General features: G+C 39.7%; 7 protein-coding genes across 19 annotated transcripts; 5 read left to right on the top strand and 2 right to left on the bottom strand.

The window, feature by feature from the left end:
* Positions 1–53,362: 53,362 nt before the first annotated feature.
* On the bottom strand, positions 53,363–89,000 carry TMTC3 (transmembrane O-mannosyltransferase targeting cadherins 3). Of its 3 annotated transcripts, none has more exons than XM_075708524.1 (16): positions 88,963–89,000; positions 81,381–81,482; positions 80,458–80,572; positions 79,653–79,869; positions 77,820–78,038; positions 73,599–73,698; positions 72,774–72,889; positions 70,891–71,063; positions 69,779–70,031; positions 63,532–63,680; positions 61,041–61,161; positions 60,317–60,428; positions 59,506–59,609; positions 58,129–58,298; positions 57,094–57,320; positions 53,363–55,552 (listed from the first exon to the last, which is right to left on the bottom strand). In XM_075708524.1, exons 4-16 carry the CDS (start codon positions 79,839–79,841, stop codon positions 54,738–54,740), a joined length of 2,748 nt encoding a protein of 915 aa, XP_075564639.1. In that variant the 5' UTR covers positions 79,842–79,869; positions 80,458–80,572; positions 81,381–81,482; positions 88,963–89,000; the 3' UTR covers positions 53,363–54,737. The 3 variants fall into 3 exon arrangements, with proteins under 3 accessions (XP_075564639.1, XP_075564650.1, XP_075564660.1); XM_075708535.1 differs by having other exon boundaries at positions 80,458–80,568; XM_075708545.1 differs by lacking the exon at positions 77,820–78,038.
* Positions 89,001–89,391: 391 nt separating this feature from the next.
* Positions 89,392–145,694, top strand: CEP290 (centrosomal protein 290). 11 transcript variants are annotated; one of them, XM_075708443.1, is made up of 55 exons: positions 89,392–89,458; positions 91,597–91,649; positions 92,276–92,396; positions 92,537–92,614; positions 93,396–93,465; positions 93,677–93,723; positions 94,094–94,237; positions 94,450–94,503; positions 95,462–95,614; positions 95,976–96,158; positions 96,521–96,610; positions 96,685–96,807; positions 98,659–98,782; positions 99,321–99,493; positions 100,064–100,226; positions 100,882–100,982; positions 101,075–101,162; positions 101,642–101,754; positions 104,850–104,934; positions 106,307–106,449; positions 107,039–107,203; positions 108,179–108,328; positions 109,317–109,432; positions 111,637–111,739; positions 113,743–113,973; positions 114,533–114,706; positions 116,268–116,379; positions 117,212–117,417; positions 119,501–119,652; positions 120,626–120,737; positions 121,504–121,959; positions 123,024–123,188; positions 123,432–123,539; positions 123,627–123,761; positions 124,430–124,696; positions 125,824–125,931; positions 126,500–126,699; positions 127,374–127,587; positions 127,790–127,927; positions 128,026–128,247; positions 128,823–128,933; positions 130,347–130,492; positions 131,651–131,806; positions 132,410–132,533; positions 133,096–133,743; positions 134,798–134,932; positions 135,204–135,290; positions 137,450–137,614; positions 137,956–138,078; positions 138,393–138,553; positions 141,591–141,732; positions 143,877–143,950; positions 144,109–144,212; positions 145,073–145,179; positions 145,474–145,694. In XM_075708443.1, the coding sequence occupies exons 3-55, from the start codon at positions 92,295–92,297 to the stop codon at positions 145,660–145,662; spliced, it is 8,040 nt and encodes a 2,679-aa protein (XP_075564558.1). In that variant the 5' UTR covers positions 89,392–89,458; positions 91,597–91,649; positions 92,276–92,294; the 3' UTR covers positions 145,663–145,694. The 11 variants fall into 11 exon arrangements, with proteins under 11 accessions (XP_075564558.1, XP_075564550.1, XP_075564583.1 ...); XM_075708435.1 differs by having other exon boundaries at positions 106,289–106,449; positions 128,808–128,933; XM_075708468.1 differs by lacking the exon at positions 94,094–94,237 and having other exon boundaries at positions 106,289–106,449; positions 128,808–128,933.
* A 1,354-nt stretch (positions 145,695–147,048) lies between these two features.
* RLIG1 (RNA 5'-phosphate and 3'-OH ligase 1) lies at positions 147,049–155,754 on the bottom strand. The gene is made up of 7 exons (XM_075708553.1): positions 155,665–155,754; positions 153,745–153,862; positions 153,194–153,289; positions 149,710–149,826; positions 149,128–149,322; positions 147,811–147,980; positions 147,049–147,246 (listed from the first exon to the last, which is right to left on the bottom strand). The coding sequence occupies exons 1-7, from the start codon at positions 155,752–155,754 to the stop codon at positions 147,058–147,060; spliced, it is 975 nt and encodes a 324-aa protein (XP_075564668.1). The 3' UTR covers positions 147,049–147,057.
* A 3,875-nt stretch (positions 155,755–159,629) lies between these two features.
* On the top strand, positions 159,630–167,159 carry LOC142592863 (uncharacterized protein C12orf50 homolog). The gene is made up of 9 exons (XM_075704869.1): positions 159,630–159,634; positions 160,011–160,156; positions 161,025–161,183; positions 162,262–162,339; positions 162,430–162,543; positions 164,220–164,339; positions 164,535–164,738; positions 166,331–166,422; positions 167,055–167,159. The coding sequence occupies exons 1-9, from the start codon at positions 159,630–159,632 to the stop codon at positions 167,157–167,159; spliced, it is 1,023 nt and encodes a 340-aa protein (XP_075560984.1).
* A 6,990-nt stretch (positions 167,160–174,149) lies between these two features.
* LOC142592859 (uncharacterized protein C12orf50 homolog) lies at positions 174,150–183,729 on the top strand. The gene is made up of 10 exons (XM_075704748.1): positions 174,150–174,154; positions 174,531–174,679; positions 175,548–175,706; positions 176,916–176,993; positions 177,084–177,197; positions 178,874–178,993; positions 179,189–179,392; positions 180,976–181,067; positions 182,077–182,370; positions 183,625–183,729. Exons 1-10 carry the CDS (start codon positions 174,150–174,152, stop codon positions 183,727–183,729), a joined length of 1,320 nt encoding a protein of 439 aa, XP_075560863.1.
* A 5,837-nt stretch (positions 183,730–189,566) lies between these two features.
* LOC142597285 (uncharacterized protein C12orf50 homolog) lies at positions 189,567–197,090 on the top strand. Its single transcript, XM_075704492.1, has 9 exons — positions 189,567–189,571; positions 189,948–190,096; positions 190,965–191,123; positions 192,202–192,279; positions 192,370–192,483; positions 194,160–194,279; positions 194,475–194,678; positions 196,262–196,353; positions 196,986–197,090. The coding sequence occupies exons 1-9, from the start codon at positions 189,567–189,569 to the stop codon at positions 197,088–197,090; spliced, it is 1,026 nt and encodes a 341-aa protein (XP_075560607.1).
* Positions 197,091–204,076: 6,986 nt separating this feature from the next.
* LOC142597271 (uncharacterized protein C12orf50 homolog) lies at positions 204,077–287,850 on the top strand. Its single transcript, XM_075728239.1, has 9 exons — positions 204,077–204,081; positions 204,894–205,039; positions 206,729–206,896; positions 208,153–208,230; positions 208,321–208,434; positions 212,776–212,895; positions 213,091–213,294; positions 214,834–214,925; positions 287,650–287,850. The coding sequence occupies exons 1-9, from the start codon at positions 204,077–204,079 to the stop codon at positions 287,848–287,850; spliced, it is 1,128 nt and encodes a 375-aa protein (XP_075584354.1).
* The last annotated feature ends 508 nt before the right edge of the window (positions 287,851–288,358 follow it).

Genomic DNA, 288,358 nt, shown 5'->3' with positions numbered 1-288,358 from the left:
AATAAGGCAGTGATCATTACCTTTGGCTAGCTTGAGGCAAATTGTCTTTGTAATCCTAAAACTGGATAACTTCTGAGCACTTCATGTAGAACTAAAATTGTTCTGCTGAGTTAAAAAATGATACTTTTAACACCAGTGGTAATTTAGAATCTATTTTATGGACGTATTGTCATGTGGCCAATGCAGATAACTATCCAGTAGATTTTATAGGAGTCCTTGGGCACCTAATGCTCATTGCAAACTCCATCTGTGGATATCTGTTTGTTGTACTTAGCTGCCAGCAGATGCATCTAACATTAGCATCTAACAGTAACTTTCAGAAGTACCTCCACACACACACACACACACACAAAAAAAAAAAAAAGAAGAAGAAAATGTCCAGTTTATATCAAATTAATCCCATTATTCTGAGTTTGGCAAATGTAATAATTTTTCTGGGCAGTGCCCACAGGTAGGCTACACCCAGGTACACTAAGCTCCAAGGTTTAAGTATAACACAACTAAATAAACTACTAATTCTTCTCCTGAAAGGCAGTTAGCTGAGATGGAGCTGGGAACAAGGGCTAAAACTTTCAACAGCCAAAGTCCCTACAAACTGCTTCATGCAACAGATGTATTCTAAAAGTGTAGGTGTGAAAAGTGTATTTCTGGTATCCTTTAAAAGAAAGCAGACAGCTTAGCACAAACACCCCATATAGGAATGATTCAAATCAGAAGTCTTGCTTCTCTTAAAGTTGATATTGATCTTTGCAGGGCAACAGCCGGTAAGGTAATGGACGCTATGAACATAATTGCCTACAATCACTCTGAGAGAAATTATAAGATGGGGCAAAGACACTGACTACAGTGTCCGGGTGAACTGATCCATTTGCACTTGATCACCCCAACTGTGCATTCATGAAGGATAGGTGATATTTTAAACTATTCTGTGGTGTTAGGGAGTGCTATACACCAACAAGGCAATGCTTGTTCTATGGAAGTAGGTTATTTCCAGAGAGTACAAAGGGTGTTCTTAGTCTGTGGGTTTATGAAGACTGCCTGCACTGTGGGCTGCTGTGCCTTATGCTGCACCCTCAGTTCTGATGCAAGGGGATCCTCCTGGAGTACACTGTGACTCTTGCCCTGCCAGATGCAGGGGAACTAGGACTACCAGGTACACCCCCACCTGTATGTCTTTACAGACATGCCATGAGTTCAGCTGGTACCAAGGCAGAAGGAAACATGTCAGTCTGCAGCAAGAATGACAGAATAAAACATCCTGTGAGGGCATAGCTGGTTAGAAAACAAACTAGCTTCTCAGTAGGGTGGGCCTGAATTTATGAGGTTTTAGGGAAAGTGATCCTTGTCCCCTGGTTCTTCCCCTCTCTTTCCCCAGCAAGCTGACTTTCTCTTTCTGGTGCAGACTGGCCTCCGTTCTGCTCAGACAAGCCAGAATGCTGAGGCTGCCCTAAAAACATTCCTGATGCCAGTACTCCAAAAGAAAGCCATGAGTGGACCCCTTTCCCTAAGTCATTGGATGAGTTGTACATGAACTGGGCTAGACTGTGCTTCCCTACTGCTGCCTTTGGAGCTACTGTTCCCCCACTGGGAAAGGTCATGTGGAGTAAAAGCTTCAGTGCAGAACCTAGACCACAGGCATCACTGTATCCTCCGGATCCAGGGATCATACCTGACACTCTCATTTGCTGGAGGTAGATGCACGGGGTAAGATTCTGTGTAGAGGTTAAGATATCTACATTTATGTGTATATGTACATGACTGTTAGGATTCTACTGATCTGAGCTCTTCTTGCCAGTGGAGAGCTACTCAGCCCAAAGGGGACACAAAGCAACTATCAGCTGTTTCACTGTATAAACGTCACTGACTGTCTGCCAAGATCTCCAGTCACTCTAATGGGAATTCAGAAGAATAGTGCACATCTGGATGTGTAAATGTAGGTGTCTTAAATTTGGAAGGAATCCCACCCTCAGTTCTTCCAGATGAGCTTTTTCTTCCAAAGCTGTGAGAGGTATAAAGGACATTTGCTAAAGAAATCACACAAGCCCAACAAACTATTTAACTATAGAATCATAGAATCATAGAATCGTATAGGTTGGAAAAGACCTTTAAGATCATCCAGTCCAACCATTAACCTACACTACCAAGCCCACACTAAACCAAGCAAGGGTAGACTAGACTAAACCATGTCCCCAAGTGCCACATCTACCCGGTTTTTGAACACTGCCAGGGATGGGGACTCCACCACCTCTCTGGGCAGATGGTTCCAATGCTTGACTACTCTTTCAGTAAAGAAATTTTTCCTAATATCCAATCTAAACCTCCCCTGGTGCAGCTTGAGCCCATTTCCTCTCGTCCTACTGCTAGCTACTTGGGAGAAGAGACCAACACCCACCTCACTACAACCTCCTTTCAGGTAGTTGTAGAGAGCAATAAGGTCTCCCCTCAGCCTCTTCTTCTCCACACTAAACAACCCCAGTTCCCTCAGCCACTCCTCATAAGACCTGTGCTCCAGACCCTTCACCAGCTTCGTTGCCCTTCTCTGGACATGCTCCAGCACCTCAATGTCTTTCTTGTATTGAGGGGCCCAAAACTGGACACAGTATTCCAGGTGCAGCCTCACCAGCGCCGAGTACAGGGGGACAATCACCTCCCTGCTCCTGCTGGCCACACTATTCCTGATACAAGCCAGGATGCTGTTGGCCCTCTTGGCCACCTGGGCACACTGCTGGCTCATGTTCAGAGCAACCTATAAGATGGCTTGGTAAGTTTCTGTGTTCAGTAGATGGCAATGATAAAATAGATTAATCTAGTATGAAAATTTATACACTGAACAGAAATCAGAAGTGCTGCACTTCTGCTGCTATTTTTAACTACATACTTTCTGCACAGAAAAGTTGCTGTTACAGTCCACCCCTCTTGAAGTTGCTGTTGCTCTGAATGGACCAGAGCTCCACGTTTTTTCATGTGAGGTAGGTGAGAATGTCTCTAAGGGAAAAGGAGAAAAAAATTGGTGGAATGGTGGCCAACAAGTCTATGACACGTAGGTAAACAATAAGTCATTTCCTATTCACTGTGTCTATTATTTTTAAACTATGTTTGGGGTTTTTTTTATAGTAAAGGTCAGAGAACTATAGTCAGGTTCAATACATACGGGCTTTCATAACTTTCCTCCAGGCAGAGAGAAAGAAATCCTCTTTTAGACAGAAAAAGAGATCTCTCAATTTCACAATTACTTGAAAGTTGCGAGACCTCTGTATCATTGTTGGAGATGATCCCACTATGAAAATAACTACACCAATGTAGAAATCTTCCTTGAGGAAGATCATAATGGGGTTATCTACATTCTCTGGCACTCCATATGTCAGCATCACCCATGATGCTATCAGAAGTAGCAGGTTTGAGACTATGCTTATCAGGACAAACAATCTAGTATGCTTATAGTTAAAAGAGCTGTCATCAGGGGAGAAAAACTTGAGACTAACTTGCTGTTATTACTCCAAGATGATTCAGTTCAAAGTTGCTGTCAGTGAGCCAAGAATCTGTATGTCAGCTCTAACAGAGTCATCAACTCCTGGCTCCCAGCAGAGGTTCTTAGGCTACATCTCTACCGCAACATTAAACAGCACCAAGACATGGGCTCTAGCCTAGGTGGAAATCATCCATGCAGCACAACTCCTGGCATACTTTTCCCATTGCTAACTAACAGTCCATGGTTCAGGTACTGTTTTCAGTTGGCAGCACGGATGAGGGCAAACTATTTTGCAGGAGAAGATGGATATGAACCCTTTCATGATACTTGTTCTCCAGGAAAAAGAAAAAACCCTGTCAAGGCCCTGAAGGCACTAATGGCCGTGACCAACCTCACCTGGGGCCTCCACCCACAGTCATGGGCCCAGAAGTTCTATTTAAGCTCAGACCTGGCCTGAGTTAGAGGAATGCTGGTCTTTAGTTCAGCCACAGTTATGGCTGGTGGTGGACCTTGTTGATCCAGACACCAACCTGCAGGCTGACTTCCTGGTTTTACGTCGGCCCTGCCTCATCACCATGGGTCTACCAAGCGATTGCTAGACCTGATCCTGACCTGCAGGTTGGCTTCCAGGCTTGACTTTGGAACTACCTCATCACTGTGTTATAGATCTGGACTGATGGTTGGACCTGGCTGCCCCACAGCAACCCCTACTGCTCCCAGCCTTCATCTCAGAGGAAGAAGCTGGTCTGTGCTGCTCCCTGACAGCCCAGGCATATTTTATTTACTGGTGTGAGTTTAGGTCTGCAGTGCCTGTACTGCCAGGGTGTCAGATGCCCAGCTCCAATGCTAGAGTTCAGAATGGTTCCTCAGGGGAATGTCCCTGAGGAGGGATCCTTGGGCAGTTCCTCTGCTGTGCTGTTAAACCAGATGGGGACATCAGCGGTTCCAGATTCTCAGCCAGCAATGATTTGGGAAAACTCTTTTCAAAAATACTCTCACAGATTATTTTTTTTTTAAACTGAGAATTTTTAAGAACTTTTGTCAATCTCTATTGGATCAAAACTAAGTTTAAAAAAAATAGCTCATGACATTTCTGACAGATCTGGCCAATGTCAAGGCTGGGTACGCAGTCTTCCCTTGAGCAGACTGGTTTTGACTCTCAGTGCTACAAGGGTTTAGTACACCTGCTAGTTAGTATTCCTTTAGTCACATCTAAGAAAATACTTCTGTGGCATAAGTGAGAATGTGGGGGGAAAAAGATAACTATAGTACAAAGGCACCAGCTGGAGCTTGCAGTGCATATGAACATATTTTCTCAGCCACTACCATTATGTTTGACCAAAACTTTAACAGGTGATTTTCTACTACATTTCTGTAAGACACTGCAAGTTTGTTTGCCTGACATTTGTGTTAAAAAATAAGCTTACAAATGCAAGTGTTGGCATGAATATGCAGTGCTAATTTATCTGTATTATGTAACTCTACCATATATGACTTGCAGATCTGCCCAGACAAAACTTTTCTTTGTATAATAGGAATCTGCTTCAAGAATGGTCCATGACAAGCCCTCTGGGATTACTTGGTAATTACACTAAAGGTTTCAGCATTAACCACATCCTAAAGTACCAAGCAAGATTTTGTATAATTTAAGGTATTCATTTCTAGTAACTACTTTTGCAATTCATAAGTAAATAACTTCTTTGATAATTCATCTATAAGCTTTTAGTGTAACTGTCTATTTGCAAAATGATGGATTTTACTGAAGTCTGTAATTTGTGGATTTAAGCAGCCTGACTTTGTGTGGGGAATTATGAAATTGTGAACTTAGTGTCTGGTGCCTGTAAGATGAAGAGGAACTGTCTCTCCAGGAAACTGGAGGACTCCAAATCATCATTCTGTGTGGAAGCCAGTATGGCTTAATCTATTTATGTTCTGTTGTCCTTTTCCCCTTAAACAAAGTGCTGTCTTTTAAGCCAATTCACGCTCCTGAGCAGGACATGTTAATTCAATGGGTGTTAGGCCACCTCTTTTCTTTTTCCCTGATGACTAGATAGGACTTGAGGTTGTTTATTAGTGACCCTAAAATCTGAACCCAGCCCTTGTTCCTATGAAACAAAGCCTAGCAGCAGGTCTTCCATGATCAAATTAAAGTCAAAGAAGTATTAATATGACTAGGAAGCCCTTTACTAACTTCAAAACAGTTGCACATTAAAAAAAAATAAAAAAGGTTGTCTTTTGTCACCAAGGGCTTTTATTTGGTAGGCCTGTACACCCCTGCCCTTTGGGTACTTAATTATCTTCATGTAACTCTCTTGATTAAGAATGCAGAAAGAGGGTGACATTCCTTATTAGACTTGCTCCCTAGTGTGAAAATGGATTTTTTTTTCCATAATGCTCATGCTTCTGAGGTCAAGGAGTGAGTTTAAATTTTTTTAAAGATATTTACAAATTAAATCACAGTTGTGATGGTATTGTCTTAACAGCAGTGATTTTAGAGAAATATCTTCTAAATTATTAGATTTAATTCCCAGTTTGAGACTGTTAATGAAACCAGCTGTAAATATGCATAATATAAGTGGTTTAGGGATATTTTAGGAGGTCATCTGTGTACTGGGAAAGGAAGAGGTTAAACCAAATTAATAAGGTTCAAGTAGTAAGCCTCAGTCTCTCACTGCAGATGGTAGATGTTATCACCTGGAGCTTTGTGTCCTTTTTTTTACCTCTCCTTAATATAATACTGTTTATTACAACATAAATACTAGTTACTGCATATGAGCATGCAATCTCTTCTTCATTTTGATCCCATTAGTCCAAGGGTATTTAGCCACTACTGTATTTGGGGTCATAAAATACTGTTGCAAAACTCTGTTAGAATGTGTTAATGAAACATACACACTAAGTGCTGGGTCCAGGTCTGGGTTCCTCAGTACAAGAAAGATATGAACTTACTGGAGTGAGCTGAATGTAGGGCCATGAAGATGACTAAGGGATTGGAGCATCTGACATATGAGGAGAGGGTGAGATTGCTGGGAGTGGTCAGCCTGGAGAAGAGGAGGCTCAGGGGGATCTTATCCATGTGTGCAAACGTTAGGAGGGAATAAAGAGGCAGTCACTGACTTCTCTCAGTGATGCTCACTGACAGGCAAGAGGCAACAGGCACAGATTAAAATACATGAAATTCCATCTGAACCCAGGAAAGCACTTCTTTACTGTACAGGTGTTCAATTGTTGGACCAGGTGTCCCAGAGAGGTTATGGAGTCTCCATCCTTGGAGATACTCAAAACTGGATTGGCCATGGTCCTGGGCAACCTGCTGTAGCTGACCTTGCTTGAGCCAGGGGGGTTAGACTTGATGATCTCCAGAGGTCCTTTCCAACCTCAGCCATTCTGTGATTTCCAAAGCTAAATGATGTATGAGGATCAGCAAAGGGGAGTACCTAGTAATGTCCTACCGATGTTTTGTAGGACCAGTTCCCACCACGGCCTGCTTTTAGCCACCAAAGTCCTCACCAAACTCTAGCAGAATTCTGTAACTGCAGTACAGTGTTTTAATGCATAACTATACTTGCACTGAAAGTTCAGTTTCTGGTTTCATAAAAATAAGACTGAAGAAAATTTAAATTTAAGTGTCATCCTTGGGCCTTTTCCTCATCTTTGTACCTCTCCCTTAAATTCACACATACACATGTATGTCTTTGTGTCCTGTTTCCTCCGCATTCCAGCTGCCCAGGTCATTATTCCCACATGCAGCACATTGAGGAAGGTGGTAGCAGCCACTTCTCCTCTAGTGAGTCAGCAGGAGACAGCTGCCAGCTCCCCGGAGAGCTCCAGTGCCTGAGAACAAGAGACCACAATTTTTGTTACCGTGGTATGCTATGTGTTACATAAGTCAGTTGCTGAAGCCGAAGAAATTAAACAACATGGCAGTCGCCTGAACAGAATATTGGTTTTGGGAAATTACAGCTCAAGTACAGTGGAAAGTCTGATACTCTCCTATGGCAAATACTCTTGAAAAATTGAGAGAGTGAAAACAGTCCTTGAAAGCATTTAACAGCTGCAGACAGGCTCAGAGCGTAATAGCCCTTTGATCTTGTGTATGACGGGAAGAGCACCACTGGGAGCTTAATGCCATCATTTTATGCAAATGTCACGGAAGGAGACTCCACATAGTTAAATTGTTCCATCTCAAATACAACATTTATGAAAGCCATCACTTCTTCATTATCATTCAGGTGGATACCATAGATCACTATATAATAGAAATTAAATCTAAATGTTATCTTTGAGTTTGGAGAACTAGAAGATGCTTTGATGAGAGAGAACTGCCTGCGATATTTATAAGCCTGTTTGCAAAAAGCTACAGTTGAGGAACACTGACTGTAACTCATAATGCAAACCCTACCATATCATAAGCAAAACCCCATATAAACTGGCAACTGAAAATGTACAAAGATAAAAACTAGTCATTTTAAGAAAAAGGAAAATCTGGGATACAAATTCTGCTTTCTTTGTGCGATCCTATTGTAACTGAAACCAGCAGAGATTTTTTCAAAATGGGCTCTGCAAATGACAGATCTTTGAAAACATTGTTAGCAATGTTTTCAGACAATGCCTTTAAATTGAAGAATAGGATTTCTCCTACCTTATCCTGAAAAAAAAAATTGAAGTACCAACTTCCAACCCTACTGTAAATTCATTCTTTTATGAAGGGGCTTCAAGGATGTTTTTGTCTTATTTATCTAAAAAGGTATTTGTTTGATTTTAACTTTCTGGTGTTTCATGGAGTGAGTTGATTTTAAAACCCCATGAAAACATACACGATCATCTGAGAAAACTCTGCATCTTTAACTTATAGCAAATGTTTCTAAAGTATGGCTGAATGTTTTTTACTGCACAAGAAAAAAGTATAGGAACAATATGCAGAACCTTGAATAAAAAGAATGCATAAAAAAATCACAGAACTAAGTGATAGATCTCTGTATTAACTATTTACTCAAAAGAATTCCAGTCAGAAGGAAAAAGGGAAGTTAACTAAAGAGAAAGACAGATACTCTATGAAATGCATAATGAGAAATTCTAGGAGAAAAAGTTTAGAGGAAATTTACTCTAAACTTTTTGCTAGTAAAAATAAAGTAAATCAGCTTCTGCATAAGACCCCTTGGTTAAAAACAACTGAGATCATAACATCTTTGTTTCAGTGCTATGCAGTCAAAACCCAAAGACAATTAAAATATAAAAGTTAAGGGTCAATCTTTATCCTGGACTCAAGAAGGTTACTAGATTTTTTTTTTCTCTTACTCTCATTGTTAACAAGTTACTGTCTTTGACATAAATTTAACAAGTAAAGTCGATATCACTGAAATGTAAGATTTCCTCTTTAAACATAAGGATTTGACAGTTATAAACAGTAACTAACAGTTACTTCCAATATGGATTGATCCTGCAGGTTTTTTGCAGGCAGACAGCACAGTGAATACAGGCAATTCAAAGAGTAGGATTCACTTGTTACAGTAATAGCAGAGCTTTAGATCATATTGCAGTTAACCAGTATTACCACTTCAGAAATAAAGTAAAATTCTCCCTTTTGCAGTTATCTTACATTAACTAATATAGAAATGAGGAACTGAAGTAGGAAACAAGAATTTGTAAACTGAACTCTGCTCCAGTGGGTCTGTTAGTGACCTACAAAGCCTTATTGCTATATGATTTGTGATGTATAAGTCAGTACACCACAAGAAGTAACCAGCTCTGCACACGAGCCATTCTGCAGGACACCCAGCTTCTTTGCTCTCTTTCTCTCTCATACTTTGTATTACTGCACGTTATCACTGGTGATGCTGACATCCAGTTAGGCTAGCTGCTGTATGAACGCTGGTGTGCTCCAGCGATCTCTTTTGTCTTTGTGCCAGAGCACATCAGAGCACAGTAAAACCCTTCCTTGGCTCTCCTTCAGAAACCTTTCATAAAAGGAAAGAAAAATAAATCTCTCATGTACCCAGCTTTAAATTTTTACAAAGCTTATAGGAACCTGGTGTAATTTTGATACTCTGCCTCTTTGATAAATTTGGTTGCAATTAGACAGCAAGTTCAAGAACTACTGAGAAAAAACTAAAGAGATAAACATGCCACCTCTATCATTTTTAGCCCAATGTTCTGAGGGCTTTGGGGGGCTTTTATAAAAATTACTTTGATTTCATGAATATTAACTGAAGTTATATCTGCCAAATTGAATATATGGGGAAAAAATATGTTTTACTGGGGAAAAAAATCATTGAATTATTTTTCAGTTTTTAAAAATTTGTACTAGGAAATGTAATTGATTACTCAATAATAGCAAGATTAAAAAAGAGAGATGAAAGACCAAGTAGGCTTCTCACAGAATAAGTAACAGGCAGCACACTTTTTTACCATTTACTACCTACTATTAGAAATGTTTGTAAAAAGCATATGATGGTTTTTGCAAGGATATTCACTTAGGAGAATGGGTTTTTCAATTTTTTCCCAATATAAAAAATTTATCTATTACAGAAAGACCTGATACGATTCCCTTTTTACATAATGCTGACAAGCTCAGTATGTTTGCTAAGGTAGTGCCTAATAAAAATTCAGTTTGAGAGCCAATCCCTGGCAATGCTGGCACACTGCTACAGCAGATTTTTTTTTTACTTTAAGATAGCTGAAATGGCTCTTAACTATATCCTAGAACTGAAGAACACAAAGGGCAGAACTTGGCAAGAACAAGGTATTGTGATTCAGAAAAAAATGGGCTTCATAGAAAGACTCCTGAGAAAATGGAATTCTCTCCTTAGCTCAGGGAAGTCTATTGTCATGGACTGACTTTGTTCTCTTGCTCTCATATGAAAAACCATTTTAGTGGGATTTATAGTAGTTTTTCCTCCATCTTCTTTTAAATATTTAATCTTAATGTTATTTCATAAACCAAGAATCTCTACTTCGTGTTCTGCTGTCAAAACCATATGACCAGCTGGGTTAGCTCAGTTAGTTAGAACATGGTGCTAATAACACCAAGTTCACAGGTTCAATCCCTGCTTACTGCAGGGGGGTTGGGCTCGATGATCTCTCAAGGTCCCTTCCAACCCAAAGCATTCTATGACTTGTTATCATTTTTGACCCTAAACCCTGCTCTAACAAGGGGTTGAAACATTTACTGAGCCATAGATCAAGATTCAGATTTTTCCCGTAGGTAATCCTTTTGGGGCTTGAGCTAGTTGTTCTGCATAGCGCCTCCCTTTATCAGGAGGACATACGCTACAGCTTTGAGCAACTCTAAGGTCTGATCTGGTGCTCTACTGAGTCCCGTACACTTTTAGCTATCCCCTCTGAATTCCCATCTTTGAGGTATTCCTGGCATCCCTGTGAGGGCATATGATGTCAATTACTCCATTTCTATACTGCTTAGCACAATGGAGCTCTGTTCTTGGATGTTCCCAGGATGCCACCCTAATACAAACAAGAGTATCCTTTTCTGCTCTCTGACTGTCTGAATTTCTCTTAGAAATCCAGCAGAGCTGGATACTGGTGGCATTACAGACAGAAAAGTCAAAACTTTCTTTGAATCTTACTTCTTGACATCCTTCTCAAAGTTAAATTACTACCTTAAATGGCATGGGCCATGTACAAGTCATGTGTCATACAGATTTTCACAGGGCTTTTTTGCAGATCCACCAGGAATTAAAGTATAGAGAAGATTCATTATAGCTTGCACTTTGTTTCTCTTTCAGTAAAGAGAGGAGCAGTCATATGATTAACTGCTGGCAAATATTAGCTTGCCTTTCTCACATTAAAATACCTTTCACCTACAACCTGAACAAGGTATGTCAAATTACTGCATAGTAAATAGTCACTTTCCACTCATCACTCAGAGTGATACTTCATCTGTTAGTCATTTATTTTCCTCATACAATGAATAATTGACTGCCCAAGATGAAATACAGAGGCTCTTGCAAGTTCTGAGCTGTTGCAAGTTCTGAGCCTTATGTGAACTTAGTGTGTCCTCAAAAGTCAGTGGGATTTCCTCTGTTTTTCTTCTTAATTTTCCTAAACTGAAATGCAAACAGTTATAAGATTGAATAGTCAATGGAAACAGGCTTACTTTTTGATCTGCAGAAGCCATATGTCAATCCCTTGAAATCACTAGATTTTTATATGGGTTACTGTTCCTAACAGAGATGACTACAGATGTGGGCCCAAAACATAATTTTAAAACACATTTTAAAAGATAATTCTTTCTATGTTGGGTAAATACCACAGGAAAAACAGAAGTGTCCAAATTTTGCTGTGTTTTATAAGTACACTGTAGATTATTATTCCTAGCTTGAGCAGAAGTCCCATGTTCTTTCCAAAAAAAGGAACCATAGAATCAAAGGAAGGTGACGGCTGTAGACATAAGGTATGGTTGGATGTGACGGTGCCAATACGCTGTATCTACAAAGAAAGTGGAAAGAAGCAAGGAACTGCCACTGGGCCAAGAGGCCCAAGAAGCTTAACCTTTTATTAAAAAAGTAGCTTGGGAAAGAAAAAGCATGAATTAGAAAATAATTCTTGTTTTCTATATCCATAGCAGAATTCATAGCTCTATTTATCCCTATGAACCAAAAATTTTATACAGTGTTCCAGCATCTGCTTAACAGGATTGGTAACACCTGCTGCTGTGGGAGGACACGGCCATCTCTAATTGCAAAAGCACCTGACAGTAAAATTGCACTGGCAGAGATAAAGCTCAGGAGGTTTCAGGCAGAAAGTAAATTGTAGACATGACACTTGCTCCTGGTCTCTTCAGCCCCGCCATACTCATCAGAATCCTGACATGGCTTCTGTCGGTGCTCTCTGAGCACTGGGACAAACAAGTGCTATAGGTGCTTCAGGAGATAAGTCCTGGGTGGTAGCCAATCTTCCAGTCCCTATGAGGTCATGAACAACGTTTTCTGAGGGATGAGGATCTGAAGACATGCTCCACGTGCTATGCGGAGCCCAGAATGGTCAGGAGCTTCCTGAGCTGGACAGACCTGGGGGGAGAAGCTGTGAGCAAGGTAGAGATGTTTTAGCCCAGTAAGCATGGTATTTTACCATTACAACGAAAAGTCCACAGGCTTGGCATTAAGCTGGCAGTGTAAGAGCTCCAGACTTGCCTGGCCTAGCCTGTGGTCTAATCTGATTTTAGCTTGTTTTAGCTACAATAGCTATTACCTAACAGTCAGGTTTGGCTTAAGTTAACTTTAGTTTATAGTGTGAAAAAGTAATTATTATTTGTAGATTGAACTGTCTATGATCATAAAATAAAGTATGGCTTGCAAGAGTGTAAACACAGAGCGGTACCAGAGATCCTGAACTAAACAAAAATTACAATGGTCAGTCAGCCATCACTACAGGAATACAATCTTGTTAAACCGGTTTAGATGTACAAAGAGAACAGAAAACTAAGAAACTGAAATCAAATGAAAATAACTGAGAACAAATTAAGAGAATGCTCACGTACACATTAAGAAAATGGATAAACATAAATACAAGTGAACCCCAAGACAAGGAGGAAGGAATCCCTTCCTTTTTCCCCAGAAGCATCAAATTCCTGCTGGTATAGAAGTGGGGACACAGACAATTCACTGGCATCCTTTCCTGTCTCCTCTGCCTGAGAAAGACCAGCCAACAACCTTAAGAACCTGGAGGGACACCAGAAAGTAAGCATAACACCAGCGAAAATAAGGAGACACTAAGAATATTTTTCTGTGTAATTAACTGTATTACAGAGACTTTCCCATATTAATTTGGACTATGAATGATAGTACTATTATTAAATGGTCATATGTTAAACACTTTGCTTTATTTTAATTAGACCTACAAAAAAATCATAGCTCCACATAGATAGAATGAGTTTCCTTCTGGCAATAATAAGATTTGGAGTGTCACACTGCGCATGCAGTTTCCAAGTTCATACTTTAATAATAGCTATCTCCTTTCTATTCACTCAGAATTTAGAAAACCTCCACACCAGCAGAGCCCCACCACCAATCACCAGGAAAAGAGAACAACACGTCTGCATAGTGGCTTGAGCAGACACAAGAGGGGAAGAGGGAGCATGCAGCCAAGGGCAGAGAGAGGGAAACCGTTGTTATTTTCCAGTGCTTTATCATATTATACCCTCACTGAACTTTTGCTTTCCTAAAGTATTGTAAAAGTACATACATTTGAGTCATTGTCTGCAATTCTGAACAATACATCTGCCATACACAAATTTTTAGTTCCTTAAAAAATATTTTAGGCCTATGTTTATTATATCTAAAATTCATATCTCCTCTCAGGTTACCTGATTCATGAGATAGACAATCCAGAAAAACATAAAATTCAGTAGAATAAAGCTTGACTTCACCTAAAATCAAACAGATCAGAAAACAAAGATTAATTACCATATGTAGTGCTGGAATGCGACCTTTTTATGCCCACTTGAATTATGGTAGCTTGATGTGTCCAAGTCTTGAATGTGAATACAATGTGTCTCATAATCAGAGAGTTTCCTAAATAACAAAAAAAAATCATATTTACTGAAAAAAGATGCACTCTCAGTTCCTCTTCCCTAAAATCTATTAGTGGTTCCAAAGCCACTAATGCTTATCTTCAAACCCACCTCTCCACGACCCTAAAAAAAGAAAACCCCTCTAGCACACCAGCCTTTCCACTTTGCATGCTGTACCTTATCTCTCTTCCTTAGTGATCAAACTGCCAGCCCAGCATTGATGGCATTTGGTGGGATCACAGATATTGTACCTGTCTCATAAGAATTCTGGATTTAGGTTCTTTCTACATCTGCCGTGCTGGCACACTTCAGGGCTTTGATGAAGCAAAATAATTAATATCTATAACCACCGATTACATACACACCTGAAAAGAAATAGTCTTTTGAAGCAGCTCCTCACCTTCATTTATTGTTTTGGAATCTCCAAGGGGTCTGACTTCTTCCTTTCAGGCTCTATCACCAGTTCACATACCTAAAACACTATTTAGAGCTTAAATTAGGCTTGTTAAGGTTAGGACAAACTCTAGAGTATCTCAGTACTTTTGCTGAGCTTGAGGCATGCTCTCTCCTAACAACAAGACAGTTTTCTTAGTTATTTATCCCTTGACACTAGAATGTAACTTTGGGATTTCTGTTTGTTTGTTTGTTTTGTAAAAGACAAAATAAAGATGGCAGTTATAGATGTTTATAGAAGACCCATGTGAATATAAAAAGTAATGTCATATTCAACCTGCTGTCATAAAAATAACTGTTCATTGTTTCCTTCCCTCCGTTTAAACACAGCTGGCTCTGCACATGCATTTAACTGATGCACCTCTCAGATACTATCCAGCAAAAAGTTTTTCTTTAGTAAACCATGGTAGCTTTCTAGGAATAATCTCATTTCCCTCTAGTGATCCCAGTCACATTCAATTCTTTCTCCCCAAAGCTTATTACCTTTAACTTTTCCTGGAGGAGATTCTGTCAATATCTCTCTGCTAAACAAGGGACAGTGTCACCTGTATGAAGATTCCGGTGTCTTTGCACTTGACTCACCTACTAACGATTCCTTGAGTTAGGAGCAAAACTTTGCCGTCTAGTCTGTAGCCATCTACAATTCAGTATAAAATGCCTCCATCCATTGAAACTTATTATTTATTTCAACATCTAATATGAATAATACCGTTCACACAAATGTGTGATTAGTGTTAAGCCATGTAGCTCTTCACTGGCTCTTGGTGAAGAACGTTTGTGATGGTGTCCTGGTTTCAGCTGGTATAGAGTTAATTTTCTTCCTAACAGTTGGCATAGTGCTGTGTTTTAGATTTAGTGTAAGAATAATGCTGATAACACACTGATGTTTTAGTTGTTGCTAAGTACTGCTTATGCTAGTCAAGGACTTTTTCAGCTTCCCATGCTCTGCCAGGCGCACAAGAAGCTGGGAGGGGGCACAGCCAAGACAGCTGACCCAAACTGCCCAAAGGGCTATTCCATACCATATGACGTCATGCTCAGTATATAAACTGGGGGGAGTTGGCCGGGGGGAGCTATCACTGCTCGGGAACTGGCTGGGCATCGTTTGGCAGATGTTGAGCAATTGCATTGTGCATCACTTATTTCGTATATTATTATTATTATTATTCCCCATCTTTTTCTGTCCTATTAAACTGTCTTTATCTCAACCGACAAATTTTACTTTTTTTGTTTTCAGATTCTCTCCCCCTTCCCACTGGGAGGGGGAGAGTGAACGAATGACTGTGTGGTGTTTAGCTGCCTACTGGGTTAAACCACAACAGATGGCAATCACCTACTTTGTGTCAGACTCAAATGGCCTGGACCTCGTGAACTACTGTCGAGAAACACTGTAACTTTAAAAAAAAAAAAAATCTAGAAAACATAATAATCAGGGAGGTAAAGTAGTAAGAAAAATAGATCAGAGAAGACAGATACACATTGAAGGAAAACAGATTTTGTTCTTGGTGCCAGTTTATCTCGTCCTAATGGAGATAGATCAGACAAGAAATGTTTGCTTCCCTCCACTGGCTATAAGATGGGACTGGGATAATTAGCACAGATACAGAAGTCTACAATGTAGGAGTCAAACATGAAATGAGATTAATTGACCCTGGATATTTCACAAAAGGCTTGTTATTTAAGCATTTGCATTTAAAACAGCACTGATTTTTCCCTTTTTTACACCATTGATAAAGGTTTAGAGAAGAGTAAATAACATAAATGTTAAAGCAAATAAGACCTTTATTTTCTTTTTAGAAAAACTGATTTTAAGATCAAATCAGAAAGATACGCGTAAGTGCAGGTCTCTTATCAAACCTTTGATCACCTGATCAATATGTAAATAGAAAAAACTACATCAGAATGAAACAAAAAGTTTGTTCAGTCTTTTTCTTCTATACTGAGTGTAACCTTTGCCATCTGTCCTTTATGCTTTGTAAATTTAACTGGTGAAATAATATCTTTTAAAAATAGAATATGAAATCAAGTTTTTTCCTCTTCAGTATAAAAGGTGTTTTAGGAAAAACAAAAAGAAAGCTTCCATAAGTATCCTTTTACAAAGCATTCTCTCTGTGACACCATCTTTATAGACATGCAGAAAATTATGCTACTCTCAGGAAAGCAGAAAAATTAAAAGCAACTTTGAAAAATTTAGAAGTTGTCAATAGTGAAGACATTTTAATATAGAGGGAAAAATGGAATTTGCAATGTTGTGCAGTCCAAATGTTGAACCAACACAAGAAGAGGCTCTACTTCTTAATTAGAATCTCATTCACAACAGAAAAAACATATTCAGGAATATTATTACTTGAAGAAATGTGCCGAAGACAGGAAGGAAATATTGGTTGGCAAAGCGTGCCTTGATATTCAGTGAAGATGAATTAACATCTTATTTAGCACTGACTTGTTTTCCTGCCAGAAATAAATGGTTATAACTTTCAGATTTATTAGTTTAATTCAAAAAAAAAAAAAACAAAAACCAAATGTCAGGGAGGGATGGGGGGCAGTGAACTCCTTTCATAAGCTAGAATTAGTATGGAAAAGCTCATTACTGTTAGTGTTTTCTAAACCTCACACTATTAAAGTCTTTTGAAACCACTGTGAGATGTCAAGTTTGATGAGAAGTTGCCTATATACATCTAGACAATCTAGATTGACTGAAAACTGTGTTGTATATAAAACATTTACACTTGCATCCCCTGTCAAACGAGTGTTTATTCAAAAAAAATTTACAAATATTTCAAAGAAACACAAACAAATTCAAAGTGAATACCAAATATATAAATTTAAGACAGAACCAATGAAATAATATTCCACTATCAGAACTAATATATCCTCTATCTTTGGAATAGTTTTTTATTTACTGCTTAAAAATGTTTTTCACAAGTTTTGCTAACTAAATTTTAGCATCCATTATTTCAAAGTAGCTACTCAGTCATTCTGACTTTTCAGATTCCCAGTCTACAATTTATCCACATGATCTCTAACACAGCAGGAGAAGAGCTCATGTGGACAGAAAACACTATTATGGGAAATGAAAATATTTAGTTCTGCCTAAAAAGTAAGCCAGAGTAAGTAGTCACTCTGATAGATGATCTCTGAGGGCATACAAAGAAATAAAAATATTATGTAGTTAGAAATACTGTCTGGAGTGTCATATACATGAATATCTTACTGTTATGGCTGACTTTTCTGACCTAAAATAAACCTGTTAATGAACACTTCCTTTATCCATTGTTTCCTGATGTGAATGCACAGGAATTCTTTTTCTGCCTCTGCGTAAGTGAAGAGATAAAAGAAGCAGCATCATACGAAAACCAGTTTGCAATGAATGTTTATAAAAACATTCCTCTTTGCTGTCCTTTGCAAAATTATGTAATTACAGTCTTTTTCCTATAATGTTTTTTTCTACAAATTAATGAGAGACAAATTCAGGTGACTGTGTAAGCAGTTTTAGGGTGGGGAGAAGGACATGATACTTCTAATGTGTAAGCCTTAGTGATGTGCCTGAGATGTCCAAGGAGTTTAAATGTTTCTGGTTTCTGCATGATGTACATACATAATTTAAGTCAACAGAGAAAAGAATATCATATAAAGATATAACAGTATAAAAGTTGGCCTCTTCTCTCCCAGTAACCCTGTAAAATACAGCTTATTTGAATTTTGCAAGTAATAGGCAATATATGACCAAAAAGCAACATATGACCAAGAGAGCAAACAATGTATGCTCAGATTGTGCAGTCACTATATTCTTATGACATTTTCTTTACATTATGGATCACCTACTTAAAAAGAAACAATTGTCAGGGAAATTTTTTTCCTAATGAATAATACACCATACACCATTAATTTTTCATAGCAGGGATTCAGGTTTAACACAGACAATATGGAAGTGCATGTTTATCCACAAAAACACATTGCTGAGATGGTCTCACAGTGCTTCTGCGAGCAAGTGTTTGAATGGCAGGGCTGGCCCACTGTAAAACACCTGCAACCAAGCCCAAAGTTCTATCATATGGGAAGAAGGAGCTGTCTGGCTTAGTTAAATTTGACAAAAGTTCTGCTTCATTTACTCTCTGACAATTGCAACTTTTTAACAAAACACCAATGTCTACAACCATGTCCCATACCACCTGACTCCAAAGCTAAGCTGCCTTAAAGATAGATTCCAACAGTATATCTTTGCTTGCCAGCCTAGCATAACACCAACAACAGTGAGCACTTATGTAATACAGAGCTTTAAATATTTCTAAAATTGTTCAGTTAGCCTCTGAGATGCCTTATTCTGCCATTTGGACTCGAAAAACTCTTTTGGTTATGAGTATTGCCGAGAGATGGCAAGGTCATTTTTTCTAACAGCACCATGTCCTGGGGCTTACATGCCTTAAATTGATGTTTATTCCCAGGAAAAAGTGCAGAATAAATGTTCTTTATCCTCACCAGTTGAACATATAAAACATGTCAATGACTCCTTTCCATTATGTGTCCAACTAGGGTGGATGTCTAACAACTCCCTTAATGTTTCACGGTGTCTGGCAATCACTGACGCCTACCATATGTATCACCTGCACCATTCTTCTGAAATACAATATTTATATAGGTTTTTCTGGAGTTTTATCTGTCCATTTCTATTTTTTCAAATTCCCAGTTCTTCTTGAATAACATGTCAGCCGTTGATAGCATGTTAATCTGTGTTATTCCATAGCAACCATGCTAAATATGGATCAGTGTCTGACTGCATTCTTTTTCAGTACGCATCTTATTAGGCTGATTATTTTTTTCCCACCAGCGTATGTCACTGGGTTATAAGGACTAACAGTTACATATCTAAATCCATATTTCACTGTAAACTGCCTAAATCATGTGGACATCTCTTGACAAATAGACCCCTGTGAATATACCTTGGCTGAAAAAACCCAGAACTGATAAACATTATCTCCTGTTTATCCAATAGAAGGAAAATAATCTAATGTAAATGAATTATGTGTCTGGTGAACACAAACTTGTTTATACATATTTGCTTTATTTACTCGCAGTTTGATGTATACATAAAGCACAAAGTTTCCTCAACATGGGTGTTTTTAGGGATGAATATTATACTCGGGGGGGTGGGGGGTGGGATGTGGGACAGAAATAGGAACATGGCATGCAGAGAGACTGTGCAAGCCTGCAACCTCTCTCCACCACTAAGAAAGAATGCTTAGTGCTCTATGGTATTAACGGGGGTGCAGGGAAGGCCAGTTTTTCTCAAATAACTTAGGGATTGCTATCTGGAGGCTGTCAAGCGAACTGCTCCAGAGAACTTTTGCAATCTTCTGGTCTGCACAGGGATCTGCTTGGAAGACTCCTATGGGATATAGTCTTGCAAAGAACAGGGTTCCAGAAGAGCTAGGTGATTTTCAAGGATCACCTCCTACAAGCTCAAGAATGGTCCATCTCAATGAGTAAGAAATCAAGCAAGGGTGACAGGAGGCCTTCATAGACAAGCAAGGAGCTCCTGAAAAAATCCAAACTTAAAAAGGAAACATTCAAGGAGTGGAAGCAAGGTCAGATCACATATATGGAGTATAAAGACACTGTCCAATGGTGCGTGGCTGGTGTCAGGAAATGCCCACCAGGAGTTGAACCTGATAAGGAACCAGAAGGACAATATGAAGGGCTTCTACAGGTAGATAAGCAGCAAAAGTAAGGGTAAACACAAGGCCACTGCTGAAAGGGGCAGGAGACCCACTGACAAAGGACATAGAAAAGGCTAAGGTATGCAAAGTCTTCTTTGGCTTGGTCTTTACTGCTTAGACCAGCCTTCAATAATCCCAGCTCCCTGAGACAAGTGAGAAAATCGGGAGTAAAGACAACTTACCCTTGGTGGAGGAGCAACAGTTTAGGGAGCACTTAAACAAACTGCACATACTTAAGTCAATAGGCCTGATGGGATGCACCCATGACTCCTGTGGGAGCAGGCAGATGTCACTCTTGATTATCCTTGAAAAGTCATGGCAACTAGTTCTTGAAGACTAGAAGAAAGCAGGTATTACTTCAGAAAGGGCAAGAAGGGAGACTTAGGGAACTGTAGGCTGGTTAGCCTCACCTCAATACCTGCCTAGGAGCACGATGGAGGTAAATTGTCCTGGAAACCATTTCCAGACACATGAAGGACAAGAGGATAGGGAGTATTCAGTACAGATCTATGAAGCAGAAATCATGCCTTACCTGCCTGGTAGCCTTCTACAATGAGATGACTGGTTTGGTAGGCATGGCGAGAGCAGTGGATGTTGTTTATCATGATTTCAGTAAGGCTTTCGACACTCTCCTGTAGTATCATTAATGACAAACTGGTGAAGTATGTGCTAGGCAAATGTACAGTGAGGTGGACTGAAAACTAGCTGAACTGCTGGGCTCAAGGCTTTGGGATCAGCAGCATGAAGTACAGTTGGAGGCAAGTTGCTAGTGGTTCACACCAGGGGCCAATACTGGGACAAATTCTGTTTAATATCTTCATTAATGACCTGGACAACAGGGCAGAGTGTATCCTCAGCAAACTTGCTGATGATACACATCTGAGAGCAGTGGCTGGTACACCAGGATGTTGTGCTGCCATCCAGAGGGACCTGGACAGGCTGGAGAAATGGGCCAACAGGAACGTCCTGAAATTCAACAAAAGCAAATGCCAAATCCTGGACCTGGGGAGGAATAATCCCAGACACCAGTACAGGCTGTGGGCCAACTAGCTAGAAAGTAGCTTTGCAGAGAAGGCTGGGGGCATCCTGATGGACAAGAAATTGAACATGACCCAGCAATGCACCCTTGCAGGAAAAGATGCCTAAAGCCTCCTGGGCTGCATTAAGCTAAGTATTGCCAGCAGGTTGAGGGAGGTGATCCTTCCCCTCTGCTCAGCTCTGGTGAGGCCATATATGGAGTGTTTTGTCCAGTTCTGGGTTCCCCAGTGCAAGAGACGTGGACTTGCTGGAGTGAGTGCTGTGCAGGGCCATGAAGGTAATTGAGGGATTGGAGCATCTGACATACGAAAGGAGTCTGAGAGAGCTGCAACTGTTCAGCCTGGGGAAGAGAAGGCTCAGGTGGATCTTACCAACGTGTACAAATATCTGATTGTAGGGAGGGGACAATGATGTCATACTTTTAGCCATGGTGATCAGTTAAAGGGCACAAAGTGACATACTAGAATTTCCACTTCAACAGAAGGAGAATTTTTTCCACTGTGAAGGTGGTCAAACACTGGACCAGGTTACCCACACAGGTTGTGGAGTCCATCCTTGGAGATGTTCAAAACCCAACTGGACAGAGCCCTGAGAAACCTGCTTTAGCTGACCTTTCTTTGAACCAGTGCGGGTGTACTAGATGATCTCAAGAGGTCCTTTCCAACATCAATCAATCTGTTCTTCTGTGATTATTTGGTGTTAGGGGCTGGAGGCATGCCATCTTATTCAAATGGTTCTGGTAGTTTCAGTCATTCTTCAGAGTATCTTAAATTGAGCAATAGATTGGGCAGTTAATGTCCTATTTCATCTGATAGCGGACAAAAAAAAAGCAACACTCATCAAGTAAATGGAGAGGTTTCTAGGCCATTTTAAACAACAGCAGCAAGCGGTTTATAACCAGTTTCATCCAGTCTTAGTTAAAGACATGAAGCTTTCTTATATGCATCAATTTACCTGTTCAAACTGATTATATACATCTTGATTTAAACTAAAGAAGAATAGATTTAGACTAGACATTAGAAAGAAATTGTTTACAATGAGGGTGGTGAAGCACTGGAACAGGTTGCCCAGAGAGGTGGCAGAGGCCCAGTCCCTGGCAACATTCAAGGTGAGGTTGGACGGGGCTCTGAGCAACCTGATGGAGTTAAAGCTGTCCCTGCTCACTGCAGGGGGTTGGGCTAGATGACCTGTAAAGGTCCCTTCCAACCCAAAGCATTCTATGATTCCATGATTCTATGATGTATTTGGAGGTACTGAAACAGTATAGGAGTAATATGACCAAATCAAATAGATATATCCTAACAAGCAAAAAGTAAAGCAGATGAATCAGGCCTGTTCTTCTCCATTTTCTCAGGAGGCCAGGTTGTCCAACATAGACACAGCCATTTTCAGTGCAAGTGTCAAAGGACAATAATAAATATCTTGGGATAAATTATACTTTCAATTTTCATCAGTGCTAGAAATACCTAAATCTCTAAATTTGATCTTACTTCTTTAGAGCAGAACTGTATCCCACCCTGGAAGTGCCTGTGGAGAATTAAATTATGTACTTTGATCTCACTGAGAATTTGAACTTTTGTAAGTTTTCATTTTCTCAGTATCTTTATCTGTATTGCACGTCCATAGGGAAACACTGCTCAACAGCATTCACAAAATGCTGGGTTAAGCAACAAAACTGAATAAAAATTTCCAAGTATAATCCTTCATTCCCATGGACACTCTCCTCGCCAGCTAGGGCAGACACCTCGGTGGTGATCTCAGCTGTGCTGTGATCTATGTATACACATCCTGTGTTAATTTCTTCCAGCTCCCTTTTGTTCTCTAGTAAGGGTTTCTCTGTTCTCTGGGAGACATTTTTAAACAGCTTAATTGTTCTGGACCTCTGAACCCTCAATGAGGATATCCTCCTGACAATAGCACAAACCTTGGTGCATGGCCAGTCCAGTAACAGCAGCTCTTTTCCTCTGCATTACAAAGTACAACTTTAAATTTGTTATTCACCAATGTACATACTTCACGTGCTCCTTTAGGAGGAATGTGCATCCTCCAGCTTCTTTTGTTTTAATTTTTGAATATATCAATATATCAAGCTGCTGTCTCTCCTGTATTCATTCACTCATTATGCTTTCCATGGTTTGAAAACTTATAATTTTTTTTTTTATTTTAGGGATTACTTCCAAATCTTCCAGTAATCCACCCCTCTCTAAATTTGTCTACAGTGCCAGGTGTCAAGAATAACAAAACCAGGAGAAAGGAAGCCTCTTTGAGAGAGACTGTGTATATAAAGGTGTGGTGGGTTGATATCTGCTCCACCGTGGACCTCCATGGCCTGCGGGGCACAGCCTGCCTCGCCATGGGCTTCACCACGGGCTGCAGGGGAATCTCTGCTCCGGTGCCTGGAGCACCTCCTCCCCCTCCTTATTCACTGACCTTGGTGTCTGCAGAGTCGTTCCTCTCACATATTCTCACTCCTCTCTCACAGCTTCTGTTGTGCAGCGTTTTTTACCCTTTCTTAAATATGTTATCACAGAGGCGTTACCACCATCACTGATTGTCTTAGCCTTGGTCAGCGGCGGGTCTGTCTTGGAACCAGCTGGCATTGGCTCCGTCCGATGTGGGGGCAGCTCCTGGTGTCTTCTCACAGAAGCCACACTTGCAGTCCCCCCAGCTACCAAAACCTTGCCATGGAAACCCAATAGATTTGGGCACAATCCAGCACCTCTATGTCTAGACTGTCACTTCAGACTTCAGCTAGTGCATGCCCTGTTAATTCACAAATAGAGGGTTCTACTTTGAAAATGTCTCTACTTGGTCAGATCCAAGTCATAATTTTTTCTTCTTTAAGCCTTGGTCATTACTCCTTGTGTTTGCCAAAGCTATCATTGAAACACATCAGTCTCTTCTTCCTGAGTTAACTGAAACTTTGTGAACTCGGTAAGTGTTTCAAGATATATGACAGTCAAAAATACAGCTGCCTTCTTCCTTTCAATTGGGCAGCCATGATATGTTGGCCTTCTCTTACAACTACCAAGAAAACCAGTGCCAATGTTTAAGTTAGGTCTTAGTGTGCCATGATTCATATAACCTACCCCCCTCTTTGTTCTTAAAAAAGTTTCTGTATCTATTTTTGCAGTTCACAAACACACACACACACACACACACATAAATATGCACACATATGTATTTATATATAACTGGATTTGCTTCACTAGGAGAAAAGCTTTTACTCATGGGAATGATATAGGTTTTCTTTCTTGAATTAGTTGTTGTTTAGCCTCAAGGTCTTTAGAAATGGAATAATGTTCTAGAGGAATAGTTAAAGTATATGGTTAAAGTATGAAATATGTGTGTGAGTTAAGTTGAACATCCCAGACAAATTCTAACTCACTCAATTACACCTTCTATTACACCTTCTGTTTAACATCCATCTTTTTATGCCTGACTGAATGATTATGGAAAGTGTAAAGAAATATTTGTAAAGTTAATTGTAAGCACATCTTTGGATTAAAGGTTAAAAATACAACTAAAAACTGAAAAGTACACAAGTGGGCTGGCATAATACTACAGAGGCAAGTTTATTTCTGCTATTTCCTAAATTTTAAGAGCATTCCCTTGCAACCTAATAATGATAAAAGAACAGAGGTGCATACAGGTGGATAAAATATAAGGTAAAGATGATAGCCTTTGATGGAGTCAGACATGAAAGTCCTACTTGTCTTAGAATTCAAAATGTTTTAATTCTCAGACCAGCTAAAATTGAAATTGGAAGTGACAATAGGGACATGCTTTGTGTTTGAACAACAAAGGCAATGTTAACTTTCAGAACAGAGAACAAGGTACCGATTAAACTAACTGCGTCTTTAAAGATGCCAGACACAATTCTAGGAAGTTTATCAAAAGTATCCATTTTTGAAAACAATTAGGTATAGAACATCAAAAAAAAAAAAAATCTTGCCAAGATTTTAATTAACTTCTGCAACTAATGAAACCTGTATTGTATTTAGGCATTTTTAATTTGCTTGTTGCCATGTTATTACACCTAACAAATGCATTCACATAGATACACTTGTTTATGCTTTGTGCATAAGCAATGTAGCTGTGGCACGTTTGTATGTATTTTCAAAATATAAGTCATACCCTCTAAATTATTTGGATTAATTTCCACATGAAAGCTATACTTTCATTTCAGTTCTCCATGTACTCCTACTTCGTCCTGCATGTTGGCCCCTATGAAGAAATTTGTTCTTTAAAGGGGAAATCATTAGACATTCTTCAATTTCTGCAATCACTCTATTCCCCATTCTTTAAAAATATCTGTCCTCTCACATTGACAGTAATGGGACCATGCTAACACAGCTTCTAGACAACTTTCTGAGAGAAAATTACTGTTATATTTGAAATAACAGCACTACTGCTTACTACTACATTATACAAAAAAATGGCTGGGCTGTTATTTACTTTTTCTGAGTGAAACAGAACCTGAGTTGCATTTACAGCCAGACCCAATAATCAAATTATAAAGCAGTATAACAACTAACTACATGTTAATAAAACATATTTAATTGTTCAGTACTTAATTAAATATTAATTCGATTTAAATAAGATTTTGTAAGAAGAGGCTCAAATTGTAATGTTTAGGTAACGGTCATTAAAAAATTAGATATTTTTGAAGGAGAAAAGATAAAGCACTCATTAGCATAGAAACAGGGCTTTGTAACCTACCTTTGACTCAGTATTGGCTAGGTGACTTCATCCATCTATTCTTCTGTATAATCTCTCACAGTAACATCTAAATGAAAAAACAAAGAAGAATCTTTCAGCTTAAAAATTCTCTGTTTCCTATAATCATATTGCCTTTGGCCTTCAACAATCCTTAAGCACTTTTTTTTTTTTAAATCTTAATCAAATTTTCTTCTCCTGGAAAACAAACCAACAAAAAAAAAAAAAAAAAGAACTGTAATGTTTCTTCATTCTGAAATATTTATTATTATAAAGGAAATCTCATGTTTTGCCACAAAGCTTAGTAAGGACCAGCGAGTGCGAGAGATAAGAATTCAAGAATAATAATTAATGCCCTTCCTTACAAAATGAACAAATAAAGTGGGTTTGGGCTTTTTTAATGATTTTTAAATTATTTGGGTTTGATAATAATTAGTCAAAACCCTGAAAAAAAATTTCCATATATCTCTTCCTTCATATTTCCATCCCACCTTCTTTTATTCTGTTCTCATAATATTCAGTAAGCCAGCATTTGAATGTGAAAAGATGATTTAAAGTCTTTCTCTTCCCCTCATCTGCACTGCTATCTATGATTCCTTTTGTGTCATTTTGCTAACTAAAAATGATTAGCTCTCCTTGTGTAGAGTGTAGCTCTCCTTGTAAACTTCATATATCTTTTATATGTCCAAAGAATGGAGTCCATGCAATACACACTTCTAACATTTTAAATTAGATTAAAATACTCTTCAGAAAAACATATGTGCTCAGCTTTTAAAAAGTATTATTAATTTACAGCATAGGATTTTTTTAACAAGATCTTCAGATACAATTCTTGTGAAATCCTTCCTATTTCATGTGAATACATCTTTTCCCAACACATCCAGTCATCAACATGTACAAGCTGGAGCACCAGGTAAGAAGAAGGTGAAATACATAGAAAACAGAAGGAAAAACAACATCCCAGCACCCCAAAATAAGAATTTTTGTAGATGTATTTAGTAAAGTACAATTTTTAAGACCAGAAATTTGAAACCCATTTTTATTTCAAAACTTGGAAAAGCAAAATTTATCTTCCATTCACTAAAACAAACAAACAAACAAACAAAAGAACCCAAACAAACCACCAGCATAATTAAAACCACCAGCATAATTAAAACCACCAGCATAATTAAAGTGTCAGCTCTGCTGTTAATCTGCTCGTCTCTGGAAGGTCATTATATGCAAGCACAATACAGTGTCCTGTAAGAATTTAGAGACTCAACATACTGGAAGTACTGAAGTCTCCACATTTTCTTAGTAAAGGATATTATTAACCTGAAGCATCATTACGCAGGCGCAGTGCCAGCCATTGGCCTAGGTGACTTGCGCACGAGTTGTGGCTATATCCCCAGAGGAGCTGAGACCCACCTGCACGAACAACGCTGGCTGCCATCTCAAACCACTCCGGGCTCAGCGCTTGGCCGTCTGGCAGAGCCGGGGAGCCCGCGGCTCAGCTCCTCACCTCCAGCCTCCCACAGGTGCGCCCGTAACAGCCATCTGCTTCCCATCTGGAGGCACCTTCCTTCTTTCCTTCAGAGATGAAGGAAGTGGAGGAGACAACTCCTCTCTATGCCCACTCCAAACTACCCGGAAGTGGAGCAATAAACTAAACCACCGCAAGAGCGACAGGCAGCTTTCCTTGTGATTGACCTGTCTGCAAAGGCAATTAAGCACCACAATGGATAACCGAGGGAAGCTGTATAACCCAGCTACTGTGCATTTTTAAGCATGGGTTGAAAAAAACTGCTGTCAACAGTTTAGATATTATTGGTTCTGCCTTCAGAAAAAAGACTACGCTAGTTACCGTCTCAGAAGCCTTATATTTTCTATAACTCTATGTAATCCACATATCCTTAATGACTGCAGATTATGTTTGCAGAGTACTAGCCATTATTTTGAGATAGTCGAAAAGCTTTTGACAAAGAAAACAAAATTAATTGAATTCCAGTTATCATTCTGAAGTGAATGTCATCTGAAACTTCCTTCTACAGTTCCAGCAAATGTTTTGGAATTTCTGATTTTCACTTTAAAATGTCAATAAAAACATAGAAAACAAATTGGAATCTTAGAAACAAGAACTTGAAATTATAGCTTTCATCCTGTCTGCAATTTTGTATCTTATTTCTTGGAAGTCCCAAGCTCAGTATGTTCCCTGTATTGAGTGTATTTGTAAACTTCCTGATGTTAATATAAATGCTAACATGCTTAGTTGATGAGGGTTCTTACACACATTCTTAAATCGTAGCCTACAAGGAGTAGCTCTCGTTAGAACTGTTTGCAGACTCCCATTTTTGTGTTTATTGCAGGCCTAATTCATTATTCACTAAAATACACACTCCCCAATGACCCTTCTAAGAATCAGATAAAGTCCTGAAGCCCTTGGAGTATCAAGTTCAGAGAAATCAGGTAGTATTTGTAAGTTCCCTTGAAAGTTCTTAGAAACTAATTTATCCTATCAGTGTTAACACAATTTGGTATTAATGCACTGCATTAATGGATTCCTCATTGAGAGGTATGAGTCAAATGTGATTTCTAATCCCTGTTCCAATGATTGTTTAATATGAAATGCTGACACATTCCTTGGAAGCAAACATTGGTCTACTTTGTGGTAAGCAAATGTACTAACCAACAAACTCACCATGAGTCAACTAATACTTTCTCACAGGACAAATAGAACAATGCTGGCAAGAAAGGTAGACTTTTTTTCCTAGCCCTTCCGTTCCCTCTGTTTGCAGGTCCTAATGTTTTAAATCCTGCAGGGCTGAAATTTAAGTTTGTTGGTGAAAGGAGAAAAGGCCATGACAGGTTAGAGAATAGCTTGAATGAGGATGTCCACGCTGGCCATGTCACTAGAGCAGAGCAAGTCATCAAAAGAGCCTGGCTCTGTACCCAGCTGAGATTGGGGGAAATTAGAGATTTGCTCCTCTTTATACCTCATAGACAGACACAATTCTTGGAACATGACCTCAAAGTTAGTGTCTCAAACTAGTAACTGAGCAATACTTAACATCATTTGGTACTTGACTGAGGATTTGTGTTTGCATGCTTCACACCAGGTGAATGTGGAACACTGAATCCATCAATCCATTTCAACTTCTTTGTTTTGAACATTATCTTCTGATATCAGAAAATTATGCTTTCTGGCCTCTCTTCATTAATTAAGGTTTTTCCAAAGAATGCATTTCATTTCCCTAAGAAAAATAATTACCTTGTATAGAATACTTGTCGTGATTAAAAGCATGACAGAACAATGCCAGGAAAAATCAGGCAAATTAGTTTTCTAGCAAGACTAGGTATACAGTGGCTGGCATTGAGAAAGTTGCCTAAACTCCGTCTACACTTTGAAGATCAGTAAGGCAGGCTTGACATATGTACATTCCACAAAAACTAAGCAGATGAAATGCATAGTTACTGCTACCCATATTAATTTCAGGGTTGCTTTTCAGTTAAATCTTCTGATCAATATTTCAGCCAGAGCACAGATTCTATTAGCAGAACATTAGGAAATGCTTTATAGTAAATGTAAATACTATGTTCTGTTTCCATTTAACATCAATATCCAGTACTATGTTTGATTTAATGGTCTGTGCAGGAAGCTCACCTTATGTCAAAAGCCTACCAAATTCACTAAGTGGAAATTATTAGCTTGAGTCAACAATAATCAATAGGCTTTAGACCTGATGCAAAAGTTTATAAACTGTACAGAATACAGACAACAGAGTAGAAATCCAGGTGGATGACTTTTGGTGTTTGATATACTTAATTTCTTCAGCGCCCAAAAACCAAATATATATTATTGTCCTGGTTTTGGCTGGGATAGAGTTAATTTTCTTCCTAGCAGCAGGCATAGTGCTGTGTTTTGGATTTAGTAGGAGAAGAATGCTGATAACACACCGATGTTTTAGTTGTTGCTAAGTACTGCTTATGCTAGTCAAGGACTTTTCAGCTTCCCATGCTCTGCCAGGCGCACAAGAAACTGGGAGGGGGCACAGCCAGGATAGTTGATCCAAACTGACCAAAGGGCTATTCCATACCATATGACGTCATGCTCAGTATACAGACTGGGGGCGGGGTGGCCGTGGAGCAGCGATCGCTGCTCGGGAACTGTCTGGGTATCGTTGGGCGGGTGGTGAGCAATTGCATTGTGCATCACTTGCTTTGTATATTATTATTATTATTATTATTATTATTATTATTATTATTATTATTATTATATTGTTATTATTATCATTACTATTTTACTTTATTTCAATTATTAAACTGTTCTTATCTCAACCCAGGAGTGTTTCTCACTCTTACTCCTCCGATTCTCTCCCCCATCCCATCGGGGTAGGGGGAGTGAGCGAGCGGCTGCGTGGTGCTTAGTTGCTGGCTGGGGCTAAACCACAACAATTATAATAAATAAGAGTTCAAAAATTTTGAAAAGTACCCCTGGAAGAAAAATCAGACCAGAACATTTAAGACAGAGGCAGAACTAAATGAAGGATACCACATGCAGAATCTGTAGAAAAGCAACATCTGAAAACAAAGAGGTGTATTTGCTCAAGTAAGATTTGGATCCACTTACAAAAAATGTAATGAAATTATAGTTAGTTAAAAGAAAAGTTGCTCTATACAAAAGTTGAAATAGGAAGAAAACAGCCAAAGAAATGGATATTTTTCAAAATTCATATAGCAAAACCTTTTGAAGAATGAAACTAATGTTCTATCATTTCTGAATTTCTATTCAGATGGTAGATATACTTGGTCCATAGTGACTCAGAAGATAAATATTTATCAAAAGAGAAAAGAGCCTCAGCTGCAAAACTTGGAATTTCACATCCGTTGGGAACTGAATCAAAACAAATCCTGTCATGCAATGACTGTTTCCTGTAAAAGTGTAGTATGAGCCAGGTTCTCTCTTACAAATGTCACCTATATGCACTACTTATGGCTACAACCTGCTCTCAGGGTCTGTTATCAGTTATCAGACAGTGGCATAGAAAGAGGCATTTTGATGGTAAGCACCAGGTAATTCTGTCCCACAAAATAGTACAAACGTATAGCCTAAAGAAAAAAAGAGAAAAAAAAAGGCAGGCCATGCCAAAAAAAAGCAGTGCCAGCTGGCCTGCTAAAAATAATTCTGGAAAACATTTTGGGAGTTGGGACTACTGGGAGCAGGGCAGGGAGTATTCACTCCTTACCTACACAGCTTTAAGGGATGCGACACAAAGACAAGTAAGCTACACACACCTCTTAGAAATAGCTACTTTACTATTAAGAAAAGGAATAAGTTTTAAAAAACCCAAATAAATTTGAACACACACAAAAAACCCTCAAAGTCTTAGTTATTATTTCTATGACATTTTATGAATGTCCAATTCGTAGAGATCTTCCAACAGAGATTACTGTTTCAGGATGTCAGAACAAGAATTAATCCAATCTCCTGCAAACAAGAGAAGACCAAAGTTTATTTCTCCATAACCTAAAGCAGGTCTTGTGTAAGTGTAGCAACTTAAAAGCTTGTAGCATTAAAAGGTAATTTCAGTCTCATTTAAAAATTGATAGAACAATTAAAGTTATACACCCTCAACAGCAATTAGTTGAACTCCTTATCACTAATAAGTAAGATTCAGTAAAGTTAGTATGTTCCAGATACTCCGTTAAACTAAAGGTTGATTTTTGGTACTGTGTCATGGCTTCTTTCTTCCTTTCAGTTGTTTTGCTACTGCTTATAGCTTGCTAATGGAAACTGATCTCAGTGCTGAAAGTGCTTCAGCTAACATTGTGCAGTAGAGTAAATTAGAAATCAGAAAACAAAATCAGACATTCATTATTCTTCTTTTTCTATGGTCTCATCAAAGATGGAAGTTCTTTCTGGGATTTAGTTATACAGAGATAATACCCTCCAATATTTTTCATTTTTTAAGACTGTAATGGGAATTAGCTTTACTGTAATCTTGACTTCATTTTTTTAAATACAAAATTCTCTACTGCAGAAAATACTGGTTTGCTTTTTTGCAGTGGGAATTAATAAATCATCCATAATGTTAATGTTTTAGCTATTTTTTTGTCTCATTCAGCCATTTTTCTGGGGTATTCTTTTAATTCCAATAGACTGTAATAGTAATTAAAACTTTGTTTGGACCAAATAATAAATATATTTTTTAACATAAAAAATTAGAAAGTCTTTCAGTCTTTCTTTGATTTTTTTTTTTTTTTTTAGTGGTAATCAATTGTACCTTAGAACCTTGCTATATTTGCACATAAAACACTATTTTTGACATAAAAGAGGTCTCAGGCTTGTATTATACAAAGGCTTACATTAGAAACTTGTAAATACACATAATAAAAGCATTGATTTTCATAGAAGGAAGAAAGGGATAATTAAACACTGATAAATGCCACTGTCTTTCTCTCTGACTCACTGCTTTGAAAGTATTGCAGGATATCATGGGTTTACCTCAGAAGAAACTGAGCTGTGATTTCCTGTGACTGCTAAAATCAAAACAGCTTAAGCACAGAATGGAACAAAAAGAGAAGTGATGCATCAGTCTGTTACCTATATTCACAGCTAGGAACTTGTTTATCCATTTAACTCTAGCTGCTGAAATGGAAATTTTTCCCAAATATTTCTTAACTCTTACCAGTTACACAATTGACTCTTTTTTTTTTTTTTTCAGATTTGCATGATGATGCAGCACTGTATTTTAATGCGTATATATTTTCATAGCATACTTACAATTGAGTAAGTAAATCTTGCCAACGGCCCAAATCAGTGTAACTTCGAGACTCCAACTTTCCACTTTTGGGTTTCTTCAGGACTAGTAGGCTTTAGAAGAAGAATGTAACCCAGACTACTGAACCTATTACAAAGACAACAACTATTTTCATCTGCAAGCAGAAGACGGGCTTGACATTACCAAGATATGTGAAATACTGCCATCGTGTTTTACTGAATTGCACTGAGAACCTAGCATGTGTGCCTTTAAGCTATGCTTCAATTAAAACACCTCTAGAATTTGGATTTATGACTAAATGCTATCTTTCAGTGAAAATAACAGATATTTGCACATGGTATTTCTCATAAAGATATAAAAACCCATCTGACTGAAAATCAGGATTCTGCTTTGACAGAATTTGTTTACTTTTTGAGAGAACTTTCCAGTAAATTGGAAGATTTTGACCCCAACTCTCCTCATTGTATGTTCTTGGCTACTTCACTGCTAAGAGAATTAGCAAATCTCCTAAGAAGATCACGTTTACAAGGTCATGATTTACAAGGTTATTCACAAGGTCAATTACCAGGTCATTACAAGATTGGCAGCCACACTGCTTCCAGCAATGCAGCTTTTCTGAGCCTGCTGCACATCCACCAAAAATCCTGGCAGATTTTCCCTATCCCAGTGAGACTCCTGTGTTGACATCCCAAAAAATGAATTAAATCATCAAAAGTTCATTTGAACAAAACACAGTAAAGCTCTATAAATTGGCTTTTTCAACAATGCTTTACTTAAGAATATTTATTACTACTGTCAAATCATTCTAAATGGGACTCTGAGGAATATCATAAATCATTTTCCTATGTCCCTTGATATAATTAGCTCTTCTTTTAAACATAAATTTTCTGAAACAGGAGAGTAATTTTTAAACAACCTGTATACAATTTTGTCTTGTACAAGGGGAATATTTATTACAGTTAAGATGACTTATTTTTGTTCATTGATTTCCCTAAGTGTATCATCTACCACTTGTATGACAGCAGTTGTCCAGTAAGAACATCAGTGCCTTGGGTTCCAAACAGAATATTTTGCAATCTGCCTTTAGAGGACATGCATAGCTCCTGTTCTCTGTGATACACACCTACATCACTACCAGGAAGAAGGAAAATCTGCTGACCTGATAAGGTCAGTGAAGAAATGAAAAACATTGGTCCAAAGCTTCACCAACTTGCAGTAAAGAAGCAACATACTTAGCAAAGGAAATAATTCTGAAAGGTTCCCATTGCCATTTTAATACATTTTGGTTAATAGTGCAGTCCCATTCTCACAAATCAAACAGGTCCATAAAGACAGCAAAATGCACATGCAGGCTCAGACTTGAGCATGCCCTTGGATGCATGATGTGCCTGAACGTGTCCAGCCGTTCAATACCTGATGGCATGACTGGACAGGTTACAAGCATGGCAGCTGCATGTGTTGTGTGTACGTCCTTTCTTTCTACAGAAGGCTGAGGAAAAAGACCTTTCTTAAAGAGAAGTTTAGACAACTGTTGGCACTAAGTCTCAGAGTTACTGGCAATAAGGTTTAGCCACCTAATTTATCCTCATTCAGGCGGACTACAGGCTTTGATCACTTCTCAAATGACACCTGTCTGATACAGTTAGACTAGCAAGTTTTGTTGCGTAGACACATCTCACCAGCACATTGCTTCACAGGTTCAACACAGATCAGATCTACCACCTACCTCCCATGCCAGCTTCCTGTTAAGAAAAAACAAAACAAAACAAAACAAAACAAAACTTCAGCAACATTCAGGGGTTCTTTTTCTATAGTCTATAAGGGCAGAACACCTAACACCACCTACCATCCAGGACAAGTAACTCTGCTCCTGTGGCACAAGAGAATTTTCATAGGGCAAGATAGGCTCTCAGTCTACTGAAATAAGGGAATATACTCGTCAGCTGCCTGAAATCCTGGGGTAAATTCCTCTAGGAGGTAGGAGCTGATCTGAAGATGAGACTCACTTATACAAACACAATTCTTTTTCTTTCTTGGTTTTTTTTTTTTTTTTAAGTACCATGTTGTTTGACATTAAAAATGAAGAGCAGTACTTCCATAGCAAGCTTCTTGACTGTGTTGCTTGTCCTGAAAAGGAAAGGATAAATGACATAACTATTTGTCAGTTTGTTTAAAGCAATATTAGCAAGCAGTAAGATACTATATCAGAGCTCTTATCTGTAAGTAGACAAGAATGCATAGCCTTTTCTTAACTTAACATAAAAGAATTACGGAATATGGGGAAATTAAAGAAAAAAATAAAACACTAATGTAGCCAAAATATTTGAAGGCTTAGAAGAGTGACAGGCTAACCTTTGACCCATGGTTACTGACACCAATAGAGAGAAAGCAGAGATTTCTAAGTCCACTATGACTAGAAAAATTCTATCTCCTAAAATTCAGTGAAGACAAAAGTTATAACAGCGTCATTTTTTGTATAAGTATTAAAGTCTTCAATGCAAGTTACATACACAATACGTACATGGAATTCAGTTTTGCTCAGTATAAAAGGATAATTTGGGCTTCATTTAGTTCACTAGCCAGCATATCAAGGATAAGTCTACTGGAAAAGATTCCACCAAAAATTTTAATGGAGTGCAGTCTTTCATACTAAATCTTTAACGTATTTGAGCTTAAAAGGTAAGAATTTTTATTTTGGTCATGTAAAAGTGCAATAAGGAAGAAAACCAAAGGCCCCATCTTCAGTGTTTTCTTCTGATCATCCAAAACAAGTCTAGTGGTTATTCTAACAACCTGAGATCTTACAAACCTACTGGTCTGGTATACAATCAGAAGTGCTGACCTCTACAAATGCAGAATAAAAGTTGAATCTCCAGTAAGGTCAAATAAACATAGGGATTATAAAGATACTCTGAAGAGTTTAACTTTTTGCATACAGGTCTGAAATAGGTAGTATTAGCAGCATTAATTATTAACAAGTTAACTGTAACAAATTATGAATCAACATAATTTCAGGAGTTATCTTTCAGGTGTCTTTGGAAAGTATTCCTCAGATTCTCAGTCTATTAGAAGGATTCATTTCTGAGATGTACCTCTACATACACAGAAAACTGTATGTAATAGTATTAACGGTTTTACAAGTATTCTCCTTTTTGCATATTGCTGTCATCAAAGATCCCAACCTGCTGAAGCTTAGGTCTACAGAATTTGTGATTAGGCTGTCAAAATTATATTCCCTTCATCACCTTATCTTCCACATATATTAAAAATACAAATATTTTTAAAATCTCATGCCAAATTTAATCTTCGAGCAGGATTTTATTTCAAAGTTAAATTAATTCATTGCTCACTCTAAATTATAAGTATTTGCATAGTCAGATTGTTATAAACCCACATAAGCTTCTCTGGGAATAATGTGTTTTCATGTGTATAACATGTTAGAGATTAAAAAAAATCAAACAAACACTGTGACTTAACAGCAGAACAGTTTACATGCATATGAGAGTTATGAAAGAGGAGATTTAACGCCAGAACCTCCTTTCTTTTCAAGTCTTCTTGCTCCAGATCCCACCTCATCTGATTTCACTTATCTTTCTGTGTGATATGATTACACAAGATACCTGAAAATAGATGTGAAAATTCCTATCATTAAAGCAGTGCTTCTATCTGGATAGTACTATTTCCAACTGTAATTACTCAAGAGGAAGAAAAGAGCAACCAAAGTGTAAGTAGAAACACAATTTCCATTTCAAATGTTTTCAGTTTGTTTACATAGTAAAAAATGAGGTATCTGTGAGAATAGCTGTGATTACGGCTAAGAAATCTCTTTTGGAAATGCTATCTGAATAGGCAATACAGTGAAAAGTCTACATTAGCTGTACAAAAATTCACTTAAAGTCACCATTAACCCTACTCAAATATTACAATTATATACTAATTAGAGTAACATGGCAGGTTGAGAAATACTGTAACAAAACTTAGGACAGGTCACATGGCTCTCATTCTCTCATTGTGAGAAAAAGGCAGGTTATGAATCTGCAATGCATTATTCGATTGAAAACTACCACCTCCAGCACAGTGTTGGATTCCTTTCATTTACTGTGGAATGAAAACATGGGCACAAGCAGTTACTGGGGTGCAGCTAGTACATTGCAAAAAAAATCCATAACTTCCCTCACACATAATTTCCTTCCTTAGTCATACACTAGCTTATCCATGTGACCACTAGAAATCTTTCTGAAAATTTCAAAAACCTCCTCCTACAGGATCTGGTCCCATGTGCTTTTTGGCTCAAAAGAGAAGAAAACAGAAAAGGTAGAAAAAGGTAATTTAACAGTGCTATGAAAAAAATTACACACAGAGGCACAGACTCTCCTAAGAAACTCATTAAAATGTACTAATAACAATGTAGTAAAACAGCCAGAAAACTTTTATATACATATACATTCCGTAACATATATATAATATCTACTAGACCATATTATATATTATATATTAATATATAATAATATATGTGTGTCCATATGAATATTGCATATATGTGTATAATACACGTGTATATATGTATAATTTCCCCTCCTCCTTACCCCCACCCCCCCGTGTTTTTTCATCATGTTAATTTTGAATTTCATTCCAATGATATTTTGGGAGCAAAAATGACTCAACAGATTTATGAGAGTTGTTTTTGCCTATTACTTATTTGCCCGATCATGGTCATTGTACATTGTATTACCTTTAAGTTACATTGCTGTTAAGATCTTAATAAAACATTTTCCATAACTATGGCTGCCTGTATCCGATCTATTTCATACATTTTTCCTATAATTATAGAAGAACGTAAGATCTTTTTCATAAATCTGATAAATCTTTTCCTGGATTAGTTGTTTGAGTGTGTGCATCTTCTACTTTAAGAGATAGCTTATAAGCATTTATTTGAACAGACATTTTTCCCTAAAAGAAAATTAAAACAAAACAGCTTTCTTCACCAGATTCATATTACAGAACAAAGAAACAAAAAAACCTACTCTGGAATACTAGTGACAAGAGAAGGAATGAAACATTTTTTCCATATCCAGCCTCATCTATCCCACACTTGGGATAAATCTAATCAAGGTCCTTTCCTTGTATGAGACGTATCTGGGGTCTGAGTTCAAAATGGAATAATTAAGCACTTAGCTGTTGTAGGTCAGAGGTCTGTGATTTTTGAAAAGCAAAATCCTTATAGTGATCTGTTAGATTGTTTAATTTTTTTTTTCTTTATAAAATAAATCGGTTCAGCCAGAAAAAAACGAAAGTTCTATACAAACAAGCTCTTCTCTGTGAATACAGGAGAGAATTAAATAAAAACAAAACTGTCATTTTAAATAAAGGTAAGACAAAGCAGCATGAAAGGTGATGCAAGTTCTCAGATGTAATGTGAATGGGCCCAGTGTCAGGGGAATTCCCCTGACTCCTAACAGCTTGGGTCCTAATGAAGACCTAAACTAAATCCCTGTAGCTCTCAACAGAATATTCTCAAGAGGCGAGTATGAGAAGCACGCCTTAAAATGTAGCTCCTGTGCAGTCTGAGGGCGGTATCAAACCAAGCAGCTAGCTTTAGACCCAAAAGTTCTGCATACAGAGCAAATCTGTAATAACAGATTGCTAGACAAAGAAAACAAAACAAAACAACAAAAAAACCCACCCACCACCAAAAAAAGATAAAATCTCTTTTTTCTTGATCTATGTTTTGTGCAAGGCTGGATCCTCCCAATGCATTTTAAGAATGAGAAAGGGAATAAGCCTCCATAGGAACACAAGCTCAAGTGTGCCCATCTCCTGAAGGCTGAGAACTGAGAACTCCGGTGCCCGAATGGCTTGGGACGGCACGTATGTAGTGACAGAAGCTTAAGCCCCATGAGATCTCGACAAGCAGAAGCTTAGGCTGCTGTGGAAGTGAGTCCTGCATACGTGAGGAAAGCCTCAGCATGAGAGGACAGCTGAGCAGGCTTACTGAGGACCTGCATTTCAGCCTTGCATCCCTCGCACGGCGGCCAGATGTTTAAAAACCTCACAGGTCTAGCACATACGGTTCAGAAATAGGTGAAACCATGCATCTTCTAGGAAGCAAAAGTTTTGAAGGCTGTCAAGTCTTCCTGGAAAGACTGCAGGTGAGTGAACACATCTCATGCTTTTTCAGTGGGGAGGGGCAGGAAAAAAGTGGGAAAAGCTATAATATCGTAGAAAACAGTAAAAGCTTTTGTTCTGCTTTGATTTTTAAATTAACCATCTAGTAAACTGGCTTTGTTTAAGGTAAATCCAAGATAGAGCTGTATCTACTTTTAACAGTTGCTTGAATAGAGATGGATTTCAAACTGCCTGTACCCTTTCTTTTGAAAACAGAAGGCGAGGGTTGGGCTACCAGCACAGGGAGTAGAGGCAGAGGGTGTCTACCTGTGGCCAGTGGGAAATAAGCTCTGGAAAAAAAAAAAAAAAAAAAGCTCTGAAAAAGAGGTGTTTCAACACTGGGAAAGCACTGAGGGAGGAGGATTAGGACACTCTCCAAGGTTTTGGATTAAACCTCTGCTGCCTAGAAAGAATCATGTCTTAAATTGGGCACAACCCTGCAGTGATTTATCCTGTTTCAGGATCATGGTTATCGTATTCAGCCACCTCAGAGCGGTGGTAGAAGCAGTCAGGGCTGCCTGCACCTATCTTCTTGTATATGTTCTAAGGCAAGCAAAGTCTATATGTTTGCAAGCAAAGTCTTTAGTATTGCAGTGTCAAACCTTTACTGCAATACAAACAGGAAACCCTTCAAAATACAAATTGTTACCACCAAAATTTTAATAACGGTGATATAATACTGATTCAGTATAAATATAAAAATTAGTTTATGCCTATCAGGTGTTGAAAATTTCAAGATAGACCCTCACCTGGCATTTCAAATGTATGACTTCTGCTGGAAGAGCCTGTTAACTGATGGGAAATAAAATGATAAATTATTATAATTAGGTTTACATTTGGATCTCTTCTGAATTACACAATTATTATTCATTTCAACATAGTGCAAGTACATTCCTTAGATCCTCATGCTCTCAGAAACAAAAATGAGGCACACAAAAAGTTTGGATGAGGATCAGACCACGTTTTCCAAAAATGTGTTCAATAACTTTAAAAAAGAAAACCTGGAAACTCCAGGACTTCATTTTATTTTTAAGCATAAATTCTCTATGTTCTTTGGTATTGTCATTGTTTCATTGTGATCTTAGAATTGCTTTCACTCCTCTTTTTTTTTTTTTAACATGTAAAAGATGAATATGAAATAATTTTCCTTTTGCTTTAAATTTAACAAATTATTTCAGCAATCTATTTTTCCATATTTCCTGAATAACAGAATAAAATCGGTTCTACTTTTGTTCTGTATTTCTTTACTACCTTAAGTGGTTAAAATATTTCTAGGAGACAATCCTGTGCCTACAATTTACTTTTCACATGCATATAAAGTCAGAACTATAAATCATATTAAAAAACAAGAATATAATCCAGTACAAAATAATGCAGTTTCCATTTCTTTTTGATTTATAATCAGTTTTCATTTTGACTGTTATTATAATGTATAATAAATACATTTTATTACACATATGGTTGTAGCAAACTGTGTCGTCTTGGCCTACAAGCTAGAGGGCACAGAAACAAGAAAACAAAGGGAGAGATCTGCATATTCTTCTCTAACTTCATATTACCCACAATACCGATTCACGCCAATGTTTTGTAAGGCTTTCACTACCATCTTCAATAGATATAAAGAGGCAATATTTGCATCTTCATAAAAATTGAATCCTACTGCAAACTTTCTGTTGCTTCATGTACTCCCCCATGAACTGCACCAGTAACTCAGCACATGCGACTATGTGTTATGTGGTACATCAAGGGATTTGTCTTAATATCGAGTTGGCTCTTTAAAAAAGTTTCACTGTTCCTTCATTTAACCTATAGTGGGAGTTGCTTCATTCAACCTATAGTGGCAGTTCCTTCATTCAAAGGAGTAAGATGTCAAAATAATTCAGGAAGAAAATAAACGTGCAAGTCTAGACAACTTACTTTCAATGTTGCATTAAGATTTCAGTAAGATTATAACCACTGAAAACAGGCAATTTTAATATGATCTAATTCTGCCTTGTTGTATGCAGAAAGATTTCATATGCAAAATACATCAGTTTGCAACAGGCATTGTTACTTTCACAAGACTACCTCCAATTTAAACATACACTGTAAAATAAACAGAAGATGCGGTGGAAATTCCTATCATTTCTTAGCTCAGAGTGCTTTAAGGAAGCACAAAATTAGAATGAACCTCCTGGGTCACAAAGTTTAGTTCTTTATTATTGCAGGTAGCATTTAATGCATTCACTTTCAAAAATGTTCATGGCCTTAGCTTAAAATAACTTCCCCCTTCCTCCCCCCAACAGTTCTCCTTGAAAGATAGTCCCAAAATATATTGTTCCAGTAGTCTGGGCCTTTTGCCTCATTTCCAGCCCAAGCTTATTTATAATTGTTTTCTCCCGTTTTGTTCTTGTACAAACATTGGCTTTTAGCCTAAATGGTAATTTTTCTTTCAGTTTTCATCCACCTACTGAGTATCTTGATAACCACATGCTCTTTTGACTTGTTCAGCCTCAGATAACAAGCTCTAGCTCTTTGCAGGAGGTAAGTCCCCTGCTTTCCTTATTCACCAAGCAGAGATTTTGTGTGTTTATTTTAGTTTGAATTTATTGATCTTGAACATAGGTAATCAAAACTGAGTATTTCTGACTAGCATCGCCAGTGTCTTGTAGTAGAAACATCTTTATTTCTTCTGGAGTTATCTTTTCAACAGTCACCTCATTTTCTGAGTAAACTACTTCAGTAATTTATAATCCTGCCATTATGTAGGACAGCCAAGTGCATTTCCACCTTAGTTCTTTGCAAACTCCTAGCTTTCAATGGAAGTTTGATACCAGCACCAGTGCGCATCACCTTATATTATCTATTATTGAATTTAATCTCATTTCTACTAATCCAGTCTTAGCAAGCGATTTTTATACAGTATCCTACCCTGTATTGACAATGCTTACAGATTTATATTGTCAACAGATACAATCCACATTTTTACTGTATTTCTACCAGGACCATTAATGACAATATTAAAGAAGTTCAGTGCCAAGTTCTTTTAGGGACATCACTAGTACCTACTGTGCTACTGGATATTGCAGGGCTGCCTACTGCTCCTTCCCTTTTGGATAGCTTTTATCCCCCCAATAACTCCATTAATTCCTGTCACCTGTAGTTTAACTATTAGTTTCTCCAGAGCTGAGTTCCAGAAAGATGGTATCAAGTGTTTTCTTCATCTGTTAAACCAACTATAAAACAGCATCCCAATCTACACAGAGAAGATCATGGTATTTTATTTCCACCTTTCTCTATATTTAATTTATCCTTTTATTTGTCTTAGTACATCTGTGCATAAAAATCTGCCCTTTGAAAAACCAGACTTGAATAACAGACCTACTTATTTTTTCCATTTAATTTCAGATAAATCAGTTTTTACCTTTTTTTCCACAAAGCTGTTTTCTTATAGCCAGATCCTCTCACATACCCCACTACTTACCAAAACTAATTTTAATTAATGTCACCTCTCGCAGGTTCACAGCCTATCTAACTAACAATTTGCTGGCCAGTATGCACACAATATCCAGGCCTTACCATATTCTTAGCATTTGTTCTCTAGTCTGTATCTGCAAAGCTGAAGATCCCATAACATTTATCTGACATTACAGGCAAGATCTTCATCTGTATTTATATATCCAAAACTGGGGTTACAATATATAATTGTTTATTCTATGTTACTTCAATCAAAAATTTTGTACTTTTTTCTCTAATGATTTTGAAGTTGAGAATAATAGACCAAAAGTCTATTTAGCTTGCTACAGAGTCCCTGCCTATGTCTACTGCCAAATGCCTGGAGAAGAGTTTAGGAACAAGTTTAGGAATAGGGCAAGTACAAGGTAGGTTTTTTTCCTTGGTATATCCTACCAGGTTTAGCGATTTTGCAGACAAGGATCTTTCTAAGCCAGAAGTTGCATCTATTTCTTTGTGTCTAATGGTATTTCATAGATCTTCACTTTTATCAATGTAGCTGTTTTGTTCTTGGGATCTTTTATACCTCAGCAACAACAACATCTTGCGATGAACTATAAAATTTAATTAGGTATTCTGTGAAGACATTCTGTTTACAAACAAAGTCTTCATTCATTTACGTCCCACAGCCTGGTAATAAGAGAAACAAAGAAAAGGCATTTCCTGGTAACCTTTACTGTAAATTGTCTAATTCTTCCCTGGATCTCTTCTACCGTGGAAAACTCTTGCATAAGTAATGCATGACCTCTGTGATGCCTTTGCATCAATCTAGTTGCTGTTATCCTTCTCTGTACCTTTTTGAATTCTACTGTGTATGCCTAGAGTTAGCCCAGGTGGTATCTGGCATGGCAAAATGACTTGCTCCAGCTCTGCTGAAGTCCTGTTCTCACAGGGACATGACTGCTGAAGAGCCTGAAGCAGGCAATATGCCAAAGGGGTGACATGCCTCTGAATAGCGTGATCATCTACAAAGGGGAATGCATTTCATTAGAATTTCTCCTGCTGCAACTTGTGTCTGTTAACTTTTGCTGAGCATCACCAAGGAGAATCTGGCTTCAGCTTCTGTGCAAATACCTACAGAGAGTTGAAGACTGCAGTAAGAAGTCCCTATAGTCTTGTTCTCTTTAGGCAAAACAAAATCAGCTCCTTCAGCCTCTCTTCACACATCATATGCTACAACCCCCGATCACCTTGAGTACAGAGCAGAATTCCTTCTAAGAACAACCACACCAAATTAGACCATAGTCTATGTAACCTACTTTCAGTCTCAAGTAATCAGTAGAATAAACACATCTTGACACACTGGTTGTATCTTTGTGTTCAAAAATCTTGGATGATTAGGGGTTTTTTTCCTCTTAACCCTTTCCAGTCATGTTGTACCTGCAATATTTTAAATGTGGCCTTCACAGTACTTTCACTGTTTAGTGCAATTCTAGATACAGGCTCTTCAGGTTGTATGCATAATCACCCTGAATTAAAATTAAAAATTTGTGAGCATGGGATTTGACAGTAACATGTAAAAGCAAATTACTACTTTAATTATGCAGTTGCAAAAAAAAGCAATAAATTCTTAAGAAGAAATCTACAGGCCTGGAGGGATGTTAACAAACAATATCATGAAGATCATCATATTTCAGTAGAATTAAGAAGCTTAGTAAGATCCTAGATGCTTTATTGCTAGTCTCCAATATGTAATGGAAATGCCATTTTTATTTATTTCCTGGTTTAGATCATTACATACTCCCATGATGATAAGCTTCTCAGGTCAGAGGCCACATCTTCCAGTGGTGTTATTCAGAGCATTGCAATTTATCCTGTCACATGGACAACACGGGTTGGATTGCTGCTTAAGATTTATATTGTTGGCCTAAACTGTACCAAAGTTGCTACCAGGACTACAAGGAAGACTATATGCAAATAACTAAATGAAGCACAGAACTATAGAACAATGCTAGCTAATTTCATCCTTATCTGTAGATCAGCTGGTTTTGATATGATCATGATCTGCTTGAAATCTTGTTCTAGTTTAGCTTGTTGACTCTAGCCCTCTGCTCCTCCTTTTAACAAGAGGTCAAGTACAAAGATAACAGCCTTCACCTTTGAAGTGGTAATGGACAGCAGATGAACACTGAACAGCTGCTGCCCCTGGCAGCAGAAACTCCTACCTTCTCAAAAACCCTGCCAGATCCCAAGCAGTAAATAAACCAAATCACAAGATATAACAGCAAAATTCAGCTATCTGATGTTATGGTCTACATATTATACAACTCTATACATTTATTTATGTAAGTCTCTGCACTTAGCTGATCATTTGTGTGATTTATGCAACTGTTCCAAACTAGATAACAACCTGAAGCAGTAACTTGGACATCACTGCCTGTAGGTATTTTTCTGCATTGCTGTTCCAAATAGCAATAATAATAGTTGTCAATAATAAAGTGAAATGAGCACTCTTTGTAGCAAATGTTGAAATAATTGTGTTCCAGCTCTGAGTGCCAGCAAAGACTTACATATGCAATTTATATACATATATATCTTATAAATATATATTTAAATCAGAAGCAGGGGAGTTGGACTAGATGGCCTTTAAAGGTCCTTTCCAACCCAAACTATTCTATGATTCTAAAAAGCAGAACACTGAAGACGCTTATTAGTACAGAGACAAAAGACTTAAAAACCTCCAGTTAGCTCCTCTGCTTTTTCTCTTCCCTCTTTACAGCCTTCTGTCCTGGAACTTGAGCAGTGTGACAAAGCATCACTGCCAGAGAAACAAAAGAACACAAGAGAACAAAGGAAAGAGAACCCAAAAGTATTGCAGAACTACAGAAACTGTGCTACTGAAATTCAATCTCACCTTCAATCCCTTTATACCGTTTCATCTAGAGCTGAAGAAGGAACAGTATACTACTAAAAACAACCATATGAAATGGTTTCTAAACTCAGAAGTTGGCATGGTCAGTAATTTATGAGTTAAAGTTTGCTGTATTTCCTCAGAAGACTCTTGCAACACCCAGAGGCTAGACAGACTAAGATAACAGTGTTATTTTGTTATTAATTTTTAAAACAAAAAACCCTAGATGTCATCTTGCATTTCAGTTGCTTCCTGTTTTATGTTTTTTTTCTTTTTCTACAGTCACAATATGTTTTGTGCTTGTAAGCTGAAGGATCATCTGCCAATTTTGTACCCATAATCAAAAAAAAAAAAAGCTGTTCTTTTGGGGAAAAGGTCTTACAGACAGTAGATAACCAAAAGGTAAAGGAAGTCAGTGGAAAGAGGGTTCCTTTTGTTGTTTTTATCACAAAATAAACCAGTGCAATTGGAAAATCCTCAGAAAATCCTTATACATCATTTAAATTTCTTAATCTTTGTAATTTCAGTGTTCCTTTTATCCTTGTGCAATGCATATATTTTTATTCATACTTGTTCATGTATATTGATCAGAAGGAAACTACTCCCAAAACCTAATTATGCTTCTTATTTTTGCTTTTCATGAATATTCTAGCAAATCAGTTCTTTTGCAATATCTGTAAAAACAGCTGAAGGAATATCCCTGGAAAGGTAAATTTAAACCTAAATAGAATCATAGAATCATCACAGAATCATAGAATGCTTTGGGTTGGAAGGGACCTTTAGAGGCCATCCAGCCCAGCCCCCTGCAGTGAGCAGGGACAGCTTTAACTCCATCAGGTTGCTCAGAGCCCCGTCCAACCTCACCTTGAATGTTGCCAGGGATGGGGCCTCCACCGCCTCTCTGGGCAACCTGTTCCAGTGCTTCACCACCCTCATTGTACAAAATTTCTTCCTTATGTCCAGTCTAAATCTATCCTCCTTTAGTTTAAAACCATTACTCCTGGTCCTGTCACAACAGGCCTTGCTAAAAAGATTCTCCCCAACTTTCCTGTAGGCCCCCTTTAAGTACTGGAAGGCCACAATAAGGTCTCCTCGCAGCCTCCTCTTCTCCAGGCTGAACAACCCCAACTCTCTCAGCCTGTCCTCACAGGAGAGGTGCTCCAGCCCTCGGATCATTTTGGTGGCCCTCCTCTGGACCCGCTCCAGCAGCTCCATGTCCTTCTTGTGCTGAGGGCCCCAGAGCTGGACGCAGCGCTCCAGGTGAGGTCTCACCAGAGCAGAGCAGAGGGGCAGAATCCCCTCCCTCGACCTGCTGGCCACGCTGCTTTTGATGCAGCCCAGGATTCGGTTGGCTTTCTGGGCTGCAAGCGCACATTGCCGGCTCATGTCCAGCTTTTCACCCACCAGTACCCCCAAGTCCTTCTGCGCAGGGCTGCTCTCAATCTCTTCATCCCCCAACCTGTATGGATATTGGGGGTTGCCCCGTCCCAGGTGCAGGACCTTGCACTTGGCCTTGTTGGACCTCATGAGGTTCCCACAGGCCCACCTCTCCAGCTTGTCCAGCTCCCTCTGGATGACATCTCATCCTCCTGGTGTGTCAACTGCACCACTCAGCTTGGTGTCATCTGCAAACTTGCTGAGGGTGCACTCGATCCCACTGGCTGTGTGTCATCGATGAAGATGTTAAACAGTACTGGCCCCAATACGGACCCCTGCGGGACTCCACTTGTCACTGGTCTCCATTTGGACATCAAGCCATTGACCACGACTCTCTGGATGCCATCTGGATGACCTACCGTCCAAGCAATTCTTTATCCACCGAACAGTCCACCCATCAAATCCATATCTCCCCAATTTAGAGAGAAGGATGTTGTGGGGAACTGTGTCGAAGGCTTTACAGAAGTCAAAATAGATGACATCCATTGCTCTTCCCTTGTCCACTGATGCAGTCACTCCTTCACAGAAAGCCACTAAGTTGGTCAGGCAGGACTTGCCCTTGGTGAAGCCGTGCTGGCTGTCTCGAATCACCTCCCTGTCCTCCATGTGCTTGAGCATAGCTTCTAGGAGGATCTGCTCCATGATCTTCCCAGGCACAGAGGTGAGGCTGACAGATGGGTAGTTCCCAGGGTTTATTTGCACTAAAACCTTGACTATATTCATCCAAGTAAGGAGCAGAAATATAGTATGACATCCAAATAATACTCATCAATACAGCTCATACTTGACTTCGTGCAAACCCAGTCATATAGATACATCTAAAGAAATACTCTTCATTCTGCTTCTTTTATGTTTCTGAACAGTGTTTGAATTTCATGAGTTTTAAGCTCTCACATACCTTTCATTGTCTCTATTTATTTGTTTGTAGCTATTTATACGGGAAAAGTGATAAATGTTTATGTATAGAGCTGAAGAAAACGCAGCATTCCAGACCTGTTTAAAACTTGTTCAAGAGGGTTAGAAAGGGTGTTCAGAAGCTCCTTTTAAACTTCTTTTATCAATCGTTGTCCTTGGTTTTTTTAACCAAATAAGACTTATATTTTTGCATAACTTCAGAGCACAGCAGTTACAATATACCTTTTATCTTACTGGATTTCAATAACACTTATCTTTTCTTATGATTTGGCTTCCCTCACTTGTACCCTCTACAGCTTTCAGGTGTGCCCAATATCATCATGCTACCTTTGTTTTCTAATGAAAAGGCACACATTTACAGAGAACTTACTATATCTTGCGAACTGAGATAGTCATTTATAATCTCTGATATTCCTGTAGATGAAATGAGCAGTGTACCCAAACAAGCAAGCCTCAATTATTCAGCTTAAGGCTGAGGAGAGATAACAACTAATCCCCCATCCTGTAAGCACCAGTTGTCACAATCTCATTTGAGCTCTCAGTCCTGGGGAGTTAGCACTACAGCATCACGCTCTAATAACAATCACGTACAACAACAGCATAGGACTGGGTTAACAACTGCAAATGAAATAAAGGTGAGAGCATATTCAAGATGGTATTTTAAAAATCAAGATTTATGACTTCTACTTTTGGTAAGACATCCTGTAATTGTTGTATTTTCCTCTCCCGCCTACTCTCATTGTGCATGGATGAATACACATATAATTAAAAACGTCTTGCTACGCGTATTTAAAAAGACAATACCCCAATAACTACATGTAAGGAACAAACATATATGCTGAATAGGTATAGGAAATCTGAACAACTTGCTTTATTTTAATGCTCACTTCTATTCTACCTGGAATCTTTCAGGCTTCACATTCATAACTGTTGCAGTGTACACACAGAGAATTCATAACCTCGTATGAAGCTTGTAAGTCATATCACCCCCCAAACTTTATCAAATACACTAACTTGTCTGCTACGTTGACCTACCAGTCAAATTTTGGCAAGTACGTACACATTTTTCCACAATGCCAAGGTGTAGTCTGGCATGCAAAGCCCCACAAACCCAAGCATTTAATTTCTTTCTCTGTTTCTGTCCACATCTAAAAAAGGCTGAGTTCACCCAAACAAGCATGTAACCTCTAAACTCACTGTAAAGAATGTTAGTGCCTCTGTAGGAGCATTTAACAAAAGATATTTACAGTTCTGTAAGCACAGGTGAGGACACCAGCTGAACAGGGACTTTTTACCCACTTTTTTTTATAGTATATTTCTTATACTGGTAAAGATGTAGCAGCTAACAGTTGTTTGTGTTATGCCGGAATCTATTAACATTATATTAATAATTTGTTTTAAACAGAATTCCTTAGTTCAGAGCATATGGTATCTATAAAGTCCAATTCTTCTTCTAGCAATCTTTGAAAGTATGACACTGTGCCAGGGAAGGTTAAACGTGTTTTTCTGGAACCGTTTCCTAGCCCAAGAAAATTATACATCTTATTATGTTGTTCCCATCCCAGGATAATTATGCAGAATGTTCTGTGGTGGTTTGGTTTTGGGGTGTTTTGTTTTGGGTTTGATTTTTTCTTTCGCTTTATTGCTTTTTGTTTGGGAGAGACTAATGTGTGGATACAAAATTTCTTCTGGCTGTTTGCAAGAGAGACTTATATCCTGTGTGCAGGACCACTGGTTTGTAGACAGGCACTAAATATTAAGACTGCAGAAAGCAGTTTTTAAGCTTTCAAATAATATTAGCTTCACTACCACTCACTGAATGCTATGAAAATAATGTGATATCTCTCTAGGATTATTTAAAAAAAAAAAAATATAGCATAGTAATGTATGTAACATAGCAAGCTATGTTATTTTAATCCCAGGCAGAAATGTCTTACCTTTTTGTAAGCTATGTTAGAGGTTTGGGGGACAGATTCTTCTTGATTGGTTGAAACACTATATGAAGAGCGTTACGGTTTCGTATGGAAAGGAAGTGAGGTGAAGGATGGGTGGAAGGAGAGGTGTCTTCCAACTTTCCGTTCTCAAGCTCTCTGTCTAAGCAAAGCAGGATGCCTAGGCTAAAAGTCAGAGATGCATAGTGTCGTGGTTTAGCCCCAGCCAGCAACTAAGCACCACGCAGCTGCTCGCTCACTCCCCCTACCCCGATGGGACGGGGGAGAGAATCGGAGGAGTAAGAGTGAGAAACACTCCTGGGTTGAGATAAGAACAGTTTAATAATTGAAATAAAGTAAAATAGTAATGCTAATAGTAACAGTATAATAATGATAATAATAATAATGATACACGAAGCAAGTGATGCACAATGCAATTGCTCACCACCCGCCGACCGATACCCAGACAGTTCCCCAGCAGCGATCGCTGCTCCCTGGCCACCCCCCGCCCCAGTTTATATACTGAGCATGACGTCACATGGTATGGAATAGCCCTTTGGTCAGTTTGGATCAACTCTTCTGTCTGTGCCCCCTCCCAGTTTCTTGTGCGCCTGGCAGAGCATGGGAAGCTGAAAAAGTCCTTGACTAGCATAAGCAGTACTCAGCAACAACTAAAACATCGGTGTGTTATCAACATTCTTCTCCTACTAAATCCAAAACACAGCACTATGCCTGCTGCTAGGAAGAAAATTAACTCTATCCCAGCCGAAACCAGGACACATAGTTTTGGTTACACGGCACTGGCTGAAGCAGGGCTTTAGAGGAGTAGCAGCTTCTGCTGCAATTCCAGCCATTTTGCCAGGCAGAGGTGGATTGCAGAGCTTCAGCAAGGAAAAACCCAGCCACATACATTCACCCAAACTGGGACTCTTTCTGGTGCTTTTGTGGGATACAAAATTTCCAAAGCCTGGGGTGGGCTGCTAACTTCCCAGAGTTGTTCTGATCTTCATCGAGTCTTTCCAAAGGAAACTTCAGGAAGGAACAAATGTCTGCACGTTCGACCCAAAGCTCCGTACCCTGGAAGCAGGTACATAAGCAGCTTTGCTGCTACAATGCACAGCCTGATCTTGCAGTAAACTCATCTGACAGCCAAGTGGCAGATGGCTGAACTACTGCACCTGAAGAGCTGCACTCATTGCCCCTTTAGCATCAGAATGCCTGACAGCTGCGAGGAAGGGAAAGCTGCCGAGATGTTGTGCTGGACAACCTACATGCACAGTGCCAAAATGTTTCAGCAGCTTTTGCTTTGGGCAAAAGGAGAGTGCTTACTCCTCTATCAGAAAATCAGCATTTCTCGCAGATCAGTCCTTCGCTCTGAAGCCCCATTAAACGTGAGATTGCCTATCCCACAGGCCTATGGTTCAGCTAGCTGTGGTGAATGAAGGCCGAGTAATAAAACATACCCTTGATGGCGATTTAAATCCATTTGGGGGAACTCGGTAACCGTACTGTCATACCTCCTGGAAAACCAAAGAACATGTGCATCTTTTGCATCCCATGGGCACAGAACAAACCCGTGTCCCCTTCAGAGTAGGAAGATCTTCTGAGCCTGTCTGCTTCACACCAGGGTTCCAGTGGGCAACGGGGAGCTGGATGAGAAGTCCCTGTAGGTTTTACAGCTACGCAGGCATCATTTCACAGGTTGAAGCCAAGACGCGCTTACCTTTCAGCATATAGTTTTCCTTTTAAATATACTGAAATTGCTGTTACGTTCCAAAATAAGGTACAGTTCAGTAAGTCCCCACAACTGAACGGAAATCTAAAGCTTCCTATTTCCTTCAGTTAAAGGCTGTAGCAGCACACGTGTTGCACTTTTTCTTGCTTTCCTTTATATGAAACCCTCCATCCACAGCAATCGTCTTCTATGTTTACTCCTAGCTTGACTTTCTCTTCCAGTACTGCCTAATCAAGGTGCAAAGTGCACTGCACATTGAAAAAAATTTCTGTCCCCGTTAATCCTGTGTGATTCCAACCTCTGACACTTTGTACATGCCCATTTGTAGGAAAGTGTTTCCTTTTCTTCACAATACCTGTCTCTGACACAGCTGATAAAAACCAACAGACTAAAAAAAAGTCAGATCTGAAAGATCATGTTTTTAAGTGTAATGCAAAGTATATTTAGAAAATGGAGAATACTTGCAATACTTCGAAAATTAAGTTCTAGGATGTTTTATGTGCAAACCAGACAAAATTCCTATACTCAAAAGATTAACCTACAATTGCACACATTGTCCTCTGCAACCCATAAGCATCCAGTTGTCTCAACTATGTGCATGCATATCCAATGAATCCTTACGTTCACATGTATTCACCTCTAACTCCTTATGCACATACTCACCTGCAAAAGATCTAAAAATTGATCTGATAAATGCAGGATTTTGCACTGAAATTACATGCACAAATGTGTATAATACTTAATATGCTTATTTCAGCTGTACATACAAGTTTGAACAATTTGTGTATGTATGCAAAGATGACATAAGACATCTCTCAGGTTTCTTCAGCAACCACAGCAATTGCATTGTATGAGAAGAGGGCTACAAATCATTTTAGTATGCTGTCCCATCATTGGAAATTCCCAGTTCTTGCGTATTAGTGAAATTGGGAGTTCTGAAAAGGGATGACATTTACAGTGTTCTTCCATGACGATGGCAGGGAGAGGAGAAAAGATTTGAATTGAAAGGGGGAAACCACCTGTTGATTATTCTATTCTATCTGCAAGCAGACAAAGCCAAAATTATTCTCTTTGATAGTCTTCCTATGCATAAGTGCTATTGTGATTATTTTTCAGAAGTTATGCTGCTTCAATTTACTGAATCATTTTTCTCATGAGAGTTCAATTTTAAAATGGTTGACACATCCTAACAGGCTAAATACAACTCAGCACCCTGACATTAGTCAAAATACTTGTTTTTACTAAAAAGTCTTTACAAGGAACAAAGGGGGCATAGTACCTGTGAACAGGTATTAAAAAGACCTACCTCCAGCATCCTTCAGTTTACATTAGTCTGATTATTTTAGTTAGTTAAACCTGATGGCACCTCTCAGCATCAATAAATCTAACAATTCTTGCTAGTCCCTGAAGTGCAGCTACTTGGATGGTCAAGATGAGAGCAGCATAACAGAGGCTCAACTGCAGAAATTGAGAATGTGCCTTTCCTCCCCTTTTTGATTTACAAACCAAATGAAAATGGTGCAGCAACAGGATTCTGGGAGCTCTTAATATAAAAGAGGAGAATTCTGGCCTGCTCCATGAGAGAGAAAGTACCTTTTCTTACTACTAAGTTCCTTTGCATCACCCAGAACAATAACTAATTCTTTTGTAAAACAAAGGTTTGGAGGGAAGACTTAATATGCAAGTTAGTGTTTCTATAAAGGTCAACATACCAGCTATTTTAGCTGCAAGTAACTGAGTTATTCAGAGACAAGAGAAAACAGCAATTTTCAAGGTGTGGTCAACAGATTCCTGGGAGCACTTCACTACACTGCATTACAGGCAGCACTTAAAACTTTTGTATGGATGGCTGCACACCGTGTACCTGGTTCCGTCTGCAGCTTTTAAATCATGTTTTTAAAAACTCACTTTTCCCCCCCCCTAGTTATTACCATGCAAGCAACTGTTGTGGTAACCTTACAAATGATACATAATAAAGAAAAGGTCCATGCAAAGCCTTCAACCATTTAAGATCCCCTCCCACAGGGATAAATATTACATCCTACAGCTGGATTACTCCCCCAGGCAGAACGTTGAGCAGTTACAGAAAGGATCAAGTTTAAACAGTAGAGTTGCTAATGAATAGTTCTACATCATGAAATAAGACAAAACACAAAGAGTGAGAGTTAAATTTAATGATTAATTAAATTATTACTGAACCCAGTTCTTACAGTTCTTTTCTTTCTCATAATTAAGGAAAACATCAGGTTTAGGTAACCAGTAGTATTATTTAAACAAAAATATATGCATTGCACGAGGATAAAAGCAACACTGAAATTGCAAAGATTTTAACTTCATGTAAGAAATTAAAGTGATACATTAGTGGAAAAGTGTAAATGGGAATATTTTAGTAGTCAAAATAAATATTTAATAAAAACCACACACCCATGACAAATTATCAAAACAACAGAACTTAGTATTTGGAAGGATACTATCTACATTTTCTTGTGTTAAACGCTGCTAAATTCAGTGGCTTAATTATTATCACACTGTCTTCAGCAATCATTGCTTTTATTAGTGTTGTAAATAGTCATGAGAATAGAAATACTGTTCCAATGACAGAAATAGTAAAGCCAGTTTGCTAAACAAGGAAGAATTTACTACACCAAGGAGTCATTCCACAGCCATCAAGAGAAAGTCAACAAGGACTACTGCATAGCATACTGGTTACTGTACCAAAAGTGCATTTATCAGCATTCAATGAACAGGGGGAAAAAGGGAGAAAACCAGCCTTTTTATATAATTTTTTAAAAACAACCAGATGATTGACAGTTGAAGAAAAACCACATATTTCCTTTAAAAGTAAAAGCACAGTCTAAAGATCTTAAGAGCACCATAAGATTTCTATCAGGTAAAATAGTACAAACCATTAGCACTGTAAGTAAAGAACAATTAAAAAGTTATTATATCATTCCATATTTAGAACACAACTGAAAATTTTAGTGTGTTGTTGCATCCTCCTATACTACAACCAGTGGGATTTTGATGACTTTTTGTTAAGTTCTGGAAACAAATAATGCAAAGAAAAAAACTCTTTTTCGTGTATAGCAGAGGTCTAGAAAGATTGGAACTGATGACATGTGAACTGGAATGTACATAATGTTAATACAGATTTATATGGGGGAAAGCAGGAGTGTGTAGCTTATCCCATTAATTCTCCATTCAGTTCTTTCACTGATTCTTTGAAAGTAGCGTTACTGAATATCCCTGACTACCAATGACTTTTATGAGTGCTATTTTCTCACTATTAGGATTCTGCATTTAAGATTATTCTCAACCCTTTATCCTTCGATTCCCACCCATCCTGCACATCATATTTAAAAGTTGCAGTTTTCTCACATAAAGCATTGTAATGTCTTTTGTTGCTTGCTAAGTGATAGAGTCAATATTATTCGTATTTTCAAAGCACTGAGACCACTTTCCAGTTGGATCACGTATTAAACAATAATTAAAAATAGTATTGTCCCCTTCTATTGTGACATTATAAAGACTATTCACCATTTAATATACGTTCAATCTCTTCTAGTCTTTTCAAAGCAGCAACTCTCTTTTTCTCAATGTCTTTGATTTCTTTTGTAGATTTTTTGGGAGTCTCTTTGTCCATATTGTTTTGCTCTGTTCGTTTCTTATTTTCTGAGTGACCTTTATTGTTATCAACTGTTGTTTGGGTGGTTTTCTGCTCACTGTTTACGTCTTTCAAATTTTGAAATGAATTTTTTTTTACTTCTGCAGCTGCAGTCCCATCTGCTGGAGGCAATGACTGTTCCGTAGCACTGAGTGATGCAATTTTACTTCTAACTATGTTTAGATGACGCTGAATATACTCTTCATGAGGTGCCAGTGCTAGCGTTTCAACCAAACATTTTTCTGCTTTTATTAAGTCTCGTTCTTCAAAGTAAACCACACAAAGATTATGCTTTCCTTGTACATTGTTGGGATCCAGTTCCAAAATTTTTTCAAAACACATTTTTGCTCCAACAATATCCTTCTTTTGGTTCATAAGGATATCTCCTTTCAAAATCAGTCCTTTGGTATGATCAGGGTAGTATCTCAGTAGGTCTTCCAGGACAGGCAAAGCCATCAATTCTTTTCCTGTCTGAGAATAAAGCAATGCCAAATTGAACAAAGCACTTCGGAAATTTGGCTGTAACCTTATGGCTTTCTTCATCCATGCCTCTGCTTCCGTATCTTTTTTGTCATCCATTGCCAGCATACCCAAATTGAAGTACCCATTTGCATCCTGTGGTTCTTCTTTCACATAATGTAACAGCCTCTGTTTAGCTTCAGGTCTAAGCCGAGCATCACCTAAATGACAGAAAACACATTTAATTCCAGATTTATTCTGAAGGATTTTTAGACCAGGCCTGCAAAATGCTTATTTTTATACAAATTAAAATGTAACATCTTTAACACAACTGTTTAAAGGGAAAGGGTTTAAAATGCTACTTTTTATCGTTGCTGTGTAACAGCAAAAGTAAATGACATCTACCTTCTTTATAGAATGAAACTACTTACAGATGACTTGTAGCCAAAGTCAGCATCATTATTCTATTATCTGTTGAATTATATTTAGGTTTGGTATAACAGATACAAAATGTGTCTCTACAAGTTTAAGAGAAGTTATTTTCATGTATGGTTGAGCCATCGGAATGCAGAGAAGATGTCAGTTCTGACAAACCAGCTCTTACAGAGACAAACTGGGAGTGGAAGATCTCAATTTCTTAAAAATAGATTGAAAGAGTTTAAAGACAGAGATCACAAAGGGTGACTTAGATGTAGCCGGGCTGAAACATGTTCTAACACCAAACAATAAAATCTATAACTCCCATATTTTAACTTGCAATAAAGTTTGAAAAAGATACAGTAAAATTATCTCATCTGACAATACCACGATTAGCTAGACTAGCATGTAGTTTGTGCTATTTTTCTGAATACTGCAGTGAACATGTTTTAGTAAGGAATTGCAGGCACAGACTTACTGAAGGATAGGGGAGCAGGGAGCTGATTTTAACTGCCTTCTTTCACTCCCTAAAACAGTGCTGCACCTTCCAGTATGAATAACTGAATACTAGATAGCTAATGCTTCTGCTTGTTTGAAGCCCCTTGTGCTTCTACAGACAAGAAACAAGGCATTTCTTGTACTACCTAACTTACTATGTGAGAAAGAGATGGAGAATAATCCATTTGCATCAGCTCTAATCAACTCTGTATTATCTCTTTCTTAGGGGTAGTTTACCATCCCAACAAAAGGGAAACAAACCTTACTAGTCACTTGCCAAATACTCTTTGCAACACCCTGAATCCACAAAAGGCTTACACCTACCCTAGAAGCTACACGTATGAAAAAAATGAACTCATGAAAATCCGACTTAATTCGTACTAATGAGCAGTATTACAGAGGAACCGATTAAAATATTCACATTTCCTAGGGCTACATTTAAAGCCCACAGAAGCCAGCTATATTTTTCAGTCAATGAAGAATGAAATCAATACAAATGCAAAACACAGATATGACACATATATTACTAAATATGATTTTTTTCAAGATTATATAGGCACAACTTTGAAGATGTCTGTGTAACACTTCTTTATATGTGTAAGATGCTATATTGTAAAATAGGACTTGTATTAAAGATGCTGATCAGCTAAGGTGTATGTACATTTTGCACAAATTCCATACGCTACCAATAAATTACAAAGCTGACTACTACAATAAACGGTTTCTTCTTTGATGATGCTATGAATTCCTGTTTTCCAAAAATAAAATAGTTCATTAAAAAACATTAAATAGTATGGATCCTATAAATGCAAATACACAATTTCTACATAAGGGACAACTAACATACCAGATTCCTGCATGAGCAGCGCTGAGTTGAATAATGCCAGTTTATGTGTTGGGTTGAGTTCTAGCGCTCGGTTGAAATTCTTCAGGGCTTCTGCTGGATCTTTCAGTTCAATGTAAACAATTGCCAAGTTGTACCACAGGTCTGCATTGGTTCTGTCTAGTTCTAGAGCTCTAAGATAAGCTTCCTTAGCTTTCAGAGGTTTGTTCATTTTTAAAAGTAACTCTCCCCTGTTGAAGAATCAGATTTAACCTTCAACTTTTATTCATACTAATTAATATGAAAATATCTGACAGGTTTTTTAAAAGTTTGCCTTCCTCTAGACAGTAGATGTGAGATAAAATAAACAAACAAAAAAGACATGTTAAACACAAAACAACACAGGACCTTCTTTATATACCATTACCAAAGCTTTCAGCTCTCAAAAGTCTGTATACAACAAATGTACGTGCAGGACAAAACACAAAAAAAGAAGTGATCAAGGGTTCCTGATATTGGCTCTGTAATTACACTGCAACAGCTATAGTTAGGCATCTTTGCACCTCCCTAAGTCCCAATGGGAATCACAACTAACAAAACAGTGAACAGAAACCTCAATACCCACAGCCACATTACTCTTATCTATTTAGCTGACATTTATGTGCTTTTTAGTTAGGTTCTGCATTTTCTGGATCACCTTTAACAGAGAAGGAAAAAGAAAGCTCCATGATTCAGACTAACCAAAAGCTTTTTAGTTCAAAACTAAACCAGGAGATTAGAAATTTGAGTTTGACATTCATAAAGAAATCTAATGGAAGGATCTTGCTATACAATATTTGAATACACAGCCTACGTAGAAACACACCACTTGAAGCAGGAATTTAAAAGAACAGGGTTTGTAATGAATAATTGATTATTGCCCCAAATCTTCACCTTCTCATTTGGAAATGAATAAATTCCAGCAGCTAATTCAACTGTATGAACTAAATACTGCTCCCAGCACTGCAAATACATAAATGTTTATTCAAGAATACGTATCTCTAAAATGAGAAAAGATACCTGCTGATGTAAGCCTGCTTGAAATCTGGCCTCATACTAATTGCTTGTCGATATAATTGATCTGCTTCTTCAAGGCGAGATTCATTTGCTCGAATTAAGTTTGCAAGATTGATATAAACATTCAGATGGTTAGGAGCAACTCTTGCTGCATACTTTTTACCTGGAATAATCTGTCAAAAAGAATGTATGTACCAAACACAGATGAGTAAAAATATGAAAGACAATCAGTATAGATCTCCTCCTCACTGTGCTGCATTTGTTTTAGGGTATCGCTGGACATCAGCGTGCAGGCTCTTAATGATTACAAATAACAATTCTTCTTTCCCAAAAAATCATGCCAAAATATAAACAGAGTATTTTTTCTTCTTTAATTCTATGAAGACATAGATGACTAATATCATATTTAAGATACCAGCTAATTAAGCTCTGCTACTACCTAACTGGGCTCAGGCGGATAGCCATTAGAAACCAATCAGACCTTGCAAAAATTTCCCCATTCAAAGAATATTTCCTAAAGCCTAAATTCACATTCTATCAGACATTTTCATTTCTTTTTTTAATCCTCCAGCTTAAGATAAGTGTAAGTAAAGTTTACCAGACACTGATATAGCAGATGAAGAGTGGTCACGAAAGATGAAAATGCTATGACATTGCAACTGTTGTACTGTTTATACTTTTTTCGTCTAGTATCTTCATACTGTTTCACAATACAAACCTTTTAATGCTATACTTCTACTCAAGGGACTGCTGATTTTTGTTGTCAGTCTCATTTTACCTACACCTTTTGTTACCTTCATATGTTCTCCAAAATGTTCCTCTCTCTTTCTCCTAAAGAGCTAGAATAAGTAATATTTGCTAGGTATAAATATAACTTACAAATGGTAAAGCTAACAAAGCACATGTTTTTAAAAGTATCTTCAGGCACAGATTTTTTTTGTTACTGCTGTGGCTACCTTCTCCCACCTCCAATGCTGCATTTAAGCCTTCTCTTGAGGCCTCAGAAACTCAGTCACCACCAATGTATATTAGCTGTAAGTGAAAATAAACCCACTGTGACTAAAACCATACTCCTACAGTTTCTAACTGCTGCTCTCTTTTATATCCTCAATGTCAGAAAAAAAAAACCCAACACAGCAGTATAAAAAGTAACTTAGAATAGTTTTAAAAAAAGAAGTTCCTAAAAAAAGAAGTTGGCTTTTTTTTAACAGCCATGTTACAATGGCTACTATTTTAATAGATAGGTTTTAAAAAAAACCCTAACAACTTTGAAGTATAGAGCAACACAGAGCTTCAGGAAAAATACAAAAAACACATCATGAATATAGGTCTGAAAGAGTTCCCTCCTGTGGTGGTAGATAAAATAAAGTTAGTAATTACCTGTGGCATCAATGATTTAGCAATCATATATGATTCTTCGGCTTCTTTAGTTTTGTTTAAGTTTTTGTAAGTTCTTCCTACATTCATGTGAGCACCAATATCATCTTAATAAAGAAAAGAATGAAATTTCAGTCATGAAAATAAATTCTTAAGCCTTCAGAGTAGTGTGAAGTGCATAAAGACCAACAACAAAAAAAGGCAATTCTATATCATTTTTCATCTTAATTATGATGCTAATAATTTAACCATGAAGCAAAGATGGATTATAAAGTTACTTGGGAAATGGTAAAAAATTTGAGGTCATACTTCCTCGTGTCTAGTTTTAATCTCTTGCTGTAGTAAAGGCACGTAAATTGAAGGTTATTTATTACGCTTCTAAAAGGAAAAAGGAAAGGTTGTCTAGTGCTACGTAGAACTTCTTTTGCAACAATATGTAAAATAGAGTAAATGCGCACTTTGATACTATCTAGATTTTTAAGTCTTTGTATACACCTCCTTAGTTTTAAATATGAAAATTAAGTAATAACTATGTTTCATAAGAAGTCACAGTTTAAGTTAATTCAGAAAGAATGTCATCCAAATAATAGTTTTAAATGGAATGTCCCTCCCTCTTTTTATAGATAGAAACTTTTCTGGAGGACTTTGAGTTTATTTCCAAAAAATATGGGTCAATTAACTGATGGTATGACATTATCTGATGTTCAGTTGGAGAAAAACAGATCACTGACAAGATTTTGTTCAGTAAGCTAAGCATACTGAAGTACTAGGAATATGGAGAAGCTGTTCAATGGCAACTAGTCAAAGCTTTTACCTGGTTGCACTTGTGTGGCTTGTATGAAGAATTGCAGAGCTCTTTCAAAATTCTTTTCGTTTTCTAATGCATGCCCCACATTGTTCCATAGTTTTGCATTGTTCTTATTTACCTAGAAACAGAAAGAAGATACCAATGCATAAGGTATTAAGCTGAAATTACATAACAACTGATTTTCTTTTAACTATGTCTTAAAGATGTAAAAATGCATGGCAAATTACAGATTTCATAAAGCTGCTACATGTAAAGAATAACAAAACACTACATACAGAATGATTACATTGAACTTCTTGCTCAACATCCTTTTATTTTAGTTATTTGTCCCTAGAAATACCAAATGTTTTAAAATTCATTGTAATTGTTATGGGACTTTACAAACTATCCTATCATGTCATATGCGCATTGAAGAATTATTCTGTGCATCAAACTTTTCGTAGATTTTTTTTGTACTGAAACATATCATGCTTTCATCCAGATAAGAGAATACATTCAACTACTTTAACACAGGAAAAAATTATCATCTATTTCTTGCACATGAATTCCCATGTGTGCATCACACTTTTAAAGCATTCCCAAAAGCAACTAATTAGATGTTAATACTGTCAATGTAGAAATAAAAGTGGCAAAACAAGCATCATTTCTCTCCATCTTTATCACACTCTATTGCAGCTTTTTGAGAACAGCAACACAAACTTTGTTATCCTTTTCAAATAGAATACAGTACCTTTAAAGCTGACATAAACAACGTGTACTCTGACTCCCAATCCCAGTTTCTGTGCAGTGTTTTTAATGCATGAGTGAATAGTACCACAGCCAAACAAACCCAAGAAATTTTTCTTAGCACACTGTTAAATAAAACAAACAAAGATTTGTTATAAGCACACAAACAATTCTAATTTATACTAGAATAGGTATCTCATATGCTAGGAGGCAAATAAATTGAGGACCATATTTGTGAATGGTATATTCCAATTTATTTGCCTTATCACCAAATGGCACAATCTAAAATTTTAAAGGAAACAGCGTCTAATTTCAAGTTAATTTTCTTATTTACCTGATTTTTTGTTATCACTATGTAATTCACTTAAGAACAAATGCAATCCACATAATATAAACAGAAAATATATGAAAATTATACTTCTGTTAGAACTTATCTGTAATTTAAGGCAATGAACATGATCATGATCTCAAACAGTGAGGTTCTTCAAAACACTGTACAAAATGTTAAAAAACGAAAAAAGCAACTAAAATATCATCCCATCCTTTTGTTTCATATCCGACAATTCCACACAAATTCTTTACTGCATACATCACCAATCTTTCCCACGCTGTAGAACACATCTTAATAGAGAGGTCTGCTGTGTAGACTACTCAATCTTCCATAAGCAAATAAAATCCTAGTGCTACTGTAATATCTAAATAGAAGTAAGATTTAGCATCTTTGTAGCAATTTTATTTTTAAAGCTGCAAACTGGGGCAGAAGTCACTCTTTGCAACAAGCTTGTCAGGAACAATCTTCTAGATTTCCTGCAGTTTATTTTTCTGGAGTTTAAACATGACTGACTTTAACCACAACAAATACAAAACATACGCTTTAACATCCTGGTCATTTGGGGTCTCAATTCTAATTTAATTATGAAAAAAACATGTTAAACACCTAGTATTCTTCCTAAGATTATGAATATCATTTTGTTTTTAAAAATCTCATTTTTGAACAGACATTCGGCTGTTCACCATTGCCAGCTATTTCTTATACTTATGCAAGAGCTGTTCACACTGCTATGTACTTCACAAGGGGTTGCTAAAAAATGAAAGGTTTTTTTTCCCCTCCATTTTTAAGATATACAAAATGCTGTGCAGGCTTACGATACTGTGCTTGTTTAAAAAAAAATTAAAAGAAGTGGAACAGCAGAATTAAGAGAGAAATTCTAAACTATTAGCAAAGCAACCGGTGAGAACTAGCATATACAGTTATCTATATCCCCATCAGCCTTAGGAGAAAGTTTCCTTCCACATACTTCCAAAGCAAGGAGCCTACTCTCTCTCATAAGACTTTTTAGAGTGCTGATTCCCAATATTTTTGTAGCAAATGACACTGCTGCCTAATTCTTCTCCCCAGCCATGCTCTCCTGGTTCCTTGCTTTCTTTCACATCACTTCTATTTTTACTGCATCATAGTGGGATTTGTGATAATACTTTCCTCACTCCCACAAGGTATCACTAATTCCTCATTATCCAGTGCTGTCAGCTTTGGCAGCACCAGTTAGCATACGTTATTCTGCAAGGTCTCACCTCTAATAATAGCAGACAACATAGACTGGGAATTGCCGCCCTTCCATTTGTCTGAACTAGCATTAGGATGCCATTGGGGTGACAAGGGTACAGCATCCAGGTCAGAGGGAGGTATGTGCAGATCAATGTAGAAGATAGCAGAAAACACAAAGGTGTGTGCAAAACATGCTTTTAGAACAGAATTTCCTAAGGAGAAATTATTATCCAAAAAATTCTTTAGTTTAACAAATACTGAATGGCTCTGATGTCCATTGCTAGCATGGTATGTCTGAAAATTTAACCAGTAAAAGATATTTTAACATGCTGCAGACTGATACACATGCATTATATAAACTTCAGTCAGTAATCACTTTTGAATAAAGTACAAATTAAATCTGACGATGAAATTTTTTTGTCTAATCCTTAAAAACGTCTAGGATTTAAACAGAAAATATTTGTGTTTTGTGCAAAGAAAAGAGATGGGTTATACTTCTAGGCTCATGGGTAAAGTCCATTTCATAGCAATGTGTAATGTAAGCTACACCACATTCTAAAAATATTTGGTGCAGTCTGAGGCTTTTTTTTATATATATACAGGTATGCTTAGATATGTATCCGAAATAAAAAAGTATATAAAATATATATGTCTGTACATGTATGTGTGTGTATATATACGTATATATATTTTAAATAAATGTTATAATACCCTCCTAATAATGCACTGGTCTCCTAAGAACTTCCTTGTCATTTGTTCACATGACTGCCAAACAGTTTCTTGCTCATTACTCTGTGTTCATTAAGAACTTGAAACAGAATAAGAACTATAACATAATAAATTCATACTGGTAAAAGCTCTACTGGGAAGGCTTGCAGTTGTAAATATGGTTATCTTTTATGAAATTAAGAGAGATGAGTTAAACCAATCATAGGTAACACTACCTTACCTTTTATTTGATAATTTCTTCCATCCATGTGCTACTAAAATGCAGAATCCCATGCTAGGAACATATAACACTCGTTCTGCTACTACAAATCCAACAGGAAAAAAGAGGTTTGATGCAGGAATGAATGGTAACACTATTAAGCAGAGTGCCTAGAAAAGAAATGCAAATGAATTAGTAATAAAGATTAGGCAGTGACAAACTGTACCCAAGAAACAAATTATGAAGCAATTACAAAAACAAAAAATCCCAGAAAAACAGGCATACATAGTAGATCTTTGGTTTTTTTTTTTTTTCTTTTAAACATTAAGTTCTGTTTTACATTGACACCACTCTGAACACAGCAAGTTTTAACCTGCAAATGACACTGCCTACTTAAGTGCCTACAAGTGCATCTGCTTTTCTATACTGCAGAAAAGAACAGCTGTATGACAAAACACTAGGATCAAAGGATCAAATTCAAAACAATGTTTTAATAAGAGCTCCATATACAAAAACATGACAGTCTGAGAACCTTGAACATTACCTTTTATAACAATTAAAAATTTATACCAGCTTATATGATGTACAAAGCAGTTATTTTTACAATGCAATAAAGTCCATTTTTATTTTCTGTAAAAAATGTGAACAAATAACAAAAATCAGAATCAGCCACTGAATAAACATCTGTGTTCAGATAGTGCACTAAGGGCACCCTGAAATATCTAAAATAACAATGAACTTAAGAACTGCATAATTGCAGCTCTTAGGTTGGTGACAGACATCTTAACAAAAGGTGTGTTTATTCAAAGACAGAGAAATCCATCTGCTGCAAAGGAAGTGGACATGACCATTTGCTTTAAGTACTGGGTGACTGTTAAATAGCAGCTTTACAATCTCTGGTACCAGAAAAGACTCAAATAATTATTTCAAAATATCTGGCCTCAAAGTTACAAATAACAAAATCCCTACAGAAATGGAATGTTTCTTTGAATAGAGAAAGTAAGAGGAATTTTCTACAACTTTTCAATACAACTGGCTGTCACCTTCTGTCTAGATTTAAGCATAATTTTAGCTGCCTTTTCCATGCTAAAACAGTTAACACATCCAGTTCGAAAGTCAGTCTAGGATTTCTCATATAAAAACGCAACACTCATTTAAAACTTCAAGTTAAGGTTTTAGCTCATATTTCAAGGGGCCAAGAATATGCACATGGATCCTTAACACAGCTCAGCTGATCCACAGCAATTAAGCTACATGAAAATAAATACATAATTGAGCCTTGAAGAAATCACAAGCACAATATAGAGAATATGTTGATTACTTGGGGACAAAATTTAATTTAACGCCATTTCACACTCCTCTCGCTTTCTCCTTTACATTTTTATTGTACATGCGCCTTATAAAGCACCTACCAATCTGCAAAAGTAAAAGCCTCACAGAACTCTAACAGATTTTTGTAATTGACTTTGAAATGCGGAATTCATCACGCTATCCCCAAGCCAGTCCTCTGTATCAGTTTTTAATTTAGTTATAGCAAATGCCTTCACACTTTTGGGGGTGGATTATGGGAAGTGAGGGTATCATTCTGTATTTCATTCTGTTTTGTGCATCCAGATGCACTTGTGAGTACAAAAGCAAATGTACAAAAGTATGTTCCAAGTGCGCTTTAGCAAACAAGGTGCTGTTTTGTAAACGTTTTTACTGCATTGTGAATAAACTGTACTTAGCTTTAAAATGTATGTAAGGCTTGTACATAGGCTTAAATGAATTAACTTATTTTATGAAATCTTCTGATAAACTGAAGAGGCCACCTCTTAAGATTTTAAAAAAAATATTGGTTTACATCATTGCTCAAAAAAATGCAGGCTGTTTTGTTTTTTTAATATAGTAAGGACATCAGTCCCACAGCCCCACGAGGTCAACATATGTATAGTGAAAGCCAGTTCTTTCCACTGGGTTTGCGTGGAAAGGATTCTGCAGTTAATATAGCACGTGCTTGGTCTCCACTGAGCGCTTATGATCTAGGCATTTATTAAACAGGTTTTTGTATGTTCTGCTCTGTGCAATTCGTCTGATGACAAACGTTATACAATGTTTTGCCAAACATCTCTTTAGATGCTTTTGCCTCTCGTTAGTACACTGTCCTTCAAATATAATTTCTCGGGCTAGTGCAGACAAAAATGCATTCTCTTCTGTTCATTTATTCTTTCTTTTTATCATAGTCTTTCAGCAGATGCAGAGGCTCCATTCAAAAAATATCCTGGTCAAGGCAACTGAAAAAACAAAACAAAACAAAAAACCAAAAGACAGAAACCATTAAAGTATGCAGGAATAAAAAAGCATATGGCAAAATTCTAAAATATGACCAGAAGCTATGAAGAGTATCTGAACTGTTAAGTAACCAGTCAAAAGTTCACAAGGAAATATTTCAAAGCCTGAGCAAGGTGTAAGCATTGTGAGTAGAGAAATAAATATTATTAAATTTAGAAGTACTGATGTGTTGGCACAACACTTAAAAGTGTAAAAAACTTACTCCAAGAAGCCTAAGGATACCTGTCTGTTCCGGACATTTGCATAGTAATAAGCCACCAAAGTTTGCAGCTGAGTAGCACAGCGTGTTGTCTTATCAGAAGGGAGGTAAAGCACCCTTGTTTGGGACACTTGGCGAATGTCAAGATAATAAAAAGCTTTTATTAAATTTTGCCAGCCAACAAAGGAATGTCTATACCCAAGAAATTCCATGAACAAACAAGGGCCATGACCACAGCTTGATTTTGAAACCTACTGAAAAGCCACCAAAGTAATTCTAGATCAGTACTATTCTTAGTACTCAACATTTTCAATATGTATAGTGTGACCTATTTATAAAGGCCACTCAGTCTGACAGTCTAGCTATCTGCCTGTTCACAGGGATAAAGTAAACAGAAGATACAAGAGAATTTAACTGCTCATACATTGTTTCCAGGGCATGTCCTTTACTAATGTAAGAATAACTGATTACTTCAAGCAGCATAATGACGTCAACCTGCCAAAGAATGTGTTCTGATTTGCAATATACAGTCCCATTTTTGTTAGTTTCATATTGTTAGTTGGTAAACAAAAAAGGGCAATTTATCTGTTTTGCCCTCTCCTAGTTCTGCTATTTTGAAAAGACAATTTCAGAACCTATGGCAAAAATTAAAATAAGACAAAATTAAACACAATGTATGCACTTACCAGAGTTATCTTTTCCTGGAGATGACTGGTATCAAACAGATGAAAACTGTCTGAAAATCAGTCCTTCCACTTCTCCATCTCCCAGTAATGAGTTCATCCTGTGAGACTGAACTTGCAGAGAACTGTGGAATGTCCACTGGCACTTGAGGAAGTGGGAGAAGAAATCCCTTCTTCTGTCTTGTCCCTCAAGCAGTAAAGCACCAAATCCATACCCACATCAGCAAATACAGAAAGACATGTTTTCAGACATACTGGCAACCTCCTTTCTCTTTTGCATTTTGGATCCCTCTCCTTTGCATTTTTTTTGCAAAGTCCAAATAAACATCTTTAACTCTGCAGCAGATCTAAAGTTGTACCTTTTCTGATCTCATAAACAAAAGCAACTTGAGACTTTTCCCTTAGATCAGGCTTCAGCATGACACCTCAGCATCTCATTGAGCTAGGGGAAGAGCCAAAACATGCTAGAGATTCTAAAAAGCTTCTGCCATTACAGAAGACCTTTATTACTCCTTTAGAGTGACACTCATTATAATGTGAAACATCAAACAGTGCAGTCAATCATGGTACCAACTGTGATGAAGCCACCATTATACCAGTACCATGTGGCATCCATATGGATAGCACATAGAATTCCTACCTGCCAGGATAGTATTTTATTTTGACCAGCACAAATTCAGGCTTTTATTGGTGGAAGCGAGAACCAAGTGTGGAAAGAAGCTTTTTAAAACTAGTAATTCAAAATAGTTATCAGGAACATTGCCACTATCTGTGTGAATTGGTATTACTAAATAAAGATTCACTTTCTTCATGTTAAAGATGGTACTATGATTTCTCTAGTAAGTCAGATTGAGAAGCCACCAGACGACACCAAGCTGAGTGGTGCGGTTGACACACCAGGAGGACGAGATGTCATCCAGAGGGACCTGGACAAGCTGGAGAGGTGGGCCTGTGGGAACCTCATGAGGTCCAACAAGGCCAAGTGCAAGGTCCTGCACCTGGGACGGGGCAACCCCCAATATCAATACAGGTTGGGGGATGAAGGCATTGAGAGCAGCCCTGCGCAGAAGGACTTAGGGGTACTGGTGGGTGAAAAGCTGGACATGAGCCGGCAATGTGCGCTTGCAGCCCAGAAAGCAAACCGAATCCTGGGCTGCATCAAAAGCAGCGTGGCCAGCAGGTCGAGGGAGGGGATTCTGCCCCTCTGCTCTGCTCTGGTGAGACCCCACCTGGAGTGCTGCGTCCAGCTCTGGGGCCCTCAGCACAAGAAGGACATGGACCTGCTGGAGCGGGTCCAGAGGAGGGCCACCAAAACGATGTGAGGGCTGGAGCACCTCTCCTGTGAGGACAGGCTGAGAGAGTTGGGGTTGTTCAGCCTGGAGAAGAGGAGGCTGCGAGGAGACCTTATTGTGGCCTTTCAGTACTTAAAGGGGGCCTACAGGAAGGATGAGGACAATCTTTTTAGCAAGGCCTGTTGTGACAGGACCAGGAGTAATGGTTTTAAACTAAAGGAGGATAGATTTAGACTGGACACAAGGAAGAAATTTTTTACAATGATGGTGGTGAAGCACTGGAACAGGTTGCCCAGAGAGGCAGTGGAGGCCCCATCCCTGGCAACATTCAAGGTGAGGTTGGACGGGGCGCTGAGCAACCTGATGGAGTTAAAGCTGTCCCTGCTCACTGCAGGGGGCTGGGCTGGATGGCCTCTAAAGGTCCCTTCCAACCCAAAGCATTCTATGATTGTATGAAAGAAATTGCTCTCTCCCCCTCTCTCCCTTGGCAGACTATCCAGTCTACATCAGGACATTAACAGCTTACTGGAAGGCAGAAATAGGTTTTGACCTGCTGTGTTGTTGCATGTTACAGTACATAACAATTAATTTTTTAATATAAAATATTGCATTCTCATTTCCTAAGAAATTAGCTTCCAGGCACTTAAATATTATGTCTGAAAAAAAAAATCAGCATCATACTGAAGATTATATACACAACATCAGTATATATTAAAAGAAAACAACTTTCATTAAACAAGGATTATACTGTGTTAAGCAACACCGAGGCTCGCATTCTGGAGTGAATGATCTCAGAAGCCCCCTCCTATAAAAAACACTTGAAATAATAAAAGCAAATATAAAAAAACCCACCCTCAAACAAAAAACTAACTTACAAAAGTGTATGCTGATAATTGCATTAACCCTATCCTCCTCTGAGCTTTACTAGGTAGGGAGTAAACATAAACATACAGAAATAGAGAGCCTTAAAGTTCAAGAGCTGTCCTACGAAAAAAGTGAACTACTCCCCACAAACATTTCTACTGCTATCAGTGCACTGGAGAAAAATTGTTTCAGCTTATATAAGAAGGAAGATTAAGCTACTCCTTTACATTTTTTTAAATGCTGTAAACCTAACATTTTTTCTGGGTACGTAACCTTGCACATTTATTATATTAATAAGCTATCTAAGTTTCTTTTCTTCATACAATTTCCAAATTCAGGACAAGAGGCTTCATCAGCAATACTACAGATCACTTTCACAGATTTTCTAGTGAAAAAAATTGCCTCACTTCAGTGACAAGACAAGAAAAACCTATGACTCAGAACTATAATGCTAGGTCTCTTTGAAGTGAATTAAAGTTTGTCAGCTGATTAGCAAAGAAATCCTTAGTTTTAAGTAGCGCATAAATATTCCCATATATCTGAAACTTTTGTTGGCTGAGTTACATATTAAAAAAGTACATTATTTCTGAAGTAGACTAAGATCTATGCATGCAGGCTTGTTGCACACAGAACTGCACCAATGATTTAATAAAAAAAAGGTATCACGTAATCATTAATCTTGTGAAAATTTGCAATGGAAGCAATCAAAAATCACATACTTAATTGCAATTTAACAGTTTTGTTGCTACAACAGCTTTCCTCTTTTCTTATGTGTTCATTCTAGCCCAAAAGGAGAGGCATGTAATATCTCCAGGTCACAGCAGATTAGACAGGTGACCAAACAACATGAGGCACTTACACTCTTAAAAAAAAGGACAAAAACAATGCATCGTTCATACCATCAATACAGTCTTGGAAGAATCCCCAGGATATCGGAGACTGAAGACAATCAAAGATCCCAGAAAGCAAAAGAAGGTAAGGGTGGCAATATTTCTAACATCTAACAAAGACTCCACAAGAGGAATAGTTCCCATTGTCCAGTCGCAGCATAATTCTGAGGGGTTGAGAAGAAGCCAAGCATTTACAGGGAGGAGGTAGTTGAAAGTCAGCTGTCTTGCTGGGGATGGACTAACAGCAGCTGGGTTATCAAACCTAAAGCAAAAGAAAGGAGAAAAAGAAGCTTTTGATGAAAAAAAGATATGGTCCTGATCCACTTTGTGCTCAGAAACCAGCAAACTTTAGATTCATAGCTAGAACTACTAGCGACAGACACGTACAATATCTTAATCTTCCTGCATTTGTCAGGTGTGTAGCTTGGGAACCATGCACGATTATTCATCTTAGCACGGGATGGAGCCTCCTCCAAGTTCAAGAAACTGGTTTGGGATATAATCACCGTAAGTTCGGAGAAACAGAATGATTTACACCTGAAGTTGGGTTCAGTGGTCCTTGTTCATGTCTTTAATAGTCTGCCTCATTTTTCAGGGAAAATACTAGATTCTTGTATTTCTACATTGCTCACACACTTCTAAGATAGATTACAGTTCTACCATTATTCATATACACTTATCTTCAAGCACTGTATCCAAAGTCAACCATGCTTTCTGCATAGTACATACCTAAATACAAAAAAATATTTTCTATGTAGAAGAGGAGAAACTTATTAAGAGGTTTGGAGTATTCAGCCAAGGTTCAAACACACAGCCAATAAAAAATACTTTAGTAATAAAACATTTAATTTCTGAATTACTAAGATGAACTAACAACTAAGTTTTTAAAAATTCATGATGCCTCTTCAGATACCTCAATATTTTGGACATTCTTGTCAACAGATACTGAAATATACCGTTTATCAATTTCACAAAAAACGTGATATGCTACAGTCATTACTTACTAATATTAAAATAAGTTAATGAACACTTAAGTTGATGTATTTTTGGCCATTTCATTCAGACCTTATTAAGCCACATCTTATTTATCAGTGTCTAAATAAAAGACACTTTACTATTACCTTGTAAACACTGGAAGTTGAGACTGGATAACCTGGACTCTGACAACTACAAGCAGCAGTGTACTAAACATTAGGACTATGAGCTTCAACAGTGTTTGGAGCATAGAGAAAGGAATACTGCCCTTTCCTCGAAGAATCTGTACAGCTGTGTCCAACAACACTGGCAAGGTATACTGCAAAGGAAAAAAAGTGTTTATAATCAGACAGTGTACTCATTAATCCCTTAGATAAATATGAGCTTCCTAATCTTTCCCCCACTCCTTGGTTTTCTCTAAATGTGGCTCCCAATAGTTACTTAATTCAGCTTCTTACAGCTTTCATGACAACCGCCAAAAACAAGTCCACCATTCTAATAAAAAATAACTCTAGTCAAGTATCCTTGCTAACACTGTCACAGGTGAACGTGTATGCCTGTAGTTCTGTATTTTGCACTGACAGATTAAAAAATTTCTACCATCTTCAGAGACTGCAATAAATCAAGTATGACCATGAAATAAATTCTGAAGAAGAGAAATCACTATTTTCAGAATTATCAGCCCCTCTGAAAACTTGTCCTATAAACAAAATTGCTTAGGAACAGTAGAAATAGTATTCACTTCCTGATTAGCCTTGGATTTCTATTTTATGCCTCTACTGCAGTAACCCATGTCTCCCTGCTTCATGAACTTTATGATCTTGCAGAATTCCCCATTACATACCCTAATTTCTTCCCTGTGTACCTCTTTCCCCATGTTTTCATGTTCTGTGCCAGGGATGACTTATTGCTTCACACATACTGGCTGGCTAAACTAGATATTGACAGGGGTTTGAGAACTGGTCAAACTCTTAGTTCACGCTACACCTGTGCCCTCAGAAGCAGCCTCAGTTTCGATTTTATCTTTTCTACTCAGTTGACTTGCACAAATTTGTTAAACTTTCATGAAGCTGAGGATCATATCAAAAGTTACTAAAGAAAGGAACAATGGATTGAAAAGTACAGTCATATACTGGTGATTTCCTTAGAAATTCAGTTTGAAAATTATATGCTTATTCACTAGACTTGCAAATGCAACAGTTACAAACACACGTATTTCTGTAAGCACAAATTATTATTTTGGCATTTTGGCCTTGAATATGTATCCCCAAGACAGACAGTCTTTCAGTTTTTACTGGTGCAGTTTTTGCAAAATCATCCTCCAAGTAACAGTAAACTAGAAAATTTTCTTAGAATATGCAACCATGTATTTTTAAATTGCATATGGTTTGACTATTAAAAAACCAAGAATTATTTCATTGCAGGAACACCTCACTTCTCTAAACAAAAGAAACATTACTATTAACTTAAAGCCTTATCAATGCTTAAGATGAAACCTATCAGATTCGAAATTAAAGGTATTCTTAGAACAACGAATTCCATAAGAATATTACTGATTCAAATAAGACTACTCCAAAATGTCTGTTTCTTCATTAGAATGTGATGAAATGCATTTGTATATAGTATGTTCTCTATCTTTACTACAGGAATTAAAAACAAATAATCCCTATCTTTATGCATCTCAGACTTTAACCAAGACTGTTACATACTTGTCTGTGCAAACCTCGGTCAACTAAAACCTTAGGTTTCAATTAAGTTATGTCAGTTCTTTATTGAGTATATTTGGTAACATCTCTATATACCATGTAAAGGACAACTTAGAAGTCACTGGATTCCCTCACCAGGAACCATGTATGCTAAACACTCATTAAGAGTAAAAAAAAAAAAAAACAAACCTGAAAAATGTAACAGAACTATAGAGTTAGCCTGAACTGACAAAGATCAGTGCTGAAATATGACACTTCAAAGTATTTAATGCCTCATTACAGAATTCCTGAGAAGAAATCCAATTTATTTTTCAACAGCTTACCCCTTGGGCAATAAATACTTCATACACACAGCATATCCCCACCACTGTTATTCCTTGTTCTTTACACAGTGTTGCAACAGCTACCAGAAACACAGTCACTGCAATTGGAGTCCACACTGCAAATAAAGACGACATTACTGAAAATGTTCCATCTTACAACAAAAACAAACATTTAATAAAGTAAATTAACCTAAAAAGTGAAGACTTGGGCTCTTCATGTTTGAACATGCTATGTTCTATAAACTTATTCAGTATGCCATTTGTTATTAAAGGGAAGATTACCAGTTTTACTCTACAGAAAATAATGTACATGTACCAGTTTTAAAACTGCCTCCCTTAAATTGAAAGAACTAAACAAAAGGCAAAAGACTAATCTATGATAGGGAAACAAAAAACCACAATCCTTCCTAATTCACCACAACACTTTTTCAAATTGAATGTTTTATAGGGAGTCATGAATTTGCACAAGGTCAGTTTGACTTTGGAAAAGAAGCAAGCCTCCTACAACTCCACTGAAACTTTGCAGCTTACTTGTGACTGTCTAAGGCATCTCAGCATACTTCCACTTACTTGCATTAGTAGAAGTCAGTACAAGAGTCCCCTACTCTAGGTGTTACAAAACAACTGAAAAAGTGCTTAAGTCTTGAAGGAAAAAAAAAGGCAATTTGTAATGGACAGTACTAGTACGTGGGTATCTTGGCGATGAAGGTTTTTTGTTGTATGGACTTGCTGAATAACCAATACATCCATTGTATCACCATTTTAAGAGCTCTATTGATCAGTGGTACAGAAATTAAGTTATGTATATATTTGTCAGTCATTTACCTATGGTATTATCTGGCCCTTTAGATTTTGTATATGACAAAAAAGCAGCTAGAAAAAAGATAGATGATAAAAGCTCTGCTCTGCCCACAACTCCAGTTACCTGAAATGAAAAAGAAGAAAACACAAGATTATTCTTCTAGTGACTATTCTAGTGCTAGAATAGTGCATGACTGATATACTATCGGGATATGCATAAACAAGATCTATAAACCAAGTTAAAAAGGCTAAGAAGAGTAAGGCTGCTTTCAGTTCAATCAGTACTGATTTCAAGAACAGGATGACAGAAGTGGCTGGTGGCCACCTGTGGCTGATGTGCCCCTAAATATCACCGTTAAGACAACTGAGAAAAGTTGTACTTTCTTTTATCTTTAGTAACACCAGCCACAAGCAGCATTTGAGGCAGAATTCGGGCACAATAACAACTGCCTTCTTCATAATAACTTGGAAGAAACTAGCTTTCATCAATAGGAGCTTTTAAGTGAAGCCTGACAAGGACATTGTACATACATGTTCTGCAGACAGTATATAGAAGGCATATAGAAATTATGATTTTTATTTTTGTTCATACCTTTTCTAACTGACTGAATGGATCCGAACCTGAAAGAAGCATTCCCTTGACTGGTGCTATGGCAGCTCTTAGGTGAGCAGTCAAGAGTTACAAATAAATTGATGGCAAGCTCTGTGCAATGGACTTAAAGAATGACTCAGGCTTTACTACAGGCCTGGCAATTTTCTGAATGATAATTTGGTTGGCAATATTAAAATTGCAGGTAGTGCCCCCTTTGGTAATGAGACAGAGAGGAATGGATCTTATGAAAATTTGGAGAAGTGCTAAAATCCATAGGGCAGAAGGTTGTTTCAGAATCCCCAATGAAATACAGATTAAGTTCCTTTTCAGAAGCTGTTTTCAAAAAACACTAAGGTGCAATCAAAGACCAGAGATGGAAGACAGCTCACTATGTTAACAGTTACTGCAGTAGCCACTGTGCTGACCACAGTACCATTTAGGACTGCCTTTCTTCCTCGTTTGTCCTCTTCTGTAATGCCTCTGATTACATCCAAATTTTTGCAAGTAAGCTGGCTGAAAAATGGCATGCTATCCTGAGGCAGACAGTCATATTTAGCTAAGAAAACGTCATAGCTCACCATTTAATTATGATGCTGCTGAAAACTGACTTTCAGCCATCCAGACCCAGCTATAAGTTTTATTGCTAAGTATGCTCTTGGTCAAGCATGATTGATTCAGTACAGCATAAAAAGAGAAAGTAACTCAATATCCAAGGTCACAGTGTAAAGAAAACATACTCTGGTGTTTCCATTGGGAGTAGTGTACGTTTACCAAAGAACTCACTGAATCATGCACAGACAAAGCATGCTTCACAAGTGACAGGACATCAGAGTTTGCATTAACATTTTGGAGAGTATACAGGTGTTTGTTTCCAAAATGCCTTAAGATGTTTCAAGGATTCCTGGTCTGGATCTCAAAATTGTGCAGCATTAAGACAGAAATGAAAGAGAACTTTGTACATGAGTTGAAAGAGATCATTAGTAAAGCAAGTGTGCTGGTGTGCCTCCACAGTCCCCTGCTGACAAAAGAGAGATTCTATTTCTGGATACAAATGTGACTTATGAGAGAAAATTCCAACATTCACAAGGTTAGTTGACATCCTGTAGCTGTAAAGGTGGTTAACATGCCTCTGGCCAGAAAAGTAGCAAAGTAGCTAGAAAGACTGAACTGGAATTCTAAAGACAAGGACAAATGAAACTGTGGTGCTGTTATTCAACCCATTTTCTCAAAAATTCTTCCTCAGAAAATTATATATTACCACTGCAAGAGACCAGCTTCTCTCTGAAGTCAAGCAGAAAATTATTTTCTATTTATGCTGCTCTGCTAGCTTCTCCAGGAAAAAATAATTTATCATAAGATAGGTAAAGGTTTGAAATGTTCATGTATTGCATCTGCTGTTTCAAACTCTTGTGCAGGGGAGTAGTAAGTAGGAGACTAATTTGAAGGAATTCAAATCAGATCCATTTCAATTATAAAAGATACAAAAGGTACCATCAAATTACATAAAAACTGGGAATGAGACCTGTTTTGGAGTTTTCACTAAAGTCTAAGTCAGTCAGTTGGCACCCAAATCCTCAGTTCTAAAATACAGCTCATTATTACCTCCTCTTTTCCATGTATGGAAACTTCCAGTTGTTTTGCCTTTTATACATGTGCACAGGTCTCAACTGCCAACTCTAAGAATCCTTTCTTGGTTGCATGTTAGGCAGAACTCTCAGTGCAAACACTTGAAAGGATAGAATGCACTATTTCTCAAAAGCAGAAAATTTAAATTGAAAAAGGTGCGGAAGGAGGAAGAAAACCCCTTAACTGATTCTTCCCTGAGTACCTAAGTACAACAGCAGGGGAATTCAATAAGAATTGCACTTAAATCTCACAGCCTCTAAGTGTTTTAAGTACAGCACCAAGTTCTACCAATCACACAGTCTTAAAGTGCCCTCATGTGGCTAATATCAGGGATTACACATTTATTACCAAATAATTTCATAACTGCACATAACTTTGTTAATACATTGCCTTACTCAATAAGCTTTCATTACACAATGTTTTGTAGGATTCGTACGATACTTTTTGCTAACTCTGGTGCATAGTACTAAAAGCAACTGTGTTACTGTTATCTCGTACAGAATCTGACAGTTTGAGCATGACAAGGAATCATCATATTTGGAATGAAAGTGATAAAATTACATAGGATGATCTAAGCCATAAACTACTAATGTAAATCACTAGCAACTTACTAATGCTCCTGTAAAGATACTATCACATTTGCTACAAAGAGGCAAAGCCAAACTTTGAAACATAAACCATTTTTTTTTTCAAAGAAACAGAAAACCAAATTAAATTAACAAATTACTTTTTAACCCATATTTTACCCAAGATTTTATTAGGGTTTGTGCTTTCAAGCACCAAAGGAAACAAAAATTTTCAGGTGTTTAATTTTTTGCATTTTTAAACATGTCACTAACAACTTCTAGCAAGGACATATTAGCAGCTCAAACAGCAGCCAATTATAAACCCCATGAACTTAATTCCTATGAAGATTTGCTCAAAATATGCAGATGCAGGCTACTGAATTGCTACTGACAGGGATCTGTGTCTTTAGAGAACATGAGAGAGATGCAAACTCTTAACCCAAACAAAACAGGACCAAAAAAATACAACATGAGGTTAGAGCAAACCCTTCTCATTTTCTTAATATCAAAATATACTCCCCCTCCCCCCCAAAAAACATGTTACAAAACCCCAAAACACCAAAAATGGGGTAACACCTCCAAAGAAGCAAAAGTTTTAAGCATTTTCAGTTTTCTGAAAATCAGCTAATACTGCAAGGAAAAAGAGACTGAGAATGGGCTCTGCAACATGTGTGAACTGGAATCTAGGAAAGCCAATCTAAGTGGTGCAGAAATAACAGCAGAGAATTCCACAGATCTGCTTTATCAGTGTTCCTGACTGAAGCAAATCTAATGAATGGCGATCACAAGACTCCATTTACTCCACAACACTACAAGCCTGGTTGACCTTTAAGAAGTATATAAGACAGCTTGTATACATAATGCTTTTCATAGCAGTGAAAAACTCCTTCAGAAGCAAAGGAAAGGTAAATATGACAGGCAAGAAATGTACTTCCTCTTTCTTATCTCAGATATGTCAAAAAATGGAAGGTTCAAACAGAATGACCCTAAGCTGGATGTAGCATAGCAACAATCCTAGAAAAAGCCCTGCCAAGATAGATATATTGACATAAAAGAAAGTGGACAGAACAGACTTGGTGATTAGCTAAAGGGGAGGGGAAATTAATTAAGAAGTATTCATAGTATTTGCAAAATATGACACTGGATGAATCATCACAGAACACAAGTATCTGTGTAAACTAAAGTACCCATCATCATAAAAGCCAATGTTCATGGCAGAGACCTAAGTTATTTAATAACTAAATTAATGTTTCTTTAATTATTTTTCAGTAGCTGCATGGAATACCAAACAGCTTCAAGCATTAAAATTTGTCACCTCAACCATTCGTTCCAAAGGGCAGAGTAAGTACTAGTAAAATCACACACCTGTTTGAGTTACAATATATAAACAGATACAAACCCCATGAAATTTAAGGTTAATTAATAGTTTGAACAAATTAAGCACATAACAGCTATACCTACCGCTTCAGTATGTATTGGGTGCACTGCAAAGAGCAAGGATGCAACTACACTGCTCCTGTTGTCCAGAAAAAGTTTACAGACCTTGAGGAAGACTACACAAACCACCACATGAAAGACCAGATTTAGGAAGTGGTAAGAAACTGCATTTAACTCGCTGAACAAATAGTTTAGGCGAAACGTAAGAACTGTAAGGGGACGGTAAGATTTATGACTCCTCTCCTAAAAGAAAATAAATAAATCAATCAGTCACCACCAACTTAGATATTTTGGAGTAAAAGTCTTATAAAAAAAATCTATGCATACATGATTCCCCCCTCTATTTTCAGGCATCTACCTTCAAAATAAAGACCTGAAAATCAGCAATACTAAATAAAAAAAAAAAAAAACCACCCCCAAACAAAAAACTAGTGAATGAAAACTCAATTAAAAATGTTAAACAGAGAAGTTAATTCTGACTATTTTTCCTACTTCTACATAGTTTTAGTGTATTATTCAAGTATTTTGATTACTCTGCCATTTCATGTTTTAGATAAGTATTTTATAAAATAAAAATCTGGTGCATTCAGCTAAATGTATTATCTACATATTTTCACTATGTCTACCAGTCAATATGTCTATGTTGCCCGTTACTCCACCCATAAACCCTTTTAAAAACTACACTTAACACCATCTTCCTGCTCCAAAATGCATTTGTCAACCCACAGCCCGTTGATACTTTGCTGTGTGTGTCCATAAAAAAAAAAAGGAAGAAAATCTAAGAAAAAACTGGAGGGTGGGGACAGGGAACCAATTTGCACATACAGACAAAAACACAAGATAGGGAAAAATATTTTAAAAGCCATGAATGATCAAATTAATCTGACTTCATTTAGTTAATTTTAACCCAATTTTCAGTTGGTTTTAAGTGCAAAATCAACATTGAATGAGATGGCTTTCTCACGCTCCACATGGTTAGGGGTTTTTTTGAGTAAAAACATGTTGAAAAATACTACTTGAAATTTTACTGGGAGGAGTTTAGGAACCCATTTACTCTCAATAACTACAGGACTAGACAGCATCTGAAAAGGAGTCTGGAAGCTTTCATTCCAGGGTCATATGCAAATTATGCATCAAAGTCTATTTGTAGAGCTAGCAGTTAGCATCTCACAAGGAACTAACCCTGTATGTTATGGGCATAAGAAAACAGAAGATTACAAGGTGGAATGCCTTGATAGGCAAAAGCTTGTCTGTCAGAGAATTTTTATGCATTTGCTCAGCAATGGCATCATGTGTAACTTTCTAAACTATATGTAAAACCTTTAGCCATAGCCATTTAATGATGTTTATCAACAATTTTAATGCAATGCAGCTTTTCAGAGAAAAACATAGCCACTCTACATGGGCTACAAACCAAAAACTACAAACCAAAAATTCACATAAACATACTTAATCAAAAAAATTTAATGGAGTCAATACCCATTTGCTAACTCCTAGCTTTGATGTTTAAGGGTGTTACCTTTCCTCCCAGGCTGCAATTGTATGTCAATGCCCAGCTTTTGCAGGAGAAGGTAAAATGGTCAGTTGTCCAATTTTGATATTGGAATTAGATAACACACAGCATCTTTAAGTGTGAGGTGTGACTTCATTTTCTTACAAGTTCTTTTATTGAACAAAGGGAAAGGATATAAGTGATATCTGTTTGTGATCTTATAGTACAAAACACTAGCACCACCAAATTGCATCAGAAACAAACTATTCTGTTAAAACCACATTAGGGGAAAAGAAGTGTAAAAACCTCTCTGCAAGGTTTTTTCCATTTCCTAAATGCCTCAAAGTGTTTCACAAACAACTTACCTCAGACATCGGAGTGCCCCAAAAGTCATTCTGAAACAGATTTTTTAATGGAGTAGAAGGATGCAAATCTTTATTGTCCAAAATCGCTGAAACATCATCAAAAACAAAGCCACAAAAGAGACTGTTCCAGTAGCAGGCTGCCACCACACCAACTATTAGTGCTGCTTCCTTCAGGCTTACATCAGCCATCTTCTCTAAGAGTTTTCATGGACAAAAGCTGAAATATATGGACAGAAACCTGAGTAGTTTTACTGATTGAAAACTAAACTTTATTTATCAAGTCAAATTAAGACATCCAATATTTTAGAATGACATTACATATCTAAAAATCATTAAGATAGCTTTCCTTAAGTCTCATCTATCTTACACAATTTAGCGTTTAAAAGAAATACTCTCATTAAAAGGTCTCACCCCTAAAAAGCCCTCACACAAGCTGGATACCCTGCTACGTTTCATGCTTTACTAAAAAAAGATTGATGATAAATTGTGATGTAGTTTTTAGCAGACAGCTATGCAGTTCAAGCGAATGCCGCAAACTGAAGAACTATGAGAATTAAGCTCTCTTGAACCCTGAGTAATTTAACATCCTGACACAGAACACTAAGTTATCAAAAAGGTAGACAGTGTGTTAATTATTCATGGTTTTTAGGCTTAAAGGTGTTTCTCAAAATATTTCAAAAGCAATTAAGAAAAACAAATTTCAAACGTTCTGAAGAAGAAACAGGAAACTTGAAAAACTTTGTAAATACAGGTGTTCAAGAACAGGTAAAGAAGGACACTAGTAATAATAAAAAGTTAAACTTACCATTGAAGCTTACACTTTGCTCATTTGCGTTCTTCATAGAAGTTCATGAAAACGTCATTTTTTTCTCAACTCTGCCAATTGGTCCGATGTCACTGAACATTCATGAGAGTCCTGTCTAAAGAAAAAGAGCATGCAAAAAACCCACTACAAATGAACTTTATCTCACATTATTTTCTCTCATCTGGTGTAAACTTCCTAAGCCCTATAAACTATTAAAGAGCAGTTTGGTGATTATTGAAAAAATAATATATGGGTGACCTGATCGACAGGTGAAAATACAATGGATTGGGTTGTTTGAAAACACTGTTCTGCCTTGGAAGAATAAGAAGGTAACTACAGGTCAAAGGCATTCTTTTTGAACACTGGTGGGCACAGTATGGATTACTGCCAATTGTTAGGACCAAAGATATTGAAAAGCTACACAGTTGAACACTGACTTAGTTTTGAGAAAAAGGATAGATGACTCAACAAAAATGTATAGCATTTTCTCCATCAGACACAGAATGGCTACTATTAGCCAGATAATTTGGATCCATAAATACGTAAAAACATCAGCCTTATGTCTATCAGGGTTCACAAATTAAACCTGATGAGTTATTTGGAAGCTGTAGTCTGTTTTATTGTCCTAAGCCCTGAAATGCTGGTGATTTTTTTTTTTTTTTGCTTTGGTTTGTTGGGTTTTTTTAATTGTGTTCAGGTTTAAGTATACCATCTTCTAAAAACAGGCCATAGAGATATCTCATCCAGACAGGTAATCTCAGTTGTGGTTTGCAGTCTGGGCCTGAGAGCATGACAATCACCTATCTCAACTAGTGGTAAAGGAGCAGTGATACAGGTGCAACAAGATGCAGGTGCAGTTAAACTAAAAACCAGGACAAAGATCATTTAAAAGGAATCACAGCAATACATTCAGTGTTACTCACATAATGGCAGTGAAGGTTTTTTTCTTCTTTTGTAGTACTTGGAGCACTGGCTATTGGTGTTACTTCAACCAAAAGTGAGCCTTTTTTCAAAGCTGCCACCACCTTTGTAATAAAAAAAGGAAAAAACCCAATGTTAAATGGGAAAGGATGCTGCTACATCTTTTTGCCAGGCTGGATCAGAGTACTTTAAAACTCTAAGCCAAGATTAAGTCTGAACATATTTATGGTCATCTTGGCAGCCAGGAAAAAAAATTTTAAAAAAGACAAAGCATGCTGCAGGAAAACATGAAAAGACAGCCCACTTTTGAACTGCGACTCACCAGTTTTTTAGTTCCCCCCCAAAGAACGTGGAGGAGAAGAAACTGCTATTTCTTACCCTGCTAGAAATAAAGTTTGAAATTCCTTGTTTGCAACAGCTTCTGAACAGTGCACTTCCTACTTCTTGAAGTTCGCTAGTCCTACTGAAAAGCAGTGACATCTGAAATGGACCTACAGTGAACTTGTAATGATTTTCCAGCATACAAGCCTACATTTTTTAAATACGGTGTTCCAAAAATTAATGGGTCAAGATAATATCGCCACGCAGAACCAACTGTAAGGTTTATTTAAATTCACCCTTTAAGAAAAAGCACCACAAGATGAGTAGATTTTCGGCGAGTTGAGACTTCTTTATTAACAATATAGGTTTACTGTCTTGGTTGAAGCTGCAAGCCCTTGCAGATACTGCTTTGCGTATCCAAGAGTAACTCTGAGATAGTTTTTTAACAACCCTACTTCAGAAACAGTTACTGCTACCCAACTGGGGGAGGGGGGTGGGGGGGGAAGGATAGATTCCCAAGTATAGCCTCCTATCAAAAGGAAAAACTTAACCAACCTCAACTACTTTTCTTTTTGTAGATTTTTACTTTTCTTTTCCCTACACAGAATATATGTCAAGACAGCTACTTCACCTTATTCCTATGCAATTCTCATGCTTTCACAAGCCTTTCTTTTTGCTCTGAATTTCTGGTATTTCTTCCACCCAGAACTCTAATTTACACCACTACTGACCACGCTGTTCCCTGACAGAGCTCCATTTACCTACATGCCAACTGTACGGAATACACTGTTTTCATTTGAATGAAAAGGAACTCTTAGGTATAAAGAAGTTAAGATTTTAGCTGCATCCAAAGTCAGGTTTAAGCAGCTAGCCCACCATCAGAGAAACCTGTTTGGGAACTCCAGAAAAAATTCACCTCTAACATCACAATTTTTTAATTTGCAATTCGCTCTCTCCTTTACACGCACATTTCAATCACAGATATGATTGCAAATAGATGGTTATAATTTGGTCTTTCAAGACCAGTATTTGAGCCACAGACAGTCCAGGCAATTCTGAACAGCTTACTAAATTTACTGTAAGGAATGAACATATGCAACAAAATGCATTGTTCTGGTTTTAGCAGCAAGTCACACAACACACTGCTTGAACTGTGCCAAGCTTGGTAGCCTCAAATGCCATATCCCTCTCAAACTTTTGTCATGTGTAAAAGCACTAATAGGTCTTGGCAACAGACAGGTATAATGGAAATCCAGAAGAGCCCCCATTTTCCAGCAATCTGCTTCCAGGGCAAGCACAAAGAGAAAAATGGGAAATTCAAGGCCACGTACAATCTGTAGATTGCACAAAATTGTAGCACAGATACTTTACTACTTCTGACTTGCATTCTGGCATTCTAAGGTCTTATTTTCCTGAAATATATTGCAAAGATACACAACATTAGGAAAATTATGTTTTCCACCTGGTCTGATTACAGGGTAGTTTAATGTTTTTGCTGAATTAAAGCTTAAATATGGAAAAGATGTTTTTACAGTCCTTTATGTTAGCATAACAAGGCAGATTTTGAGCAAGGCTCACCATCAGACCTACCACTTCCTATCTGCTACTACAGCTGGGTCTACCACCAAATTCCAAGCTTCAAACCTGGAACGATCATCAACATGTTGAAAATGCAAGAGTAAAACAGAGGGAGGCTTATAAAAGCTCATCTGAACTTGGTAAGCCAGGCAAAAGTATGTCTGCCATTAATCTCAGTGGAAAAGAGCAATTGCTATTTGGCAGCCAACAATCTTTTCACACCAACTCATCTGTCATCAGTTTGATGTTGGAAAGTGAGAAGCCATATAAGGAGTATGCACGCCTGAGAACCTCGTAGATCACAGATGTGCAAGAGGCTACTGAAGCGCTGGTATGATTGGGCTCCTCAAGCAAGTCATGGTGAGTGCATATACTCCCCTTCTTGCCCAACAGACATGTTGAAATTTGCTACAACTCAAGTATTGTCTTGCAAGTGCCAGCACTTCACCACTCCCAGTGATGGGTATAGTGATAAATACCTGTAAAACACACTGCCTAACAATTTGTTTATTAATACAGGCTTGCTGTGAGGGAGAACCACATCACTGACTGCTCCAACACAGGTAAACAGATTGACTGTCCCTCCAGTTATTTTTTCATCTCACCTATCTGCTACTTTCTCAGCTTGTAAGACTGCCCATCAGATACCTTAACCACCCCTTGGGCTGTACGACTGCCAGTTTGTGGTCTATGGAACAGCCACAAAGCCCCCATTTGACTGGATGAAATCAGGACAGACACATAATTACCAAGATCTCTGTTGGATGTTTTTATTTACAATAATAGCTGAACATGTCATGAAGAACATACAGCTGAAAACAATAAGCAGCAAGATAAGTCTTGCGAGACAGAACCTGCACCATCGGGAGAGCCAACTGTAGAAAACAGAATGCCCAAGCTGTGGAAAACACCTGATTGTTAGTCTAATTTTCTCAAGCTGTTTGGCACAGAAATCCACATTTTGCATTGTACTGTTTTTATGTCTGTACAGAGACATTCACTGGAAAGAACAGACAAGAACCAGAGCTCCCAAGCAGGTTTTGCTTGTAAGGTATGTAGTTTTCCTCTTCCAACTTGTTGGGAACCCTCTATGAGTTCATCCAGTCTTCTCCTTCAAGAATTAGAGACAAGAATAAGACATAACAAAAAAAAAAACCAAAACACCAACAACCCCAAAACCAAGACTCTTTCCTAAAAGTAGGAAAACAAAATATTTCTCTACAATCACTACTAAATCCATGACACTACAGACGATTTAGCACTGCATACTGCAAAATAATAGTAGTCTGCACAAAAAATTCAATTAAAAAAAATGCATAATGATGCTCTAAGAGTATCCTCAGTTGGGAGATTTGGGAGTGTGGAAGCCATTTTCTGCCCATATGAAATTAGGAAAAAATTAGGAAGTAGTATTTAGGAAGGAATACAGCTGCAATCCCTAAATATGCAACAGCTATTTAGCACTCAATAATTAGCTATCACCTAATAAACATGCTATCTGCCACCTTACATCAACAACAGACCCTTACAGGAGCAAGTATATTTGTGTTGATTAGACACATCTTACTACCTAACTTTAGAAACTTAAACATGCTTTTATAATTTTTTCTCTACTGGGTGATGGCACCTGCTGCTTTTATACCCTGAAGGCTGCTAATGATAACTTCTGTTCCGATGAAGCCTACTTCAAAGAAAATGTTCTATGCAAGTCACTTTTTTCTAAAGAAGAAGAAAAGACATGGGTAGTGGCAGTAATAGAGAATTTGAAAACCATGGCACTTCTGTATGGAAAAAAGCTTGTACAGTCCACCTAATCCTGCTTAGGATTTCCACAGAAACTGACAGGAACAAATGTGATCATTAAAATTCATCTCAAACAGATGTCCCAATTGCAAAGTTTCAACCTATTTCACCTTTTGTATAAAAGCTCTTACTACTCCTGAAAATACTCAGCATAATTGGCATATTATTTGCAGCTTTTGATACAGTATTTTGAAAGTCAGTTCACGCTGTCAGAAAACTTTTTTAAAATTCACATTATTCACTGTCCATAACAGAACACTAGTTACTACAATGTAAAGACTGATTTTTTTTTTTTTTAAATCTCATATTTGGAGAATATTTTCATTCACACTTCATTAAATATTCATAGACATTAAAAATACAGCTGACACTTTTCAGTCATACCAAGCTGTTAACATTTTCAACCACAATCAAACTGCAGGTGTTCTCTGGAGATGACAATGTAAGCACCAGTGAGGCAACAGAGTCTGTAACTCCACAGAGTCACTTTGATAAACAGCGCTTTGCGCATGCAATGTGAAGCATAATTACTATGTAAATCTCAAGGAACTTAATTTTGTGTTATATTAATTAGGCTGCTGAAAACAAAAAACAGGCAATTTGTGTATGGATCAGGCAGTTTCTTGAAAAGCTTTGAAAACAAACTAATGAGCATTTATGCACATACCTAATCACAAACGTGGGCTTCCCACTCTCCTGTTTGGAGTTCTAAAGCCACTGAAGAGATAGACACACACAGAGGAGCTGCCAGAAAATAGTTGTGCATCTCATTTACTCTGGAGACATGTCATTTGATAACCACTGAGGTCCTGAACTTTTTTTAAAACATATTTACAGTTCACACAGAAAATAATCAAATTATCAAACGTGGAAGAAAACAAAGACCTGTTAAAACCACTCCTAGATTTATTTTTTTTTCTTAACAGGTGAGCAACAAGTTAATCTAAGAGCTGGTGGCTGAATTGATGAGTATCAGCAGAGCTATATACAATGGGTTACCAAACCCAGTGGTACAGTCACTTAAAAATGGCATTTTAATTCAGCTTCTGAGGCTCTGCTGATGTCCTAATTTGTCTTGCCTATTTGCCACCCTTTTTGTATTTTTATTTTTGGATAACGTAAATATTCTTTCTGCTGACTTGATATGAGTGTTTAATGACAGAAAGAGATCATCATTTTGTTTCTGTTGTCCCTTTCCAACACAGCCTTTAAATTTATCTTCTCTTTAAAATGTTGCTCCAAGGTACAACTCCAGTATGAAACAACTTAGATGCACAGCTGAGATTTAAATTATTGGGTTTGAATCTTATATAGGAGAATGCAAGCTTCCTCCCAAGAAGATAGGAGGAGGAAGAATGCAAAACATGCCTGGATTTCCCCTTTCATCTTGCTGAAATCCTAGAGCAGAACAAATATAACATGGAAAGTTTTACCGTGGCAACCTTCCTCTGCAAATACTGCAGGATCAAGACAAATGGGACTAATCTCAAGTACTCTTCAACCCCCAGCAAGGCAATGGCTCCCAGCCTTCTCTTCATACAGTTCTGAAGGATCAACTAGATGAGGAATGGCAGCTCTGACACGTGTTGCAGGCCAGAAGAAAGACTTCCCAGGGGGAAGTCTGTGAAGAGCTTGCGGGCAACCAAGCAGCTGAACTAACACTCAGGACATTTTAATATACTCCGGTACAAAGAAGGCTCAAAACATAAAAAACATTGGGTGGGATGAAGATACTGGTTTAGCTGGTGGTTTAGCTTCAATCTGTTCAATGCAACTGGTGCAACAGTCAGATGAAATACAAACTACATAGGTATGGTTTGTATTTTAAGGTATTTTATACCTTAAAATGATTAACAGAATCTCACGCTTCAAAGTCAAACCTTTAGTGTTTTTTTTCTTGTTGGAGGTTTTTTGTGTCCTCATAGGACACTGATGCAAAAATATTGTCTCTAAAATAATGCTGATCAAACAGGTCAACACTCCCAGTATTCTAGAAATATAACAGCAGAAATTGCATGTTTGTTAACTCCGAAAAATAAACAAACAAAACCTACATGGGTGGCATAAGCTGAAAAGACAGCTTTTAGACTCTGCTATGCTTGGTCTGTACATGACTTCTTGGGGTATTTTTAACAACATTCCATTAGATTTTTCATACTGCAGTTTTTGTATTAGGTCTTTGAAATGGCATACTGTTATCAAAACTGTGGTTTAACACGGATGCCTAACTCTTCTATCAGGGTAGGTCAAGCTATGTACTACAGAGCTAAAGTGTTCTTTGGCTCCAGAACTACAAGCACATATTGCCACTAAAAGAAGATCCACTTATACCAAGTTTGTCATGCAATTAGATGTGATGCAGAACAAAAGAAAAACTAATTCACTTGCTCTAAGCCATTCTGTATTTTAAAACTTAACCCCACACAAAATGAGTGAATACTTTCATTCTTTTCATTCTTTTTGCACTTTTGGAAGTTTTCACGCCCACCTCAAAATCTCCTTCAGTTCTGCATCAATCTTCTTTACTAGCTGCACTACACAATTATAACCTAGATGAGGTTTCACTACCAGTATATGTAATGGTGTATTTTCTGTTGATTCTATAACAGCACAACACTCAAAAATACTGAAGCACATTAAATAGCTATACTGGCCTTAACAGCTTGTCAACCTGAAGAAGAGGATTAAAAAAAAAAAAAAAAAAGGAGTTCCTATTCAAAAGCATCCTAACATCAATGGATTATTTTATTTTCTGTATCACAGGGGGATCCACTTCCTAAAAGCTCATGTTATAGCAAAGCAGCATTATTCTCTATGGATCACCCACTCCACCTGTAAAAGTCCCTCCTGCTAAGAAGTCGTTGTTTTACCCTTAACCATAATGAATTTTACTTTTAGTAACATTTCCCATTTGTGAAATATAATCCAGCCTCCTTCCTTTCCCTAACTACAGAGTTTCATTTTCTTACTCCATATAGAGCTGTAATTAACCAGTCTCTGACTGAAGTATAAAATCATGAATTAGGAGTTATGCCATGACTGGACCAAGTTACATAACTATAAGGAGTGCCAAGCATCTTGCGTCTTGTCAGCCTTCGTTAAATATCAACATTAATCAAGAGATCGCAAAGAAAAAGAAAACCATGAATAAAACAGAAGGCAAGAGTCCAAAGATGACATTATGATCACCTTTCTCTTTCCATTAAGTAATAAAAACCAAATCATCTTCAGCTCTCCACAGCTGTTGAACAAATACAAAGACATACACACACCGCAAGCGGTTGCTGGTTTTCCGTTTTTATTTGAAAAGATCTGTTCATACCCATTTAGCTAAAACACAGGATCCCAAATTTTTTGGGCCATCAGATCACTACCAAGGCTCAGATTTCCTGGCTGGCCACCAGTACTCAATGGATCCGAGTAGTTTACAGATGTGATCTTTTCCTGCACCGCTCTGTAAGCTGTAACCTTCCCCAGGCACCGCGCCGCGACGATGCCCGCGCCCGGACGCTGCTGCCTGGGACCCGCGGCCACACCCCGCCACCGCCCCGGCCCGGCTGCCCGCGGCGCTCCCGGGGAGCCCGGCGGAGGGGGCCGGGCAGGCGGCCGCTGCCAGGGAGCCTGAGAAAGGGAGCGGGCCGAGCCGGGGAGCGGGCCCGGGCGCCGCTCAAGCGGCACGGAAGCGTGGCCAGGCACCGCGGCCACACCGCAACCCGGCGCTTCGGCAGGCGGGGAGGGCTCACGGATGAGGCCCGGCAGGCACGGCCAGGGGACCACCCGCCGCCGCGCGAAACTACCGCAGGCAGCAGCTACGCCGGACCCAACCCTCCCGCCCCGCCAAACCCCGTCTGTGGGGGAACAGCCCGCCGCTGCCCGCCCTACCTGAGGCCGCGGAGGAAGCGGCCTCACCGCTACCGGCGCCTCCGCCCGCAGCTCACTTCGCTCCGCCGCCGCCGCCGCCAGGCACCACCGCGCACGCGCACAGCACCCTCCGCCCCGCGAAGGCTGTCGGGAACCCGGCGCCCCCCCTCCCGGGCCGGCGCGCCCCGGGGCATGCCGGGAGCTGTAGTCCCGGGGGAGCCGCGCGGCACGCTGGGACACGCAGTCCGCCGCCGTTGCGGCGCAGCGCCGTTGCCCTGGTGCAACGGTTCGCGCGAGGGGCATCGCGCCCTGCCCCGCCCGTCTCCCCGCTCCCCTGTGGCCGTGTGGCAGCACCTCGGCGCGGGCAGTGCCCGGCTGGCAGCGTGGGGCCTTGTCGTGCCGCGGCAGCGTTGGCTTTCCCCGCGCCCACGAGCCTCCGCGTCCCCGGGAGCGGAGCCGGCGGGAGAGTTTGATGGCGTCGCCTAGCAGCGGCCTCCGCCGCCGTCCTCGGGGAGCGGTGAGGTCAAGGGGCGGGGGGTGCCCGGCGCCTGCGAGTGGGCGCGGCGCTGCTGGGAGGAAGGAGGCCACGATCGCTGCGCGCTGCGCCGCCGCCGGCCGGGGCGGCCCGCGCTTCCCCGGGAGCGCCGCGGGCAGCCGGGCCGGGGGCGGGGGCGGGGCGGGGCCGCGGGGCCCAGGGAGAAGCGTCCGGGCGCGGGTGTCGTCGCAGCGCGGTGCCCGGGGAAGGTTACAGCCGGTTGTGTCTGCTCTCGACCCGTGCCTCAGCTGTGCCCCGCGATGAAGGTGGCGGCAAAATAAGGCAATTTGTTAATTCAGCAGGGTCGGATGAAATGGAGGCAACACTGTCTCTCAGCAGCGTCCTGAAGGGATCGCGGTCTGTCACTGTATCATTCCCCGGGCTGGGACATACAAATTGGACGAAAATAGGAACCCTGCGCAAGATGTCGTTTTGGTTGTGGCTTGATGGTTAAGATCTGGTGCCCTGTAGAGCTAGTAGATGAGAGCTAGTCTGGGTAATGTAGTTTGAAAATCAGAAGTAGCTTAAGCTGGTTTAGTCATGGTAAACTAACACAGGGTTAGCAGAGCGCATCTCCTGGATGACTGTGCTGCTTCTTGGTATTCAGTCTTGCTCAAGCATACATGGTTCTGTGATACACATTGCGCGCACCTTTATAGAAAAAGAACTGCTGTTCCCACTGGTGCTTAATTTCAGTGCGATGGTAAGGTATCCGCGTGGTAGCTTAGCTGCCTCTCTGCGTGGTTTCCTGTAGGCAGCACAGGACATGATTGACGTTCTGACAGTACTTAAACATGCCCACCAGACCTCCTTTTCTATCTGCCCTTGCTGAACTTTGTAATGTCTGGATGTTTTATGTAAGTTCGATTCCTTCAGTAAGTCAGGAAAATCTTTTGATAACTAATGTGAAAGGCACATCTATTTCATGCTTTTTCTAGAGCTGTGATCTCAGTGTCTCAGCACACAGATCATCTGTCAACTAAAAGCACAGGTTCTAGTTGAGGGCAAGGGATCAGCTAAATTTTATGATGGAAAACTCTTCAATTAAATAAATTCTCTTACTGTCCTTAAGTATGTACATGCTGTGGAACATACATGTGGGCATAGGTTGTGCCCCCCACACCTTACCATAGCTGGTCTCCCAACAAGTTGGATTATTTTGTTTATGTACAGATCTGTCTCTTTTGGATAAAATTTTAGTACTGATACTTTCTAAAGATGTTATTTTCTCAGTTAAGAGAAAAAAAGATTTGCAACATGGAAGGTAGGAGAAGATCGACAGTAGTAAGGTTGTGTATTTGCTTTCAGAATAGTTTTGATTATTGGGCATTAATACTTTTTACAACCCTTAAACAAGTATGTATACGAAATCAAGTAGTATTCAATTAACTGAAGAAATAGGAGTGCTAAGATCAGCATGCACCTGCATGTGATTTTCTCATATTTTCCTTTGCCGTCTATGACAAAGCAGGAAAGCAAAAATGTGTATATGATGTCATATTTATGAAGCATGGATTGTATGGAATGCATGTTTTCTAAAACATTTAGCAAACACTGAAGAAATGGTAAATATAGGGGAGCTCTCAAGTAGTTCACATATTCAGAAAAGATGAGGAAAGATTGATTTTTATCCTCCCTTAAGTATACAGCTGGATTTCAAAGTCTTACAGCTCTTCTTTCAGCCTGCTTAGGCACATTTTTGGGGAAAGTAATACCAGTTCAGCCTTTCATTAAGGAAGGAAGTTTCAGTTGTTGAGTCTTTAAACTGCTGAATGATGAACAGGGTGCATGATGGAACAGATCTCAAAATATCATGCTCAGCATAGAGCATTGCTACAGTTACTGATTGAGCTTGATTTTTTTTTCTCTAAAATATGTATCGCTGCTGTATCATTATTTTTTTGAATAATAAAGAATTTAATATTCTAGTTAGGTTTATTTCTTTCTTACTTTTCTTAACCATTTATGCCATATTCATAATTTAGGGCAATAATCAGATTAAAAAATGTTCTGTTTCAAACTTGGCAGAATCTAATTTTTGAAATATTGGTAGTAAAGGCTAGAGTCAGCTCCAGAAAATGGAATAATACAAGACTTCCAATCCCTTTTGCCTTTTTCAGATACTGCATTGACTTTCAGGTATATGAGAAGTCACTGTGGCCCAGAGCAACCGGTAGGTAAGCAGTAGAACAAAACTTTGCACCACTTTCTGATCAGGTTTTTGTCAGTTTCCAGGGTGTTTACTGTCCTTTATCAATTCAAGTATTCTAATCAAAAGGAAAGGATATTTAATACAAGAGTTTAATATCTTAGAAATGAAAGTCAAGAAATAGATGCTCACAGTGTCAAACTAAAGCAGGTGTTGGTTGTGTTTTAAATATTAGAAATAATGATTTTGTCACTGTAAGGAGATGTTTATCCTACAAGGGCTGGTTCAAATGGCATCCAGTTGTGTTTGTTCATTAACATAAAAATACCGCATTGAGAGATGGAGAGGAAAAGAAGGATATTAAAGTTAAAATAGAGGTTTCACATGTGTCCTGATCTTCAGTCTTAGTGTCACAAATTCATTGAGTATGCATGATGTAATTTTTAACTTAAAGAAAAAATGGTTTTACTGTAGTCTCCTTGTTTGCAGTAGACCAAAATGTGAACACAATGTTAATCAGTGTTACAAAATGAATACAGTCATTAGAATCATCTTGTGTGGTTCAGTGGCCAGCCTCCTTTAAATCACTTGACATAAAATTGATTGGCACTGATAATGTCTGATAATTGTTATTTTAATTTTTGTTCCAGGAAAAATTATAAATTCAATATGGCACCCATTTTAGATTGGAAGAAGCTTATGAAAGTTGATCCAGATGCTCTGCCTTGTCAAGAAGAACTAGCAGACAGATTGCTGGAGACCATGTCCAAGGTACTCAAGGGGAAAACAGAACATAAGGGTTTTGTTATGCATTCTTCCCTAAACTGTCTCTGGTCCTTCACATACATAAATTATTTATTTTGTGGATTTCATTGATATTTGTATAAAAACACTGTTGTCTCTTTCCTTAGGTTGATGGGAAGCACTTAAAAACTGAAACTCCGGAACAACTGATACACCTTTTTAAAATTACTCAGGTGCTAATGAAGGTTTGTATTAATCCTCACTTTCTACAATTCTGCAGATGCTTTTTTTTTTTTTTTTTTTTGTTTAAGTGAAAGCTTCATTACTATCTTTTTTTTTTCTTTTCCTGCATTGAACACACTGGTTACTCCTCTAAGAGCATTTATATGCTAAATGTGTGCTTGCACCAGAATATCTGCTTGTAGCTGTTGGGATTATGGCATGTAGCGGTGGAAAGTAAAGTGAATAGGACTAACATAGTTATATAGTTAAGGAACCTTAGTTTTATAGATGGAAAATTCAAACAAATATCTCAAAAACTGGCCAGAAGTTGTAAGTTATTGGTAATGATTTTAACTTTAATAGAAGTTTTTGTGGTAGGTTGATGTTTTAGAGTAAATAAAAATGTCACCACGAATGAAGAAACACCATCCTAAAACCGATCTTAAAAATCTATCATACTTTCTTGTATTTACTCATAAATGTACTGAAAACAAGAAATAACAGCAGCATAGGCTAGCACATTGCGTTTAGAGAGGCTTTTTTACTGTTTTTAATTCTCAGCAGTATGCTTTTGAATGTCTAGGTAGCCCTGTAGAATAAATTACTAAAGAAGGTATTTCAGCAATCTGAACCTCTTAACTGTCAGCATGGGGAAAAATGGGAGTGGTTTCATTTGTTTAAAGAGAGAAAACCAATGTTCTTTTGTAAATGTTTTCATTATTTTAATGATGGTCTATGGAACAGTATTTTAATTTATGTTAGTAGTAAATATTTCTTCTTTGTTTACTATACTTTTTTCCCCAGATGAAAGCTCAAGAGGTAGAGCTGGCATTAGAAGAAGTTGAAAAAGCTGGGGAAGAGCAAGCCAAATGTGGTAAGCAAGCCTTTTTATGCTGTTCCTAAGTGATTTTTTAATTGTAGTTTTTAGGGTTTTCTTTAAGTTTAGGGAACTGAATAAAATACCAACTGCTCTGAAGTCAATTGCTTCAGTGAAGCCAAATATTTAAAGACTAAGGTTAACCATTGTTGGTTTATGTACTTCTTACCTTGTTTGGTAATTCACTATATCTGTTCTATTTTAACAGAAAATCAATTTAAAACAAAGGTGATGAAACTTCAAAATGAATTAGAGGTATGTTTTAAAATTTTCTTATAGAGTGCTGTTTGGTGGGAGGGTTTTAATGAGGTTTGCTAAACCCGTATTTTAATCTAGTAAAGAGAGGTAATACCCCTACATTTTAGCTAATATTTTTTATTGGCTTTTGAATATTCACCAGCCTCAGGTTTGCAAAGAGCTGCATGTACAACGAATTTTTTTTTACTTGAATAAATCCCATGCACTTTTAGAGATTTCTGCGTTTTGTTGAAAGAAGCTAGTGAGCCCTTCCTGTTGCTTTTCCTAAGCATTAGGCATGTTAGTCTTCGCATCTGCTTTGGTTTTTTAGTTCTTTCCATTTTGAAGAACTGTACTATATTTATAATGTTATTGTAATGCTCTTAAGATGGCACAAAGATCTGCTGGTGGTCGTGATACTCGTTTTTTGCGTGATGAGATCCACCAACTGGAAAAACAATTAGAACAAAAAGAGAGACAGTTAACAGATATAGAAAAAGAATTGGAAAAAGAGAAGAAAGTGAATGAACAGGTAAGAAGGACTTCAGCTTGATATATCTAAAAGCTGTTCTGGCACATCTTTTGAAAAGTCAATGTTCTGAAAACAGCCTCTGAAATTAAAAAAAAAAAACACTGATGAAGTAGGACCGCTGTGCATTCATTTTCTGTTTTGTTTCTGGAGTTCTTTGGTTTCTTAGTTTCTGGTGTTAGTGATACATATAAAGGTTTTCCGTCTTGTTCTAGCTTGCTCTTCGAAATGAAGATGCTGAAAATGAAAACATCAGACTAAGGAGAGAGGTTAGTAAAGAATTATTGCTGATTTACTGTATTTTTAACTTTATTAATAAATATATTATTGGCTTTCTGTATTTATAACCTTTGGTGTGGCATGATGTTTAATTCTGTTGTAGAACACTTCCTGGTTACTGGTACAAAGAGAATATGGAATTTTAATCACATTTAGCAAATATATAGTACGTATACTCCAATGAAACTTAGTTAATTGAGGTCAGGAAGTGTCTACATTTGGATTTACATAGTCCTACTGTGCATTAATTTTGTCTGGATTTTGTGTGTGAATTTTTAGTGTTTTTCTTAAGTAATATTGACAAATAGATTTGGTAGATATTAGACAGGATTCGCTTTATGCTTGCTGCTTTTGCTAAGATTGGTTAAAATAAAATTATAAAAAGTCAAAAGTTAATATAACAAATGCAAAGATAGAGTTAACATTCTTTATTACTAGATTTTTTTTTAATCGTTCTCTTGAAACATTTTTTCTAGCCATTTCTAGACAAAAATGCATGTTTTGTAGCATTTAATACCTGTAATCTTGGCCTCTGAGAGAATAAAACAGACAGCAAAAGTTAAATTAATGTCCTGGGGGGAAACCTTGAGAATCATTCCTCAAAATGTGCTTTTACATATGTGTGTGTATGTATGTACATGCATGCACTGCTATATATAAAAGTCTATTTTATTTTCTCTCTATGTTGATTCCTATTTGGTCTTCCTAAAGCAAGGATAATTTCTAATATTTTTCATGCTTTGTTCTCTTGGTCTTGTTCTCTCCTTTTTAAACCAAAGAAAAAACGCATAAAGAAAAAGGTGAGGCTTCTAAGTTTTTTAAAAGCAGACTGTAGGAATTTGGATGGGTTTTGACTGTCTTAGCTCTTTGTGTTAGCTTGCTAGAAAAGCAACAACTTTGTCTTCAACTCTTCAAAACAGATTTAAGTTTGGATTGCTTTCTGTGCAGAATGAACAATTGCGTCAGGATGTGGTTGACTATCAGAGGCAAATAGATTCTCAAAAAGAAACAATTCTGTTACGAAGAGGAGAGGATTCTGATTACAGATCACAGTTGTCCAAAAAGAACTTTGAGCTTGTCCAGTATTTGGATGAAATTCAGGTAAAATCTATGCATGCTATTGAGTATTTATTAGACTGTTACTGACAATAGTGTTTTTCACAAAGCTATGTCAATTTGCCGTCATGTGGAGTAAGAATTGATAATGCAGTTGGGTTCTGTGATGCGTATACTCTGCATCTGTGAATCTGGCAGAGGTAATGAAGTTAATGACAATGGGACGTGTGTCTTTTATTTGCTGTTAGGACTTGTTGAAATTGATGGTCTAGATGTGAAATACTGTCTTCTGTGCTAACTTCATGTAAGACTTTCAAGTCTTACATTTAAGGTAGCTATCGATTAGTGCTTATTCAGGTACTAAGATGTGCGCTTTTTAAAAGCAGCTTTTTCTTTAATTTTGCAGAATTTGACTGAAGCTAATGAGAAATTAGACATTCAAAATGAAGAAATGAGGAAGAATCTTGAGGAATCAGTGCAAGAAATGGAGAAGATGACTGATGAGTATAACAAAATGAAACTAATTGTGCAACAATCTGATATTTTTATGGATCGGTTAAGAAAAGAGAATGAACAGTACAAATTTCAAGTAAGAACTGACTCATATAACCAAATGTAATTCTTTTTAGGTTTATACTGTATTTTCATATTTTATCTCTAATTAAAAAACATTCAACATATCTAGTTAAAAACACATGGTCTACTGAAATAACACTCTCTAGAAGTAGTGCGATCTTTAAATTTGGTGCAAATTTTAAAACTTGACTGCAGATCACAAAATTCTTTTGTACAAAATGTTAGTCATACTCTGTTCTTAAGAGTCATGACCTTCCCTTGCTGCTTGTAATGCTAATCTGTTAAATTGTGTGTGCTTGATGTCGTGTTTGTACATATACATTGGTTAAGCAAAACGCTTTTGTGATATGTTGTTCATGCAAATGGCACTTCTAGGTTCAGGAGCTTTCAGACCAGCTGAAAGCAAAGAATGAAGAAGACGATCCACTCTTGGCAGCTGTAAATGCAAAAGTTGAAGAATGGAAGGTACTTTTTAATACTTTTTTATTATTTTTAGGAACTATTTCAAGTGTTCTGATGGTATTTTATCTTCTTTTCAGAAAATCCTAGCTTCAAAAGATGATGAACTCCTAGAGTATCAGCAAATGTTGTTTAACTTGAAAGAGAAAGTGAAAATGGCCCAACTTGATGTAGACAGAAACAGTATACTGGCCCTTCAGCAGGTATAGTCTGTGTGACAAATTACACACATAGAAATTACCATTCACTAAATATGCTAGTGACCAGATAATTATTTAGTCCTTTGTAGTTTGCAAACACCAGAATATGTATTACTTATGTTTGAGAATTGTGAGACAGGTTGATTAATTCCACTATAAAGTTAGCTTACTGGACAATGCACAAAGGAAACTTCTCTTGCTGTATGTATGAACTGAGCTCTTGGTAGTTGTTTCTGTTACTTTCATATTTATCTTTTCTAACTGTTAGAGTGATTGCTTTAACACCTAAGCATCCATAATTTAATGTTTTTAAATTATAGCTTAGTTTCTGTCCTCTAGATTTGTTAGTCAAGGAAGAGTCTTACCTAGTGTTTAATATTCTGCGTTCCTTTGTCTCACCTGATGCCATACTATTAAGTCTGTGGTTCAGTCCATGATAGAGCTAGATGAATTTAAGTATCCCTCATATTCATACAAAATTACATAGATCTTTATGATTTTTAATTTCCCCACTTTCTTGAAAAAACATGAAAAGAATAAATAAATAACGTGGCCCATTAGGAACCCTGAAATACACATTATGAAAAGCATACTGTATGATACCAGGATGATTTCCTGTCTTGCTTCAAGTTTTTTAAATAAATGTGTCATGACATTTGTGTTACATATTGGGCCCTAGTAGACTGAGCAGTATGGTGAGATATATTTATGCAGCCTTCCAAAACTAGGAACAGATAGCTCCGCAGGAGAGAAAATAAACTTAAGTACAAATCAGCTTCTGATGATCAAAAGAAGAAGGCAGCTGAAAATAACTTTGATAAGCAGTTGTAGAGTCTGGTTTTAGCTGACTAGATGGCTGTAGAGGTGGCTTTTTAGATGACCATCATTAGCATGACATTTTGAACAACTTTGTGGAAATAAGCATATTTTTAAAGTAGACACTTAAGAATTACATCAGGTTACTGCACTGTGTTTTAACTCAAAATGGACTGAGCTTGTTAATGGTTCAGTGTATGTTTACATTCTAAAGGGTTATGTTTAGCTCCTTACAACTTTGCTAAGCTCTTTAGCTTTAGATTTGAAATGTGGTTGTATTTGTCCTCTAAGAAAGCCTGAGCTTTTGTTTTTCATAACATTGGTATAAAGTAAGGTCAGCAACTCTTGAGATTTTTACATTATAATTACTTTCTCTAACTTTTTTCCAAGTCTCTTTTTTATCTTTTTCCATTTTTTTTGTTCATCACAGAAAAAATAACATTAAGCTCTCTGATATTTCTAAAGTTCATGTATAAGCACAGAAATAGTATAATATAAATAGAAGTCACTTTCACAGTCTGTGTGTACTTATGGATGTATGTGCATGCAAAAACAAAGCGTGGTATGAATTTGTAAAAGTTGGATGACTTGCTGAAAGGCAGCCTGCAATACAGGTGTCATGTATGATGGATTGTTAGTCCTCCCAATCTTGAACTTGTATCTCAGTTCCCACTGGCAATTGTTTATGAGGAAGCTGCAAGAAACCTATATTGTCTGAAACTTTTCATCATACATTGGCTAACTCTTAGAGAACTGTTCCATTTAAAATTGATATACTAAAATACTGCTTTTATTTTTTTGTGTGTTTGAATGCTTTATTTTTACTCTTTCTTTTATTTTTCCTGCTTTGCCTTTAATACCAAACTTCTAGATAATATCTGAACTCTATGTTGTAAGTACAGTATATTTGATGTTCTAGAAATTGTTTTGTATTAGCTAATTTTAATTTCTTCATTTACTGTGTGGTGTTCTGTATTGGTAGCTTGCTTGTCAGTAAAGAAGAATTCTTTAATGGGGTTTCTTTTTTTGTGTGTGTAGGGTGTGCAAGAGCGAGATGCTCAGATAAGATTGCTTACTGAGCAAGTTGAACAGTATACCAAAGACATGGAACAAAATGCATTTGTTATTGAGAAATTAAAAAATGATCTCCAAAACAATAAAGGTACAATGACCATTTTATTTTAATACCTATGGAAAAGCAAATAAGAAACCACGAATTCACTGTGCATTCTTTATTCTCTAGAAATACAGAAAAAATATTTGCAGTATTTCAGTAATATTAGTCTCTAATTTTTTTGTTCATTTCCATTTATTAAACATTCATGAAGAGCTTAAATTTATTCACAGTACTTCAGTGGGTTGTATGGGTAATACAGTGCCTAATAATTCTCTACCTGGTCTGTAAAGGTTAGAGCATAACATGTAAGGTCTCAGCTCTACTAAGAATTGTAAATAAGTAGTAGGATGCAATTCAAAATACATTCTGATGTCCCTTATGTGCACTTATAAATATTATTTGAACAAATGATTAGGGGGAAAAAAAAAGCTCTCATATGTAGTATTTTGTAATTACTTAATTAAAAAGAGCAGAAAATTAAGATCTCCTTTATAACATCATCTGAAGCATTTCTTTCTTTCTTAATGGCTGACAGCAAGAATTCCTGGTTGAATTGTAAACAGATCAAGGTTTATCTTTCCAGGTCACTCATCTCTTGCTCAGCAGAATCGTATTGGGGATATGCAAGAAAAGTTAAAAATGCTAGAAGAGAGAACTAAGGAGGCTGAGAAATCAGCAGAATTAGCAGAAGCAGATGCTAGAGAAAAGGACAAAGAGCTTGCTGAGGCTTTGAAACGAATGAGAGACTATGAACTGGTAAACAATTTGTCAGAGTGGACAGGGTATTTCATCATATTTTTAGGAGATCATTTTGTCCTTCCATTTTTTATTGACTATATTCTAAGTAGAAATTAAATTAATGACTTCTGATGCTGGTTTTTCTCTTCCTCTTCCTCTTCCTCTTCCTCTTCCTCTTCCTCTTCCTCTTCCTCTTCCTTTTCTAATAACATTTAGTGGTCGCTGACTGCATGCAATTTGTTAGCCATACTAAACAATTTTTACAAGTTGTCAGTTTTAACATATCCATACGGGCTTCTGAAGTCCATTGAACAGTAATTGAACACTCAAGATACAATTCTTCCAAGGATCATGTAGTAAGAGGACTCAATTTTGAAATATGCAGAGACTCCTCTGTAGTTAAAAGACAGATTTGTAGGATCTGCTTTTTATTCAGTACCTTTTTTCACTAAGCATAGTGCAGAAGAGTGACACAGGTTGAAAAACATTTTGTCTTATCTGTGTAATGATGAAAGACAGATCCGTAATTTATTTTCTTACATCTTTTGTTGGTTGTTTTGTTTTTAATTTTCATTTGGGTTTTTACAGGGAATATATGGTTTGGAAGAAGCTATTGCTGAAATAAAAGATTTAAAAAAGCAAATCAAAATACGAGATCACGAGATTGAAACATTAATTAAGGAAATCAATGAACTTGAACTTAAAATAAATTATTTTCTTGACGAAAATGAAGAACTCCGAGCGCGCTTAGGTATGCTATATCCATTATGTTTTCAGTTATTATATTGAAATAACATTATATCATGGAAATCTTTTACTATACCAGGTAGCTACTTGGAAATAATTTTGTACCTTCTGCTAATATTTGCAAGTAGTTTTAGTTAGTTAAGACAAACTGCATGAATGTACGTGACTAAACTCGAATGTACATGGCTGAACTTGGCTTACAGGTTGCTTTGACTGAAGAAAGTAGGAGAATAGGTTTTGTAGTGCTTTTTTGGTTTTGATTCCTCTTGGACTGTACACTGCTTAATTAATTTCATAATATGTTGTTTGGAAACCATAACATACTGAAGTTGTAATGCTAGACTGAAAAACACAGAGAAAAGTTTGGACAGGCTTATTTTTACATAGAAGAATCTAAACATAAATATAGTTAATTTTAGGTGGCATTGTATTGCATTTTGTTTTTTGAGTAACTGAAGTAAAATTATGCTTTCTTCTGGTGTTATTACATGGAGCATAAGATGTGTGTACATATATACAAATACTTACATATATTCAACTATCAACATTTATTTCTACTTGACTAGTTCTGTTCTGATTTAAATTAACTGCATTCTAATGATTACTAACATGAATGTTCCTCCTTAATGAATAATTATACAGCATATACTGTGTTTTAGGTCTTGAGCCAAAGACAATGATTGATTTAGATGAACTCAGAAACAGCAAAGCACTGAAGCAGCAGCAATATAGAGTTGAAAACCAGATTCTTTTGCAAGAGGCAAGTGATAAATCCTATTTTTGTGTAAGAGCTACATAATAAAAATGTATTTGAACAAAATGAAATACTGATCTGTGAATAACAATATGCAGATTGAAAGACTAGAAGAGGAAAGAATTGAACTGAAAAAACAAGTTCGTAAGTTGGCTCAGGAGAAAGGAAGAAGAGTTGCAACAATAGGTAGGATTTTTCTTATTATAAACTGTCCTTTCAAAAACATGCTGTCCATACTTATTAATATAGCTATGTTATATTTACTCATTTGTTTAAATTACAAGGCTAAATAAATTTCATTGAATCTGTAGGAAGAAGTGAGTGATTTTGTATTTCAATAGTCTTACAGCCCAGTAGCTTTTTGACTTGTGATGGCTAGTAATGCATCACTGAGAGTTGTGTCATTGGCTTGCAGTTCTTAGATGCAGGATGATCTCACCATGATTTCCAGTAAATCTATATAATGTATGTGTTTCAAAAATCTTAAAATTTCAATTCTGTACCACCCAGGGAAGCATGATGTGCTCAAATAGAAAGGTTTACAGCTCTTGACTTTGCAGGTAGAAACCTAGAACTCAGATATACTAAATGGAATATATTCCCTTGCTTGGAGACTAATTAAAAATTCATAATCATTTATTACTTATTCATTTACTTGCAATTAGGATTGGATGCTGGTGATGTGCAAATAAGTGATAGCTTTACTGAGGAAAAGGAAATTAATAAGAGGAAGTTGGATTTCTTGAACAGACATGATATTGCTGAAGTAAAAGCAAAGGTAGGTTCATAAAGTTCATAAACATTTATTGTTTTTCTCTTTCAACATAAAAATAATGTTATTTTGTAAATATCTGTTCAAATATTTCTCTAGGTGCTTTTATTAACTGCTTTTAAAATGAAAATTAATAATTTGTAATTTTTTTTAGAAGACTAATGAATATTCTATTTTTTTTTGTGAATATAGGCTAGCAGCTCATGTAATGTGGAAGGGAGAAAGACACTTGCAGATAGAGAAGCACCAGTTAGAGTTTTGAAGTCAGAGAAAGATATAGCTGAAAACAGTAAGGCTGTGGGAAATCTACCTAGAAGAACTTCTGGCATACGTGAGAATTTAGATCACTTGCAAAAAAATAGAAATACTTCTTCAGTTCATTTAGGTTCGAAACATGTGACAGAGTGGCAGCTAGTTAATGACAACTGTAATTCTGAAACTCTTAGTATAAAAGAGCTTTTCGTATCACCAGAGCTACAATTTACACAGACATCAGGGATAACAGATGATACAGACAATAGAGAGATGTCAAAAGACTTAAAATCAGACTACACGGGTTCATTTTCTGCTTATCAGCGAGTATGTCAGACCGCAGAGGTAAATAACCAGAATTACAGAAACAAACCATCTCTTCAGAATCAAGTGTCCATAACTTCTAATTCAGACCAAACAGGTCAGGAAAGTTTTTGCCCAGGACCATCTCTCAGCAAAAACTCTCTGATTCCTTGTGCATCTGCTCTTGGAAAGCCAGTAACGCACAAAACACAAATAATGACATTGAAGGATAAGCAAGACTATTCACAAGTAAAGTTTTCTGATTTAACTACCTTTCAAGAAGACAGAGAAGGAAAGAAATGTCTAACAGAATTGATGCAAGTAAAATCTTTGGAAAGTGGACTTGAAAATGGACAATCAGAACACTCAGGTCAGGTAGATCCTGTTGAAAATCTCATAGAGCAATTGAGGAAAGAATTAGCCCTTCTTAGATCACAGGTGAGACACCTTTATAGTATGTGTATGTTTGTATCTATTGCAGTTATTTAGAAGATAAATTCAAATGATAAAGATGTGTTAGTTTACTTTCATCTTTATTAATTAAAGCTATAGGATAGTTCTAATAGAATTGGGTATTTTTTCTTCTGATAAAAAAAGTGCCAAGTCATTAATTTGCAGTTTATTTGTTGACATAGGATAGAAAAATGTAGGCATATATTTTCATTCTGTCGGTGGAAAAAATTTTCACCACACCTGTGTGCACACACATAGATGGGTACGAAGAGAGAACAGTTTTTATTCTAAGACCTTACACACAGCTGTGTAAACAAAGTACTCATTGCTTTTCTTATTAGTGCATACAGCCTTGCATCTCATACAAATGAATTGTTGCAACTGTATTTTAAATAACATAGTTTGAGGATTATTTTTAAAAATTGTTTTAGTAAACACAGAGAAATACAAATGGTAATTTACAAGCATTAGTTGAATGAAGTAGGAGCTAAATCAGTCCTTTGGTATGAAAGATAGAAGATGAGACTTCTGTTAAAAAGATGCAGATGTTATTTGACTAGAGGATGTCTTCTACCTCCAGGCAGAACAGATGGTGTAAAGTAGACTTTTGGAATGAGAAAGCCCTCCTGGGAAACATCTAAGAAGTTCCTGAGTTGGTTCTTCTTCTCTTTTGTCCATTTGCCTGCTAGCTGACAAAGATAACGTATATGTGTTTTCAGAAAAACATTAATTTTTATTTCCAATGAAAAATTCCATTATTTATTAAAATGATCTCTAATGATAAAATCTTTTAGATTCTCAAAAGGGTTTTTGAAAACTTTATAATCAGTGAAAGAACGCGTTGATTTCAGGATGCTTGCTGTGGCTTCTTTTATTCACATGATAAATCATATAAAAAGATTATTCGCTGGTAGCTTCCTAAATTGTTACCTTGAAATGCTGTGTTAGTTTTCTGTATAGTAGAGGACATTGCTTTGGTTGCTAGAGATACATTTGGGGCATGGATCAAGCCAATCCCTCAGAGTCTCAGACTTTTGGTCTGTACCAGACTCTTGTTCCAGCTGCTGCATGACCCAAGAATACATGTTTCCTTAGACAGTCTTATATGGGATACACCTTGTGTAATTCTTCCAGTGAATCCATCTCTGTTGCTGTTGCATTTCAGGCAGGAGATTCATATGTGGGCTGGGAAATTTTCATGAAGGCATCCTCCAAATTTGAAAAAAGGCAGGGACTAAACCAGTCGATTGCTAAAATTAGAATCTCTGTATTTCTAGAACCTGTGTATTTTTTGTCTGGGAGAAACCATCTAAGAATGTGATGAGGAAAAATCACAGTTACAATGTATAAGATAAGCAAATAGATCTGTCCTGTCTTTAACTGAAATGTTTTAGAACTGATGGTATTTCTGTTGAGCCCATCGAGCTATGTAATTGGTCAGTGGAAAGTGTAGGTCTTATATACATCAGGCTTTTTTCAATTATACAACAGTTTCTCCATGCTACAGGAGTATGCTTTGCTGTTGTGATTTCTCTTAAAATACTGTGTTAATCAAGCTGTGAGATGAATAATGCCTACTAATTGCATTTTCAGTGGAAAAGAAGAAGTGTGGGGGGTTATATTTTGGAAGATAAGTCTTGGAAATATAAATTTTTTGTATATAAATGGAGATAGAATCCTATACTAGTAACTTACTGTTGGGATTTTTTTAGAATGAGCAGATATCCAGAGATATGTTGATCGTATGCTAAATAGTTATACAGAATTAAATCTTGAAAGGTGCAGGAGCCAGGCAGTGCAGGTAGTACAAGGTTTTAAAAAAAACCAAAACGGGATAAATATTTATATAAAGTTTATTCATGGTTTAAATATTTTTTTCCTGAAAATTCTGTTGCTGTGAAGATGAGGCTATTTCTTTGTTGCCTTCTATATAGCACCTCATTTACATACTACGTAATTTCACTGTTGAATTGTATAGGGATTAGGGATATTTTCAAGTACTTATTCTCATTTAACCACAGAGTCTTAATGAAAATTCTAATAGTAAAATTCCTAAATTACAATTTTTGAGCCATCTTTGTTCTTTTCTGTAGAATGAGTATCTTGCAAATGAATTAAGTGTGAGAGAGAGAGATTTGGAGAAGAACAGGACTGTAATAGCCAAATTTCAGTCTAAATGTAAGTTGCAACCTGTTTTAAAACTGGGGAATATTATCAGGTACCTGGAGGTAGTTTGCTTATTTGAGTTGTTCTGTTTCTGTGATTGCGACCAGAAATACCTGACTTTACAGCTTCTGTTTTAAATGCAGTTTACTTTGGTACCTTTCACAATGATTGAATTTGCTGTGTACATAGAAGGTTATTATATAGTCATTCTGATATACTTCTGAACTGTGGAAATTATGGTTGTGAATTGGTTCAGGTGTGAACACAATGATTACAAAACAATGAGTGTAAATGGGATTTATCGAATTTGAATTTCTATTATTCTCATTAATGACTTGTGTTTATATTAGTGTATATCTTTATGTGTGTGTGTATAAATACCTATATAGTGTTGCTAATTTTAAACTTAAATTAGTGATGGTACATAAAACATAGTTTATTCATACTAAATATATTAAACTAGGATCTCTCATGTTTTTCCTTCCTGAATCAGACGTAATAAGGGCTTTAAGTCTGTGGGTGATCCCAGTTACAACAATTACACAATTTACTTCTGTAGTTGTAGTGCTTTTCTGGCTCCAAGGAAGCGTTGAGGAATTTAACCCACTTGCTGCTTACGTGTATATGTATGTTAACTGAAGTGCACTGATTGCAAACTCTGAAATAAAAATAATGCTAATTTCTCTAGACAAGAATCTTAATTTTTTCCAAGAGAATGTGAATTCTAAAAATTCTTTTTGACTTTTCAAAATAGACTTGGTGAAACTGCTCAAACTGCTCCAAATTTTGCAGTTCACTCCTGGGTCTTCGGAACAGTTAGCCATATTGTTAAAATGCAGAGAATGTCCTGACAGGTTTGTTGTTATTTTTAGAGTTTCCAGACTTCTTGCTCTGGGGTGGAAACTCTGGAATTCCACTGAGAGACTAATGGTGGCAGTAAACCTGTATGTCTTGAGAGTCCTTATTACAGCCAAATAATTTAAATGTTGTGTTTTCCCAGTCTGCAGCAGGAATTCAGGCAATTCCTATATACTTCATTGTTACACCCAAACATTTCCAAGATAGTCACGTTTCTGGATTTGTGAAAGCCAGTCAGACAGGCTACTAAAGTGAAAAAAGTGGCAGGAAACATTGAAGACTGGAAGGTTCAATAAAGTCAAATGTGTTCCCATGAAGCATTTCATTATCGTTTTGTTGGTATTTCTCCAGCAAAATACACACTCTGGATGTTCCTAGCAGGTCTACTTTTACCTTCCTAATTGGTTATGTCTATATATAATATGAACAGTCTTTTTATATATCAAATCAATATGTATTATGATGAAATGTTCTAGGAAACCTTAGCTCGTTTTTTCAGTGCTTTTAGACCCAATTTGTATTACAGTAAAAGAATTATCAGAAGAGAATGAACAACTTGAACAAGGAATGAAAGAAATATTGCAAGCTGTCAAGGACATGCAGAAGGATCCTAGTGTGAAGGGAGATGAAACAGCCTTAATAATCCCTAGTCTGGATCGTTTAGTTAACGTAAGCTTGCTTTCTGAAGTATTATTTAGCTTTATAAGACTGACGGGCTTTTTTTTCCTCCTCAATTTTTGGGTTATTATATAATTAAATAGTAGCTTCCTTATGCATATACTTCCTTAGTTACAAGCGGGAATACATAGTGTGTTACCTCTTTAAAAATGTAAATGAAAAATATACAGCAACAAGAGATTGCCAATAAAAATTTTTTAAAAAAATCTTAAGCTGGATAGCATAAAACTGTTTTTGGCAAGTTTATTGTCCCAGTCATACAGCTTAGGTAAAAGTTCGTTTGCATGTCTTTTACCTCTGTGGGACCTGCAGGAAATGTTTAAGAAAAATGTTCAAGAAAAATTCTGTATTCAAACATCTTACCAAGAAAATCAGTGTTTTTATAGGAAAATTTAACAATTTAAATCACAGTCTATGGCAAATATACCATTAGGAAACTAAGTAGATTTTAAAACGTTAAAATTTCATGCTTTTTGCTAATTTCATGTAGTCTAAACTTGAGAGCTCCAGTTTATTATGAAAAAACAAAGCTTTTCTGCACTTTTTCTCTGTTTTGTTAATTAAATGTTTACTGCATTAGGCAATGGAGTCAAAGAATTCAGAGGGAATCTTTGATGCTAGTGTGCACTTGAAAGCTCAGGTTGACCAGCTTACAGGACGAAATGAAGAATTAAGACAGGAACTGAAAGAGACTCAGAAGGAGGCAACAAATTTCTCCAATCAGCTGGCAAATGCAAATGAAAAGGTATAAAATTTATGTTATACAATTTATTTTGTACTTGGAAAAGTGGCTGCTCTGATAATTTAGAACAAAACCACACAATCTGTAAGATGCTGAATTTATCTTGTATGAACACTGTAATTATACATATCTTAATTAAATTTATGTATTGGATCTACCAATGTGTCCATTTTAAGCTCAAATCTTACTCTTCTTAATGTTACTTTATCCTTGGAATATCCTATCATGTTAAACACCAAGCATGCCTGTCTTTTGAGGAGAGCTGTGCGCCAAAAAGCTCACAGATTTCTTTCTTCAAAAAGCCAGTAGTCTTGCATTTGTTATTTATAAATAAGTAATGGAGATTAAGTGTTTTAAAATGATGAATTGTTCTCTAAAATCTTGTATCTTGTTGCAAGTTGTACAACTGATTCTGTGGAATGCTTCTTCCAAGGCAGGAATGAGGAATGGAATATTATCTTACAAGAACCCAAACTTAAATTTGCCTTGTAGAACAGCTTTGGTGATGCAAAAAGATTTGCCAGTAACTAATATTCTAGAATAGTGTTTTATGTACTGCTGGAGTAGAGAACCAGAGAGCTTTTAAGAAGTTAAATGAAAAGGCAAAGATTTGTTTAGAATAAACCATCAAATAACCACTGCAGTAATTGTATCCAAAACTTCACCTTTTTAAAAGGGAGAGAAATACACTGTGTTTTAAGGAATTTGGAATAAAACTATGGTGAACCCTTAGATATGTGAAGCTGCCCTGATTGCTGGAGTCATTTGATAAACTTGGCTTAAGATATTATGCATGTAATGATTTATGGAATCACACCAGTTTTAAAAAGTTGCTTTAAAGAGTGTTTGAATGCTTTTGAATATGTCAGGTGAATTAGGTTGTTAATGACAACTGATGTAGCACAGGAAAACAATATATTTTCCATCAGTGATTTTTTTTAATTGAATAGCAAGAGTTATGTTTTTGTTTTTCTTTAGATTGCACAACTGGAAAATGAAATTTGCGTATTACGTCAGTCAGAAGGTGCCAATATTGTCTTCCGAACAGTGAATCTTCCAGAAGGAATAGTTCCTTCAAGTGTTAATATGATTAATTCTCTGAATGAATATTTAATACATCTTATCCAGGTAGCTCATTTACTCCTTGATATCAAGAATATTTGTAATATATAGCTAATTCCTCCAAAATCTAGTACCATGGGAGAACTCTCCAAAATTATTTTCAAGTTCTGACATCCAGTAAACTCTTTGGGCTATTCTGTTTTTTTTAAAGCTGTAAGTATTTTGCTATGTTGTAAACCTGGAAGGTAATATTTAATTCAATTTTGGACAATAATTCGGATTTTTTTGTTTTAAATCTGAATTTTGATCTAAATATTTGCCCACTCTTCTTTCTACTTCTGCAGTTGCACTCTTTCTATGAGAAATTCTCTCTTACTGCTGTATGGATTCCACACCTGAGTCTGCATGTGCAAATCCTACTCTGAACAGTTTTTCTCTATACAGCATATTTACCATATGAATTGTCATTCCATTATTTGTCAAAAATATGTCAAGATTTGTAAAAAGAGGCATAAATACATTGAAATTGAAGCCAGTGATTCCCATGGGAAGCATAGCAGACAAGAATATAGTAAAGAATTGACTCTTTGAGAATTGGAGTAAAAAGAACTTACCTTTTTATTATTATTAAATTATTTTGTTCTGTCTTTGATCACTTTACTTTTGTTGATTAGAGAATATTTTTCAACTGTATGTGATTATAAAGTAGAAGAGTATTTGGGAACATGAGAAGAAAACATCGCTTTCCAGTTAGACATTCAGTTAGTATTCTTTTTGGGCTAGCAACATGCCATGGTGTTTTGAACTTTGAGGGCTGTAATCCACAGTGCAATTATGCACTATTTCACACCTATTAATATGAATGCCAAAGTTTGGACTTTTTTTCATCTGTTGCTTCTAAAGGAAATAGACATTTCATGTCTGCAGTTCACACAGTTCATGACAGAAGCATCTCATGAAAAACACAAGGGAGAACTGGCATTTTGATTAATCCTTTCATGTTTAAAACCTATGTTAATCACTTCAATATTTTTATTTGGAAAATAATCATTAGGAACTGGAAAATAAAGAACAGTTACTTAAACAATTAGAAGATGCAGTAGAGGACTACAAGCGAAAATTTGCAGTAATCCGTCATCAACAAGGCTTGCTGTATAAAGAATATCAAAGGTATTGTTCTCTTTTCTGAATTACGAAAGTTCAACTATCTAAATGTTTAATAATTTTGAATACAGGATTTGCTGTGTTGAAGTAGTTCTTTGATTAACGTCATAAATGCTGCTACTCTTAGGTATGGACTCCGTATATATTCTTTTGTACTGTAAAGGTCCAGAAGACTCTCACAAAAACACTTTCTGCTTGACTCTTTTTGTATTGTATACTTTATAATGAGGATTACATTGTGCTTTCTGCATCCAATATTTGTATCTTATTAGGACCTGGTGTTATGGACTCTTCAGTCTCATTTTCTTTTGCTTTCAAGTGTGGGTCCTAACAGTTTTTCTGAGGGGGAAAAAAACCCCTGTTATCCAAATACAGTCAGAGATCTCTGTTTCAAAATTTCAGATCATCAGGACTTCATAGTTGTTTTTCTTTCAGACTCTTAGTTCCTTTATATGCTTCACTGAATCTAATTTCTATAAAATTCTTCTTCTGGTCAGAAAAAGGATTGTCATCTGTTAGGAGCATAGGGATGAATATAGTGATTTGGGTTCTTCAATTAGCAGACTGTTAGTTGTGTCCTCTCTATCTTTGGATTGGAATGAACGCTGGACGGCTTGTGGAATAAGGTTGTGTTATCTTTTAGGACCTTCTGTTTGTTCTTTGAATCTGTTAAGACTTCACAGACAACATTATCTCTGTTTGAGGCATTAAAGCTATAGCTTTTTGAAAATACTAAAGGCTATAATATACTGCCTCATTTACTACTAGATTAGAATTTCCAATGACAGGGACAAGATGATGATTCAAGGCTCCTTCTCCAAACCTGTTACAGATTGAAGTTAGGGGAGGAGATTCTTTGACTTGGCATCCTATAAAGACTCGCGTTCAAAGCATTTTATTTCCTTTTCCCCCATTTTCTTCCATTGTAGAAGAAACTAAGATCTTCTTTGAAGAGAAAATACTACTTTTGAAGTACCCTTGATTATTTGTTTAAACTAGCCTAAACTATCCTATACAGTCTATAGGAATTCCTTATTAGACATATATAAACAGTTCATAGTCTTTTTTGTTTCCAAATAAATAAAGAGAAGTGGATAGAGAAGTGTAGTTTGGGCCAAAGCAAAGCTGAATCTTTTTATGGTTTTGTTTGGTTTTCACTGAAATGGAAAAACTAGGGTGGGAAATTATGTCCTTTATGCATCTCAAATAAAATTAACATAATCAAAGGAATGATTTGCAAAACCATTGAAAAAATTGAGTAACTATTACAGCTATTGCCTACCCTTTTGTTTAGAAGTCTGGCCTCTAACGCAGAATTTGGATATGGGAAACCTGGGTTTAATTCTGTCCACTTCCTGAGGGAAATTTGCACTGACATCTTCTAAAGAAAAAGCCAACTACTAGGCTGTGCGGAATTCTCAGAGGATGAGCGAGTAATCTTTTCCTTATGATACTGTACCTTTCTGTATGATTAATTGAAAATACTCAAAATTAGCTTAGGTATTCTGTCTCTCAGGAACTGCAGAAGACTTGTTCCCCTTGCAAGTTGTTTCTCTTAGCTAATGAATATGCAAGTGTTTCATGCAAAGGAAGCAGTTATGGAAAGAGTCATTGATTCTTTGCCAAACCATTTTATCTAGCTGTAAATCTTATCAGCCAAATTATTGGGCACAATTGTGAATACCTGCTGAAATCTGCTGGGCCTAGTCTGCTTCAAAAAGAAAAGGCCCATTTCCAGGCTCACAGCATGGTAAGTGCCAGTAGTGTGATTTTTGTCTCCCTTCCTATAAAAGGGACAGCTGGAGTTTCCAGAGAGGTATTAAAGTGGAAATGTTTTTATTTGCAAAGTTTTAAACTTCGCCTATTTTTATGGAGACATGCAAGGAAGCAATTAATTTGAAATGAAAGTGTGTAATTTAAAGCAGATTAAATCCCATGTGTGTATATTTTTGGGGAGTAAGTATAGTACATATGTGAAGAAGAGATAAGACACTTTAACTTAAGAATTATTTTAATCATTAAACCAGCTAAACAGAGGAGATAGTTCTTCAGTAATCCATCTACAATTTATAATATCTTTTTTGAATTACATTACTGCTAAAAATAAGTATCTTGGTTTCCAATATTTCAGGGTTGCTGTTTTAGTTACAGTTTTAAAAATCATCAACTCTTTCATCATTCTAAATAAAAATATTTGATTACTGTTTTAGTCAAAAGGAAAGTTGGCAGAAAGAATCAGAACATATGAAAGAGGAAAAGAGAAAGCTAGAAGAGCAAAAAGAACAGGATGCTACGAAAATAAAGGCGTATTCTGTAAGTAATTTTGTTGCTTTCATTTTTCAAAAAGGTTTTAATACATAGAACAGAAGTTTCAATACAATAATGTCATTTGTTAAATGGGGTAAATGTTGCAGGGAAAAACTGTGCAATTCAAATCAAATGGGAAGGGAAGTGGTTTACTGATTTATTAGTGGAATGTAAATAACTAGCAATCAGTAAACTATACATTCAGTATCAGTATCAACAGCACAGAAGATAAATCACAATATTAAGGCACATACAAAATGTTACTATAGACCTAAAAATATCTAAGCACCATTCAGGAATCAATCCCAAATATTTTCCATCCCACACATCCACATTCACACAGTTATATTCACTCCCTGGCCCCTTCAGGTTACCAGCACGCGCATGCTATCCTGCAAGTACAGGTTCACTGTGTGCACAAACCTCGTGTGTGCTCCAGGATGCTGTGTACGTGTGGGGGTGCTCTGGTCTTACCTGTACCCGTGCATCTCCCTGCAGTCTGCTAGTCCATGCACTGGTGAGAAAGCACCCCACAAGGTCACATACACACACCCGAGGTGTGGGTCCCTACTTACTGTACCACCAGTCCCTTAGCTGGCATGCCACGGCTCATGGTGTCCAGCAGGGAGGAGGCACTCCCATCTGACCAGAGGATGCAGGGACAGTGGGGAAACTTCTGAAGCTGAACTAGGTTATGAGTGCTGCATTGTAACTCTCTCTGCCCCCGCTGTTAGAAGTTTGCATGCTTCTTTTATACTAATTTTCAAGCTGACTAGTTCTTTATTTCAAGTCTCTAATTTTATGGTTACTGTTCAATCTGGTTGATGGTCAGTGGTGTGCTATCTTACTTAATTTGTTCAGTGTCTTATTCTGCATTTCCAGAGTCACAGGAGTAGATTGTAACAGGATTAAGACATTTCTGGGATTTGTTTTTTTAAATGTCTTGAAAATATAATGGAGTTTAATGATGTTAGTGTTGCTATCAAAGTATTGCTGAGATCTTTTAAGAAATTACTGTTTCCCAATAGCTTTTGTTTCCAGAAACACATCCAAAGATATGAAATACGTACTATTATTCAGTATTTTTTTGTTAGTATGTAATTTTGATTAGAATTAGGTGAACATTTTCAGATTAAACATTTCTCTGAAATTAATTCACTGTGAATCATCAATGAAAATGCGTTGCTTGTTCTTAAAATCTTAAGAAAAACAGGCTTCTTGATCAGAAAAGCCAGATCTTTGCCAGTTGTCATAGAACTAGATTTTTTTTCATGGCTTCAGGCTTCCAGGACTCAGGAATTTTTTCTAGCTACCTGCTCACTCTTCATTAGGCTTATAGGAATCTGGGATTTTACAGCTCTGGTTTCTACTGCCTGTCTCCTTGGCAAGCTGATGTGTGTGACAGCAAAGCTAAAGCTCACATGCCTTCTGTGACCTGAGTCGCTGTAGTTCCCCCGTCTGCCCCACCCCGCCTTGGATTTACACATGCATGCAAACACATGTGTGCACACATACATGCAAACACATGCATGTTTCCATAGGACGGGTCCTGTGGTTACTTTACAAGTACTGGTTTGGTCCTCAAAGTAGGACGTTATTAGTGTTTGTTAGGAACCACAAGTATTCTGTTTGGTTTAGAAAATTGTTCCAATACATTTGTTTTTATTCTAGTAAAAGGGAGGAAGACTGATGACAATGTATGCAGAGAATTACTTTTGTTCTAACTTTTGAAAATGTCAGCATTAACTAAAATTCCAATTAGTCAGATGTATTTCGCTTCTATTCCTCAGAAACTGATGATTTTGAAGATTTAATTTTTTTCTTTTCTTATAATAGAATATTGTATGCTTATGCATATTGAGTGTGTGTGATTAGCAAAAAGAAATTCCTTCAGGCAGATTAATGGAATTTTTACACCTAGATTAAAAAATGTACAAGAAAGCTTGTCTGCGTAGTTGAGTTTTATTATATTTCTGTACAAAACTCTTGTTAAAAAAATTATTTTACAGAATTTACTCAGTGCACTTCAGCTGGATCCTGATGAAACAAAAAAAGTACTTGCAGAAAACAACAGAAAAATAACTGTTTTACGAGTTAATGAAAGGTCACTAACAAGGCAGTATACCACTGTACTTGAAATGGAACGGCATCTTAGAAAAGAAAATGAGAAACTAAAGGGTGAAATAACACATATGGAGACTGCAGTTATAGGGAAGATTGGAAACTTGCAACGATTCAAGGTATAGTTTATAGTAGTAATAGTACACATTTTTACTTTTACAATTTGATAATAAATACACTTTTTTTAAATAGCGGCAGTACTCGTTTCTTGAATGCATTACCCAAATGCTTGTAAAATGCTGTTATACATTTTGTCAAAACATTATTTGTATTTAAATAAGCATCATAATATGAAACCTCTCCATTTTCCCCTTCTGAAGTTGCTTCAACAAGTTCTTTTTATTGAAAATGTCATATGAAACCAAATCTTACTTTTTGGCCTTGCGGGCTGGTAGGGCCTGTATTAACTCATCTTTATGAAATATGTTTTTGATAGTGTCTTATGATTGAGAGGCAATTATTGATAAAACTGCCCAGAGAGTTGGTATACCAGAGAAATTTTGTGTATGTTTATTGCAAGCAATTTATAAAGATGGACAGTAATTTAGTAAAGTAAACCAATATCATGTTCTAAAGCATTATATGAAGTGGTATTCTTTTTCTGTGGAGTAATTTGATTTTTTTCTGTTTAAAGATCTAGCAGACCTTAGTAACCCATTGTCTTGATTATTTTCATAGGAAATGGCTAGCTTTAAGATTGCAGCTCTGCAAAAAATGTTGGATGGTAGTGTGCCATTGTCTGAGCTAGACCTGGCTAATAAGCAGTATAATGCATTAACTGCTAAATACAGAGATATGTTACAAAAAGATAATTTGCTCGTCCAACGGACAACGAACATGGAACACATGGAGGTAATGTTTGCATTGTGTTTGAACCCTAAGGGAAAAAAAACTCTTTATACATTCATTCTGCATTGGGTTTTGTTCTCACTTAATAGAAAGATAGAACAGAAGTCCCAACGCTAGAACTGCTGGTTATAACAATTCCGTACTGGGTATGAGATGTTGGAGCCAGTCTTAACTGTTGCTATTGAATTTTAATTTGCTTACCTGATATTTTTCAGTGGATTAAGAAACATACACAAAGTCCCAGGTTTTATTTCAAATGGGTATACAATTTCAATGGCTTTTTTCCTTTGTTTGTTTGCTTTTTAAGTTAAGCTCTGGGTCTGTTCCCTCACAAGGTTTTTTTAGTTCTTTCATTACCAAAACAAGCTGGCAGAAGGAATATTTGCTATCATCCTCAGTTTTGAAAGTCATAAGGAAAGTAGAATGAGTGTAAACACTTTCAAAGATTTCTCTCAAAGTAAGTGCTCTTACTAATGCCTGACTTACAAGAATGAAATGTTCAGTTCCAAAAGGCAGTAAAACTTTGGAATTTTACTTCAATTAAAAAGTAAATAACCAAAGATTGTTCACAATGTGTTTGCAAAATGTCATAGGGACTGCAAATACGTAACTATTCCTTTGAACTTTTATTCTCAAGTAGAAGGGAACTTCTTTCCAAGAACTGTGAAGCTGGCTTCAAAGATATGTTACTACCTCCCACTCTTCATTCATGTCAGAAATAGCAGTCCAAGAAAGTAGTAGTTTAACAAGTAGTTAAAACTCATGTCATGTTCTTGTCTGTTGGGTTTCTGTGGTTGACAAGGGTGAAATACATGTGGTGGGTCAACTTACAGAACTATTAAATTTGTCTGCTTGGGAACAGGTATTAACAGGCATTATAACAGGCATTTGTGTTAGGTAAAGAATGAATGATTCCTTCTGTATTTTATGAAATTTTGTGTGTATGAAAACTTGCATTGCCTATTTCAGCAATTTCACAGAGCTTGAGAATCATTTATCAATAGCAAACGAAAAATGTGTTTAGAAAATTAGAAATTGAAAATTAATATGAAGCATTCCATTTGTTTTACTGGTTAATATGGAAATATGTGTTTCTATTTGGAGGAGTGAAGGAACATTTACAAAACTAATGTTTGGCATCATATTAGATGCCTAAAAGAGCTAAAAGAAGCACATGATCTGTCTCAAACACATATTTGTGTGCAAGATGAAATATCCTGTGCAGGATGAAATAACCTCCAGAAGTACTTCTTTCTTTCCCACTGTTAATGGTGTGTTTAGTATGACAAACATAGATTTATTCATCTAATTCTAGACGCTCTAGGAATCAGTCACTGATGATGAATGTTCACAGTCATACTAGTTGACAGTAAGATACAACATAGAGAGCAAAGACTAGGATTTTTACGCTTAGGAGGAAACTTACTCTTCTGTTGCTGTATATGTAGATTATGGATTGTGCATAGGTAAAATCTGTTAATTTAAAAGATTTTATAGATACAAAACGTGAAGTCTGCTACAGTTAAATAGTTTGCTGTTATGTTGCAACCTTTTTGTCATACAGCGTGAGAATGAATCCTTGAAAGCACAGATAAATTTATTGAATAAGGAACTGGAGATCACGAAAGAGAAACTTCACACTGTAGAACAGGCTTGGGAACAGATGACTAAACTGGGCAAGTATGAAAGTTACATTGCAAAATTAAAAGTCAAACGGTATGTCCTGTGTAAAAGTAATATTTTAAAATGTTTTAAAATTGATGTATCTTAAAACAATAACAACAAAGTCAAAACTATTTTGTATCTTTCATTAATGGTCTTAATTTTTTTTTTGTGAATTTTCTTGTTTACTTAATTTTACTTATCTATTTGACTAAAACCAAGTTTGGTATCTTCCTCTGGTAGCTGTTCCACATTGACTTTTCTTGGGTTACTGGGTAAAGGGTTTAAAAGCTTGAACTTGTAAAGCAACATCACCTGATTTTTTTTTTTTTTTTTTAATAAGGTGCAATGTGTTCTAACTTGATTGTCAAAGTGCTTCATAGGTTGTCAGGAAAACGATTTCTTTTTCCTGGTTTCATGCTCTCTAACAAAATATTTTTTCTCGATAGCTGGGGCTTCTTTGTATACACTATACATTCCCATTATTCAAGAAGAATTCATCCACATCTATTTGTTTTACAGATTTTAAGTTAAATTTCCTGAAGATTTACCAGGTGAATTAAGGATAAAGTGAAAGGCTACATTGGAAATAGTTATCAGTCTCAATAACCATGATTGCAGATATACCCATTTATAACTGATAATAATATTTTATTCAAATACATACCTTTCAAACATGTAATAAGGCAAGATAACCAAGCCTGCAGTTTAAAAAATAATACAAGTGTTTTGATAAAGTTTATCTGACAGAGATAAAGCAAAATTCATGCTCTGTTTCCTGGTGCAAATAATTTTCATAGTTCAATCAGCTTGTATATTCCCTAATTTAAATATTTTTTAATGTAGGGGATGACAATGCCATGGACAAGGCCGCAAAAGCAATAACCAACAGTGAGATTTTGTCCATTTCTAAGAAAATCACAACGTTGGAAATGAAGGAACTAAATGAAAGACAGAGAGCAGAACATTCGCAACGAATGTATGAACATTTAAGGAACACTGTAAAGCAAATAGAAGAACGTAATTTTGAATTGGAAACAAAATTTGCTGAGGTAAATTTGTTGAGGTTTAACAACATAATCTGACACATCTTAAAAGCATATTTTTGAGCGTTTCAGAAAGGATTAATCTATTTTGTATCACGACTGGGAAATAAGCTTATGGTGCAAAATATAGCTGCCATTAAGAGCTGCAATTTTGCATGCACAGGACATTTGTAAAAAACATAATTAATTAATTTGTCAGTAATTTGTTTCAAACATTAGTTAATCTCTGTAAAACACATGATGAGCATCTTGACAGATAGTTTGCTAGTTTTTCAGCAGACTGCTAGAAAAAAGTCTGTTCTTGACCTGTTATTTCTTGTGTCTAATTCATATGATCCCTTTTCTGCTAATTTTCCCTTAATTACTAATGATTCAGAAGATGTTAGACCTTTGCATCCGTTTTGCAAATGATAGTGTCATGATTCTGTTACAGACTGGCTATGTCCTCTGTCATGTGCCAAACATTATCTGTAATACAGGAATAGAATAGAAGTCATGTGGCGTTGAAGCTGGTGATCCTTAGTATTCCTGTCATATCAGTCTTGATCTTGTTAGATTTTTTGTCCCCGCTATTCATATTTGAAGTTTGTTCCATAAATTCATTATTTAATAGTAGGAGACTTTATTATAATTTCCAGACTAAATTTATTTATGGGCAGTTGTATGCATTTGCTCTTGTGCCAGTACTGGCCTATAATTTAAACACAAGGGAAGAAAAAGAATCATTATGTTGACAGGAATGTTGATAGATTGTATTCATTTCCCCCTCCTTCTGCTTTGCTAGACTTTAGCTTAGCTATATTAGATTGCTGTTATCTGGACTCCCCATTTCTCTGTTTTTTTAGTAGTGTTTGCTACACTGTTTTGATTTGAATTAATTTGGGACATGGAGTAACTGAAGCATAGAAAGCTTCTCAGCAGCTGTATTGTTAAAGCCTTTTCTGATGACATGACTTAATTTATTTCATTAAGAAATACCTCAGGTGATGCACCCTAGGATCACATTTCCCTTTTTCTCTTTTGCATATATTATTATCTGTCTTGCAATACATTTAGGTCTGCTGGTCTTCCTTCATTTTGAGTTGATGAACTCCTAATGCCACAATTTTTTCTTACTAGTTCCTCTGTGCACCCCTTACTCCCTTATTTCTGTAGCTCCAGGACATACATTATGTGTTTCATATACTGCTGTTGTCACTGCCTTTTGAGTGAGAGCGAGCAAGCGAGCATGAGAGGTGGGGGGGGAGAAGGAGGCAAGGACAGCAATTAATGAAAGTTGTAAGTGATACCAGTTTAAGAACTGATAATGAGAAGTCTCCTTCTAAACTCATAAATTTACTTCAACGCGACTGTTAGTTTTCCAGATAGTACTGCCTTAAATATGTGAAGTGCAGGTAAGAAGATACACCACACTTTTGTTTGTTTGTTTATTTAGGAAATCAGTTATTTTATTACGGAGTGGTATCAGATTCATCTGCCAAAACTGTATTTACTAAATTAATTGAGGCTTCTCTATGTTGCCCAGTGCTTTTTGGATATCTATCTTTTCTTAATGCTCTTTGGTTTGAATTGAAACATTGGTTACTGGTATGTAATAGTCATCTTGAAAAATCACGCTGTTTAATTATGAAAGTTCTTTTTAGAACTATGCTATTGTGAGTCTTGGCACTTATAACCTGTATTTGTGTTACCAATCCCAGTATACTAGACAGTATATAAATATATAAGTAAGATTGTTCATTTCCTAAAGAGTTCACAGTCTTACTAACTTTTTTCTTTTTTTCTTATTTTAGTTTAAGAGTTATTGCAGTAATGGTTTTAAGAAAATTCCCTAATAAAAATTGTGTTTAATTTAGAATCCTCTTCTGTGCCTACCTGTGTATCTGTTCCTATGTGTATGCAATGCTGCAAACAAAAAGTCATTTAAGCAGAGAGAGAGGAAATTGTTTTTTGAACACAGCTGAACAGTGTTTTGTAATGACTAAAAAAGAAAAGATACTTTTGGCACTGCTTTTTCTTTGCAGGGCTGGGAGCGGTTGTGTGCTTAGGATACCATTTTGTTTGTTTCTGGTTTTGTATTTTTTTTAAGCTCACCAATATCAACCTTGAAGCACAGAAAGTGGAACAGGAGTTAAGAGATGAACTGTCAAAGAGTGTAACTAAGGCAGTAAGTGATGCAGACAGACGACAAATCATGGACCTAGAGAAGCGTGAGATGGAGCTCAAGATTGAAGTATCAAAGTAAGCACTGAAGTAACACATTTCAAATTCAGTATGTTTGGAAGCATGCACAAATTTAGGCTATATAGGCTTATGTAATACACTACTTATGTATTACTAACAGATAATTTTCAACGCCTAATTTTTTTGGCATTTATATATGCCAAAGTTGGAATTGAAAATGAAGCATTTAATTCATGACTATAAAGAAAGTAATTTGCTTCGTTTTGATTTGAACAAGGAGTTAAGTGCTGGCCTGGATAGTCATGGGCAAGTGTGCACTTAGATACTTGCTACTAGTATTTTTAAACTAACTAATTAAGGTTTATTTACTTTCTGTGCCACAACCTCCCTTGAATGTATGAAAATCTCATGAAAGAAATTGGAAAGCAATTCTTACTTTCAGAGAGTCATAGATGTCTCAAAGATTAAAGGGGGGGGGGGCTGTTATTTAGTTAGAAGAGATCAACTTTGTATGCATAAATTGAAAAACTGACCTTTTTAGATATGTTGATACAGACAGTTGTCTCTGAGTAAATAATGTAATCCTGTTGTATTCCTAAATCAGCAAAGTCTGTGGGGATATTTACAGTGATTTTTGACACTGAAAATGAGTGATTAGACTTGGGGAAGCAGAGAAAGGAATTCAGAATGAAACTTTTTGAGCATTTATGTCCTGAAGCGGGAGAGAAATAGAGGACAAAGATGCTTAGTTCAGGTAAAAAGCATGGCATTGTTTTTCTGGAGTAGGTTACTGCTAGCAAACTTCTGTATAACTTACAGAACTGTGAAAAAGTTGAGAGGCAATACAGAACAATTTTCATAACAAGGACTCTGAGTAGTAGAGAAGAGTATGCTGAAAAGAACAAAGTCTTCAAATGTTTTGATACGAGAAAATACACTAGGCATCTTTTCTTAGCATCTTCTATGTAGAAAAACTTAATACATTATTCAGCAGTTTCAAGTGACGCAATACTCTTGTTTTCCCTGCAAGGTTAAGAGAACTGTCTGATGTAGCAAAAATGCAAGTTGAAGCTCTGGAGGCACGCCAGCAATACAGAGATAAAGAAGTGGAATCTCTTAGAATGCAAATATTAGCCTATCAGGTAAAATTCAACCTTTATTAACACTCCCGTTTGGATTTTTTTCCCTAGCGTGAGAAGAAATGAAGTAATTTTACAGTGAATTAGGAAACTGCAAAAGCATTTCAGAAGGATCTTAGCAAGCTGGTCCTTGTAGTGGCCATACCCTTTCAAGAGTTCTATATTACATTAATTATTCTCTTCTCCATTTTTTCCATTTCTAGCTGTACAGCTATTACAGATCCTGAGCTTTATTCCATGCTATTTAGGTAATATTTATTCTAGCTACATGATTAATAGCTCATGGTCAATATTTAAATATAATACCAGGAAAGTTTGATTGTTTTTTACAAGACAAGCAAACACTTGTAAATCTTGAAGATTTGCAGTAGACTTAATATATTGCTTTGTTATTAGCTGAAACAATTTCTTGGGATTTGTTTTCAAGTTCTAGAATGGTTTGAATCCCTAAATACAACACTTTTGTCAGCTTTTACGTTACCATATTATCTAAGTTCAGGTATACATTTCTTCCTCATTTCCTGGTATTTTGGAAAGATACAATTTTTAAGATCAGTACTGGAAAAGGTGTACTTCTAAAATGTGGCTGTAGAAACAATAGTGGAAAAATAAAAAGCTGGTTTTAGAGGCTTATTCTTGCTCTTATCTATGGAATAAAGTACATGCAATACATAAAATACAAAAAAATTAGCTTGTTTATATTTACATATACACTGCATTAACATATTCAATATGAAAAATAAACTTGTTCTATATATTTTGTTCTTAGGCACAGTCAGATGAAAAAGCAGTTATTGCAAAACTGCATCAACATGTCATAGCCCTTCAAGGCAGTGAATCTGCTGCTTTAGGCAAATTGGAGGCACTTAAATTGAAACTACAGAAGACGGAGATCCAGAACCTACGTTTAGAGCAGAAGCTTGATGAGAAAGAGCAAGCCTTATATTATGCCCGACTGGAAGGAAGAAATAGAGCTAAACATCTACAACAGACAGTTCAGTCTTTGCGGCGACAGTTTAGTGGTGCTCTGCCTTTAGCACAGCAAGAAAAATTTTCTAAAACAATGATTCAGCTACAGAATGACAAGCTGAAGATCCTGGAAGAAGTTCAGCACGCCCAGCAGGAGCGTCGAAATGCAGACAACAGAGCATTAGAAATGGACTTAAAACTGAAAAGTTTAGAAGAATTAATAAGTGCATTGAAGGATACAAGAGGAGCTCAAAAGGTTTGCTCTTTTAAAACTTTGAATAGCTTTGTTTGTCTGATCTGCATTTAAACTACGTTTTAGTTCAGCCTGTTCCCTAAACGTCTGTTTTAATGTAGAACTTAATGATTTCAAAATACACTTTGTTGGAACATGACAGCTATCATTTTTTGTTTTCCTATTTTAAAAAAGTAATACACCATTAGTTATTTGCCCTGTAAAATTCAGCGCAATCAGATTTACTGATTTTCTTTTATCCCCAATTAAGTGGCATAGGAAGTAGAGGCTAACTATGAATTCAGTTATATTAAAGTGAATTAAATTATGAATGAAATGAAATTAAACACAGAGTAACACTCTGAAGTTTTGTTCCATGAGCTTGCATTGAAATCTTCATTACAAATCCATGCAATAATTTAGGCAGCATGGTCAGAAATGTTATTATACTCGTGTAATTCTACTTAATCATAGTTTGCTATTGTAAACAATGTTGCCTTGAAATTTGAATAAGTCTTTCTCACTTCTCTTCCAGATCACTGTGTATTGTATAATATGGTTATATCTGTCATGGCTAAAGATGTTTGCATGTAACCAATCATTGTAGCGCTCTTGGCATGTTTTAGTTTTAAGCTGGTTTTCAAATATTTTTCTAGAGCATTTTGACATAAATATGCCTGTTATTCTTGGTACATGTGCATTTTTGAATCCATAAGGTTTTTAATGGTTTTGAAAATCTTCTGCTGTTTTAGAGAAGTTAACCAAACTTCTGGCATGCTTTTTTTCAGTCTGGACAGATGCATAGGGTATAGCTTAGGTCATCTGAAAATTATTTGCAATGCACTTCTGTCAGTGTAGGGAAAACCTGTTGCCTCTCCAATTGTCTGCTGCACTTTTCAGTCATTCCTCTTGCAGTTTCATATTCCTGCCATGCCTCCTCACTCAAGAGAAGTGAAGAAGCTTAAAAATGCAGAACCTCTTTCTTCCTGTTAGTTGGATAAGTGCCATACTGCCTCAAAGTCAGAGTGTAGCTGCATCTAGTTGGCCTGTGGGCTTGGTAAATATAATAGTGTATTATTTGTTATTAGGTAATTGAATGGCATATGAAGATGGAGGAACTCCATCTACAGGAACTTAAACTCAATCGAGAGTTAGTCAAGCAAAAGGAAGAGGTGAAGTATCTGCATAATATAATTTCTGAATATGAACGTACAATCAGTAATCTGGAAGAAGAAATTGTACAGCAGAACAAGGTATGTATTTCTGCATGCTATTAGAAAAACAGCCTATTCCTTATTTCACTAAGTGATTTTAAAAAAGAAGATTCTTTGTAGTAGATTTTTAACATAGTCATTTGTAATAGCACATTTACATTCATTTTAATAGCACATTTGAGTATTTTACATTTTGGTATCTCTTTTTTTTCTGTTTAAGTTGGTTACAAAATTCCCTTTGCCTTCAATAAATAAAACACCTTTATCAAACATTTGTTACAGTTTCATGAAGAAAGGCAAATGGCTTGGGACCAGAGGGAAGTAGAACTGCAGCGCCAGTTAGACCTGTATGATCATCAACAAAATGAAGTACTTAGTACAGCTCTAAAGGTACATGCACTGAATTAACTAAAAATAGACTTGTAAGCACATTTTTCGGAGCTGTTGGATTACATGAATATGAATCTTTCTGTGCAGTTAGAAGAGGCTACAGGATCAGTTCCAGACCCTAGTTTGCCACTCCCACAACAACTTGAGTTGGCTTTGAGAAAGATTCGGGAGCATATTCAAACAATCCTGGAAACTAGGGCAACCTGCAAATCACTGGAGGAGGTAATTAAATGTATAAATTATCATATAAAGGAACAAAGTTTGTATTTCTGTCCCCTTTAATTTTTTTTTTTTAATATCATAAACATCCTTTTATAAATGTCACTGAGATCTGTCCCATCCCTTAGAAGTATTTAACACAGAGAAAATGTAAATAATACAATCACACCATGACTAAAATGAAATATTTTTTCCATTGGAACAAATTATTGGGGAAAATTTTTGAATATTTATAAAGTTCATTTAATAGGGTAAGATGCTCTTGCTATACAAAATTCAGTTGGCTATAGCTAGTTAAATTTAGCAAGTGTTACGTTAAATTTAACAAGTAGAATAGCAAAATCTTTTTATCTTTGGTTGCTGAATTGAAATTCTGTTACAGAAGATACTTTGTGGTTCTTAAGAAATTTGAAGAACACCAGCTTCTTAATTTGGTAGCACAGAATGAGTGGCATAAGTGTCTTGTGCCAAGCATATAACACATAAAGACACAGTAATGATATTCTGGGACTTTTTTCATCTAATAGTAATCTCATGCAGCGAGAACGGAGTACAAAATGTTTTGTGTTTATAAGTCCATTTAGACAAATATTTCTGGTACATTTTTTAAAAAGTAAGATGTTTTTGCAGTGTTTGAATTCTGGAAATGCAACAATTGTCTTTTATTGTAGAAATTAAAAGAAAAGGAAACTGCTCTGTGGCAAGCTGAACAAAATGTTTTATCAAGAGACAAAGTTATAAATGAATTAAGACTTCAATTACCTGCAACGTCAGAAAGAGAGAAAATAACGGCTGAATTAGGCAAACAAGAAGATGATCCAGAGTGCCATCATGGCATGAAAATTGCTCATCAAACCATTGCAAATATGCAAGCAAGATTAAATCAAAAGGAGGAAGTGTTAAAAAAATACCAACGTTTGCTTGCTAAAGCAAGAGAGGTAGTTCAACTTTTTGCACAAAATTTATTCCTTTCTTAAGTTGTTTTAGTTGATTCTTTGTTTGTGTCATTGCTAGTGAAATCTTAAAAAGTTTCTGATCTCAGAGGTAACAGAACAGAGACAATTAGTAATTTTTTATGTAGAAAGTTCATGTAGAATTTTTTAACTTCTTAAAATAGGAGGCTTGCTCGGTCAAGACGTTATGTATATGATGTCTGTCTAGGAATTAAATTAGTGTGACAGGAAGAAAACTAAAATTCTGCTGTGAGAAATGGTCTCAGTATATTGTATATTTGTGGGATTTTCCAGTACTTGCAACAATGATATCTGGGCTGCATCTTGTAGTGAATTTGGAAGGTACAGGAAAGACATGCATTTATGGAAAATGTGCTTCTTAAAGCATATTTTAAATTAAAGCATATTTTAAAGCGTAACAGTGTATCTAAGCATACTTTGTATTATTTAAGCATACTTTAAATTCTTTATACCCTTAAAGCATAAATATTTTAAAGCCATAAACCTTGTGTCTAAGAGGTACTTGAAGACTAAACACGCATCAGTTTTAGTGTGTTTGGATCAGGAGCACATTTCCAAAGCAGACTTCCTATCATCTTCACTTAGTGTGCTTTGGTTAACATGTGTAGCTATTTATTCTGGGAGAAATCAAGTTTTTTTGGTTTGGAACTAAACCAGAAGATGCAGTCTAAAAATGAGCCTGCTGTGCTCTGTCTGCTAGCAGACATTCAATCCATGGGATTGCACTATATTCCAAAGTAAATAGACCTGAAAAGTACATAGTATGGATATCACTATGATATTGATAGTCAGTTGATGAGGACCAACACCAACTGTTTTGCTCTCCAGCTTCTGTCCTGTTGCACCATACTACTTGCTACATAGCTTAAAACTGCAGTAGTAGATTTTTTTCCCAATAGTGTTAAAAAGGAAAAAAAAAAATCATTGATTATAGCAAGAAGAAAAGAATTTTAAAAACTGCCAGAATTAGAGGAAAATTTGGGGAGCAATACTAAGCAATGAGTGAGCAATCAACATGAAGGTACTATAGTTTCATGACTTTCTGGAATAGTCTGCATTAGTAGAGTTATATTTTTATTTTGAACTAACAGGAACAAGAGGAAACAGCAAAGAAGCACGAGGAAGACCTTAGAGTTCTACACCAGAAGTTAAATTTGCATACTGACAATTCCCTTAATAAATTCAAACAGACTGCTTCGGTGAGTTACGTGTATTTGTGGGATTAGTGAGGTTGTTCCCAAATTTTTAAAATTGTTGCTGAAAAGCACAGTTTTGCAGTCAAAAGTAAGTAAGTAATGATGACAGGAAATATGAATGTGTGGTTGATACAGAATATTCTTGAGAGAATTCACAAGAGATGGATTAGAAGTCAAGTGTAAAAAACCAAAGTTACCACCTCAGGATACCTGAGCATTTTTCATGTCATCCTAATTTATGGTGACTTCTAGGAGGGAGAGGTATATTTTGTTTTCTGTTCTTTTCATTCCATCTGTGGTTATGTTAAACTAACCCATTTCAATATGACACTTTATGATAAGGTGAAACCTGTATTGAACTGGTTATTCTGTGGATCATTAGACGCACAAAGCTCTTTTCAAACCAGTGTGACTGCTTTCTCTGTGGACTAAGAAGCACATCTCGGTAAATAAACATGTTAGATATTAATGCTTGGTTATATTCAGGATTGAGTTTAAAACGCATCACTAATGCTTACCTTTGATTTAAAGCTTAAAATGTTTATCACATGCATTTTTTTCTGTTTTACAGGAGTTAGTGAAAAAGACTTCTTTATCACTTTCCAACAACAAACATTTTCTCCGTTTAGCTGAAATGGAGCAAACTGTAGCAGAACAGGATAATTCTCTTGCTTCACTTGTTGGAAAATTAAAGAAAACATCGTCTGATTTGGAGAAACAAAAACAAATTACTGTAATGAAAATCAAAGAGTTTGAGACTATCAGAGCCCAGTAAGTTTTTAGACTGTTAACATAAGTCACAGTTGGATTGGATCAAGTCAATTATGTATTGGTGCTACAGGACTAGCCTATCAAATTGAACATGTTTATGCTGAATTTATGATTTGGCTGAAAAAACTAAAAAGAGTTACTGTGGTTGGTAATTGTAAATTATTTTTAATCTGTCGCCCTTCATCAGGACTAGTATTGAAAAACTGTGGCTTGGAAAAATGCCTTTCAGTTGTTAGGTTTGTGCCACTCAGTGAAAAAGGAAATATTCAAGGAGTCTTGGTATGAGAGTTGTCTTAAAGCTACTGTGATACTTGCTAGTTTGTGTTTTGGGTTTTTGTCCCGCTGATACATCCATTTGGGCTTGGTGCCTAACAACTTTAAGCTCATGAAAATTTAATCCCTGTTAAATAGGAGAAAAGTATGATGCTTTCTTTGCCTGCTAGGGCCAGGAATTAGAATGAACAATGCTCTAATCTCATTTTGCTGATCTTCTTGAGTAATTTTCTTATTAAATGGAGGCTGCCTTTGTTGAGTCTTTTTTTGCTGTTTAAAAATCTATGTGTCATTTGCTTTAGCAATAATAAAAAAATATAACATTGTGCCCTATGTTATTTATTTGGAGTTTCCTAACTTAATTATTACAGTGTACCCTATTCATGCTTATTTTTTACTAGGCTTCAGGAAAAGCACACTGTTGATGTGGAACAACTAAAAGATGAAGCAAATGAATTGAGGAACGTGTTATCTCAGATGGAGAAGGAATTAGCAAATGTAAAAGCTGAACTAGAGGTCCAAAAAGAAGCAAATAATAGAGCACCCACAGCAACACTGAAAAACCTGGTGGAACAGCTGAAGAGCCAGCTAGCCATAAAAGAGAAGCAGCAGAAAGTTAGTCAACAAAAATTAATCACTATGTCCCATAAATGTTTAATGTTGCTTAATGCTTAAGAATTCTATGTATAGTACAACAGGAGGTAGAATATAATTGCGTAGTATAACATAAGTAAAACATCATTGCCTTTTCTTGTTTTGTAATGTTCATATTAGTAGCTTCTTCACTTGAAAGAACCTATATTTATTATTTTCACAGGCTTTGAGTAAAGCACTTCTGGAACTCCGAGCAGAAATGACTGATAATGCTGAGCAGCAGATTATTTCTGCTGCATCACAAAAAGAGGCATATATGAATGTCCAGGAGATTGTTGATAGACAAACAAAGGGGCTTATGGTGAGTACTAGATGCTATCATTGTATTGCACTGTTGTATTGTTGATAATCCTGATTTTGGGGGTTTGCTGTTTTGTTTGTTTGTTTGTTTTCTTGTAGGCACAGATAGAGGAATTAAATAATCAGATTACAAAACTTACAGATAACCTTAAAATAAGTAAAGCCAGGGAAAGTTCTTTGTCTGATGAAAAGGATGAGTTGAACCAAGAGCTTCAGAGGAAACAAAAAGCATTTGCTAAAATGTTGAGAGAAAAGAATGAGATGGAAAAAGAAAATGAAGAGCTGAAGAAACGGATTAGGAGGCTAAGCAGTAGCATTCAGGTAGAAGTGATTTTTAAAAAATGTTTGATCTTGGTCAAGTTTCTGCATTGATGTGCTGGTTTGGTGGGGGAAAGATTAAGTACTTTTGGCAGGCATTAAGACTTATTCTTGATTTAAAAAAATTATGTTTGCTCATCAGCTGGGTTACATGTGAGCTATTAGCTTTTGCTGTTGGAAGCATATGTCAAATAAAAGGAAGAGACTGAAAAATACTTGCTCGTTGAAATATGTTTGAAAGAGTCTGAGGAGTTGAATTACCACTTTCAAAGCTTCTTTGAAAAATAGAATTTTGTGATCTTCCTGGCTGTCCTTATTTCCCCTTTCAGAAGAAAAGTAATGGATTTACAGTAGATTGTTGAATTTTTCTTTAATTCAGCTACTTGCTGCTGATTATTCAGTTTAGAATGCAAAGTTACATTCCAATACTTTAATAATTTAAAGATAATTTTAAAAAGATCATTTAGGTTGTAAACTAATTCTATCAATTGGAGTTAAAGTCCTTATTTTTTGAGTGGAGAAAAATATTACGTAGTGGTCATTAAACTTTAAGTTTGTAAAAGTTTGTAATTTTTCAGAGCAAAGCTGATGAACAAAATCTGATAGATGCACTTCAGAAAAAAATTAAAAAGTTTGAACTTGAGAAGAAGTGTGAAGAAACAGCAAAAAAAGATGTAAGAGAAGACAAGGTATGTGATATTTAGATCCTGACTTTGAAAGACATCAGCCTAGGTCTAGGCAGTTCAACTCTCCCTATTGCCACTAAAAAAACCCAACCAACCAACCAAACTTGATCAGAAGAAAAGCAGTTTCATGACTTCTTCATGTTGCCCATGCTCTTTGTTACTGCTCTTGTTCCTTAGTACTGGTATAATAAAGTTTTCCTGCCCTTTTTGTAGAATTAAAGATCCATTACAAATCTTAGAAAACTAAGTCTTTACAGGTAGCAGTGAAATTGATTGTGTGAGTGCTGTCAAACGTGCATTTGCGAAACCAATGCACTGATAAAAACATGAAGTACGTAGGAGCAAAAGTGTGAATCCTAAAAGGGATGATGTCTGTATAAGTGATTATATTTCGCAATAGTGATCTCTGTATACAAGAGGTTCTGAGCGATTGGAGATGTGTTCATTTTACCAGCTGTTTTGTTTGGTTTTTTGCTTGTTATTTTACTACTTCAGTAACTAATCGGTGGCTTGTCATAGTAATCATAAAGTATACTGGAATATTATAGCATGCTTGTATAATGACCTTCAGACTATTTATGATACTAAATATTATTCTAGGACTGCACTTATGCTTCCAATTAATTTGAGACTTTTTAAATACATGTTCCTTAGTGTCTAGAGATACTTTTCTCAAACTTGGCATGTTTTTTTTCCTTTTTCCAAGATTTTGCTTTCTGTCTTGGCCCTTAGTAGCAGTAACTGTTTAGAATGAAGACAGAAAAGAAAGTACAGGGGCTAACTGGAGAAGGGAAGAGTCCAATTAAAAAAAACAAAAATTGCTTACAGGAATATTGACTGTGATTTTTCAGTAGCCATTTGTGATCAGATAGGTACAGGTTTTAACTGATGTATAATTTATAGTTACTGAATTGTAACTTTAAGTAGAGATTCCATTTCTCATAGGAAAAAATAAACTAAAATGACCAATTGTACATCTATGCAGCAGGGGCATATAAACTGGTGAGCTGCAGAAGACCTGCTATAAAGTGGCATAGAAAAACACTTATTTTTCTTTAATCTGTCTTCTTTACTAATGTGTAATTCAAAGTAAAAGGATATACTGCACTAGCACCTCTAATTTCATAAAATGTGTCACTCCTTTTTTGTAAAATGGATATTAAAAGCTAAGGAAGAAGTGGGTAATAGCATTAATCTGCATCAGCTTTATACACCAGTCACTACAGCATACTTATTCATCTGGGCCTGCTATTTACTGTATAGTAAATAAGGTAAATAATATATGCCTGCTATGACTTCATGTTTTAAATTGATGAATTAAGAATGTATCATTCTTGGTTTTCTAACATGTTTACTTATTTTAATTTAAGGAAAAAATTCAAAAAGAAATACATAATTTGTTTATGTGCTTCACAGACCTCCAAGGAGGAAATAATTAGATGGGAAGAAGGTAAAAAATGGCAAATCAGAATGGAAGGATTGCGGAACAAACTAAGGCAAAAGGGAAAAGAAGCAGATGCTTTAGCCAAACAGTTGAATACACTGAAGGAAATGTATACCAAGTGAGTTGGTTGTAATAGATTTTACTACAAAATGATGACATAAAGGAAATCCAAATATATTTGCCATGTCATAATTATAACAGTTTGTTATGTTTATAAGATTGATGTCTAGAATTTGCCAGGGGAGGTTTAGGTTGGAAATTAGGAAAAATTTCTTTATGGAAAGTGTGGTCAAGAATTGGAACAGGCTGCCCAGAGAGGTGGTGAAGTCCCCATCCCTGGAAGTGTTTAAAAAACGGGTAGATGTGGCACTTGGGGACATGGTTTAGTCTAGTCTACCCTTGATTGGTTTAGAGTGGACTTGGTAGTGTAGGTTAATGGTTGGACTGGATGATCTTAAAGGTCTTTTCCAACCTAAACGATTCTATGATTCTATGATTCTATGATTGCTATAGAGATTCAAAGGATTAGTTAATTTTCAAGCAGCAGGCTACTCCTCTAGTATCTTTTGCCTTGTAGAAGTCAACAACCTTTACTACAAGAAACTGTCTCTGAATAAAACTAATGTAAGTCCTTTGTTATGCTGCTTGTATATAGCATTCTGTTATTCCCCTGAAACAAATAACAGCTTTATGAAGACAGGCTGTTTCTCACTGCTGTGTTATTTAATCAGATTGCTAGGATTGGTTACTGTGCTACTGTTATGTGTAGTGCTACAGCAGTACTGACAGTTTTAGGATTATGAGATGGAAGCCTTTTAAAAAAAACACATGTGCAAACCCTCTGCAAATGTTACGTTTACTTCAGTACAGTAATGGCAGAGTTTTACTGATAAAAGATGCAGAAGAGAAAGGAAACTGTGATGTTGATTGTAGCTGTTGTTAAATTGTGGTTTGAAACTGCTTCAAAATGGCATTTATTCTTAGTAGGTCTTGCATGAATTTCACCTAAAACACAGGCAAGACCAACAAGTGGCTTATGACATGCATGACACTGCCTTAATGTTCATTGTTTTTTTCAGGTTTAGTTTTTGGGTTTTGGGGGTTTTTTTGGTAAAGCTGTACTGTCTATAAGGTAACCTTATTAAACAGAAAAGGGGGTGTGGTTCAGTAAGCAAATAAATTGCAAATGTGGATTCTTTAAGACAGAAAATATTTTCTCCTAAAGAAAGCGAGTTAGCGAATGAAGTTTTAAATGTAAATTTACTGGATGTTGCAGGACTGAAAAAGAGAAAATTGCTCTACAGAAGAAACTCAAAACTACTGGTGTCACTGTTGACCGTGTTGTTGGAGTAAGAGCCTCAGAGACTGAAAAAGAACTGGAAGAACTAAGAAAACGGAATATAGATTTAGAAAATGAAGTTGCTCACATGAGGTGAGAGGCATTTTAAAAGAATCTATGAAAACTAAAAAATGTAAACAAGAAAAAATCTGCGGAAGGAGAGATAATCTGCATTAGACCAACTGATTCAACAAGGAAAAAAACAGATGCGAATTTCAAAAATCCTTCTTTGAGTCTGTGACAAGCAAACTTACTGGGAGCAGTTGTGCACGCTCAGAGAATGTGCAGCATTGGTTCATTCTAAAAAGCTAAATAATATGAAAAACATCTAGCTCCTATTGTGTAAAATTATAATTACAATGTAGAGTTGGTGAAAATTACTGGAACTGCTAAGCTGCAGTTAGGGGGTGTATTCTTAATCAGCGTATCCACTATCACAGTGGCTAGTGTACCTGAGTAATGGAAGCTGTACACATCTCAAAAGAGCAGATTCCTTTTTCCAAAGTAAGTACTTTTGATTCATGAGGATTAGTTGAAATAGTGTAGATGGCTAACACTGATTTAGAGTAACTACCCCAGTAATACTAGAAAATCCAGTCTAGTCATCCAGAAGTTCATGGGTGTTTTACCTTAAGGCATGTTTTTCCCTATTAATAGCCATTTGTTTGTTTTGGCTTGATTCATTTTTTGATGTAGAACACAGCAAGCAATCCCACGAGATTCTGTTGTAGAAGAATTACATTTCAAAAATCAATACCTCCAGGAAAAGCTTCATGCATTGCAGAGACAATGTTCAACAGAGAGATGTTCTAGACCCTTGGTAAGTTAATAATGTAAGCATATTACCTAGAAGAATCACACCTACTTAACAAAAATATTTGTTATCCGTTTAGTATTCTGTGTCATTTAGCTGGTTTTATTTCAAACTGTAGTATTCTAGAACAGGATATGAAATACTCAGCTTTTAGTGTTTTTAAAAAACAGCAAAACAAACCCCAAAACCCCAAAACTTTTCAGTTTTTGTGTTCGACAGGTAGAAGCTGAAATATTCGGCATCGTAGCATATGTGGAGAAATAAAGGATATGTATTTTTAAATATGTGAGTCTGCAACTGAGAGAGTACTTTTGTATTCCAAATTGATTGAAAATTTGGGATACATGGCATTTGGGAAAATACTGAGCTGCATTTCAGTTACATTAGGTATTTTTGTTGTGTTTTGATTTTTACAAGGTTCATTATATTGCAAATACTGCATTATTGGGTTATCTTAATCTTTCAAGAAATAGATTTAACAGTACATTCTAGGTTTCTTTATTTCCTGTTTTATTTTACTGTCTTCTGCTTTTCTTTCATGCTTCATTCTATCTTCAACTTGAATCAGAGTACATGTGACCAAACTGAACTGACCAAGTCTGTTCCTATCAGTATCAGTAAACAAAAGTATTTGAATTTCCTTCAAAAGAAATCTGTTTCAAATAGGGATGAAATCAAACATCAGACTAATCATAGCATTACTGATGGCAATGAAATAGATGAGGAAGCAGACATGCAAACATGCATCGTGCATAATGAAGGCCATGAGGCTACTGCGGATACAAGCACAGAAGCATCTCCTGAACAGCATCCTGAAGACAGTGAGAAACGCAAGGACACAGATGTTTCTAGGGAAGGATTGAAAAACAAAAATATAGCTGAAGCAGATGAAGAGAACTGCAGTGAAAAAGAAGAAAATATAACCCAACCTGAAAATGGAAGTTTTAATGAGGAATTTGAAGAAGAGGAGAGGAAGCAAGAAATAGTCAAGCAATCAAATGTTGATGAAGAAAGTGTAGAAGAGCCTTATACTGACAGAATGAGCTGCAATCAGTCTGATTCAGGGGAACCTTCTAATCAAGCTAATGACTATGAAGCAGGAAAAATAGATGTGAATAATGAAATGAATCAACACACCGCAGAGGATAAACATGAAACTTACCGAAGTGGTACAGAGGGGGTTGAAACAACCCCAGAATTTTGTGAAATGCCCGAGGTTTGATACTGTAGCAGTCCTCTAGCATTTCTTCTGTATAAATGACGTAGAAGTAGAATGGTTTGACCTTGATAGTGCAGTGGTTTCCTATGCATGGTCTGCAGGGATATTGAAGTAATCACCAGGTGGTCCATAAAGCAAACCTTGTACTTTCATGATAGGCATGCATGTCAGCTCACAAGTAAGCTACTGTCAATTCTAAAATTTTTGTCCAGAAAGTTTACAGATAATCACAATGATACATGCAGCTAGTTGATGACCTTCATTCTTCAAGAGACTTACGATGTGTTATTAGTTACACTAAGAAAAAAATACGCTTTCTTGAAGCAAATACTTTATTCCTGTCATTATTAGTGATGAATTAATGGATCATATGGTTAATTCCATACTTACATAAGTAAATTAAACTGCTGATTATTATATGATCAAAAGGTTTTACTCTTTACTGGTCAGGCATAATAATTTGCCATATACTCGTGGTTGGAATTGGCAATATAAGGCATGCAAAACACTCGTTATGTAATAGAAATGATTAGCCACCATGGATAAAGACTTAAGATTGTAGGAACTAACAGACTGAGAACTAGAGTTATATACTGCTCTTCCTGACTTGCTTTGTAATCTGTTAGACTTCAGTGAAATTCCTTATGCCATATGTGCTATTTAATAAACATATCAGAATATGTCCTTAACATTAGATGCTGTTCCCAGGTACAATGGCACAGCTTACTACACTCAGTAGCATTTTTGTCTTTTAGACTTTGAGATTTATTTCTACCCAATAGTTTGAGAGTTAATTTTGGTTTGACAAAAATTTTTACTGGTTTATACTGATTTATAAACTTCCCTTAAAGGTTAAGCAAGTTTAGAAAATGTAAGAGAAGGAGTTAAAGTCAGAGCAGATTGGATCAAAACTGGTGATCCGTTTTATTATCCGTGTCATCTGTTTTATTTCCATGAAAAATACTAATTCTCTGTTGCTCTTTATCAGCTACAACTGATACAATGAATAGTGCATTACCACTTAATAATGTTTCCCTTCTGTTTTCTCAAGACATCAGGAATAAGATCAGATGATCAATATCGAAGAGAACAAGAGGTTTTAAAGGAAAATTTAAGATTGTCATCTGAAAACGTTGAGCTAAGATTCCAGCTGGAGCAGGCCAATAAAGATTTGCCAAGGCTAAAGGTAACATCTTTTTACCTTTAGTCCCCTTTACCCTGACACAGGCTAAGGGATTGCTTAAAAAGAAACTGGTATCTTTTCTGTACATATGGTAAGTTTTTCATGTTTTTATGGAAGATGAGAAGGTTGAATGGCTGGTAGAAATGATGAAAAATGTCATTGCAATGGAAAATTGATTCTCTCTACATTTTTCAAAGTAAACCAACTGTAATTTTGTTACTGCTCACCTCAATTTGAAATCTAAGTAAGTTGCTTATTACTTTGGTTTTTTTAGGACCGAGTAGATGACTTAAAAGAAATGTGTGAACTTCTCAAAAAAGAAAAAGCAGATGTTGAACAAAAGCTGAGCAGCATTAGAGGGGTGAGTATTGTAACAGCATTTTTCATCATAATTAAATGAAACCGAAATACAAAAAAGCAGTATTTTATTAAAGCTAAATTATGAATTATATGAAAAATTATATTAATGTATTTACGTAAATGCATAATACAGTTACAGCTTTATGATTTCAAAGATAGGATTTTGATTTGATGCAGATGTTAGAAAGTGTAAGTTACTGTTAGTGGAGTTTTTTTGTTTGTTGTACTATGCAAGATGACACAGTTACATTTTACCCTAGCTGCTGTCAGCTACCTAATAGAGCAGTATTTCAGAAGTTACAGGAAAAAAAGGTTTCAGCAGTGCCCAGTATCTCTCTTGCCACTAATTTGTCAAACTATTTGTGTGAACTTTTAAAGGAAGCTGATTTAATAAAAGCTCTGAAGTGCCTTCGTAGCTCTTTCAGTGTACAAGGAGAATGGGTTCTACTTCTGGGTACCTGGAAAAGATTGTGTATTACCCATTCTTTTACTTGTACCTTGCATGGACTGCTTGTGTATCTGCCCATCTCTTATGCAGTGGTAGTTTTGGGACAAGGAAATTCAGTTTATATAACTGTTTCATGCAAAGGTTCTGAGGAGGCAGCAAATTCTGATTCTTCTTCCCTTTTCAAGCACCAAGATCTGACTGAGGTTTTTCTTTAACTCTGCTGTGTACCAACACAAACCTCCTAATCCCTGCAGTTATTTTAGAGAAGAAAGAATAAGTTATTTTTACTTCCAAAACTTGGTTGCTATATAAGTTTATGTAGGACTCTGAGGAGTAAAACCTTCCCCATTTTCCCCTGTACTGTGCTCCTTACCTCTGTAGAAAGAAAAGGAGGTACTTCATGGGCCCAGAACTAGAAACAGAAACATCTTTAAATTATTATTGCTGAGGAAAACAGTCGCTACAAAGATTATGAGAAAATAAATGCATTTCAACACGCTTTAGTATCTTTTCTTCCTGTCCTGGTTTCAGCTGGGATAGAGTTAATTTTCTTCCTAGTAGCAGGCATAGTGCTGTGTTTTGGATTTAGTATGAGAAGAATGCTGATAACACGCTGATGTTTTAGTTGCTGCTAAATACTGCTCATGCTAGTCAAGGACTTTTCAGCTTCCCATGCTCTGCCAGGTGCACAAGAAACTGGGAGGGGGCACAGCCAGAATAGTTGATCCAAACTGACCAAAGGGCTATTCCATACCACATGACGTCATGCTCAGTATATAAACTGGGGGGGGTTGGCCAGGGAGCAGCGATCGCTGCTCGGGAACTGTCTGGGTATCGTTTGGCAGGTGGTGAGCAATTGCATTGTGCATCACTTGCTTTGTATATTATTATTGTTATTATCATTATTATATTGTTATTATTACTATTTTACTTTATTTCAATTATTAAACTGTTCTTATCTCAACCCAGGAGTGTTTCTCACTCTTACTCCTCCGATTCTCTCCCCCGTCCCATTGGGGTAGGGGGAGTGAGCGAGCAGCTGCGTGGTGCTTAGTTGCTGGCTGGGGCTAAACCATGACACTGCCTCATAAATGAATGTAGTGAAAGAAGAAAAATGGAGAAATTACAAGCTTTTTTTTTTCTCATATTTATTTATCACTCTGCAAGGAGAATACTTGCCTTGGGAAAGGCAGAAGATTTAAGATGTGGTTCTTCCATCACTTTAATCCAGCAGAAATATGGTTGCTAAAAAGGGGCCCTCTTTTCCTCCTTCAAGCTCCCAGCTATTCTTTCCACCCCACCCCCACCCCGACAGTATTAGCATTCAAGCAATTGCTTGGTCTGTTGGATCAGGGAATTGCACTACAAGAAAAGCTAAAAAAAAAGGAAAAACCAAACCAGTACTTTGATTTATTTTCCTAATGTTTCAGTTTAGTTCATAAAGTACACCAGATTTTAAGACTTAACTGCAGCTTTCTTGGGTAACAGAAAATGAAGGAGCTGATATGTTGACTTTGGGGCTGAATATATCATTTTGGGGAGCTAAGTATGCAAGAAAGTTTAGGGTTCAAGTCACACCAAAATATAACATCTTTTTTATAAATATAAATTACAGTGGGAAAATAAGCAATAAAGTATTTGGAGTATCTCAGAATGTTAAGATGAGGTGTTTACTTCCTTTTACTTTTTTTTTCTTCCCTCCCTCTCTGTAGGTGGGTAGAAGTGGAAAGACAGTCCCAGAATTGGAAAAAACAATTGGTTTGATGAAAAAGGTTGTAGAGAGAGTCCAAAGAGAAAATGAAGATCTGAAAAAAGCTCCGGCTGTGGTTTCTAATGAGAAATTACTTGGTCTTGAACAGGAAAATGAGAGGCTAAAGGTACTGATCTATCTCCAATAACTATATTTAGATAGCAGTTTATGTGCAAGTTAGTAAGAAGATGGAGCAGCAACCCTGTTGTTGACATTGACTGGCACAAAAGTGGTTTAGTAATACCAAATATGAAACATGTAGAACACAAAAGCAAAATTTCATTTTAGCATAACATACTGCATGATTTATGTAAAGGTACTCTGTACCAAACGATATATTTAAATATGTGGTGAAATGTTGTGTTCACTGTGCTAGGTAGCTGTAATTATGCTGTGCTTTAAAAATGGAAATCTGACATTTTCTACTAAGCAATGTATATGTGTTTTAACAAACTGTTTGGTATTTAGTCTGAAATGGAAAAAATGAAACTTCATCTGGGTGGCCAGCTGAGTATGCGTTATGAATCTAAAACCAAAGGAATGGAAAAAGTCATTACTGAAAATGAGAGGCTGCGTAAAGAACTGAAAAAGGTATGATCATTGTAATGCATCCCTTTATTTCCTTTAGTTAGGTTGTGGCAAGTATCTTTTTTTTTAACTGGTTGATATGGAATGGACACTTTTCTAAGCACTGATACTGCTATGACAGAACTTTTAATTTTATGTGGTGAGGAAACATCCAAGGAGCAGCCCAAGACAGAATTTGGAAGTTGCAGTGCTAGTGATCTTGGATGCACTGTTTTGCTCTAAATCAGCACTGACCTTATCTCACCATCATTTTAGATAATCCTGTGCTTCCTGTGAGGTTAAGTATTCCATAAACCTTTGTTTTTACTGAACAATAGGAAGCTGACAGTGGAGAGAAGCTACGAATAGCGAAGAATAACTTGGAGATATTAAATGAGAAGTTAACTGTACAGCTGGAGGAAACCGTTAAGAGGCTAAATTTGGCTGAGAGCCAATTTGACGGAGCTGACAGCAAAAGCTGGAAGTCCGTTGTAACAAGGTAGGAATTGAGAATGAAGTAAGGAAGATAAACACAAGTGTTAATTCCTCTTTAAATACTAGGAAACAAATTAGACTTCCATTTTCTTAGTTTTTATTTCCTCTTTTGAAGATCGTTTTATATTATCCGTATTTTATTTTCTGATTCTATATTAGCATGTAGAATCAGTATATAGGACTCTGATACGAATCTAGAAGAGCTCTAGTGTCCTTAAGTACTGGCCTTGTTAGCTGCTTCTATACAAAGCCAGTTACTTATCTTCCTTCTTCAGATCAGCTGTAGACTTCTAGATAGTTCTGGTCAAGGAAGTATTTTGTGTTCCTTGATGCTTAAATGTATTGTATTCGTGCTTTGTGGAATAATGTCAGCATTTTTGCTGAATACAGAAAGTATTTCAATACCTTACCACATGGGTGACAATCTGAAACAAAAACTGGAAGCCAGCAACCTGCATTTTCCAGCTTGGCTGCATTTGAATCTGCATTTAACCATGTGAATGTGCAAAGGTTGTGTTAGAAAACCCACTGGGATTTCTGTACTCCTTGGGACATGCAGGCATAGCTAAAGATCCGTCCTGTGTGCTCTGACAGCCCTGACAGCTAATTGTAGTCAGCCAGTTGATTCTGTTATCTTTAGAAGGGAGAAAAACTCAGAGACTAGCACTGGATTATCTTTTCCAATATATAAAATGAAGCGTGGGAATCGCTATTTCCTAGATTTTTAGATAAAACTCAGACTTCGAAATGAGCATCAAAAATAATTTTTGGTTTGGTAATAATAGTAAACATCTACACCTCTACCAATAAGTTACCTATCAGCTGTTTTAAAATTCAGGTATCACTTGCCTCGCCTAATGTGGAACAAACTAAAGAAAACAGTTTTATAGAAAACAGTTTTATAACACCAATTTCTGCTTTACACCTTAGGCATACATTTTTAATTTACCTGTACTTCTGCAATTAGTTCAGATGCTTTTTCTATGACAACCTACTTATACAGGCTGGAGATCTTAACTCTACAGCCTGAACAACTTTAATTGCATTCATTTCTTTGCTAGAAGCAAGCCGTTTAGTTCTGTGTTTTGTGGTTTGTTTACAGAAATGATTTTGGGAAACAGTCACCCCAAAACCACTGCCAATCCAAAAAACATCAGTATTACACCCATTTTCAATAATGAGCTACACACAAAGATGCAACTTAGATGTCACACTAGCATGTTTAATAATGAACAGATTGATATAGTATGAAGTTTGATATAAGATACATTCACATGAAACATGCCTGTGATTCATCAAAGTGGATGAGGAAGAAGAATTTTACCCCTCTTGAGGCAAGAGTTTTTAATTGGCTATCATCTCTTGTACTGCCGTATCTCAGAAAAAGACAAGACAATGAAACAATGCTTATGCTATTAAGAGAAATAAACAGCCTGTATCCTGCATAAGGATGCAAGAGAGCAAATTTTGGGGAAGAAATACTTAGTCCTGGACTCCCGGATGACCTCAGGATGAAATAAGATGACATGTTTCGAAAGTACTCTTCAATAGTTGTAAACAGAGGTGGAAGATACCTACAAAACCAACTTCTGACAGCAACCTTATCAGGGCAGAAAATCAGCTGGACCGGAGAGAGACTTGTCGGATTCCATCTTAGGTCAGATCACTGAACAGTCTATCTACTGATGACCAAGATTTTACCCACTTCCCAGTCTGGCACTCCCGCAGGATCCCTCGGGGGAGTTCTGGTGCTTCTCTGACGTATTGCTGAGCCATTTCACTTCACTGAGACTTCAGAAAGCCATTCCTTTTTTTTAACTTTCCCCCTAACTATGTAGTGAGGTAAAATGTCTTTATGCAAGGTCAGATGACAGCCATATTTAGCATAAGGAAGGAGGGCAAAACTGGCTGCCAGCCACAGGAGGAGGACAGGAACATGCAGTGAAGATGGTAGGCCCTTAACAGCTAGCATATCAGCTCAGTAGTCTGAATATAGTTTTTTTTCAGTTCTTCACCTCTTTGAAAAACATTTCTACTTAGTTCTATTTAGTTGATATAGACAGGTAGTTGTGTATAGGTAAGATAGATACAAAATACATGGTTGTGCTTAATTGTACTTGGCTATTTCAGCTGGGGTGAGTAAAAACTTTTATGTGCATTTACTTCAACATGACTTTAAAGTAAGTGAATAACATTAAGACATTACTAACCTAGGTGAGCTCTTTGGGGCACTTTAACATGCAATCCACCTCACCAGCACATCTTCCAAAGCATGTATGTGGTAACAGAAAGTATTTGATAGGGCAGACAAAGGTGTCATCCAAGTGACCCTTTGGAAGGCTCTTTGGCAGGCAGCAAGATGTTGGAGGTTGTATTGCTATCTGAAAACCCACTTCAGGGGAGAGACTGGACTACATGACCTCCAGAGATACCTTCCAACCAACATTTCAATGATTCTTCAAAAACCTTTTTGTAGCCTTGTATGGCTCAAAGCAAAATGGAATCCTCTTGCCTGCTGTTACTCCAGGGGAAACATTATTTCTTGTAGAACATTTTTGCCCTTGGAGTCTTCATCTTCTGTATCTGTATTAGCCCTTTTCTCAGCACATTAATTATTTTCTGTAAATTATTAAACCATAAGAAAAATACTGTCAAAGGTATGACACTGAAGTAAGACCTGACTACTGTGCACGCTGCATCAATAACAGACGTGCATGTTTTTAGCAGGAGGTAGTTTGGCATTTATGTGCAATACCATAAAAAGGTTCCAGTCCCTCTTTAAAAACGTGTAGAAACAAAATAAGACACACAAGGGTGTAACATTTGGAGAAGACTTTATTCTAAAATTAAAAATGTATTTTTCATTATGCTTCTTTCAGCTCACTTATAAATTAAGACCAGTGATTATTTCAAGGCCAGTGCCCCAAACATATTTTAGGGTGTATTTTATGTCATTTAATCTCCTAAAGATATTTTAATCTCTATTTCTGAAAAAGTATTAGCTTTTGCTCTTATCTTTTTCTAAATAAAAATACCACCAGGATGCACGAAACTAAGATGAAGAAAATGGAAATGGATATCAGTAAAAAAACCCAAAGCATAACTGACCTTAAACGGCTGCTTCAGGAAGCAACAGAACGTGAACACAATGCTGATAAAAACTTACAAGATCTAAAAGAACAAGTGAGTAAAATTTAGACAGATGACTCTGAGAATAGATTGTGTAATATTAATTAATTTCTTTCTAATGTCTATATTGACAGAATAATTTTTTTTTCTCTAATCCATGCTTTTGTAGGTTTTTTTCAGTCCTAGTTGCTGTAATTGTACATCTACATATTTTAGCCAAATAATGAGGTTTACCACATATTATCAATACATATACTTGACTTGCAGTCTTAAGGGAAAATTAATTTTTTTCTACTGTATTGTTCTGTAGGGTTTTGCATTATAGCTTCATTGACTACATGAAAGCCTGTAGGTACAGGTGCTTCAAACAGTCTTAAAATCTTTCTGGCTTGTTCCGCAGAGTGACTTTGCTGCAGGACGTCCCTCTTCCTTCAAGGTCTTTTTTGGGGGATTGACTTTGCCATCCTAAAGGGGTTCTTCATGCCTGTTCCCAATGTGGCCTCTTATATGCAGTCTCTAATAAGTCTTACAAATACTGTTTCAGACATGGAAGAGTTGATGAATTTTCATTTCTGGTACCTTTGAAAAGATGTATCCAGAAGAGGGCCACAAAAATGATCCGAAGGCTGGAGCACCTCTCCTACAAGGCCAGGCTGAGAGAGTTGGGGTTGTTCAGCCTGGAGAAGAGGAGGCTGCAGGGAGACCTTATTGCGGCCTTCCAGTACTGAAAGGGGGCCTACAGGAAGGATGGGGAGAATCTTTTTAGCAAGGCCTGTTGTGACAGGACCAGGAGTAATGGTTTTAAACTAAAGGAGGATAGATTTAGACTGGACATAAGGAAGAAATTTTTTACAATGAGGGTGGTGAGGCACTGGAACAGGTTGCCCAGAGAGGTGGTGAAGGCCCCGTGCCTGGCAACATTCAAGGTGAGGTTGGACGGGGCTCTGAGCAACCTGATGGAGTTAAAGCTGTCCCTGCTCACTGCAGGGGGCTGGGCTGGATGGCCTCTAAAGGTCCTTTCCAACCCAAAGTATTCTATGATTCTGTGTATCAAATTTTGGCCTTTAAGTACTGAAGAGATGTAGCCCTAGGACTATCCACCTAGATTAGCTTCCATCTTCTCATTTATTCATATTTGCATGGTTTTCTTCCCTTGACATCTTGTACTGGCCAGTCTCAGAGTAAAGTACTGAATGCACAACTTTCAGTATAGGAAGTTATATATATTATGTAAGCAAGTAAGTGCGTTCAATAAAAAGAACGTGGAGTTGAGTCCTATAAAACAATTATTTTGTTAATTTTTGCTTGTTTTCCCTTTTCTATGGTCAGCATTATTAACATGCAGTATATACCAGCAGGAAAATTAACAGAGATAAAATTATTTCATTATGTGATATTACTCTGGAGCAACACACTTTCCAGTTTCTTTAATGTCTCAAATACTGATGAAGGGACACGGTCAAGGTTAACTGCATTTCAAAGAAACAGAGATTGATTGTGAAAAAAACCAAATCCTTACCATTTTAGGTAGTAATGGAACAAAAGCCTATCACTAACAGTAGCCTTATGAGAGTTCATAAATTGTCAGTGCATTCAAAAACTGTATATAGTCTCACATTTAAAACTAATTTTTTGCTCCCACATCTTCTACTGAAAGGCACTTCTAGAGGCTAACTCCCTCTCTGGGTCAGGGACCTATTCTAACTTATGACCGCAGGTCATTTCCAGTCAACATACGCTCATTTGGGTTTTCATTGCAAAAGCACAGGCTTTTCATATCATGTTTAAAAAGGAACTTGGACACCTAGGTATGCAAATAAGCACATCAGTAGTATTTTTAAAGCATTTACATGATATATACATATGCTTAAGGAAGTGGTATGCCTAAATTATGCTAATGTAGCTACGTGCCTAACTTTGTAAATCTAACTTTTGAATACTTTTTTTCTTCACCCTTCATGAAATATGTAGCAATGTTCTATACTAACTTTAAAAAGGCTGTAGGTAATTAGCTTTGTGGAAACTCAGTAGATGAACACTAGGGTTTTTTTTTCCTCTGTGACAACCTAGTACTTGGTTACATCCTTAGTATTATTTTCATTCATTTTTTAATCCTGTATCAAAGAGAACTCCATCTGAACTGCATTACCCATGGATACTGTTTTCAAGAGTAAAACTTTGATAATTTTTCTTTTAAGATTGAGCTTCTGAAACACTTCCCTGAAGGTGCAAGAACAGAGCAAAGCCTCATCAGGGAGCTTCAGCTTTTAAGGTAACGTACTTTTAAATAACTAAATAAATACCTCGGCGAATATACATGAAATAAGAATGATCAGGAAATGGCCATTGCGATTTTTAGTTACATCTTTTATATTCAAAAAGATTTTAATAATTTTTAAAAAAATGTTCTAAAATTGGTTTATATTCCAGATTAACTAATAATCGATTAGAGAAAGAAAAAGCAGAACTAGCTCACCAGGTGGAGGACTATAAGCACCACATACTCACGTGTACAAGTGAAGATCCTGCAGCCGGTAATCATTTTCAATACCTAAAATAAAGATCTTCCTGTATTTTGGGCCCAAAACTATTTTTATTTAATATGTGTGCGCAAAATGATAATAAATCTACAGAGTTATTTGAATTATATTAATGCCAGAGTAGTGTAAACTGGAGCAGACTAAGGTCTTGGATTTTTGAGTATTTACACAAGTTTTTTATAGAGAACTGTTAGTAAAAATCTCTACAATTAATTATCTTGAACAAGAGGCAGTAATCTAAGATGTCCCTTTCCAAGATGTGTAGCTCATGTCACCATCTGCTTCATAAATCTCAAAAAAGGCTGCTTGTAAGATGTCAGTCATTCATCAAAACCCTCCTGCGTACTCCTTTTTGCCTTGGGTTCCAAGCTGCCCAGGAATGAGTGTGTGTTTCCAGATACCAACTCTGTGAACGATTTAACACTTAGCAGGCAGCAGTCTCATGGGAAAAGCAGAGCAGTATAGAGCAGCATATTGCTATATGACTGGGAGGGGGTGGAAATTAACCCTCATGAAATTATCCATGTAACTAGCAAGATCCTTATGCTATGTGATTTCCAAGTTTCCTGCATTTAATTCAGAGAAACTCTCCATGTCTTATTTCTCAGAAGTAAACTAATAGACTGGCCTCTGGAATATTGCATTCAATCACAGGAACTAGACACCACCACATCATCTGTACAAGAACTAAAGAAAAACCCAGATTACTTGAATTTTTGGTGGTTGTTGATCCCAACTGGGTTTACACACTTTACATCTCCTGAAAGCTGAAACAGAACTACTGTAATAAGATCATTCATGTCATTGATTTTCATTACCTTAAATTTCATAACAAATTATCATTATTTTTGCAGGACATAATGAAATTGTAGAGAAGGATAAAAATGACAAGTTAATGACAGAAGTAGCTGACCTCCAGATACAGCTGAAAGACTCAGAGTTGGAAAAACAGCAATTACAGGTGAGTTGCAAGGATCATCCTAGGCAAGATAATGAGCAAAATTATGGTTAGCTAGAAAGAGCTGTTTAATATGTAAACTCATTTTAATGACAAAGTCAGTTTCTAAACATTATGTTTATGAAGCCTATTTTGTTGTTAGTGTATGTGCTGTTCATGGGTAGATTTTTGTGTCTCTGGAGAACATGCTTATTCTCTCATCATTTAGCCTCTTAAGAAAAAGGCAAAAAAAGCTGTTGATGATGTGTATTTCCTAAGTTCTGGATAAAGGCGGTACTCCTTCATTCTTTTTAATAGGAAGAAACAAAAAAGCTGAGAAGAGAACTAGAAAACTTTCACCCTTCCTTTTTTGAAGAAATTGAAGATCTGAAATACAACTACAATGAAGAAGTAAAAAAAAATATTATCTTAGAAGAGAGATTAAAGCAGCTTTCTGAAGAGTTTGGCATTCAAGTAGATAGTTCAGGCAACGTTTCTGTTGATTAGGCTAGTGTTTAGTTATTGATACATAAAGTAAATTCCATGGCAGTTGTATAATACCAATTTATTTGTCTGTTTTTTATCTTGGAATGATACAAGTCTGTTAAAGTTACAATAGTTTGGCACATACCTAAATTGCAGAATTGGATTAGTCAACAGATTATGGTCAGTATTTATATACACCAGTCAAAATAAAAGTGAGTTTTACCTCTCCCAACTCCTTTGCGACATTATATTTTAATTCAGAACAGTAATTTGGGTAATACACAGGTGTCAGGTGAAGTTGAAACCTTGGACTTATCCTGAAAGTTGAGCAACTCTTAAAATGTGCTACGTATGCCAGGTTCCAGATCGGTAAGAATATGTAATTTGTTCTTGCTGTCTTGTGCTATCCTATTTCTTAACTATGGACTCAAGGTCAGTGTGCTGGATGTCTGTTCTTACATCCCTGGTTATTTTTACCTCAATTTTAGAAAATCCAAGAACAAAGAGTTGAAAATAGTTATAGTATTTCAGCCAAACTAATGGTATTTTTGTAGATAAATGATTTTTTATTTTGTACATTTTATATAGCTGGATGTATACCTTTATAGCACAGATAAAATAAAGCCAACTTAAACGATCATGCAGTCTCACCTTTATTATTTATATGCCATCTTACTTTATATGCCCTTGATGAAGTTTCCTAATCAAGATGCAGTCTGAAAATGGGTATTATTAAGCCAAGTCATGTCTCTAATTATTAAGGATCTCCAAAATAGAACTAGTATACTTTTCTATTATTTACTGGTTTTGTCCCAAAATAGCGGAAGTACCTGTAGGATATAGCTTAAATTGGTTTTCAAGTAATAGCATAATGCTGCAGCTTACCAGTTAGATAATACAGTGAAAAGTTTTCCCCCAAAAGAAGTTGTTACAACTTAAAAAAAAAATTATCACATTTCAGGACTAACTCTGGTCCCACCTGAATTATGTCCTTTACTGTTAAGAAACAACTAGATACTAAATCTGAATCCTACATGTAACAGTGTCATAATAATTATATTTATAGAAGTGCAACCTGTGGAACTTTTACAGTTGATTGCATTCACTAGCTAAGCTATTAGGACCAGCCAGTGTTAAGACAACATACTTCTCACACTTAAATTGTAACAGTTTCCAGAAATGGGTTCAAAAGTTAAGGATTTTTCAGAACTGAAAATAAACATGCTGAAAGCTAGATCTCTGCTCTGGATATCGGATCTCTCGTTATATAAAATTAGTCACTTAGGAAAAACTTAAAATAGTACAGTACCTAGGCTGCTGCCTAAGCTAGAAGATTATTTGTAAAGAGTTCTGTGACAGACACAAGTAAGAGGAATGCAGCACATACGACAATTAACTTAAAAGAGAAAAAACATTTCAAGCATCAAACTTGATATCTTTGAGGCTGTCAAATCTTTGACCATCCAGCTTTGAAAAATGGTGAAACAAACTCTTTGGTTCAAAGTCACAGTCATATTTAGTTCTATTAAAAGCAATTACAACAGGCTGAGAATTCAGGTATGTCTCTGCAAGTGGCCAGTGTAAACCAAGATGATGGCGATGGAGCTAAAAAAAAAAGAAATAAGATCAGTTCAGAGATTTTGATACAGCAGTTCCCAGCTTGGGGGTTGTGTGCTTTAATTCTAGGATCCTCTGCATTAGGGCACTTACAACCATTAATCAGCTATCTGAATAACACGAGTAACCATGAAGCACAAAAGGCAAACCAGAACCAAGGTGTCTACCACAGCTTCAGAAATAATATAAACTTGCTAATTAATCAAAAATCACATTTTTATAGAACAAGTATTGTTAATAAGTCAGCATTATAAGAAATTAATTTTTTTAAATAAAAGAATTAAGCTTCAAAATGTTGAGTGATTCCCAGAGAGGCAAGAAAATACTATTTTATGTTCTCAATTACTTTATTAGCGTAATGTAGATAATGAAAATGTTTAATATGTTGTCATTGTGGCAATTCACTGGCTTGACTAATTCTACCATCACCTGATTCGCTAGAACGTTTACTACTAAACAATTTGGAAAACAAAACAAAAAGTGAGTACCTCACAATACTTCACATATTATGAATTATTATAGTGCTTTCCACATGTCCATCTATATATTTACCTTGATTAAACACCCATCATGGCAGTGCCACACAATTCCTTCAACTTTACCCTCACTGCAGCCTTCAAACCAAGACAGTATGTCGTTTTGTTTCAAAGTAGGTGGATTCTTTATTTCAAATGCTCCATGTGGTACAAGAAGATGTACAGGCTGCTTCTTGCTTCCTAATCCTATGTTAAAAGAAACAAAAATCTTCCTGCTAGTTATGTGTGATAACTGAAGATTCTCCTCGCTTTTGTTATTATGGCGATCTTAAAAGCGCTGTATAAAGGTAGGCTTCTATTAGATACTACAACATTGTCCTGCCTTGAAGAGAACAGTTAAATATACTTTCAAGTATCAAATATAGCCGTCTCCTCCTCATGTGACTCTTCATTTATATAAAATAAAGATGACAGAGATTTTTACAGTTGTCTGCTTTGTCCTTGTGGTCACCTCCTCAGTAGTCATAAAACTACTAGCTAAATTCTTCATGCTTCAGATCAGGATCAATAGCACAAACATCTTAGTTTCTGAAAGTGGGGCATATTTTCTTATGAATATGGATTAATACTTAAGCCAGGCTATTAACAAATGCATTGCCTCTTCACTGACCATTCAACATAAATCTTCATCTGAGAATACAGCTGTTAGAATTTCTTGTTGCAGTTCCTTTACATTCTGAGAAAACGCTTAGACCAGGTACTACTACTTTTCCTATCCATCCTTGCAAGTTATCCTAACAGCAAAGTTCAGAAGTTACAACTCACTTGTGCTCATACCTAATTCTTTTTTTGTTAAAAGGCTTTTAAAGGGAGAAGCCACAACCAAAACATAGCTTAAATTACATTTCCTTAAGAAAATATTCATAGTATCTCATAATTTAAAAGTTGCAACATATGACTAACGCTAGGGACTCAAAAGAAAAAGTGGCTGAATAAAATTTTCTACTTTAATGGACTAAGCCAAGTAAAAAAGTGTCAAGAAAAGGCACCAACAAACAATCTTAAAAAACATTTTAAGAGTAATATTTAAAACAACTTGTCCAGTCAGGATATTTCTTGAAAGACTAAAGCAAAGCATTTTTATAACTCCTAAAGAACATGCAGGTGGAAAGAGGTTTAATAGACATAATTAGTCTCATGACAACTCAGCTTTCTGAGGTATTTTTGGGCGAGTGTTCTCTGAGGTAGCCCTTTCTCTCCTTTCTAAAAAGGTTATATTGCTACCTTAAAACTTTTTTTTTTAAAAAAAAACTTATACAAAGAAAATACATAGTTTTCACTGAAAAACACCACTAAATAAAAAAGTATTCAAGAACAGACCATACAAACTTACCATACGGATTTGCATTAATATTAGTCCCAATAAGCTCCAATGTTTGTTCTAAAATTTCTGATAATGGCACCGGACTGATTTCCAGAAGCCCTGGGTCAGCATGGCGTTTCAATACCAGCGCTATTTGAGCCTCATAATTTACAACAGATGAGTGCCAGCAATACTGCTTACTATTTTTCTCCACAGGCACCCAACCTATGAGAAAACATTGCATTTTACCAAAGTAAGTATCTGAAGTTATTGTATGTGCACTAGAACTGTACATGCATTAGAAAACCAGTTAACTACAAACAGAAAGAGTAACAAGAAAAACTACGTTGTATCTCAGAGAAATGTCAGAGGAACACAAACATGACAACTATGCCTTCAGCTGAAGCCCTGTAAGTCTGTACAGCAAACTGCAATTATTTTCAATGTGTCAGAAGAACAAAGCCTTTCCGGATAGTGAATGGATGACATTCCCATTGTTTTCTGAATATGTCAACTACTACTTTTAACTCTGGAACTACTTCTAATTAACTTTAAAAATGGACACACACACACACCCCCCCTCCAATTTTACCTGTGCTGCATCATAAGTACCTGGCATATGTCCGTTTTCATCGGGCAAAGGATTGCCATTAGAGAACTCTATGTCCTTTGCTGGAATCCAGGTATCTGGAACAGGCTTGAAATCCTCTTCAACATTCCAAACAAATTCTAAACATATAAACGTGACGGTTTTTGGCAAACTGTTAGGCAATTTTACATTTTGATAGCCTTTCAATGCAAGTGTTAAAATATCATTGATCTAAATCTCATTTTACAGACAGTAGTCCCAGTTACTTTGTACAAGCACCAACATCTGGCACGCTCAAGCAGTCTACAATTAGGAGGGTTTAAAGAAGCACAGTAGCCATTAAGTAGTTTAAAAGTTCAAAAGTCACTAAGATTAAAAAAAAAAAAGCTACCTAAATAGCCAACTCTAATAGTCTATTCTATTCTACTTCTCTTGCTGTAGTTTAAATATAGAGTTGGGAAGGACCTACAGTGACCACCTAGTCCAACTGCCTGACCACCTCAGGGCTGACCAGAAGCTAAAGCATGTTATTAAGGGCATTGTCCAAAAGCCTCTTAAACACTGACAGGCTTGGGGCATCCACCACCTCTCTAGCAAGCCTGTTCCAGTGTTTGACCACCCTCTTGGTAAAGAGCTGCTTCCTAATATCCAGTCTGAACCTCCCCTGGCACAGCTTTGAACCATTCCCACGCGTCCTATCACTGGATACCAGGGAGAAGAGATCAGTACCTCCCTCTCCACTTCCCCTCCTCAGGAAGCTGCAGAGAGCAATGAGGTCGCCCCTCAGCCTCCTTTTCTACAAATCAGACAAGCCTAAAGTCCTTAGCCACTCCTCACAGGACATTCCTTCCAGCCCTGCCACCAGCTTTGTTGCCCTCCTCTGGACACATGCAAGGACCTTCACATCCTTCTCAAACTGTGGGGCCCAGAACTGCAGGCAGTACTCCAGGTGAGGCTGCACCAACGCTGAATACAGCGGGATGATCCCCTCTCTTGACCGGCTGGTTGTGCTGTGTTTGATGCACCCCAGGATGCGGTTTGCCCTCTCAGCTGCCAGGGCACACCGCTGACCCATACAGAGCCTGCTGTCAGCCAGCACCCCCAGATCCCTTTCTGCAGCGCTGCTCTCCAGCCATTCCTCTCCTGATTTATACTCGTGCCCAGCACTACTCCCTTCTAGGTGCAGAATCCAGCATTTGGACTTGCTAAATTTCATCCCATTAATCATAGCCCAATGCTCCAATCTATCTAGATCCCTCTGCAAGGCCTCTTGTCCCTCAAGCATCAATGGCGCCTCACAGTTCAGTATCATCAGCAAACCTGCTAATGGTGCATTCATCTCCTGCATCCAGATTGTTGATAAATGTATTGAATAGAACTGGCTCCAGAATTGAGCCCTGAGGAACACAGCTGGTGATCGGTCACCAGCCAGATGTAGCCCCATTCATTACAACCTTTGAGCCCTACTCTTCAGTCAGTTCTTCACCCAGCGCACCGTGAACCCACTCATCCCACAGTTGCACAACTTGTCCAGAAGGGTGCCGTGAGGCACAGCATCAAAAGCCTTACTAAAGTCCAGAAAAACTACATCCACTGCCTTCCCTTCATCCACTAGGCGGGTGACCTTATTGTAGAAAGATATCAAATTAATTAAACAGGACTTCCCTTTGTGAACCCATGTTGACTGTGTCTGATGATTGCATTATTCTTTACATGCCTTTCAATAGTAGCCAGTATAATCTTCTCCGTAATTTTTCCAGGAACTGAGGTTAGACTAACAGGTCTGTAGTTTCCTGGGTCTTCCCTCACACCCTTTTTGTGGAGTAGAATAACATTGGCTGGCTTCCAGTCAGCGGGGACCTCCCCAGACTCCCAAGACCTTTGGTAGATGATTGAGAGGGGTCCTGCCATAACATCTGCTAGCTCCTTCAGTGCTCTGGGGTGAATCCCATCAGGCCCCATGGACTTGTGAACATCCAGCTGATCCCTTACAATTTCAGTGTCCACAAATGGAAAGTCACTGTTCCACACTTGCGGCCTTCTGACTCAGGGGACCAGGCAGCCCAAAGTCTGTCAGTGTCATTAAAGACTGAGGCAAAAAACACATTGAATGCCTGTGCTTTTTCTTCATCCCTATTAGTCAGATGACTATCTTCAACAAGTATCAGTCCAATGTTTTCTTTAGACCTCCTTTTGCTATTAACATACTTAAAAAAGCCCTTCTTGTTATCTGAAACAACACTGGCCAGTTTCAACTCTAATTGAGCTTTGGCCTTTTGTGTCTTCTCCCTGCATATATGAACCACAGCTCTGTAATCTTCCTGAGAAACCTGATCTCGCTTCCAGAGATCATACAATTTCTTTTTCCTCTTGAGCTCCACGAGGAGTTCCCTGTTCAGCCAATCTGGTCTTCTGCCCTACTTGCTTGACTTACAACACAGCCTGCTCCTGTGCTCCTAAAAGGTGGTTCTTAAAGACTGGCCAGCATTTGTGGACTCCTAAGCCCTCAAAAGCAGATTCCCAGGGTACTCTGCGAAATAGCTCCCTGAATAGCTTGAGGTTTGCTCTCCTGAAGTCCAGGGTATCAACTCTGCTGTCCTTTTTTCTCATTTCACAGAAAATTTTAAACTCAACCATTCCATGATCACTGTGGCCAAGACAGCCACCTACCATCACATCCCCCACGAGTCCTTCTCTGTTCATAAATAGCAAGCCTAGGGGGGCACCTTTCCTAGCTGGCTGAGTACCTGCAACAAGAAGTTATCTCCTACAAGCTTCAGGGTCATCACAGCAGTATGATATTTGCAGCTGATGTCTGGGAAGTTGAAATCTCCCATAAGGACAAGGGGTACCAATCCAGAAACTTCTCCTAATTGCCTATAGAATAACTCATCAGTGCTTACATCCTGGCTGGGTGATCGGTAGTAGACACCCACTACAACATCTCCTTAGTTTTCCCTTCCCCTAATCCTCAACTACATCATCACTAACTATAAGGGCTGTACAATCAAACCTCTCCCTTACATATAGTGCAAAACTTCCACCTTGCCTGCCCTGCCTATCATAGTGAACAGCCTGGAACCCTCCATCCCAGCACTCCAGTCATGGGACTCGTTCCACCACTCTCACTAGTACCAATGATATCATAGCTCTGGAAGCTGACCAAGGCTTCCAGTTCATCCTGTTTGTTTCTCATACTGCGTGCGCTGGTGTACGAGCATTTTAGATACGCCCCTGAGCCCTCCATGCTCCCAGGAGCAGTGTAAATGTTCCTACTAGCATTACCACCCTCCGGTGATGCCATGCCAACCCTTGGCTTACCTACTGCAGTCCTGTTGGTACTCCCTTCCCCCACCGATTCTAGCTTAAAGCTCTCTCGAAGTAAAGTTAAGAGTGACATTAAAAAAATTGGAGCAGGATCACTGACATTTCCTGCATCAGACTAGAGGTGTTTTTCCAACTGGTAACTTACATTGACAAAAAAAAGGGAAGGAAATCTTCACTAACCTTTGCTATCATCCAATGAATACAAGAACCGTTTAAACCTTTTTTCAGCTTGTTTGTTGGGTTTTCGATCCAGCCTGGCCCACAGATAGGGTTGCCCTAGATTTTCCAGAGGGATAAAAACAGCAGTTTACTGAGGTAACCATACACAAAAGGCAAGATAAAAATTCTGATTTGTCACTAGAGAAATTTTATATCCAAAGACACCACTTAAATGCATAAATTAATTACTGCATAGGAATCTAAAAATCTGTTTGTAGAATCTTGCCTAGTTTAGCACAAAGTTTCCTTACAAGTTCAGGTAAGAGCAACAACCCCAGTGATGCCATGAACCGCAGTCTTCTCGCTTCCTCCCAACCTCCCTACATCTTTTAATCCTCCCCAAGGAAAGCAGACACCCTTTGTTACAGAAATTCTAGTATGCAAGGAAGAGTTACTAATGAGAGATTTTCACAACAGCTGTAATCCCATAAATCATATAATAAAAGTGAAAACCAGGCAAAACAAGGCTTCCAGTCAGCACAAGCAATCTGCACATGGATCTTCATTATTACCTTTATAGGTAGTTACATAACAGCAGGTTCCGTCCACCTTTTCAGTAGCAATCGCATTGTATATATCTGCCTCTAATGCCTTTGCAGTTATGGTTTCAGTTGCCAGAACTTTAAATGGCTGAAAAGAAGACAGGTATTTTAAGCCCTCATCATGGCTATGTTACTGCCTTCTACACCCATGCATTCTCGCTCCTTCCAGCCGGCCTCTCCAAGCCCAGTATCAGACATTATATTGCTGATGCCTAATACAAACTCCTTCCTTCAAGACAGGGCAGTTTGGAAAATGCTCAAAGACAAAAGAACAAAGGCAACCTATTTACAAACTCTCTCCCATTCTTCATTAGCACTGAGTGCCTTCCACTTCACATAGCGCATATAAGCTGCAAGGGTTCCAGCCCTACGCTGCACAACTTTGAGATGTGCCTTCCTCTGTTACGATGCAATAGAAAGTCATCATGACTAGCTGCTCTGAGCTTTCACTTTGGCGCCAAAAAACAAAATACTTCGTAGCAGTGCTCTCAACTAAACACTTTGCTGCTTAAAAAGAGCAAAGACACAAGTGATCTGAGGGGTCTGAAACAAAGACCCAGCCACAACCAGCCCACAGTTCTAGGAGGGCTTCTGTAACAGCTTCACTGCAAACATGGCATCAGGTGGGTTTCGATTCCACTCTATTGCTCTACCATCATCACCCTCCCTGCTCTCTCCCCAGTCAAGTTTGACCTGTAAGATGGTCACGGTCTCTCTCTGCTACCAAAACACAAAGCAAGTCCTTGTCTTGCAAAAGTCTTGAAACAGAATTCCAAATTCATAAGATGAGGACCTTCTACATGCTTTTGTGACACTACATGGCTGCTTCATATTTTAGTCATCAGATTTGAAACCATAACCCACAGCATACATGAAGATTTCATGAAGATTACATGAAAAAGAAAGTTTTCAGGGTACTGAGAAAACATTCCCACTAGATTTCCACCCTCCCCCATCTTCTTCCCTAGCAATCATAACACCCTGCGTTATCCTTGCCTGTGCTTTGAAAAACAAAAAAAAAAAAAGGATATACCAGTTCCAGATCTAATCCCCTCTCGCCTTTTTCTGTAGGAAGGAACAACAGTGCAGGGAGGTACCCTTACATGACCATTATCAAGACGCTCTTAGCACTGGGAGTTGAACAATTAAGTTACAGATGTGCAGGCCATCGTTTCAGCTCTTCCATCCTGAAGTCAAACACCCACGGCAGAAAGTCACCCAGCCGGATTCAAGTTCACTAGGCAGCCTACAGACAGCAGTAGGGACCGCTACTAAAGTCGGGAAACACGAGGTGCAGGTCTACAGCTAGACAGACGAACGCCACCCCAACCTGTCCCGACGCTGCCTTACACATTTTGGGAAGAAATAACTTTGAGTGGCCTCCATTACTTTCACCTTGCTAAGTATCCCACGTCTTACAGCCTCAAGTGAGTTCTTCTGTCATAAGCATGATGTTCCTTCGATCACAAAACATAAAGCCAAAACAGGGAGACAAGGTTATTTCTTCCCCACGAGGCTCCCAGCCGGGCACGGCAGCGCGGGCTTACACAAGCTCCCAGCGCCGTCCCGGGGAGCGGCCTCCTTCCTCGCCGGGACTGTGCCCTACGCTCAGGCAAAGCACACACAGCCTCAGGGCGAACACCTGCACGCACCTGGCACCAAGAGAGCGGCACACAGCTCGAACGCCACCCACGGCACCCCTCTCGCCGCCTGTCGGGGGCAGCCCCACGGAAACCTCCACCCTGCCTTTCGCCCAACACCGGCAGCGAAACCTCTCCCCGCTCGGGGGTCCCCCTCCCCGCGGGCCACCGGCTCCCCCTGCGCCCGGACACCCACACCCACACCCACACGGCCCCGCCGCCTCCCGCCAGCCCCCGCCGCCCCGGCCACCTGGCGCTCCCGCTTGGCCGACGGCTCCTCCTTCACCTCGGTCACGAACACGCACGGCACCTTCCGCTGCACCGCGCCCCGCCGCCTCATGGCCCCGGCCGCCCGCTCCCGCCCACAGCCCCCGCCCACCCGCAGCTGCGCCCGCGCCGCCCCACGCCCCCCCGCGCGGCGCCACGGGAAATGGAGTCCGTCGCCGCCCGCCCGCCGCCAGCCCCGACACGCACCTGGGCGCCGGGGACGGCGGGGCGGGGCGCGGCCGCCTCTCGCCAGCGGCCCGCAGCCAGGCGCTGGCTCCGCCGCTCTCTCTCCGCCGCCCAGCCCGGCCGCGGGCCCGGCCCAGCTCCGCTTTCCGCAGCGGCGGCTCCCGCCGTGGCAGGGCCGCCCCGCCCCGCCCCGCCCCGCCCCGGCTGTGCTGGGCGCCGGCCTGCGGCGGCCGTTAGCCCTCGGCGGGGCCCTCGTTCCCCGGGGCCCTGGGGCGGGCGGGCAGCCTTCCCTGCCTCCCTGCCTGGGGCTGCCTTTGCTGCTCGCCGGGGTGCCGCACGGCCGGGCCTGGGCCACGGACGCCCTGTGCCCAGGGCTGGGGGCCTCCCGCTGCCCGGTTCCGCCTCCGTCAGGGCAGCCGCCTCCGGCCGCCCGCCAGGCTCTGCCTCGGGGCACGGCCTGGGAGCCTGGGGGGGCCGGGGCCGAGCCCGCGACTGAGGGAGCAGCTGCACTTTGTGTCCCCGTCGGGTTTCTGGTGTACCCCCTCCCCCCACGCACTTCTTAAATAAGTTATCCCAGAGGCTCAGAGCCCCGTCCAACCTCACCTTGAATGTTGCCAGGGATGGGGCCTCCACTGCCTCTCCGGGCAACCTGTTCCAGTACCTCACCACCCTCACTGTGAAAAATGTCTTATGTCCAGTCTGAATCTATCCTCCTTTAGTTTAAAACCATTACTCCTGGTCCTGTCACAACAGGCCTTGCTAAAAAGATTCTCCCCATCCTTCCTGCAGGCCCCCTTTAAGTACTGGAAGGCCACAATAAGGTCTCCCCGCAGCCTCCTCTTCTCCAGGCTGAACAACCCCAACTCTCTCAGCCTGGCCTCGTAGGAGCGGTGCTCCAGCCCTTGGATCATTTTGGTGACTCTCTTCTGGCCCCACTCCAACAGCTCCATGTCCTTCTTGTGCTGAGGGCCCCAGAGCTGGACGCAGCGCTCCAGGTGAGGTCTCACCAGAGCAGAGCAGAGGGGCAGAATCCCCTCCCTCGACCTGCTGGCCACGCTGCTTTTGATGCAGCCCAGGATTCGGTTGGCTTTCTGGGCTGCAAGCGCACATTGCCGGCTCATGTCCAGCTTTTCACCCACCAGTACCCCCAAGTCCTTCTGCGCAGGGCTGCTCTCAATGCCTTCATCCCCCAGCCTGTATTGATATTGGGGGTTGCCCCATCCCAGGTGCAGGACCTTTTGACCACGACCCTCTGGATGCGACCATCCAGCCAATTCCTTATCCACCAAGCGGTCCACCCATCAAATCCATCTCTCTCCAATTTAGAGAGAAGGATGTTGTAGGGGACTGTGTCGAACGCTTTACAGAAGCTTTTAGCACCTTCCCATAGAAGCCACCCCTGTAGACCTCCGCTACCAAAACCCTGCCACACAAACCCAATACATAAGAGCAGGGAGAGGTCACTTCACCCGTGACCGTCACGGGCAAAATGGACTCGACTCGGGGAAGTTAATCGCTTACCAACCAAATCCAAGTTGGACATTGAGAAATAAAACTAGTAAAACCTAAAACATGACAAAAACCAGAATAATCAAACCTTAAACCACCTCTCTGCCACCCCTCCCTTCTTTCTGGGCTCAAGTTCACTCCCGATTTTCCCCTACGTGCTCTCTGTGAGCGGCGCAGGGGTGTGGGGAATGGGGATTGCAGTCGGTTCATCACACTCTTCCTCACCCTCTTCCCCTGCTCCAGCATGGGGTCCCTCCCACAGGAGACAGTCCTCCATGAACTTCCCCAGTTCTTCACAAACTGCTCCAGCCTGGGTCCCTTCCATGGGGTGCAGTCCTTCAGGAGCAGACTCCTCCAGCATGGGTCCCCTGCAGGGTCACAAGTCCTGCCAGCAAACCTGCTCCAGTGCAGGCTTCCCACGGGCTCACAGCCTCCTTCAGGTACATCCCCCTGCTCCAGCGTGGGGTCCTCCCCAGGCTGCAGGTGGATATCTGCTCCACCGTGGCCCTCCATGGGCTGCAGGGGCACAGCCTGCCTCGCCATGGGCTTCCACAAAGACAAACCTTATTCTTTGACTGTTTTTAACCAAAATCCTTAAAAACCTTCCTCCTCCTGTGCACACAGCTCTACAGCCATAAAGAGCCCCTGTTTGGGTAGCTCTGGGCAGCGTTAACACTTTCTTCCAAAGGCTGCTCCTGCCCGCGGACAGTTCAGTGTTCGTGGCCCTCGTCTGCTGTCCTGAATTTCCCTTCCCCTGTGCGCCCCAGTCACTTGCAGGGCTTACGGAACTGGGGCAGCCTTTTCACATCGCTTCTCTGGTCACAGCTCTCGCCAGTCCTCCCCACCTGGACCCCGGTCAGCAGCTTCATTCTGCACTTAGGTGACGCCATTCCTGTAGAAATCACTTTACTCCCGTGCCCCAGTCCCAGCGGCCAGGCGTGCCGGATTTCCCTTTGCAGTCAGTCTCCGGGCCATCCGCTGGTACTTGAGTTACAAAGAAATCGATAGGCTCCTGGAGAGACAAGAAGACTTCCAGTCGTTTCAATGTCTTCGTACTTCCTCCCTGGCTTGGGGGTAACCACCGCTGAGGCAGCCGTGTAGCAGTTGTGCCCGCGCAGTCACTGGCACCTGAAGCGTTCATCTCCAAGGGAGCTCATGGAAGCAAGAAAAAGCAATGAACCCCAACTACGTAAGGGTTCCTTAGGTAACAGCTAACAGTGTCCTAACAGGAAGCTGCACAAAGCTTCCCCATCCAAAGCACGAGCTACAGTGAGAAAAACATTGGGGTTTAAGGATTTGGGTTAAAAACAGGCAAAGAATAAGCTTTGTCTTTGTGCTATCAAAGCTTTGTTTCTAACACCACAGCTCCTACGGCAATGAGTTGGGCATTACTTAAGCTGCGCCAAATGGATTTCTGCCATTTTACGTTAAAGAAACACCGGCACGGAACACTCTCTGAAACGGTCCGATTTTCCATACTTTACTCTGAAGCAATGGCGATACGGGAAGATGTCCAGGCTGGACAGGTCACATAGAACCATTATGCTGATGTCAGCGGCTGGAGGAGCGGTTGCCAACCATGGAAAGGTAACATTCCATACCGGACAGCAACTGCCTTCCTCGGTTCAGCAAGCCTGCAGAAGGTGCTCCCTCCTTCGGGGGAGCGTATTGCGCTGTCTGGGGGAGTTTTCTTTCACAAAAGCAGCAGAGCTAAGCTTCTGAGGGTCCAGGCTTTGAAAGGAAACTCCTGCTCTCGGGATTTGCCCGAATGTTGATAGCTTTAACGTTTTCATGTATGTTCTGCCGGTGTTAAGAGAGTGGAGGAGAAGCAGCAGAGGTGAAAATGACCGCAGTTGGGAGTGACCGCTGTTTCCCTTTTTATTCCCCCTACGCACAGGTAAATGGTGTAGATTTGAGAGTGCTTGGTACCCTTGATTTTCCTGACGTATCCGTGTCCCAGCGTGTCTCAGTGGATGGCCCAGCTGTACTGAGTACGCTCCAGAAGTGGCGTCTTTTGGAGACGCTGCTCCTAGACCCAGCTGTGAATGCCTGGAGCCGGGTGAAACCGACCTTCAGATAGCAAGAAAGAACCAGCACCCTGGCATTTACAGCTCTCGGCTGGGATGTGGTTCACATGCGGGATACAAACCCGAGTTTCTGTGTTCAGGGGAACGCTCATGAGCACTTGCCTCTTTGCAATTATGGGTTTACCATGTGCTTGAGGAAGATGCCTCAGGTTATAAGGATAAGTGAATGGCGTAATCAGAGATGATGCTAAAATCTCTGAACTTTAATAAGGCACAGATACAGAAAAGTGGTTTTAAGTATGACTAACCAAAGTGCCTCTCGTTGTGAAAGCGCTCTCTCTGCAATATTGTGCAGACTTTTTAGCTGGCGACATACCGATCAATCGAGGGAGAGCAGCACTGTCATTATACATATGAGCAAAGCAGCAATAATTGAGGAAATAATTAAACCAATCCATGCTGGTATTTTTTTCCCAATTAGCCTTTAAAGATCACTTTAAATGTTCTAAAGTATCAGAACGTGCTCCCACAATATCTCCGTCAGTTGTTCACAGCACTACACCGTGTAGTAATCCATTTAGTCCTTTCTTGTTGTTTTATGTACAAGGTCTGAAAACTCTTTCCTCCTGCAGCCAAAGTACACCAACATCTGTTTCTGGGAAACGCAACCCTTAGGCTGTGTGAGGATCAGCTGCCCCTTCCATCATAGCAAACCTCGTAGTATAAAAGGACTCTTTTTGCCACCTACTAACAGTGAGTAACCATAGTTTCTCAACAACTTGGTCCTTAGAGTAAGTAAATACACAAAAATGGCCTTCCAGTGCTTACGTAATAGATATTAAGGTCCAGAAACGTACCATGGCAAATCAACTGCGTATCATCTGCTATCCCAGCAAGTTCAAGGCAGCAAAGAAAGGAACAGTCCTGGCATTTGAGTAGGGGTGCCACAGGAATATTTCTTTAGCTGTCATGTTACCGATCGTCCTACCCATTGGTGACATGTCACGTGGAGTAAAAATGTTGCTTTACTTGGGTATTGGCTAGATTAAATCTCTCCAGTAGTGAACATGGTTCGTAGGCAGGAAATCATTTCAGAGAAATGAAAAGCAGCGTGTGTGGTGGGGGGAGGAGGCTGGTAGGGCCACTAGTAGCAGTATCTGTTGCAAGAGCACAACATGGTACATGGATGAGACACCCCTTGTGTAGGTAACATCTGATTCGGGAGCTGTGTGTGCAGCTGTATTTCCAGTTCATCGATGTGAATAACATTGATCAGGCTTGATCATTGCATGCAGGCTACTGAAGTAGAGTAACAGTGCGTAAGGCAGTAGAGTATGTGAAAATCAGATTATTTATGGAGAAAACCACCGTTGCACATTGGGTTTTTTGGAGAACTTGAGTACTCTTTCTCTGAGTGCCCATGCTGCATGGTTTTTTCATATTCCCTGTAGCTGCAAGATGCTCTTTTGCCAACCTCCGCAGAAGATTTTGCCTAAGAGGCACAGTCTGTCTAGTTAATGATTCTTTCAGTGCGCTAATGATTTCAGAACTATACCTGCTGCTCTGAACCTGGATTTGATATTCTAGTTCCCTCCTGTAAAAATGATGTTCTTTTCTGCAGATGCCCCATTGCAGCAGGGTGCCCAAGAAGGCATTCTGCATCCAGCCCATCGTCAAGGATCACTCAGAAATCAAGAGGATATTTTACTACCAATTCACCCTCCACTGATTATAAACCTCAGTGACGAAGAGGACGATCAAGAGGACGATCAAGAGAACTGTAAACAGCTTTTTCTTTCCTTTACAAGGAAGTAGAATGGGTTTTTTGATACTTCACAACTCCTTTATTACAACAACCTTCAAACTATTGTAACTTGTAGTCACCAGATGGGAGTGGGGCACCATTTTCTCACTCCTGGGGAACACCCAGCTGTATATTTCAATTGTGGTATAATTCACATACCTCTTTTTCATTAAATAGAGTTTAAAATGTGATCCACAATTCAGACGGCCATCAAACACTCTTCAAAATTTCTCAGAACTCAGGGACAAAATTACAAGTTTAGGAGGTACTTCTTTCCTGGGAAAGAAACTTTTGAACAGGGGCTGTACACACTCATCACTGAAGGTGAAGTCACAGGCTGGTTGACAAAAGATACTTGTGTGACTTCAACTTCAATCATTTCTTCAGCCCATTTTCTAAACTCCGTAGGCAGTCTCATTTTGTTACAGAAAGTTATTCTTCAATCTAGCCAAGAGAGTCCATACAACACTCTTCACTAGTTTACCTGAATGCGTACATATTTATAGACCTATCTTTGATTTTTTTAAAGTGTAGTTAAGCTAGTGAATGTATCTCACTCGGAGATGAGAGATTCGTAGGGAAGGAACGAATTGCACATTCCCGGGCAGTGAAAGCGAGAGAACGACCTACTCTCATGCGTGCACTCCGCAAATTACTCTGCTAGTTCTCAGGCAGCCCCAAGCTCCGTTTCATTTTCCCCTGCCCTTCGGGTTGGCTGGCAGGGCTGCCTGGAAGTGCTTCCGAACTGGGTTTCAGTCGGAGTAAGCCACATTCCTTGAAACAACATACAAAGTAGGGCTTTGCTAATCTCAGTAGTCTTTATTGAGACAGGTAAGGAGTGCTCACTTCACCAGCTCTGCGGGCACACATTACAGGGCAGTAACTTTGGGCAGAGGTCTCGTGACAAGCACTCCCTGGTGACATGTTGAATCAAACACCTCATATTAAGGAAGCATTTTTCTGTCCAGAAAATTCATTCTGGTCTCTGGTTATTAAGAATTGTTGAAGGGCTTTGTATAGCTCTCTAGGAATCCTTTACAAATCTTTCCTACAGATGTTTCTAACTGGGTGCCTAGGACTGCTGCAGATATTGAAGAGGAAAGAGCAGTAAAGGAAATCTGCTATAAATCTGGTAAATATGCAGCCAGTCACTCTTTCCTCAACACCAATGCTGCCAATAGAGTAACCTTTGGCCTTTTTTTCCCTTTTGGGGTATGTTTAGGAGCGTATTACAGGACTCAGTACCCTCACGAACACCAGTCGACAACAACTGTGTCTTCACCTCAGGAAAATGAGCTACTACCCTTGGAAGCTACCGAGCGAGACTTGCAGAAAGGCAAGTACTTCTCACCTTCTTGGACAACGTTTACCACCTTTTAAGTTACTGTTACAGGGAGAAACTATGACAGAGTTTTAAAAGAGAGCATATTACAAGGAGCGTAAAAATACTTCACTCGTTTTTCCCCATATATATACACAGACACACACAGTGTCACACAGGTGGTGACTGCCTGCATCGCTTGTAGATGGAAAAGGTAGAAACAGGCTACTGACCCCATGGGTACTTTCCTGAGATACACAACATAGGTATTTCCTATAATTTTTCTTCACGGTCAAGACTTATGTAGCCTAATTTTAACCACCCTACGGTTAGGAAAGGAGTTTAAATTTCTCAGCTAGGCGCTCTCTTGTAAATGGAGAGAGACAGGCACTCTCACGGGGCTATTTATTGCATCATAAGGTAGTGCCACAGAAAGGTGAGATGAGTCGCTTTCCCAGAGGTGCTCCGTGCTCTCTGCTGCCTGTCTTGGTCTCTCGATGACACAACGTAGCGATACATCAAACTTCTATATAACTAAATTTAGATTAAACAAATACCCCCTTTAAGTGTCTTTTAGTAACAAAAGACTTCCAATTCCTTTTGAATGCTGGGCTTTACCCAACATAGTTAAGGTCAAAGGAATACAAATTAATCAACATTTACCGCCCTTATTATGTTTCTCCCTCATTCTTGACCAAGTGGCATGACTGAAAAAAAAATCTGTATCCCTTTTTTTTACTGAGTAAGTAACAGTATAATTCCATTTTAGGAGAGAGAGAGACACATTCCTACAATAACAAGACACCAGAGTAATCCGTAGCTCGGTCACCAAAAATTGCTGGGCAGAAAAATGATCTGCTACTTTTCATTAAAAAGAATATTCTTCTCCATTTTGTGTAAATTTCAGGGATAAAATCTTGATCATACTGTTTTACGTAACAATAGATTGGAGTAGGAAGATGTGCTAATAAGAAATGGGAAGAGAAAAATTGTCTCCCTTACAAATAATAACGGTAGGTGAAGTCATGGGCTTTCGACTGACAGTTTTTGCCAGCCTGACTTGTTCAAGAGAACTGGGCACAACTATTTTCTTCTCATTTCGGCATTTGAAATGTTTGTCTAAAACAGTTTTGATAAGCTATAGCTAAATACTTGCCAGAAATATTTAGACTATAGACAAGGAAACCAGTAACAAACACATGAATATAGCTTTTAAGACATGCCTTTATTTATCATTAGATACATTCCGGGAAAAAGGATAGAGATCTCTCCCCAAAGCTTTTCTTCAATTCAGTTCTCTGAGGCTTTAGGTACTAGGATGACATGCATCTTCAAAATACCTTAAATTCCATCAGGTAGGATTCCTATACATCATTCATGAAAAGCGAGAAGCTAAAGAGCAAGCAGGTAATCGGTAGCTGGTTCTTTACTTTGGAGCCACAGTCGCCCCTAAGCTGTGTATTATGGTATTTTCTCAGAGAGCGTGAGGGTGACACATCAGGTGCTCAGGTTGCTCTAGACAGGATCCAAATAACTAACAAAGGAGAAAGAAGAATATAAACCCAGAGGTGGTTAAAGGAAATTGCACTGAACTAATCCCTAGCTCAGAGGGGTGGGAGGAAGAGAATGGCAGTGCCATTCCCTGGGCTTACACACAAGCAGCTAAAAGATTCCTTCTCTTGCCTTTCCAGGTGATGGGACTACAGTTCCTACAAAACGGAATCATACAAAAAGAGAAGGAGAGAGTACAGGAAGGAGAGTACCAACAGAGAGTGTTCCCAGAACAGACCGCAGACCCTCTGAAAATGGAGGTAAGGGACTTGAGCATCATCAGCTTCTCTTTGCTGAGCATCCTGTGGGAAATACAATAACTGAATGTCCTTGGATCGGGCTATCCACAAAGAACAAGTTTTAGTCTTGGCTTCCAGCCTCCAGTCTCCTGCAATATGTCAAGTTTTGAGTTAACAGCACAACAGGTTTGTTTCCGTTTGCTTTTCCACTTTCAGGAATTCACACTTCAGACCCCAGAGTAAAACCAAGTTACCAACAAAGGGGTCAAGGTAAGGACAATGAAACAGCTGCTTCTATTCCTTACACGAGAGAAACTGGAAGAAAGACTTATGTCAATTCTTCAGAGCCTCGAAGATCAGCATACGTGGTCTACCGTTCTGTCACCGTCACCCAAGAACCAAAGCTCAATGGATCTACAGGTGGGTTCCTGCTTACACAGGATTCTCAAAATGCCTCAAATATCCCTGTCCGTATTGCTCTGCTTTCTGTTTTGTCCCTGCAGGTGAATATGAAGCTATGTATGTAACTTTGATCCAGCATAATTTTCACAAGTAGACTGCAGCAGTACCCGTAGACAGAAATGGAAAGCTTTATAAAGCTTCACACTCAGTCAGGCAGAACATTCATGAACAGTAGTTTAGACACCTTCATAGCAGGAATTCACTTCTCTGCCCAACAAAGACCAATGAATGCAACGGTGTGCCAATGCGCACGAATATCCTGATCCCTGCTTTTTACAGCATCCTTTGTGATTTGTTGTTTTGGAAATATTTCATAAACCTCAGAATAGTCCACCTTTAGCTTCTCGATTTACTCTAAATATTCATTGTAGGAGAAGTAGTTTTGCAGTCTTTTTCCTCTCCAGAAATGTTTCTTGTTCATCTTTTTTCCTCCCAACAGGGGACGAAGGAATGACCTTGCCTTGCACGGTATTTTTCCACAACCAGGATTTCACTGCAGTTTTCATTAGGATGGAGTTACGATTGCTTTCATTATTTAGGATTATGCTTCATCTTGAATAAGCAAGGGCTTATTCAAACTTCTCTTATCGATTTAAAGGCACGGTAATTTTTTGTGATTTATATATTTTTTTTTTCCACATTGTTTGTGTTGGACAGAGGACTGAATTCATTCTTCCTGCCATTCCTGCAGGAAGATAGTTGCACTCACCTTTTTTCCATCTTTGAAACACTCTCCTGTCCTCTTGATAGCACGTGCTATGTCATCAATTTGACAGTTTCCAACTTTCCAGGTTAAAAAAGGATAGCGCATCTCAAAAAAGAGGCGATTGGCATTTCTGTCATCAGAACAACCGCTACCATTTTCGCTGCCTTTCTTTTCAGCAGCACCTGAGCCATATGGTGGGAAACGCTCCAAACAAAAGAATCAGCTTGACACCAAGAGAAGATTCTGGACCCAAACGGAAAACTACGGTAATACTTACATGTTGTGCATAAACTGAAAGTTTTAGGATTATTGTGCAATGAAGAATTTGAATTCATGGAATTAAGCTGGAATTAACAGAAAACCAGAGTATTAATAATATTCAATTTTAACCAAATTTGACAGAAAACGCGTACTCATTGGGTAGCATACTCTGAAGCAAAATCAACTGCCTAGCACAAAAACTCTGCTTGCACAAGCAGAGGCCAACACGGAGATTGGCTTATGGATGCATTTAATCGAAAGGCAGTTGATGGCTTTGGAAAGGTTTTCACCACAGGAACAGTCACTTTGTTCGAGTCACGGGTGTCCGTGCCAGAATCGCCTCGTTTGGAAGATCCTGTGAGCCCAATGGAAACGCTGCAAGGTTGCAAGGGATCTTTCAAGTGCTAGACAGAAAGTCTGTATTGAACGCTAGCTTGTATTTCAGAGGTGCTGTATCATTCACCTGACGCATTCACTGACACTTCAGCTAACGTAATATTTTTAAAGTCACATATCAGGCTAAGAGAGTCTTTCCTGCAATTGGAGCTGAAATTAAGAGACAATGCCTATGTTTTTCCTGTAGACAAATACAATTCAGGATCCCATAATGCACCAACCTGGAGGAAAAGAAAGCCACATGCAAAAACCTTCTCCAAGTTTAAAACAACCATTCAGGTAACTGCTTGATAGACAGTTTTACAAGTCACTCTTCGCAGCAAGAGCAACATGTCTCTCCCCACCTACAAAAGGGAGAATTGCTCTTAAAACCTCCCCAACCAAAACCCACAAGATCCTAAGCAATGCTGAGTAGTCTGAAAGAGCAGTTAATAGTTTTGTGTGTTTGCGGACATGTCATTTTGCCTGTATGACTAACCCACCATTTCTAGTATTTTCACAATACTACTGATTTTACAAAAGCAAAAGAGGTACCTGCAGTGCCATGCTCAGCGTTAGGCCGCTTTGATTCCAGTCTGAGACGCAAATTCTGTTGAGGCACCACAGAGATGCAAAGCACCTAAAGGCACCCTCTGTAATCCCTCGCCAGGCTCGCTACCGTATCTGGTTTCTCTGTGCAAGTACCACATGGTTCTCAAACATCTGCTTGGGAAGCTTTTAGGGGAAAAAGACTGCAATGGAACATTCTGAAACATGGGCAAATGATATTAGGATGATTTTTTTTTTTATTATTTCCCCTGTTGCTTCTGCAAGCCTTGAAAGTTTACTACTTAAAATGTTTCTGAAAGAGCATGTAGTTCCACTCTAATCACTTATGCACAAAACATCCCGTGTATCTATTTTGACTGCAGAGCCAAGAAGACATGGAAATGAATAGAAAAGGAGAACGATATGTAGACAGGAGAAAGAGAGGAAGCGAGTGCATCAATCTACAGGAAAAATCTAAACGGAAATAAGGACCCTAGCAACTGGACATCCAACGAGGATAAAATTGCACATTCCAAAAATAAGATGTAGGAAGTACAGTGTAATGTTTTGAAACTGACAAAAATTGAAATTTGTGTTTAAAAATAGCATCCCTATATTCATAGGTGTACAATGAATGTACCCAATAGAAATAAAGATGTAGTCTGCTTTATGTACTTTACTTCCCTTGCTTGTAACAGGACTGTAATTTGTTAAAATAAAAATAAATTCCGTTGAGCTTTGACTATGTTGAATTGTCAAGCAGAAAAATACGCCTCTTTTGAACTCCTCTTGCAACTTCAACGGTCTTTGCAGAAAACTCTGCACCTCCAATCAACAAGACATCCTCCTCTCCCCAATTCCTACCCCCGCCTCCGTACCCGGCAGCGCCCCGGGCACGGAGGAGCGAGTGATCCACAACACCGCTGGCCTGAGCAGGCGCAGGCTGCGCTGTGCCGTGCTGCGGCTGAGGGAACGGGGCTTGTTTAGCCCGGAGAAAAGGAGGCTGCGCAGAGACCTGACCCCTCTCTGCAACCACCTGAAAGGAGGCTGTAGCCAGGTGGGTGCCGGTCTCTTTTCCCAGGTCACAAGCGACAGCAAGAGAGGAAACGGACTCAGGTTGCGCCAGGGGAGGCTTAGATTGGCTATTAGGAAACATTTCTTCCCCAAAAGGGTTGTCAAGCACTGGAGCAGGCTGCCCAGGGAAGCGGCTGAGTCCCCATCCCTGGAGGTATTTAAAAGACGCGCACACGGGGCGCTTGGGGACGTGGCTTAGCGGTGGACTCGGCAGCGCCAGGTTAACCGCTGGACTCCATGATCTCAAGGGTCTTCCCTAACCTAAATGATTCGATGATTATGCAACAAATACATGGCTCAGCCAGACACTGAGAGTGTCTGCGAGGTGTTAACTGCTCCTGGCTCAATCAGGGCAAGGGAAGTGATCAGCGCTTTGTCCGATCAAATCCTTAGTTAAGATTTCCCTTTCACAGCTTCAAAGGCACCAAGAGCCATGAAAATAAGAAACACAGGTGCCTCTTCTCCAGATCACAGATGCATCCCCTATGAAACCACCCAATCCATCCCCTATGAAATTACCTAATCCCCTTCAGCCTGGTTGTCTCTGTCATTAGGGCCCCAAAGAGGAGTCAAAGGAAACTGAGGATATTCAACCTGTCATGCAGCCAGGCCCCAAAGATTGCATTGCTGTGTTTTCATAGACTCGCTGCACCACAGATCCCACACACACGTTTAAACTAACAGTAATTGAAAGTAAGCCTTGCGATACAAGAATCCTTTAAAACTTTTTTCAGCTCCTTTGTTGGGCTTTCAGTCCAGCCTGGCCCACAGAGAGGCTTGCCCAAGAGTTTCCAGGGGGATAAAACCCGCACTTTACTGAGGTAACCATACCCTGCAGAGGACTGACATCAACTACACAAAAGGCAGGATGGGAATTCTCATTTGTCACTAGAGGAATTTTATATCAAAAAGACACCATTGAAATGCATAAATTAATTACTGCACAGGAATCTAAAAATCTGTTTGTAGAATCTTGCCTAGTTTAGCACAAAGTTTCCTTACAAGTTCAGGTAAAGGCAAGAAACCCAGTGATGCCGTGAACCGCAGTCTTCTCGCTTCCTCCCAACCTCCCTACCTTTTCAGTAGCAATGGCAGTGTATATATCTGCCTCTAGTGCCATTCCAGTTATGGTTTCAGTTGCCAAAACTTGACAGGGCTGAAAAGAAGACAGGTATTTTAAACCCACATCATGGCTATGTTACTGCCTTCTACACCCATGCATTCTCGCTCCTTCCAGCCGGCCTTTCCAAGCCCAGTATCAGGCATTATATTGCTGATGCCTAATACAAACTCCTTCCTTCAAGACAGGGCAGTTTGGAAAATGCTCAAAGACAAAAGAACAAAGGCAACCTATTTGCAAACTCTCTCCCTCTCTTCCATTCTTCATTAGCACCGAGAGATGACTTTGCCTTCCACTTCACATAGCGCATATAAGCTGCAAGGGTTCCAGCCCTACGCTCCACAACTTTGAGATGTGCCTTCCTCTGTTACGATGCAATAGAAAGTCATCATGACTAGCTGCTCTGAGCTTTCACTTTGGCGCCAAAAAACAAAATACTTCGTAGCAGTGCTCTCAACTAAACACTTTGCTGCTTAAAAAGAGCAAAGACACAAGTGATCTGAGGGGTCTGAAACAAAGACCCAGCCACAACCAGCCCACAGTTCTAGGAGGGCTTCTGTAACAGCTTCACTGCAAACATGGCATCAGGTGGGTTTCGATTCCACTCTATTGCTCTACCATCATCACCCTCCCTGCTCTCTCCCCAGTCAAGTTTGACCTGTAAGATGGTCACGGTCTCTCTCTGCTACCAAAACACAAAGCAAGTCCTTGTCCTGCAAAAGTCTTGAAACAGAATTCCAAATTCATAAGATGAGGACCTTCTACATGGCTTTGTGACACTACATCGCTGCTTTATGATTTAGTCATCACATTTCTAACCATAACCTACAGCATACATGAAGATTTCATGAAGATTACATGAAAAAGAAAATTTTCAGGGTACTGAGAAAACATTCCTGTTGGTTTTCCAAACCTAGCCCCACCTTCTTCCCTAGCAATCATAACCCCCTGCGTTATCCCTGCCTGCGCTTTGGAAAACAAAAGAAATAGCATATACCAGTTCCAGATCTAATCCCCTCTCGCCTTTTTCGCTATGAACAAACAACAATTTAGGGACTGTCGTGGTTTAAACCCAGCCAGCAACTAAGCACCACACAGCAGCTCGCTCGCTCGCTGGCTGGCGCACTCCCCCCCACTGGGATCGGGGACAAAATTGGAAGGGTGAAAGGGAGAAAACTCACGGGTTGAGATTAAGACAGTTTAATAGGTAAAGCTAAGGCTGCACACGCAAGCAAAGCAAAACAAGGACTCATCCACTACTGCCCATCCGCAGGCAGGTGTTCAGCCATCTCCAGGAAAGCAGGGCTCCATCACGCGTAATGGTTACTTGGCAAGACAAACGCCGTCACTCCCCACGTCCCCCTCTTCCTTCTTCTTCCCCCAGCTTTACGTGCTGAGCATAACATCCCATGGGATGCGACATCCCTTTCGCCAGCTGCGGTCAGCTCTCCCAGCCCTCTCCCCTCCCAGCTTCTCACGCACCCCCAGCCTACTCCCTGCTGGGGGGCACGGGGTGAGAACCACAAAAGGCCTTGACTCTGCCTGAGCACTGCTCAGCGCTAACGAAAACACCCCTGGGTTACCAACACTGCTGCCAGCACAAATCCAAAGCACAGCCCTGTCCTAGCTCCTGTGGAGAAAATTAACTCTATGCCAGCCAAAACCAGCTCAGGGAGGTGCCCTCACCTGCCCATTATCAAGATGCTCTTGGTGCTGGCAGCTGAACAACTAAGTTACTGACGTGCTGGCCATCCTTGCAGCTCCTCCAGCCTCCCTTTCGTGACACACGGCGGGAAAAGGAAAAAAACAAACAAAAAAAAGAAGCAGAGGGAGACAAGGTTATTTCTTCCCCACGTGGCCTGGGCCACGGACGCCCTCTGCCCAGGGCTGGGGGCCTCCCGCTGCCCGGTTCCGCCTCCGTCAGGGCAGCCGCCTCCGGCCGCCCGCCAGGCTCTGCCTCGGGGCACGGCCTGGGAGCCTGGGGGGGCCGGGGCCGAGCCTGCGACTGAGGGAGCAGCTGCACTTTGTGTCCCCGTCGGGTTTTTGCTGTGCCCCCCCCACACACACACGCACTTCTTAAATATGTTATCCCAGAGGCTCAGAGCCCCGTCCAACCTCACCTTGAATGTTGCCAGGGATGGGGCCTCCACTGCCTCTCCGGGCAACCTGTTCCAGTGCCTCACCACACTCACTGTGAAAAATTTCTTCCTTATGTCCAGTCTGAATCTATCCTCCTTTAGTTTAAAACCATTACTCCTGGTCCTGTCACAACAGGCCTTGCTAAAAAGATTCTCCCCATCCTTCCTATAGGCCCTCTTTCAGTACTGGAAGGCCACAATAAGGTCTCCCCGCAGCCTCCTCTTCTCCAGGCTGAACAACCCCAACTCTCTCAGCCTGGCCTCGTAGGAGCGGTGCTCCAGCCCTCACATCATTTTGGTGACTCTCTTCTGGCCCCACTCCAACAGCTCCATGTCCTTCTTGTGCTGAGGGCCCCAGAGCTGGACGCAGCGCTCCAGGTGAGGTCTCACCAGAGCAGAGCAGAGGGGCAGAATCACCTCCCTCGACCTGCTGGCCACGCTGCTTTTGATGCAGCCCAGGATTCGGTTGGCTTTCTGGGCTGCAAGCGCACATTGCCGGCTCATGTCCAGCTTTTCACCCACCAGTACCCCCAAGTCCTTCTGCGCAGGGCTGCTCTCAATGCCTTCATCCCCCAGCCTGTATTGATATTGGGGGTTGCCCCATCCCAGGTGCAGGACCTTTTGACCACGACCCTCTGGATGCGACCATCCAGCCAATTCCTTATCCACCAAGCGGTCCACCCATCAAATCCATCTCTCTCCAATTTAGAGAGAAGGATGTTGTAGGGGACTGTGTCGAACGCTTTACAGAAGCTTTTAGCACCTTCCCATAGAAGCCACCCCTGTAGACCTCCGCTACCAAAACCCTGCCACACAAACCCAATACATAAGAGCAGGGAGAGGTCACTTCACCCGTGACCGTCACGGGCAAAATGGACTCGACTCGGGGAAGTTAATCGCTTACCAACCAAATCCAAGTTGGACATTGAGAAATAAAACTAGTAAAACCTAAAACATGACAAAAACCAGAATAATCAAACCTTAAACCACCTCTCTGCCACCCCTCCCTTCTTTCTGGGCTCAAGTTCACTCCCGATTTTCCCCTACGTGCTCTCTGTGAGCGGCGCAGGGGTGTGGGGAATGGGGATTGCAGTCGGTTCATCACACTCTTCCTCACCCTCTTCCCCTGCTCCAGCATGGGGTCCCTCCTACGAGAGACAGTCCTCCATGAACTTCCCCAGTTCTTCACAAACTGCTCCAGCCTGGGTCCCTTCCATGGGGTGCAGTCCTTCAGGAGCAGACTCCTCCAGCATGGGTCCCCTGCAGGGTCACAAGTCCTGCCAGCAAACCTGCTCCAGTGCAGGCTTCCCACGGGCTCACAGCCTCCTTCAGGTACATCCCCCTGCTCCAGCGTGGGGTCCTCCCCGGGCTGCAGGTGGATATCTGCTCCACCGTGGCCCTCCATGGGCTGCAGGGGCACAGCCTGCCTCGCCATGGGCTTCCACAAAGACAAACCTTATTCTTTGACTGTTTTTAACCAAAATCCTTAAAAACCTTCCTCCTCCTGTGCACACAGCTCTACAGCCATAAAGAGCCCCTGTTTGGGTAGCTCTGGGCAGCGTTAACACTTTCTTCCAAAGGCTGCTCCTGCCCGCCGGACAGTTCAGTGTTCGTGGCCCTCGTCTGCTGTCCTGAATTTCCCTTCCCCTGTGTGCCCCAGTCACTTGCAGGGCTTACGGAACTGGGGCAGCCTTTTCACATCGCTTCTCTGGTCACAGCTCTCGCCAGTCCTCCCCACCTGGACCCCGGTCAGCAGCTTCATTCTGCACTTAGGTGACACCATTCCTGTAGAAATCACTTTACTCCCGTGCCCCAGTCCCAGCGGCCAGGCGTGCCGGATTTCCCTTTGCAGTCAGTCTCCGGGCCATCCGCTGGTACTTGAGTTACAAAGAAATCGATAGGCTCCTGGAGAGACGAGAAGACTTCCAGTCGTTTCAGTGTCTTCGTACTTCCTCCCCAGCTTGGCGGTAACCACCGCTGAGGCAGCCGTGTAGCAGTTGTGCCCGCGCAGTCACTGGCACCTGAAGCGTTCATCTCCAAGGGAGCTCATGGAAGCAAGAAAAAGCAATGAACCCCAACTACGTAAGGGTTCCTTAGGTAACAGCTAACAGTGTCCTAACAGGAAGCTGCACAAAGCTTCCCCATCCAAAGCACGAGCTACAGTGAGAAAAACATTGGGGTTTAAGGATTTGGGTTAAAAACAGGCAAAGAATAAGCTTTGTCTTTGTGCTATCAAAGCTTTGTTTCTAACACCACAGCTCCTACGGCAATGAGTTGGGCATTACTTAAGCTCCGCCAAATGGATTTCTGCCATTTTACGTTAAAGAAACACCGGCACGGAACACTCTCTGAAACGGTCCGATTTTCCATACTTTACTCTGAAGCAATGGCGATACGGGAAGATGTCCAGGCTGGACAGGTCACATAGAACCATTATGCTGATGTCAGCGGCTGGAGGAGCGGTTGCCAACCATGGAAAGGTAACATTCCATACCGGACAGCAACTGCCTTCCTCGGTTCAGCAAGCCTGCAGAAGGTGCTCCCTCCTTCGGGGGAGCGTATTGCGCTGTCTGGGGGAGTTTTCTTTCACAAAAGCAGCAGAGCTAAGCTTCTGAGGGTCCAGGTTTTGAAAGGAAACTCCTGCTCTCGGGATTTGCCCGAATGTTGATAGCTTTAACGTTTTCATGTATGTTCTGCCGGTGTTAAGAGAGTGGAGGAGAAGCAGCAGAGGCGAAAATGACCGCAGTTGGGAGTGACCGCTGTTTCCCTTTTTATTCCCCCTACGCACAGGTAAATGCTGTAGATTTGAGAGTGCTTGGTACCCTTGATTTTCCTGACGTATCCGTGTCCCAGCGTGTCTCAGTGGATGGCCCAGCTGTACTGAGTACACTCCAGAAGTGGCGTCTTTTGGAGACGCTGCTCCTAGACCCAGCTGTGAATGCCTGGAGCCGGGTGAAACCGACCTTCAGATAGCAAGAAAGAACCGGCACCCTGGCATTTACAGCTCTCGGCTGGGATGTGGTTCACATGCGGGATACAAACCCGAGTTTCTGTGTTCAGGGGAACGCTCATGAGCACTTGCCTCTTTGCAATTACGGGTTTACCATGTGCTTGAGGAAGATGCCTCAGGTTATAAGGATAAGTGAATGGCGTAATCAGAGATGATGCTAAAATCTCTGAACTTTAATAAGGCACAGATACAGAAAAGTGGTTTTAAGTATGACTAACCAAAGTGCCTCTCGTTGTGAAAGCGCTCTCTCTGCAATATTGTGCAGACTTTTTAGCTGGCGACATACCGATCAATCGAGGGAGAGCAGCACTGTCATTATACATATGAGCAAAGCAGCAATAATTGAGGAAATAATTAAACCAATCCATGCTGGTAGTTTTTTCCCAATTAGCCTTTAAAGATCACTTTAAATGTTCTAAAGTATCAGAACGTCCTCCCACAATATCTCCGTCAGTTGTTCACAGCACTACACCGTGTAGTAATCCATTTAGTCCTTTCTTGTTGTTTTATGTACAAGGTCTGAAAACTCTTTCCTCCTGCAGCCAAAGTACACCAACATCTCCTGTTTCTGGGAAACGCAACCCTTAGGCTGTGTGAGGATCAGCTGCCCCTTCCATCATAGCAAACCTCGTAGTATAAAAGGACTCTTTTTGCCACCTACTAACAGTGAGTAACCATAGTTTCTCAACAACTTGGTCCTTAGAGTAAGTAAATACACAAAAATGGCCTTCCAGTGCTTACGTAATAGATATTAAGGTCCAGAAACGTACCATGGCAAATCAACTGCGTATCATCTGCTATCCCAGCAAGTTCAAGGCAGCAAAGAAAGGAACAGTCCTGGCATTTGAGTAGGGGTGCCACAGGAATATTTCTTTAGCTGTCATGTTACCGATCGTCCTACCCATTGGTGACATGTCACGTGGAGTAAAAATGTTGCTTTACTTGGGTATTGGCTAGATTAAATCTCTCCAGTAGTGAACATGGTTCGTAGGCAGGAAATCATTTAACAGAAGTGAAAAGCAGCATGTGTGGTGGGGGGAGGAGGCTGGTAGGGCCACTAGTAGCAGTATCTGTTGCCAGAGCACAACATGGTACATGGATGAGACACCCCTTGTGTAGGTAACATCCGATTCGGGAGCTGTGTGTGCAGCTGCATTTCCAGTTCATCGATGTGAATAACATTGATCAGGCTTGATCATTGCATGCAGGCTACTGAAGTAGAGTAACAGTGCGTAAGGCAGTAGAGTATGTGAAAATCAGATTATTTATGGAGAAAACCACCGTTGCACATTGGGTTTTTTGGAGAACTTGAGTACTCTTTCTCTGAGTGCCCATGCTGCATGGTTTTTTCATATTCCCTGTAGCTGCAAGATGCTCTTTTGCCAACCTCCGCAGAAGATTTTGCCTAAGAGGCACAGTCTGTCTAGTTAATGATTCTTTCAGTGCGCTAATGATTTCAGAACTATACCTGCTGCTCTGAACCTGGATTTGATATTCTAGTTCCCTCCTGTAAAAATGATGTTCTTTTCTGCAGATGCCCCATTGCAGCAGGGTGCCCAAGAAGGCATTCTGCATCCAGCCCATCGTCAAGGATCACTCAGAAATCAAGAGGATATTTTACTACCAATTCACCCTCCACTGATTATAAACCTCAGTGACGAAGAGGACGATCAAGAGGACGATCAAGAGAACTGTAAACAGCTTTTTCTTTCCTTTACAAGGAAGTAGAATGGGTTTTTTGATACTTCACAACTCCTTTATTATAACAACCTGCAAACTATTGTAACTTGTAGTCACCAGATGGGAGTGGGGCACCATTTTCTCACTCCTGGGGAACACCCAGCTGTATATTTCAATTGTGGTATAACTCACATACCTCTTTTTCATTAAATAGAGTTTAAAATGTGATCCACAATTCAGATGGCCATCAAACACTCTTCAAAATTTCTCAGAACTCAGGGACAAAATTACAAGTTTAGGAGGTACTTCTTTCCTGGGAAAGAAACTTTTGAACAGGGGCTGTACACACTCATCACCGAAGGTGAAGTCACAGGCTGGGTGACAAAAGATACTTGTGTGACTTCAACTTCAATCATTTCTTCAGCCCATTTCCTAAACTCCATAGGCAGTCTCATTTTGTTACAGAAAGTTATTCTTCAATCTAGCCAAGAGAGTCCATACAACACTCCACTAGTTTACCTGAATGCGTACATATTTATAGACCTATCTTTGATTTTTTTAAAGTGTAGTTAAGCTAGTGAATGTATCTCACTTGGAGATGAGAGATTCGTAGGGAAGGAACAAATTGCACATTCCCGGGCAGCGTGAAAGCGAGAGAACGACCTACTCTCATGCGTGCACTCCGCAAATTACTCTGCTAGCTCTCAGGCAGCCCCAAGCTCCGTTTCATTTTCCCCTGCCCTTCGGGTTGGCTGGCAGGGCTGCCTGGAAGTGCTTCCAAACTGGGTTTCAGTCGGAGTAAGCCACATTCCTTGAAACAACATACAAAGTAGGGCTTTGCTAATCTCAGTAGTCTTTACTGAGACAGGTAAGGAGCGCTCACTTCACCAGCTCTGCGGGCACACATTACAGGGCAGTAACTTTGGGCAGAGGTCTCGTGACAAGCACTCCCTGGTGACATGTTGAATCAGAAGATTTCCTTTTGGGTGTAAATGAAGGAGTCTGTTGAAAACGAGTACTGAAGATGTTTTTGAATCATTTCCAATCAACAACCATTAGCTTCTTCATATGCGTTGTAACTGCAATTCCATTGCACTAGCAAACACCTCATATTAAGGAAGCATTTTTCTGTCCAGAAAATTCATTCTGGTCTCTGGTTATTAAGACTTGTTGAAGGGCTTTGTATAGCTCTCTAGGAATCTTTTACAAATCTTTCCTACAGATGTTTCTAACTGGGTGCCTAGGACTGCTGCAGATATTGAAGAGGAAAGAGCAGTAAAGGAAATCTGCTATAAATCTGGTAAATATGCAGCCAGTCACTCTTTCCTCAACACCAATGCTGCCAATAGAGTAACCTTTGGCCTTTTTTTCCCTTTTGGGGTATGTTTAGGAGCGTATTACAGGACTCAGTACCCTCACGAACACCAGTCGACAACAACTGTGTCTTCACCTCAGGAAAATGAGCTACTACCCTTGGAAGCTACCGAGCGAGACTTGCAGAAAGGCAAGTACTTCTCACCTTCTTGGACAACGTTTACCACCTTTTAAGTTACTGTTACAGGGAGAAACTATGACAGAGTTTTAAAAGAGAGCATATTACAAGGAGTGTAAAAATACTTCACTCGTTTTTCCCCATATATATACACAGACACACACAGTGTCACACAGGTGGTGACTGCCTGCATCGCTTGTAGATGGAAAAAGTAGAAACAGGCTACTGACCCCATGGGTACTTTCCTGAGATACACAACATAGGTATTTCCTATAATTTTTCTTCACGATCAAGACTTATGTAGCCTAATTTTAACCACCCTACGGTTAGGAAAGGAGTTTAAATTTCTCAGCTAGGCGCTCTCTTGTAAATGGAGAGAGACAGGCACTCTCACGGGGCTATTTATTGCATCATAAGGTAGTGCCACAGAAAGGTGAGATGAGTCGCTTTCCCAGAGGTGCTCCGTGCTCTCTGCTGCCTGTCTTGGTCTCTCGATGACACAACGTAGCGATACATCAAACTTCTATATAACTAAATTTAGATTAAACAAATACCCCCTTTAAGTGTCTTTTAGTAACAAAAGAGTTCCAATTCCTTTTGAATGCTGGGCTTTACCCAACATAGTTAAGGTCAAAGGAATACAAATTAATCAACATTTACCGCCCTTATTATGTTTCTCCCTCATTCTTGACCAAGTGGCATGACTGAAAAAAAAATCTGTATCCCTTTTTTTTACTGAGTAAGTAACAGTATAATTCCATTTTAGGAGAGAGAGAGAGACATTCCTACAATAACAAGACACCAGAGTAATCCGTAGCTCGGTCACCAAAAATTGCTGGGCAGAAAAATGATCTGCTACTTTTCATTAAAAAGGATATTCTTCTCCATTTTGTGTAAATTTCAGGGATAAAATCTTGATCATACTGTTTTACGTAACAATAGATTGGAGTAGGAAGATGTGCTAATAATAAATGGGAAGAGAGAAATTGTCTCCCTTACAAATAATAACGGTAGGTGAAGTCATGGGCTTTCGACTGACAGTTTTTGCCAGCCTGACTTGTTCAAGAGAACTGGGCACAACTATTTTCTTCTCATTTCGGCATTTGAAATGTTTGTCTAAAACAGTTTTGATAAGCTATAGCTAAATACTTGCCAGAAATATTTAGACTATAGACAAGGAAACCAGTAACAAACACATGAATATAGCTTTTAAGACATGCCTTTATTTATCATTAGATACATTCCGGGAAAAAGGATAGAGATCTCTCCCCAAAGCTTTTCTTCAATTCGGTTCTCTGAGGCTTTAGGTACTAGGATGACACGCATCTTCAAAATACCTTAAATTCCATCAGGTAGGATTCCTATACATCATTCATGAAAAGCGAGAAGCTAAAGAGCAAGCAGGTAATCGGTAGCTGGTTCTTTACTTTGGAGCCACAGTCGCCCCTAAGCTGTGTATTATGGTATTTTCTCAGAGAGCGTGAGGGTGACACATCAGGGGCTCAGGTTGCTCTAGACAGGATCCAAGTAACTAACAAAGGAGAAAGAAGAATATAAACCCAGAGGTGGTTAAAGGAAATTGCACTGAACTAATCCCTAGCTCAGAGGGGTGGGAGGAAGAGAATGGCAGTGCCATTCCCTGGGCTTACACACAAGCAGCTAAAAGATTCCTTCTCTTGCCTTTCCAGGTGATGGGACTACAGTTCCTACAAAACGGAATCATACAAAAAGAGAAGGAGAGAGTACAGGAAGGAGAGTACCAACAGAGAGTGTTCCCAGAACAGACCGCAGACCCTCTGAAAATGGAGGTAAGGGACTTGAGCATCATCAGCTTCTCTTTGCTGAGCATCCTGTGGGAAATACAATAACTGAATGTCTTTGGATCGGGCTATCCACAAAGAACAAGTTTTAGTCTTGGCTTCCAGCCTCCAGTCTCCTGCAATATGTCAAGTTTTGAGTTAACAGCACAACAGGTTTGTTTCCGTTTGCTTTTCCACTTTCAGGAATTCACACTTCAGACCCCAGAGTAAAACCAAGTTACCAACAAAGGGGTCAAGGTAAGGACGATGAAACAGCTGCTTCTATTCCTTACACGAGAGAAACTGGAAGAAAGACTTATGTCAATTCTTCAGAGCCTCGAAGATCAGCATACGTGGTCTACCGTTCTGTCACCGTCACCCAAGAACCAAAGCTCAATGGATCTCCAGGTGGGTTCCTGCTTACACAGGATTCTCAAAATGCCTCAAATATCCCTGTCCGTATTGCTCTGCTTTCTGTTTTGTCCCTGCAGGTGAATATGAAGCTATGTATGTAACTTTGATCCAGCATAATTTTCACAAGTAGACTGCAGCAGTACCCGTAGACAGAAATGGAAAGCTTTATAAAGCTTCACACTCAGTCAGGCAGAACATTCATGAACAGTAGTTTAGACACCTTCATAGCAGGAATTCACTTCTCTGCCCAACAAAGACCAATGAATGCAACGATGTGCCAATGCGCACGAATATCCTGATCCCTGCTTTTTACAGCATCCTTTGTGATTTGTTGTTTTGGAAATATTTCATAAACCTCAGAATAGTCCACCTTTAGCTTCTCGATTTACTCTAAATATTCATTGTAGGAGAAGTAGTTTTGCAGTCTTTTTCCTCTCCAGAAATGTTTCTTGTTCATCTTTTTTCCTCCCAACAGGGGACGAAGGAATGACCTTGCCTTGCACGGTATTTTTCCACAACCAGGATTTCACTGCAGTTTTCATTAGGATGGAGTTACGATTGCTTTCATTATTTAGGATTATGCTTCATCTTGAATAAGCAAGGGCTTATTCAAACTTCTCTTATCTATTTAGAGGCACGGTAATTTTTTGTGATTTATATTTTTTTTTTTCCACATTGTTTGTGTTGGACAGAGGACTGAATTCATTCTTCCTGCCATTCCTGCAGGAAGATAGTTGCACTCACCTTTTTTCCATCTTTGAAACACTCTCCTGTCCTCTTGATAGCACGTGCTATGTCATCAATTTGACAGTTTCCAACTTTCCAGGTTAAAAAAGGATAGAGCATCTCAAAAAAGAGGCGATTGGCATTTCTGTCATCAGAACAACCGCTACCATTTTCACTGCCTTTCTTTTCAGCAGCACCTGAGCCATATGGTGGGAAATGCTCCAAACAAAAGAATCAGCTTGACACCAAGAGAAGATTCTGGACCCAAACGGAAAACTACGGTAATACTTACATGTTGTGCATAAACTGAAAGTTTTAGGATTATTGTGCAATGAAGAATTTGAATTCATGGAATTAAGCTGGAATTAACAGAAAACCAGAGTATTAATAATATTCAATTTTAACCAAATTTGACAGAAAACGCGTACTCATTGGGTAGCATACTCTGAAGCAAAATCAACTGCCTAGCACAAAAACTCTGCTTGCACAGGCAGAGGCCAACACGGAGATTGGCTTATGGATGCATTTAATCGAAAGGCAGTTGATGGCTTTGGAAAGGTTTTCACCACAGGAACAGTCACTTTGTTCGAGTCACGGGTGTCCGTGCCAGAATCGCCTCGTTTGGAAGATCCTGTGAGCCCAATGGAAACGCTGCAAGGGATCTTTCAAGTGCTAGACAGAAAGTCTGTATTGAACGCTAGCTTGTATTTCAGAGGTGCTGTATCATTCACCTGACGCATTCACTGATGCTTCAGCTAACGTAATATTTTTAAAGTCACATATCAGGCTAAGAGAGTCTTTCCTGCAATTGGAGCTGAAATTAAGAGACAATGCCTATGTTTTTCCTGTAGACAAATACAATTCAGGATCCCATAATGCACCAACCTGGAGGAAAAGAAAGCCACATGCAAAAACCTTCTCCAAGTTTAAAACAACCATTCAGGTAACTGCTTGATAGACAGTTTTACAAGTCACTCTTCGCAGCAAGAGCAACATGTCTCTCCCCACCTACAAAAGGGAGAATTGCTCTTAAAACCTCCCCAACCAAAACCCACAAGATCCTAAGCAATGCTGAGTAGTCTGAAAGAGCAGTTAATAGTTTTGTGTGTTTGCGGACATGTCATTTTGCCTGTATGACTAACCCACCATTTCTAGTATTTTCACAATACTACTGATTTTACAAAAGCAAAAGAGGTACCTGCAGTGCCATGCTCAGCGTTAGGCCGCTTTGATTCCAGTCTGAGACGCAAATTCTGTTGAGGCACCACAGAGATGCAAAGCACCTAAAGGCACCCTCTGTAATCCCTCACCAGGCTCGCTACCGTATCTGGTTTCTCTGTGCAAGTACCACATGGTTCTCAAACATCTGCTCGGGAAGCTTTTAGAGGAAAAAGACTGCAACGGAACATTCTGAAACATGGGCAAATGATATTAGGATGATTTTTTTTTTTATTTCCCCTGTTGCTTCTACACGTCTTGGAAGTTTACTACTTAAAATGTTTCTGAAAGAGCATGTAGTTCCACTCTAATCACTTATGCACAAAACATCCCGTGTATCTATTTTGACTGCAGAGCCAAGAAGACATGGAAATGAATAGAAAAGGAGAACGATATGTAGACAGGAGAAAGAGAGGAAGCGAGTGCATCAATCTACAGGAAAAATCTAAACGGAAATAAGGACCCTAGCAACTGGACATCCAACGAGGATAAAATTGCACATTCCAAAAATAAGATGTAGGAAGTACAGTGTAATGTTTTGAAACTGACAAAAATTGAAATTTGTGTTTAAAAATAGCATCCCTATATTCATAGGTGTACAATGAATGTACCCAATAGAAATAAAGATGTAGTCTGCTTTATGTACTTTACTTCCCTTGCTTGTAACAGGACTGTAATTTGTTAAAATAAAAATAAATTCCGTTGAGCTTTGACTATGTTGAATTGTCAAGCAGAAAAATACGCCTCTTTTGAACTCCTCTTGCAACTTCAACGGTCTTTGCAGAAAACTCTGCACCTCCAATCAACAAGACATCCTCCTCTCCCCAATTCCTACCCCCGCCTCCGTACCCGGCAGCGCCCCGGGCACGGAGGAGCGAGTGATCCACAACACCGCTGGCCTGAGCAGGCGCAGGCTGCGCTGTGCCGTGCTGCGGCTGAGGGAACGGGGCTTGTTTAGCCCGGAGAAAAGGAGGCTGCGCAGAGACCTGACCCCTCTCTGCAACCACCTGAAAGGAGGCTGTAGCCAGGTGGGTGCCGGTCTCTTTTCCCAGGTCACAAGCGACAGCAAGAGAGGAAACGGACTCAGGTTGCGCCAGGGGAGGCTTAGATTGGCTATTAGGAAACATTTCTTCCCCAAAAGGGTTGTCAAGCACTGGAGCAGGCTGCCCAGGGAAGCGGCTGAGTCCCCATCCCTGGAGGTATTTAAAAGACGCGCACACGGGGCGCTTGGGGACGTGGCTTAGCGGTGGACTCGGCAGCGCCAGGTTAACCGCTGGACTCCATGATCTCAAGGGTCTTCCCTAACCTAAATGATTCGATGATTATGCAACAAATACATGGCTCAGCCAGACACTGAGAGTGTCTGCGAGGTGTTAACTGCTCCTGGCTCAATCAGGGCAAGGGAAGTGATCAGCGCTTTGTCCGATCAAATCCTTAGTTAAGATTTCCCTTTCACAGCTTCAAAGGCACCAAGAGCCATGAAAATAAGAAACACAGGTGCCTCTTCTCCAGATCACAGATGCATCCCCTATGAAACCACCCAATCCATCCCCTATGAAATTACCTAATCCCCTTCAGCCTGGTTGTCTCTGTCATTAGGGCCCCAAAGAGGAGTCAAAGGAAACTGAGGATATTCAACCTGTCATGCAGCCAGGCCCCAAAGATTGCATTGCTGTGTTTTCATAGACTCGCTGCACCACAGATCCCACACACACGTTTAAACTAACAGTAATTGAAAGTAAGCCTTGCGATACAAGAATCCTTTAAAACTTTTTTCAGCTCCTTTGTTGGGCTTTCAGTCCAGCCTGGCCCACAGAGAGGCTTGCCCAAGAGTTTCCAGGGGGATAAAACCCGCACTTTACTGAGGTAACCATACCCTGCAGAGGACTGACATCAACTACACAAAAGGCAGGATGGGAATTCTCATTTGTCACTAGAGGAATTTTATATCAAAAAGACACCATTGAAATGCATAAATTAATTACTGCACAGGAATCTAAAAATCTGTTTGTAGAATCTTGCCTAGTTTAGCACAAAGTTTCCGTACAAGTTCAGGTAAAGGCAAGAAACCCAGTGATGCCGTGAACCGCAGTCTTCTCGCTTCCTCCCAACCTCCCTACCTCTTTTAATCCTCTCCAAGGAAAGCAAGGAAGAGTTACTAATGAGATTTCCACAACAGCTGTAATCCCATAAATCATAAAATAAAACCAAAAACCAAGCAAAACAAGGCTTCCAGTCAGCATGAGCAATCTGCACATGGATCTTCGTTATTACCTTCACAGGGAGATACACAACAGCAGGTTCCATACACCTTTTCAGTAGCAATGGCAGTGTATATATCTGCCTCTGATGCCATTCCAGTTACGGTTGTAGTTGCCAAAACTTGAAATGGCTGAAAAGACGACAGGTATTTTAAACCCACATCATGGCTATGTTACTGCCTTCTATGCCCATGCATTCTCGCTCCTTACAGCCGGCCTCTCCAAGCCCAGTATCAGACATTATATTGCTGATTCCTAATACTATTGAAATACACCCTCCTTCCTTCAAGACATGGCAGTATGGAAAATGCTCAAAGACAAAAGAACAAAGGCAACCTATTTGCAAACTCTCTCCCTCTCTTCCATTCTTCATTAGCACTGAGAGATGACCTTGCCTTCCCTGCTCTCTCCCCAGTCAAGTTTGACCTGTAAGATGGTCACGGTCTCTCTCTGCTACCAAAACACAAAGCAAGTCCTTGTCCTGCAAAAGTCTTGAAACAAAATTCCAAATTCATAAGATGAGGACCTTCTACATGGCTTTGTGACACTACATCGCTGCTTTATGTTTTAGTCATCGCATTTCTAACCATAACCTACAGCATACATGAAGATTTCATGAAGATTACATGAAAAAGAAAATTTTCAGGGTACTGAGAAAACATTCCCACTAGATTCCCACCCACCCCCCACCTTCTTCCCTAGCAGTCATAACCCCCTGCGTTATCCCTGCCTGCGCTTTGGAAAACAAAAGAAATAGCATATACCAGTTCCAGATCTAATCCCCTCTCGCCTTTTTCGCTATGAACAAACCACAATTTAGGGACTGTCGTGGTTTAAACCCAGCCAGCAACTAAGCACCACACAGCAGCTCGCTCGCTCGCTGGCTGGCTCACTCCCCCCCACTGGGATCGGGGACAGAATTGGAAGGGTGGAAGGGAGAAAACTCACGGGTTGAGATTAAGACAGTTTAATAGGTAAAGCTAAGGCTGCACACGCAAGCAAAGCAAAACAAGGACTCATCCACTACTGCCCATCCGCAGGCAGGTGTTCAGCCATCTCCAGGAAAGCAGGGCTCCATCACGCGTAATGGTTACTTGGCAAGACAAACGCCGTCACTCCCCACGTCCCCCTCTTCCTTCTTCTTCCCCCAGCTTTACGTGCTGAGCATAACATCCCATGGGATGCGACATCCCTTTCGCCAGCTGCGGTCAGCTCTCCCAGCCCTCTCCCCTCCCAGCTTCTCACGCACCCCCAGCCTACTCCCTGCTGGGGGGCACGGGGTGAGAACCACAAAAGGCCTTGACTCTGCCTGAGCACTGCTCAGCGCTAACGAAAACACCCCTGGGTTACCAACACTGCTGCCAGCACAAATCCAAAGCACAGCCCCGTCCTAGCTCCTGTGGAGAAAATTAACTCTATGCCAGCCAAAACCAGCTCAGGGAGGTGCCCTCACCTGCCCATTATCAAGATGCTCTTGGTGCTGGCAGCTGAACAACTAAGTTACTGACGTGCTGGCCATCCTTGCAGCTCCTCCAGCCTCCCTTTCGTGACACACGGCGGGAAAAGGAAAAAAACAAACAAAAAAAAGAAGCAGAGGGAGACAAGGTTATTTCTTCCCCACGAGGCTCCCAGCCGGGCACGGCAGCGCGGGCTTACACAAGCTCCCAGCGCCGTCCCGGGGAGCGGCCTCCTTCCTCGCCGGGACTGTGCCCTACGCTCAGGCAAAGCACACACAGCCTCAGGGCGAACACCTGCACGCACCTGGCACCAAGAGAGCGGCACACAGCTCGAACGCCACCCACGGCACCCCTCTCGCCGCCTGTCGGGGGCAGCCCCACGGAAACCTCCACCCTGCCTTTCGCCCAACACCGGCAGCGAAACCTCTCCCCGCTCGGGGGTCCCCCTCCCCGCGGGCCACCGGCTCCCCCTGCGCCCGGACACCCACACCCACACCCACACGGCCCCGCCGCCTCCCGCCAGCCCCCGCCGCCCCGGCCACCTGGCGCTCCCGCTTGGCCGACGGCTCCTCCTTCACCTCGGTCACGAACACGCACGGCACCTTCCGCTGCACCGCGCCCCGCCGCCTCATGGCCCCGGCCGCCCGCTCCCGCCCACAGCCCCCGCCCACCCGCAGCTGCGCCCGCGCCGCCCCACGCCCCCCCGCGCGGCGCCACGGGAAATGGAGTCCGTCGCCGCCCGCCCGCCGCCAGCCCCGACACGCACCTGGGCGCCGGGGACGGCGGGGCGGGGCGCGGCCGCCTCTCGCCAGCGGCCCGCAGCCAGGCGCTGGCTCCGCCGCTCTCTCTCCGCCGCCCAGCCCGGCCGCGGGCCCGGCCCAGCTCCGCTTTCCGCAGCGGCGGCTCCCGCCGTGGCAGGGCCGCCCCGCCCCGCCCCGCCCCGCCCCGGCTGTGCTGGGCGCCGGCCTGCGGCGGCCGTTAGCCCTCGGCGGGGCCCTCGTTCCCCGGGGCCCTGGGGCGGGCGGGCAGCCTTCCCTGCCTCCCTGCCTGGGGCTGCCTTTGCTGCTCGCCGGGGTGCCGCACGGCCGGGCCTGGGCCACGGACGCCCTGTGCCCAGGGCTGGGGGCCTCCCGCTGCCCGGTTCCGCCTCCGTCAGGGCAGCCGCCTCCGGCCGCCCGCCAGGCTCTGCCTCGGGGCACGGCCTGGGAGCCTGGGGGGGGCCGGGGCCGAGCCCGCGACTGAGGGAGCAGCTGCACTTTGTGTCCCCGTCGGGTTTCTGGTGTACCCCCTCCCCCCACGCACTTCTTAAATAAGTTATCCCAGAGGCTCAGAGCCCCGTCCAACCTCACCTTGAATGTTGCCAGGGATGGGGCCTCCACTGCCTCTCCGGGCAACCTGTTCCAGTACCTCACCACCCTCACTGTGAAAAATGTCTTATGTCCAGTCTGAATCTATCCTCCTTTAGTTTAAAACCATTACTCCTGGTCCTGTCACAACAGGCCTTGCTAAAAAGATTCTCCCCATCCTTCCTGCAGGCCCCCTTTAAGTACTGGAAGGCCACAATAAGGTCTCCCCGCAGCCTCCTCTTCTCCAGGCTGAACAACCCCAACTCTCTCAGCCTGGCCTCATAGGAGCGGTGCTCCAGCCCTCACATCATTTTGGTGATTCTCTTCTGGCCCCACTCCAACAGCTCCATGTCCTTCTTGTGCTGAGGGCCCCAGAGCTGGACGCAGCGCTCCAGGTGAGGTCTCACCAGAGCAGAGCAGAGGGGCAGAATCCCCTCCCTCGACCTGCTGGCCACGCTGCTTTTGATGCAGCCCAGGATACGGTTGGCTTTCTGGGCTGCAAGCGCACATTGCCGGCTCATGTCCAGCTTTTCACCCACCAGTACCCCCAAGTCCTTCTGCGCAGGGCTGCTCTCAATGCCTTCATCCCCCAGCCTGTATTGATATTGGGGGTTGCCCCATCCCAGGTGCAGGACCTTTTGACCACGACCCTCTGGATGCGACCATCCAGCCAATTCCTTATCCACCAAGCGGTCCACCCATCAAATCCATCTCTCTCCAATTTAGAGAGAAGGATGTTGTAGGGGACTGTGTCGAACGCTTTACAGAAGCTTTTAGCACCTTCCCATAGAAGCCACCCCTGTAGACCTCCGCTACCAAAACCCTGCCACACAAACCCAATACATAAGAGCAGGGAGAGGTCACTTCACCCGTGACCGTCACGGGCAAAATGGACTCGACTCGGGGAAGTTAATCGCTTACCAACCAAATCCAAGTTGGACATTGAGAAATAAAACTAGTAAAACCTAAAACATGACAAAAACCAGAATAATCAAACCTTAAACCACCTCTCTGCCACCCCTCCCTTCTTTCTGGGCTCAAGTTCACTCCCGATTTTCCCCTACGTGCTCTCTGTGAGCGGCGCAGGGGTGTGGGGAATGGGGATTGCAGTCGGTTCATCACACTCTTCCTCACCCTCTTCCCCTGCTCCAGCATGGGGTCCCTCCCACAGGAGACAGTCCTCCATGAACTTCCCCAGTTCTTCACAAACTGCTCCAGCCTGGGTCCCTTCCATGGGGTGCAGTCCTTCAGGAGCAGACTCCTCCAGCATGGGTCCCCTGCAGGGTCACAAGTCCTGCCAGCAAACCTGCTCCAGTGCAGGCTTCCCACGGGCTCACAGCCTCCTTCAGGTACATCCCCCTGCTCCAGCGTGGGGTCCTCCCCGGGCTGCAGGTGGATATCTGCTCCACCGTGGCCCTCCATGGGCTGCAGGGGCACAGCCTGCCTCACCATGGGCTTCCACAAAGACAAACCTTATTCTTTGACTGTTTTTAACCAAAATCCTTAAAAACCTTCCTCCTCCTGTGCACACCTCTACAGCCATAAAGAGCCCCTGTTTGGGTAGCTCTGGGCAGCGTTAACACTTTCTTCCAAAGGCTGCTCCTGCCCGCGGACAGTTCAGTGTTCGTGGCCCTCGTCTGCTGTCCTGAATTTCCCTTCCCCTGTGCGCCCCAGTCACTTGCAGGGCTTACGGAACTGGGGCAGCCTTTTCACATCGCTTCTCTGGTCACAGCTCTCGCCAGTCCTCCCCACCTGGACCCCGGTCAGCAGCTTCATTCTGCACTTAGGTGACGCCATTCCTGTAGAAATCACTTTACTCCCGTGCCCCAGTCCCAGCGGCCAGGCGTGCCGGATTTCCCTTTGCAGTCAGTCTCCGGGCCATCCGCTGGTACTTGAGTTACAAAGAAATCGATAGGCTCCTGGAGAGACAAGAAGACTTCCAGTCGTTTCAGTGTCTTCGTACTTCCTCCCCGGCTTGGGGGTAACCACCGCTGAGGCAGCCGTGTAGCAGTTGTGCCCGCGCAGTCACTGGCACCTGAAGCGTTCATCTCCAAGGGAGCTCATGGAAGCAAGAAAAAGCAATGAACCCCAACTGCGTAAGGGTTCCTTAGGTAACAGCTAACAGTGTCCTAACAGGAAGCTGCACAAAGCTTCCCCATCCAAAGCACGAGCTACAGTGAGAAAAACATTGGGGTTTAAGGATTTGGGTTAAAAACAGGCAAAGAATAAGCTTTGTCTTTGTGCTATCAAAGCTTTGTTTCTAACACCACAGCTCCTACGGCAATGAGTTGGGCATTACTTAAGCTGCGCCAAATGGATTTCTTCCATTTTACGTTAAAGAAACACCGGCACGGAACACTCTCTGAAACGGTCCGATTTTCCATACTTTACTCTGAAGCAATGGCGATACGGGAAGATGTCCAGGCTGGACAGGTCCTGAAGCGCCATCATGCTGATGTCAGCGGCTGGAGGAGCGGTTGCCAACCATGGAAAGGTAACATTCCATACCGGACAGCAACTGCCTTCCTCGGTTCAGCAAGCCTGCAGAAGGTGCTCCCTCCTTCGGGGGAGCGTATTGCGCTGTCTGGGGGAGTTTTCTTTCACAAAAGCAGCAGAGCTAAGCTTCTGAGGGTCCAGGCTTTGAAAGGAAACTCCTGCTCTCGGGATTTGCCCGAATGTTGATAGCTTTAACGTTTTCATGTATGTTCTGCCGGTGTTAAGAGAGTGGAGGAGAAGCAGCAGAGGTGAAAATGACCGCAGTTGGGAGTGACCGCTGTTTCCCTTTTTATTCCCCCTACGCACAGGTAAATGGTGTAGATTTGAGAGTGCTTGGTACCCTTGATTTTCCTGACGTATCCGTGTCCCAGCGTGTCTCAGTGGATGGCCCAGCTGTACTGAGTACACTCCAGAAGTGGCGTCTTTTGGAGACGCTGCTCCTAGACCCAGCTGTGAATGCCTGGAGCCGGGTGAAACCGACCTTCAGATAGCAAGAAAGAACCGGCACCCTGGCATTTACAGCTCTCGGCTGGGATGTGGTTCACATGCGGGATACAAACCCGAGTTTCTGTGTTCAGGGGAACGCTCATGAGCACTTGCCTCTTTGCAATTACGGGTTTACCATGTGCTTGAGGAAGATGCCTCAGGTTATAAGGATAAGTGAATGGCGTAATCAGAGATGATGCTAAAATCTCTGAACTTTAATAAGGCACAGATACAGAAAAGTGGTTTTAAGTATGACTAACCAAAGTGCCTCTCGTTGTGAAAGCGCTCTCTCTGCAATATTGTGCAGACTTTTTAGCTGGCGACATACCGATCAATCGAGGGAGAGCAGCACTGTCATTATACATATGAGCAAAGCAGCAATAATTGAGGAAATAATTAAACCAATCCATGCTGGTAGTTTTTTCCCAATTAGCCTTTAAAGATCACTTTAAATGTTCTAAAGTATCAGAACGTGCTCCCACAATATCTCCGTCAGTTGTTCACAGCACTACACCGTGTAGTAATCCATTTAGTCCTTTCTTGTTGTTTTATGTACAAGGTCTGAAAACTCTTTCCTCCTGCAGCCAAAGTACACCAACATCTCCTGTTTCTGGGAAACGCAACCCTTAGGCTGTGTGAGGATCAGCTGCCCCTTCCATCATAGCAAACCTCGTAGTATAAAAGGACTCTTTTTGCCACCTACTAACAGTGAGTAACCATAGTTTCTCAACAACTTGGTCCTTAGAGTAAGTAAATACACAAAAATGGCCTTCCAGTGCTTACGTAATAGATATTAAGGTCCAGAAACGTACCATGGCAAATCAACTGCGTATCATCTGCTATCCCAGCAAGTTCAAGGCAGCAAAGAAAGGAACAGTCCTGGCATTTGAGTAGGGGTGCCACAGGAATATTTCTTTAGCTGTCATGTTACCGATCGTCCTACCCATTGGTGACATGTCACGTGGAGTAAAAATGTTGCTTTACTTGGGTATTGGCTAGATTAAATCTCTCCAGTAGTGAACATGGTTCGTAGGCAGGAAATCATTTAACAGAAGTGAAAAGCAGCGTGTGTGGTGGGGGGAGGAGGCTGGTAGGGCCACTAGTAGCAGTATCTGTTGCAAGAGCACAACATGGTACATGGATGAGACACCCCTTGTGTAGGTAACATCCGATTCGGGAGCTGTGTGTGCAGCTGCATTTCCAGTTCATCGATGTGAATAACATTGATCAGGCTTGATCATTGCATGCAGGCTACTGAAGTAGAGTAACAGTGCGTAAGGCAGTAGAGTATGTGAAAATCAGATTATTTATGGAGAAAACCACCGTTGCACATTGGGTTTTTTGGAGAACTTGAGTACTCTTTCTCTGAGTGCCCATGCTGCATGGTTTTTTCATATTCCCTGTAGCTGCAAGATGCTCTTTTGCCAACCTCCGCAGAAGATTTTGCCTAAGAGGCACAGTCTGTCTAGTTAATGATTCTTTCAGTGCGCTAATGATTTCAGAACTATACCTGCTGCTCTGAACCTGGATTTGATATTCTAGTTCCCTCCTGTAAAAATGATGTTCTTTTCTGCAGATGCCCCATTGCAGCAGGGTGCCCAAGAAGGCATTCTGCATCCAGCCCATCGTCAAGGATCACTCAGAAATCAAGAGGATATTTTACTACCAATTCACCCTCCACTGATTATAAACCTCAGTGACGAAGAGGACGATCAAGAGGACGATCAAGAGAACTGTAAACAGCTTTTTCTTTCCTTTACAAGGAAGTAGAATGGGTTTTTTGATACTTCACAACTCCTTTATTACAACAACCTTCAAACTATTGTAACTTGTAGTCACCAGATGGGAGTGGGGCACCATTTTCTCACTCCTGGGGAACACCCAGCTGTATATTTCAATTGTGGTATAATTCACATACCTCTTTTTCATTAAATAGAGTTTAAAATGTGATCCACAATTCAGACGGCCATCAAACACTCTTCAAAATTTCTCAGAACTCAGGGACAAAATTACAAGTTTAGGAGGTACTTCTTTCCTGGGAAAGAAACTTTTGAACAGGGGCTGTACACACTCATCACCGAAGGTGAAGTCACAGGCTGGGTGACAAAAGATACTTGTGTGACTTCAACTTCAATCATTTCTTCAGCCCATTTCCTAAACTCCGTAGGCAGTCTCATTTTGTTACAGAAAGTTATTCTTCAATCTAGCCAAGAGAGTCCATACAACACTCTTCACTAGTTTACCTGAATGCGTACGTATTTATAGACCTATCTTTGATTTTTTTAAAGTGTAGTTAAGCTAGTGAATGTATCTCACTTGGAGATGAGAGATTCGTAGGGAAGGAACGAATTGCACATTCCCGGGCAGTGAAAGCGAGAGAACGACCTACTCTCATGCGTGCACTCCGCAAATTACTCTGCTAGTTCTCAGGCAGCCCCAAGCTCCGTTTCATTTTCCCCTGCCCTTCGGGTTGGCTGGCAGGGCTGCCTGGAAGTGCTTCCGAACTGGGTTTCAGTCGGAGTAAGCCACATTCCTTGAAACAACATACAAAGTAGGGCTTTGCTAATCTCAGTAGTCTTTACTGAGACAGGTAAGGAGTGCTCACTTCACCAGCTCTGCGGGCACACATTACAGGGCAGTAACTTTGGGCAGAGGTCTCGTGACAAGCACTCCCTGGTGACATGTTGAATCAAACACCTCATATTAAGGAAGCATTTTTCTGTCCAGAAAATTCATTCTGGTCTCTGGTTATTAAGAATTGTTGAAGGGCTTTGTATAGCTCTCTAGGAATCCTTTACAAATCTTTCCTACAGATGTTTCTAACTGGGTGCCTAGGACTGCTGCAGATATTGAAGAGGAAAGAGCAGTAAAGGAAATCTGCTATAAATCTGGTAAATATGCAGCCAGTCACTCTTTCCTCAACAGCAATGCTGCCAAAAGAGTAACCTTTGGTGTTTTTTTCCCTTTTGGGGTATGTTTAGGAGCGTATTACAGGACTCAGTACCCTCACGAACACCAGTCGACAACAACTGTGTCTTCACCTCAGGAAAATGAGCTACTACCCTTGGAAGCTACCGAGCGAGACTTGCAGAAAGGCAAGTACTTCTCACCTTCTTGGACAACGTTTACCACCTTTTAAGTTACTGTTACAGGGAGAAACTATGACAGAGTTTTAAAAGAGAGCATATTACAAGGAGCGTAAAAATACTTCACTCGTTTTTCCCCATATATATACACAGACACACACAGTGTCACACAGGTGGTGACTGCCTGCATCGCTTGTAGATGGAAAAAGTAGAAACAGGCTACTGACCCCATGGGTACTTTCCTGAGATACACAACATAGGTATTTCCTATAATTTTTCTTCACGATCAAGACTTATGTAGCCTAATTTTAACCACCCTACGGTTAGGAAAGGAGTTTAAATTTCTCAGCTAGGCGCTCTCTTGTAAATGGAGAGAGACAGGCACTCTCACGGGGCTATTTATTGCATCATAAGGTAGTGCCACAGAAAGGTGAGATGAGTCGCTTTCCCAGAGGTGCTCCGTGCTCTCTGCTGCCTGTCTTGGTCTCTCGATGACACAACGTAGCGATACATCAAACTTCTATATAACTAAATTTAGATTAAACAAATACCCCCTTTAAGTGTCTTTTAGTAACAAAAGAGTTCCAATTCCTTTTGAATGCTGGGCTTTACCCAACATAGTTAAGGTCAAAGGAATACAAATTAATCAACATTTACCGCCCTTATTATGTTTCTCCCTCATTCTTGACCAAGTGGCATGACTGAAAAAAAAATCTGTATCCCTTTTTTTTACTGAGTAAGTAACAGTATAATTCCATTTTAGGAGAGAGAGAGACACATTCCTACAATAACAAGACACCAGAGTAATCCGTAGCTCGGTCACCAAAAATTGCTGGGCAGAAAAATGATCTGCTACTTTTCATTAAAAAGAATATTCTTCTCCATTTTGTGTAAATTTCAGGGATAAAATCTTGATCATACTGTTTTACGTAACAATAGATTGGAGTAGGAAGATGTGCTAATAAGAAATGGGAAGAGAGAAATTGTCTCCCTTACAAATAATAACGGTAGGTGAAGTCATGGGCTTTCGACTGACAGTTTTTGCCAGCCTGACTTGTTCAAGAGAACTGGGCACAACTATTTTCTTCTCATTTCGGCATTTGAAATGTTTGTCTAAAACAGTTTTGATAAGCTATAGCTAAATACTTGCCAGAAATATTTAGACTATAGACAAGGAAACCAGTAACAAACACATGAATATAGCTTTTAAGACATGCCTTTATTTATCATTAGATACATTCCGGGAAAAAGGATAGAGATCTCTCCCCAAAGCTTTTCTTCAATTCAGTTCTCTGAGGCTTTAGGTACTAGGATGACATGCATCTTCAAAATACCTTAAATTCCATCAGGTAGGATTCCTATACATCATTCATGAAAAGCGAGAAGCTAAAGAGCAAGCAGGTAATCGGTAGCTGGTTCTTTACTTTGGAGCCACAGTCGCCCCTAAGCTGTGTATTATGGTATTTTCTCAGAGAGCGTGAGGGTGACACATCAGGTGCTCAGGTTGCTCTAGACAGGATCCAAGTAACTAACAAAGGAGAAAGAAGAATATAAACCCAGAGGTGGTTAAAGGAAATTGCACTGAACTAATCCCTAGCTCAGAGGGGTGGGAGGAAGAGAATGGCAGTGCCATTCCCTGGGCTTACACACAAGCAGCTAAAAGATTCCTTCTCTTGCCTTTCCAGGTGATGGGACTACAGTTCCTACAAAACGGAATCATACAAAAAGAGAAGGAGAGAGTACAGGAAGGAGAGTACCAACAGAGAGTGTTCCCAGAACAGACCGCAGACCCTCTGAAAATGGAGGTAAGGGACTTGAGCATCATCAGCTTCTCTTTGCTGAGCATCCTGTGGGAAATACAATAACTGAATGTCCTTGGATCGGGCTATCCACAAAGAACAAGTTTTAGTCTTGGCTTCCAGCCTCCAGTCTCCTGCAATATGTCAAGTTTTGAGTTAACAGCACAACAGGTTTGTTTCCGTTTGCTTTTCCACTTTCAGGAATTCACACTTCAGACCCCAGAGTAAAACCAAGTTACCAACAAAGGGGTCAAGGTAAGGACAATGAAACAGCTGCTTCTATTCCTTACACGAGAGAAACTGGAAGAAAGACTTATGTCAATTCTTCAGAGCCTCGAAGATCAGCATACGTGGTCTACCGTTCTGTCACCGTCACCCAAGAACCAAAGCTCAATGGATCTACAGGTGGGTTCCTGCTTACACAGGATTCTCAAAATGCCTCAAATATCCCTGTCCGTATTGCTCTGCTTCCTGTTTTGTCCCTGCAGGTGAATATGAAGCTATGTATGTAACTTTGATCCAGCATAATTTTCACAAGTAGACTGCAGCAGTACCCGTAGACAGAAATGGAAAGCTTTATAAAGCTTCACACTCAGTCAGGCAGAACATTCATGAACAGTAGTTTAGACACCTTCATAGCAGGAATTCACTTCTCTGCCCAACAAAGACCAATGAATGCAACGGTGTGCCAATGCGCACGAATATCCTGATCCCTGCTTTTTACAGCATCCTTTGTGATTTGTTGTTTTGGAAATATTTCATAAACCTCAGAATAGTCCACCTTTAGCTTCTCGATTTACTCTAAATATTCATTGTAGGAGAAGTAGTTTTGCAGTCTTTTTCCTCTCCAGAAATGTTTCTTGTTCATCTTTTTTCCTCCCAACAGGGGACGAAGGAATGACCTTGCCTTGCACGGTATTTTTCCACAACCAGGATTTCACTGCAGTTTTCATTAGGATGGAGTTACGATTGCTTTCATTATTTAGGATTATGCTTCATCTTGAATAAGCAAGGGCTTATTCAAACTTCTCTTATCGATTTAAAGGCACGGTAATTTTTTGTGATTTATATATTTTTTTTTTCCACATTGTTTGTGTTGGACAGAGGACTGAATTCATTCTTCCTGCCATTCCTGCAGGAAGATAGTTGCACTCACCTTTTTTCCATCTTTGAAACACTCTCCTGTCCTCTTGATAGCATGTGCTATGTCATCAATTTGACAGTTTCCAACTTTCCAGGTTAAAAAAGGATAGCGCATCTCAAAAAAGAGGCGATTGGCATTTCTGTCATCAGAACAACCGCTACCATTTTCGCTGCCTTTCTTTTCAGCAGCACCTGAGCCATATGGTGGGAAATGCTCCAAACAAAAGAATCAGCTTGACACCAAGAGAAGATTCTGGACCCAAACAGAAAACTACGGTAATACTTACATGTTGTGCATAAACTGAAAGTTTTAGGATTATTGTGCAATGAAGAATTTGAATTCATGGAATTAAGCTGGAATTAACAGAAAACCAGAGTATTAATAATACTCAATTTTAACCAAATTTGACAGAAAACGCGTACTCATTGGGTAGCATACTCTGAAGCAAAATCAACTGCCTAGCACAAAAACTCTGCTTGCACAAGCAGAGGCCAACACGGAGATTGGCTTATGGATGCATTTAATCGAAAGGCAGTTGATGGCTTTGGAAAGGTTTTCACCACAGGAACAGTCACTTTGTTCGAGTCACGGGTGTCCGTGCCAGAATCGCCTCGTTTGGAAGATCCTGTGAGCCCAATGGAAACGCTGCAAGGGATCTTTCAAGTGCTAGACAGAAAGTCTGTATTGAACGCTAGCTTGTATTTCAGAGGTGCTGTATCATTCACCTGACGCATTCACTGATGCTTCAGCTAACGTAATATTTTAAAGTCACATATCAGGCTAAGAGAGTCTTTCCTGCAATTGGAGCTGAAATTAAGAGACAATGTCTATGTTTTTTCTGTAGACAAATACAATTCAGGATCCCATAATGCACCAACCTGGAGGAAAAGAAAGCCACATGCAAAAACCTTCTCCAAGTTTAAAACAACCATTCAGGTAACTGCTTGATAGACAGTTTTACAAGTCACTCTTCGCAGCAAGAGCAACATGTCTCTCCCCACCTACAAAAGGGAGAATTGCTCTTAAAACCTCCCCAACCAAAACCCACAAGATCCTAAGCAATGCTGAGTAGTCTGAAAGAGCAGTTAATAGTTTTGTGTGTTTGCGGACATGTCATTTTGCCTGTATGACTAACCCACCATTTCTAGTATTTTCACAATACTACTGATTTTACAAAAGCAAAAGAGGTACCTGCAGTGCCATGCTCAGCGTTAGGCCGCTTTGATTCCAGTCTGAGACGCAAATTCTGTTGAGGCACCACAGAGATGCAAAGCACCTAAAGGCACCCTCTGTAATCCCTCGCCAGGCTCGCTACCGTATCTGGTTTCTCTGTGCAAGTACCACATGGTTCTCAAACATCTGCTCGGGAAGCTTTTAGAGGAAAAAGACTGCAACGGAACATTCTGAAACATGGGCAAATGATATTAGGATGATTTTTTTTTTTATTATTTCCCCTGTTGCTTCTGCAAGCCTTGAAAGTTTACTACTTAAAATGTTTCTGAAAGAGCATGTAGTTCCACTCTAATCACTTATGCACAAAACATCCCGTGTATCTATTTTGACTGCAGAGCCAAGAAGACATGGAAATGAATAGAAAAGGAGAACGATATGTAGACAGGAGAAAGAGAGGAAGCGAGTGCATCAATCTACAGGAAAAATCTAAACGGAAATAAGGACCCTAGCAACTGGACATCCAACGAGGATAAAATTGCACATTCCAAAAATAAGATGTAGGAAGTACAGTGTAATGTTTTGAAACTGACAAAAATTGAAATTTGTGTTTAAAAATAGCATCCCTATATTCATAGGTGTACAATGAATGTACCCAATAGAAATAAAGACGTAGTCTGCTTTATGTACTTTACTTCCCTTGCTTGTAACAGGACTGTAATTTGTTAAAATAAAAATAAATTCCGTTGAGCTTTGACTATGTTGAATTGTCAAGCAGAAAAATACGCCTCTTTTGAACTCCTCTTGCAACTTCAACGGTCTTTGCAGAAAACTCTGCACCTCCAATCAACAAGACATCCTCCTCTCCCCAATTCCTACCCCCACCTCCGTACCCGGCAGCGCCCCGGGCACGGAGGAGCGAGTGATCCACAACACAGCTGGCCTGAGCAGGCGCAGGCTGCGCTGTGCCGTGCTGCGGCTGAGGGAACGGGGCTTGTTTAGCCTGGAGAAAAGGAGGCTGCGCAGAGACCTGACCCCTCTCTGCAACCACCTGAAAGGAGGCTGTAGCCAGGTGGGTGCCGGTCTCTTTTCCCAGGTCACAAGCGACAGCAAGAGAGGAAACGGACTCAGGTTGCGCCAGGGGAGGCTTAGATTGGCTATTAGGAAACATTTCTTCCCCAAAAGGGTTGTCAAGCACTGGAGCAGGCTGCCCAGGGAAGCGGCTGAGTCCCCATCCCTGGAGGTATTTAAAAGACGCGCACACGGGGCGCTTAGGGACGTGGCTTAGCGGTGGACTCGGCAGCGCCAGGTTAACCGCTGGACTCCATGATCTCAAGGGTCTTCCCTAACCTAAATGATTCGATGATTATGCAACAAATACATGGCTCAGCCAGACACTGAGAGTGTCTGCGAGGTGTTAACTGCTCCTGGCTCAATCAGGGCAAGGGAAGTGATCAGCGCTTTGTCCGATCAAATCCTTAGTTAAGATTTCCCTTTCACAGCTTCAAAGGCACCAAGAGCCATGAAAATAAGAAACACAGGTGCCTCTTCTCCAGATCACAGATGCATCCCCTATGAAACCACCCAATCCATCCCCTATGAAATTACCTAATCCCCTTCAGCCTGGTTGTCTCTGTCATTAGGGCCCCAAAGAGGAGTCAAAGGAAACTGAGGATATTCAACCTGTCATGCAGCCAGGCCCCAAAGATTGCATTGCTGTGTTTTCATAGACTCGCTGCACCACAGATCCCACACACACGTTTAAACTAACAGTAATTGAAAGTAAGCCTTGCGATACAAGAATCCTTTAAAACTTTTTTCAGCTCCTTTGTTGGGCTTTCAGTCCAGCCTGGCCCACAGAGAGGCTTGCCCAAGAGTTTCCAGGGGGATAAAACCCGCACTTTACTGAGGTAACCATACCCTGCAGAGGACTGACATCAACTACACAAAAGGCAGGATGGGAATTCTCATTTGTCACTAGAGGAATTTTATATCAAAAAGACACCATTGAAATGCATAAATTAATTACTGCACAGGAATCTAAAAATCTGTTTGTAGAATCTTGCCTAGTTTAGCACAAAGTTTCCGTACAAGTTCAGGTAAAGGCAAGAAACCCAGTGATGCCGTGAACCGCAGTCTTCTCGCTTCCTCCCAACCTCCCTACCTTTTCAGTAGCAATGGCAGTGTATATATCTGCCTCTAGTGCCATTCCAGTTATGGTTTCAGTTGCCAAAACTTGACAGGGCTGAAAAGAAGACAGGTATTTTAAACCCACATCATGGCTATGTTACTGCCTTCTACACCCATGCATTCTCGCTCCTTCCAGCCGGCCTTTCCAAGCCCAGTATCAGGCATTATATTGCTGATGCCTAATACAAACTCCTTCCTTCAAGACAGGGCAGTTTGGAAAATGCTCAAAGACAAAAGAACAAAGGCAACCTATTTGCAAACTCTCTCCCTCTCTTCCATTCTTCATTAGCACCGAGAGATGACTTTGCCTTCCACTTCACATAGCGCATATAAGCTGCAAGGGTTCCAGCCCTACGCTCCACAACTTTGAGATGTGCCTTCCTCTGTTACGATGCAATAGAAAGTCATCATGACTAGCTGCTCTGAGCTTTCACTTTGGCGCCAAAAAACAAAATACTTCGTAGCAGTGCTCTCAACTAAACACTTTGCTGCTTAAAAAGAGCAAAGACACAAGTGATCTGAGGGGTCTGAAACAAAGACCCAGCCACAACCAGCCCACAGTTCTAGGAGGGCTTCTGTAACAGCTTCACTGCAAACATGGCATCAGGTGGGTTTCGATTCCACTCTATTGCTCTACCATCATCACCCTCCCTGCTCTCTCCCCAGTCAAGTTTGACCTGTAAGCTGGTCACGGTCTCTCTCTGCTACCAAAACACAAAGCAAGTCCTTGTCCTGCAAAAGTCTTGAAACAGAATTTGGAATTCATAAGATGAGGAGCTCCTACACGCTTTTGTGACACTACATCGCTGCTTTATGTTTTAGTCATCACATTTCTAACCATAACCTACAGCATACATGAAGATTTCATGAAGATTACATGAAAAAGAAAATTTTCAGGGTACTGAGAAAACATTCCTGTTGGTTTTCCAAACCTAGCCCCACCTTCTTCCCTAGCAGTCATAACCCCCTGCGTTATCCCTGCCTGCGCTTTGGAAAACAAAAAAAATAGCATATACCAGTTCCAGATCTAATCCCCTCTCGCCTTTTTCTCTATGAACAAACAACAATTTAGGGACTGTCGTGGTTTAAACCCAGCCAGCAACTAAGCACCACACAGCAGCTCGCTCGCTCGCTGGCTGGCGCACTCCCCCCCACTGGGATCGGGGACAAAATTGGAAGGGTGAAAGGGAGAAAACTCACGGGTTGAGATTAAGACAGTTTAATAGGTAAAGCTAAGGCTGCACACGCAAGCAAAGCAAAACAAGGACTCATCCACTACTGCCCATCCGCAGGCAGGTGTTCAGCCATCTCCAGGAAAGCAGGGCTCCATCACGCGTAATGGTTACTTGGCAAGACAAACGCCGTCACTCCCCACGTCCCCCTCTTCCTTCTTCTTCCCCCAGCTTTACGTGCTGAGCATAACATCCCATGGGATGCGACATCCCTTTCGCCAGCTGCGGTCAGCTCTCCCAGCCCTCTCCCCTCCCAGCTTCTCACGCACCCCCAGCCTACTCCCTGCTGGGGGGCACGGGGTGAGAACCACAAAAGGCCTTGACTCTGCCTGAGCACTGCTCAGCGCTAACGAAAACACCCCTGGGTTACCAACACTGCTGCCAGCACAAATCCAAAGCACAGCCCCGTCCTAGCTCCTGTGGAGAAAATTAACTCTATGCCAGCCAAAACCAGCTCAGGGAGGTGCCCTCACCTGCCCATTACCAAGATGCTCTTGGTGCTGGCAGCTGAACAACTAAGTTACTGACGTGCTGGCCATCCTTGCAGCTCCTCCAGCCTCCCTTTCGTGACACACGGCGGGAAAAGGAAAAAAACAAACAAAAAAAAGAAGCAGAGGGAGACAAGGTTATTTCTTCCCCACGTGGCCTGGGCCACGGACGCCCTCTGCCCAGGGCTGGGGGCCTCCCGCTGCCCGGTTCCGCCTCCGTCAGGGCAGCCGCCTCCGGCCGCCCGCCAGGCTCTGCCTCGGGGCACGGCCTGGGAGCCTGGGGGGGCCGGGGCCGAGCCTGCGACTGAGGGAGCAGCTGCACTTTGTGTCCCCGTCGGGTTTTTGGTGTGCCCCCCACACACACACACGCACTTCTTAAATATGTTATCCCAGAGGCTCAGAGCCCCGTCCAACCTCACCTTGAATGTTGCCAGGGATGGGGCCTCCACTGCCTCTCCGGGCAACCTGTTCCAGTGCCCCACCACCCTCACTGTGAAAAATTTCTTATGTCCAGTCTGAATCTATCCTCCTTTAGTTTAAAACCATTACTCCTGGTCCTGTCACAACAGGCCTTGCTAAAAAGATTCTCCCCATCCTTCCTGCAGGCCCCCTTTCAGTACTGGAAGGCCGCAATAAGGTCTCCTCGCAGCCTCCTCTTCTCCAGGCTGAACAACCCCAACTCTCTCAGCCTGGCCTCGTAGGAGCGGTGCTCCAGCCCTCGGATCATTTTGGTGACTCTCTTCTGGCCCCACTCCAACAGCTCCATGTCCTTCTTGTGCTGAGGGCCCCAGAGCTGGACGCAGCGCTCCAGGTGAGGTCTCACCAGAGCAGAGCAGAGGGGCAGAATCCCCTCCCTCGACCTGCTGGCCACGCTGCTTTTGATGCAGCCCAGGATTCGGTTGGCTTTCTGGGCTGCAAGCGCACATTGCCGGCTCATGTCCAGCTTTTCACCCACCAGTACCCCCAAGTCCTTCTGCGCAGGGCTGCTCTCAATGCCTTCATCCCCCAGCCTGTATTGATATTGGGGGTTGCCCCATCCCAGGTGCAGGACCTTTTGACCACGACCCTCTGGATGCGACCATCCAGCCAATTCCTTATCCACCAAGTGGTCCACCCATCAAATCCATCTCTCTCCAATTTAGAGAGAAGGATGTTGTAGGGGACTGTGTCGAACGCTTTACAGAAGCTTTTAGCACCTTCCCATAGAAGCCACCCCTGTAGACCTCCGCTACCAAAACCCTGCCACACAAACCCAATACATAAGAGCAGGGAGAGGTCACTTCACCCGTGACCGTCACGGGCAAAATGGACTCGACTCGGGGAAGTTAATCGCTTACCAACCAAATCCAAGTTGGACATTGAGAAATAAAACTAGTAAAACCTAAAACATGACAAAAACCAGAATAATCAAACCTTAAACCACCTCTCTGCCACCCCTCCCTTCTTTCTGGGCTCAAGTTCACTCCCGATTTTCCCCTACGTGCTCTCTGTGAGCGGCGCAGGGGTGTGGGGAATGGGGATTGCAGTCGGTTCATCACACTCTTCCTCACCCTCTTCCCCTGCTCCAGCATGGGGTCCCTCCTACGAGAGACAGTCCTCCATGAACTTCCCCAGTTCTTCACAAACTGCTCCAGCCTGGGTCCCTTCCATGGGGTGCAGTCCTTCAGGAGCAGACTCCTCCAGCATGGGTCCCCTGCAGGGTCACAAGTCCTGCCAGCAAACCTGCTCCAGTGCAGGCTTCCCACGGGCTCACAGCCTCCTTCAGGTACATCCCCCTGCTCCAGCGTGGGGTCCTCCCCGGGCTGCAGGTGGATATCTGCTCCACCGTGGCCCTCCATGGGCTGCAGGGGCACAGCCTGCCTCGCCATGGGCTTCCACAAAGACAAACCTTATTCTTTGACTGTTTTTAACCAAAATCCTTAAAAACCTTCCTCCTCCTGTGCACACAGCTCTACAGCCATAAAGAGCCCCTGTTTGGGTAGCTCTGGGCAGCGTTAACACTTTCTTCCAAAGGCTGCTCCTGCCCGCCGGACAGTTCAGTGTTCGTGGCCCTCGTCTGCTGTCCTGAATTTCCCTTCCCCTGTGTGCCCCAGTCACTTGCAGGGCTTACGGAACTGGGGCAGCCTTTTCACATCGCTTCTCTGGTCACAGCTCTCGCCAGTCCTCCCCACCTGGACCCCGGTCAGCAGCTTCATTCTGCACTTAGGTGACACCATTCCTGTAGAAATCACTTTACTCCCGTGCCCCAGTCCCAGCGGCCAGGCGTGCCGGATTTCCCTTTGCAGTCAGTCTCCGGGCCATCCGCTGGTACTTGAGTTACAAAGAAATCGATAGGCTCCTGGAGAGACGAGAAGACTTCCAGTCGTTTCAGTGTCTTCGTACTTCCTCCCCGGCTTGGGGGTAACCACCGCTGAGGCAGCCGTGTAGCAGTTGTGCCCGCGCAGTCACTGGCACCTGAAGCGTTCATCTCCAAGGGAGCTCATGGAAGCAAGAAAAAGCAATGAACCCCAACTGCGTAAGGGTTCCTTAGGTAACAGCTAACAGTGTCCTAACAGGAAGCTGCACAAAGCTTCCCCATCCAAAGCACGAGCTACAGTGAGAAAAACATTGGTTTTTAAGGATTTTGGTTAAAAACAGTCAAAGAATAAGCTTTGTCTTTGTGCTATCAAAGCTTTGTTTCTAACACCACAGCTCCTACGGCAATGAGTTGGGCATTACTTAAGCTCCGCCAAATGGATTTCTGCCATTTTACGTTAAAGAAACACCGGCACGGAACACTCTCTGAAACGGTCCGATTTTCCGTACTTTACTCTGAAGCAATGGCGATACGGGAAGATGTCCAGGCTGGACAGGTCACATAGAACCATTATGCTGATGTCAGCGGCTGGAGGAGCGGTTGCCAACCATGGAAAGGTAACATTCCATACCGGACAGCAACTGCCTTCCTCGGTTCAGCAAGCCTGCAGAAGGTGCTCCCTCCTTCGGGGGAGCGTATTGCGCTGTCTGGGGGAGTTTTCTTTCACAAAAGCAGCAGAGCTAAGCTTCTGAGGGTCCAGGTTTTGAAAGGAAACTCCTGCTTTCGGGATTTGCCCGAATGTTGATAGCTTTAACGTTTTCATGTATGTTCTGCCGGTGTTAAGAGAGTGGAGGAGAAGCAGCAGAGGTGAAAATGACCGCAGTTGGGAGTGACCGCTGTTTCCCTTTTTATTCCCCCTACGCACAGGTAAATGGTGTAGATTTGAGAGTGCTTGGTACCCTTGATTTTCCTGACGTATCCGTGTCCCAGCGTGTCTCAGTGGATGGCCCAGCTGTACTGAGTACGCTCCAGAAGTGGCGTCTTTTGGAGACGCTGCTCCTAGACCCAGCTGTGAATGCCTGGAGCCGGGTGAAACCGACCTTCAGATAGCAAGAAAGAACCGGCACCCTGGCATTTACAGCTCTCGGCTGGGATGTGGTTCACATGCGGGATACAAACCCGAGTTTCTGTGTTCAGGGGAACACTCATGAGCACTTGCCTCTTTGCAATTACGGGTTTACCATGTGCTTGAGGAAGATGCCTCAGGTTATAAGGATAAGTGAATGGCGTAATCAGAGATGATGCTAAAATCTCTGAACTTTAATAAGGCACAGATACAGAAAAGTGGTTTTAAGTATGACTAACCAAAGTGCCTCTCGTTGTGAAAGCGCTCTCTCTGCAATATTGTGCAGACTTTTTAGCTGGCGACATACCGATCAATCGAGGGAGAGCAGCACTGTCATTATACATATGAGCAAAGCAGCAATAATTGAGGAAATAATTAAACAAATCCATGCTGGTATTCTTTTTTTCCCAATTAGGCTTTAGTTTATCATCTGTGCAAAGAGCCGGGAGATGGTGTGAGCAGTGTAATGACAGTAGTCTCAGAACACTGATTCCTCAATTTTTAGTTTTTCCGTTTTTGTCGGAACCTTTCTGGGTTTTGTTTCTTACTCCTTATTTTCCCACAGACCCATGTCCTTTTATAGCAAGAGAGTACTAGTGTAAGGTTTGCACTTGACCAGCAGATTTAATTTGAGCTTGATCCGATGATCCCATTGTGCAGGAAAGGAAACTCAGCCACATGCCAATTAAGTGACTAATAGGTTTTTTTCTTCCCAGCATCTCAGGAAAAGTCTGCAGGACAGTAAGTGGACTGCTTTACTCCTTTTCTTACCTAGCAACAGTTTTACATCAGGAAAGCTCCACTGACCTTACTCAAGATAACTTGAGAGGTATCTGGAGCTTAAGATAACTTTAAAGATCACTTTAAATATTCTAAAGTATCAGAACGTGCTCCCACAATATCTCCGTCAGTTGTTCACAGCACTACACCGTGTAGTAATCCATTTAGTCCTTTCTTGTTGTTTTATGTACAAGGTCTGAAAACTCTTTCCTCCTGCAGCCAAAGTACACCAACATCTGTTTCTGGGAAACGCAACCCTTAGGCTGTGTGAGGATCAGCTGCCCCTTCCATCATAGCAAACCTCGTAGTATAAAAGGACTCTTTTTGCCACCTACTAACAGTGAGTAACCATAGTTTCTCAACAACTTGGTCCTTAGAGTAAGTAAATACACAAAAATGGCCTTCCAGTGCTTACGTAATAGATATTAAGGTCCAGAAACGTACCATGGCAAATCAACTGCGTATCATCTGCTATCCCAGCAAGTTCAAGGGAAAGAAAGGAACGGTACTGGCATTTGAGTAGGGTTGCCATATGAATTTTTTCAGCTGTCATGTTACGGATCTTTCTACCAATCAGTGACATGAGAGACAAAGTCACAAATGGCAGTACAGGTTGCTAAGATCCGTGGAGTAAAAATGTTTCTTTACTTGGGTATTGGCTAGATTAAATCTCTCCAGTAGTGAACATGGTTTGTAGGCAGGAAATCATTTAACAGAAGTGAAAAGCAGCGTGTTTGGTGGGGGGAGGAGGCTGGTAGGGCCACTAGTAGCAGTATCTGTCGCCAGAGCACAACATGGTACATGGATGAGACACCCTTTGTGTAGATAACATCCGATTCGGGTGCTGTGTGTGCAGCTGTATTTCCAGTTCATTGTTGTGAATAACATTGATCAGGCTTGATCATTGGATGCAGGCTACCGAAGTAGAGTAACAGTGCGTAAGGCAGTAGAGTATGTGAAAATCAGATTATTTATGGAGAAACCCACCATTGCAACTTGGTTTTTTTCCTCAGTCCTTTCTAAGAGGAGTTGCTGTCTACCAGGAGTCCTGGCAGACAGCTGGAATGTGAAACAGGGTAAGAGTCCGGGGCAGGGAAGCAAGAGAGGTCAGAAATCAGGTGAAGCAGGAGTGAGAGCAAGTCAGCATGACTTGTAATATATGCATGAACAAGTGGACTAAAATATAGCTGCTCATGGGCCTTGTGTCCAGAGCTGTAGACAAGTGTCCTAAGAGAAGGCCAGAAAGACCTCTAGTCAGAAGCAAACACCTTGCGTTCCTGAAATTTGCCAAGGAAAAAGTAGCCTATCATATCTGGGCATGTTGAGCCTAACTAACCACATAGCACCAAGGCGAGAACTTGAGTGCTGTTTCTCTGAGTGCCCATGCTGCTTGAGTACAGTTCCCACATCCACAGCACTGGCCGCGGCAGCTAGTGCTGTCCTAAACACCACGTAGGCACGCTTTTGGGTGTGGTGTGAGTCAGAGGCCATGCCCAAGAGGCACTATGGACAACAGCATCCTGTGTAACAGCAACGTCCAACAACCAGAACGAGAAAATGGACCCAACCCTTTTTCTTTTTACCACAATATGCATGAATTCAAAGTCCATGTGCTCCACAATACATGTTGCTACAAAAAAAAGCCTACAAGCTAAAAATGGGTAATCCTGTGCTTAGCACTGCAAAATTCTTCAAAACTGATGCTCTGGGGAGTGATACAGGCCTGCTTATTATTCAGCATGTTTAAAATATTTTCCCGGGGGGGGTCCTAAACTGATGTACTTGCTTCAGCCCAGGTACTACTAATCACATGTTTCCCTATGTTGTAACAATCTATTGCTTTTTCATACTCCCTGTAGTTGGAAGATGCTCTTTTGCCAACCTCCGCAGAAGATTTTGCCTAAAAGGCACAGTCTGTCTAGTTAATGATTCTTTCAGTGCGCTAATGATTTCAGAACTATACCTGCTGCTCTGAACCTGGATTTGATATTCTAGTTCCCTCCTGTAAAAATGATGTTCTTTTCTGCAGATGCCCCATTGCAGCAGGGTGCCCAAGAAGGCATTCTGCATCCAGCCCATCGTCAAGGATCACTCAGAAATCAAGAGGATATTTTACTACCAATTCACCCTCCACTGATTATAAACCTCAGTGATGAAGAGGACGAAGAGGACGATCAAGAGGACGATCAAGAGAACTGTAAAGAGTCTTTTTCTTTCTTTTACAAGGAAGTAGAATGGGGTCTTTTGATACTTCACAACTCCTTTATTATAATAACCATTCTATTTTTAGAAAACAGTTTTTGAAATACTGTCCAGCTAATCTTCAAAACACAGCAACTGGTAGTCACCAGATGTGAGTAGGGCACCATTTTCTCACACCTCTGAAATGCCTAGCTGTATATTTCAATGAGGTATTAATTCACATACCTCTTTTTCTTTAAATAGAGTTTAAAATGTGATCCACAATTCAGATGGCCATCAAACACTCTTCAAAATTTCTCAGAATTTGGGGATGAAATTACAAGTTTAGGAGGTATTTCTTTCCTGGGAAAGAAACTTTTGAACAGGGGCTGTACACACTCATCACTGAAGGTGAAGTCACAGGCTGGTTGACAAAAGATACTTGTGTGACTTCAACTTCAATCATTTCTTCAGCCCATTTCCTAAACTCCATAGGCAGTCTCATTTTGTTACAGAAAGTTATTCTTCAATCTAGCCAAGAGAGTCCATACAACACTCTTCACTAGTTTACCTGAATGCGTACATATTTATAGACCTATCTTTGATTTTTTTTAAAGTGTAGTTCAGCTACTGAATGTATCTCACTTGGAGATGAGAGATTCATAGGGAAGGAACAAATTGCACATTCCCGGGCAGTGAAAGCGAGAGAACGACCTACTCTCATGCGTGCACTCCGCAAATTGCTGTGCTAGTTCTCAGGCAGCCCCAAGCTCCGTTTCACTTTCCCCTGCCCTTAGGTTGGCTGTCAGGGCTGCCTGGAAGTGCTTCCAAACTGGGTTTCACTCGGAGTAAGCCACATTCCTTGAAACAACATACAAAGTAGGGCTTTGCTAATCTCAGTAGTCTTTACTGAGTCAGGTAAGGAGCACTCACTTCACCAGCTCTGCGGGCACACATTACAGGGTAGTAACTTTGGGCAGAGGTCTCGTGACAAGCACTCCCTGGTGACATGTTGAATCAGAAGATTTCCTTTTGGGTGTAAATGAAGGAGTCTGTTGAAAACGAGTACTGAAGATGTTTTTGAATCATTTCCAATCAACAACCATTAGCTTCTTCATATGCGTTGTAACTGCAATTCCATTGCACTAGCAAACACCTCATATTAAGGAAGCATTTTTCTGTCCAGAAAATTCATTCTGGTCTCTGGTTATTAAGACTTGTTGAAGGGCTTTGTATAGCTCTCTAGGAATCTTTTACAAATCTTTCCTACAGATGTTTCTAACTGGGTGCCTAGGACTGCTGCAGATATTGAAGAGGAAAGAGCAGTAAAGGAAATCTGCTATAAATCTGGTAAATATGCAGCCAGTCACTCTTTCCTCAACAGCAATGCTGCCAACAGAGTAACCTTTGGCGTTTTTTTCCTTTTTGGGGTATGTTTAGGAGCGTATTACAGGACTCAGTACCCTCACGAACACCAGTCGACAACAACTGTGTCTTCACCTCAGGAAAATGAGCTACTACCCTTGGAAGCTACCGAGCGAGACTTGCAGAAAGGCAAGTACTTCTCACCTTCTTGGACAACGTTTACCACCTTTTAAGTTACTGTTACAGGGAGAAACTATGACAGAGTTTTAAAAGAGAGCATATTACAAGGAGCGTAAAAATACTTCATTCATTTTTCCCCATATGTGTATATATATATATAAACTTTGCATTTGTCAGTTATCATACAGAGAAATAACAAAGCTGCAAACCTGCATCTTGTGTAATGGGAGCTGATCCCTCTGCACAAACACAGCTGATCTTAGTGACGACACAGTGTTGTGCCCCATTGAGCTCAGTATGGAATCATGTCATTAAGGTTGAAGAATGCCCTGCTGTCCTTGAATTGACTTACTACTTAGTGGTATTTAATAATTTTTCTTCATAAATATTTATTAGCAGTAAAAGTAATAATAATTTCTGTAATATTCTTTTTTTCCCCTTACTTTATTAATGCAAAATAATTCAGCACCACTCTAGCGATGCTTGCTCTAGCTTTGAGCAAACTGGTACGCATTTTCTAGCTCCAGAACTGTATTGCACAGTACAACTGTATCTTACAGGCTACTTCTTTTCCTATGACCTTCATGTACAAAATGTATCTTTCTTTCAGATGTTCTTTACTCTCAGTAGTAAACAGTTACCACTGAGAAACAATTCTACAATTAAACCTCTGTTCATACACATCCGTATTTAAAGCTTTTAAAATGGACTTTCTCTGATTTTTTGTGAGCCTTAATGTATCAGCTGTTTGGTTTCATTGTATTCCTTGCATTTTTTTAATTAATTTCAGTTAAAAACTTAATGTAATTCTAAGAGGAGAAGCTTTGCATTGTTCGCATTTCTCAGGGTGCTCTTGAGTATCAATAACTTTGTGAGACTCCTTTCCTGTAGGAGGGGATTGTTCTGTGGCACAGTGGAACACATTTGTTGAAGGGAAAAAATGTGAGGCACAATCTCAGGAAAAAGAACAATTTGCACCACAGTATTCCAGTGTGAAAGGTACTTAATTATTATATATTTCCTAATTTTTAGAGGAGATTATTTTTGTTCCTCTGCAAGTGCGATGGACGTTACATACTTCACATGAAACCAACCTGAAGTGAAATTTTCCATTAACAGTGTGATTTCCTTCACTGCAAGATGACAGCAGTTGTTGTATGTTATGGTTCAGCTCTGCTTCTTTTAGGCAGTTTGCATCCTCTGTTAGATTCAATGTGACCAGGATCAGTCCCTGAGTTACCAACATCTGTGATGCCCACATGTTTGATCATATGATATGCTGTGCAATTCCCACTTCCCTTGAGTAAACCAGATTTGAGAAAGTGTACAAAGTAGTCACATACAGCAAATTAAAATGTCTACACCTAAGTACCTCAACGGATAGGCTTCATCCTTTTCACAAGAGAATTCTAGAAGATATTTGGCAGTGTAGCAAATGTATCAATCTGATTACTGTAGGTAAATTGTTCCTGATTATTCCTTGTGGTGTTAGAGTAAAAAGGAAAAAAGGACAGATTTTGGCTTTAAATGAACCCATAAACGGAAGCAGAATTTCATAATTGCTGCTGCATTCTGGCCTGCACTGAGAGGAAGCAAAAGTGCTTGTTTACACTAGCAGGAGAAAAGGAAGAACAGGCAAAGCCACATCTTCCTGCGGAGTAGCAGGGGCCAGGTGAAGAGCGCTGTGGCTACTTTGTACTGCAATTTGGCTCGTGAGGTTCTGTTTGTAGTGTGAAGTGGGCTTACCTGTGCAACCAATGCTATTACAATTTTCGCCTCACCATTGGTAGTATTGTGTTTTGTTCACAAACCGCCCATGTCCAGGATGTGTCTGGATGCTACAGACAGAAAAAGTAATTCATAGTTCAGCCAGGAGGAGTCCTTCGGAGTGCATTGCTCTCCATGGGTTCAACCATGGATGTCCCAGCACTTCACATACCACCTATGCAGTGCAGAGAAAGGATGTACCTGGTCTTTGTGTTTATTGTCAATTTGTGAGTTTGCTTTCAGGATTTCCCCTGCTAGAGGAAATGTAGCTACTTTTGCTTTCCTTTTGAGGAATGCTACTTTGAGAATCATTAACATGTAAAACCACGTTCCACCCAAGACGACCTGTGTATGAAGTGGGAGATTAGGTTTTCAAAGCACAAAACATTTTTGGATAAGAAAATTTTGTGTGCTTTTTACAAAAGTAAATGTGTTATTTTAATCCCTCAGAAACAAACCACACTGAGCTGGTAAAGAACCATCACTCTAAAGAAAAGAAGAAATGGATTTCTGAGGAGCCAAGAAATTCACCTAACAGAGTAACAGGAAAAGGTATTTTCAGAAAACAGTTGGCTTATTCATTTTTATTTACTAAACTGTTAGATGATTTAGCACCACCTAGTCCATTTCTTTTCTTAGTGTCAAATATGGACAATCCATATTTGCATTGGACTATCCACAGAGAACTTTTTTTAATCTTGTCTTCCAGCCTCCAGTCTCCTGCAATATGTCAAATTTTGAGTAATAGCACAACAATTTTCTTTCCGTTTGTTTTTTCACTTTTAGGAATTCACACTTCAGACCCCAAAGTAAAACCAAGTTACCAACAAAGGGGTCAAGGTATGGACGATGAAACTGCCTCTTCTATTCCTTACATGGGAGAAACTGGAAGAAAGACTTTTATGGATTCTTCAGAGCCTCGAAGATCAGCATATGTAGTCTACCGTACTGCCACTGTCACCCAAGAACCAAAGTTCAATGGATCTACAGGTGGGTTCCTGCTTACATAGGATTTTCAAAATGCCTCAAATATACCTGTCCGTACTGCGCTGCTTTCTGTTTTGTCCCTGCAGGTGAATATGAAGTTATTTATGCCTAAATACGGGCAAGAGTAAATTTGATCCAGCATAATTTTCACAAGTAGATTGCAGCAGTATCCATAGGCAGAAATGTAAGGCTTTGTAAAGCTTTATAAAGCTTTACAATTAGTCAGACAGAATATTCATGAACAGTATTTTAGCCACCTTCATAGCAGGAATTCACTTCTCTGTCCAACAAAGAGGGATGAATGCAACGATATGCCGATGCACATGAATATACCGATGCCCACTTTTTACAGCATCGTTTATGTAATTTATTCTTCTGGAAATATTTAATAAACCCTGGAATAGTCCACCTTTAGCTTCTCATTTTCCTCTAAATATTGATAGCAATAGTAGTAGAAGTAGTTTTGCAGTAGAACTTCAGTATCCTTTCAGGAAACCTTTCTTGTTCAGTTTTTCTCCTCCCAGCAGAGGATGAAGGAATGACCTTTTGTTGCATGGTACTTTTTCACAACTAGGATTTCACTGCAGTTTTGATTATGATAGATTTATGATTGGTTTGGCTTTAAACGACCCTATATATGGAAGCAGAATTTCATAATTGCTGCTGCATTCTGGCCTGCACTGAGAGGAAGCAAAAGTGCTTATTTACACTAGCAGGAGAAAAGGAAGAACAAGCAAAGCCACATCTTCCTGTGGAGTAGCAGGGGCCAGGTGAAGAGCACTGTGGCTACTTTGTACTGCAATTTGGCTCGTGAGGTTCTGTTTGTAGTGTGAAGTGGGCTTACCTGTGCAACCAATGCTATTACAATTTTCGCCTCACCATTGGTAGTATTGTGTTTTGTTCACAAACCGCCCATGTCCAGGATGTGTCTGGATGCTACAGACAGAAAAAGTAATTCATAGTTCAGCCAGGAGGAGTCCTTCGGAGTGCATTGCTCTCCATGGGTTCAACCGTGGATGTTCCAGCGCTCCACATACCACCTATGCAGTGCAGAGAAAGGATGTATCTGGGGAGGAAGTCAGCACTTAGAGGACAGAGGTGGATGAGGGGGTTGTGTTCATGGCTGTACTTGAGACAGTCTGAAAATACATTCAGAGAAATGGATAGAGATCTTTCCCCAAAGCATTACTTCAACTAAGTTCTCTGAAGCTTTAGGAACTATGATGACATGCATCTTCAAAATACCTTAAATTCCATCAGGTAGGATTCCTATACATCATTCATGAAAAGCGAGAAGCTAAAGAGCAAGCAGGTAATCGGTAGCTGGTTCTTTACTTTGGAGCCACAGTCGCCCCTAAGCTGTATATTATGGTATTTTCTCAGAGAGCATGAGGGTTACACATCGGGTGCTCAGGTTGCTCTAGACAGGATCCAAGTAACTAACAAAGGAGAAAGAAGAATATAAACCCAGAGGTGGTTAAAGGAAATTGCACTGAACTAATCCCTAGCTCAGAGGGGTGGGAGGAAGAGAATGGCAGTGCCATTCCCTGGGCTTACACACAAGCAGCTAAAAGATTCCTTCTCTTGCCTTTCCAGGTGATGGGACTACAGTTCCTACAAAACGGAATCATACAAAAAGAGAAGGAGAGAGTACAGGAAGGAGAGTACCAACAGAGAGTGTTCCCAGAACAGACCGTAGACCCTCTGAAAATGGAGGTAAGGGACTTGAGCATCATCAGCTTCTCTTTGCTGAGCATCCTTTGGGAAATACAATAACTGAATGTCTTTGGATCGGGCTATCCACAAAGAACAAGTTTTAGTCTTGGCTTCCAGCCTCCAGTCTCCTGCAGTATGTCAAATTTTGAGTTAACAGCACAACAGGTTTGTTTCCGTTTGCTTTTCCACTTTCAGGAATTCACACTTCAGACCCCAGAGTAAAACCAAGTTACCAACAAAGGGGTCAAGGTAAGGACGATGAAACTGCTGCTTCTATTCCTTACACGAGAGAAACTGGAAGAAAGACTTATGTCAATTCTTCAGAGCCTCGAAGATCAGCATACGTGGTCTACCGTTCTGTCACCGTCACCCAAGAACCAAAGCTCAATGGATCTCCAGGTGGGTTCCTGCTTACACAGGATTCTCAAAATGCCTCAAATATCCCTGTCTGTATTGCTCTGCTTTCTGTTTTGTCCCTGCAGGTGAATATGAAGTTAATTATAAAGCTTTATGCTTAGTCAGGCAGAATATTCATGAACAGTAGTTTAACTACCTTCATAGCAGGAATTCACCTCTCTGCCCAACAAAGAGCGATGAATGCAATGATGTGCCAATGCGCACGAATATACTGATCCCTGATTTTTACAGCATCTTTTAGATGATTTATTCTTTGGAAATATTTCATAAACCTCAGAATAGTCCACCTTTAGATTCCCTGTTTATCCTAAATACTGACAGCAATAGTAGTAGAAGTAGTTTTGCAGTAGAATTTCAGTTTCCTCTCCAGAAACATTTCTTATTCAACTCTTTTCCTCCCAACAGGGGGCAAAGGAATGACCTTGCCTTGCACGGTATTTTTCCACAACCAGGATTTCACTGCAGTTTTCATTAGGATGGAGTTACGATTGCTTTCAGTATTTAGGATTATGCTTCATCTTGAATAAACAAGGGCTTGGGTCTTATTCAAACTTCCGTTATTGATTTAAAGGCATTGTAATTTTTTGTGATTTATATTATTATTTTTTCACATTGTTTGTGTTGGACAGAGGACTGAATTCATTCTTCCTGCCATTCCTGCAGGACGATAGATGCCTTCATCTTTTTTCCATCTTTGAAACACTCTCCTGTCCTCTTGATAGCACATGCTATGTCATCAATTTGACAGTTTCCAACTTTCCAGGTTAAAAAAGGATAGAGCATCCCAAAAAAGAGGCGATTGGCATTTCTGTCATCAGAACAACCACTACCATTTTTGCTGCCTTTCTTTTCAGCAGTACCTGAGCCATATGGTGGGAAATGCTCCAAACAAAAGAATCAGCTTGACACCAAGAGAAGATTCTGGACCCAAACGGAAAACTACGGTAATACTTACATGTTGTGCATAAACTGAAAGTTTTAGGATTATTGTGCAATGAAGAATTTGAATTCATGGAATTAAGCTGGAATTAACAGAAAACCAGAGTATTAATAATACTCAATTTTAACCAAATTTGACAGAAAACGCGTACTCATTGGGCAGCATACTCCGAAGCAAAGTCAACTGCCTAGCACAAAAACTCTGCTTGCACAAGCAGAGGCCAACACGGAGATTGGCTTATGGATGCGTTTAATCTAAAAGCAGTTGATGGCTTTGGAAAGGTTTTCACCACAGGAACAGTCACTTTGTTCGAGTCACGGGTGTCCGTGCCAGAATCGCCTCGTTTGGAAGATCCTGTGAGCCCAATGGAAACGCTGCAAGGTTGCAAGGGATCTTTCAAGTGCTAGACAGAAAGTCTGTATTGAACGCTAGCTTGTATTTCAGAGGTGCTGTATCATTCACCTGACGCATTCACTGACGCTTCAGCTAACGTAATATTTTAAAGTCACATATCAGGCTAAGAGAGTCTTTCCTGCAATTGGAGCTGAAATTAAGAGACAATGTCTATGTTTTTCCTGTAGACAAATACAATTCAGGATCCCATAATGCACCAACCTGGAGGAAAAGAAAGCCACATGCAAAAACCTTCTCCAAGTTTAAAACAACCATTCAGGTAACTGCTTGATAGACAGTTTTACAAGTCACTCTCCGTAGCAAGAGCGACATGTCTCTCCCCCCCTACAAAAGGGAGAATTGCTCTTAAAACCTCCCCAACCAAAACCCACAAGATCCTAAGCAATGCTGAGTAGTCTGAAAGAGCAGTTAATAGTTTTGTGTGTTTGCGGACATGTAAATTTGCCTGTATGACTAACCCACCATTTCTAGTATTTTCACAATACTACTGATTTTACAAAAGCAAAAGTGGTACCTGCAGTGCCATGCTCAGCGTTAGGCCGCTTTGATTCCAGTCTGAGACGCAAATTCTGTTGAGGCACCACAGAGATGCAAAGCACCTAAAGGCACCCTCTGTAATCCCTCACCAGGCTCGCTACCGTATCTGGTTTCTCTGTGCAAGTACCACATGGTTCTCAAACATCTGCTTGGGAAGCTTTTAGAGGAAAAAAAACTGCAACGGAATATTCTGAAACATGGGCAAATGATATTAGGATGATTTTTTTTTAATTATTTCCCCTGTTGCTTCTGCAAGCCTTGAAAGTTTACTACTTAAAATGTTTCTGAAAGAGCATGTAGTTCCACTCTAATCACTTATGCACAAAACATCCCGTGTATCTATTTTGACTGCAGAGCCAAGAAGACATGGAAATGAATAGAAAAGGAGAACGATATGTAGACAGGAGAAAGAGATGAAGCGAGTCCGTCAATTAACAAGAAAAATCTAAACGGAAATAAGGACATTATCAACTGGAGATCCAAAGAGGATAAAATTGCAAATTCCAAAAATAAGATGTAGGAAGTACATTATAATGTTTGAAAACTGATAAAAATGGAAATTAAAAAACTGTGCTCTGTATTGTCACATATGAATGTCTTCGACATTTTTACTAAGTTTAATCTTTTATGAAAATTTGGTGGTGTAAATGATTTTTACCGACTGTCTTTTAAGGCATCATTCCTAACATGGATAAATGCTGTTAGTTTTACTTAGCAGTTTCAGAGGACTTTTAATGTAAACTGCAGTATTCCTGCATTCTAGAAAGTATCAGTTTTGGTGTGAAAGCCAGATTCTTAGATGGTTTAGCTTTTTGCCAGATGTTTGGGGACTCAGTCTGAGTTTGATCTTGAGATTTTGCCCTTTTAAGCAGGGTAGCAGAACTATGTTATGAACTAAATGAACTTCACAACAAAACTCTCAGAATTAACTGAAATGTGCTTTTACACACATTTTAAAGTATAAAAGATTGGGTAAAGACTGAGAGAAAGACTGACAAGAAGGATACTTTAATATTGCTTGATGAAGAAACACACCTCATACTAAATTGTTATATATATGTGACTTCATATATTTGTCTCAGATGTTTTTTCATTTTTGCATTTGCCTGACCTTTGGTCATTCTTAGAACATCCTCAGTTTCGGAGGAGAGCCCTTCAAACTTCTTTCTGTAACCCTGGGATCCAGTAATTATCTCGGTGGCACCTGTAACTGTCAATATAAAAGCGTTTTGCTTCCTTGGAGCCTTTTCTTCATTGTGGCTGTTTAGAACATGAGGATGGATCAGCTACCACCTGGGGTGCCTTCTCGCTGAAATGATTCTATTTTTCCATGAGAGATAGTAATACATTTTTCTGTTCTACTTTATTGAGAGTATCTTGCAGAAACCTTGGGTGGTAATGGCGTGATTTTTATTCTATTTAGAAATTTAATTTTTAATAATTTAAACTTAAAAATTGCTGTAGTGATTATAAACATGTATGCAGTTGGGCATCACTTTCCTTAACTGAGAGAAGAATAGAAAAACTTAGAGTATCTGGTTTAGCTGCGAGTTACAAAACATACAAGAAACATCTTTTTAAACTCAAGGACTAAGTGTATGGGAAATGTTAATTTTCCATATGCTAATAAGAATTAGACATTGGAGTTTCAAATTGTAGCACACGATGCCTTGAGGCAACATTTTATATATTGTCTGCCTGAGGCAATTTAAAATCTTAATTCAGAGGGCTATAATGTCCAGGTTTTTTTCACATCTTGAAAAATGCTTTTAATCTCATTTTTTCCATGTAAAAGAAATGGAAGTTTTACATTTACTAATTGTTCAATGTCTCCATAATTTAGAGTAATTAATCTGGTAGGACCATAAATTGGGCAAGGGTAAATGCTGTTATTCTGGTGTGATTTTTGCATTCCATTAAAAAGGATTTCCATATTTAATTTTTGCAACTCTTTAGCATTGTTACTATATGGATGTATAGGCTCAGGCTGTGCTGTGCCTGCTGCGTTGCACCGCACAGATCCCTTGCCCGCAGGACAAACTCAGCCCGTTCCTTGGAACAGAGGAGCCCACAGACAGCTCCTGCTTGGTGCCGGTGGTTACACCTCCTGCCTGACCTCACCTTTATCTAACAATGCAGCGAGAAGAAGTTCTCATGGGAACATCCTTTTTGTTTGACAGTAGAAATGAGGAATACAGTTGGCTTCTTTAGGAAAATCCTGTAAGAGCTCAAATGACCAAAATGCGGTAACTTTTCCACAGACGGGATCTGCAGGGTGTGCTGGGCCATGGTCAGAGGCCCATTCGATGCTGCACAACTCAGGGTTCCCAGCATCTGAAGGGTCATATGATTATCTGTACGCTCCTCCTTTTCTTTTTAGTGTGATCTCAAAAAACCCCAGCATCTTAAGAGATGCTTTATAGAATCTGAGTGCCTTTGCAACTGGGATCATAAAGAACTGGCACCTCCTGGTGCAACTGAACCCACCTCCCTACCATGAAAAGCCAACCCAACAAGCCAAAGCCAAAAGAAAATCGTTTTCTAGTGTCTTAACATGCCAATATTCCCAGGAGCGGATTGGGCTAAGTGTCAGGCCCAGCTCAAAGGGAAGAGAAAGAAATGCAGGAGCTGAAGGACATGGCCATGAGGGCAATACTTGGCTGATCCTGGATTGTTGTGGAACCACAGCCTCAGTACATGATCTCTCATCCCTTTTCACTGGAGCTTTCTGTAGAGAAATTACTGTTCTCTTAGTCATCACTTGCTCAACCCAGCAAGTCACAGATACTAAAAAATACCTTGTCATTGTACAAAAAATACATGGCTCAACGAGATATTAACAGGTCCTGTGAAGTGTTAACTGCTCCTGGCTGAATCAGGGGAAGGGAAGTGATCAGTGCTTTGTCTGATCAAATCCTTAGTTAAGATTTTCCTTTCACAGCTTCAAAGGCACCAAGAGCCATGAAAATAAGAAACATATGTGTGTGTGCTCCAGATCACAGATGCATCCCCTACGATATTACTTAATCCCTTTCGGCCTGCTTGTCTCTGTCATTAGGACTCCAAAGAGGAGTCAAAGGAAATTGAGGATAGTCAACCTTTCAAGCAGCGAGGCCCTAAAGATTGCATTCCTGTGTTTTCACAGACTCGCTGCACCACGGACCCCCCCACTGGTTTAAACTAACAGTAATTGAAAGTAAGCCCTGAGATAATGAGCCAAGCATCAGAGGCAGAGGGTTACTGAAGGAGAGTTGAACCTGCCCTGGTATTATGTATGCATATACTTAATCTGCTGCTGAATTGAAAGACCCAAGGGGAAGAAATGATTTGTTGCTTTCACCTTATGCATGTTAAAACATGTTAACGTTTTTCCAGATGGTACTGCTAAAAGCATGTCAGCCATCTAGTGTAGGTGAATCATATTAGATAGTAAACAGATTAACAGCGGTACGACCTGTATTTTATTAAAAGTATGCAAAGCTGCTAGCCTGAGATTCTGTATTCCTGAACAAACTCATATGGCTAATTTAAAACCACTAACTCCCAGGATCTTAACAGCACTGATATTTTAAATAAGCTGTTTATTAATTAACGTAGCAAAGTCTGTCTCAAGTCAACACCCAAATGAGAAAAGAACTGGTTGTTGTAAAATAAAAACTGAACGGAACTTCCCTGGGAATTGTAGAGATTGCTTAAAAAAGAAGGATTTTGACAACTTCCTTCTAATGAAAATATTTGGCGATAAAAGCTCCCTTGTATGGCAAACCTTTATGTAAATATATACATTTATTTAAAACAAAGAGCGAGCCTGTAAATTATTTAATCGGCTCTGCAGTCACTAGGGGTCAGTGCAGTCACAGGAATGGGTTCACACAACGCCCAGGAGTGAACTTTCATTTAGAGTGCACTTGATTCCAGCTCCCCAAAGCTAAAGCCTCTGCAGTTTTCTGCAACGGCTTTAAATTAAGACAAAAGGGCCCAATAGGCTTGTTATGCTTCCTAATGGCCAACTCAGGGGACAGGTCCAACAATCTATATTCAAAATTGCTAAATAGCTATTTTTTGTCTCTTAAAACACAGTGATGAGGTAACCCTACTTCTCCCTCATCCTACACGTTTTCCAAAAGGCATTTCTGTTACCTCCTGATCTGGAAGCCCTTCACCACAGCTTCTTCTCAGGGAAACAGTCTTTGAAAAGGGGTGTTCCCAGACTGAGAGTCTCCTTTAACCTTTCCAGTCTGGAAAAGTTTTAGATAATTTTAAATGCTTTTGCTTTTCACATTCTTAAAATGCTTAATTCTTAATGCTTGAAATACAAGGGAAGTCCTGCTGCTCCTTTCCTCTTTTTATTTCCTAACAAAAAGGCAGTTAGGCAGAACAAAATATTAAAATTTAGAGGACCTTTTGAGAAGTTAAGGTGAACATCCAAGACTCTTTACTTAGTTGAAGAACAGATATACAAAAGACACTTTTGCAGTTTTTTATGACACATTTTGCTTCCCCTGGACAAAAGCAATGTCTTCAAAGGTTGGTATCCTTGTTGTTGCTGTTCATGCATGATGAAGGCTTATTAATGAATTTCCACTGTAAGGATAGAATGTGCTTCTTACATCTTCACAACTCCTTCTGCCCCCCAGCAGAATCTGCAGAGCAGATTTTGAAGATTATACTGCCTTATAGGAGTATGCACCAAGCACAACATACTCTGACATGACCCACGGTAATTCTATTGACTTCAACACAATTATTCATATTCTTAAATTCAAGTGTATTTTGACTGATCACAGCAGAGTGGCTTCCAAGGTTTTCACTGCGGTATGCATTGCAGCCTGCCAAATTGATATTGCTTTTGGAGACAAATGAGGATGAAAAATCCAGCAAGACTTTAGCTTTTCAAGCGAAATTTGCAAACTGGGCAAATATAGTAGAGAATTGTAGGAGGAACAATAAATCATGAAAACGTGACAATCAGTTGCAAGTTAGATAAACCAAGCCTCATACCAGCTCTTTCAGTTGGCCAGTGCCAATTAAAACCTTTGTTCTCTTGGCATAGGGAGTACCTGCTGCTGAAGACAGAAGTCTTGAATAGCTTGTCCTCATAAGTACCAGACCATTAATGTTCAGAAATGAAATATTTGTTTTGGGGGATTATTCAGTTTATTCCATTATGTTTACATCTGTAGGTCTTTCTCATAGGCCAAAGCACTATAGTGTGTGTGTCAGTACATCTTGGACGGATGGACTGCTGAAGTAGACACTGATACGACTTTTCATGTCACTGCCAGCTGTCAAGAGAAGTCTTGAGGCTGTTAAAGAACTAAACCTGAATAGTTTGTGGCTGTATTTTTGTGGCCAGTGTAAGGAATTGAAAAAGATGATAGCCAAAGTATTTTGCAAACTACTTGAAATTGGATCTTTGGGAGAGGGAGTTGTCCAGCATTCTGTGAAGTGACAATCATGCATTCTTTAGTGAAAATACCACATGACAGTAGCACTGAGATTCCTGGTACACTAACAGTAAAATTTCCTTCAGGTAAGGCAGCTGCAATGTTTCAAGTCTGGAAACTGGCAGATGTTTAGCATTTCTTACCTTGAGGCCACAGATACCTGCTGTTTGATTTAAGGCATTAGAAAAACTATCAGCATGGCTTGAACTGAAGTTGCTGTAAAATAAATAGCCACAGCAGTTGAACTCTCCTGATTTCCTATTGTTTTATTTGCCCTAGAGTGCACTGCACTATTTTAAAGTGACACACCTCAGGGATTCACAGCAGACTGTCCTCCCCTTATGGCAGCATGACTGATCCAACATTTGGTTTGCTGGAAAAAGCTGTTTTAAAAGCCATTATTTTAAAATCCCCAGGATAGTACACACTAATGTTATTTAAAAGCCAAAAAATAACAGCGCATAAGATCTACTCTGATAGACTAGTGACCACTTTTTAGTAGGGTACATAATGGAGATAGGTTTTAGCTTACAAGATCATATCATTAATCTCTCAAGAATTTGGTATATGACTCTCATCAGAGCTGCTCTAGAGAAAACCAGTCTCTTAATTCCCATGTAAACTCAAGGCAAACAGTAGCAAAGAGCTAATGTCCTGAAAAGAAGGTTTCCTGATTTTGTTTTTTGTGTACATTTATTTATTTATTTAAAATGTACACTATTTTACTGTTGGTAAAACTACTATTTTCCACATTACATGACTTGTTTCAGTAACCTTGTACTGTAAATTCATAACCTGTTCCTCTTTTTTCTTAGAATCTACAAGTTGCAATGCCTGCATTTTGTTGTCCCTGCATGCATAGGATATCTGTGCTGACTGAAACTACACAGGATAATAAACTATGATTTCTTGAGGCAGATTGCCAGTCTAGATATCCCAATAACCCATTTCCAAGAGTGACCAAAAGAGGGTGCTTCAGCGAAACTGCAGGCATGTCCAAAGCAGGGAAATAATGAGCAGTACATGCAGTACAAAGAAAGTTTCTTTGTTTAGTAGTGATCTTATGGCTTGAAGTGAGTGATTTTTATTTTCTTTCCAAATATGTCTTCCTCCTGCCTAATATAATTGGAACAGTCAGTTCCACAGGTTTTTGTTGTGATGTACTAAATGTATTCTTTTTTAAAATCAGGTTTCAACTTCTTGACTTTCCTTTCCATTAAAATGATGTGCCCTTTTTCTATAAACAAGTAACTACACTGAAGACAGACAATTGGTATTTTTATTCTGTTAAAAATTCTGACATTTCAAAAAGGTTATAATTCAATATTTTGTGTCGTCTGTCCTCGTGCACCGCCCCCCGCCCCCTTGCCATTTTTGTGAACTCAGAGCAGTTTGCTATCTCAGTTCTTAGGACTTTTATGATGCCACTATGCCTATGTTCCCCTGAATCCTGGGAGGGCAACTTTCCACAGACTATTTTCAAGAACTGGGAAACTGTAAAAATTTCTTGGATTTAAGGATAAACTAGGGACTTCCTCAGATTAAGGGTAGAAAGTTGTAATTGTGCATATTAGAGTGCTCTGGGAAAAAGATGCATTCTCAAGCCGTCCCACAGAAAATTTTTTCCTACAAACTTTTGCCATCAGGACAGTGGGCCTCATGAGGATATGCTACTTTGTTGTTTTGCCTGCCCCACACAGGTGATGATTGCACATCACTGTCCCTATGACCATCACCCTCAAGGAACTGTGAATTCTGTTCCTGCTCATCCATTTCCAGATTTCTTATAGATGACATTGCAATGCCTGCTGCCTGAATTGCTGCTGACCACTGCAAAGGCCCAGTGAAGGGTGAAAGAATGACAGGCTTACACATACAGCTGCAGCATACCTCTGAGAGGAGACCTTGATGGCCTGCTCCCGACCCTGACAGATCAGGAAGATGGGTTAATAACATCCTCAGAGTCTCTGCAGTTGCTCTGCCCCTTCTTGATCAGGGATTGTGTCTAGAGGATGAGACAACATCCAGCTTGTGGGGCAACATTGTCCTCAGGACAGGAGATGACCAGCAATAGATGCAGGAAGACCTTTGGATGTGGAGGGGTGCAGTTGTGGCCTTCTGCCAAGAACTAGCGCCATGACTTTGTCATTGCTCAACAGCATTTCAGGAGCAACAGTTCAAGATGGTGGCTATCACCCTGCACAGCCTTATTACACCCAACCTGACTACTCAGCAAGTGACCATTTTGAGGTAGGTAAATGCAAATGAAGACAGCAAAACCTATCATCAAGGTATCTGTAGCCATTCTCCAACCCTATTCTTATAGATAGCGTTAACTGGAAACATGAATGAGATCATCCAAGCCTTTTCTCACTGGGAATGCCTGAACTGTTTGGATTCTGCAGATATCATGCAGTCCCAGTCCAGCACCTAAGCCACAGGAGCAGACCTAAACTGTGAGGTCCACCACTAAGTTGCTCTTTGGGCTTTGGAGGATTACTGGTGCAGATTCCCTGTTGTCTTAGAAGGCTTCTTGGGAAAGACACAGTGCCTGCAGCCTTTGTGTGCAGTCTGTGTGTGCCTACTCACTTCCTTTATGAAGTGGAGTATGCTAACTGAACAACAAACGATGGTATGTGCTCAAGCCATACTTGTGAAATCCTGAGACTCAATTTGGGGGCGGGGGTTAGGATTTCCTGCCTTTCTACAAGCACAGTGCTATTAGATCCAAAGTTCCCAGAGCACTGGAAATTTTGAGTTTCAAGTTCTTTGTTGTCCCTAGAATGGCTTTGCGCTGGAGTTTTGAACCTAAATAATCTCTTGTCCTATGTCTGAGGAAGCCCATGGCACAGATCTGCCACAGAAAGTTGGGATCCCAGATAGTCTACTTGGATGAAATAAGTCATGTTTCTAATGGGAGAAAAGTCCTTGACAGGCACAAACCTTGGCTGTGATTCCTTTGAAATATTTTTTTTAAATGATACATTCCCACAAAATATTTCTGTTTTGACAAATTCACATTTTCTACTGGAACTAGGCAGTTAGAAAATTCCCAGCTCTCCCTAAGTTCAATTTAGTGAATGTATTATTCATGGCACCCTAAATAGTACCTCTCAAAGCTGAACTGTCCCAGTCATTTCATTCTCCACATAATCAATGTTTTCCCAAGCCTCTCTTCATTTTTGTTGTCTGTCTGTAAACCTTCTGCCACATCCTTTTTTGATGAAGTGATCAGTGCAGAACAGTGGTTCAGAGGAAGCTCTCTCATTGATTTATATGATGGTGTTCGCTTTCAATATCGTTTTCAACATCACTCCGTTTGCATCCTAACATTCTGTTTGCTCTTTTGATCGATGCCATGTATTGAGCAGAGACTGTTATTGAGTGGTTCAGAGAAGTATCTGAGTCCTTTTTTCCCCCCTGTGGTTGCAGGTAATTTAGAGCCCTGTAAGGTGCATTAGTAGGTCAGATTATTCTTCCCAATGTCTATCATTATCTTTTCTTTCTGAACCCTGCGAGGCAGGCAGCCAGTGGTACTCCAATCAGGCTTCCCGTGAAGGAGAACAGCTTGAAATTTGGTCTGGGACTCTGTGAGCACACTGCACCAGCAGCCATCTGGGAGAGGTGGGGAGGTAATGTCTTCCCCACAGAGACCTGTCTTCTTCGTCATCAGTGTGACCCTGCCCTTGCTCTCACAATTACCCACTCCAACTGCAAGTTTCCAGAGGAGCAATTACTAAGGAGAAGGCAACATGTCCTTAGTTTTCTCAAAGAATTGTGCCTCAGAAGCCTACATTTTACTGCAGACTGTATGAGGTATGAAGAAATTATTTCCTAGTATTACCCTGAAAATCATCTGATACATAACTGGTCAGCACTATGGCTTAGGATGAGACATGGCAAGGTAACTTCCTTCACTTAAATTGCTAATCCCAGTCCTATAAAACTGTCTGTGTCCTTTGCTTAAATGTTGTGTTTTTAAGGGCCCTGAAGGTTCCTGAAAAACTAACCTCTCAGCTGCTGTGGAAATTCTCAATGTTTTGGGCTTTTGTTATTTTTTTATCATGTGCTTTTAGTTGGCCTTTTTACCACCTGTCTGCAAACTATGCTGTGAGTTGGGCACACCAACCAAGCAACACAGGCTGTCTCCTACAGGCAAATACAAAGAGCAAATAACACACAGGGGAAAAAAATTGCAAAATATATTGTAACATGGAAAATTTTTTTTAAAGTTTTCTTCCAGAAAAAAAAAAAATCTAATATTAGAGTGGTCACCATGGAAAGACTTTTAAATGCATAAATTATCTAGATTTCATGGATGAAGATTTTCTACATCTAGTAGGCAACTGCAGAGAGATCAGTTTAGCCTCTTGGGCTTTTGCAGCGTAACAGTTTGCTGCTTGTAAAACAAATAACATGGATTAAACTAGATTCATTTTTCTGGCAGATTAAGCAGCTGTCTTCTGTCAGGTTCCCTGCTCAATTCTTCTTGCCAGTGCTTGCTCATAAAAGAAATTTGTCAGCTACTAAACCATTGAAGTAGGAACAATTCTTTGCATACATTTATAGCTCAGTATCCACACAAGTTATATTTCCAATTTACCTTTCAATTACTTCCTGGAGGACTGCTGTCCAGGAGAGAGCCTGCTTATCATAGCTTGCTCAGTCATGTCCTGGAAGTATGATTAAAAGCAAGTGTCAGAAGAAACTCTTCCTTCTAAAGGAAGGGCATTACACATCCTGCTGAATATTGCTCTTGCAAAGGGATCTAAATACAATATAACTGAGTGTTACCTCTGAATAATCTCCTAATATTAATAGTCAACCCACTAAAAAAAAACAAACCCAAACCCCGTAGCCTTATGAGCTGTTAACACTAAAAATTCAACCAGGCCTCCAGAAATATCAAATTTTTAGTTTTATTTTTCTTTCCCAAGGACTGATCAATATTGAAAATGAGGAGGAATCAAATTAACCTCTTCATGAGTCCTGTGCAAACTCTACTCTTCTGATTAATTTATTAACAACGCCTTGGCAAATGCAGGACCTGCAGTCAGGATTGCTGAGGTATAGCTTAACAGAGTTTAGCGGATAAGCTTGTTAATGAAGTATGAGAAGTGGCAGCATCCTGCTCAGCCTCTCTGCTGTGTTGGGGGGGAGTGCGTAAGCATTGCTTATTTTGCATAAGTTTTTTTGTAGCTGAATGGCGTTTAACTGCAGAAGTGTGAGAGTGATTGGGTAAATAGTGCTTTCCCTCTAAGGTGACAATTCCATTACCCTTAGGTGAGAGAGTGCTTTTGTGCTCTCCAGTTTCTCCCCTCTCACCTGCTCCCAGCATTTTCACTTATAAACAAATGTAGAATGGCTACACTATTCCAGGGTGCATCAGGAAGGACAGTTATTTTAGCCCAAGTCTTAAGAGGAGAGTTTTCTTTGCAGTCTGAGCTGTAAGTTAGACAAAGAGAAAACTCTAGGTAGCATAAAAGGCTGCAGCTGTGTCCTGGTTTCGGCTGGGATAGAGTTAATTTTCTTCCTAACAGCAGGCATAGTGCTGTGTTTTGGATTTAGTAGGAGAAGAATGTTGATAACAGGCTGATGTTTGTAGTTGTTGCTGAGTACTGCTTATGCTAGTCAAGGACTTTTTCAGCTTCCCATGCTCTGCCAGGCGCACAAGAAACTGGGAGGTGGCACAGCCAGAATAGTTGATCCAAACTGACCAAAGGGCTATTCCATACCATATGACGTCATGCTCAGTATATAAACTGGGGGGGGTTGGCCGGGGAGCAGCGATCGCTGCTCGGGAACTGTCTGGGTATCGGTCGGCGGGTGGTGAGCAATTGCATTGTGCATCACTTGCTTCGTGTATCATTATTATTATTATCATTATTATACTGTTACTATTAGCATTACTATTTTACTTTATTTCAATTATTAAACTGTTCTTATCTCAGCCCAGGAGTGTTTCTCACTCTTACTCCTCCAATTCTCTCCCCCATCCCATCGGGGTAGGGGGAGTGAGCGAGCGGCTGCGTGGTGCTTAGTTGCTGGCTGGGGCTAAACCACGACAGTCCTTTTTGGCGCCCAACGTGGGGCTTGAGATAACAACAGATTAATCAGAGTGTATTAAGGAGTCTGTTAACAGTTGCCGGTCACGATATTAGTTCTTCTGATCTGCACCATGTTCTTTTTTTTGCAGCACGCGTTAAAGCTTGCTGTCAGTTTGTGTAGTGTGCTATGCTCTGCAGTGATTCATGATCTTTTGCTTGGGAGGCTCCTTATCAAAACCCTGACCTTGAGCATTCTTTGGTATTTGGGTTTCATACAGAAGTCACTACTGTACTTCGGGTACTACCTCATAGAGAGAGTTAGCAATTATACTTCTTACTCTGAGAGGCTTGTTGTGGAGGAAATACAGAATGGCACCTTTGCTGCTTTCTTCTATGATGTTTCCTCCTTCATTACAACAACTTTCCTGTATCTTGAACACCCCTGGGCAGTTAAGATACTTCTATTGATAATTCTTGGGAATGTTGTTTCCATTTTGATAAAGGTCAGTAAGCAGTTTAAAAATACCATCCAGAGATCTACCCCAAGGCTGGATAGTTATGAGTGGCAGGGTGTGTGGGATTGTATGCGCAAGTACCTAGGGCAGTGGGGACCTCCAGTGTTTTGGAACTTCACCCCTGAACAAGTGCAGAATCCTGAAGAATTAGTAAAGTATTTGGAAGAAGTATGTTGTCACCCTGGTAGCTCCAGAGAGACACAAATCATTGCAACATGCTGGGGACTGGCCCATGCCTATCGAGCCGTGGTCAACGCTAATCAGTACCCTCAAAAGAAAGAGAAGGTCTCTGGATCTGATAACAAAACAACAAGCACTGTGGCTACTCAAACCCCCACTACAGGCCCTGCGGCTACTCCAACCCCCACTACAGGCCTTGCAGCTACTCAAACCCCTGCCCCAGGCACTGTGGCTACTCCAGCCACAGCCATGAGCACTGCGGCTACTCAAACCCCAGTGACAGACACTGTGGCTAAACCAGAGAACCAACCTGCGCCGGTATCAGTTGCCCCTATACAGAAGAAAAAATACACGAGGAAATCAGTTCGTTTAGTAAGGGATGAAGATGAACCAGGGCCATCACGAGAACCAGAGGAGGAAGAACCCATAAATGAGATGGTGACCACCCGATCCCTATCCCTGAGTGAGCTGCGAGATATGCGAAAAGATTTTGGTCGTCATCCAGGCGAGCACATCATCACCTGGCTGCTCCGATGCTGGGATAACGGGGCCAGTAGCCTGGATTTAGAGGGTAGGGAAGCCAAGCAGCTGGGATCCCTTTCCAGGGAAGGGGGCATTGACAAAGCAATTGGAAAAGGGGCAAAACCGCTCAGCCTCTGGAGGCGACTTCTGTCAAGCGTGAAGGAAAGGTATCCCTTCAAGGAGGATGTTTTATACCGCCCAAGCAAATGGACCACCGTAGAGAAAGGTATCCAGTACCTGAGGGAATTAGGCGTGCTGGAGGTGATTTACAGTGACCTGAATGATGAACAGTTAACCAAAGACCCAGATGAAGTCAGGTGCACACAATCCATGTGGCGGAAGGTGGTACGGAGCGCACCAGCATCGTATTCCAACTCGTTGGCAATACTAGCCTGGAAAGACGACGAGGCACCAACGGTGGATGAAGTGGCTAGACAACTCCGGGACTACGAAGAAAAGCTCTCTTCCTCCCTACGGGCCTGTGTCTCGGCTGTGGAAAAACTGTCTGAAAAAATATGCCAAGAGTTCCAACAACTCAGAGAGGATCTGTCCTACTCCCCACCTGCACGGACCAGTGTCTCAGCCATTAGGAGTCAACGTCCCTATGCTCAAGAGAGAGGATATAGAGGATACACACCACGGGGCACCCTGTGGTTTTACCTGCGTGATTATGGAGAGGACATGAGAAAGTGGGATGGAAAACCCACCTCAACCTTAGAGGCACGGGTGCGTGAATTGCAAGGAAAAACTATTAGAAAAGGCGGTTCTCCCAGGAAAATTGCAGCTCCAGTTTCCAGTGAGCAGTTCCCGAGACAGAGTAAGAGGGCTAATTTTACTTCCGACCTTGATCAGGGAACTTTTGATTCACATTTACAGGAAGTGAACAGCGAATACTGTGACCAGTGTTAGAGGGGCCCTGCCTCCAGCCAGGTGGAGGAAAGGGACAACCGGGTTTACTGGACTGTGTGGATTCGATGGCCTGGAACGTCAGACCCACAGGAGTATAAGGCTCTAGTGGACACTGGTGCACAGTGCACGCTAATGCCATCAAACTATAGAGGGGCAGAACCCATTTGTATTTCTGGAGTGACAGGGGGATCCCAACAGCTCACTGTACTGGAAGCTGAAGTGAGCCTAACTGGGAATGAGTGGCAAAAGCACCCCATTGTGACTGGCCCAGATGCTCCGTGCATCCTTGGCATAGACTACCTCAGGAGAGGGTATTTCAAGGACCCAAAAGGGTACCGGTGGGCTTTTGGTATAGCTGCTTTGGAGACAGAGGAAATTAAACAGTTGTCCACCTTGCCCGGTCTCTCAGAGGACCCTTCAATTGTAGGGTTGCTGAAGGTTGAGGAACAACAGGTGCCGATTGCTACCACAACTGTGCACAGGCGGCAATATCGCACCAACCGAGACTCCCTGATTCCCATCCATAACCTGATTCGTCGACTGGAGAGCCAGGGAGTGATCAGCAAGACTCGCTCACCCTTTAACAGTCCCATATGGCCAGTGCGAAAGTCTAATGGGGAGTGGAGACTAACAGTGGACTATCGTGGCCTGAACGAAGTTACACCGCCGCTGAGTGCTGCCGTGCCAGACATGCTAGAACTTCAATATGAACTGGAGTCAAAGGCAGCTAAGTGGTATGCCACAATTGATATTGCTAATGCATTTTTCTCCATCCCTTTGGCAGCAGAGTGCAGACCCCAGTTTGCTTTTACCTGGAGGGGTGTTCAGTACACCTGGAACCGACTGCCCCAGGGGTGGAAGCACAGCCCCACCATTTGCCATGGACTGATCCAGACAGCACTGGAACAGGGTGAAGCTCCAGAACATCTGCAGTACATTGATGACATCATTGTGTGGGGCAATACAGCAGAAGAAGTTTTTGAGAAGGGAAAGAAAATAGTCCAAATCCTTCTGAAGGCTGGTTTTGCCATAAAACAGAGTAAGGTCAAGGGGCCTGCACAGGAGATCCAGTTTTTAGGAATAAAATGGCAAGATGGACGTCGTCAGATCCCAATGGATGTGATCAACAAAATAACAGCTATGTCCCCACCAACTAGCAAAAAGGAAACACAAGCTTTCTTAGGCGTTGTGGGGTTTTGGAGAATGCATATTCCAAATTACAGCCAGATCGTAAGCCCTCTCTATCAAGTGACCCGGAAGAAGAACGAATTCAAATGGGGCCCTGAGCAACAACAAGCCTTTGAACAAATTAAACGTGAGATAGTTCATGCAGTAGCCCTTGGGCCAGTCCGGGCAGGGCAGGATATTAAAAATGTGCTCTACACCGCAGCCGGGGAGAATGGCCCTACCTGGAGCCTCTGGCAGAAAGCACCGGGGGAGACTCGAGGTCGACCCCTAGGGTTTTGGAGTCGGGGATACAGAGGATCCGAAGCCCGCTACACTCCAACTGAGAAAGAGATACTGGCAGCATATGAAGGGGTTCGAGCTGCTTCAGAAGTGGTTGGTACTGAAGCACAGCTCCTGCTGGCACCCCGACTGCCGGTGTTGGGCTGGATGTTCAAAGGGAGGGTCCCCTCTACACATCATGCAACTGATGCTACATGGAGTAAGTGGGTTGCATTGATCACACAACGGGCTCGAATAGGAAACCCCAGTCGCCCAGGAATCCTGGAAGTGATCATGGACTGGCCAGAAGGAAAAAACATTAGAATATCACCAGAGGAGGAGGTGACACGTGCTGAAGAGGCCCCACTGTATAATAAATTGCCAGAAAATGAAAAGCAATATGCCCTGTTCACTGATGGGTCCTGTCGTCTCGTGGGAAAGCATCGGAGGTGGAAAGCTGCTGTATGGAGTCCTATACGACAAGTCGCAGAAACTGCTGAAGGAGAAGGGGAGTCGAGTCAGTTTGCAGAGGTGAAAGCCATCCAGCTGGCTTTAGATATTGCTGAAAGAGAAAAGTGGCCAGTCCTTTATCTCTATACTGACTCATGGATGGTGGCAAATGCCCTGTGGGGGTGGCTGCAGCAATGGAAGCAGAGCAACTGGCAGCGCAGAGGCAAACCAATCTGGGCTGCCGCATTGTGGCAAGATATTGCTGCCCGGGTAGAGAACCTGGTTGTAAAAGTTCGTCATGTAGATGCTCATGTACCTAAGAGTCGGGCCACTGAAGAACATCAAAACAACCAGCAAGTAGATCAGGCTGCTAAGATTGAAGTGGCTCAGGTGGATTTGGACTGGCAACATAAGGGTGAATTATTTATAGCTCGGTGGGCCCATGATGCCTCAGGCCATCAAGGAAGGGATGCAACGTATAAATGGGCTCGTGATCGAGGGGTGGACTTAACTATGGACAGTATTGCACAGGTTATTCATGAGTGTGAAACATGCGCTGCAATCAAGCAAGCCAAGCAGTTCAAGCCCCTTGGGTATAGTGAACGATGGCTAAAATATAAATATGGGGAGGCCTGGCAGATTGATTACATCACGCTCCCACAGACCCGCCAGGGCAAGCGCTATGTGCTCACCATGGTGGAAGCAACCACTGGATGGCTGGAAACATATCCCGTGCCCCATGCCACCGCCCGGAACACCATCCTGGGCCTTGAAAAGCAAGTCCTGTGGCGACATGGCACCCCAGAAAGAATTGAGTCAGACAACGGGACTCATTTCCGAAACAACCTCATAGACACCTGGGCCAAAGAGCACGGCATTGAGTGGGTATATCACATCCCTTACCATGCACCAGCCTCCGGGAAAATTGAGCGATACAATGGATTGTTAAAGACTACCCTGAGAGCAATGGGTGGTGGGACGTTTAAACATTGGGATACGCATTTAGCAAAAGCCACCTGGTTAGTCAACACCAGGGGATCTGCCAATCGAGCTGGCCCTGCCCAATCAAAACTTCTACGTACTGTAGAAGGAGATAAAGTTCCTGTAGTGCACATGAAAAATATGCTGGGGAAGACAGTCTGGGTTACTTCCCCCTCTGGCAAAGGCAAACCCATTCGTGGGATTGCTTTTGCTCAAGGACCTGGGTGCACTTGGTGGGTGATGCGAAAGGATGGGGAAGCCCAATGTGTACCTCAAGGGAATTTGATTTTGGGTGAAAATAGCCAATGAACTGAATTGTATAATATTAATTGCTTTATAATACTGTATGTTATCTCTTAACTATATGTTATCTCTTAACTGCATGTTAATATAATAATATAGTAGGTTAATATTAAGTATATAATACTATATATTATGATTGCTATATGCCGCATCAATGGTATTGCAGTAAGAATTGCCCAGCCTAAGGAAAATGAACTTTGATGAAACCATGTTGGAATGAGAACTGACTTCAGCATGCAACAGTCCAACACTGCACACCACCTGTCCTGCTCTGAAAGACTGTGATGACAGATGGAACCCAAAGTCATGGGCTAAATGAACTCAATGGACATTTTAGAGGGATGGGCCATAGACGAAGGGAATGATATCTGTGTGTATATCAAGATAGGGAAAGGGGTGGTGATTAATTGGAACACATTGGAAAGGGGAGGGCCTGTGCATGACGTAGATGGTATAGAATAAGGGGTGGATACTGTCCTGGTTTCGGCTGGGATAGAGTTAATTTTCTTCCTAACAGCAGGCATAGTGCTGTGTTTTGGATTTAGTAGGAGAAGAATGTTGATAACAGGCTGATGTTTGTAGTTGTTGCTGAGTACTGCTTATGCTAGTCAAGGACTTTTTCAGCTTCCCATGCTCTGCCAGGCGCACAAGAAACTGGGAGGGGGCACAGCCAGAATAGTTGATCCAAACTGACCAAAGGGCTATTCCATACCATATGACGTCATGCTCAGTATATAAACTGGGGGGGGTTGGCCGGGGAGCAGCGATCGCTGCTCGGGAACTGTCTGGGTATCGGTCGGCGGGTGGTGAGCAATTGCATTGTGCATCACTTGCTTCGTGTATCATTATTATTATTATCATTATTATACTGTTACTATTAGCATTACTATTTTACTTTATTTCAATTATTAAACTGTTCTTATCTCAGCCCAGGAGTGTTTCTCACTCTTACTCCTCCAATTCTCTCCCCCATCCCATCGGGGTAGGGGGAGTGAGCGAGCGGCTGCGTGGTGCTTAGTTGCTGGCTGGGGCTAAACCACGACAAGCTGTTTACTGTCACTCACTGAGGCATGATCTGGGGACTGGAGTGTGGAGGTACTCTGCAGGTGAGGAGTGAGAAGTGATGAAGATTTAGCCTCATTTCCAAAATAAAACCCCAAGGTAGCCACATTAATCAAAGTGTAACCAAGATACCCGAAGTGCTAGGTGTGGGCCAGGTAGAGGCAAAGCATGAATCACAGAAGTTATGTGGGAGACACTGGAGGCAAAATAGCTGAGGAAGACTGATCTTGGGGGAAAAAATCCACTGGATAACTGAAATGATGTACTACCCGACCCTTTGGCAACTTCTGCTTTATACAGTCCCCAAGCGTGAATAGACACCTGGACTGTCAGGTAGGTACAGTGAAAATGCATTGGGGAAAGTCCTCAGGAGCAGCTGGATGGGAAGGTGGTCAGCCATGAAATTTGAGAAAAGCAGCAGAGCTTCTGTACCTGTTACAGAAGCTGGAGGTACCTTCTCTTTCTTAGTACTGGGAATTGACTTTTGTATTTAGTTTTCTGTCTGTAAAGAATGGGAGCATCCTTCCCTCTGCATCCATATTACATAGTACATTGCAGGTGCTCATTCTAATGGTGACCTCTCTGATTATCAACCCCAATGCACTCCTGCCTACCTAGTGTGTGTTACCTGATTGCACCCAGGGGTTTATTAACCCATTTAGATTATGTTCCTACTACTCTTGTTAGAATAATATTTGAGACCTGCTGCTCTGACAGTGTTTATGAAACTATACGTGTTTGGTTAAATAGAAAGGGGGAAAAAAACATTGAAAATGGAAGGAAGGAAAAGTCTAAAATAAGAACAAGAAACAAATAAATGAAAATATGCACATGATTGAGATGTATGTACAAGACAAGTACTAACAGGTGAAGGAGTTGTAGGAGAAAAAGTCAAGGGGAGGAGGAAAACCAGTGTTGTGAATTTGATGCTAATAGGTGTTATTTTATGACCACTGAGTTTGGACTAGATGCTTACAACTACAGCTTCTAACTGAAAAGTGGCTTTTATATGTTAGAAAGTTAAAAGTTAACAAACCAAAAGGATTAACAACTTGAGGTTTTTAAAGAGCATTTTCTGGAAATGCATCATGACATTGAGGACTTCTGTGGGTTCTTTGATACTTAATAATAACTGAGTACTTACTGTAACTTGGAAGAGGGGGCAGAATTAGGCAAAAGAGGTTTGGGGTTTTTTTTGTTTTGTTTTCCCCTTGTAGTTGGCTGCCTACTTTTTCATAGCATTTATGGGAACTTTGACATTTTGCTATACTCTCATTTTGTTCTACAAGTTTCTTGGCAGTCAAAAACATTGTTTTGCACAAGATGGAAGCAAAAATACAAAAATATGAAACTTATATGGCCATTTCTTTTGGGAGCTGGTTTCTTTCTGAAAGAAGATTAAAAACTAGAACAAATCAGAGGGTATCTATAAAATAAGCCAGAAGGTAACTGTTTATTTATACTTCTGGGTCTTTGAATTAAAATAAATCCTGCTATTATAATACCTTCATTTGAGCTGCTAAGTAGTGATCAAAGTCTCATTCTTTCTCACTATCTTCTGCCCCTGATACTCTGTAGTGAAGTAGAGAAAAAAAAGCGCTATTGTACTTTACCCAATTTTTCATAAATGTTTGCTGTCATCATTGTGTCAGTACTTAATAAATAAGAAATCATTTTCATTTTGCCAAAAGAAAACAGTTCAACAACAATCGAGACATTTCTTTTGTGCCCAGTCTTCTCTAGCCTTGCCTGATCTTCTCCTGTGAGGCTCTGCTATATCTTTTATGAGGTTAAACTCTCAGGTCTTGCAAGGTTCTGCCTCTTGAGGTCTCGCAGGCAATCATTGTAATTATATTACTTTCTGTCCAACCTTTGCTCTACAAATGAATTACTCATGAGCTGAATGCCATTACATAATCTCAACTTCAGAGTTTAAGAAGATTAAGACTTCAATTTGCATTGCATGATATCCACCATGGTCAAAAGGATGTGCTGGAAATGGAAGTGTTTAGTATTGGTGAATTATGGGGAAAGAAAAAAGTAGGATGCTTGTATTTGAGCTGTTGTAAAATACATATTGAGAGAAAAAAGAAGTGTAAATCTGTGAGTGAAGAAAACAAAAACTATTTAGTGAAGAGGTAATCAACACAATACAGCCTCTTTGGTGAAGTACAGACAGATACAGCACAGGATTTAGTTCATGTTATACCAGGTAGACACAACCCACATATTCCTGTAAACCAGGAACTAACTCTACAATAGAGTGAGCTTTTTTTCACCAAGAAATAGTAGCTGTGTGGGGGCTCCACCAGGAACTCCACTGGCAAATACCGCTTCTTAAATGCATGGATGCAGTGGGCCTCTTTGTTCTTTTGTCCTTCATTGGTGTTGATGATGTTCTAGGATGGGCCACAGACTGTGGCTCTCCTGAATAATCAAAGTTAGAGCCATCCTGTACTACTGCTGCAATTATGACCAGGACTGATTTTTTCTATCCAGCTGCTTTAGCCTAGTTCTATTTTTATTTATTCTTCTTCCTAATAAATATCCAAAATTAATCTATGCCAGATACTACAGTTAATTGCATTCACTTCTTAACTGAACAGGGTGGAGTACAGCATAAGATCTAAATTATACGTCTATTTATTAACACCTTGCAATTTTTGCATGAAGGAATGTAGATAAATTCCAAATATTAGGTGCAAATTAGAACTACTGAGGTGTAATGGAATGTGGGAAATAGAAATGCTTTTGCCTTCTCCTCTTGCAAGCAAAGAAGTAACATATAATTGCATACCTTTGTAATAAGGTATCTTTTGACAATAAAGATATTTTTGGCAACTGAATAAAGTGACAAATAGACTCAGCTGTTCAGGTTAGAATAAATGCCCAGACTTCTGTATCTCTGCACCTTGCTGCAGGATCATGCACTTGTTATCAGCCCCTTTCTGTTCCCCCAGCTATTTTAATCCTTTTGGTTACTGACAGTGGTACTGATTGGAGGTGTTCATAGTCTGGGATAGATATACCATGCAGTTTCTGAGAGATTCATTATTGCATGCTGACTATGTCTGATGTGTCAGGTTTGCCAAGTATGCACAGATCAAAGGTAAACTTAACACTGAACTTACTACCATGTATGATTTATCTGAGGAATACCTGCCTTTTCAGAAGGCTGATAGCTTATGCTGTTGGATGACTGAAAAAAATGCAAGTATTATGAAAAGAGAAGGATATTTATATCCTTGTGTTTTGTTTTACTTGAGATGGAACATAGGTATTTTGATGTCTTCGGTGGGATAGCTCATGATAATACCTTTGACTGATGGACTTTGGGAGAGACAGGAGGGAGGGAAAACCAGACAGAGAGAGGCCTTTACAAATACGTTATCAGGGAAATCATAGAATCATAGAATCGTTTAAGTTGGAAAAGACCTTTAAGATCATCCAGTCCAACCATTAACCTACACTACCAAGTCTACTCTAAGCCAATCAAGGGTAGACTAGACTAAACCATGTCCCCAAGTGCCATATCTACCTGTTTTTTGAACACTTCCAGGGATGGGGACTCCACCACCTCTCTGGGCAGATGGTTCCAATTCTTGACCACCCTTTTCGTAAAGAAATTTTTCCTAATTTCCAACCTAAACCTCCCCTGGCTCAGCTTAAGCCCATTTCCTCTTGTCCTACCACTAACTACATGGGAGAAGAGACCAACACCCACCTCACTACAACCTCCTTTCAGGTAGTTGTAGAGAGCGATAAGGTCTCCCCTCAGCCTCCTCTTCTCCAGGCTAAACAACCCCAGTTCCCTCAGCCGCTCCTCATAAGGCCTGTGCTCCAGACCCTTCACCAGCCTTGTTGCCCTTCTCTGAACATGCTCCAGCACCTCAAAGTCTTTCTTGTATTGAGGGGCCCAAAACTGGACACAGTATTCCAGGTGTGGCCTCACCAGCGCCGAGTACAGGGGGACAATCACCTCCCTGCTCCTGCTGGCCACACTATTCCTGATACAAGCCAGGATGCTGTTGGCCTTCTTGGCCACTTGGGCACACTGCTGGCTCATGTTCAGCCGGCTGTCTACCAACACCCCCAGGTCCTTTTCAGCCAGGCAGCTTTCCAGCCACTCTTCCCCAAGCCTGTAGCGTTTCATGGGGTTGTTGTGGCGGAAGTGCAGGACCCGGCACTTGGCCTTGTTAAACTTCATACAGCTGGCCTCGGCCCATCGGTCCAGCCTGTCCAGGTCCCTCTGCAGGGCCATCCTACCCTCCAGCAGATTGACACTCCCACCCAGTTTGGTGTCATCTGCAAATGCAGTTTTGTTTCCTAAAATGAAAGAAGAATGGGAAGAGAGAGTGACAAATATAGCTTTCAAATTAAGGTCACTGTAGCATAACCTTTATCTCAATAGCTGTACTTAAATAACTTTGCTTTGGGAGCAGATGACCTTAGTAAAATCCTTTTGAAAACTCTCTCTTGCCCTCCCTGGCAAATTCCTGTGGCAGTTGACTTACTGGTGTATGCTGTTTCAGTGGCAGTTAGGGTCTTATTTACAAAGATCAAACAAAAATCTGCATAACTTCTCCCAAGGCCAGTAAAAGGGTTGATTAAAATATAGAAGTGCCAACGTTTGAGTGAGTGTGCATGACAGAAAAGAGTTTGCAAAGTTCTTCAGATTAATCTTAGAAGAAACATAGTGCATAAAATTAGGAGGGGAAATAACATAAGTTGTTTATAACAACTCCTAGGTTCTGCAGCCTGGTGCTGCAGAAGTCTCAGTTGTAAGGCTTGCAAAAGTAGCTGGGTTTTGAGTACCTTCTACTCTTTAGAAACTGATCCTCTTACTCCTATTGTTTATTTGCATTGTAATACTTGAGAGCAGAATGTGTAACATGCACAAGTCATAGTTAATGGTATATGGATATATACCAGTTGTATCAACACACACACACACTCAAATACTTGAATTCCAAAAATAGCTTTTTTCCTCTCAACTGGAAGCATAATTTTTTAAAAAGAAAAAATGCTTAATATGAATAGTCTTGATACAAAAGGACACAAAGCATATAACTAAATGGGATTTAATGAAGGGTGAAGGTGAACACTGAGTATAGTATTGCCAGTGAGGATGGATTCATTAGTGAATAAACTATTAGTTTCTGGGGGATTACCAGCTGTTAGACATGAGCTGAACAGGTCTTTCCTTAAATAATTATAAGGGTGCTGAAAATGATGCAGGATTTATCATGTTAGATAGCATGGTTATGGTGAAGTGGCTAAGGCATTTATTCAGGAAGGCAAATGCACAACAGATTAGTTTCTCCCCCATATGTTCTTCAGAACTCCCTCTTCTCTCTTCACCTTTTAAACAGTCCTAGCCTGCCAGCCTTATTAAAACACTTCTATTTTTAAAATTTTAGAATTCACAATATTAGTCATTTAAGATGTTAATAACATCTGTTGCCCAAGAAACACTGCAAATATTTTAGTGGACTCTGTTCTTTCATGTTAAGATAGGAAATCCCTGTTTTAAAACATCTTTAATTGATAACCACATAAACGGTGTCAAGTGTTTTTTCAGTTCAGCTCTGGGTTTAGCCCGGCTAATATTATGAACCTCTGTATTTGTGCTTGGGTTCCAAGGGTTGGAATTAACTGTGTTCATGTTACTGACAAACACTCACAGAGCAGTAAATGGAAAGAGGAGGAAATTTCAGATGCACCAGCTTAAGATGACAGAAATACATGAATGTATGTTCAAGCACAATCTACAAGCATAAAGACATTGGGATTATGCATTTATTAACTTCCATTAATTATAAACTGGCAATCTCCTAGTTAAAAAAAAACAGCCAACACACACAAATGGAAAATGATTGTTTAATTAAACAATGCTGACTTTTACTGTGGTTATTGTACTGACACTATTTTTCTAGAATGAAGTAAAGGGATGCTAGGTTTGTCACTAGTCTCTCCTTTAAGGAATCCTTCACTCTCTCAGTATCTCAGTCTTGCCTTTGTTCTTCAGCAATTGTTTGTCCTCTGGTTTTGGTGCAAATCAATGTATACTATAGATTCATGCTCTTACAGCCTCACAGGAATTTTTTTCATATCTAGATTATACAACAAATAGCATACTTGACAATGAACCGTTTAGTTATTTGCAAATTGTTCCCTGTCTTCTGCCAATGGGAGAGCAATGGGACGTATACATGCTTATGTTTAATAAAACCAGTGAAACTTGGACAAGATTTTCTACTCTAATGATTTTTTGCTGTATTTTTCTTTATGAAAATATCATAGAATCAAAGAATCATAGAATCACAGAATGCTTTGGGTTGGAAGGGACCTTTAGAGGCCATCCAGCCCAGCCCCCTGCAGTGAGCAGGGACAGCTTTAACTCCATCAGGTTGCTCAGAGCCCCGTCCAACCTCACCTTGAATGTTGCCAGGGATGGGGCCTCCACTGCCTCTCTGGGCAACCCGTTCCAGTGCTTCACCACCCTCATTGTAAAAAATTTCTTCCTTATGTCTAGTCTAAATCTATTCTTCTTTAGTTTAAATCCGTTATTCCTTGTCCTGTCACAACAGGCCTTGCTAAAAAGATTGTCCCCATCTTTCCTGTAGGCCCCCTTTCAGTACTGAAAGGCCGCAATAAGGTCTCCTCGCAGCCTTCTCTTCTCCAGGCTGAACAATCCCAGCTCTCTCAGCCTGGCCTCATAGGAGCGGTGCTCCAGCCCTCACATCATTTTGGTGATTCTCTTCTGGCCCCACTCCAACAGCTCCATGTCCTTCTTGTGCTGAGTGCCCCAGAGCTGGACGCAGCGCTCCAGGTGAGGTCTCACCAGAGCAGAGCAGAGGGGCAGAATCCCCTCCCTCGACCTGCTGGCCACGCTGCTTTTGATGCAGCCCAGGATTCGGTTGGCTTTCTGGGCTGCAAGCACACATTGCCGGCTCATGTCCAGCTTTTCACCCACCAGTACCCCCAAGTCCTTCTGCGCAGGGCTGCTCTCAATGCCTTCATCCCCCAGCCTGTATGGATATTGGGGGTTGCCCTGTCCCAGGTGCAGGACCTTGCACTTGGCCTTGTTGAACCTCATGAGGTTCCCACAGGCCCACCTCTCCGGCTTGTCCAGCTCCCTCTGGATGACATCTCATCCTTCTGGCATGTCAACTGCACCACTCAGCTTGGTGTTGTAATAGAAGATTTCACAACATTTATACAGCAATCTAATGAACTAAGAGGAAAACTCATACTTTTTGCACACAGTTAAATAGACTCTTCACAGATATTCTGCCCTTGCAGGACAACTGTCAGAACTAGGGCTTAAGTAATATTGTCCAATTTAAATGCCTTTCTTATGCTTTTTTTCGTAATTATAAATGGTCAGCATTGATACTCCAGTTGAAACAATTTGCTTTTCTTTAAGAGTACATGCTAGAGGTCTTTATTGTTGGGTTTTTTTTCAATCTCGGTGGGGGCTGGTAGGATTTTTTTTTACATTTGAACTTAGTTCTCCAAGGTTTTACTCATTTGTCACATAAAATGGTACTTCAGAAACCTTTAATGTGTTTTTTATAAGATTCAAAAGTAAGTTGACTTTCTAACAGCAATTGCTAGCTCACTTGCTTTGAAGTGCTATTAATGATACCTGAACTGTATATCATCAATACCATGAGCTTTCTATAGGCCTGGTTCTGGATCATTAAAGCTGTGAAAAGCTGTGCTGTTAACTCCAGTGAGCATCAGAAGATCCATGCTACATCATGCTTATAGTATTAATCTCCTTTGTAACGAGGCAGTATACGATCAAAACATATTTGATTAACTTTTTATAAATGTTATCGTTCTCAACTTCTTAGCTTGTTTTCACCTCCCACAATGTTTAAAGCCTTCATGAGTTGTGCTGCTCTGGATTTGTAAAGTAATTAGTAAAAGTCTTTGATATTTATAAGAGATCTGAAACATTTCTACTAATTAATTATTGATTCCCCAAGTGATTCAATCCTACCAATTTGTAATAAATATTTAAGATTTCCATGGAATAAGGAGGTTTGGTTTGTTGGTTGGTTTTGTTTTTGGTTTTTTTTTTTTAATTTTGCCTTCATGGTTTTGAAGTTTGAAGCAAGAGGACTTTTAATAAGACTCAATGTGTTTTTATCTATGTGGATTTTAATGTGTACCACATATACTTGCGTTAGTGTTGATGGCTTGTCCTTGAAATTAGCAAAACAAATCAGTTGTTCTATCTCTGAAAATATGCATTAGGCTCCAATCCTGCAACAGCTGGCACGTGTCCGTAATTTCACACACTCAGAACCTTAAACTGTAGGTGAATGGCCTCAGAGAGGATTATGAAGGCTGATGAGGATCTTTATACAGTGTGTTGGGAGAACTAAAACTTCAGAAACCTCAGAATAAAAAACCATCCCAAGCTTGGTTGGAGGCCACCTAGAGCTGGTGGGAAAGAGTAAATGCAACGTCTAATCTCTGTTTCCTCCATGGAGCTTTGGTGCTGAAGACAGACCATTCTTTGGCAAAAGATGTGATTCTGCTAGAAATTCAGAAAACAGAATCTTATCCTAAGAGTAGTTCCCTATCTTTTTTCAGCACTTTCTGAAAGGACTGATAAAAGCTAATCACTGAATTTTCAAAGCATGACTGCTGTAGAAGGAGAAGGTAGTGTCAGTGTGGGCCTGCCTTCCTCTTAGATTATTTCCGGACAGTTAAAATAATAGGATGTAGAAAATATGGTTTTGTTATCTCATCTTCTTTTAAATAATCCAGCGTTAACTTAGCTGGAGAGAAGATAGCCAGGACACCAGCTCACTCTGCTGAGACCTCTCTTTCCACCCACTTTGGACCACTTTGGGATCTTTTACCAGTCACAGAGAGGCTCTGCAGCAATTGCTTATTGGTGACTGCACACAATAGATAGCTGAGATTAATTAGCTAGGAGGCTAAGTATTAATATCCCTACCAGGTCCAATGAAGGAAGGGTCTGCCAATCCAACAGTTGCCCATCAAATGGAGAGGTATTAGCCTCTGTTGCTCTGTGGTATAGGCTAATCCTTCATGCTGCTGAGTTGCTGCCTTATTCCCTCCTTTTCTTTCTTTTTTTTTTTTTTCTTCCCCCCTTTAAGCTTTTTACCCTTTTATGTCAGTATTTTTACTCTTGAAACACTGAGCTCCTTACTGTCCCATCTCAACAATATTTGCACTTCTGAAAATGCCTTCATATGAAATTTTATCTAGCTCACTTCTAAGTCACTTTTTGAATTCAAAGGTTTGATACTTGTGATTTGTAGGTGGCTCATTTGCACTTTCAAAGCTGCTTGATGAATTGAATATGTCAACAAGGAGGGGTTTTTTTTGCTAAAATATGAAATATATTGGCTTCTTTGATCCTGCCATATGGGGGCCACCTAAGCATCGGCTAGGCTGTTATCTTTGTGGGCTGAATCTTCTGGCATGCTCTTTCTGCTTTTGGAAAATAATACACAGGCATATTTAAAACATGGCTAAAAAATCCTCCTTATTTCAGACAGTTAAGGCATTCTACAACGTACTTTTCTTTCATACCACTGTCAAGCACAATCCTGCATTGTCATGGCAGCTATTCATAAAGCTGTTCTGGGTCCTCTGCTTACAAGATCCTTGCCAGCCTGGGCAAGATGCTGCTGTTATCATCTAGGCATTCTAATGTTACTACTGCTTCTCTTTAAAAATCAAAGCTATCCTTTCCTTGAGAGACACTTAAATTCATGAAGTTAAGCTAAAAAAGGATGTCTAAATCATGTAGTCTTACCTCCTCAGTATGACAGGCTATCCAATTTTGCACTCCTGGCTTACATCAAATCCAAAGACTTTTTAAGGCTTGAAGTCCTACACTGCTTGTGATAGGATGCTATCTGTAATTCAGCTCACCAGGTCACTTTTGTTTGAGGTCTTTTTGTATGCACAATGAAAACAGGATATACACAGCTTAAAAGCTTTATATACTTTCATGTCAGTATTTTTCCTCCTGAATACTTGAGCCACTCACTATCTCAACAACTACACTCTTTTTACTTTTATTATCTGGAGTGACTTTAGCTGACTAACTTTCTTTGAGCTTAGCAACAATGTTCTTAACAGATCTGAGCCTTGGCCACATAGCTGTGTTGTATCAACTGAATCCCTGTGCAGAGAGTTGCAGTATCAGTGTCCACATAGGAGGAAGTGATTATGTGAGATGTGGTAGACAATCCGAGTAGTGTCTGATGTTCCAGAGACATGACTTCATTTCCCACAGAAACTCAATATTCCTGTTTTAGATCTTTTAAGGTTATTGTTACTTCTTTTAGAAAATGTTTTGAAGGGTTGTGACACAATCACTTACAAGATTGTTGAAACCGTTCTGAGTCAATAGACTTGTATCCTAAGGATGTAACCTTCATCTGAATTCTTGGACACAGGTCTCTGGTATTCGACTGTATTGTAACAAACATTATAGCACTATGATCATTTATTCAATGATTCATGTTCCTCTTTAACAGTAACTTTCTAATGATTTACTGTTCTTTTGTGAGGTTACAATGTGATCTACATCTGTTTCTGGGACAGTATTGAATACATTTGCTGTATAATTATTTGTATATACTCTCTTTTCATCCATAGTGTCCATAAAGACACATCCATAATTAATGTCACAGGTCTGTATTTATTTCCAGAGATAAAGAAAGTATTAATTCCCATAGCTCATTTGGATCTGCAGGGGAATAGCAACTCTTAGACCTAAATAAGCTATTCAGCATTCCCCTTTGGTATTTTTTTTTTTTTTTTTTTCCAGAGCAACTACTTGAATATGTACCAAATGAACATATTTAGCACTAAAATTAACTACATTCAGATAACTCATCTGTTTAAAAAACCCCTGAGAAACACATGCACATAGATCTTTGCAACTCTGAATGTAAGCAAAAACAAGGGAAATACAATCACTGAGTATAATATTGTAATAAAACATCAAAACACATAAAAATCTCAGTCACCAAGGTATTGGCTTCATATGGACTCATAATTAATTCATAGTCTGCCTCAGCTGTGGCTGGGGGAAAGGACATAAACAAGGAATGTGGGGTTTTGTTGTTTTCCCCTCTGTGACTTCTTTTCTGCCAGATTCCAAATGAAATGAAACCAAAGCTGGCACTACACAAAATTTGATTCAGATGAAACTTCAGACACTAACGCCATTAAGCATACATTTCCTAAATAAAAAATGAGTTGTCTGCAAGTTGCCTTGACATGGTCTGCAAAGTCTAGTACGTAAAAAAACAGCCCAGTGAATTGTCAAATGCTACTGAAATAAATAAAAAGAAAACAAACCTCCTCTGCCCCCTCCTCCTTTATTCTCTTACAATTTTTGTGTGGATATAATACTCCACACAAAATAGACAATTGTATGCCTGAACGCAGAAGCAGAATCATCTTCTGTATCACCAAATAATTGCAATACAATATGAAAAAATGAGATGTGATCATTTACTATTTAAAAAAGTGTTTACTCCATTTCAACTTTTCATCCAGCAAATGAAGAACTAGGACTCTTGCCTCTTCCCTGCAGATGTTAGCTGTAATCATGCCTTCTTAGAGGTTAAATCTCTTTAGCATATCCTAGATGTCCAAACTATGGTACTGAGAAAGTAACAATGAGTTTTTTGGATGTCTTCCTGTCTAGTAGTGCTTTCTAACTGGGATCAGAGACCATGTTCAAAGCATATAATGGGCAACTGATAGACCAAGGCAACTGGCAGTTGGTTTCAATTTGCTATACTTAAGCCTGCACGTCCACTGAAAATAATTAGACATCTATAAATCAAAGGTTTTGAGAATTACTGGTATAACTGTAACTACTGCTACTGTGACTCTGCTCATCTTGATGGAGTCAGCCAGTGAATTTCATCTGTTCTCAATCAGCTGTAGTTTTATGCTCAGATCCCACATTGTGTATGTGGGACTAGTGATTAAAACAAACATCTAGCTATTATCATGTTGTAACCTGAGCTCAACTGACTCACTGCATCTGTGCAAATTCCTAAAACTTTGGTTAACTGATACTGTCATGAGATCCATTGCAGTGGTGGACAATAGCATTAAGGTCCATGATTCTGTCTGACAATTTCCTCATCTATAAATAACCCACAAAGAAAGTTAATAAAACAAATGGCTACTGAACAGATCTTCCCTTCTTAAAAAGCTTTCACTGGCTCATATGACACAGTTATGGTATCCCTTCTGTCTCAAAAGAAGACGATGTGCACCAGAAATCAATCAGCTTGAAAGAAACAAAATATAATATAAAAATAAAAAAGAAGGAGGTATCCTTCCCTAAGGAGAAAACAAATTCAACAATTTCTATGGATCTTTAGGGAAGTGCTATTGTTGTTATGTAGAAGATATTTGGAAAATAAGAAGATAAGCTACAAAATAATACCTCAAGTAGCAAAGAATACAAGATGTGCTATACCGTAATAACTGTTTTTATTTTCAACTACTTGTGCTTTATGTATTGACCAGTTAAAAACTTTTCAAAGGACAGACTTCTCAATATGGAAGTGGTGAACTTTAGTAAGGAAGAGTCTTTAAAAAGTGTTAATGTTCTTACTGTTAAACCCTTATAATCTTGATCTTGTACATTTACATGGTGAATCTTTTATCTGTATTTTATGTTTCATATGAGAAGTTCTGTGTACTATGCATAACAGATAAAGAATTTGCATGCCAGACCAAGAATTAGAAAAAACAGAAATGTAATCCAATCTTAAAATGACATTTTAGTTCCTCTCATGTTTTTGGTCTTAACTTGAAACTTTTTTCCAAATGTGTGCACGTTCTTTTTTTCACTTATATGTGGTATGATGTCTTTTATTCGTATAACCTGAGAACAAACCATAAAACTGGAATTGAGAACAGCAATGGCTAAAGAGGAAGTCTAATAGAGAACTGTTTTATAAGACACAAGTTGTATAATAATGACGAGTTCTGAAGTAAAACCTACCCATGAGAAATTTAATAAGTGGTAGCAAAATGTTGGTGTCATGGTTTAGCCCCAGCCAGCAACTAAGCACCACGCAGCCACTCGCTCACTCCCCCTACCCTGATGGGATGGGGGAGAGAATTGGAGGAGTAAGAGTGAGAAACACTCCTGGGTTGAGATAAGAACAGTTTAATAATTGAAATAAAATAAAGTAAAATAATAAAAATAACAATATAATAATAATAGTAATAATAATAATATACAAAGCAAGTGATGCACAATGCAATTGCTCACCACCCGCCGACCGATACCCAGACAGTTCCTGAGCAGCGATCGTGGCTCCCCGGCCAACCCTCCCCAGTTCATACACTGAGCATGACGTCATATGGTATGGAATAGCCCTTTGGTCAGTTTGGGTCAACTATCCCGGCTGTGCCCCCTCCCAGTTTCTTGTGCACCTGGCAGAGCATGGGAAGCTGAAAAGTCCTTGACTAGCATAAGCAGTACTTAGCAACAACTAAAACATCAGTGTGTTATCAGCATTATTTTCATACTAAATCCAAACCACAGCACTACACCAGCTACTAGGAAGAAAATTAACTCTATCCCAGCTGAAACCAGGACAGTTGGTTATCATGACAATGATAAACTATATGAATGAAGAAAGTACTAAGATACAGTGTCTGTAACTCCTTGCATAAGTTATGAACCCTGCTGTACCTTGTGCTCTTTCTTTCTTTTTTTTTTTTTTTTTTTCTTTTTTTCTGAGTGAAGAAATCTTGCCAAAAGTGTATTTAAGTAAGTGGGCAAATGGGATATTATTAACACATGGTGGGGGTTTTTCTTTGTTGTTTTTTGGTGTTTTTTTTTTTCCCCCTGGAGATCAGCACACTAGTTATTTTGTTACTTACAAATGCCATGTGAGTTACATGAAATCAGCTTTTTAAAGAAAGCTAACATACATCTGAAATACAAGGCAAAACCTAACTTTCTTAGATCCATAGTTTACTGCAAAAGCAAGGATAAAAATCTTTGTGTTTGGTTTTGTGTTTGTTATATAAATATCTAAGGAGTCTGCAGCTTTAGGTCTGAGACAAAATGATTATACTGCTGAATTTACTCACAAAGGCATTGTTTAATCCTACTGGTATTGCCAACAGTAGTATTCTTAGGTTATTGTCAGTGCTAGAGAAATTATCTTTTGTTTGCCAGCTACTTCTCTGATTTACATAAGGTCTTCTGGAAATGTTTTATGGGGGAGAAACAAAGTGAAGTATGGACTTAACCAGCTTCAGGATTGGAAAGGTCAATGTTGGAGAGAGGCAGCAAATTTAAAAATGTAAGACAACGAAGTTTACACACACACACACACTGAAATAAATACTCTGTGTAGACACAAAAAATCTTAGATATTGAAAAGGTTTATCAAAATCAATGACAATAGCCAAATGTTGTAACTGTAAGCACGATCTTTGCAGGATCCAGGCCTTTGTTAGTAAGACTTGCCACAGTTTTGTTTCATGATGAAATTATATTTCTGAACAAAATAAAACACATCACTTGGAGAATTTCTTTATTTCAAAATGAGTTGAAAGCAAAAAAAAAATTAATCTATAGATGTATTAATTTTTAAAACCTGAAAACTGGTTGGTTTACTTTTCATTGAAAATGTAATATTTACTGGAAAAAAAATACCAATTATTTTTTCCTCACCTCCTGCCTCCCTCTTCACCTAAATTAGTGAAAAAAAGTATCCTTAATAAGGCACCTTTTTTCTAGGGCACCTCTAAGTTAAGGTTATGTGGTGCTCTTTTAACATCTATGAATGATATAATTCCATTTAGACTTTATAGGTTTCACACAATGGCATAAATTCTAGTACTGCATGCACATATGCAAGTTTAACCATACCACTTTGAATAGCTCTCAGTACTACAATTAGGAAAACATGTAGGCATGCAGTTAAATGCCAGCAAATTAAAGACCTAGGGGTTAACATTTTACTTTTACTCTCATATAGCAGATTATTTCCCAACCTGCACCTTTTCAGTGGGGCGAGAAAGTTTAATGGCAGATTTAGACAAGAGAAATCCTCATATTAATTTTATAAAATGTGTCCTGTGAACATGTCAGGTGGTTTCAAATTTAGGCAACTGTTGTCCTTTGGTCTTCATTTGCAACCCAGTAACTATCCCTCTGGGTGTCTAAGTTTTTGACAGAAACAGATTATAAGCAAGAAATTGGAAGCATGTTCTTCCTCTGTCAGAAAAATACACACCTTTTTCATGACTGACTGCAGACTTTTCTCCTCTGGGTATGAATATGTGTTTTGGCCAACCAGATATTTCCAATCCTCTTTTGGAAAAAGATGTCTGCGTCAGCTTCATAATCTTCCATTGCTGTGCATTTACAGAAAACTTTCTTGGGGATAGCATCTTTTGTTAGGAGTTTCCATTTTCTGCTCCCAGGTTGCACTGTTGATGGTCATTTTCTGTGATTCTACCTATCCTCCCACAACACACTTAAATCAAGGGGTTCTTAGCTCACATTCCCTACTTCTTCCCTGAAATAATATTTTTCAATCTTTGCACATTTGCTTTCTGCATCTTAGATCCTGGCCTTTTCCATGCATGCACAATGCCAGAAGGAAAAGGTGCTATACGGAGAAGACAACATGGTATACAGGCACATAGATTTACAGGCTGATGGACTTTGGATATTTGCTGAATAGAAAAGGCCTGTGTTGGTGGGAGAAGGGAAGCAAAAGAAAGACTGAAGGATGGCCCCTGGTTGACATAAACCCTGAGGAAACTCTCAACACTTATTTTAAGATCAAACAGACAATCCTTGAAGAGTGAACCATGTTAGTCTGAAAGATATTTCAAAATGGGGCAGGCTGTTTGTGGGCGATGCTTAACGCAGCCCAGAAAGGAAAGTATGGAAGCTGAAATGTCAGCTCTTCTTTTGGCTATGGGTTGCTTGTAGCTCTGTTAATTATGTTAACTGTTAAATGATAATTAATTTAAATGGCAAAACTGTGATCATTTTTTGGCAGATGTTTGGGTAAGATGAGTGATAGCTGGAACTAGGCTCCCCTGTCTCTGAGTTAATGAACTCTCTAAGGGGAAATAAAAAGCTTGTTCAGGCAATGATAAAAAGCAGTAGAGTGATGATGAGAACATAGCTAACAGGGCAGTCTGCATAGCAGCTTTGCTCAGGAAGGGCAGAAGGAAGAACTCCTTGGTTTAGAGGACAGGGAAGCTCAGGGAGCATTCAGCTCCTGGGAGCAGAGGATGTATTTTTGGTAACAGTCCTGCACTTCAGAAGAGCAGTTGGCATGTTTGCTAAAGGCAAATAGCTGAAGGCTTACTGTGTGCCTGCCTCTCAAGGATATACAAAAAGGGTGCAAACAGGCTTAGAAAGACCCTTATAAAGGGATGAAGCCTTACCATGCCCAGGTGAGGATAAAGGGCGGTAGCTTAGTGATTTGCAGGCAACCAAAAGGGCAATTTTACACTGGGAGTATGCATTGGTGAAGGTGCAGAGCACCTGAGGTCAGTCTAATCCTGTTTCTAGCCTAGTAAGTGTAAGCTGGGTAAGAGCAGAGCAATCCTAAGCATTGCTTCAAAAGAGAAATTAAATTAATATAAACTTCCAAAAGCCAATAAATTTTTAGCTCAAGAGGCAGGTAGAAGTCCCCCAGCAGAATGAAGGCTGCTAGATTTATTGCACAAAATGCAATAGATACTGTGTTAGGCAGCCAAATGCCATGCCAGTGGCTAGGGCTTCAAGTAGGATGCTGTAAAACTGAGAGATTGGGCAAAAGGTGGCAGCTGAGCTTCAGTTTTGACTACTTTAAGGTCAGGCATCTAAGGAATGCACACAGGTTGACACAATATTAAATCTGGAATTGGTGTTTACAATCCAGGAAAGAGAAAATCTCTGAAATCATTGCCTTAACATGGAGCAGTAACCAAAATGGTCAACAAGATGTTGGACATCACCAAGAAAGACATGAAGTTGGACTGGATGATCTTAAAGGTCTTTTCCAACCTAAACGATTCTATGATTCTATGAAGACCAAGACAGAATTGAAGTACTGTAAGGAGGAAAGAAGAGTTAGAAGTAGGCAGCTGGAACCATCAGTGGGGTAGAATAGCTGCCTAATGAGGAAAGACTGGGACTTCTCAGCTTAGAGAAGGCTGAGGAGAAAGTTGAATTTGGAGCTGCTATTCACTAAGTCCCATAATACAAGAACTAGAAGGCACTTGAAACTAAAAAAGGTTAATTTGAAGAGGTAGAAGAAAGTAATTCTTTATACACCAGGCAGTGAGCGTCTGAATGTTGCTACCACAGGAGGTTGTAGAAGCAGAGGGTATCATCAGGTTCAAAAAAGAATTAAGTAGATTCATAGAAAAGAGTTCTACTAATGGAAAGTAAGAGAATAGGCAAGGATGCACCCTCTAGTATCATATAGTAGTTGCAGATGCTGGGAAAGTAGAGGGGAAGGAGATGTAAGGAAATGTTCAGGCCTGTCTCCTCCCCAAAGTAATGTCTCCTGTTGCCACTGTCTGAGGCAGAGTACTGTGCTGCGTGGACAAGTTGCATGACCCTAGAGGGTACTTACTATTCCGACATGGGTGATCTTAAGCTGGACCTTCTAGACTAACAATAAATACAGATTAGTATTCATGAGGGAAAACTGTGAAATTCTAACATATGTTTGAGGCCATTTTAGGGTATGACCTGATCCACGTGTGAATGAATGCATCAGAATAGTCCTCAATGCTGAAAACAAGTCTTAATAGGACTCCTTGCTCTGTGGTCTTCACAAATCATAATATCCTAGTTTTGGATGATGAAAATCAACTTTGTCTTGTATGCTTTCTGTACTGCAATGATAAGACCATAGCATGCGTACAACACAGAGGGTACATAGGAGATATGTCGCTTAAACAGAGAAAAAATATCTAGTTATGGGCAAGGAGAGATGAAAAGGTAACAATGACAAAATACTCTTTACCAATACTGGAAAGAGGTCCTGTGGACATATTTGAAATTTCTGTAGTATGTCATTGAATTTTCTAAGTTTGTTCATCTGTTTTATACTTTCCATTTCCTGTGATTTTCTACACTTGTGCGTCACTGTAGATAAAAATGATCCTTCCCTTTTCTGTTGCCATTGTGAAAGGATACCACCTCTGATGCAAATAATCTGGGAAAGAGTTAATTCTGATACTTAAATTGTACAGCAAGTATTTTTCAGGTCACCTTGACAACAGTACTGTCTTTTCATCACTATGATAGTGGTACAACAAAAAGAGTTTAATTGCCACAGATGAGACAAAGGAATGTCTTTATACATATAAACTACAGTAAAATCTTCACACAAATATTTGTGTTTTGTACATTTGTGGCTGTCCCTCTCTGGCTGAGCATATCTTAGTTATTTCATCCATGCATGGAAATTATTGCCTTACAGCTGTATAAGCAGTGAAAATCAGGTTGACTAATGGACTGATCTCTTCCTGTGTTTGTTTATGTTAATAGGTTTACTCAATTATGCTATCCTAATGTGGGCTGGAAAGGACTGACTTTGTAATTTTAAGTAGTCTTGAGTGTAGTTAGTTTTTCTAGAAAGGTCCTAGATAAAGCTGCAAGACCACACCAGAGATTCAGAGGGCAGTTCACTTCTTACTATTTTATAGCTACTCCATAATGCTTTGTTATAATGGTGAGAGACCATTTTGATAGAATAATTTGGACAAAAGAATCAATGATTTCTATACATAGATAAATGCTACTAGTGCTTTGATGAAAAGGCTTCTTTAATAAAGCAGGCTTAAGACAGATGTGTGAAAACATGCAGTTTTATGGAGACATAAACTTATGATGCATCAACATAGTTGCACAAAATTTCTGTATCCTGATATAAAGATGAACAAGTGATTCCTATCTGCTCTCTGTAATGAGTTCAGTGAACTTTCTATGTAGCCAATGATGAGATTTAGCTGATAAGAGTTGTTAGTCAAAATGATGTTTGTGACTGAGCTACATGAGGTAATTGAGGATAGTAGGATTAGTGTTTCTTCTTGCTTGTGAGGAGTAGGTTGAGGGGCCAGAGCTCTACGGCTGCTGGGAGGTGGTTACGGAGTCCTGGGGAATCCTCTGGCTTTTAGAGGTTGACCTCTGGAGGTATTTTAGTACAGGATCATATGATAGGTATTTATTTGGATTTAGACTGTAAGTTTATCTTGTCTTTTCTGTTCCTAAGCATGATAAAACCATGCTGTGTTCCCACAGAAAAATCTGCTCTTTTTTTTTTTTGTGTGTGTGTCTCTGATTCCCTAGAGATTAGCAGCAGTGCATATTACCAGCCTCAAAGACTCTGTTCAGGATCTGCGCAGCCCAGTGGAGATGAAGTGGACATATTACTTGCTGCCGGATATATCTAGGTGAAACAAACAAAATATCCCCAGAAAAGCCTAGTTAAGCTGACATTCATGAATTAGTGCTGTAATGATATGGCTAGAGCATGAGACTTCTGAGCAGCTGGAGAGGTTAATAAAATGTTAATAATTGAAGTGTCAGTGTCTTTGGCATCTAGAATGTAGTACCAAATAATATTCAGGCCAAAACTTGGTCCTAAGGACTCTGTGAGGAGCAAGTAAAACATCTTTGTATGACGCCTCTCTGGGAAACATTGGGATTTTGCTCTGTAGAATGAAGGCTTAGCCAGACTGCTTGCCCGAAGAAGCCCTGGGTGTTTTTCTTCATATGGGCCTTGGGCAGAAACAAGGAAAAGAAAAACAATTTGACAGAAGAATCTGCATAACTGATCAGGGAGAAAACCTTAAGGAAGACAACTTAGGAGGCTTATTGGAAAACTGCATGTAGAGTTTGAATAGAAGAAACAAACCATAAAACCTACAGAGTGGCATTCACTGTTCTTAGAAAACATTTAATTTTTGAAATGAGGAAATAGTTTATAAGACCTAAATATATGAATAACTTCTGTGGAAATCTAGTGCTGGGTTGTCAGAAGAAAATACCTTATACTAATATCAGTAAGAAGGGGGGGGTGGGGAAAGCTACCTCAAATGCAGACAGAGGTCCTTTGTATTGTCTAGGATACTCAAAATGGGGTCTCATCTAGGCAGCAAGAATATTGCTTTATCACAGGGGAACACGAAAAGAAGTTTGTGCTGAAAACCCTTTTTTCTTTTTTTTCTTTTTTTTTTTTCCCCTTCTGTTATGGCCAAGGTGTTCAATTTTAGGAAACTTTTGCAAATGAAAAACTCTTCTTTGTAACTATTGCATATATTATGTTGCACAGCTTGGGATGAAGGAGAGGAAACTGTTTTCCAGATGGTCTCCTCCTCACTGTATCTGAGCACAGCTTTGACATAATTGGCAATCTGTTCCTGCATGGTCCCTCTCTGATGGAGGCAAGGAAAAAGAGATGGTGGTGTGACTGATCAACAACCCTGCCACTGTGGGAGACTGCTCAGAGGAGGTGGGCACAGACAATCGTCTCATGTAGCTCCGGGAACAAGGAGTGACCACAGCTATTGCAACAAAAGCTGAATTTAGGTCAACACAAAGGGGACCAGAGCGTGGGCTTTGTTTTAGATCAGCTGGCTGTATCAGTTGAGTGGATCAACTGGTTATGTAACTGGGGTTTTTTTTGGGGGGGTTTTTTAAATTTTTTTTTCTTCCCAAGTTAATCAGGAATGTGAATGTTTTCCTGAGCTAGCCAGACCAGCATAGAGGAAGTGTATAGGTTGCTCAATAAATACTGAAGAGCCAACAGAATGAACTTTGAAGATAGCAATGGGCTTGAGCTGGATTCATCTTAAATATTCCCTTCTGGTGACTGGGGACACCCAGTGCCATAATAATGAATATATAAAGACCGGTAATAGAAATCATATTTGTATTGTGATCCAACTGTGTGTTGAATTGCTATGTTCTGCTTGTATTGTGATTTTGCTACATCACCATATCCCTCTGCTAAATCAAAATCCAGTGTAACATGAAGTACCTTCAAATAAGAAAGTTTGGTATTAAACATTAAACTGTTCTCATGTGGGATGTCTAAAATAAGCTGCTTGGAGAGTAATGGGTTCTGACAGGGCATACAGGATAAAAAGGGCTTTTATTTTCAAAGTCTATTTTTCAGCTCCTGTAGACACATGTCAGTCTGGGGAGGGGGAAGAGGAGGGAAGAGTCAGTGGAATTGCCAGTCTGTTATGTTCATTTGTTATTTCTTGATGTTACTTTGTGTTGAAATTCATCTTACACAGATGAGTGTTTATTATGCAAGTAAGAGAATAGTTTTCTGAAAGTAAAGAATGCAGATTTCTGATAACTGATATCAGCTACTTTATGTATAACATGTTTAGTTTGCCACTAGGTGCCCCCACAACCATAGGAATGTTAATTTTAAAAGCCTGATACAATAAAATGTTTTGAAGAAAGTGTAGGCAGGTAGAAATCTTTCTGACAAGTATTATTTTTGCTATAGCCTGTATCAAAGATCCAATAATACTATAAAATTGCTGGGTTTTACAAGTTGTGTAGCTTTAAAGTGCTTTCTAAATGCAGTGTTCTTTTTTTTTTTTTTTTCCTTCTGCATCTTGAAAGAGTCCATTATCACCATATTGCTATTTTTTTTTTTTTTTTAATGAAAACTGAGTAGTGTGTATATGTGGTTGTGCAATTAGGTTGGTATGTCAGTCATCGCTTTGTATGGGACCAATTACCAAAAAGGATCGTTCTTCCAAAACAGAAACTTCTATCTCAATAGTAATTCAAGGTCATATATGTAATTTTCTGGCTGGGACAGGATAGCTGAAGACTGGGGATATGAAAGTTTTGGCTTCTATGTAACCAGCTGTACTTGTGACAGTTTAGAAGGGTTCAAGTCACTACTGACTGTATGTTTAGAGGTCCAAATAAAATGAAATGCTGGCTTCTTAGAAACACTTGTTACTTATTATATTTTGCTGAGTGGTGGACTATGCTAAAGTGTAGCAGAAAAAGGTTTTGGAGAGGGAAAAATAATTTAGATTTGTCCCTGTGTTTACACTTTGACATGCCTCTTCTTAACTGGTCGTATCCAGTTAATGCTGCATTGATGCTTTTACAGGACTGTTCATGTTTCAGCTAGGGGTCTGTTCTTTCTGTCAATTCTAAACCTTATGTGTGATAGTGACACTAAAAACAATAAACTATTGAAAAGAGCCCTATGTGAAATCTCCAAAGCTGTGGTAAGCACTGAACACTTACATGTGAGCACTTACACTGTTTGGGAGTAATCTTTATCTTGCGTCTTGCTATGTATAATTAATTTTATCAATATTTTGCCATCAGCTTTCCTTAACAAGGCAGGGAATAAAGAAGTTTTACAGAACCATTAGATGAGGAATTTGAGGCAAAGAAATGGACACATTTGATTCAGGGCAAGCATCACTCTAAGTCTTCAGCTGTGAGGGCTAGAAACCACAGTCACCGTAGAATAAACATTTCTATTTCCAGAGACAGAGAATAGACTGTTAATCCATGTAGTCCATCAATCAAGAACGCAGCTCAAGAAAACAGCTACTTAACTATTCATGTTTGAAAATGAGAATGGTTAAGATGGCGGCTGTACTTTGATTCGTATGCCTTAGCTTTTCACTTCATGGTGGATTTAAAAAAAAAAGAAGCCAGACATTTTCTTGCTTGGTGCTCTATACAAGCAGTGTATGTCAACTAAGGACTTAATTTGACAACAGAAAACCTGGAGTAAGACCTCTTTAATACTCTGTGTGACTAGTATACCTCTCTCCAGAGTGAAGTGGTTCCTGACCCTTTCACAATTGTACTTTGATCTTTCATTCTCCTTGTCTCCAATCCCACTAAGCAGATGCATCCTTCTTCCCTCATCTTGGGATCCTGCTGTAGTCATCTCTCTCTGTTTGGCCCCTCTGAGGTGGGACTAAACAGGGGAATAGTGTTGGGTGATGGGCTGGAGCAGTGGTAGGAGAAAGGGCTGTGGATGGGGCCAGTGGCGGGGAGGGGGGTGGACAGTAGAAGACAGTCTGGGGTGATGTTGTGGGACTTGCAGGCTCAGTAATACAGCATTACTCAGACTAGCTGAACTGTTCCTGTCTTCTCCCTCCAGCCACCCTTTTGTTACTGTCTTCAAGGAACAGAAAATGACCGTGGGTTGGGAGGTCCAGGAGATGTAACCTGGCTGGCTGCATGGAATAGGCCAAGTGGGCCTTGGCATGGCATTAGTCCACTGCCTTTTTGCCTTCTAGGGATGTGTGTGTGCCGGGTGTCTGTCTTTAAGTGGCAGGGGAAGTAGTGAGTGGAGCTGCCAGAGTTGAGATCCACCCCCTCGCTAATGTAGGCAGACTTGTGTTGAAACCTCTCACTTCAGTTCACTGTTCAACTCCTTTCTCCCTTCTACTTTGTAATGCCTTTTTTTTTTTTTTTTAAGTAGAAAATTAAAAATAGTTAACCTAGTTCCAAGGAAACTGGATGCTCTTTTTCTACCTCAAGAAATATTCCTGTAGACCTTATCTTGACTAGTCAATGTTGCTTCTCCTTCCACAAGTACCAGAAAATTGGAAGGAATTATTAAGAAGTAAACTTTAAAATAATAGTTATTCAGTTTAAAAGTTGTTCTCATAGAATATGAATTTATATATTTGCGACTCAAAGTAAATACTAATATAATTTCTGAAAACCTGCTTATGCCTTGTTTAAAGATGTTATTTTCATTTCAGGAGGGGGAAAAAAAAAAACCAACCCTTCTTTTGTGTTAGGACTGTAACAGTCAGAGAGCTTAGAGATTACCTTTCAGAAAATTATCCCTCTTTCAGGAGATTCAGAAATGCAGATTCTCTTAATATATGAATTTAATTACTTCTATCTTCTAACTTATACTGTATAAAAGAAGTGAAAATATCAGTGGGGGAAAGACAAAGTGTGCCTTAGGTGTGTATGTAACCTTCATATGTATGAGGTGAAGAGGTAGGAGGTATCTATTGTTGACTTTGTATTTCCTTTCTAATGGCATGGAAACCCCGCAACTGAAATATTTAATAGCTGGGTAGTTAGTTCACAAAATAACAGTGAGCACTATAAATAATTACCTAAGTTTCAAAAATTTATGCAAATTAGCAGATATTAGCAGATCTTAGAGCAAAAACCAGACAGTTGGATAACTGGAACAGACAGATTATCATCTGCAGTGTCATTACAGTTTGAATTTTATGTGTAGTATTTCTTGTAATGCAACTCTAGTTTGTGGTTGTCTTCTGTGACTTATATTTTCTTGCTGTGAGGGTTATGGAAGATTTTGTGATGAGAAGATTTATTGATAAGACAGGTCACCTCTGCAATTTTTCATTCATATCCTAAAATCACATCTGTTATGTATTTATAAAGAATTAATGAACTAAGTGTTACCATTTCAATTTTTCGTGCTGCTTAGAAATGGACTGACTGCATTCAGACATGGCTTGAAATGTTTAATCCAGCTGTCGTGCAACTACAATCTTATGTGGTAAAATCTCTGGAATAGTTCTTTTTTTTTTTTAATTTGTATCTCAAGGGCAGAGATTGCTCATTTACTTTCTGTGATGTCTAAAATTACCCCCTTTAGACTGAGTGGTGAGAGGCTTTGTAGTGCAAGAATACCTAATTCCAGAATCTTTAAAAATGTAGCTATTGCTTGTACTTTATTTCCCATCTTTTCCACACCTTTGTATGAAGAAAGGCACTGACTCCTGCATCTGTACTTGTATCTCTTTCCTACCGTGTAATTGTTTAAACTGGAAATCATTAAAAGCAGGGAACATACTTTTCTAAATGTTTGTACCAGAAACATAATAAAGGAATCTTATCTTTAAGGCTGTACTGCAATGACGATTTCTAGATAAATAGTATATGTCTATGCCCAGTAGAGAGGGAAGTAAAAATGGGATAAACATGAAAACAAATAACAGGTGAAATGCTCTGTTACTTAATATTGCTTTTCTTGTAAAATGTTGTGTATTTTGGCCAAAAAGCTTGTTCGCCACTTCAGCTGGGGTACTAAAATTGAACGAGAATATCTCAGTATGTATCAAGCTGGCATCTGACAATATCCATATATGATATTTTGTACTCTGGAAATGTCAGCATATATTTAGCAGAATAAAACTATTGCATTAGCAGTCAGACCAAAATATTTATTTATATAAAATCCATTCAATTTCCCTAAATTATACAGACAATGGCAAAAGAGAAAAATTTAAAGTCCTCATCCTGCAAGAGCCCTTTCTGGACAAAAGTGTCCTCTCTTGAAGGGTTTCTGTTGTGTTTCAGGCCTTAGTTCAATAACTTATCTCCCCGACTATACTAAAATGCTGACTATTTTAGAACTGAAAGCCTTTTCTTTATTTCCTTTGCTTACTTCATTTCAGTTTTTGTAGACTTTGTTCTTTGAGTCATGCTGACTTGCATGTTAGGACTTTTAAAGAAGCTGCATCTTACCTTGGGAACACAAGTGAGCTACTTTTCCACCTAACGCTAAAGTAATATAAATTACTTTTTACTAAGTATTCCTTGTTGTTTTGATTTCCTTGAAGCAGCATGGGGAAATCATGAATAGAATTTCTTGTGTAACGTGTCTGACCGATACCCTTAATCAGCAGAGAAAATAGATGGAATAAAGAGGAGTCGGAGCCCATCAGATCATATTGTACTACAGATCATATTGTACTAAATATCACTAGAGAGTTTGTATGTTGAGAGACTGACTGCAGTCTCCTGTGAACTGTTCTTCATCCTTTGCCCAACATCCTGTAATTTAGACCTGAAGAGCTAAATTAAATTCACTTACAGAAGGTCTGCTGGCTGCACAGAACAACATCATCAGTAGAAAGGGAATTTTCTCTACTCTCATCAGACTATCAATGGACTGTGGTACTACAGGATCTTGCATGTTTAAGTACAGGAAAGGAAGGCAGGAAAAGCAGATGACTGTTTTTTTGCAGCTCTTTCAGCTGACTCAGAACCTGCAACTGAGAGGAGCCCAGGGGAGCAGTGCCAGCCCTTCCAGCACGACTTCTCTGGCTACCACTGGACTTTGTAAACAGGCACTTCTGACTCTGCCTTGTAGCTGACTCATATTCCTCCATACAATGAGTACCTGCAGATCTTGGTAGTTGCTCTGAGACTATTCTTCCAACAGGGAAAAATACATAACAAACTCATAAGCAGTGCAGAAACAATCCAGTGGTGAAATGAGCATTTAGCATCCTTCAAAGGGCATAATATCTGCCCTGTGAGGGGAGAAGAAGAAATCACTGCTTTTTATTTCAGTTCTTGATTATTTCCATTCTGATTTCAATTTAGAGTTTGCACTGTTAGTATCTCTTACTACCTGTGTCTGATTTCTGGGTATTTCTGCCAGCCTGATGTGAAATCCATGTGGGGGCTGTTTTATTGGATCATGCATTAAGTGAAGATAAACCAATAACTCTCATTTCTGTGAAGCTGGAACTTGAAAAGAAATCTAGCTTTGATATCTGAACAAAAACATCTCAGTCTTAAAAGTGGCTAGTCTCTTTAATGTTTGCCTGACCTAAGGATATATTATTGTTCATAAGGGATAGCAAATGATAAAACCTAAACATACTGTGTATTAGAGCTCTTTTTTTCTTCTCAAAATACGTGAGAGGCACATTGCTTTGGTAACCAGTACATCTCTCCTTGTCCTCCTATTTGTACAATATCCTGAAGGATTTAGGAAAATGAGCATTCTGAATCATCCATTGAAGAGTAAACAGAAATACTGCAAATGGCAAGTTTACAGGAAACTACCTGAATTTTCTGATTTTCCTGTGAATTATTTCTGCTTCATCTAGAATTGGGCTTAATCAATAAGTCATCATATTTTATCATGAAAAATGTATTTATAAGAAGTTAAAGCTCCTTTGATCAATTAATGCATTCCTCTTCATGGTGCATTATGTGGTTTTTGTTCGTTCTTGAGTCTGTCTAATAATAATAGTGAAAAGAGCTATTAAAATACTGGATCTAACTATTACTTTTCCTAGGTGCAAAACTTTATCTGTGGTAGTGTCTGTAATATTTCATAGGAAAGTAATAATTAAAGAAAACTTCTGTTATGTATTTGAGAGGGAAACTTTCATCATCTTGTCTGAACTTTCTCAAATGGCAGTCCTCATGTGCAAAGAGAAGATCAAAGAGGAAACTAAGTCCTGAAGATCCACTAAAGGAGGGCATTTTCTAGTATGGCTTCAGACAGAAGACTACAGTGTGTACTCTTCAAGGCCTTTCTGCAATACAAACCGATGTGTTGTGAGTAGTGATGATTGGGAGATCTTCAAAAGCTCGCTCCTAATCTGAGATAAAATGCTAAAGTTTGGGCACCTATTGCTTGTCATCTGGATAAGACACTAAAGGAGACGAGCTATTCTTCAGTTCTCAGTGTCTTAAAATTAAAGCTTTTGGCTAAAACATTGCTTCCAAAAAGGCAAAATACAAAAAGGTTAATAGGGGGAAATGTAAGGTGCAACTTGGCTACTTAATGAACATATAGGAGACCAGATCTTTGGAACAGAGTTGGAATAGTCTAGGCAAAGCAAAATAGATATTGTAGTTCTAATGGCTGAGGAATTTGAAAGCCGGGGAGGTGATGTTGACATGTTGTGGGAGAAAAACTGATTGCTGGTAATGGTGACCCTGTTCAACAGAAGTCTAAACTTGCATTTAATAGAGTTGTGGTCTGGGCAGCAGTGTTGTTATCTCTAGCTGCAGTACCCACAATGGTATGGCAGTAACATGGGAACAGAATTGCAGCTCCAATTATTATAAGCACAGGATACAAAGCTATTATTTTTTTCCATCTTTTCTTGATCTGCTTTTGCCATTATATATGGAAGATGGAAGTGAGAGCACAGGGCTGCAGCTATGGCTCCAACAAAAAAGGAGCCAGGACTGAAAGGTTTTGGCAGCCCTCACCTTCCTTCGGCAGCCTCTTTGCAGCCCCACAAACACTGGGTCTCTTTGTTTTCTCTCTCCAAAAACTAACTGTAACCATAACACTAGACAGAGCCCTGGTCTGAACAGACGTCCGTCTACTCTGCTCTGGTGAGACCTCACCTGGAGTACTGCGACCAGCTCTGGAGCCCTCAGCACAAGAAGGACACGGAACTGTTGGAGCAGGTCCAGAGGAGGGCCACAAAAATGATCCGAGGGCTGGAGCACCGCTCCTGTGAGGCCAGGCTGAGAGAGTTGGGGTTGTTCAGCCTGGAGAAGAGAAGGCTGCGGGGAGACCTTATTGCGGCCTTTCAGTACTGAAAGGGGGCCTATGGGAAGGATGGGGAGAATCTTTTTAGCAAGGCCTGTTGTGACAGGACCAGGAGTAATGGTTTTAAACTAAAGAAGAATAGATTTAGACTAGACATAAGGAAGAAATTTTTTACAATGAGGGTGGTGAAGCACTGGAACAGGTTGCCCAGAGAGGCAGTGGAGGCCCCATCCCTGGCAACATTCAAGGTGAGGTTGGACGGGGCTCTGAGCAACCTGATGGAGTTAAAGCTGTCCCTGCTCACTGCAGGGGGGTTGGGCTGGATGGCCTCTAAAGGTCCCTTCCAACTCAAAGCATTCTACGTTTCTACGATCTATGGCTCCTGCACAAAAGTGGCCAGGACTGACAGCTTTTGGCAGCCCTCACCTTCCCTTGGCAGGCCCTTTGCAGCCCTACAACCACTGGGGCTCTGCACTTTCCCTTGCCAAACCCTTACCCTAAGCCAGAAGGCATATGTGCACTTCTATGTCATGTAAGTTCTCAAGTAAAGGCAGGATTGTTAGACTTTACTTTGGAAACATGTCATGCTGTTGGTTGTCCACCCCAAGAATGCACTTTACTAGCAAATCCTTTTTCCAGAGGTGAGATTTAGGTTGGAAGTACTGAGCACTTTCCTTGTGGCTTTCTACTTCAGTAACGGCTAGGCCCTGACTGGAGCTTGTCAGGTTTTGTGGCTTCTAAAATCCAATCTTGTGAAGAAAGGTATGGTGAAAATACTGATTTGTCTCTTTCCTAATATGATTCTTGCAGTTTCTGCTCCTGTTTTGCTGGATGAGAACATCCTAGTCTATGCTTCATCTTGAAAATTAAGTTCACTCTTCCAATAAACCTTTTCTTTTCTTTTTCAAATTACCAATTGCTAGATCTTTATCTGTTTAATGAATCCTATGTGGAACTTCCAGCTGACTGTGGAAGTGTTTAAAAAATAAATTCGTTTTCTGTTGAACTTAACTGTTCATGACTTTGCCAGATGAGGTTATTTGTGGGCCAATGATGGCTGATGGTATTGTTTTCTCCTCCTTCCCAAGAGTGATTAAGTTCCAGAACCATACAAGCCAGTGCCAGAATCAAGCTGCCTGCTTAGTTACAGCTGAAAACATGCATCTGCTCAGTATCAGAGGCACAGAACAAGATAAACACTTGCACAGGTATGCTGAGCTATACACGTGACATATTAAAATTACATTCACTTACATATCATAGCCTTGATTTTTTGTAATTATTCACTGTAATTTTTTTAACATCTCTTGTTACTATACTGTGCTTTGCTGTGCTGTTTTAGCTTACCATTTTGCTTCATTTTGTAAGTAAATGTGTTGCAATATAACAAGATTTGCTATACAAAAATCTGTTAATTTGGCAACTTTTTAATTGCTTATAAGACAGTCATAAACACATTGCTAATAGATGTATCCAGATGGATTTTTAAGGAAGCTGCAGAAAAGGTATGGAAAGGAAATATACCAAAAAAAGCTTAGACTGTGTCTCTTGTGATGCATCCTCACTGTACAAAACTGCTTGATGAAAGAAACATTTATTAAGGAGCTGCCACTTCTCATTTCATTATATAGGTTTATAAAAATTCTTGACAGTGCCCTTCAGACTATTAGAATTTGTCTTCATTTTCTGGGGGAGATTTCATGTTTGATTAATTTGTTTAACACTTATTTGTCCCAGTGCTTAATGTTCACTTAGTTTAATCTTCTGTGAACTGGAAAGTTTCTTACTGGTTTTTGTTGCAGTCCATTCAGATTTAGTGCATTTTATGAGGGAATAGAATATGGTGCTTCACATCTAGCATGATTCTGTGGTTTAGTTATGTTTTTTAATACCTTCTAGCTCAATATGACTTCTAAGGACTACTCTGAGTAAGCATGCAAAAAATCCTGAGATAAGGTCATGTAGTTATATAATTTTTTTTTTATGATGTACAGAAAACCAATTGTATAGATGTAGCTGAAATAACATGTAGACAGGTTTTTCTTTTTTTTTTCTGTCAAATTCTTCAGCATTTCTTTAAGCAATTGTGATTTTTGCCTTCTGCTGGTACTTAAGCCTTAGAGGGATCTAAATTTTGCTTGTTCTTTTGTTTACCTCATCAGATATTTACAAAATGTTAGTTTGGGAACATTTTCTTTTGGAGCTGATGGAAACCCCCTTCTGGAAGTAGGCTTATCATCCATGGTGCATTTGGCTTTACATCAGCATTTTACTAGATAGGCAGATCTAGTTCCTCTTTGATGTGTGAAAGGTGTTTGTTCCCTCATGGTTTCATCTGAATTTAGAGGCAAGCAGGCAAAGGAGAAGCAAAACACAGTGACCATAGCTTTGTAATTCTCTGTAGCAACTTTTTTTTTTTTTTTCCCCTTCCCCTTTGCTCTTCATTTGCAGTAGCTGATAAAGAGAATAATCTGGAAAACTTGCTTGTACTTGCTAGGAGAACTAATTATTCCTTCCATGTCTTAGAATCATAGAATTGTTTAGGTTGGAAAAGACCTTTAAGATGATTAAGTCCAACCATTAACCTAACACTACCAGGTCCACCACTAAACCAATTAAAGGTAGAGAAATAATTAGAAACACAGAATCATAGAATGCTTTGGGTTGGAAGGGACATTTAGAGGCCATCCGGCCCAGCCCCCTGCAGTGAGCAGGGACAGCTTTAACTCCATCAGGTTGCTCAGGGTCCTGTCCAACCTCACCTTGAATGTTGCCAGGCATGGGGCCTCCACCACCTCTCTGGGCAACGTGTTCCAGTGCTTCACCACCCTCATTGTAAAAAATTTCTTCCTTATGTCCAGTCTAAATCTATCCTCCTTTAGTTTAAATCCATTATTCCTTGTCCTGTCACAACAGGCCTTGCTAAAAACATTGTCCTCATCCTTCTTATAGGCCCCCTTTCAGTACTGGAAGGTCGCAATAAGGTCTCCCCGCAGCCTCCTCTTCTCCAGGCTGAACAACCCCAACTCTCTCAGCCTGGCCTCATAGCAGAGGTGCTCCAGCCCTCGGATCATTTTTGTGGCCCTCCTCTGGACCTGCTCCAACAGGTCCATGTCCTTCTTGTGCTGAGGGCCTGTCCTGATTTCGGCTGGGATAGAGTTAATTTTCTTCCTAGTAGCAGGCATAGTGCTGTGTTTTGGATTTAGTATGAGAAGAATGCTGATAACACGCTGATGTTTTAGTTGTTGCTAAGTACTGCTTATGCGAGTCAAGGACTTTTCAGCTTCCCATGCTCTGCCAGGGGCACAAGAAACTGGGAGAGGGCACAGCTAGAACAGTTGATCCAAACTGACCAAAGGGCTATTCCATACCATATGACGTCATGCGCAGTATATAAACTGGGGGGGGTTGGCTGGGGAGCAGCGATCGCTGCTTGGGAACTGTCTGGGTATCGGTCAGCGGGTGGTGAGAAATTGCATTGTGCCTCACTTGCTTTGTATATTATTATTATTACTATTATATTATTATTGTTATTATCATTATTATATTGTTATTATTATCATTACTACTTTACTTTATTTCAATTATTAAAGTGTCGTGGTTTAGCCCCAGCCAGCAACTCAGCACCACGCAGCCGCTCGCTCACTCCCCCTACCCTGATGGGATGGGGGAGAGAATCAGAGGAGTAAGAGTGAGAAACACTCCTGGGTTGAGATAAGAACAGTTTAATAATTGAAATAAAGTAAAATAGTAAAGCTGGCCTGAATGTGCCCCCTCCCAGTTTCTTGTGCACCTGGCAGAGCATGGGAAGCTGAAAAGTCCTTGACTAGCATAAGCAGTACTTAGCAACAACTAAAACATCAGTGTGTTATCAGCATTATTTTCATACTAAATCCAAACCACAGCACTATGCCTGCTACTAGGAAGAAAATTAACTCTATCACAGCCAAAACCAGGACATCTTATCTCAACCCAGGAGTGTTTCTCACTCTTACTCCTCCAATTCTCTCCCCCATCCCATCGGGGTAGGGGGAGTGAGCGAGCGGCTGCGTGGTGCTTAGTTGCTGGCTGGGGCTAAACCCCGACAGGGCCCCAGAGCTGGACGCAGCGCTCCAGGTGAGGTCTCACCAGAGCAGAGCAGAGGGGCAGAATCACCTCCCTCGACCTGCTGGCCATGCTGCTTTTGGTGCAGCCCAGGATATGGTTGGCTTTCTGGGCTGCAAGCACACATTGCCGGCTCATGTCCAGCTTTTCACCCACCAGTACCCCCAAGTCCTTCTCCACAGGGCTGCTCTCAATGCCTTCATCCCCCAGCCTGTATTGATATCAGGGATTGCCCCATCCCAGGTGCAGGACCTTGCACTTGGCCTTGTTGGACCTCATGAGGTTCTCACAGGCCCACCTCTCCAGCTTGTCCAGCTCCCTCTGGATGACATCTCGTCCTTCTGCTGTGTCAGCCGCACCACTCAGCTTGGTGTCGTCTGCAAACTTGCTGAGGGTGCACTCAATCCCACTGTCATGTTTCCTGGCTTGGTGGCTGGATTAATTTTTAATGAGTAAAGCTAGGAATCGTTAAGGTTGGAAAGGACCTCTAAGATCATCAGGCCAACTGTCAACCCAACACCACCATGCCTACTAAACCATGTCCCAAATTGCCATTGTTTGAACACACACACACAAAAAATTGGATACCTGTAGTGGTTGTGAAAGAGTAAGCAGATCCATCCTGCAGTTGACTGAGGAACTTTGCTAGTCCCTAGATCCTACAGTGGTGAACAACAGTAAGTCCCACTGAAGCTGGAGTTAACGGAATCCTTACAGATAGTTTGGGAGTCCATAGTGGGAATGGATTGTTTGTTTCTTTGGCTTTTGTTGAGGATCAACATAAGCAATTGCCCCTTTATGGACATTTTAAAGTAGCAAAGAATATTTCCCATCTAAGTACAAGCTTTCTGGGAACTGTCAGTTCTGTAGAAGCTATAGAAGTTAACACAAGATGTGGGGTCAGGGCAGAGGATGTGGAAAAGGGACATTTGTTTAGAAAGAGAGACAAAAAAGTCATCCAAAACCAGACTCTACCTTCTGAAAGCCAGGAAATGGGCATTAATAATGGTCTTGGTCTTTGGGTTGTTTGAAAACACCTGAAAAAATTTTAGTGGGTTTTTTTTTTTTTTTTTACATAAGTAGTTACAGGCAGTTAAGCATTTCAAGGGAGAGTTTATGTTAGATCTAAAACATCCTGAAAGGTCCAGGAGAGTGGCTCATAAATCAGCTTGGCTGTGGAGCCAGTTGGACTTGACAATAGGACTCTCAGAGTCACCTTAAAAGAGAGCCTTGAAGGAATGTGGGAGGAACCTATGGACAGATTGGAAGGTATGTTTGTAATTTCTAAGGGATTACTTTAGATTTTCTGCTTTCGGACTTTGACTAAAATATGGCTGAGCATATTTTAAAACCCTTTGACGATGACATGGGATTCTTGACTGTCCAATAGGCTAAAATTATTTTCTGTCTTCAGTGAGCAGGAAGACTAACATCCTGAGAGAGGTTCTGAAGTGATCTTGGATCTGAAGGATAAGTCACGTTGTCAGTGTTTTGACTCTGCTTTGGCATTCTGCTTGCCTTGTCTGAAAATTATTGATCTTTAATAATAGCTACGAGAGAAAAGATGAACAGTATGATATAAAGTACACATAACTAACTTTCCATTTACATACCAATGCACACACTGAATAATAGAGCACTGAAGAAGAACAGAAAATTAATGTGGATCCATAGAAAACAATAGGTTGTGGCTGGGTTTTAGACATTTTCCAAAAAATTATTGCTGCATCCAGTAGCAAGACTTTAGTTTGCTTTTCTGTAGACTGGTTTTATTATTGTCTAGAAAAAGCCTAATTACAGTTTTTCACACATAGTTGCAGCTGTAATTATTAATTCTGTTGACCTTTTACAGGATAATTCAAAATTCCAGCTGTTCTCAGGGGTTACAAACACAGCTCATGTAGTAAATATTTTTTTTTTTTTACAGCTAGAATGCCTTGTGAATTCTAAGTACTGAACAAAACAACATACTTATGGTCTGTGTATGCATATCACACCTTTTCAAACAACTGTTTTAAAATGCTGCTTCACCATACTTCATAATACAGAGACAATATTGCTTGTAAGTATCAGTTTGTTAAAGAGCTCAATTCTGTGAAGGCTTTCAAAAGCAATATGGCAAATTTGAGGAGGGTGTAGTTCAGGCAGTGTTAAATACTTGGTGCACACCATTGTCTTTGGACAAAACCTGACTATATACCTTCAGAAGCAAGTTCTGGTATCCAGGACCCCCTGCAGGGCACAGCTGAGCCCCTCAGCTAAGATGGTGGTACCCCTGGGAAAACACATTTAAGAAATGGCAAAAACACTGGACAGAGAGTGAGGAGTGAGGAAAAAACTGCCTGAATGCAGTTTCAGTGTTTCCCTTTGGTATTTTACTTCAAATACAGGTCTCTGACTTTGCTGCCTGAGATCCCAAACCGACCTTTTTTAATATTGCACTGGCTACAGAACATCAGATTGATGGAAATTTCAGTTTACCCATTACCTACCATGTAATTTGCTAAGGTGAAGTTTTTGAACCTATATGTTTTGTGAAAGAAACACATAGAATCATAGAATCATAGAATCATAGAATCATAGAAACATCTAGGTTGGAAAAGACCTTTAAGATCATCCAGTCCAACCATTAACCTACACTACTAAGCCCACCTAAACCAATCAAGGGCAGACTAGACTAAACCATATCCCGAAGTGCCACATCTACCCGTTTTTTGAACACTTCCAGGGATGGTGACTCTACCACCTCTCTGGGCAGCCTCTTCCAATGCTTGACCACCCTTTCCGTAAAGAAATTTTTCCTAATTTCCAGTCTAAACCTCCCCTGGTGCAGCTTGAGCCCATTTCCTCTCGTCCTATCGCTAGCTACTCGGGAGAAGAGACCAACACCCACCTCACTACAACCTCCTTTCAGGCAGTTGTAGAGAGCGACAAGGTCTCCCCTCAGCCTCCTCTTCTCCAGACTAAACAACCCCAGTTCCCTTAGCCGCTCCTCATAAGACTTGTTCTCCATACCCTTCACCAGCCTTGTTGCCCTTCTCTGAACACGCTCCAGCAGCTCAATGTCCTTCTTGTATTGAGGGGCCCAAAACTGGACACAGTATTCCATTAAATGAACATTCACATTAAATGAACAATGATATAAAACCAAGTTTCAGCTCTGCAGGAGAAACATGTTTTTGAATTTTCCCTTATTTTCCTCTCCCTATTGCATCTCAGTAATATTTTCTGAGAAAATAGCATCTACAACTAATGTTTCTTATTATCACACGTCTTTCTTTAAAAAGAGCATTTCTTTTCAAATCCATCCTTTGTTCTTATCCTGTACTGAGATTTGTTCAGTTTCTGACAGGTGGTGCTGGCAGAGATTCATTATCTGCTGCCCGGAGATTGCACCACTGAACTGGTAAGAAAAGGCTCATCAGAATTTGATCACCACCTCAGCTGGGCAGAAACCTTGGACAGCAGCTCCGGCCCCTGTTTTCACTAACATAGCAGGGGAATCTATTATCCCTGCATGCAGCAGAACAGTTGAAGTGAAAAGGCTAAATTTACGTCCCACTTTTGATCTTCTGAGAAAAGACAAACTTTACAGTTTGTCACACACTTGTGGAAACCAGCAGATTTGTCAACTGAAGGCTGGGTAACTAAAGATGTTTATTTTAATGCATTTGATGCAGCTGATGTATGGGTGATAAAGCAGTGTCACAAATTTAGGTCATTATTAACTGGATGTGAACAATTAAAGACAAAGATCAAGCCAGTTATCTGAATATTGGTTTTTATTATTTACTATTGTTATTGTAATATTGTGTCTAACCTTGCATAAATTTGACTTTTACTGGCAGCTGTGTTTGATCATAAAAAATGCCAAACCAAAACAAAAAACCTTCTATATATCAAGGTCTTGTACAAGTTTAAAATACTTACTTGTCTGGGGAGAAAGAACAAGAAAATATGTGACTGACCAAAGATAGCCTAGTCAATAAAGTACAAATTTATTGTTCATAAAGAATTTGACTTTACGTCTGTGAATTAAGTATCAGCTTACATATTTAAGGATACCTCTGTTTTCTTTTAGATTACTTTCATTTTGCTATGCATATTTTAAAACCAATTTTGTCTATGTAAAGGCCTTGATGATTGACCTTTGCAATTTTTTACAAATGTGAACTGCAGAGGTTGTGCTATTTAAAAGCAAGAAAGTATCTCTAGAAAGAAAACTTTGGAAATGGTGCCCTCAACATAACAATTAGGACACTGAAAATAGAAAGGAAACAGTAAAGGATGGCCATAAATTAATTTTCTTGAACAAGGTATTTTGATTCCCCATCTTTGTTAAATCTAATGCTTGCTGGGATATTCTGAGGGAGTTTCAGGACAGTAGCAAATACATATGGTTATGCTGGCCCTTTTTGTTAAACTGGCAAGTCCTCCTCTCCACTGGACAAACTTAACCCTAAGTATTTCCTTGTGTTAACTGTGTGCATTTTCTCCTCAAGGATGACTGATGGTACTTAAGATGGATCAATGGGCCAAGACCAACTGTATGAGGTTCAACAAGGCCAAGTGCCGGGTCCTGCACTTCGGTCACAACAACCCCATGCAATGCTACAGGCTTAGGGAAGAGTGGCTGGAAAGCTGCCTGGCTGAAAAGGACCTGGGGGTGTTGGTAGACAGCCGGCTGAACATGAGCCAGCAGTGTGCCCAGGTGGCTAAGAAGGCCAACAGCATCCTGGCCTGTATCAGGAATAGTGTGGCCAGCAGGAGCAGGGAGGTGATTGTCCCCCTGTACTTGGCGCTGGTGAGGCTGCACCTGGAATACTGTGTCCAGTTTTGGGCTCCTCGGTACAAGGAAGACATTGAGGTGCTGGAGTGTGTCCAGAGAAGGGCAACAAGGCTGGTGAAGGGTCTGGAGCACAGGCCTTATGAGGAGCGGCTAAGGGAACTGGGGTTGTTTAGTCTGGAGAAGAGGAGGCTGAGGGGAGACCTTGTCGCTCTCTACAACTGCCTGAAAGGAGGTTGTAGTGAGGTGGGTGTTGGTCTCTTCTCCCCAGTAGTTAGCAATAGGACGAGAGGAAATGGGGTCAAACTGCACCAGGGGATGTTTAGATTGGATATTAGGAAAAATATCTTTACGGAAAGGGTTGTCAAGCATTGGAACCGTCTGCCCAGAGAGGTGGTGGAGTCCCCATCCCTGGAAGTGTTCAAAAAACGGGTAGAGGTGGCACTTCGGGACATGGTTTAGTGGACATGGTGGTGTTGGCTTGATGGTTGGACTGATGATCTTAGAGATCCTTTCCAATCTTAATGATTCCTAGTTTTTACCTTCATTATAAATAATCCAGCCAGCAAGCCAGGAAACATGAAATGGCTACTCTACCCTTAATTGGTTTAGTGGTGGAGTTGGTAATGTTAGGCTAATGGTTGGACTGGATGATCTTAAAGGTCTTTTCCAACCTAAATGGTGCTATGATTCTATGATTCTAAGATGTTTAATGCACCATCAGAGCATATGTCTTAGGTTGCTCTCTTCAGGGAGAAATTGAAGCATATTGTTTCATTGTATTCCACAAGAGAGGGGTTAGAATTATCTCACAACAACCACACAGACCATGGAGTCATTATCCGTTCCTGGTCTAGTCATTGCAATAGCATAATTCACCAAATTAGTTCTTGCATTTTAAGGAAGCTGCAAATTAGCATGTTTGAGCAACAGACAAATCTGACTACAATGGAGAGGCCTCCCCTCATGTTGCCTTAATTACATTTTTTAAAGACATTAAGCTCCCATTTTAGCAAGTATTTTGTCATGCCTTCTTACTTTTTTTAGCAAATTTCATACTCAGGCTTGCTAACAGTTTGATTAAGGAGCACATTAATTATATCTTCCAAAGACAGGATCATCCTGCTACACTCTCTGTTTAAAACTAAGCCCTAAAGAGGTGGGAAATGCAGAAGGGGAAGTTGAATGAGTCCCTTTAGAAATGATGCTGTTATTGTCCTAACATCTATAGCAATTGCTTTGACTGGCCTTATTGGGTATGTTGTTGGGTGCTGTTGTCTGTATATGTTATATCTCTGAAGTGCTCACCAAATGCTTAAGGACTCTATTACTTTTTCCACTTTTGAAGAGTGTTCGTCTTGAGCTGACACTGGGCAGGGATATCCAGTTGGACTCTGTTTAATCCACTTGAGCCTTCTAGAAAGTGAAAACTCCAGAACAGTTTCAGAAATTACTCCTAATGCAAGGAACATTTGCTATCGGAGTTTATTCTAGTATTCAAGTCCAGATTTACTAATTGTATTGTTGATTTTAGCAGAAGTAATTGTTAAAAGAAATGATCCATCCAGAATGCAATACCTTCCATGCTGAATGACTTGGCCTTTCAGATGGGATGTACTGACATTTTCAGGGAAGTGCAATTCTTTTTCTCTTTTTTTTTTTTGAGCACAGCTTGTTCCCTTTATGAACACAAGATAACTTCAAGTATAAATCTTTTCCTTTTGGCTTTAGTTGAGAAAACTTGAGGAAAATAAAGCAAAGGTCTGTGGATAGATCATATTCTGTAAAGAGGTACAAATAGGAAGCAATCTCCTTGTTCTCTGGTTTAAAGACTGCCCTAATTTATCTGGGCTATTTGTTTTTCAACAATTCCCTTGGCAGCAAAAATTAACTGCATGGGACAAGGGCGTGCACGCATGGCTGTAATCCCAGTGCTGCCTGAGGCTTGTGTGCCCATCATTGAAGCATATGTAGTCTTCTTCCAGTCATCTGTCTCTTGCTTGGGCTGCCTCTCTCTGCTGCCTCCCTGTTGCCCCTCTTCCTCCATCTCTGTAACTTGTTCTCTTACTCTGTCTCTGTCAGTCTCTGTTGTTATGCCTCTTTCTCTCTTTTTAAAAATAGAACCTCAAAATATTTAATCAGATTTGACCTAGAGATTTATATGTGAAGCAGTTTTGATCTGGGAAATTGTATTTTTTGTTCCCTGTGAAGACTATATACATTCTGTGTATGAACAGATACCTTCAATAGGTTCCCCTGATGCATCTGAGTTCAAAGGAGAGCTTGGGGACCTGAGGTAACTATACACTTGCTCTGTGACTGTGGCACAGTTGAGATGTGGTGTCTGTTTTATGAGCTGTGGAAACAATTGGTTGTAGACTTGTGGGTGTATGTGGTTATATTTTTAAGTGCTGAAGTAATTAGAAATCTGGAAGATTTGCTTTTAACTTTTTAGACTCAAATAAATAAGTTAACTCTCATTTCCAAAGTCCATTTCAGTGTGAATTTTAGTTTTGTTTCCATGCTAGCTGATTATAATCTGAAATGGGGAGACATTGAATGTTCTCTATAAATGTAATTTATCTCTCTCTAGCACTTTCTTTCTGTCTCCATCATTCCCTTCATTTCCGTTATGTAATAGTGAAATGTCTGTAAACTAAGAGTCAATTACCTATGGGTCTGAATTTCACATATGACAGACTTGCTTCAGTTCCCCAGTTTCCCAGAATGTGCAGAAGCAAGTAGTAGTTGATGTCTTGTGGAAGAGCTGTGAGCTGGGAATTGAAGGCAATTAGTAGCATAAAGGAGGCAAAAATATTTCTGAGCAGCTTATTGTTAGCATCAGTTATTCTACTAAGGACTCCTTATTAAGGAGCACGAGTCAATAGCCTTATGAATTATTATCATGTCTAGAAAAAGTATAGACCTGAATTGTGTCCAAACACTCTTAATACTGACCACTAAGACCATGCAGTATAATCTACATAACATCTTGAGCTGTGTGAAGTAGACACCAAGGCAAAATAATATATATAATATATATATTTTTTCCTCTGGATGTACATCACCTTCCCAGCCATGCACAGCAGTCCTTCTTCTTTGAGAAGATCATACATAGGTGAGCTCTCAAGAGTAGAGTTCGTTGCACTACCATATTTGACAAATGTAACTCTATCTTCATTTTAGAGATACTGTTATTGTAAGATACCTAATAATTAGAAGAATTTTTAATCTAATGTGGTTTTTGGGTTTTTTTTGGTTGTTTGGGTGTTTTTTTTTTTTTTTTACTTAAGGACCTTAATAAGGTGTCTTATATTTATCATTGCAATTGCTTTAATGGTGTGTATGATTTGGTGATCAGTGCTTCTGAATATTAACTAATTATTAATTAAACTGGCTATGTCATGAATTATATTAGAGTGTTTCTGATTCTAATTTAATTGAACTTAAAGAACTATGAAGTGTGAATATATATGTAATAGACTGATAATAGTCATAATAGACTTTCTATATGAACATACAAAAGGCAGATAGCTATGCATCTATTCATTTATCTGAATAGTTATTCAAAGAGCTCTGTAGTGAAGGATGAACCCAACAGCTGACTATATTTTTTTTTCATTGAGTATTCACAATTATCTTCTAGGAGTAGTAGTGAAAATAACCAATGTTTTTTTTGAAGAAAATAGCCAGATGTGTTGCTGCTGCTTGTCTGCAAGTTCTGTTTAAATCAAAGAGCCAAAGAGGATAAATAAAATATATTTGCAATTTTCAGAAAGCTGGATTCTGTGACTACTGTTTCACTAAGCAAAAACATCATTCTATCAAATAGACAATATAGAAAAGCATTAAAAAATTACTTGGAAAAGGGACAGAAGAAATTAAACTAGTTGAAAGTAGTCTTATGTCAATTCTGCCATTCTAGAAAGCAAGTCAATAAATAACACCTCATCCATGGTCCATTAACTTGTGTCTATTAAGGGAAAAACTGAATAAGATCAGATGCTGAGAATATTGAACTTTAGTCTTGATTTTAAGATATGATCCTAGACAAAGTTAAATGTCTAATTGCCTGTTGCTAAGAAGCTAATATAAAATACAGGCTTATAAATTGAAGCACTGGAAAAGACGTGTTCACCTGATTGACTGCTGTGTGATCCAAAGGATTTGGAACGTGTAGAAACAGAGTAATTATGGACAACTGATAGAAAAAAAAAAAAAGATTTCAAGGATTTTCTTGATGAAGATGATCCTTGGAGTACTGATAGCACAGAGGGATTGAACATTCTCAGTATTTCTGGTGAGACCTGTAAGATTTTTTTTTTAATTTTTATTTTTTTTTTAAACCAAGTCTTAGATGAACTGAATATGCTAAAGGCCAGGATTTTAAAAAGTAATTATTTATTCTTCTTTATTTCTCTGTAATTATCTTCCTAAACACTATTTGTGTATATATTATCACTGTTAAAAATCTTACACTTTAAGATATTTTTTTCTTAGGGAATTATACAACTAGTATATAAACTTCCTTGTTATAAATCAAAATAATAACTTTTAATTATTTGAACTAAAAAAATGGCTACATATCTTCCAATGTCTTTCCTATGATTTAATTTTTAACTTCTGATATTTTACCTGCTTTAAATATTTTTATTATTTATTCATCACTAACGTTTCCCCTCTGACATTCTCTGAAGTCAATGAAATTCTGTAGGTTTTGTAGATGTTAGATTCAGGTCTGCAAACGCTATAAGACCTACAGGATTCTACCTGGTGGAATTTGAAATCTAGTTTTAAGTTTGCAGTAAGTTTCAGAAAAAAACAGAGGGAAAGCTTACATTTTATGTAAAATTTATCGTAGCCCTGAAGTGGTGAAACGTGTATATTAGAAAGGAATTGTCTACACTTCCTTTTTTTTCCTTGAGACTTCTCATACACACTTAGCAAGCCTTCAAGTATAAGAATGGTTCATGCTAATACTTCGAAAAATGCACATATGTGTATCGGGAAGCTAGCTTGGCTGAACAGAGAGCTCATGACCAAGCTCCAATACTTAAAGAACATATGGCAAGGGATGTTGCAGGCAATAAGAAGACCTTCTACTGCTGCGTAAGCAGTAAAAGAATAAATGAAAATGTGGGTCCCTGAAAAAATGGGCCAGTCATTTAGTGATGTAGAAGGTGCAGATAAGGTAGAGGTATTCAGTGCCACCTTTGCCTCTATACTCACAATAAGGTCTCCCAAACTTTTGTGCCTAGACATAGAGTTCAAACAGAGGAACAACCAGCAGTGGAAGTTCATCAGGTCAGAGGTCTCGATTTCTTTTAAAATGGTGTACAGATTGAGGGAATTCCCAATGACTGCAAAAAGGTAAATGTTGGACTCATTTTTCAAAAAGGAAAATGATGATGGAGGGAACTACAAGCCAGTCAGCTTCACCTTTTGTCAATGAAAGGTCTTAAAAATTACTTAAGGGAATTTTGTTCTTTGTAAGAAAAAGGTATATATCTGTGTGTATGTTTTGTGTTAGCACAATGTTAGTGCATTGTCTTTGCATCTTTAAATAAGTCTTGATGTCTTGTATTTTAACACCTTGATTTGAAATACTTGAGAATAGTAGATTTCTGATAGAAGTAGCTTTGATAAAACCATTTGCTTTAAAAAGTCTTTTCAACTTGGAGATTTCCATACTTGCCTCAATATAAACTGAATGTCAAGCTATTTGTAGAATATGCCATAAGTTATTTTTTTCTTTAATGTGTGTGAAAAATGTAATATGGGAGAAGAAGGTTGGGCAAGAATTACTTTTATTTTTGCCTCTGTGTAAGAAGATATTTTAATAGAATCTGTGGAACCTGCTAATTTCATCATTTTGGAGCTGCTCAAATTCTTGTGAAATAGGATCAAAGATCATAATAATTGTGAAATTCGGTGCATTATATCCATTTAAAGCAGCCGATGTGTAGTCCACATATAACTGTTGTAACAAGTTATTGTTGTGTCTTGCCAGGAATTTGGAGATTACAACGGGGAAGAAATAAAACGTAAAAGTAGATACATTGGCTGCTAACTACATCTTCAGAAATGTCCTACAAAGTTTCTGAACTTGCTCGTGTCAGCATTGTGTTATATTCAAAAGAAATAATTAACCCAGAAAATATTCTTATGAATTGTGAGTCCTTTTGGGAAATAAGTGAGAAAGGGCAGGCTTGTCCCTAAATGTGAGACTTGTGCTTGACTTCTGTGGTACACTTCTGTGGTACTGTAAAAACGTCTCGCACTCCTTCAATCCGACAGATGTCATTGCTTATGATACCATTGTTGGATCACATCTAGAATACTGCATCCAGTTCAGGGCCACCCAATACAGGGAAAATATTGATACACTGAGGAAAGTTCCAGCTAAGTATGAGATGGGTGGATGTGAACTTTTCAATTCAAAGTTTCCTTAGATAGACTCCTTCTGGAACTGGTCCCCCACTTGTATGGACAGATACCCTTTTCTCTCAAACTTATGTACACTAATTTATCCTGATACCAGGTTTTCCTTGAGAAACATGAGAGAGCTGTGTTAGGAGTATAAGTTTCTTTGAACAGACCTTAGTTGTCAGGCATTGAAGATTATATTTACAGAGAAGTGATAACCAGTGTTAATAGAAAAATAGAGATGTAATAGCTAATACAAAGCTGATAACAATTTACAAGTCTTTAGTAAGTCAAGTCTTTTCAGGTGTGATCTTCCTTCATATCAATTGAATGGTTGGCTGACCTATTTACTATTTTTTATGTATAAATTAATAAATGGGTAGATATTGAGGCAAGACAAGAAGAATTACTCGCGCTTTAAGAACAGCAAATGTAACTTGGGTATTGCAGAGGAAAGGCCTCAAAGTAACTGTATATGCTCGTGAATAACATACCTCATAACAGTACTTCATTTTTTCCCTCTACAAACCTTATTTTACTGTGTTTCTGTTTTTCCCTTCTCTGAGAATTACTGTTTTTCACATATCCTAGGTGACCAGTTTTTTTTTTTTTACCCCCCTTTGATTTTTTTTTTTTTAAACTTCAACTTAAATTTGTTGAAATAAATCAAGTAACACAATATGTCTACTAATGTTGGATGAGATGAGCAAGCCTCCATAAGGACTACAAAAATGTGTTGTGGGGTGTGCTTTAATAGATATGTTGACAGACTTTTTTTAATATCCAATTAGATAGCTGATCTCTTCAAAAAAGCTTACCTAGCTGACATATGCATATATTATGAAACTACTGTTTATTTGTTTCCCTACGTTTCATTCATTCAATCAGATGTTTAAACTTTTAATTAGAAAAACAGTCAGGCTCTTTCTGGCATTTCCATGGCATGTATAACAAGAAACAAAAAGTAAAAGGACAACTTATGTTGTAACAACCTCAAGAAAGAATGCACTTCTGAAATGATCAGATTTCAGAAATTAAGTAGGACAGCTAGATATACTTAACAGACTGATACTAGTAATATAATGTAACATCTCAGTTACATAGAAGCCATTTCCAGAAACAAGAAAAAGCAGCGAGTGGGAACAGGCAATCATGGATTTAACAAGAATGAACCAAACCTGACCAACTTGATTGCTTTCTGTGAAGACATGTCTAGGTCCGTGGACCAAGGGTGAGCAGTAAATACCTGATAGCATCAATTATTTCAATGATATGGAAAAGTGGTATTTTATCAGTGTCTATATGAATTTCTAAATCCACATTCTTTATCTCTCTACTTACCTACATCACAGTTACTCTTAAGATTTCTACTTTTCAAAGATTTCATAGTACAAAAAAGCATGTGTATTTACACACGTGAGTATAAATTCACTTGACAGTGAATAATGGGTGATTGTATTTTCTGTGCAGTTTATTGTGCTCTCTGTAATGTCAGTCATTATTCTATCTGACATGGATAGCATTTTCAGATTGATGTGTTTAAAATTAATGAGGCATTCCTTTTCTCAGTGAAGAAGCTAATAAAGAACATTTTTTTGCTATGAATTATGTAGATGGATTAATACAAATCAACTTAATTTTCAGAGCTTTGTGATTTTCTTCTTTCTAGCGATGCATCCTAACATTTAGAGGTTGAAAGAGCTGCAGCAACTGGATTACTAAATTTCAATGAAACAAGTTTTTTAGAAAAGTAAACAAAATGGTGTCATTCTTTAAAGAAGAAGAAGGAAGAGATAATGACATGCATCAACTTTCAGTGTAGAAAAAGAAGTTTAAAGTTACAAAACTTTTTTCAACAGGGAAGAATTTAGGAGTTCAGTTATCCACATAACTGAATCTGGTTTTGAAAGCTAACAAAGTTTAGTTTGGTGGTGTTTTTTGTGGGGTTTTTTTGTTGTTGTTTTGTATTTTTTTTTTTTTTTAAGAATATTACTTGTATAGTGAGAGGTAATTTCAGTAGGTGGAGGACATAATCATGTATGTCAGAACTGTGGTGCATTGTCCAATTGTATACATTTTTCTTATCTTCATATGTGTAAGTTGTATAAAAAGGCACATGTATGACAGTTGCTGATTGCAGAGAATCACATACAACATGAATATTGCTGAGATAACCTACAGATTCTGGAATAATGTGAGATGGAACTTGGTCACCTTGAACTATAAATTGTTTCAAGTGCAGCTTTTGTTAAAAGGATCACAAGAGAAGAGGGGAAGAACTGGAGACAGAAAAGCCTTGAATACAAAAGGGTACAGACTATTGGGTATCTTTTTGTTGTTTGCAAATAATTTTACCAACTTGCTGCTCATTATAGTAACATTTTGAGATAAAAGGCGAAAGTCTTCAAATCCTGTCTCTAAATATCAATCTTGGAACCAAAATGCACCCTACTATCTCCTAGTGAGGTCTATGTGTGTAACAGATAGACCAGAATATGGTAACTTTACAAAGTCTTTACATATAAACAGAATATTTTAATGCAATGACACTTATCAGTTTTATGTATTTTTTAGAGTTTATTTTTCCTAACAAAATTATTCTCTGAACAGATGATAACTGATTTACTCCATTATATTTGCACTTGGGAACATCTATTATTTTCCATCTTTCGGTGTTTTCATCTGATGACCCTTTTAATAAAGAATGTCTGTCTCTGTCCCTGTTTCTCAATTTCAGTAAAGCATGGCTGTTTGCACGAGATTAATCTGTGGATATTCTTTGGTATTTTGGGGAGATTAGGTACAATTATATGCCATGCTCAAAACCAGTGCTGCACACTGGCATAGCTTCTTCACTCTTAAAGAGTGCCTCCAAAATTATTTCCAGGAAATAAAACAAGCTCAGTCTGACCATGCTGCAGGCATGCAGTGGGCTCATTAGCTTGGATACAGTGCTATACTAGATACAGCTTGAGGTGTCTGGCTAGGAGTGTGCCAGACAAGTATGTCTTTATAGAATAGAATCATTAAGGTTGGAAAAACCCTCGAAGATCATCAGGCCAATTGTCAACCCAACACTACCATGCCCACTAAACCATGTCCCAAAGTGCCACATCTACCCATTTTTTGAACACCTCCAGGGATGGTGACTCCACCACCTCTCTGGGCAGCTGGTTCCAATGCTTGACCACCCTTTCAGTAAAGAAATTTTTCCCAATATCCAATCTAAACCTCCCCTGGTGCAGCTTGAGCCCATTTCCTCTCGTCCTATCACTAACTACTTGGGAGAAGAGACCAACACCCACCTCACTACAACCTCCTTTCAGGCAGTTGTAGAGAGCGATAAGGTTTCCCCTCAGCCTCCTCTTCTCCAGACTAAACAACCCCAGTTCCCTTAGCCGCTCCTCATAAGACCTGTGCTCCAGACCCTTCACCAGCTTCTCTGCCCTTTTCTGAACACGCTCCAGCACCTCAATGTCCTTCTTGTACTGAGGGGCCCAAAACTGGACACAGTATTCCAGGTGCGGCCTCACCAGCGCCGAGTACAGGGGAACAATCACCTCCCTGCTCCTGCTGGCCACACTATTCCTGATACAAGCCAGGATGCTGTTGGCCTTCTTAGCCACCTGGGCACACTGCTGGCTCATGTTCAGCCGGCTGTCTACCAACACCCCCAGATCCTTTTCCTCCAGGCAGCTTTCCAGCCACTCTTCCCTAAGCCTGTAGCATTGCATGGGGTTGTTGTGCCCGAAGTGCAGGACCCGGCACTTGGCCTTGTTAAACCTCATACAGTTGGCCGCGGCCCATCAGTCCAGCCTGTCCAGGTCCTTCTTCAGGGCCTTCCTACCCTCCAGCAGGTTGACACTCCTGCCCAGTTTGGTGTCATCTACAAACTTACTGAGGGTGCAGTCAATCCCCTCATCCAGATCATCGATAAAGATACTAAACAATACTGGCCCCAAAACTGAGCCATGGGGAACACTGCTTGTAACTGGCCACCAACTGGATTTAATTCTGTTCACCACAACTCTCTGGGCTTGGCCACACAGCCAGTTTTTTACTCAGCAAAGAGTACACCTGCCTAAGCCATGAGCCGCCAGCTTCTCTAGGAGAAGGCTGTGGGACACAGTGTCAAAGGCTTATTTAACTACATAAATATTCTTATGTTTACAGTTTTTGCAAAAATAGTTGGTTAAAAATTGTTCCATTCTTGTAAAAGATTTCAGTCACTATACACATGTGTATGTGTATCTATATACACTTGCAAGCATATTTTTAACTGTTCTGATCTGGATGATAAGGTTTTGTTTTTAAAGATTTATGCAATAATGTCACTGATCTGAAGTGAAAGGATGAACTGTTTAGCCAATAGTATATTTGCATGTTAAATGATTTGCTCATGTAATGCCACGGTATAGACTGGAACACATAGTAGTCTTATGAAAAAGCAAGTAAATAATGTGGTTTTTAACACACAGAATTTTCAGCAGAGATGTGTAGGATGACTAACACTTCAGTGGATGTTTTACACACGTGGATAACTCAGTCTTGCTAGTGATAAAGCAAGCTAAATTACTTCAGTTCTCATCTTCTTCCATCATCTTCCAAAATGTCCAGAAATACTGACAAGTTATTTCACAGTTTATTGGGAAGGAACTGGAATAATTCATGCAAAAAGAATCATAGGGTATGTTTCTAGAAGACTCTGCAACAGCAAAGTGCAGTATCTGTGAGGAAATGGTTGCTCTCAGATACGGCTTTTCATTTTGATGGCCTGCACTAAGTAGCCTTGAGCACTCTAATCCTCTGAGCTGATTTTGTAATGAATTAACATCCATAAAGGATTACATGTTTAACTCCCATCGGGTGTCTGACTGAGTTTCTTTGGAAACTTGTGAACTTCAGGGAGAGCAACATTATAAAAGTCCTTTTATAATGTTAACTTTGTTTAGATCTTCCTCTAAATTACTGAAGGATTCTGAACCTTTACACTACCTAGAACCTACATACCATCTTCTCTTTTCTCATCTTTTTTGTTCCTTAACACCTGCCATTCCTTTCTAAATGTCATCTTGTACAGCTGCCAGCTATACAAGTGTAAGTGCAGAATAACTCCTATAACTGTTGCCTATTAAATTTACACTGAATTTAGATGATCCTGTTATTGAAACAACATCTGGGCTACTACATTCCTATTTAACTCTGCCAAACAAAAGTTTAGACCAACGGTATGAATAGAAAATATGTTTCTGCTAGATATGCATAATTTATCTTTGTTGCTCTGCATGTATAATTATGCAAATAGCACCTTTGGAAACTTATTACTTTGATTATGGAAGAGAATACATGTGATACAATGCTCCAACTTAAATATACAAAAGACAATGGTGGAAGTGAAAGTAGAATTTATGATAATAATGTTCCTACATATTTCTAATCTTCCTAGGAATACACCAAATAAGCAAAACATAACCAAATCAGCTGGAACCATCTTCTACTTTTAGTATAAATTTCACCATTCCCTCCCACCTTACTTTTTCTGTCTTTTAGTATTCTCTAGTCATTCTGAGTTCAAGTTATAAACAATTTGAAAGAGGGGGCTGTCTCCTCCAGATTGGAAAATCTTCCTGTTCAGGATCTCTTAAAGCTTCTTAATAAGAAATATAGTTTAATATACAGCATTAAAAATTTCAGCTCCAGTACATTAATTAATCTGTTATGGAAATTAGAATATTTAGGAGTACTGCTCTCATCCCAGAAAGTAGCAGAGAAGCAGCTTCTAGAAACCTAGATCAATATTAAACTACTAAAATCACACTCTTAAATTTGCAGAACAGTTAGTGTCAATAAGAATTTGTCCTCTTGTACAACAAGATGCAGCGAGCTGGATTACACTTCCAATGAAGTTATGATCTCAGCTGCAACACTGGTGTGAAACTTTAGTGATTGCAGTTATTAACAATAGACAATATAAAGGACACCGCTATCTAAAATGTAGACTGTTAGGGGACTAAGAGGAAAATTAGATAACTGTTTAGATTTAGAAATAGAAGTTTATTGGCTCTGCTCTGTATATGTAAGTAATTTAGCTTGCTTTATCACTAGCAAGACCGAGTTATCCATGTATGTAAAACATTCAATGAAGTGTTAGTCATCCTACACATCTCTGCTGAAATTTCTGTGTTAGACACCACATTATTTACTTGCTTTTTCGTAAGACTAGTATGTTCACCCATGCTGGCATTCTGCCATGCTTGTTTGCCTTCCTGCACACTGTAAAGGACCATTCCTCTCCTCTGAGGAGACTGTCCTTGAAAAAAAGCCAGGTCTCCTGCACCCCTTTGTCCCCTGAGGCAGTTTCCCTTGTGATGCTGCCAAGCAGATCCCTGAAGAGGCTAAAGCTCGCTTTTCTGAGGTCCAGGATTATAATTCTGCTGTCAGTCTTGCTCACTTCCCTTAAACTCCACAGTCTCAGGGTCACTGCAGATCATATTCTAAGAAATTGTGATTGGAAATACCCATAATAAGATTAGCTGTTGCTGAGAGCTATAGCTGTGACAGTATTACAGATAATGTAAATTAGTTTACTAGACAAATATTTTGTGCAAAAATATTGAGAAAGATGACCTCCAGATGGCACAAGAAGGAAAGCTGTAATGTTTGTCCTAGTCTACATATTATATCAGTTTAATGTATAATGTTAATTTTACTCCCCTGAAATCGCATAAGCAAGCCAAATAACTAGAAACTGTGCTTAATTAATGACAAAATGGTCTCTGTATCCAGATATGAGAAAGCAAGGAGTACTCAGGTTAAATTATTTCAAGGGAGACAGTTCACAGACTAGGAGCTTACAAGGACGAGTAAGGATGCTACAAAGATATGGTTGTTCCTATGCTAGAAGATTAATTTTAGTTCTGAGTTTTAGAAATGGGTGTCTAGAATGGTGTAGGATAATTGATCCTGGTTTGGACTATGGGGATGAAATACCCTATTTTTTTTAAAATGTTTTTATGATTGATGACTTGGCTTTCCCCTCCCACCACCCGCTTTTCTAGCAAACAATAGAAATGCTTAGTTCTTCCTGGTTTTACCCACTCTTTCTGTTGTGGAATATATTAATGCATTTATCAGGATCACTATTTTTTAAAATGTACATTCAACCCCCCCTCCCCCCCCCACATTGTTATGTGGCTTGTGCTATTTTCCTCTTGTGTCCCTATGCTTACCTTACCAATTCTCTTCAATTTGAAGTTCCTGATTTGCATTCATTAACATTGTCATCCTTTCTGCCATTCATTGCAAGCTTTTAATTTGCCTGCATCTTTAATCCAGTGTGATTTTTTTTCCCTAATCTAGTGTGATCTCTTCGTTGCCTATCTTGTAAAAAATCTTAAGTGATTTTTATGTATCAGAGCATTTGTTTCTTTCTTCAGATGATGCTTGCTGAATTTGTAAAAGCACTAGTTCTTAAAGCACCATGTCTGTGTATTTCAGCAAGAGGCTTTTTTTTTTTTTTCATTTTTTGACTGAGTTTAAATCATGATCACTTGTTTCTGAAATCTCGCAAATTATCTTAAGGGAGGGAGTTTCTCCAAACCCTGTGAAAATAGAGAAGACATTTCAGTGTTTTACCCCTTGCTGAATGTCAGATGTGAGAGAGATACTGTGGATGTTTCAGCTATGAAAAAGTTCAATCAGAGCTCGCATCATTTTATATGCCATACAACTCACCATGAGGCATAAATCTATAGAAAACCACAGTTTTGGTCCTGCCACTCCCAGATTCACTTGGCAGTACTGTGATGAATTCCTATTCTTAGTAAAGAAAGGTCTGGGATGTAGAATGCTACATCAAACGAAAGGATAGGAGTACCTGTCTCTGACAGAGTTCTGAGAATTTTATTCCAGAACTAACATTAACATTGATTAACAAGAGTTAACAAATCACTATTGAACATACTGAAGTTACTCATGACAGCATATGCACGTTTTATGCATTACAGATAAATGTTAAAGCACAGTGGATTTCCTGACTTCTGTCCTGTTAGCTGCAAAGGACACCAGCAATTCTGAATTGCTCTAACCTTATAACAGCACTGCAAGGTAAAATGGCATATGTGGTGAAGGAATCAGCTGGCCAAACAGCTGATACCTGCAGAGTTGATGAGATAGGTCAAGTCAAGTTTAAATTGACTCTAAATGTTATGGCAGACTGAAGTTTTCTTCCCTGCCATATTTCAGATGCTGACTGCTCAGGCCTGAAGTTTTCATTGAAGCACAGATGTGCGTTGACAATTACTGCCTGTAGGAGGCCTGTCTGTAGGAGGAGTATTATTATGTCTTCAATGGGTACTGGTTATCCTTTGGATAAATTGCCAGAATTGCTTTCAAACCACTAGTTGAGACCTAAACTCTGTCTGAAATTTTCCAAAGAACATTAGTGTTTATAAGCAAACTAAAATATTTCTCATATGTATTTTTCCTAATTTTTTCCCCCCACACTTTCATTCTCAAACTGTGATAAAATGTGCAGTTTGTCAATATAATATATATGGAATTTTATGTGCAAGTTTCTGAAATTTATTCTAAAGGTAGAAATTGAATTTTATGAAATGCAAGACACATTTGAACATACATTATCTCTTCCCTACCTTTGGAACTTTTAATGTTTCATTTTGTTCTCAGACCTCAAGGTTAAAGCATCAATACCCTTTCTCATAACCCAAAGAATTACTGTCTCTGCTGACTTACGTATTCCTTCCATATCCAGTCTTAAATGGAAGGAAAAAATTACCTTTTTGTTTTTGATATTTGCATACCATTTTCAACGGTTTCCCTAGTCAGTGATAGAACACAAAAGTAAAATTATACTGAATAAACTCTCCTTCTACAAAAAGTGTAATGAAATAATAATTAAATACAATTTTTGCATGTAAAATTAGTTTAAGAAAAATAGAAAAAAGATCTAAAATCTGCCCCCACCCCCACCCCCCAGTGTGGAGTGAGGTGTAACTGATTTTAAGTGTTATTTAAGCATGTGTTTAACATAATCTGTTTCATAGTATGTTTTATTTTTGTATCTATCCAGATACTAAGTTTATTAATATATTAAATATCATATAAAAAAAAGACCTTTGTCCTTTAACTTCTGTGTTTTTTCCTCCTGTTTTTTCCTTTTTGTTGTGTTATTTCCCTTTTATAACAAATAATACAGAGTCACGCTAGATTTATTTTTTTTTTTTTTTTAAATTATTATGCTGCGACACCTAAGAAGAATGCTTTGGTAGAAAACTTTCTTTTTTTCCCCCTTCTCTTTGAAGAAAGTATAGTGTTGTCTATTGATTTGTACCAATGTAATTATTTAGAAAGAAATTTGTTTAACCGCTACCAGGTAACCTAAAGATAACAGTTGTAGTGCAGACAGGGATGAAGCATTGTCTCTTTTTCAGCTGGTTATAAATTTACTTTGGTTCTTTTTAAAACTGTTTTTGAAAATAGTTATGAAGTACAAATCCATGATGTATTTAAAGTACATAGTCTGGTCTGCTAAAAACATAACTAATTTTTATATTCTGTCATTGATTCTTGACACAAATACACCTAAGGGGTAAAATGGGTAACCTCTGTTTGATTTTGTTAATATTTTCAGTGTAGCTTCACAAGTGATTGTGTTGCATTATTGTTTTATAGAAATATTAATACACCAAATCCTTTGCCCCCCTTTATTTTCTAGAACAAGATTGAGAACATTAAAAAAGAAAAAAAGTACACTTTTTGCTAAGTAGGGCAGATTTTTGACATGGAGGAATTCTCACTGGTAACTGCTACTTGCTGGTATTTCCTTTAGAGATGGTATATCCTTTAAAGAACACGTCCTTTACATGCATAGAATTGAGAAAGCTCAGAAAAAAAATCACAGTAGAAAGAGTTTCTAATCTGGGAAGACTTTTTTGTTGTTATAAAAATAATACTAATAAACTCTATAAGGGAACACAAAAGCCACAAGCTATTATAACCTTTTACCTAAGGCTTTGGTTTAGTACCTGTACAGTACAATACTGAATGTCTCCAGAATAAGGATTCCACATTAAAAAAGAAAATATCCTAGAGATGGGCTGAATGAATTATCTCTGAGTTTAGACCTGACCATATGCTTCATAAAACAGGGGTGGTTATCAGCATTATCAGCATTATGTTCAAAAGAATCATAGAATCATAGCATACCAGGTTGGAAGGGACCTCAAGGATCATCAGGTCCAATCTTTCTTGGCAAAAGCACAATTTAGACAAGATGGCCCAGCTGAATCTTAAAAGTGTCTAATGCTGGGAAATCTGCCACTTCCCTGGGGTGATTATTCCAATGGCTGATTGTTCTCATTGTGAAAAATTTTCCTCTTGTGTCCAATCAGAATCTCCCCAGAATTAACTTGTACCCATTACTCGTGTATTTTCCATGTGACTCCTTGTAAAAAGGGAGTGTCCATCTTCTTTGTAGCCACCCTTGAAATACTGGAACATGGTGAGAAGGTCTCCCCTAAGCTTTCTTTTCTCAAGGCTGAACAAACCCTGTTCTCTCAGCCTTTCCTCATATGGCAGTGCTTCCCAGTCCTTTAATCACCTTTGTGGCCCCTCTCTGGACCCTCTCCAGCCTGTCCACATCTTTTTTTTTATAGCGGGGACCGAAACTGAACACAGTACAGGTGTGGCCTGACAAGCGCTGAGTAGAGTGGGATAATGACTTCTGTATCTCTGCTGGTGATGCCCTTGTTGATGCAACCCAGCATCCTGTTGGCTTGCTTTGCCACAACAGCACACTGTTCACTCCTACTGAGTTTCTTGTCCACCAGGGCGCCCAGGTCCCTTTCCACAGAGCTGCTCCCCAGACAGGTAGATCCCAGCCTGTGTTGCACTCCTGGATTATGTTTTCCCAGGTGCAAGACCTTACATTTGACTTTGTTGAACTTCATAAGGTTCTTGTTACCCCACTTTTCCAGGCTATCCAGGTCTTCCTGCAGGGTGACTCTCCCTTCCAAAGTGTCTGCTTCCCCACTCAGTTTGGTATCATCAACAAACTTCATCAGGGTACACTTGATCCCATCGTCCAGATCACTTATGAAGACCAGCTGGGTTAGCTCAGTCGGTTAGAACATGGTGCTAATAACACCAAGTTCACAGGTTCAATCCCTGCTTACTGCAGGGGGGTTGGGCTCGATGATCTCTCAAGGTCCCTTCCAACCCAAAGCATTCTATGATTCTATGATTCTATGATATTAAACAGCACTGGGCACAATATCAATCCCTGGGAGACCCTACTTGTGACAGGTTACCAGTTTGAAAAGGAGATTTACCACCACCCTCTGGGTGTGGGCTGTCAGCCAGTTCCCTATCCACCACACAAACCACTTGTCTAGACCATAATGCATCAGTTTCTCTAGGAGGAGGCTGTGGGAAACTGTATCAAAAGCCTTGGAGAAAACTGAAGGGCTTGGGGGCTAGGATCCAAAGTCCAATGAGTTACAAATGTTCATGCCATTGTAACCAACTGGGGAACAAGGCAGGCCAACCAGAGCAGCAACAATGTTCCTTAGCTGCCTCCCAAGATGAGAACCAGAAGACCAACCACCTCAAGTTTATATATAC

Source organism: Pelecanus crispus, chromosome 1 (genome assembly GCF_030463565.1).
Source record: "Pelecanus crispus isolate bPelCri1 chromosome 1, bPelCri1.pri, whole genome shotgun sequence".
Classification (NCBI taxonomy): Eukaryota; Metazoa; Chordata; class Aves; order Pelecaniformes; family Pelecanidae; genus Pelecanus; species Pelecanus crispus.
Note: the sequence above shows the minus strand (reverse complement) of the source record. Positions and strands in the feature narration are given on the sequence as shown.

Coding starts and splice junctions, on each gene's coding strand:
- LOC142592859 (XM_075704748.1), top strand. Junction 176,994..177,083: donor GGAAATCTGCTATAAATCTG/GTAAATATGCAG, acceptor GGGTATGTTTAG/GAGCGTATTACAGGACTCAG. Junction 179,393..180,975: donor AAAGCTCAATGGATCTCCAG/GTGGGTTCCTGC, acceptor TTTTTCCTGTAG/ACAAATACAATTCAGGATCC.
- LOC142597285 (XM_075704492.1), top strand. Junction 192,484..194,159: donor CGAGCGAGACTTGCAGAAAG/GCAAGTACTTCT, acceptor TTGCCTTTCCAG/GTGATGGGACTACAGTTCCT. Junction 194,280..194,474: donor CAGACCCTCTGAAAATGGAG/GTAAGGGACTTG, acceptor TTCCACTTTCAG/GAATTCACACTTCAGACCCC.
- LOC142592863 (XM_075704869.1), top strand. Junction 160,157..161,024: donor CTTTTTGCCACCTACTAACA/GTGAGTAACCAT, acceptor TCTTTTCTGCAG/ATGCCCCATTGCAGCAGGGT. Junction 162,340..162,429: donor GGAAATCTGCTATAAATCTG/GTAAATATGCAG, acceptor GGGTATGTTTAG/GAGCGTATTACAGGACTCAG.
- LOC142597271 (XM_075728239.1), top strand. Junction 205,040..206,728: donor CTTTTTGCCACCTACTAACA/GTGAGTAACCAT, acceptor TCTTTTCTGCAG/ATGCCCCATTGCAGCAGGGT. Junction 213,295..214,833: donor AAAGCTCAATGGATCTCCAG/GTGGGTTCCTGC, acceptor TTTTTCCTGTAG/ACAAATACAATTCAGGATCC.
- CEP290 (XM_075708435.1), top strand. CDS start 92,295: ATGGCACCCATTTTAGATTGGAAGAAGCTTATGAAAGTTGATCCAGAT. Junction 104,935..106,288: donor AGCCAAATTTCAGTCTAAAT/GTAAGTTGCAAC, acceptor CAGTGCTTTTAG/ACCCAATTTGTATTACAGTA. Junction 123,189..123,431: donor AAATTGTACAGCAGAACAAG/GTATGTATTTCT, acceptor CATTTGTTACAG/TTTCATGAAGAAAGGCAAAT.
- RLIG1 (XM_075708553.1), bottom strand. CDS start 155,754: ATGAGGCGGCGGGGCGCGGTGCAGCGGAAGGTGCCGTGCGTGTTCGTG. Junction 149,827..153,193: donor TTCATTGGATGATAGCAAAG/GTTAGTGAAGAT, acceptor TTATATGTTTAG/AATTTGTTTGGAATGTTGAA. Junction 147,981..149,127: donor TATTAATGCAAATCCGTATG/GTAAGTTTGTAT, acceptor CTTTTAACATAG/GATTAGGAAGCAAGAAGCAG.
- TMTC3 (XM_075708524.1), bottom strand. CDS start 79,841: ATGGCTGATGTAAGCCTGAAGGAAGCAGCACTAATAGTTGGTGTGGTG. Junction 73,699..77,819: donor ACCCAATACATACTGAAGCG/GTAGGTATAGCT, acceptor TTTTCATTTCAG/GTAACTGGAGTTGTGGGCAG. Junction 63,681..69,778: donor CTTCCAAGACTGTATTGATG/GTATGAACGATG, acceptor TTTCTTTTCTAG/GCACTCTGCTTAATAGTGTT.